At 50.1% G+C, this 288,358-nt stretch overlaps 4 protein-coding genes across 9 annotated transcripts in view; all 4 read right to left on the bottom strand.

Moving 5' to 3' along the window:
* The window catches only part of LOC119962196 (ciliogenesis associated TTC17 interacting protein), a 53,350-nt gene extending 21,231 nt beyond the window's left edge, over positions 1 to 32,119 (bottom strand). Inside the window, exons 1-6 of one of the 2 annotated variants that reach the window (XM_038790156.1) lie at positions 32,035 to 32,110; positions 18,885 to 18,976; positions 17,271 to 17,515; positions 15,792 to 15,977; positions 9,454 to 9,509; positions 3,972 to 4,058 (exon numbers count right to left, since the gene is read on the bottom strand). In XM_038790156.1, the coding sequence (XP_038646084.1) occupies positions 3,972 to 4,058; positions 9,454 to 9,509; positions 15,792 to 15,977; positions 17,271 to 17,499 (558 nt within the window). In that variant the 5' untranslated portion in view covers positions 17,500 to 17,515; positions 18,885 to 18,976; positions 32,035 to 32,110. Of the gene's footprint in view, positions 1 to 3,971; positions 4,059 to 9,453; positions 9,510 to 15,791; positions 15,978 to 17,270; positions 17,516 to 18,884; positions 18,977 to 32,034 lie in introns of both variants that reach the window. The other variant, XM_038790155.1, reaches the window with a different exon arrangement.
* Positions 32,120 to 57,311: 25,192 nt separating this feature from the next.
* pnkd (PNKD metallo-beta-lactamase domain containing) lies at positions 57,312 to 92,390 on the bottom strand. Of its 2 annotated transcripts, XM_038790153.1 has the most exons (10): positions 92,216 to 92,390; positions 82,147 to 82,262; positions 77,485 to 77,597; positions 76,610 to 76,668; positions 75,299 to 75,391; positions 66,171 to 66,334; positions 62,815 to 62,901; positions 60,679 to 60,794; positions 58,761 to 58,898; positions 57,312 to 58,186 (listed from the first exon to the last, which is right to left on the bottom strand). In XM_038790153.1, exons 1-10 carry the CDS (start codon positions 92,371 to 92,373, stop codon positions 58,124 to 58,126), a joined length of 1,107 nt encoding a protein of 368 aa, XP_038646081.1. In that variant the 5' UTR covers positions 92,374 to 92,390; the 3' UTR covers positions 57,312 to 58,123. The 2 variants fall into 2 exon arrangements, with proteins under 2 accessions (XP_038646081.1, XP_038646082.1); XM_038790154.1 differs by having other exon boundaries at positions 57,312 to 58,898.
* A 33,190-nt stretch (positions 92,391 to 125,580) lies between these two features.
* On the bottom strand, positions 125,581 to 273,115 carry tmem198b (transmembrane protein 198b). 4 transcript variants are annotated; one of them, XM_038790150.1, is made up of 8 exons: positions 272,964 to 273,110; positions 231,335 to 231,521; positions 187,279 to 187,361; positions 144,862 to 145,097; positions 141,044 to 141,280; positions 138,274 to 138,849; positions 130,999 to 131,156; positions 125,581 to 126,047 (listed from the first exon to the last, which is right to left on the bottom strand). In XM_038790150.1, exons 5-8 carry the CDS (start codon positions 141,204 to 141,206, stop codon positions 125,898 to 125,900), a joined length of 1,047 nt encoding a protein of 348 aa, XP_038646078.1. In that variant the 5' UTR covers positions 141,207 to 141,280; positions 144,862 to 145,097; positions 187,279 to 187,361; positions 231,335 to 231,521; positions 272,964 to 273,110; the 3' UTR covers positions 125,581 to 125,897. The 4 variants fall into 4 exon arrangements, with proteins under 4 accessions (XP_038646078.1, XP_038646077.1, XP_038646079.1 ...); XM_038790149.1 differs by lacking the exon at positions 231,335 to 231,521 and having other exon boundaries at positions 272,964 to 273,115; XM_038790151.1 differs by lacking the exons at positions 231,335 to 231,521; positions 272,964 to 273,110 and adding an exon at positions 195,340 to 195,487.
* Positions 206,509 to 207,441, bottom strand: LOC119962332 (circumsporozoite protein-like). Its single transcript, XM_038790311.1, has one exon. It carries the CDS (start codon positions 207,439 to 207,441, stop codon positions 206,509 to 206,511), a length of 933 nt encoding a protein of 310 aa, XP_038646239.1.
* Positions 273,116 to 288,358: the final 15,243 nt, after the last annotated feature.

The following is a 288,358-nucleotide window of genomic DNA, read 5'->3' as shown; positions in this document are numbered from 1 at the left end:
CTTCTAATACCTGCCCTGTGCCAGCTCAGGAACCCCCCATCCATTGTCCCCGGGACAAACCGATGGTTCTCTCGGATCGGGGACCACACTGAAGCCTCTACCTCCCACCTGTGGCGTCTCCATTGCCCCCAAATTTTGAGGGACGCTGCCACCACTGGACTCGTGGTGTACCTTGTTGGCGGGAGCGGCAGCGGTGCTGTCACCAGCGCCCTCAGGCTCGTACCCACACAGCACGCCATATCCAGCAGCCTTTTTTGTTCTTCAACGTACACACGTTTTGGTGATTCACGGACCACAGGTTGGGAACCACTATTGTAGATGGTACACACGGCTGCTATTACTCATCGGTGGTGGAGGGATTGGATGTTTGTGGAAGGAGGAGCAATCAAGCGGGGCTGCTTTGACAAGGATGGTGTCGAGCTTTTTCAGTGTTGGAGCTGAACTCATCCAGGCAAAAAGTCACACTCCTGATTTATGCCATGGAGATGGTATACAGGCTTTGGGGAGTCAGGAGGTGAGTTACTTAGAATCATAGAATTCCTGCAGTGCACAAAGAGGCCATTCGGCGCACTGTGTCTGCACCTCCCTTGGAAAGAGCACCCTATCTAGGCCCACGCCCCCACCTTATCTCCGTAACCTAGTAACACCACCTAACCTTTTAGATACTAAGGAGCAATTTAGCATGGGCAATTCACCTCACCTGCACATCTTTGGACTGTGGGAGGAAACCGGAGCACCCGGAGGAAACCCACGCACACACGGGGAGAAAGTGCAATCTCCACACAGTCACCCGAGGATGGAATTGAACCCGGGACCCTGGCGCTGGGAGGCAGCAGTGCTAATAAATGTGCCACTGTGCTGCCTCACCTGCTGCAGGATTCCTAGCTTCGGACCTGCTCTTGTAGTCACAGTATTTATATGGCTGGGTCCAGTTCAGTTTCTGGTCAATGGTAACCCCCAGGATGTTGATTGTGGGGGATTCAGCGATGGTAATACCATTGAATGTCAAGGGGCAACGATTAGATCCCCTGTTGTTGGAGATGATCATTGCCTGACACTTGTGTGGCATGAATGTCATTTGCCATTTGTCAGCTTTGTCTCCTTTCAAGTAGTGGCTATGGGATTTCTTACACCCACCAAGAGGGCAGGCGGAATCTCGAATTTACTCATTTACATGACGGCTCCTTCAACAGTGCAGCACTCCCTCAGAGTCCTGGATTTTGTGCTCAGTTCTCTGGATTGGAGGTACATTTGCCAGTGTTTTTGATATGGTTGGTAGCCTCTCGGAAGATGCAGTCAACCAGACTGAGGGTCATTGACCACACTGACATGTCTGTACCACTGGACATGGCTTACTGTGACCGTGCTGCTTTATTATTTGTAAGGGTAGGTAGAGAGAAGCTATATCCTTGGTTGGAGGGAGTTAGAACAGGGAGACACAACCTTATAAATAGAGCTAGCTAGGAGTGACATCTGGAACACACTCCCACAAGTTATTACCGACGCGATGGATCAATTGGGAATTTCAAAACTGAGATTGATAGATCTTTGAAATAAAACTAGGAAATGCTGGAAACACTCCACTATTTGAAAGGAGGTCTGGTAGCACCCATGGACAGAGAAGGGGTTAACCTGCCGGATTTTTACAGAGTCGGAAGGGCTCTGGCCTTTAAAAATGGGTGTGTGCGAGTCGATTCTGGGGTTCCTGCTCCCATTCCCGGTGGCTGCCAATTTTCGCTGGTGCGAGGTAAGGGTGTCGGTGGTGAGCCCTCGCCCTGCACGCCCAACTTGGCCGGCTTCATTGCGAGAGCAGGCAATTCCAAGTCCCCGCAATGTTTGTGCAGGCTGATGGTACATAGCTCCTTAGAAAGGTCGTGAACCCTATTCTGGATTCAGGAACCTTTTGAAAGGTTACTTCTAAAGTCCTTAACCGTTCCCCTATGCAGTCTCCATTCCAACCCAGGGCCAACTCATGGTTTGTGCCCACTCCCATGGTCCCTTACAGCCCCATAGAAAATTTAGCCCCCCACACACATACACTCCATAGCACTTTATTGCCCCCATGCCAACTCGAGCCATCCATCCACCCCCATAGTCCCTCCTACCTTCCATGGCAACTCATGACACCTCCATGCCATTCACCCAGTACACACTATGCGGGAAAATAAAGGAAAATCGCCATAGTCCCCTTTTGAGAGAGAGCTGACTGGTGGTGATTTAACCTGAGGCTCACCACACCTCAGAGAAGGGATAAGATTGAGAAGGCGAGGCCTTCAGGGATAACCTCAGCTGGTACAGGAATTGAACCCACGCTGCTGGCGTCGCTCCACATCACGAACCAGCTGTCTCTAGCCAACTGAACTAACCGACCCAAAACACAATTTACAGAACCAATGGGACTTAAAGTAACAACGGAACGTGTGAAACTACTGAAACACATCCATTCATAATTTTCTGAGAACAATTGGTATTCCTCTTAACTCTATAAAATGCTGGACCATTAAATTATTAATAACAGAAAATGTTGGCAATTGATACCTCTTGCTCTTGTGCAAATTAACACTGAGAGATTGTCAAAAGAGATTCCCCCAAAAAACTTCTTGCAACCTCATAGAGGTTTTAACCAAGCAGGGTGGACAATTTTATTTCTCCAGGTGTGTAAACAAAGTTTATCCGTTTATAAATCTGGGCTGTCAGCTAAAGTTTCATGACTCGTCAGACATGTCTCCAGAGCAAAGATCTGGGCCAACGCTTCAGGTCATGGACTTACATGTTTGTTTGGTAAGGGTATTAAAGGTTACATAATCAAAGGTACATAGGGTTAAGACACAAGCAAGCCATGAAATAATCTAACTGAATGGGTGGGACAGGATGAAAAGGCTGAACGGCCTCCTCTTGCTTTCATACCCCTGCTTGTAATGAAGCACAGTAAGAAGTCTTACAACACCAGGTTAAAGTCCAACAGGTTTGTTTCAAACACGAGCTTTCGGAGCACGGCTCCTTCTTCAGGTGAAATGCCCCCATGCCCCCATCCCCAAGCCGTGCTCCGAAAGCTCGTGTTTGAAACAAACCTGTTGGACTTTAACCTGGTGTTGTAAGACTTCTTACTGGGCTCACCCCAGTCCAACGCCGGCATCTCCACATCATGTAATGAAGCAGTCAGAGGTCCTACGAATGTCATTGCTCTCCACTGTCCCAACTCCATTTGGAGATGGAAGCCGACACACGCATTGGGACTCTGTCACAGGAGGAATGCTCTCTTCTGCCTGCAGATGTGAGTCTGAGGGAAATGAGGGCATCGCTCCTTCAGCCTGGCCCAGTAGGGCCAACCTGCCAAAAAAAAACCCTCTGGCTGCCCCCAGCCCGACCAGAAATTGTCTCAATGATCTCTGGCTGCTTTCCACTCTTAATGGTTAGACTTTGTGAACTTTATAGAGATGCAAAGAATCCATCGAGCAATCCAGATACCTGGACTACTGATCCACAGTCATGAGTTCAAATCCCACCAAGGCAGCTGGGGAATTTAAATTGAATTAATTTTTTTAAATTTAGACTGAAAGGTTGGTATCAATAATGGTGATTGTGAAACTTCTAGATTACTATAAAAACCCATTTGATTCGCTCATGTTTCTGAGAGAAGGAAACCTTCCACCCTTATCTGGCTTGGCCTACATGTGACTCCTGGCAATGGGTTGATTTTTACCGGCCTTATGAAATGGCTTGAGTGCAAGCCACTCAATTATTTTCAATGTTTCCCCGTTAACATCAGGCAATTAGGGATGGACAACAATTGCTGGCCTTGTTGCCAATGTCATGAATGCTCACATCCCATGAATGAATGAGCAAACCTCAGCATCGGAAGCATGCAACCAAATTTGATGCAATTAGTACTCCTGTCCTATTGGGGCAGTAAATTATTTGATGTTCAATACTATTGCGTGCCATCAAGGCTGATCCTTGCATGGACCTACCTGTCCAGATGTGACTTCCTTCGTCACAACATAACCATCGTCGTCTCTTTTCATGCTCATCTTCTTCATCAGGGGTTGATCCTTCAGCTGTACCGAAGCACCCAAAAAAAAAACAGGCGAGAGAATCGCTGTCAACATCTAACAATCTGAGGCATGCGTGATGCCTTAGAGGCAAAACCCCCTTCAAATGTATGCAAATGGGGGAAAGGGTGCAGAAAACTATGTTCAACTTGCAAATTATCCTCAGTGTACAATTAAAATCTTGAATTATTGACAGCAACATCGCAGGAGACATAGTGGTCCCAATCCAGAGTCATAGAATCATCGAATTTACAGTGCAGAAGGAGCCCATTTGGCCCATCGAATCTGCACCGGCCCTTGGAAATAATGATAATAATCGCTTATTGTCACGAGTAGGCTTCAATGAAGTTGCTGTGAAAAGCCCCTAGTCGCCACATTCCGGCGCCTGTTCGGGGAGGCTGGTACGGGAATTGAACCCGCGCTGCTGGTCTTAGAACATAGAACATACAGTGCAGAAGGAGGCCATTCGGCCCATTGAGTCTGCACCTCACTTCCGCCCTATCCCCGTAACCCAATAACCCCGCCGAACCTTTTTGGTCACTAAGGGCAATTTATCATGGCCAATCCACCTAACCTGCACGTCTTTGGACTGTGGGAGGAAACCGGAGCACCCGGAGAAAACCCACGTAGACACTGGGAGAATGTGCAGACTCCCCACAGACAGTGACCCAGCGGGGAATCGAACCTGGGACCCTGGAGCTGTGAAGCCACTGTGCTATCCACTTGTGCTACCGTGCTGCCCACTAAAAGGTTTACTGCCCACTACCCGAAATCTTATGGAATTATGATTGCTAGGCCCAAAATGCTCCCCCACTGAAACATCAATCACCTGGCCCGGTTCATTCCCCAATATCAAATCTAATATCTGTGGGAGGAAACCGGAGCACAAAAAGCAAGGCTGACACTCCAGGTGTGGTACAGGGTGAGTGTTGCACTAATGGTGGTGCTGATTTTCAGCTGGGATATTCGACCGTTGCCCAGTCTGTTCTTCCAGGTGGATGTAAAAGAACCTATGGCCACTAGTTCGAAGAAGAACGGGGTAGCTCACCCCAGTGCCATGGGTTAACATTTATCCTGACTCCACATCACTAGCACCGATTCTCTGGCCATTATCATATTTCTGTCAGTGGGAACTTGCTGTGCACAAATTGGCTGCCATGTTGTCTCCATGGCAGCAGTGACTACATTTCAAAAGTGCTTCATTGGCTGTAAAGTGCTTTTCCACATGGAAGCTGCGAGACAAATTTTATATAAAAATTTTTATAAAAATGAAGACTTTCATCTTTAATGACCCCAGGACACTTAAAATCACTTTGAAGCCTACTTTGAAAAATGTAACATTCTAGGAATTGCAGCAGCCAATTGGCGCAAAGAAAGACTCCACACACAACAATCTTTTTCATTGATGTTGTTCAAGGAATATTGATTAAGACACTGGGAATAACTACCCCATCCTCACTCCCCTCAACACACTACCTTTCTTCACATAGTGACCATGAGAATCTCAGTGGCCTAAGTTTAGCATCTCGGCAAATGACGGCACTGTCGACAGTGCAACACTCCCTCAGTGCTGGTGACTGTGGTATTAAGGGTTAATGAGATGTCTAGATTGGCCACAAGAGGGAGCTACAGCTACAAGTATATAAGGCATCGATCATTGATGCTAAGCCTTGGGGGAGAGAGTAGTGCAGGAGTTGGCTCGAGACAGTCAGAAGTATAGATAATGTGAGTAAGAGCAGATCATAGTTTATAACAGTCTAAAGATTAGTTGTGGATGAGCGTAGTTTATCTGTTAAGAATCAACTGTGTATTATTTAGGAGTACGTGTCGAATCCAGATTAGTAGTATTAATACATTTATAGCTTTGTTCAAGTCCGAGCTATTTTGTGGTCTTTGTCCTGAATTTAGCAACACAAAGAACACGACAGTGACCAGGGGAAATATGTTCTCTCCCCTGTCCCTACTGCGCTGGGAGTGTTGGCAGAGATTTCTTTTGCCGTAGTCTGTGGAGTGGGGCTCACACCCACAACCTGGAGTTACCCGCTGAGCCAAGGCTGACACCGGCAGTTGTCAGGAGCTGGAATGCAGCACGGCTGTTGGAAAAATATTTGAGCTGTTGGTCTGGTCTGGAGTTCAATACTCGTTTAGATTGGCAGCTTTGACAGACGATCTGAGCAATTTGATTTGATTGCACAGTTTTCTAATATCTGATTGGCAACGTTTGGAAATTTAAGCCGGTCTTTCATATTTAACAAACAACAACTGTTGGCTGCATGGCATTAAATTAAAAAGAATGCAGAGCACTAAAGCTGAAATAGGCTATGCGTGTTACTGGAGGATTTGAGAGGTACGCTCAGTCTATTTCGTTAGCATTGCTTAGAATTTCCAGCACAGAAACAGGCCGTTCGGCCCAGCTATTCAGTCTAGCGATTGTTCTGCAGACAAGCCTCCTCCCTCCCCTCTTGATCACATCCTACCGGCAAATCGTCCCATCCCTTCCCCCATCACTCCTTCGCTCGCTGACCTTCACTGGCTCCCAGTCAAGAAACGCCTCGCTTTTAAAATGCCCAATGTTTTGTTCTCAGGTCCCTTCGTGATGTCGTCCCTCCCTGATCTCATTAATCTCCTCCAGCTCCACAACCCTCCAAGATCTGCGGGCCCCTCTAACCCAGGCCACCTGAGCCTTTTGGTTTCACTGTAATTGTTCCGCTATTGTTGGCGGCAGTGCCTTCAGCTGCCTGGGCTCTGAGCTCTGGAATTCCTCCCAAATCTGCAGGGAGTCCTCCCTTGTTGAGGCTGTGTACCCGAAAATCACAACTTTAAGTGAATCATGGGTTCCCATGGGAATCAATGCTAAAAACAGGAGTTGGGTTCATTTTTTGCCTGGAAAAAACAATGCACAAGTTGAAATAGTGTGCCAGACATGTGCAGCACTGTGCGGTCTGAGCTGAAATAACTTGTAAAAGAAAAATCACTAAATGTAAATAAATGCAATATACAATACTGCTCAATTAAAATAATTAAAGTACACTCACTAAAATCACAGTATTTTACATCGGCCAGGCTCTATCTAGTGGCAGATGTTGGTCAGGGCAGGTGAGCAGCTGAAATCCTAACTACCTGCACCGACCAACATCTGCCAGTAGATGGAGTCCAGAGGAGGCAGGCGCGGAGCCAGGAGCAGCAGGAAGAGACCTTGAGGACTAAGGTAAAAATAGAGGGGAGGGAGGGGTAGACGGCAGCGGGAGGAAGAGGGGCTGATGGCTGTGCTGCAGGAAAGGCCATGTGGGCAGGCAGTTCCCACCTGCAGAAGAAGGAGTCTGCACCAAACATTAGCCTTCCCCCAATTTAGCACATTCACCTGAGGACCACTCTTATCCTTATCCGCCAGCAGTTTAAAATTTACTGAATTGTGATCACTGTTCCCAAAATGCTCCCCTACTGAAACTTCTACCACCTGGCCGGGCTCATTCCCCAATACCAGGTCCAGTACAGCCCCATCCCTAGTTGGACTATCTACATATTGTTTTAAGAAGCCCTCCTAGATGCTTCTAACAAACCCGGCCCCATTCAAGCCCCTACCTTCTTAGCGATGTTAAAGTGGAACGATGTTAAGTGGGTCGACATTAGTGGCTTTGCTGCCCATAGCTCCGGGGAAGTATACGGGGAGCCCGGTGGTGCAATCGATGGTTCGGGTGTGGAACCAGCTGAGGAGGCATTTTAAGTTGGGAGAGGATGTCGGTGTTGACGACACTTTGCGGGAACAACAGGTTCAAGCCGGGGGAGATAGACGGGATGTATGGGAAATGGAGGGAGGCGGGAATGGACTGGGTTAGGGTCTTGTTCTCGGAAGGGAAGTTTGTGGGTCCGGGCGAGCTGCGGGGGAGGTTTGAGTTGGCGAGGGCAGTGAGTTTAGGTACAAGCAGGTGTGGGACTTTACACAGAAAGAGCAGAGGGCGTTTCCCAAGCTGCCGGAGTACTCACTGTTGGAGCAACTGCTGCTCCCGAATGAGTTGGAGAGGGCAGGATTGGCGATATATACGGATGGTTAGGGTGCAGGGTGGGGGCGGGGGGGGGGGGGGGGGGAATAAGGATCAAGAGTAAATGGGAGGAGAAGTTGGGGAGGGGTGAAATAGGTTGGGGGCCTGTGGAGTGAAGCGATGCAGCGGGTGAACTCAAATTCCCCCTGTGTGAGGATGAGCTTGATTTAGTTCAGTGTGGTGCACAGGGCACACTTGGCTTGGGCGAGGATGAGTGGGTTCTTCCCGGGGTGGCCAATGGGTGCGAGAAGTGTGGGCGGCGGCTGGTGAATCACGCTCCCATGTTCTGGGACTGCGAGGAGCTGGGAGGTGGTGTTTGGGATGCTTTCTAAGATGGTCGGGGTGGAGGTCAAGCCAGACCCTATGGTAGCGATTTTTGGGACATCGGGAGTGCTGGAGCTTCTGGAGGGAAAGGGGGCCGATGTTGTGGCCTCCGCCTCTCTAATTGCCCGGCGAAGAATCCTGTTAAATTGGAGATCAGACACATCGCCGGGGTATTTGGATGACTTTCTCGGGTTGGAGAAGTTTAAGTTTGAGTTGAGAGGGTCAGAGGTGGGCTTCGAGTTGGGGTGGGGGTTGTTCATGATTCTGTTTGAGGAGTTGTTCGTCTCAGGGGAGGGCAGGTGGAGGAGGGGGAGGGGATAAAAGGGGGTAACTGTACAAACCGTGGACTGTGATTTCATGGATTGTGTATTTTATGTTTTGCCGTTGTTACATGTGTTTGAACTAAAATGCCTTGGAAAAAAAAGTGGGTTGACATTAGGTACGGACGGCGCTTTTGCCTCTTTCTTTAGGACGCTTGTTAAAACCTGCCCCTTTGACCAAGCTTTAGGTCACCTGTACTAATACCTCCACATGTTTCAGTGTCAGTTTCTACTTGATAACAATCCTTTGAATTGCCTTGGTGGGGAGGGGGGGGGGGGGAGTTGTTACATTAGAGGGGCTGGTTTAGCACACTGGGCTAAATCGCTGGCTTTGAAAGCAGACCAAGGCAGGCCAGCAGCACGGTTCAATTCCCGTACCAGCCTCCCCGAACAGGCGCCGGAATGTGGCGACTAGGGGCTTTTCACAGTAACTTCATTTGAAGCCTACTTGTGACAATAAGCGATTTTCATTTCATGGAGGTGCTGTACAAATTCAAGTTGTTGTTGTTCTCCTCTTTCGTTTGCAACCCTAGAGCCCCTTAAATGCATCTCTGTTATTCCCCTCGATTACTCCCTGGGGACGATTTCCACATTCTCACCACTCTCTGGGTAAAGAAGTTTCTCTTAAATTCCCTATCGGATTTATTGGTAATTAGTGTTACGTTCTCCCGCACACGTGCAAACCTCAAAGCAAAAAGCAGTAAGACAATGAATTACCTTCACATACTCATGATGCTGTTGCTCCAACGTTTCAAGGTTCTGAGTGAGGTAAGCTGTAAAATATAAGCGGGTTTTAGAAGATGCCCCGGGGGGTTGTTGCCCAGCCCGGCTTCACGCTGAAACCGGAAGGTCACTGATCTGGGAGAAGCCAAATAAATGAGCCGTGATTTCCACCCTGAATCACCAAATAGCAATTCTGAATTCAATTTTTAAAAATAAATTTAGAGTACCCAATTCATTTTTTCCAATTAAGGGGCAGTTTAGCGTGGCCAATCCACCTACCCTGCACATCTTTGGGTTGTGGGGGCGAAAACCACGCAGACACAGGGAGAATGTGCAAACCCCACACGGACAGTGACCCAGAGCCGGGATCGAACCTGGGACCTCGGCGCCGTGAGACTGAAGGGCTAACCCACTGCGCCACCGTGCTGCCCCCTGAATTCAGTTTTTAAAAGATTGCTGAAATAAAACTGCAGTGTCAGTAAAAATTTGGCATGTCTGCATCATCTCTCACAAACCTCTACAGATGTGCGACAGAGAGCATCCTATCCGGCTGCATCTCAGCCTGGTATGGCAACTGCTCGGCCCAAGATCGCAATAAACTTGCAGAGTGTGGTGAACTCAGCCCAACACATCACACAAGCTTGCCACCCCCACATTGATTCTGTCTACACCTCCCGCTGCCTCAGGAAGGCAGACAGCATTATCAGAGACTCCTCACACCCAGACTTTTCTCTCCTCCAGACCCTTCCGTTGGGCAGAAGATACAGAAGTGTGAAGACCCGTACATCCAGACATAGGAACAGCTTCTTCCTCACAACAACTCACCCTCGCACTGATCTGTTCCCTGTAAGAATACTATTCACAGCGCCTTATGCTGCTCTTGTTTGGCCCTTGTTCCGCACTGTAACCAATCACTATTTGTTGATGTACAATTTGTCAATGTACTCTGTGGATTAATCTTTTGTCTACTTTGTACGTACTGTGTATGTTCCCTTGACTGCAGAAAAATGCTTTTCACTGTACTTCGGTACATGCCCGTATCAGCCTCCCCGAACAGGCGCCGGAATGTGGCGACTAGGGGCTTTTCACAGTAACTTCATTTGAAGCCTACTTGTGACAATAAGCGATTTTCATTTTTCATGTGACAATAAATAAATATCAATCAATCACAAAACTGTTAGATTGATGCAAAAACCCCACTGGCCCCTTTGGCGTTAGGAAATCTCCCGTCCCGGCCATTATCAGGGGCAGCACGGTAGCATTGTGGATAGCATAATTGCTTCACAGCTCCAGGGTCCCAGGTTCGATTCCAGCTTGGGTCACTGTCTGTGCGGAGTCTGCACATCCTCCCCGTGTGTGCTCCGGTTTCCTCCCACAGTCCAAAGATGTGCAGGTTAGGTGGATTGGCCATGATAAATTGCCCTTAGTGTCCAAAATTGCCCTTAGTGTTGGGTGGGGTTACTGGGTTATGGGGATAGGGTGGACGTGTTGACCTTGGGTAGGGTGCTCTTTCCAAGAGCGGTGCAGACTCGATGGGCCGAATGGCCTCCTTCTGCACTGTAAATTCTATGATAATCTATGATTATGTGACTCCAGTCCCACACCCATACAGCTGACCCTCGAGGGGCCTGCGATGTGGTCCAGCAAAGCCACTCTGCAGATCTGTAACTGTGCAGGACCCAGTGTACCAACATCAGCCCAGGGCAGCCAAGGCGACAAGCAGCAAATGCCAGCCTGAGATTTAATTTCCAAAAGGTGGTCGGCCACTGAATCAACCAAACCATTGATTGTCTTGCACAGGATTGCTCGCCAGGCAGTGGTGAGAATTGTTGGGGGAGGGAATTCATCATGATTGCTGCTTAAAGAAAGAATAAATTCACATTTATACTTTTCACTGCACTTCAGTAAATGTGACAATAAATCAAATCAAATCAAATTAAAGAAAGAATAAATTCACCTTTCTGCAGTGGCTTTCATGGTGCCAGACAATCCCAAGGTGCTTTACAGCCAATGAAGTACTTTTAAAGTTTAATTACTGTTGTAATGTACGATACATGGCAGCCAATTTGTGCACAGCACTGTGGTCAGATCATAGAGTTAAAGAGGCTTCAGCCCATCACATCTGCACCAGTCAAAAACAACCACCTAACTATTCTAATCCCATTATCCAGCACTTGGACCGTAGTCTTGTCTGCCTTGGCATCGCAAGTCCACATCTAAGTAATTCTTAAATGTTATGAGGGTCTATGCCCCCACCACCCTTTCAGGCAGTGAGTTCCAAACTCCCACCACCCTCTGGGTGAAGAGGTATTTCCTCACACCCCCTCTAAACCTCCTGCCCCTTACTTTAAATCTACGCCCCCTGGTCATTGAACCCTCCACCAAGGGGAAAAGTTTCTTCCTGTCTATGCCCCTCATCATTTAATACATCTCAATCCTGTCCCCCCTCAGCCTCCTCTGCCCCAAGGAAAACAACCCCAGTCTCTCCAATCTCTCTTCATAACTAAAACTCTCCAGACCAGGCACCATCCTGGTAAATCCCCTCTGCACCCTTTCCAGTGCTGTCACATCCCTCTTATAATGTGGATTCCAGAACTGCGCAAATATTCTAGCTCTGGCCTTACTAATATTTAATACAGTTCCAGCATAACCTCCCTGCACTATTACCTCGGCCATAAAGGCAAGTATACCATCAGCCTTCTTAACCACTGCTTTGCTACCTTCAGGGATCAGTGTACATGCGCACCAAGGTCGCTCTGATCCTCGGTGATTCCCAGGGTCCTGGAACATAGAACATACAGTGCAGAAGGAAGCCATTCGGCCCATCGAGTCTGCACTGGCCCACTTAAGCCCTCACTTCCACCCTATCCACATAGCCCAATAACCCCTCCTCACCTTTTTGGACACTCAAGGCGATTTAGCATGGCAATTCCACCTAATCAGCACGTCTTTGGACTGTGGGAGGAAGCCGGAGTACCCGGAGGAAACCCACGCAGACATGGGGAGGACGTGCAGACTCCGCACAGACAGTGACCCAGCGGGGAATTGAACCTGAGAGCCTGGTGCTGTGAAGCTACAGTGCTAACCACTGTGCTACCGTCCTGTCGTTTATCATGGGCTGAATTCTCCACCGCTGGGATTCTCGATTTTGCCGGCAGCTCGGGGTTTCCCATTGGCGTGGGGCTGCCCCACAATGGGAAACCCCATTGACCAGCCGGGGAAACGGAGAATCTGGTGCGGCGGGATGGAGAAACTCGCCCAGTGTATTCCCTCGCCTTGTTTGTCCTGCCCAAGTGCACCACCTCACACTTATCTGGGTTGAATTCCATTTACCACAGATCAGCCCATCTGACCAACCCATCTATATCCTCCTGCAATCAATGGCTACCCTCCTCACTATTCACCACCCCACCAATTTTTGTATCATTCTCAAACTTACTGATCAACCCTCCTCCATTCATGTCCAATGAATGGGTGGCACGGTAGCACAGTGGTTAGCACTATTGCTTCACAGTGCCAGGGTCCCCCCTTCCCCCTACTTTCCCCCCCTCCCACCCTTTCCCCCTTCCCCTTTTCCCCCTTCCCCTTCCCCTCCCCCCTTCCCCCTCCCCCCTTCCCCTTCCCCTCCCCCCCTCCCCCCCTCCCCCCCCTCCCCCCCTCCCCCCCTCCCCCCCTCCCCCCCCCCCTCCCTCCCCCCCCCCTCTTCCCCCCCTCTTCCCCCCCTCCTCCCCCCCTCCTCCCCCCCCCCTCCTCCCCCCCCTCCTCCCCCCCCCCCTCCTCCCCCCCCCCTCCTCCCCCCCTCCCCCCCGGGTTGCTGCTGCTGCTGACCTAGTTCCCTATCGTTGAGCCAGAAAGTCGAGGAAAGGCTGCCACCGCCTAAAGAACCCTTGTACCGACCCCGTCAGGGCGAATTTGACCTTCTCCAGCTTAATGAACCCCGCCATGTCATTGATACAGGTTGTCCCAGCTTGGGTCACAATCTGGGCGGAGTCTGCACGTTCTCCCCGTGTCTGCGTGGGTTTCCTCCGGGTGCTCTGGTTTCCTTCAGCAAGTCCCGAAAGACGTGCTATTAGGTGAATTGGGGTTTCTGGGGTTAACAAGGAAAGGTGGAGGCGGAGTGGGTGGGCGGGGGGGCGGGGGGGGGGGGCGTGGGGGGACATGGTAGATGGTAGGGAGGGCGGGTTGTGGTTGTTGGTTACTTATTTAGTTATGATGTGATCTCCTATTTGTTTTCTTTTTGGTCTTGGCTGTGGTTGTGTTTGATGTTTTTTATAAATGCCTTAATAAAAATATTTATGAAAAAAAAAGTTGGCCAGACATGACCTCCCCTTAACAAAACCGTGCTGACTGTTGTCAATTAATCCTTGCCTCTCCAAATGCAGATTAATTTGGTCTCTCAGAATTGATTTCAATAGTTTTCCCACCACTGAGGTTATAGACTGTCCCTCTTTTAATGATTTAGTTGGGGGATAAATATTGGCAGTTTTCCAGAGCATCCAGAGGAAACCCACGCAGACACGGGGAGAAAGTGCAAACTCCGCACAGACAGTCACCCGAGGCCGGAATCGAACCTGGGAGCCTGGAGCTGTGAGGCAGCAGTGCTTTTTAAAAAAAAAATTTTTTATTGAAATTTTTGAAAAATGTATAACAACAGAACAATAATAATAACAATAATAAACACCCCCCCGGCACCCGTAACAACGCATATAACGAACCCCCACCCCCCCAAACCCAATAAACAACAAAATAAATTAACAATAAATTAAATTAACATAAACAATGCCCCCCTAAACCCCCCCCCCTTTCCCCCCCTCCCCCCCGGGTTGCTGCTGCTGCTGACCTAGTTCCCTATCGTTGAGCCAGAAAGTCGAGGAAAGGCTGCCACCTCCTAAAGAACCCTTGTACCGACCCCCTGAGGGCGAATTTGACCTTCTCCAGCTTAATGAATCCCGCCATGTCCTTGATCCAGGTCTCCACGCTTGGGGGTCTCGCACCTTTCCATTGCAACAAGATCCTGCGCCGGGCTACGAGCATGAGGCAGCAGTGATAACCACTGTGCTGCCGTACTGCCTCAGTACTGCACTGGGGTGTCAAGCCTAGATTTTGTGCTCAGGTTTCTGCAGTTGAACTTATAGGTACAACTTTCCAACCGATTATGAGCAATATTAAACCCAATCCTGCTAACTAAATCAACAGAAAATAAGAATAAACTGACGCTGGCTTTTCACCTTTGTTACAAAGCCAAATGTGGGATCTTGCTGTCCGTAGATTAGTGCTCTGTTTCCTACATCAGAACAGGGACTTCACTCACTACAAACCCCCTTTGGGCCAGCCTAACTTTCTCAAAGGTGCTAAACATCAGCAAGTGTTTCTCTCTTTTATTCAGGGCTGAGTCAGGCTTCCACGACTCTGGATGTGTAAGTTATGGCTTTGGAAGTGGAAGGCTCTGGGTTAATCTTTAGTGCCATAGGCGCTGCCAATGAAGCAGCATGGTAACTGCGTCAGGTGGTGCAGCAATGTGCCATTCCCAGCTGATCTGATTCCTGGTCTGAGCTCATTTCAGCCAGGATGACAATTCCTGATACTCAGCAACACCAAGCCACAGAAAATAATGAACCAGGATTTCTGCTCCCGAATTTTATCCAGAGAGCCTTTATGGCACAGCTGTGATGCCCTGTACAGTCAAATAACCACCTAGCCTTCACTGCCTAAGCTGCATACAGAATCATAGAATTCCTACAGTGCAGAAGGAGACCATTCGGACCATCGAGTCTGCACTGATTCTCTTAAAGAGCACCCTCCCCCACCTTGTCCCCGTAACCCCAGTTAACCTACACATCTTTGGACACAAAGGGGCAATTTAGCGTGGCCAATCCACCTGACCTGCACACCATTGGACTGTGGGAGGAAACCGGAGCACCCGGAGGAAACCTACGCAGACACGGGGAGAACGCGCAGGCTGCACACAGACAGTGACCCAAGGCCGGGAATCTAACCTAGGACCCTGGACGCTGTGAAGCAGCAGTGCTAACCATTGTGCCGGAGGCACATGAATGACTGCTGGAACGAGAGTGCTTTTGTCAGTGCCAACACCAGGGAAGAAATATATATAAATATATTCTTCAATCTTCTACAGGATGTGAGTGTCGCTACCTGGGCCAGCATTTATTGTCCATCACTATTTGCCCTTGAGAAGTTGGTGGTGAGCTGCCTTCTCGAACAGCCGCAGGCCGCGTGGTGTAGGTACACCCACCGTGCTGTTAGGGAGGGAGTGCCAGGATTTTTACCCAGCGACAATGCTTCAAAAGCTCGGAGATGAGGCCGTGACTTACCGGAGATGGATGTTCCACATGGAATCGAGTCAATGGAACCGTGGCTGTTTGCCTGAATGCTTAAACATGGGGTGGCATGGTACATGATGGGCTGAACCATGATGGTAAATTCACCAAGCTCTTTTCCTGTCTCGGAAATGGCCACCAGCGAGTCTCTGAAAAAAATCTTCTGTATTTCCTCTGGCACTGAAACACACAATCCATCGCCACAAAAATCAGCAGAGTTATTACAAAGGGGCAGCGCCGTGCTCTTCCACCCCTGGGATCGGAATATAGTTCTGGCCCCCACTGTTGCAACAACAACTTGCCTTTATTCAGGGCCTTCAGCATCATTTTTTAAAAGTCCCAAGCTGCTTCAGAGGAGCGTAACTGGATCGCTTTTGGCACCGGGCCCACTGAAGGGGAAACTCTGGTTTGGGACCAAGGCCTTTGACAGGGGGGGGGGGGGGGGGGGGATAGGTTTGTGAAGTAAAAGCAGCAAAATACTGCAGCTGCTGGGCATCTGAAATAAAGACTGAAGGTGCTGGGAATACTCAGCAGGATTGGCAGCATCTGTGGAGAGAGAATCTGCGTTCACATTTCAAATCCAACATGACTCGTACGCCATCTGTTTCTCTCTCCACATTTGCTGTCAGACATGCCAAGTTTTAAAACGTGTCTCCAAAGGAGAAGAGCAACAACTGAAGAAACATGCTGTTTGATTTGACGACTTATCAATATGGCCCAATTATGCTTGCCTGAAGTGACACACATTCATATACAGGGACCCTGCAAACAAAAGGAATATGCTCAAGCCTTGCGCCTTTTTTTCAATTGCCTAAGAATTTGCGGAGCTCACTGGTCCCTGTTGCTTTCTCCCCCCCTTTATTCGTTCATGGGATGTGGGCGTCGCTGGCCGCGCTAGCATTTGTTGCCCATCCCTGAGAGCATTGTTGGAGTTACATGCAGGCCAGACCGGGTAAAGACGGCAGATTTCCTTCCCTAAGTACATTAGTGAACCAGATGGGTTTTTACAACCATTGACAATGGTTTCATGGTCACCATTAGACTTTTAATTCCAGGTGTGTTATTGAATTCAAATTCCACCATCTGCCCTGGGGGGATTCGAACCCATGTCCCCAGAGTATTACTTTGGATCTCTGGATTCCTAGTCCAGTGACAATACCACTACGCCACTGCCTCCCCTCCACGGCAACATCTCAACCAATTAGAGTTGACTTTCCAACCAATCAGCACCTTTTTCTCCTGTAGTATGCATTGTGAGTGTTTGAAATTTGGTATTCTTTCATTTGTCCTGATGAATGGTAGAAGAAAAGCTTTGGTAAAAGGCCTCCCTTTTCAGCAATAATCATGTTCTGTACTGTTGGTACACCTACATCTGTTTGTTGTCGAGCCAAGAACGGGACACACAGGATAATGCAATGAGAACAATCCTAGTTGATACAATGCTAGCTTCAGTTTTGGAAATTGGATACTTACGGATTGAGGTCAGGAAATTAATGGCTTCAGTGCTGGCTGTTGGCAAAGGCTCCTCTGATGTATCTTCTGGAGCTGGTGCCTGATCTTCAGTCTGATCCAAAGATTTCTGGTGAGTCAGTTCTCCCATAGAGACATTCAACTCTGGGGATTCCAGCCGTTCCACAGATGTGGCACCTCCGGGTGATGTTATCGTGTCCACGGGCAAATCTGCTAATTCAGACATCGACATCCTGCAATCTGCCTCCCTACAAGACAAAAGGAAGAGAATGAAGGACTCGCTTGACTCACGCAGCTCAAAACAAATAATTAAATCCTACTTTATTCAAGAAAGCAACATCTTCCTCCCACTTTCGCCGGTTTTCCTTGTCCTTCCCATTCCTTCTCCCTCTACGGGGGTGGTCAAATGGGCTGGGCTCTATATTTACAGTCATGGTCACACATTGTGAAGCAAATATCCAAAGAAACGCTTTTCAGAATAACCAGTAGGTTCAAATGAGCAGGTGAGATCTCAAAACAAAAAGGACTGCTCTCAAGAGTGTCCAGAATCATAGAATCCCGACAGTGCAGAAGGAGGCCATTTGGCCCATCGAGTCTGCACCGACCCTCCAAAAGAGCATTCTATCCAGGTTCAACTCCCCTGCCTACCTCGCCCTATCCCCGTAACCCTGTAACCTGACCTGCACATAGTTGGACACTAAGGGGCACTTTAGCATGACCAATCTACCCAACCTGCATATTTTTGTAGTGCGGGAAGAACCCGGAGCACCCAGTGGAAACCCACACAGACACAGGGAGAAAGTGCAAACACCACACACACAGTCACCCAAGGCCAGATCGAACCTGGGTCCCCGGGGCTGTGAAGCAACAGTGCTAACCACTGTGCCACCGTGCTGCCCTCCATACTCACCAGTTTGAAAAAATTAGTTCTTGGCTATGGGGCGGAAAGGGTTAAATCACAAGTATAGGTTGTATAGACAGAGAGAAAAGGAGCAGGAGATGCCGATTTGGCCCTTCGATCCTGTTTCACCATTTAACATGATTCTGGCTTATCCTCTACCTCAACATCATCATTCTGCGCTCTCCCTTGACACTTTACTGCCTGGAAATTTTCCTTTTTAAATTTATTCAGTGACTTGGCAGCCACAGCCTTCTGTGGTAGATAACTCAATCTTGCACTTGTAGGATGAGGACATGGACTCGGCTTGTGTTCCATTGAATGTAAAAGTTGAAGGGATGATGTAATTGAAAAGTTTATGCCGATTAACAGAATTGATTGGGTTGATGGAGAACAATTATCTCCCCTGGTTGGGTGGGCAGTACCCGCCAGTAAGCGAGTACTTCACATCAGTTACGAACCCCCTGGGCTAGTGTGCGGTCAATTCCAGCCCCACTTGATCAGGAGTGGCAACACAACTGAAATTAATAAATAATTCTTAGAAAAACGCCCAAAGTCTTTGGCCTTTGGCTGCCCGATAAAGACAGTCGCCAGGCCTGTAAATTTAAACACAAATTATGTTTATTAATAACAATAACTATGATTAAACATATAGAAAATACAACACGCACAAGCGTTGTCTGCTTGATGACAGAGCTTGGGATGGTCTTGGTTCTGACCTGGAGGAGTTAGAGGTTGAACAGTTTCCCGCTTGTCTGGTAGGTTAGCTCCACTCCAGCGGGGAGCTCCTGGGCGTCGGGATGGAGTGTTGCTGCAAGGAAGATGGAGAAGAGCGTTGGTGCAATGATGCAGCCCTGCTTGACCCCAGTTTGCACCAATATTGGGTCGCGTTGGTTGCATTGGTGAGGATCACAGCTTGCATGCCATTGTGGAGAATGCGGATGAATTTCTGCAGGCAGCGCAATTGGAGGAGGATGCTTCACAATCCCTCACGGTTGACAGAGTCGAAGGCCTTCGCGAGATCAAAGAAGGCCACGTACAGAGGTTGATGCTGCTCCCTGCACTTATCTTGGATTTGTCACGTGCTGAAGATCATGTCCATTGAGTCTCTTGGTGGAGAGAAGCCGCACTGGGACTCAGGGAGGAGCTCTTCAGCAACTGGAAGGAGGCAGTTGAGGGGGATTCTCGCAATGACCTTTCCTGTGGTGGCGAGAAGGGAAATCCCTCTGTAATTACCACAGTCTGACCAGTCTCCTTTCTTGAAGATGGTCACAATTACGGCATCTCTGAGTTCGTTCGGCATGTTCCCTTCCTTCCAGACAAGGATGGTGAGGTTGTGGATTCTTGTCATGTGTGCATCTCCGCCACATTTTAGTACTTCAGTGGGGATTCCATCTGTGTCAGAGGCCGTGTTGTTCGCCAGCTGTCGGGTATCCAGCGATATTGAGTCTTCGGAGGCAGAGTTTTTTCTGGCTGTGTCGTTTGGGGCCAGGGTGATGGAGATGGTGGGATGGATTAGTCGCTGGTCAGTCCAGCAGTCGTCGGTTCTGGTCGAGGCACGGGTGATGCGGTGCCAATGCTTGGAGTGGGGGTGTTGCCATGAGGTCATCTGCTTGTCCCTCTGACGGAACAGGGTGTCCGTGACGACCAGGTCATGTTCTAAACATTTTGTCAGGAGGAGGACTCCGTTGGAGCTTGTTTTCCCCACACCTTCCCTGCCTAACACGCCTTTCCAAAGGTTTGCATCCTTCCTGAGTCTAGCATTGAAGTTGCCGAGGAGAATCAGCTTGTCTCCCTTTGGGATGTGGGGCAGTGATCAATCGAGTAGAATGCCTCTTTTGTCTCGTCTGTTGCATCTAAGGTTGGGGCGTAGACACTGATGGCTGTGATGTGCTGTTTCTGGGCCAGGGTGAGCTGTCGGATCAAGAGCCGTTCGCTCACCCCTCAGGGGGATTCATTGAGATGTCCGACCAACTTGTTTTTACGGCGAAGCCAACCCCGTAGAGATGCCGTTCTTCTGGTTTATCCTTCCAGAAGGGCTCGATTCTCCGCATCCCACGCTGGGTGGGAGAATCGCGGAAGGGCCGGGCGAATCGCCGCCCTGGCACCCCCGCGATTCTCCCACACCCCAAAATAGCGTGTCGCGTTTTGCGACAGCCCGCGCGGAGAATCGTCGCTCGCCGATTCTCACGGCAACCGGCGATTCTCAGGCCCAGATGGGCCGAGCGGCCTGCCGAACCCGACCGCTTCACACCGGCGCCAACCACACCTGGTCGCTGCCGGCGTGAACAGCGCGCGACCGGTGAGTGTGGGGCCCGTGGGGGGGGCGGAGGGAGGATCGAGCACCACGGGCGTGCTCAGCAGATATCTGGCCCGCGATTGCTGCCCACCGATTGTCGGGCCGGCGTCTCTAAAAGACGCACTCTTTTCCCTCCGCCGCCCCACAAGATCAAGCCGCCATGTCATGTGGGGCAGCGGAGGGAAAGACGGCAACCGCGCATGCGCGGGTTCGTGCCAGCCAACCTGCGCATGTGCGGCTGACGTCACTTCGGCGCCGCCGGCCGCGTCATTCCCGGCGCGCCGCTTTGACGCAAGCGTCAAGGCCTGGTGCGCGGAATTCACGCGCCGCCGCTCCTCACCCCCCGGGGGGGGGGGGGGGGGGGGGGGGGGGGGGGAATAGGGACGAGGAGCGGCCACCGACGCCGGAGTGAAACACTCCGGGTTTCACTCCGGCGTCGGCTGTTTGTCTCCCTTTGGGAGAATTGCGCCCTATATATTTCAGCCACCTTGTGTAGGATAATGAGGGGTATGGACAGGGTGGGTAGGAAGCAGCTGTTCCTCTTAGTTAGAGGATGAAAAATGAGAGGGCACAATTTTAAGGTGAGGGGCAGCAGAGGTAGAGGGGATTTGAGGAAAATAATATTCCTTCGAAGGGTGGTGGGAGTCTGGAATGCACTGCCTGGGAGGGTAGAAGAGGCAGAAAACCTCATAACCTTTAAAAAGTACGGAGATGAGCTCTTGAAATGTCAGAACATTCAAGGCAATGGGCCAGGTGCTGGAAAGTGGCATTAGTGTAGATTTAGTGTAGTTTTGTCCGTGGAAACCCGATGGGCTGAAGGGAGTCTATAAAATTAAAACCAGGACGTTCGGAGGTGATGTCTTCACGTGACAGGTAGTGGAGATCTGGAACAGTGCCCACAAAACGCTGTTGAGGTTAGGGCCAAATTGAAGCTGTCACAACTGCTAGATTTGTGCTCGGTAAGGGTTTAAAGAGATATGGAACCAAGTGAGTATATGGAGTTAAGGTACAAATCAGCCATGATCGCACTGAGTGATAGGACAGCTGGAGGGGCTGAATGACCACCTCCTGTGGTAAAATTTGGCTCCAACTCCATCTACAAGTTTGCTGACGGCACGACCATAGTGGGTCGGATCTCGAATAACGACAAATCAGAATACAGCAGGGAGACAGAGAATCTAGTGGAGTGGTGTAACGACAACAATCTCTCCCTTAATGTCAGCAAAACTAAAGAGCTGGTCATTGACTTCAGGAAGCAAAGTACTGTACACACCCCTGTCAGCATCAACGGGGCCCAGGTGGAGATGGTTGACAGCTTCAAATTCCCAGGTGTGCACATCACCAACAATCTGCCCTTGTCCACCTACGTCGACGCTACGACCAAGAAAGCACAACAGCGCCTATACTTCCTCAGGAAACTGAGGAAATTTGGCATGTCCACATTGACTCTTCACAACTTTTACAGGTGCGCCTAGTAGCGGCAGTGGGGTCAGCAGTAGAGACCACGATGGCCGCCTTAAAAGAGGCAATGGGCTGGAGGCCCAAGAGGCAAGGCGCGGGAACTAGAAAAATTCGCCACGGACCAGGGAGACCGGAGGTCTCGACACTGAGGTGACACAGCTGGTCAAAGATCCAGAAGGTACTAAAAGAAAAAGAAAAAGTCAACGACCAAGAACCTGGAATACCACAGAGTACATCGCGCCAATGTCCCAACGGCGGAGTTACAGGCAGAGAGGGAAAAAACTACAAATGGAATTCACGAAATAATACATTGCAGAAGAGGCCCTTCAGCCCATCAAGTCTGCACTGACACATGAAAAACACCTGACCTGCCCACCTAATCCCACTTGCAAGCACTTGGCCCATAGCTGTGAATGTTATCACCTGCCAAGTGCTCATACAGGTACTTTGTAAAGGATGTGAGGCAGCCTGCCTCTATCACCCTCCCAGGGAGTGTGTTCCAGACTGTCACCTTGGACTAAAAAGGCTTTTCCTCAAATCTCTCTTAAGCCACTTGCTCCCTCACCTTGAACTTGTGTCCTCTTGTAAGTGACCCTTGAAAAAGAGGAACAGCTTCTCCCTATCCATCCTGTCCGTGCCCCTCATAATCTTGTACACCTCAGCCTTCTCTGCTCGAGCGAAAACAACCCAAGCCCATCCAACCTTTCTTTATAACTGAAATGTTCCATCCCAGGCAAACATCCTGGTGAATCTCCTCTGCACCCCCTCCAGGACAATCACATCCTTCCTATAATGTGGCGACCAGAACTGCACACAGTACTCCAGCTGTGGCCTCACCAAAGTTCCATACAGCTCCATCACGATCTCTCTGCTGTTGTAATCTATGCCTCGATTGATAAAGGCAAGTGTCCCATTTGCTTTTTTCACCACCCTATTAACCTGCTCTCCCACCTTCAGAGATCTATGAACAAACACGCCAAGGTCCTTTTGTTCCTCAGAACTTCCCAGTGTCAGACCTTTCATTGAGTACTTCCTTGTCACATTACTCCTTCCAAAGTGTATCACCTCACACTTCTCAGGGTTAAATTCCATCTGCCACTTTTCTGCCCATTTGACCATCCTGCCTGTATCTTCCTGTAACCCAAGACACTCAACCTCACTGTTAACCAGCCGGCCAATCTTTGTGACATCTGCAAACTTACTGATCCTACCCCCCACATAGTCATCTATGTCATTTATCTAAATGATAAACAATGAAAATGAAATGAAAACCGCTTATTGTCACGAGTAGGCTTCAATGAAGTTACTGTGTAAAGCCCCTAGTCGCCACATTCCGGCGCCTGTCCGGGGAGGCTGATACGGGAATCGAACCGTGCTGCTGGCCTGCTTGGTCTGCTTTAAAAGCCAGCGATTTAGCCCAGTGAGCTAAATCAGCCCCCTAAACAATAGGGGACCCAGCACAGAACGTGTGGTATGCCACTGGACACTGGCTTCCAGATACTAAAGCAATCGTCTGTCATCACCCCTGTCTCTGACAACTGAGCAAATTTTGAATCCACCTTATCAAGTTACCTGTATGCCATGTGCATTTGCCTTCATTATAAGTCGCCCATGTGACACCTTGTCAAAGGCTTTGCTGAAATCCATGTAACCTACATCAACCGCACTACCCTCATCTACATACCTGGTCATATGTTTAAAAAATGTAATCAAATTTGTTAGGCATGACCTCCCTCTCTTCCTCGATGGGCTGGATATACCAGTTGTGGGAGAAGACAGGGAACAGGGGCTGGAAGCACCGCTAGGGCTGGATGAGGTGATGGAGTGCATTAATTCCAAGCAGTCAGGTAAGGCAGCAGGACTGGATGGGTTCCCGGTGGACTGGTGGACACAATGTTCGGAGCAGCACTGGCCCCGCACATGCGGGAGATGTTCAATGATTCGCTATCACCCACACTGGCACAGGCCTCAATCTCACCGATCCCCAACGGAATGCGGGCCATATAGATCCATCTCACTGCTGAACAGGCGTGAACACTGGTGAAAGCTCTGGCAAGGCGACTGTAGAGTTTCTGTCAGACGTGATCGCGGAAGATCAGACCAGGCTTGTTAAGGGCAGACAACTAACAGCAAACAGCAGACGCCTGCTGAACATAATTACGACCCCACCCGGGGAGAAGACACCAGAAGTGATCGTCTTTCTGGACGCTGAGAAAGCCTTCGATCGAGTAGAATGGAGGTGCCTTGTGGTGAATGTAATATATAGATGTATATATGATAATTCACACTGTCTTTGTAAGTGCAGTAGCGCTACCTACCACTAGGGGGAGTAGCTCTGGGAGTACTCAGGGACTTGTACTGGGCTCCACCCTTGGCTCCGCCCACGACTTCTCCCCCTAGTGCAGCTGTATAAATACCCTTGTCCAGAGTCAGCCTGAGTTCACTAAGAGTTCATCAACGGGTAACAGGCTGGCTCTGAAGTAAGTCGATTAAAGCCTAGATTCATATCGGAAACACGTGTCTGGTGAATTGATGATTCCATCAATTTAATCGACTTAAGAACAGTAAAGATCGATTATGGAATCGGCCCTCAAGCCTGGACGCCTGGAACTCGACCCGCAGGATGCAGAGGCTAAAGAAATCTTCTCCCACTGGATCCGGTGCTTCAAGACCTACCTGGCAGAAGCGAGCACAGCCGAAACGACAGAGGATCAGAAGCTAAGTCTACTGCACGCGAGGGTGAGCCACAGAATCTCTATGCAACTAAAATCGGCCAGTTCATATACTGCGGCGCTAGCAGTTCTCGATAAAATTTATGTAAGGCCTATTAATGAAGTTTACGCACGCCATGTGTTCACGACTCGCCGCCAGCGGCCTACAGAATCACTCGCCGAATTCCAAAGGGAACTCAATAATTTGTCCAATGACTGTAATTACCAAGCGGTTACCGCGGCTGAATACAGGGAACTTGCTGTACGCGATGTTTTTGTAGCGGGCCTCAGGTCTAACTATGTGCGCCAATGACTGCTGGAAAAGGGGGCCCAGGACTTAGAAATGACTGTAGAAGCTGCTACCACAATGGAGGTCTCCTTCCGCAGCCTTAACTCGTTCCCCGCGGACCCCGCGACCCAATCATGGGCCCCCGACCAGCGACTCCCCCAGGCCTATGCTACGCGGCCGCCCAACCACCATGCTGCCCCAGCCAGCCACTCTGCTGCTCCAGCCAGCCACTATGCTGCTCCAGCCAGCCACTATGCTGCCCCAGCCAGCCACTATGCTGCCCCAGCCAGCCACCATGCTGCTCCAGCCAGCCACTATGCTGCCCCAGCCAGCCACTATGCTGCCCCAGCCAGCCACTATGCTGCCCCAGCCAGCCACTATGCTGCCCCAGCCAGCCACTATGCTGCCCCAGCCAGCCACTATGCTGCCCCAGCCAGCCACTATGCTGCCCCAGCCAGCCACTATGCTGCTCCAGCCAGGCACTATGCTGCCCCAGCCAGCCACTATGCTGCTCCAGCCAGCCACTATGCTGCCCCAGCCAGCCACTATGCTGCCCCAGCCAGCCACTATGCTGCTCCAGCCTGCCATTTCTGCGGCCAGAACCAGCAGCCGCGGCAGCACTGCCCGGCCCGCAACGCGACCTGCAGCAGCTGCGGGCGGAAAGGCCACTACGCAAGAGTGTGCCTCGCTAAAAGGGCCCCAGCTTCCAACTCCCCAGCGACTCGAAGTAATCGCTCCCCTCACTCGCAGGCCTGCGGGGCCCGAAACGCTGCAGCCTATGCCCCAACTCCGCCCCCTCCAGCCATGTGCGATCCATGGGGGCCGCCATCTTGGAAAACCCCCACCATGCGGCCGGCCACGTGCGACTCATGGGGGCCGCCATCTTGGACGCCATCTTCCACGTCGCCCGCCACGTGCGATCCACGGGCCCGATCGGCATCTCCACGCTCGGACAACTCTGCGGAAGAATTCGAATTTGACTATGAACTCAGAGGGCCACTCCAGCACAGCTGATCGAGCCGCCGACTACCCGAACTCAGCGCGGTCACCCTGGACCAATCACGACCAAAGAATCTACAAAAATCGATGGCAGAGGCCCATATCAACGGGTACAGAACGCCATGCCTCTTCGACTCCGGGAGCACGGAGAGCTTCATACATCCAGACCTAGTAAGACGCTGTTCGCTCCCCGTTTTCCCCGTGCAGCAAACTATCTCGCTCGCTTCAGGCTCCCATTCAGTCCAGATCCAGGGGCGCACCGCCGTGACACTCACAATCCGAGGCGCTAGCTACTCGAAATTCAAACTCTACGTTTTGCCCGAACTCTGCGCGCCACTCTTATTAGGCCTAGACTTCCAATGCAACCTCAAGAGCCTCACCCTCAGCTTCGGAGGGCCCCTGCCCCCACTCACGATCTGCAGCCTCGCTACGCTGCGAATCCCCCCCCCCTCCTCTCTTTGCCAATCTGACAAAGGACTGTAAACCCGTAGCCACTCGTAGCAGGCGGTATAGCCTGCAGGATAGGGTATTTATCAGAGCAGAAATTAAATGAAAATCGCTTATTGTCACGAGTAGGCTTCAATGAAGTTACTGTGAAAAGCCCCTAGTCGCCACATTCCGGCGCCTGAACCGTGCTGCTAGCCTGCTTGGTCTACTTTAAAAGCCAGCGATTTAGCTGAGTGAGCTAAACCAGCCCCCAGGTCCAGCAGAGGTCCGAAGGCTACTCAGTGAGGGGGTGATAGAGGCCAGCAATAGGCCCTAGAGAGCTCAGGTGGTGGTTGTTAAGACCGGGGAAAAATTCCGCATGGTGGTCGACTACAGTCAGACCATAAATAGATTTACGCTCCTCGACGTGTATCCCCTCCCCAGGATTGCAGACATGGTAAACCAGATCGCCCAGTACCGGTTCTTTTCCACGGTGGATCTGAAGTCGGCATACCACCAGCTCCCAATCCGCCCGGAGGACCGCCACTACACGGCATTCGAGGCCGATGGCTGCCTCTTCCATTTCCTCCGGGTCCCTTTCGGCGTCACTAATGGGGTCTCGGTGTTCCAACGAGCAATGGACCGAATGGTGGACCAGTACGGGCTGCGGGCCACGTTTCCGTACTTGGACAATATCACCATCTTCGGCTATGACCAGCAGGACCATGACGCCAAACTCCACCGTTTTCTCCAGACGGCACAGAAACTGAATCTCACGTACAACAAGGAGAAATACGTTTTCTGCACAACCAGACTAGCCATCCTCGGCTATGTCGTGGAAAACTGAGTCCTGGGCCTCCCCCTCATTGTCCCAAGGCCCTCAAACGGTGCTTGGGATTTTTTTCCTACTACGCCCAGTGGGTCCCTCAATATGCGAAACCTGCCTTTCTCCAACGAGGAGGTAAAAGTGGTCACCAGGGACTGCCCGATCTGTGCGGAGTGCAAACCGCACTTCTATAGACCAGACAGGGCCCACCTGGTCAAGGCTTCTAGGCCCTTTGAATGCCTCGCGATTGATTTCAAAGGGCCACTCCCCTCAACTAACAAGAATGTTTACTTCTTAAACGTCGTAGACTAGTTCTCCCGTTTCCCATTCGCTATCCCGTGCCCCGACATGACCTCCCACACAGTCATTAGGGCCCTGCATAGCATCTTCACCCTGTTTGATTTCCCCAGCTACGTACACAGCGACCGGGGTTCGTCCTTCATGAGTGACGAGCTGCGTCAGTACCTGCTCGACAAGGGCATTGCCTCGAGCAGGACTACCAGCTACAACCCCAGGGGGAACGGGCAGGTGGAAAGGGAGAACGCGACGGTCTGGAAGACCGTCCTACTGACCCTCCGGTCTCGAAAGCTCCATGTCTCCCAGTGGCAGGAAGTCCTCCCAGACGCGCTCCACGCTATTAGGTCCCTTTTATGCACGGTGACCAACCAGATCCCTCACGAGAGGCTCTTCATTTTATCCAGGGGCACTACCACGGGAGCACTTCCGGCATGGCTGAGGACGCCGGGCCCCGTACTTCTGAGGAAACACGTCAGGGCGCACAAAACCGACCCCCTTGTTGAGAAGGAGCGCCTGCTCCACTCCAACCCCCAGAACACATTCGTCGAGTTCTCTGACGGCCGTCAGGACACAGTATCCCTCTGGGATCTGGCACTCGCCGGATCCAGCGCCCCCTCTACCCCCACAGAAGGACCTCTCACCCTACACCCCATGCTGCTGCCCCCTTGCGCTCCCGAGCCCACGAGCTCGCTCCACCAGTCCTGCACCCCCATGCCGGCCAGCCCCCAGCGCCCCCAGTCGAACCAGGAGAGTATGAAGCTCGGATACAACCCTCCCTGGAGTCCGCCATCGTATCCCAGCACACAACACCCATCCAGCCACCGCAAGAGGTTGCAACCCCGGTGCTCCGCAGATCCAGTAAAATAACCATCATGCTGACCGTCATAGAGGTACAACACCATCTAATTAATGCCTTTTTCAAGGGAGTGGGAATTGCGATACCATCTGCATGTCATGCACTGTTGGCAATCCCACACTGACATTCATGTCTTCAATATGCTCCCCGTCACCCAACAACCTGTTTCCTGATACTCGACAGAACTGAAGAATTAAAAAAGGGTGAGAGAGCAAATGTACTGCAACATTTTTAAAACAACAGGCTGTAATTACAATTGCTTCTGAAACCCGCAGTGAGTGGGTGAGACCCCCTCGGCTACACCAGTGTAGTAATTACTGCAGCAGAAATAATTGTTTCAGATACAGACATTGCTCAGAATCGGTTTCTGTTCCTCTGCACTGAGTATAAATTAAGCTGCAACGTCATTTTAACCTTTATTCCGGTATCAGTATCTACTCTGGATGAAAGCTTTAGACTTCAATACTATCATTGCCACTGCGTTTGCCATTTTTGATTTTTGTTTATTGTCACTTGTACTGAGGTACAGTGAATAGTATTTTTCTGCGAGATCATTTAGTACATGAAAATAAAATAAAATAAAATATATAACAGGGCAACACAAGGTACACAATGTAACTACATAAACACTGGCATCGGGTGAAGCGTACAGGGGTATAGTGTTAACGAGGTCAGTCCATTACATCTTTGTCATTTACTCTCTCCTGCCCTCCAACCTATCCCTGACCTATTCCACTCCATCTACCCTCCCCAACTTTCTCAACAGCATAAAACGCATCATATTTATCCCTCTCTCCAGTTCTGAAGAAGTCCTATTGTGCTAATCCAAACATACAGATTCAGAGCAGGAGTAAGCCACTCACCCCTCGAGCCTAGTCTGCCATTAAATCAGATCATGTTATTTTTGACTAGCTTTGGCAGAGAGTCATCGGACTTGAAACGTTAGCTCTTCTCTCACCCTACAGATGCTGCCAGACCTGCTGAGATTTTCCAGCATTTTCTCTTTGGTTTCAGATTCCAGCATCCGCAGTAATTTCCTTTTATCCAATGTTATTTTTTTAATTCATTCACAGGATGTGGGCATCACTGGCTCGGCCAGCCTTTGTTGTCCATCCTTAACTTGAGAAGGTGGTGGTGAGCTGCCTTATTGAACCGTTGCAGGCAATGTGTGTAGCTACACCCGCAGTGGTGTTATGAAATGAAATGAAAATGAAATGAAAATCGCTTATTGTCACGAGTAGGCTTCAATGAAGTTACTGTGAAAAGCCCCTAGTCGCCACATTCCGGCGCCTGTCCGGGGAGGCTGGTACGGGAATCGAACCGTGCTGCTGGCCTGCTTTAAAAGCCAGCGATTTAGCTGAGAGAGCTAAACCAGCCCCTAGGAAGAGAGTTCTTAGGAAGAGAGTTCTCAGAGTTGACCCAGTGATGGCGATATATTGCTGAGTCAGGGTGGCGTGTGGCTTGAAGGGGACCTTGCAGATGTTCCCATGTGTCTGCTGCCTTCAAATGCAGGCGATCATGGGTTCGAAACGTGCTGTTGAAGTAGCGTTCTTGCAATGCACCTTGAAGAGGATACACACCTCTCCTACGTGCCTCAGTGGTGGAGGGAATGGATGTTTGTAGATGGGGTTCCAATCCAACGGGCTCCTTTGCCTTGGATGGTGTCGAGCTTCTTGAGTGTTGTTGGAGCTGCACTCAGTATTCCGTCACACTCCCGACTGACGTTTTAGTAGTGCTGGACCGGCTTTGGAGAGTCAGGAGGCGGGTTACTCGCTGCAGGATTCCTAGCCTCTGACCTGCTTTTGTAGCCACACTGTATATATATATATATATAGCTAGTCTATAGGAGGTTACAAAGAGAGATGGATATATATTTGAAAGTGTGAATTAAGAGGTTGGTTTCGCTCAGTGAGCTAGACAGCTGGTTTGTGATGCAGAACAAGGCCAGCAGCGCAGGTTCAATTCCTGTACCAGCTCACCTAAACAGGCGCTGGAATGTGGCGACTAGGGGCTTCTCAAGTAACTTCATACTTGTGACAATAAAAGGTTATTATTATTAATAATACCCAGACTACAGGAGGGAGATGGTGGCACGGTGTACCGAAAACAATCTCTCTCTAAATGTTGGAAAGACCAAGGAACTGATCATCGACTTTAGGAATCATAGCAAGGCACACACTCCCGTCTGCATCAATGGCTCCCAAGTGGAGAGGGTTGATAGCTTTAAGTTCCTGGGGGTCACCATCACAACAGTCTGTCCTGGACCACTCACGTTGATGTGACAGTCAAGAAAGCCCAACAACGTCTCTACTTCCTATGGAAGCTAAATAAATTTGGCATGTCTGGATCGACTCTCACAAACTTCTATAGATGTGGAGCATCCTATCCGGCTGCATCTCAGCCTGGAATGGCAACTGCTCGGTCCAAGATCGCAAGAAACTGCAGAGTGTGGTGAACTCAGCCCAACGCATCACACAAACTTGCCATCCTCACATTGATTCTGTATACACCTCCCGCTGCCTCAGGAAGGCAGACAGCATTATCAGAGACCCCTCCCACCCAGGCTTTGCCCTCTTCCATACCCTTCCATCAGGCAGAAGGTGCAGAAGTCTGAAGACTCGAGCATCCAGACATAGGAACAGCTTCTTCCCCACAGCTACAAGACTCCTCAACGACTCCCCCTCGGACTGATCTGTTCCCTGTAAGAACACTATTCACGACGCCCTATGCTGCTCTTGCTCATGTATTTGCTTTGTTTGGCCCCTTGCTCCGCACTGTAACCAATCACTATTTGTCATTGGTCAATGTTCTCTGCTGGTTATTCTTTTTTGTCTATTATGTTCGTACTGTGTACGTTCCCTCGGCTGCAGAAAAATACTTTTCACTGTACCTCGGTACATGTGACAATAAATCAAATCAAATATTAGATAGAGCTGGGGAATGGGACTAGCTAGGTTGCTGTTTCGGAAGCCCTGCCAACACAAAGGGCCGAATGGCCTCCATGGTACTCTAAATAACAAATTGACAACCAATGGGCTCGCTTAGACCCCTTGATGGACAGCCATGTGCACAGCCCAGATGCTTGATGGGCAGCCAATGAGCTCAGCCAAGCACCTTGATGGACAGCCAATCCAGCCAATGAGCTCAGCCATGCCCCTGGATGGACAGGCAATCCAGCCAATGGGCTCAGCCAAGCCCCTTGATGGACAGCCATGGGCACGGCCCAGCCGCTTGATGGACAGTCATGGGTACAGCCCAGCCGCTTGATGGACAGCCAATGAGCTCAGCCAAGCCCCTTGATGGACAGCCAATCCAGCCAATGGTCTCAGCCAAGCCCCTTTGATGGACAGCCAATGGGCTGAGCCGAGCCGTTTGATGGACAGCGAATCCAGCCAATGGGCTCAGCCGAGCCGCTTGATGGACAGACAATCCAGCCAATGGGCGCAACCCGGCCTGCTGACGGATGGCAGATCCAGCCAGTCAGATGGTAGCATTTCGTTCGCGCCCGCCTTTCCCTCCTCAGCCAATCTGTGTGCTGAGCCCGGGGAGGGCGGGGCGGCCAGTAGCCAGCAGCCAGCCGGGTAGCCAGCCGGTTAATCAGCCTCGTTCCCCCTCCCTCGGGTTCACGGTAACTGCTGGGACCGGCGGCGCGGAGCCGGGAGGACGGAGGGCCGCTCCCACGTCTGACAACAAAAGGTTTCTCACCCGGGCCGCTCTGCCTGGGGGCCGCTGCGGGGCGAAGGGCTGCGGAGCGCTGGAGGAGCTGCCCAGCGGCGCGCGCGTCGCCTGGTTGCCGTTGCCAAGGCGCCGGTTACCAGGGGGACGGCCCGCACCACGCAGAGCCGTCTTCCCCGCTGCCTGTTGTCACCATGGTAACCAGGGCCCCCTCACCAAGGCAGGCCATTCAGCCCATCTTATCCAGGAAAGGGGGGGGGGGGGGGGTTGGTCACTCTGCCTTCACCAAAATATAACAGAAAATGCTGGAAAAGCTGAGCAGGACGAGGCAGCATCTGTGGAGAGAGGGAGAAACAGAACTGATCCCAAAGAATCCCTATAGTGAAGAGGAGGCCATTCGGCCCATCAAGTGTGCACCCACCAACCCATTGAGAGCGCCCGACTTAAGCTCACACCCCCACCCAATCTGCACACCTTATTGGACTCTCAAGGGACAATCTATCATGGCCAATCCACCTAACCTGCACATCTTTGGACTGTGGGAGTGATGCACTATCAATTACCACAAAGACGAGAGTAGTGGAATAATCAAGGCTTTATTGAGCAACGGTGTTGTGCCTCCTGTAGCTGGAACAAGAATGGCTGCAGCACAGGAGAGCACACACATTTATACACTGCCTACAGGGCGGAGCCAGCAGGCAGGGATTTACCCATGTACCTCTAATTAAATGAAAATGAAAATCGCTTATTGTCACGAGTAGGCTTCAATGAAGTTACTGTGAAAAGCCCCTAGTCGCCACATTTCGGCGCCTGTTACGGGAATCGAACCGTGCTGCTGGCCTGCTTGGTCTGCTTTCAAAGCCAGCGATTTAGCTCTGTGCTAAACAGCCCCGTAATCTACTATACATGCCTTACCGTAATACGTGTAATACTGCTAGTGATGGCTACCACAGTGAGGAAGCTGGAGCACCCGGAGGAAACCCACGCACACATGGGAAGAATGTGCTGACTCCGCGCAGTCACCCGTGTCCCTGGCGCTGTGTGGCAGCAGTGCTAACCACTGTGCCTCCACCATTGAGAAAGAAAACCGCTACGAGAAGTGAGAGTCTAGTTTTATTCATAGTTTCATTCATATAAGGGTCAGTTGAATGCATATAGCTGATGAAGCTAAATATTAAAAGTGTCTTGACTATGCAAACTCCGTCATTGTCTCATATAATGAACTAGCCATTGGACTCACAGTGTATTCAGCACTGTGAGCATATTGTTCTCTGTCGAATGAACAATTCTTAAGGTCTCTGCCAAGCTATGATATTGCAGAATGTGAGAAAACATGCAATAATTTTCCTAAAATTGCGCACGCACACAGTAAGCTAGATTTGGTAGACACCAGTCAATCTTAAGTAATGTCCAATGTTTGATTAACAAATCATCTTCTAAGTAACAGACATTCATTTGAACGAACCAGGAGGTCTCAGCTGAGAATTAGAAGTCAGTGAAAGTAAATGAGAGGTTAAACCAGGGATAAGAATTCCCTCGTGGTCGAGGTCTTTGTTCCTGAATTCTTGAATCATCTACGTTTGTGTAAAAGTTATTTTCTTTTAGCCATTTGCTTGACATTTTTATGTATTGTTTGATATTTTGTTTCAAAGTTTTATTCAATTCTTATTCAAGTGAGTAATTTACAATTATAAAGTCGGATTTTTGACAGCTCCCACCAACCGGATTCCCGATTCTTATTAGAAGGTAAAATAAGAGTCCCACAAGAAGGATGTACCATCTGTGGCTAACTAAGGAGGTTAAGTGTGGTATCAAATTGGAAGAAAAGGCGTATATACTGCAAAGATTAGTGGTAGGCCTGAAGATTGAGAACACTTTTAGAGAACTGCAAAGGACAGGGCAGCACGGCGGCATAGTGGTTAGCACTGCTGCCTCATGGCACTGAGGACCTGGGTTCAATCCCGGCCCCAGGTCACTATCTGTGTGGAGTTTGCACATACTCCCCCATGTGAGAATTTAGGCAGCACGGTCGCACAAGTGGTTAGCACTGTGGCTTCACAACGCCAGGATCCCAGGTTCGATTCCCCGCTCGGACACTGTCTGTGCGGAGTCTGCACGTTCTCCCCGTGTCTGCGTGGGTTTCCTCCGGGTGCTCCGGTTTCCTCCCACAGTCCAAAGATGTGCGGCTTAGGTGGATTGACCATGATAAATTGTCCCTAGTGTCCAAAAAGGTTAGGAGGGGTTATTGGGTTACGGGGCTAGGGTGAAAGTGAGGGCTTAAGTGGGTTGGTGCAGACTCAATGGGCCGAATGGCCTCCTTCTGCACCATATGTTCTATGTCTGCGTGGGTCTCACCACCATAACCCAGAGATGTGCAGAGTAGGCGCATTGGCTATGCTAAATTGCCCCTTAATTGGGAAAATTAAGATAGAGATGAGGAGAAACCAGGACGTCTCGTTAGCACTGTGGCTTCACAGCGCCAGGGTCTTGGGTTCAATTCCCGGCTTGGGTCACTGTCTGTGCGGAGTCTGCACGTTCTCCCCGTGTCTGCGTAGGTTTCCTCCAGGTGCTCCGGTTTCCTCCCACAAGTCCCGAAAGAGGTGCTTGTTAGGTGAATTGGACATTCGGAATTCTCCCTCTGTGTACCCGAACAACACCAGAATGTGGTGACTAGGGGCTTTTCACAGTAACTTCATTGCAGTGTTAATGTAAGCCTACTTGTGACACTAAAGATTATTATATTATTACAGCTCCTCTCGGCTAAACTGCAGAACCCTGGAATTTCAGAAACAACTATTCAACTGTTGATTCAGCTCTGTCCTCATCTGTCTTAATTTTCCCAATTAAGGGGCAATTTAGTGTGGCCAATGCATCTGTTGATTCAGCGCTCCTGAAATCACAAAATTAAAACAACCATGTTTCACCATCTACAAGTCACAGGCTGATCTGTATAATTTTAAAAATATATTTTCACACACCTCTCATTTCTAATCAATATGTGCAGCCATTTTATTATTTTCTCGCACTTTATTGTTTACTCACATTTTAGTGCCTAATAAACTTACTCTTTCTGTGAGTCAGGAAGGCCTGGTTAAGTTGGCTCCTTTTAAAACGTTATCGCCATTGAGACAAAGAAAAGGCGTCCCCAAGGGAAGGGATCTTTTAAAAATTAATCTTGTTGCAACCAAGCATTGTTTGAAGAATAAACCAGGCAGATTGACTGATTGGTCAGGGCATTGCCCTAAGGAATGAACCAACGAATGGCTGATACTTATTTTGTTTAGCTGTGACAGGCGCAATGTGTGTACATGTTTAATGGAGCCCTGTATATTGACATTGGTAGCTTCCAGTACGTGCAAACGTGCCAGACTGTGGGCCCCTTGAAGGGGACGAAAACCCAGGCTGAAAAGCAACCCACTCCTGAACCCCACTTCAGCATGCACTCCACAGAGGCTAGCATGGAGTGTGCACCACCAGAGACAGAGGCAAGGTCACTGTTACTCAAGTCAAATCCTTACTCAGCCCGGTACCCACCCTCTTCTCTGGCGATCTGGAATTGAACCCTACGAGCTCTGTTTCTTCAGTGAAAAGGCAAAACAGGGTTTAATTGGCTAACTCTGCTGCTCAACACTTATTAATGGTGATCTTATATTAATTACGTTTTTAAACATTGTGAAATGAAAATGAAATGAAATGAAAATGAAAATGAAAATCGCTTATTGTCACGAGTAGGTTTCAATGAAGTTACTGTGAAAAGCCCCTAGTCGCCACATTCCGGCGCCTGTCCGGGGAGGCTAGTACGGGAATCGAACCGTGCTGCTGGCCTGCTTGAAAAGCCAGCGATTTAGCCTTGTGAGCTAAACCAGCCCCAAGCAGTGAATTTACTGCTTGTTCCAAAGCATCTCTTGCTGAAATTTGAACAGTGGCTCCTGGAGTGAGAAACAAATTGAAATGTTGCCCCGCCCCAACTTGAAAAGGTTGGACAAGCCTAGTGGGTAACATATTAGCGTGGATAGAGGATTGGTTAACTAACAGGAAGCCTGAAGTAGGGATAAATGGGTCATTTTTGTGTTAGCAAGCTATAACCAGTGAAGCTTAAAAAAAAATCATTTTTGGGCATCACTGGCTGGACCAGTATTTGTTGGCCATCCTTTATTGCCCTTGAACGGACCCATTTCAGAGGGTCAGAGATCTGGAGTCCAATCAGACAGACCGGCAGATCGCCAAAAGAAAGTTGATGAACCAAATGGTTAAACCATCATCCCATGGTCACCATTAGACTTTTAAATTCCAAATTTTTGTTGAATTCAACCATCTGGCGTGGCCCACAGCGCATTACCCTGGGTCTCTGGACAAAGTAAACAGTGACAATACCACAATGCTACCGCCTCCCCTCACAGGGGTCAGCGTTGGGGCCTTAAATATCTGCAATCTATATCGAGGACTTGGATGACTTGGGGCTGAATGGCTGGTTGTTCAATTTGGTGACACAAGGATGAGTAGGAGAGTAAGTTATGAGCAGGACATGAGGCATTTACAAAAGGTGATGTAGACAGGTTAAGCGAGTGGGCAAAAGAATTGGCAGATGAAGTATAATGTGGGAAAATGTGAACTTGTCCAATACCCTACAAAGCCAGCATTTATTGTCCATCCCTAATTGCCCTTCAACTGAGTGTCTCGCTCGGCAATTCAGAGTCAATCACATTTCTGCGGATCTGGAGTCACATATAGGTCAGATCGGTTAAGGGCAGCAGATTTCCCTCCCTAAAGGGATGGGTGGATTGTTCCAACAATCAATGATTGTTTCATGATCATCACCATTACTGATCTAGCTTCAAATTTATTAATTTAATCTATGCCGTGGTGGGATTTGAACTCTTGTCCCCAGATCATTAACCTGGGCCTCTTGATTCCCAATCCAGTGCCATCACCAGTAGTGTAGTGACCGATGGTAAGGCTTTACATGTAGCCAAACAGGATACAAGTTTAATCATCTTTATTGCCACAAGTAGGCAGGTACGCAGAGGGAGAATTCAGAATGTCCAATTCACCTAACAGCACGTCTTTTGGGACTTGTGGGAGGAAACCGGAACACCCGGAGGAAACCCACGCAGACACAGGGAGAACGTGCAGACTCCGCAGTGACCCAAGCTGGGAATCGAACCTGGGACCCTAGTGCTGTGAAATGACAGTGCTACTGTGCCCCCATAGTATTCTACCACTCCACAATACAATACCCTCTCACTCTCCACTGAGTCCTCTTCCCCGACCTGCTCCCAGGCCGGAGTTGATATCCAATGGAGGAATCCTCAAATTGGGAGGAAGCTCTGCCCCTCAATCAGCTGGGGTGTTTGTATTCCAAGGACCAGGAGGGGAATCTGATACAATAAGGTTCAAAACCCCCCCTCCCCCAAAGCCAGGAGAAATGTCCATGTCTTCCGGTGGCAGATCCCTCCCTACAATCGCTTGGGCAGTTATCAAAGGTCCAGAGGCAGCAGAGCCGGCCCGGAGGCATGTAGCCGCCAACCGTCATTTCACGAAGAGCAACAAAGTTGGGGCTCCGCTCCCTAATTACCTGGGGAGTAGGAGGAGAATCAAAGATAATGTAGGTTCAAACACCGGGGGGCAGGGAGACATGTAACAACCACCATCTCCCCCTCTTATTCACGATGTTTTATAAATGCAAATTGTTGTATATTTAATTCACAGCACGGTAGTATAGCGGTTAGCACAGTTGCTTCACAACTCCAGGGTCCCAGGTTCAAATACCTGCTGGGTCACTGTCTGTGCGGAGTCTGCATGTTCTCCCTGTGTCTGCGTGGGTTTCCTCCGGGTGCTCCAGTTTTCACCCAGTCCAAAGATTAGGTGGATTGGCCAGGCTAAATTGTTCTTAGTGTCCAAAAAGGTGGGTTGCTGGGTTACAGGGACAGGGTGGATGTGTGGGCTTAAGTAGGGTGCTCGTTCCAAGAGCCGGTGCAGACTCGATGGGCTGAATGGCCTCCTTCTGCCCTGTAAATTCTATGTATATCTATGATCTCCCAAATAAGTGAAAATATCTGTGGCTGTCCTTTCAAATTCTTTCATTGCCTCCGTCAGGCCACCCTCCAATCTTCTCTCTACAGAAAAGGGCATCTTCACTACAATCATTCCTGATTATTAGAATGCTCACTTATAGAACATAGAACATAGAACGATACAGCACAGTACAGGCCCTTCGGCCCTCGATGTTGCACCGACATGGAAAAAACTAAAGGCCATCTAACCTACACTATGCCCTTATCATCCATATGCTTATCCAGTAATCTTTTAAATGCCCTCAATGTTGGCGAGTTCACTACTGTTGCAGGTAGGGCATTCCACGGCCTCACCACTCTTTGTGTAAAAAGCCCACCTCTGACCTCTGTCCTATATCTATTACCCCTCAATTTAAGGCTATGTCCCCGCATGCTAGCCACCTCCATCCGCAGGAGAAGGCTCTCGCTGTCCACCCTATCTAACCCTCTGATCATTTTGTATGCCTCTATTAGGTCACCTCTTAACCTTCTTCTCTCTAACGAAAACAACCTCAAGTCCATCAGCCTTTCCTCATAAGATTTTCCCTCCATACCAGGCAACATCCTGGTAAATCTCCTCTGCACCCGTTCCAAAGCTTTCACGTCCTTCCTATAATGAGGCGACCAGAACTGTACGCAATACTCCAAATGCGGCCGTACGAGAGTTTTGTACAACTGCAACATGACCTCATGGCTCCGAAACTCAATCCCTCTACCAATAAAGGCCATCACACCATAGGCCTTCTTCACAACCCTATCAACCTGGGTGGCAACTTTCAGGGATCTATGTACATGGACACCGAGATCCCTCTGCTCATCCACACTACCAAGAATTTTACCATTAGCCAAATATTCCTCATTCCTGTTATTCTTTCCAAAGTGACTCACCTCACACTTCTCCACATTAAACTCCATTTGCCACCTCTCAGCCCAGCTCTGCAGCTTATCTATGTCCCTCTGTAACCTGCAACATCCTTCCGCACTGTCTACAACTCCACCGACTTTAGTGTTGTCTGCAAATTTACTCACCCATCGTTCTGCGCCCTCCTCTAGGTCATTTATAAAATGACAAACAGCAACGGCCCCAGAACAGATCCTTGTGGTACGCCACTCGTAACTGAACTCCATTCTGAACATTTCCCATCAACCACCACTCTCTGTCTTCTTTCAACTAGCCAATTTCTGATCCACATCTCTAAATCACCCTCAATCCCCAGCCTCCGTATTTTCTGCAATAGCTGACCGTGGGGAACCTTATCAAACGCTTTACTGAAATCCATATACACATCAACTGCTCTACCCTCGTCTACCTGTTCTTCTCAAAGAACTCGATAAGGTTTGTGAGGTATGACCTACCCTTCACAAAACCATGCTGACTATCCCTAATCATATTATTCCTATCTAGATGATTATAAATCGTATCTTTTATAATCCTCTCCAAGACTTTACCCACCACAGACGTTAGGCTCACCGGCCTATAGTTATCGGGGTTATCTCTACTCCCCTTCTTGAACAAAGGGACCACATTTGCTATCCTCCAGTCCTCTGGCACTATTCCTGTAGCCAATGATGACCTAAAAATCAAAGCCAAAGGCTCAGCAATCTCTTCCCTGGCTTCCCAGAGAATCCTAGGATAAATCCCATCAGACCCCGGTGTTGCACGTTTTACTATGGGCGTAAAACGCGTTTATTGGAGTGTATTAACACGCCTCCGAGTTCGACGTGTGCTTAACACTACTAGGCTCTGTTCTATGTAATTATTTAGCTCTGGAGTCGCCAGTTGCCGTATAGGCAACGTCACAAGTATTCCAAGGTCAAGTTCAAAGTAATAAAGACGATACACCGATTAGTAAAGTTCAAACGCTCAATATTTATTATACAGTTATAATAAATACTCATGCACACACTAAGAGACTAAGCTATAACTAAACTTAAGCAAACAGAATACTTATCTAACAGGAACAGGCAAGGTCAGAGAACGAGGCCTTCGTCCTGGTCTGGCACTGCAGCCTTCAGCAAGCGTTCTGGTACTTGGGAGTCTAGTGGGCTTGGATCGCGTAGCGAGCGTTGAACTTACGGTTTCGGCGGCTGGTGCTCAACGGCTGGAGTCAGGATGCAAGATGTCAGTCAGAGCCGGAGCACGGGTTTAACAGACCGGGCTCTGTGGGGGATTTGCTTTTATACCCCTCTCTAATGTCCTTGCCCCCTTCTAGGCGGGCTCTACCTTTCGGTACCGATTGGAACGTTTCCAAACGGCTACCTTCGAAATCCTCCAATGCGGGGCTTCCCTCGATGTTGGGGGGTGGTTTCGATATTCTTTTACTCTGGTGCCATCCTGTCTGCTCCACCAATTAAGTGCTACATTGAGATGGAAATGTTGCCATTGTGTGTGCCTGGATCTGGGCTGCCTCATCAGAATGTTAAGCGCTTTGCCATTAACACCTTTGGCTTGGAGATCTGCACCTGGCCAGAAAACTGGTTTGCTGCTTGCAAAATGCTAATTAGTTGAGAGCAGGCTGTCTGTTCTCACTAAACAGGCTTCCCCTGCTGTCTTCCATTTTAGTTTGGCTCAGTGTCCATTTTGCGTGGCCAGCATGGCTACATTCCCTCCTTGTGATCCTCACAATCATACTATTGTGAAGGATCACCTATGTACTTTGCCTTCCTTGTGTTCTGACCTCTTGCCAGTTCCTGTTCTACTCTGTTCTTAAACTATGGGAAGAAGAAAAAATTTTTTAACTAACATCTCTACTTGGCCCTATGTCAAAGGGACATGCATTACTACAACTGGGAACCTCTACCTATCACTATTAACCTTAACCTTAACTTAACATTTCATCACTCTAAAATCTTAACCATTCACACCACAACATCACACTTCCCAACTCGGCAGTCGAGTATGGAACAATATAATACATGGCTGAATTTTTATTTACAGAGTGTTGTAATCAGTGAGGGGTTGAGGGGTTTGGTGGAATCCGAAGATGGGGGATTGAACTCTATAGATGGGTGAGGTGCTGGAACGAGAGGCTCTCCTCTTCCATTTCCTCAACCTGAGGGTCTGCACTAGTATGATGAGGATTGCGATCACCAACAGTGATTCGATTATATAGGACATGGAGTACCACGTCATGAGTTTAGTACACCAGGTCTGAACCTCGCTGATCAGAGCTGAGCACTGGGGGTTTGCTGTAATTGAAGCATTTACGGTGGGGGTTGTGGGGGAAACGTGTCTTGTTTCCACACATATACATATGACATTAAACAGTAATAAGTGGGCTTCCATCATTTTGCTGTTCTTCTTCTTTCTCTTCCTTCTTCCTCCGGTATTGACAATCCTGGCTTCGACCTCTGTCTCGTCCTTTGAAACCTTTGGGATCAAGCACAGTATCTGTCAATACACAGTTTAAGACCTTTACTTGTTAGTGCATCTGTCTTTCAAAACCCAATTGACCCTTTAAAATGACTGGCTAAGTCACACCCTGTGACTCCCCTCATTTTTTTTTTCAAAAAGCGAATTTAAAGACCAGCATACACCTAACAATCCTTCCTTCTGCGAGCCGTCTTGCAGGCTTTGCTGATTTACCATCCGAATGTTCCCGGATGTAAATAGCATGTGGGATGGTGGCCGAAGGGCTACCTAACGTAAAATGAAAACAAAATAGGAAACAAACATCCGAATGAGTTGCGTATGGGCCGCTACGGGTACGAGTTGGATGGAATCCCCGGGTAGGGCGTGCTGTGCCATACCCGAGCTTGGCTGACCAAGGGTTGGTTCTCAGACAGGGCGGGTCCTCAGTGCCGTTTGTCCACTGCCTGAGTAACCTGGAAAGAAACGGGTACGAATGTGTTGACCATGACTTGCAGCCTCTATTTCGCCGAATAGAGGGGCACCTAAAAAAAAACCAAGGGAGCCAAGATGCTCCAACTGAGGACATCACTGAAGTTCTCAGAGATATCTGCAGATAAACTATTTGGCGTGTGGCCTTACAACTTTGGAAAAGATCTCCAATCAAACCAAAGTTCTCAAAGGTATCTGCGGACAAGCTAACGTGTATGTGAGGTGGTCACAATCTTTTCAGCTGAAAAGAAGATGTCCATCCTCCAGCTGAACAATGTACAATCCTGAGACAAACAAACATAAAACGAAGACAAACATACGTGCAGGTTCCATCAGAAAGGACATCGTTTCCCTCAAACGATTTCTATTTTACATCATCTGGACACCTCACTTTGATTCTGCCTCTGTGAACAGGGTCACAAAGGGGTTGCCGTGTCGGGAGTCAGACACCGTGTCGTCCTGCTCTCCCGGATCCCACACCCTTGTGTGGATCAGGCATGCTATTTTGGAATTGTGTGACCGGGGGTCACTCTCGTCATTGCGGACAAGTCTGTAGGAATTGTCCCTGTGCCATTGTGTAGTGTCGAGTGTGTTGTCGGGGTAGTCGGGGTCGGGTGGTGGTTCTGGATTTTTGAGGTAAGTGACTTCCATGGGGTCACTGGAGTCGGGGTCGTAGTTGGTGCAGTGTGGGCTGTATGGCTGTGTGCTGTCGCTGTCTTCAGAGTCAGTGTCAGTCCTGCTGTCTCTGCTGTGGCAGCTTGTGGGCGTGTCGGGGCGTGGTCTGTAGTGGTCTGTGGGCGGAGTCGTGGGCGAGTCCGTTGATGAACTGGTCTGTGAGGGGGATGGTGGAAAAGTGTCTCTGGTGGGCGGGGTGAAGTGTTCTGCTGCATCCAGCAGGACATGGTGAGCATGGTTGGCCTGTGTTCCATATGCCTTTAACTGGTTTATATGGAACCACGCCGTCTTCCCATTAGGATATTTTATCCTGTAAACGGAGGGGCTAATTTTGTCCGAAATTGAGTAGGGACCGGAATATTTTGGAGCCAAAAAACTGCTGGGGTTATAAACAGATAACATTACCTGTTGCCCAACCTGGAATTCTGTGGTGTGGACGGTCTTATTGAAACAGGCAGTACGTTGCTGTCGGCGTTTCCCTAGCTGGACTGCGGCTGCGATCTGTGCAGACCTCACAGTCTCAACTAGATCTTTAACTGCCTTTTCATGTGTGAGGGCCGTCACTTCGGGGCTTGTCATGTCCAGTCCTAAAAGGAATTCTGTACCTTTCATAGGGCGTCCGGTCATGAGTGTATGTGGGGTGTATCCTGTAGATGTGGAGACAGTGTTCCTTATGAACATAAGTGCAAAGGGGAGCACTGAATCCCATGTGGAATTATTCTCTTGAACCATTTTCCTAAGGGTAGTTTTTAGGGTCCGATTCATGCGCTCCACAATCCCGCTGGACTGTGGATGATACGCAATATGGAAGTTCTGTTTGATTCCGAATATTGTCAGGACGTTCCTCATGACCCGTCCTGTAAAGTGAGATCCCTGGTCCGAATCGATACTTCGGGGTAAACCCCATCTCGTGAAGATGTGGTGGGTCAGGATCTTTGCAGCTGTCTTAGCTGTGTTTGTTCGTGAGGGAAATGCGTCTACCCATTTGGTAAAGGTATCTATCACCACCAGAACGTATTTATAGCCATTCCTGCAAGGGGGCAATGGACCTATAAAGTCGATCTGGAGGTTTGTCCAAGGGCCGTTAACTGGGCGAGTATGCCGAAGTTGTGCTTTCTTAGAATACCGCTCCGGGTTATTCTGTGCACAAATAAGGCAATTCTCTATGTAATGTGTGACATCAGTCCTGAGATTAGGCCACCAACAGAGTTGCCTGAGGTGCCTCGTTGTTGCATCAATTCCCTGATGCCCGTGTCCGTCATGGAACAAGGCAATCATCTGATTCCTGTCCTGCTGTGGGACCACATAAAGTTGGTCCTTAATGATCACACCCTCATGTGTGGTCAGTGTGTGTTTAAAGTGCTCGTACGCAGGCACAAAGTTTCCCTTGAAAACCTCCCTGAGGTCTCCGTCCTGTTTCTGTGCTGCCACGAGATCTTTAACCTCTGTTTGTGAGACTTGTACTGCGCTCACAGGGGCGCTAGCTGGTGCGCTAGCTGGGGGGGTCCATAAGTGTCCTCTCCTGGAACCTGCCTTAGCCAATGCGTCGGCTTTTACATTCCCAGGGGGTGATGACCTATGGTGGCTGCGAACTTTATAATGCCGAAGGTCCTGTCCTTCGCTTTCTCTAGGATATGCTGGAGTAAGGGGGCTGATGGAAGGGGTTTTCCGTCTGCGGATACAAAACCTCTTGTCCTCCACAGGGGCAGAAAATCTGTTAGGCTATTGCAGACATATAAGCTGTCTGAATATATGTCTGCTGGGCTGGGGAAAGAATCGGGGTGGTCCACTATATACGCTATGGCTGCTAGCTCTGCTGCCTGCGCGCCTAAGTGACCTGGTAACTTAAGAGCTATCTCTTCGAGAGCGCGCCCCTGCGCGTCCTCTACGTAGATGCCGCATCCTGTGATACGCTCACCATTTAAAACTGTGGAGGAACCGTCTACATAAATCCTCAAGGGTCCACACGTGTCTGTGGGCTGGGGGCTTTGTTTTGGGTTCCCTATCTTCCTGGGGGGTGTTTTTGCTTAAAAGGGTCCTGTGTTATGCAGGGGAGCTACAATTTCACAGTCATGGGGCTGTCCGGGGTATTGGAGGCTGTCTGCTAAATATGTGTGTGTGCGTGTCCGTTTTACAGTAATGTCCCGTCCTTGTAAAAGTAGGGTCCACCTAGCTGCCCTAATCTGGCTAACTGAACCGTCCTTCAGTCGACCGTCTAGTAGTAGCTGTGTGGGTGTATGTTCGGTTAGAATGGTGATGGGGTTTAGTCCGGTTATGTATGAAAAGTACTGTACTGCCCAGAAGACAGCAAGGAGGTGCCTCTCACAGGCTGAAAATCCTTGTTCTACCGGGTCTAACAGTCGGGAGGCATAAGCCACTGGTCTTAGCTGCTCGTGCCGTTCCTGAAGCAACACGGCCGAGAGGGTCAGATCTGTGCTAGCTACCTCGATTGCGTACGGGGAAAGTTGGTCGGGGACTAGCAGCGCGGGTGCTGCACTAAGGGCTCGTTTTAACTCTTCCACAGCGCCTGTATGCTGCGGAAGCCATTCCCAGGGGGCTCCTTTCTTAAGGAGGTCTGAAAGTGGGGCGGCTTTTGTCGCGAATCCGTCTATGTGGTTCCGACAATAGCCAACCAGTCCTAAAAACGACCGGAGGGCTGAAACATTCTGGGGAAGGGGCAATTTGACAATCGAATCAATTCTTTTGAATTCGATCTCGCGTTTGCCGTGCGTGATGACTGATCCCAAATACATCACTTTACTTTCCAATATTTGGGCCTTTTTCGGGTTAACTTTACAGCCAATTTCAGTCAAGAGTTCCAGGAGTTCGGCCAGAAGTGAAATGTGCTCTGCCTTTGTGTCTGTCTGCAGTAGTAGGTCGTCTACATACTGTACCAGACATTCGGGTCGGGAAAATTTCTCTAATCCACTTGCCAGCTGTCGGTGGAAAATGGAGGGTGAATTGTGGAATCCTTGTGGGAGGCATGTCCACGTGTACTGCTGAGTTTTAAAAGTGAATGCGAATTTGTATTGGCACGCTTTTGCCAATGGTATGGACCAGAATCCGTTACTGATATCCAATACCGTGAAGTACTTGGCGTTGAGACCCTGCTTGAGCATGGTCTCGGGACTAGTAGCTACCGTTGGGGCTACTGCGGGGATAACTTTGTTGAGTTCCCGATAATCGATGGTCAGACGCCACGATCCATCGGGCTTCCTCACTGGCCAAATAGGGGCATTGTTGGTGGAGGCTACCGTTCTCAGTACACCTTGGTCCAACAAGCTACCTATAACCTTTTCTATTTCCACCTCTGCCTCGAGGGGAAATCTATATTGCTTTTGCGGTTGGGGGTCCTGTCCGGTAACATGAACTTGTCCAGTCATTCTGCCACAGTCATGACGGTGACTTGCAAATGCTGTCCTGTGTTTGTTTAGTAGGGCCTTAATTTGTCTGTCGGTGTGGAGTGTAGTCAGGTCGAATGAGTACTCTCCCACTGCGCTAATCCGATTAGCGTAGTCTCCTACTGTGAGGGTGGCTGGAGCTCTGTCTGATCTAGCCATTCGCCAGACACACTGGTTCACTGGGTCGAACGACAAGCTATGAGCGTTCATAAAATCTATCCCCAGGATGTGTTCTGCTGTCCTGGGAAGATTTACTAAAACTACGGGGTGCCTTGTGCTAATGTTCCCTAGCTGGATCGCTACGGGTGCTGTGATATACGTCCCTGCTGCGAGTGTCCGGTGAACCCGCTAAGTGTAATGGTGGAGGTGGTCGGCCACGTGTCTGAGTGTGCCGTGGTTGTGGAGTTAATGGTGGTGCGGGATCCTCCTGTGTCCCACAGTAACTCTATGGGCTTCCCTTTGACTTTCGCTGTGACTACGGGCCTCCCTGATGAGTCCCATAGTGTGTCACAGACCCAAGTGGGGGAGCCCGAACACCGTCAGTTCGTCTCGTCCACATTGGTGGGTCCTGACTGTACTATCACATTGTGGATGGGTTTTGCCTTACTGCGGTTCAGAGTGCCTGTCTGCTGGCCTCTCTGAGATCGCTGGGGTGCATTACACTCTTTTGCCCAATGCCCTAACTGTCCACAGTTATAGCATTCCTGTCCTTTCTGTTGAGGGCTGCTCTTGCCTTCATTTACCCATGCGGGCTTCTGGTGCTCTCTGACTGCTTGGATATCTGCAGCAGCCTGAGCCTCTTCTGGGGATCTAACTTTTCCTTTTGCCTGAAGCGATTGCTCCCAAGCGCGGGACAATCTTTTCAGGACCCATTTTTCGTTATGGGCCTCTTCTGAGGGGTCATAGCTATTGCAAGCGCTCTGTCCTGCTTCTGTTGCGTGTGAGATAATTGTGCGCGTCCACTTAACCATGTTTTCGCGGGTTAAATGCGCTCTATCTAGCTGTCCGAAAACTGCGCTGAAATGAATCCACAGCCTTCCTGTGAATGCTGTGGGGTGTTCGGATCTTTTCTGCCTGCACTTATTCAATCCTTCTACGGGGTCACCTCTATTGTACCCGATGGCATCTAAAATGGCGGTGTGCATCTCCTCTAGGCTGCCTCCTGCCACGTTCTGTGGGTCGGGGAGGGCTGCTACTACGCTCTGGTCTAAGCTCAGCACGGTGAGCTTAACCTGCTCTCTCTCATCCAGGCCGTACATGGTAGCCTGCTGCTTTACTTTAGCGAAAAACTGGTGGGGGTCTGCGGTGGGGAGGAACGGAGTGATCTTTTCACAAGCGTCCCTTAGCTGGGTTACTGTTAAAGGGGTGGTGTAGGTTATGTCTGGGGCGCCTTCGGATTCGGCTTTTCTCTGTGTGGTTACGGGATTCATGGGTGCGGTTATGGTCTGAGCTGTGGGGGGTTGGGGTGCCTGTCGTTTCTGCTGAGCTGCTGGCGCACATGTTCCCTGAACATAACGCTGCGCTGTCTCACTTAATTCCTGCCAATCTGGGGCATTTTCCCCATCTAACTGAGCTCCAAAGGTGCTTTGGAAGCCATTCTGCACCGAAAGCAGAGATTGCAATTCCGCAATCTGTTTCCTGCATTTCGCGTGGTCAACTGTGCTTTGTCTTTGTTCGGTCGTTGCAGCATGGAGTGCTCTCAAAGCTGCTTTGAGATCGGAACATTGCCTCTGCAATGCCTCCACCTGCTTTTCCGATTCCTGTCTTATCAGAACGGCACGTTGCACGTCCTGATAGGCTTTCTCATACTGGGTCTGGGAACTGCTCAGATGAGCTAGACAAGACTGGTGAGCCCTCTTGGCATCATCCACCTCTCTATCCTTCTCTGCCAACTTCCCTTTTAATTCCAGGTTTTCTTTCTCGATGTCCCTGACATCAACCTTACTCATCCTATTCCTCTCTTCTAAATCTGTCCGGAGCGTCCTGATGACCTCCTCTGCGCCTCGCAACTGTGCCAAACAGGACACAATCGCCATCGGCTTGCGTGCTTTACCTAGATTCCTTTTGTGTATTTGAGAGAGGTTCTCCCACCAAGTATGACCTATACTCCCGGGACCTGTCTCCTCATTTGCACAAAACTCTTTCCAAAGGGGCCATCCCTTTCCTTGTAAATATTTGCGGAGTTCCAGCTCCCACGTGGGACACTGGCCTACTCTGCTACTGCTGCTGGTCGCTGCGACCACAAACTTTGCTGGATCCATCAGACGTTCCATTGCCTGCATGGCCATTTCCTCTGACTCTCTTTGTATAATTTGGAACAGGGGGTTGCTGGGGTGGTGTTTTGAGAAAAGGGTACGGCTTACGCTATTTTCCGATCACAAAACTACCGAAAGTTTGTCGCAACAAAAAGCTTTCAGTTTTACCTTACAGCCCTGTTAGTACGCATGCACTAAACACACTTCCGAATTTCGCTTATTATTTTGAACACCTTGAATACTTGTGATCTCTTTCTTTCTCTGCAATTTGGAGTTCTAATTCAAATTTCAGGGTCCTGGACACTGTGGTGTTTCCACTTACAACAGGGTCCCGGCGGATGTCGCCACTAAATGTTGCACGTTTTACTATGGGCGTAAAACGCGTTTATTGGAGTGTATTAACACGCCTCCGAGTTCGACGTGTGCTTAACACTACTAGGCTCTGTTCTATGTAATTATTTAGCTCTGGAGTCGCCAGTTGCCGTATAGGCAACGTCACAAGTATTCCAAGGTCAAGTTCAAAGTAATAAAGACGATACACCGATTAGTAAAGTTCAAACGCTCAATATTTATTATACAGTTATAATAAATACTCATGCACACACTAAGAGACTAAGCTATAACTAAACTTAAGCAAACAGAATACTTATCTAACAGGAACAGGCAAGGTCAGAGAACGAGGCCTTCGTCCTGGTCTGGCACTGCAGCCTTCAGCAAGCGTTCTGGTACTTGGGAGTCTAGTGGGCTTGGATCGCGTAGCGAGCGTTGAACTTACGGTTTCGGCGGCTGGTGCTCAACGGCTGGAGTCAGGATGCAAGATGTCAGTCAGAGCCGGAGCACGGGTTTAACAGACCGGGCTCTGTGGGGGATTTGCTTTTATACCCCTCTCTAATGTCCTTGCCCCCTTCTAGGCGGGCTCTACCTTTCGGTACCGATTGGAACGTTTCCAAACGGCTACCTTCGAAATCCTCCAATGCGGGGCTTCCCTCGATGTTGGGGGGTGGTTTCGATATTCTTTTACTCTGGTGCCATCCTGTCTGCTCCACCAATTAAGTGCTACATTGAGATGGAAATGTTGCCATTGTGTGTGCCTGGATCTGGGCTGCCTCATCAGAATGTTAAGCGCTTTGCCATTAACACCTTTGGCTTGGAGATCTGCACCTGGCCAGAAAACTGGTTTGCTGCTTGCAAAATGCTAATTAGTTGAGAGCAGGCTGTCTGTTCTCACTAAACAGGCTTCCCCTGCTGTCTTCCATTTTAGTTTGGCTCAGTGTCCATTTTGCGTGGCCAGCATGGCTACACCGGGGACCTATCTATTTTCACCTTGTCCAGAATTGCCAACACTTCTTCCCTACACACCTCAATGCCATCTATTCTAATAGCCTGGGTCTCAGCATTCTCCTCCACAACATTATCTTTTTCCTGAGTGAAAACTGACGAAAAGTATTCATTTAGTATCTCGCTTATCTCCTCAGCCTCCACACACAACTTCCCACCACTGTCCTTGACTGGCCCTACTCTTACCCTAGTCATTCTTTTATTCCTGACATACCTATAGAAAGCTTTTGGGTTTTCCTTGATCCTACCTGCCAAAGACTTCTATGTCCCCTCCTTGCTCATCATAGCTCTCTCTTTAGATCCTTCCTCGCTTCCCTGTAACTATCAAGCGCCCCAACTGAAACTTCACGCCTCATCTTCACATAGGCCTCCTTTTTCCTCTTAACAAGAGATTCCACTTCTTTGGTAAACCACGGTTCCCTCGCTCTACCCTTTCCTCCCTGTCTGACTGGTACGTACTGATCAAGAACACGCAATAGCTGTTCCTTGAACAAGCTCCACATATCCAGTGTGCCCAACCCTTGCAGCCTACTTCTCCAGCCTACACATCCTAAGTCATGTCGAATGGCATCATAATTGCCCTTCCCCCAGCTATAACTCTTGCCCTGCGGGGTATACTTAGCCCTTTCCATCACTAATGTAAAGGTCACCGAATTGTGGTCACTGTCTCCAAAGTGTTCACCTACCTCCAGATCTAACACCTGGCCTGGTTCATTACCCAAAACCAAATCCAAAGTGGCCTCACCTCTTGTTGGCCTGTCAACATATTGTGTCAGAAAATCCTCCTGCACACATTGTACAAAGAACGACCCATCCAATGTACTCGAACTATATCTTTTCCAGTCAATATTAGGAAAGTTAAAGTCTCCCATAACAACTACCCTGTTACTTTCGCTCTTTTCCAGAATCATCTTCGCCATCCTTTCCTCTACGTCTCTAGAACTATTAGGTGGCCTATAGAAAACTCCCAGCAGTGTGACCTCTCCTTTCCTGTTTCTAACCTCAGCCCATACTACCTCGGAAGAAGAGTTCCCATCTTGCATCCTTTCTGCCACCGTAATACTGTCCTTGACTAGCAGCGCCACACCTCCCCCTCTTTTGCCCCCTTCTCTACCTTACTAAAACACCTAAACCCCGGAACCTGCAACAACCATTCCTGTCCCTGCTCTATCCATGTCTCTGAAATGGTCACAACATCGAAGTCCCAGGTACCAACCCATGCTGCCAGTTCCCCTACCTTATTTCGTATACTCCTGGCATTGAAGTAGACACACTTCAAACCACCTACCTGAACACTGCCGCCCTCCTGCGAAGTCAAATCTGTGCTCCTGACCTCTCTACTCTCAATCTCCCGTACCCCAAAACTACAATCCAGGTTCCCATGCCCCTGCTGAATTAGTTTAACCCCCCCCAAAGAGTACTAACAAATCTCCCCCCCAGGATATTGGTGCCCCTTAGGTTCAGATGTAGACCATCCTGTCTATAGAGGTCCCACCTTCCCCATAAAGAGCCCCAGTTATCCAGAAATCTGAATCCCTCCCACCTGCACCATCCCTGTAGCCACGTGTTTAATTGCTCTCTCTCCCTATTCCTCGTCTCACTATCACGTGGCACGGGCAACAACCCAGAGATAACAACTCTGTTTGTTCTCACTCTGAGCTTCCATCCTAGCTCCCTAAAGACCTGCCTGACATCCTTGTCCCCTTTCCTACCTATGTCGCTAGTGCCAATGTGGACTACGACTTGGGGCTGCTGCCCTTCCCCCTTAAGGACCCGAAAAACACGATCCGAGACATCACTTACCCTGCACCTGGGAGGCAACATACCAAACGCGAGTCTCTCTCACTCCCACAAAATCTCCTATCTGTGCCCCTATCGAGTCCCCAATTACTAATGCTCTGCTCCTCTCCCCCCTTCCCTTCTGAGCAACAGGGACAGACTCCGTGCTAGAGTCCCGTACCCCATGGCTTACCCCTGGTAAGTCCCCCCCCCCCCCCCCCCACAAGTATCCAAAACGGTATACTTGTTACTCAGGGGAATGACCGCAGGGGGTCCCTGCACTGACTGCTTCTTCCCAGTCCCTCTTACAGTTACCCATCTATCTCCAGTCTTTGGTGTAACTACTTCCCTGAAGCTCCTATCTATGACCACCTCTGCCTCCCGAATGATCCGAAGTTCATCCAACTCCAGTACCATAACTCGGTCTTGTAGGAGCTGGAGCTGGCTGCACTTCCTGCAGGTAAAATCAGCAGGGACACTAACGGCATCCCTCACCTCAAACATCCTACAGGAGGAACATTGCACTACCTTCCCTGCCATCCCACTTAATTTCAACCAAGTTCTGGTAAACAAATAAAAAGTAATAATATAATATAGCACTTACCTGCTCACACCAATGGGTCTTATTATTAGGTTAGAGGAGGAGGCGGGTGGGAGACACTATACGTGTAGTGTCTCGGGTATCCTCTCCACCAGAATTTATTGGCTAGGAGAAAATCCTTCCCAGAAGTCCGCGGGTCGTACTTCCGGTTCCCGCCTTATATTATCTTTGCTCCCACTGGCACCCCGCCGCTCTCAATGTGTCCCCTCGCGCTCTTTCACTGACTCACTGCCGCTCTCCTCGCGCTCTTTTATCCTGTGTCCCTCTGAACTCCCGCTGCCTTATGGGCTCTCTGTCTCTGAACTCCCGCTGCCTTATGGGCTCTCTGTCTCTGAACTCCCGCTGCTTTATGGGCTCTCCCTCTGTCTCTGAACTCCCGCTGCTTTATGGGCTCTCTGTCTCTGAACTCCCGCTGCTTTATGGGCTCTCCCTCTGTCTCTGAACTCCCGCTGCTTTATGGGCGCTCTGTCTCTGAACTCCTGCTGCTTTATGGGCTCCCTCTGTCTCGGAACTCCCGCTGCTTTATGGGCTCTCTCTCTCTCTGAACTCCCGCTGCTTTATGGGCTCTCCCTCTGTCTCTGAACTCCCGCTGCTTTATGGGCTCTCTGTCTCTGAACTCCCGCTGCTTTATGGGCTCTCCCTCTGTCTCTGAACTCCCGCTGCTTTATGGGCGCTCTGTCTCTGAACTCCTGCTGCTTTATGGGCTCCCTGTCTCTGAACTCCCGCTGCTTTATGGGCTCTCTCTCTCTCTCTGAACTCCCGCTGCTTTATGGGCTCTCCCTCTGTCTCTGAACTCCCGCTGCTTTATGGGCTCTCTGTCTCTGAACTCCTGCTGCTTTATGGGCTCTCTGTCTCTGAACTCCCACTGCTTTATGGGCTCTCTGTCTCTGAACTCCCGCCTCTTTCTGGGCTCTCTCTGAACTCCCGCTGCTTTATGGGCTCTCCCTCTGTCTCTGAACTCCCGCTGCTTTATGGGCTGATAGTATCATTGTAAATACTATCATCATTTATGCAATATGAAGACCAGAACGGTTCACGGTACCCCGACCGTGGTTTACCCACGTTTCTACGCAGCATTTTATTACATGCTATTCTGTAACAGAATTAAAGTCAGATAGGAAAAGATGCATTGAAGAATCAGTGGGGCTCACAATGTGGGTCACTTATGCTTGTTAGAAGCTAAAAATTATTCATACAAGGAGCAGCCATGCTGCAAAATGGATGTAGCCATGCATTGCGCCGCTTCTGAATCTAAACAAAAGCATGGGGCACAAGAGCTCTCTGGTGCTTTTGCCATGGTAATGCAGTGACCAATCAATCTGCCAACCAAACAGCACAATCTTTTCAGGCTGCAGTTATTGTCACTGCCTTTGTAAAATGGCACTCTTAACTCATCTGTCCTGATGAGTGAAAGCTGAAAAGATTTGACAGGTTACTCTTTTTCAGCAATACTCAAATTCTGGACAACCCAAGTGACTAAAGATTATTCTGTTATTGAGTCTGGTTCTTCCAATAGCTCCCCGAATGCCTTGGTGCACGATGAATTCAGTGTGGTGCAGTCTACCATGCAGTGCAGCGAAAGACAGTGATCACCTTGTGTACAGCACGATCCCACACACAGCAAATGACGAGAACCAACTTTGACATATATATTGTTGGGTCAAAGTCCGGGTAATACCAGACGGTCACACAGGAAGGGCCCCCTGCTCTTCATGACATAGAAGCCCCGGAATCTTTTACATTCAGATGAAACAGAGAAAGCCGCATGCCTCGTCCAAATAATTGAACTCTCTGAACTAAATTTAAACATTCCGGTATCAGACAATTACCATAAAACCTGAAAAGCATTGTAAAAAAAAATAAAGAAATGAAATGAAATGAAAATCGCTTATTGTCATCGGGGGGAAACAGGGGGCTCGATGGAGGCTCCACTGGGTGGCAATCATTGGTTCATCCCGGGGAACACGGATGGGGGATTCAGGGGATGGCAAAGGGCGGGCATCAGCAAATTGAGGGACCTGTTTATTGGCGGGAGGTTTGCGGGCCTGGGGGAACTGGAAGATAAATTTGGCCTTCCCCAGGGGAACATGTTCAGATACCTGCAGGTAAAGGCGTTTGCTAGGCGACAGGTAGAGGGATTCCCTTTGCTGCCCTCGCAGGGGACGATGGACAGAGTGCTTTCGGGGGTGTGGGTAGGAGAGGGGAAGGTGTCTGACATCTATAAGGTAATGCAGGAGGTGGAGGAGTCGTCAGTGGAGGAGCTGAAGGCTAAATGGGAGGAGGAACTCGGGGAGCAGATAGAGGACGGGACTTGGGCGGAGGCCTTGGAGAGAGTCAACTCCTCCTCCTCATGTGCGAGGCTTAGTCTCATCCAATTTAAGGTGCTGCACCGGGCCTAGGATGAGTAGGTTCTTCAGGGGTGAGGACAGGTGCACCAGATGTTCGGGGAGTCCTGCGAACCACACCCATATGTTCTGGGCATGCCCAGCACTGGAAGAATTCTGGAAGGGGGTGGCGGGGACGGTGTCAAGGGTGGTTGGATCCAGGGTCAAACCAGGGTGGGGACTCGCGATTTTTGGGGTTGGGGTGGAGCCGGGAGTGCAGGAGGTGAAAGAGGCCGGTGTCCTGGCCTTTGCGTCCCTAGTAGCCCGTCGAAGGATTCTGTTACAATGGAAGGATGCAAGGCCCCCAAGCGTGGAGACCTGGATCAGTGACATGGCGGGATTTATAAAATTGGAAAAGGTCAAATTTGCCCTGAGAGGATCAATACAAGGGTTCTATAAACGATGGCAGCCTTTTCTGGACTTCCTGGCTCAGAGATAGGTAACTGGGTCAATAGCAGCAGCAACCCGGGGGGGTGGGGGGTGCATTATTGTAGTGTTTATTCTGTAACTTTATAGTGTGTTAATTTGCGTTGTTGTTAAAATGCTGGGTTGTTCATGGGGATGGGGCGAATGTATATGATTGTTAATATTATTGTTATTTTCGGTATTTTACTAAGGTGCGTTATTGTTGTATAAAATCAAAATTTCTCAATAAAAATTATTAAAAAAAAATAACTTATTGTCACAAGTAGGCTTCAAATGAAGTTACTGTGAAAAGCCCCTAGTCGCCACATTCCAGCACCTGTTCGGGGAGGCTGGTACGGGAATTGAACCCGCGCTGCTGGCCTGCCTTGGTCTGCTAGCCAGCAAAGGAATATCTTTCGGTGATGGTGACATGGCTGAACCCTGCTCAGTCAACTGTACGTATGGACACAAGCAACTCCAAAGTGCCGTTTCCAACAAAATAGGAGTTCTCCCCAGTCAATATTTATCTGGTCAATATTTATCCTTGACATCAACAATAATGGTTGTATGATGATTATTACCGTCACTGTTTGTGGGAGCTTGCTGTGCATAAATTGGTTGCCTAGTTTCCTTTTTGGACATTTTATTGGAGACATTTTCAGATATATACATAACAAAGAAGAAAAAACACAAAAACAAACCACGGCAACAGCAAACAGTTGAAACATCCGTACACACATCCCCTCAACCACTGCCATCCCGGCGCCAGCCCCCCTCTTCTAAAATTTTTAACCAAGCCTCAACTGAAAAAAGAAACCACCCCCCGCTGCTGACGACTCAAAGTCGATGAACAGCTTGCACCTCGATGTGTGAACCCTTCCTCTGCTTCCCCCCCCCCCCCCCCAATGTCGAACTTGATCTTCTCTAAGTGCAGGAACTCTGCCAAATCACTCACCCACACTCAGAGTGCCGCCAGCCCAATAAAACCCGTCTCCAACTGCCTTGTTCCCTTCATCACAACAGTGACCACCCTTCCAAAAGTGCTTGACTAGTTGCAAAGTGCTTTAGGATGTCCTGAGGTACAAGGTACCATGAAAATGCAAGTTCTTCTGTCTTTGCCAAGGTGGAGTATGCTCAAAATGGTTTGTCTCAGTCGTCATGTGGTGAAAATCCCAAAATCAATTAAAGACAGACACATTTGTTGGTGGTACAGAACTTGAATATCACTGAAAAGAGGGACACGTTCCCGAAGCTTTTGCACCTGCACTCATCAGGACAAACCCAAGAATGACAAATTTCAAATGATCACAAACAGCATATACAATAGTGGAAATGGGTATTAATCAGTTGGAAAGTCAACTTTCACTGGCTGAGGCGTTGCCATGGAGAAAGCAACGGGGAGTTAGACTTCTCAAGCTCCCTGAACTAAACGTTTACTGTTAGATTGGATTCCACAATTGGACTGCACTTGTTGAATAATCCCGAGTGTGCTAATGGTTACACTAACAACCAATTTAAGATAACCAGTCCCAACAAGTAATGCAGCTCATTTATGCTTGCTAGAAGTGCCATACATGCACCATTCTCTGCAAACAAAAGGAATATGCTCAAGCCTCGTGTATTTTTTGAATTACCCAGGAGCCTGGGGAGACAAAATGTCCCTGTTGCTGTCCCCATTGCTACGTCTCAATCAGTATCGACTTGTAAACGGATCAGCACCCCTTTTTCTCGGAAGTACAAATTTTGTTTGAAATTTGGCATTCTTGCATGTGTCCTTATTAGTGCAAGAGGCGAAGCGTCGGTACCATGTCTTCCCTTTCAACAAAGGCTTATAGTGTGTTAGTGTTTATTAACAGGGGGCTTGAGTTTAAGAGCCACGGGGTTATGCTGCAACTATACATGACCTTGGTGAGACCACATTTGGAGTATCGTGTGCAGTTCTGGTCACCTTATTATAGGAAGGATGTGGAAGCATTGGAAAGGGCGCAAAGGAGATTTACCAGGATGCTGCCTGGTTTGCAGGATAGGTCTTATGAGGAAAGGTTGAGGGAGTGAGGGCTTTTCTCTTTGGAGCGGAGGATGAGAGGTAACTTAATAGAGGTTTATAAGATGATGAGGAGGATAGCTAGAGTGGACGTTCAGAGACTATTTCCTCGGGTGGATGTAGCTGTTACAAAGGGGCATAACTGTAAGATTCAGGGTGGGAGATATAGGAGGGATGTCAGAGGTAGGTTCTTTACTCAGAGAGTGGTTAGGGTGTGGAATGGACTGCCTGCTGTGATAGTGGAGTCGGACACTTTAGGAACTTTCAAGCGGTTATTTGATAGGCACATGGAGCACACCGGAATGACAGGGAGTGGGATAGCTTGATCTTGGTTTCGGACAATGCTCGGCACATCGAGGGCCGAAGGGCCTGTTCTGTGCTGTACTGTTTTATGTTCTATGTTAACATTCAAGATCAATTTCGATTGCTGTTTGGCTGAGGCTAGTAAAATTTGCCCTCCCATGTCATTGCGAAACAATCAACTTTCTTTCTCTCGGTGTACTTGTGGACATCATGAAATATTACAGAAGGCGGCTAAATAGAATTTTTTAAAAATAGAAGTTTGATAATACAGGATCACTGGAGCACATTAAAGATCTGACATTCAAACAAAGTAAAATTCAAAACCTTTACACCTGAATTTGCAGCAGTGATGTCATGTACAGTTCCAGTGAAACAAATAAAATTCAGATTTTATACCTAGAGGCCTCCCATTGGGATTCCAAAATCAACTTGCTGCTGTGTGGGAGAATGAGCCCTGTTCATATTTCACTGTTCCAGATAAGTATTGAGAACACCATTCTGACACAACAGGGCACACAGCACTGCCTTTCTGGCTCTGATTCCATGCTTCTCTTGTACTTCAGAGACCTATACTGGGAGGAGTCCCATCCTCTTAGGCAGACTGCAATCCGAGGCATGCTACATTTTGCTTTTCATGTCCGTGCAGGTGAGTGAGGGGTTTTCATGCTGGGGAATGAACAATTTCCATTTCAGGCATCCAATGTCCCAAATACTGCCAGGGCAGGTACCGCACATGTTGAATACAGAGTAAAGCTCCCTCTACATTGTCCAAAGCTCCTCGGGGAGGTACAGCACACGTTAGGTACAGAGTACAGTTTCCTCTATTCTGCTCCAAACATAAATTCAGTGCCAAACAAAAAGCAGCAACTTGGTGCTAAGACCTGTAGAAACTAGAAATTTGCGTTAGTTCAAACAGGTGAGATTATTTTACACACTAACTTTACTCGTGATTGCCTCTATACCCATTCCAACTTGGTTAAAAAAATACACAGAAACAGTGGCAAGCACATCATGTATTTGAGTTTCTAGTGGTAAAGACTTCACGTAAAACATATTTTGGACATTCCTCGTACCTTCGCGGAAGTATGTTTGTTTTTGGTGATCTATAAATAAAGGGAGAACATCTTTGACATTTGCGTGAATCATTATTTTGGGGGAATGAAGTTCTGATTAGCTACCGTGATAAAGATACAATTTATACACATCAGATCTTACAGTACGTCACATAGAAAATTGATAGAATTGATATTTACACTATATAGGGAATGATATGGCAGCAAAAGGGTTCTCTGATTTGATCAATCAACAAGGTTTACGGATCACAGGAGAACATTGATGGAATGAGTAGTTCTGGGTCTCATGCAACCTCCCGGATGTGTCTTTGCACAAGTTTCCATTTGATTCTTAGTTGCATGTGGTTAAAGTTTCCTGTACAAAAAGGAGGTGGGATGTGGAAGACAAAGAGAGAGCAAGAAAGAGCTAGAGAACGAGTAAGAAAAAGGTGAGGGAGGAAAGGAGCGAGTGTAATAGAGCGCCAAAGGGAGAAGGGTGCGAGCGACAAAGGGAGGAGAGAGAAAGGGAAAGAGAGACACGCAGAAGAGAAAAGGGAGATAGAGGGAAAATAGGAGTCTCTTCCGAATGCTATCTATAATTGAAAATATCTTTACGCTTGCGGACCTCCTCCAGGACCCTGGATCTGAAGGAAGTCGAGTCTTCGTCATGTTTCCGCTCGATCTCAAGGGCGTTGTGCAAATCGCTGGAGTGAGTTCTCAAAAACGGATTGTACTCTTTCTCTTCCCCAATTGTCGACGGGCACTACAACAAGACAAAGAAATAAATGGTTTCTCATTCCTTTTCACGGTCCAGTTGAGAAAAACACACACACACACGAGAACCAAAGACAGAATTTGTCCAAAGAGCAATGTCCTCTCTTGTCGAGTGTCCCCACAACCCTGTCTCACGCATTGTGACATGACGTCATACTGGAGGGTGACCATGAAACAACAAGAGACTGCATTTCCAGCAATAGAAGAGGGCATGGCCGGGTGCGGGGCAGTGAAGACTGAAACTGAGAGTGATATCAGGACAGGTGACCAAAAACCTGGTCAAAAAGGTGAATTTTAAGAAGCATCTTAAAAGGAGAGAGAGGTAGTGTCAGAGGGGTTTAGGGAGGCAATTCCAGAGCTAAAGCCATGGTCGCCAAAGGTGGAGCAACTTAAAATCAGGGACATGCAAGAGGCCAGATTTAGAGGAGCACATAAAATCTCGAATGGGCGAAAGACATAGAGATTTACAGCATGAAAACAGGCCCTTCGGCCCAGCTTGTCCATGCCACCAGTTTTTATTGCGAAGCTAGTCCCAATTGCCCACATTTGGTCCATATCCCTCTATACCCAGCTTTCCCATATAACTGTCTAAATACCTTTTAAAAGACAAAATTGTACCCACCTCTACCACTGCCTCTGGCAGTTCATTCCGGACACTCACCACCGTGTGAAAAAAGTGCCCCTCTGGACACTTTTGTAGGTCTCCCCTCTCACCTTAAACCTGTGCCCTTTAGTTTTAGACTCCTCTACCTTTTGGAAAAGATGTTGACTATCTACCTTATCGATGCTCCTCGTTATTTTATAGACCTCTACAAGTTCACCCCTTTGTCTCCCAAGCTCCAGGGAAAAAAGTCCCATTCTCTCCTTATAACTCATACAACATATAGTGGAGAAGGAGGCCATTCTGCCTATCGAGTCTGCACCGACACACTTAAGCCTTCACTTCCACCCTATCCCCGTAACCCAATAACCTCCACTAACCTTTTTGGACACAAAGGGCAATTTAGCATGGCCAATCCACCTAATCTGCACATCTTTAGACTGTGGGAGGAAACCCACACAGACACGGGGAGAACGTGCAGACTCCACACAGACAGTGACCCAGCGGGGAATCAAACCTGGTACCCTGGCGCTGTGAAGCCACAGTGCTAGCCACTTGTGCTACCCTAACCAATCAAGTCCCGGTAGCATCCTAGTAAATCTTTTCTGCACACTTTCTAGTTTAATAAGGGTGCGGGAAGTTAGAGAGATGGGAAAGTCAGTCAGCAGCTAGAACAGGAAAGGTAGCTTTAATGCTTCTGGTGTAGACCTGGACTTTCCCTGTGTAGCCTTAGGACATGAGTCAGCTTTTGGAATGCTGCCCTCAATCAGAAGCCGCAGAGGTCAGGGAGTGTGAAGCAGGGATCAGTCTGCAAATTCTGACTTCACATTCCAGTGGAATTACATGAACCATGTGGGTACGGGTAGTAATCACCATCCTTTTAGCCCCACCTCTCCCTCCACTCCACTCCACCCCCCCCCCCCCCCCCCCCCCCCCAACGTTCCCTCCCAGCCCCAGTTCCAAATTTGTTAGCCCAGCAAGTGGTTGAAGGGACTTGCAGAGGTGCACTTAAGGGGAAACTGGATAAACACACGAGGGCGAGAGAGAGGAATAGAAGGTTCAGCTGGGATGAGGCTCGAATGTAAGATAAACATTGACACAGAGCAGCTGTTCTGGGTACGTCCACAGTGCAGAAACAGACCAATGTAAAAGGGGTTGCTTCACTCACCGTACAATGTTTATCATGCCTCTGGTGCAGTACCCAGTCGAGTTTGTTAAAGATAGCATGATTGCTCGGTTCAACGGAAGCAGCAAACATCAGGTTATCTTGTGCATATTCATGACCTGCCGGTGTGTGGACAAACAATTGGCAATCACACAAGGGATATCAACCAACCTCCCGGACAAACTACGTCATTTAAACTCAGTCGCACTATTTAACATTACAGATTCACACTGACTTGCTCTGGATTTCACTGCAAAGGGCAGACAGCAATTATCACACTGATGGATAAATCCTATACTTGAATATTGAGAACCATCACTGTCCACGATATTTCTGCTAATAAATGACAAAAGACAGCAAGTGCTCCGACATGAGAACAAATAGGACATGACCGGAAAATTCTTTCTGTCATATTCAAAAATAGTTGAAGTCAGTTTAGTACTAATTTCCACCATGGAGAGGATCTTTACTCCATATCTAATTCCATGCTCAACCTATCCTGGGAGTGCTTGATGGGGACAGTGTGGAGGTAGCTTTACTCTGTATCCAACGCCATGCTGTACCTGTCCTGGGAATGTTTGATGGAGACAGTGTAGAGGGAGCTTTACTCTGTATCTAACCCCGTGCTGTACCTGTCCTGGGAGTGTTTGATGGGGACAGTGTGGAGGGAGCTTTACTCTGTATCTAACCCCGTGCTGTACCTGTCCTGGGAGTGTTTGATGGGGACAGTGTAGAGGGAGCTTTACTCTGTATCTAACCCCGTGCTGTACCTGTCCTGGGAGTGTTTGATGGGGACAGTGTAGAGGGAGCTTTACTCTGTATCTAACCCCGTGCTGTACCTGTCCTGGGAGTGTTTGATGGGGACAGTGTAGAGGGAGCTTTACTCTGTATCTAACCCCGTGCTGTACCTGTCCTGGGAGTGTTTGATGGGGACAGTGTAGAGGGAGCTTTACTCTGTATCTAACCCCGTGCCGTACTGTCCTGGGAGTGTTTGATGGGGACAGTGTAGAGGGAGCTTTACTCTGTATCTAACGCCATGCTGTACCTGTCCCGGGAGTGCTTGATGGAGACAGTGGAGAGGAAGTTTGCTCTGTATCTAACTGGTTGGGTTGGGTATCTAAGGGGCTGGTTTAGCTCACCAGGCTAAATCGCTGGCTTTTAAAGCAGACCAAGCAGGCCAGCAGCACGGTTCGATTCCCGGACAGGCGCCGGAATGTGGCGACTAGGGGCTTTTCACAGTAACTTAATTGAAGCCTACTTGTGACAATAAGCGATTTTCATTCATTTCATTTTCATAACTCTGAAAATCATGGGTTGGAGGTCAATAGATTAGAGGAGAAAGAAAAAAAACTTTCTTCTTAAATGCAGCATTAAAAAGTGTCCAAAGTTCTGCTTAGTAATCCTCCAATTTGAACACAAAACTCACTCCTTTCCTGTGCTGGCTGAGCGGAAACAATTTAGGTACAGAACAGTGCAGCAGGTACTAATGACAGACGTGCAAGCAGAGGCAGGGCGCAGGGGTACCTGCCATAGAATCTGATGCAGAGTGCATCAGACGGAGTACATCGGGGACAATTCGGTCTTCACACCAGCTATCTTGTAGCATTGATAAGAATGATAAATGCCAGTACCTTCTACCCCCCTCGCATTGTAGACCGATGGGCTGAATGGTTTCCTGATATTCTACTGTCCACTTTAAAAGCCAGACTTTTTTACGAGGGGAGGGGTGGTGGGGGGAAGTAAAGTTAGAGGGAGAGTGGTAGTAAAAAAGAACCTGGGTTCACAAAGTCCAAATTAATCCAATAACCGGCGGCGCGGTAGCACAGTGGTTAGCACTGTTGCTCCACAGCTCCAGGTTCGATTCCCCGCTGGGTCACTGCCTGTGCCGATTCTGCACGTTCTCCCCGTGTCTGCGTGGGTTTCCTCCGGGTGCTCAGGTTTCCTCCCAAAGTCCAAAGATGTGCAGGTTAGGAGGATTGGCCATGATAAATTGCCCCGTAAGTGTTCAAAAAGGTTAGGTGGGATTACTGGGATGAGGTGGTGTGGGCCAACCTTACCCCCAACAGCAACACTGTCCTCAAATGAAAACTGGGAACACAGAGCAATTCTATTGGAGCCAGTACTTTCAGTTCCATTTACCTGGCCATAGCAGCGTCTCGTCCCCGAGTGAGGCCACAATATCCAGCGAGGATAGCATCAACGAGGAGCTCCCCTCAAAAATCCGACCTACATTTACAGAAAGCACACAACAGCAAGTGAACTTCACAAGAAGACAGTAGGAGAGATGAAGATGCCACATGCACAGGACCTTGGTCAACCCTCATTGGAAAACAGCGTCCAACTGTGATTTGATGAAGGCTAGGAAATAAGATTTTGTCTGAAAGGGCACCCATTTAATTTGCACAATGCTGAACTGCGTGGATTGCCCGGGGAGCATAAAGAAGAATTTTCTAAATTTTCATCTCCCTGCTCCCCTCTATCGGCCTGGATTTCCACCTCTTCCAGTATCTGTACATTAACTGAGTTTGCAATTGGATGCAGGTGGTGAGCATTAACTGGGGATTCACTTGACTTACTTGACATATAGCAGCTGCGATTAGGTTTGGAGCCGCATGTTTGTAATGTGCCTCTCTGTAAATTGCCTGTCTATGGGGAACAGAAACACCCAGGAAATCACTTGGTATTGGATGGGGGTGGAGAGTGTATATATTGTGATGCGCAAGATATTATGATTATGTGGGACAGGTTGGGTGGAGTACGGGATATTTTTCTGTCAGTCATTGTTGGTGCACAATAGCCCAGGTTTTGCTGCCAAAAGAATGTGTTTAATGGTGCTGACCTGTTATTAATCTGTTAATTGTCCCGCAATTTTTTATAAATTCTATTTTTCATGGTAAGCGAGTATTGCTGACAAGGCCAGCACTGGTTGGCCATCTCAGATTGCATTGAACTGGACATTTCAGAGGGTAGTTTAGAGTCAACCACATCCCTGTGGGCCTGGAGTCACATGTAGGCCAGACCGAGTAAGGACGGCAGATTTCCTTCCCTGTCGGGCACCAGTAAACCAGATGGGTTTTTAAAATAACCAATTATAGATGCAGTGGTCTCATTCACGGAGGGTAGCTTTAATGAAAATGAAATGAAATGAAAATCGCTTATTGTCACGAGTAGGCTTCAATGAAGTTACTGTGAAAAGCCCCTAGTCGCCACATTCCGGCACCTGTCCGGGGAGGCTGGTACAGGAATCGAACCGTGCTGCTGACCTGCTTGGTCTGCTTTAAAAGCCAGCGATTTAGCCCAGTGAGCTAAACCAGCCCCAGCTTTATATTCCAGATTTATAAATTGAATTTAAATTCCGCCAGCTGTCTTGGTGAGATTTAAGCCTGGGCCTTTTGATTACGAGTCCAGCGACATTAGAGCCACCAGCACTCTACCTACCCTTCCCCCCCCCCCCCCCCCCATACTTGCAACGAGGGAGAGACACCCTGCCAGTTGAGAACTGCCACAAGTTACTGGGTGATTTGCCCCACTCTGCTGTTAGCTTGGCAAAACGGACAGCTCGCCCTTGATTGCCACAGGAGTTCGAGGAAGCTGCTGCATTTGTGCATCAATTAAACCCATCAGACTGGAACCTGGTAATGGAGAGATTTTGGTTCCTGCAATGCCACTAAAACCTCTCCAAGAGAACTGAAACGGATCTGTCTCAGTCCTACAAGCTACTGTTCAGAGGACTATTCAAATTTGACAATAAAACTCATGCTTCAGCAAATGGCCACATTTACAATGCAACGCTCAGCCACCTCACGGTGATTTGCAACAGACTGCTGTGTTCACCCAAGCTTACTAATTCTTTCAGGGTCAAACCTTTGCCCATTATTCACCTAGAAGGATTGCAGACAAACTTCCCCATAAATTGCCGTGGGGTTTGCCGCCCACCTCTCCCAGGAGATTCGATGACACTCAGTGGGTAGCAGCCGTCTTGGTAATGCAATAATAAATGGATTGAATTGGATGTTGTTTAATGTCACGTGTGCCAAGGTACAGTGAAAAGTATTTTTCTGCGAGCAGCTCAACAGTACATGAAAAAAAAGGAAATAAAAGAAAATGGGGCAGGCTAGATGGATCAGTTGGTCTTTTGGTTGCCCGACATTTCTTGTTCTCCCCACCACAACTGTGGTCTGTCCTGGGACTTGCTTCCTGGATTCTTATAGGGCAGCACAGTAGTTAGCACAATTGCTTCACAACTCCAGGGCCCCAGGTTAGTTTTCCAGCTTGGGTCACTGTCTGTGCGGAGTCTGCACCCTCTCCCCGTGTGTGCGTGGGTTTCCTCCGGGTGCTCTGGTTTTCTCCCACAGTTCAAAGATGTGCAGGTTAGGTGGATTGGCCGTGATAAATTGCCCCGAGTGTCCAAAATTGCCCTTAGTGCTGGGTGGGGTTACTGGGTTATGTTGATAGGGTGGGGGAGTGGGCTTGGGTAGTGTACTCTTTCCAAGAGCCGGTGCAGACTCGATGGGCCGAATGGCCTTCTGTACTGTAAATTCCATGATTCTTATGCTCCCTGTACTGACCTCTACCATTCTGCCCTAAACCCCACTACCATCACCACATCGAATTGGGTCTCGTTTCAGTGAGAGTTCAGATGAATGTGCTATTCGACATGTGCGTGCACGAATGTGGATTCTGGTCAAATTCCCAAATCACCCTCCCTCGCACCCGTCTCCAACCCCCACCCCACTCAACTGCCAGCCCGTAAGGGCGTCAGCAACTCGGCCAAGTCCGGAGATGGAAGCTGGGGCTCCCTGCAGCAACTCACCATCAGATAGTGCCTGCGATCACTGACAGGCTTGCAAAGGATGAAACCAGAATTGCAACGATATAACGGAATAGGAGCGGGGGTGATTTGATAGAGGTCTTAAAATTAAGAAGAGGTTTTATACATTGGAGCTAAGGGTATTTCCACTAGCAGGATCATCCAAAACTTAAGGATAATCGCTAAAATGATTCAGTCAGTAACTCGGGAGGGATTTCTTGACTCCGAGTGTGGAATTCGCTACCACAGGGACTGGCTGAGGTGATCAATATCTATACATTTAAGGGGAAGCTGGATAAACACGAGGGAGAAAGGAGTAGAGGAACAGGGTAATGTGATGGGGTGAAGACGGGTGGATGGAGCACTTTTACTGGCAGGATTTCCCGCCGGTGGGCTGTTCAGGTTCTGCTGATTTCCTGCCAGTGGGAACTTCCGGTTCTGCCGATTTCCCACCGGTGGGATGTTCCGGTTCTCCGAAGGCAGCAGGTTCCCCGGCGGCGGTGGGACAGATGCTACAGACATTGGCAGAACCGGAAGATTTCGGCGGTACCGGAAGACCCTGCCGGCAGCCAATGGCAAGGCAGCTCTGCCGCGGGAAGAGGCAGCCGTAAACCTGCCCAGTCTCATTCATTTCAAACGTTGGCAGCTCGAACGCCGCGGCACCTCACGGAACTCTTGTACTTACCACAGCCGGAGAGGAAGATCAGGTCTCCGGAGAAGAGGCAAGCGGGACTGTCGGGAGGGTTTCCCGTCAGGACGTAGATCACGTGACCCACCGTGTGGCCCGGGGTCAGGAAGGCCTGAAACTGCAGGTTTCCAACTTTGATTGTCTCTTTATCCAGAATGGGGCTGAAGGCAGGAGGAAAAGCATCAGGTGTTAATCTCAAGCTGCAGTATAACACCATCACCCCATTCCAAAAATGGGTGGATTAACCATGCTAAATTGCCCTTAGTGTCCAAAAGGGTTGGGTTGGGTGGGGTTACTGGGATAGGGTGGAGGTGTGGGTTTGAGTAGGGTGCTCTTTCCAAGGGCCAATGCAGACTCGATGGGCAGAATGGCCTCCTTCTGCTCTGTAAATTCTATGATTCTATCCCTTGCACTGATCCACTGTTACTATTTCCTCTGATGGGGCGGGCAGGTGTAAAACATGGGTGGATAATCTTAAATTCAGAACCAGGCCATTCAAGGGTGATGTTAGGACTGCGCCACGAAGCGTAGCAGAAACCAAATGGGAGGACAGATTCAAAGAGATCGTTTAAAAAAAAATAATTTACAAGATGTGTGTGTTGCTGGCCAGACCAGCATTAATTGCCCATTCTGAATGGTCTTGAGATGATGATAGTGTGCTGTCTTCTTGAACCGCTGCAGCCCGTGTGGTGTTCAGTGACAGTGAAGGAACGGCGGCGATATATTTCCAAGTTAGGGCGGTGAGTGACTTGGGAGGGGAGCCTCCAGGTGGCGGTTGCACCATGTGTCTGCTGCCCTTGTCCTTCTAGATGGTGGCAATCATGGGTTGGGAAGGTGCAGCTGAACATGGGGAGTTCCTGCTATGCACACACGGCTGTTACTGTGCATTGGTGGTGGAGAGAGTGAATGTTTGTGAACGAGGAACCAATCAAACGGGCAGCTTTGTCCTGGATGGGGGTCAAGCTTCTTCAGCGTTGGAGCTGTACTTACCCAGACAAGGGGACAAGTATTATGTCACACTGCCGACTTGTGTCAGGCATGGCTTTGGGGTGTCAGCATGTGAGTTACGCACCGCAGGATTCCCAGCTTTGGACTTGCTCTTGTAGCCACAGTATCTATGTGGCTAATCCAGTTCAGTTTCTGGTCCACGGTAACCCAATGATAGTAGGGGATTCAGCGATGGTAATGCCATTGAATGTCAAGGGGCCGATGGATGGATTCTCTCTTGTAGGAGGTGCTTGGGACTTGAATGGCACAAAAGTTACTCATCACCTGAAGCCTGGACATTGTCCAGGTATTGCTGCATTTTGACATGGATTGCTCTCCTGCTGTCCCTACATTCATGAGACATCATTGACTCTTATGGGTTATTCTGTCTCTAACCCCGTGCTGTACCTGTCCTGGGAGTGTTTGATGGGAGACATTGAAGAGGGAGCTTTACTCAGTATCTAACCCCGTGCTGTAACTGTCCTGGGAGTGTTTGATGGGGACATTGAAGAGGGAGCTTTACTCTGTATCTAACCCCGTGCTGTACCTGTCCTGGGAGTGTTTGATAGGGACAGTGTAGAGCAGGGGTGGGCAAACTTTTCCGTGCAAGGGCTGCATTCAGAAATTCACAATTCACAAAGGGCCGCATAGTATATTAAGTAAAATAATTACTTCACCCGGTTATGATTGTGGGCGCCTCATATAGAACATAGAACAGTACAGCACAGAACAGGCCCTTCGGCCCTCGACGTTGTGCCAAGCAATGATCACCCTACTCAAGTCAACGTATCCACCCTATACCAGTAAGTAACCCAACAGCCCCCCCACCCATTAACCTTTAAAAAAAAATAAAAAAATAAAAAAAATAAAAATTTTTTTAAAAAATTTTTATTTTTTTTTAAATGACTTGGTGGGCCGCAGAAATACCTTTGGCGGGCCGCATGCGGCCCGCGGGCCGTAGTTTGCCCACCCCTGGTGTAGAGGGAGCTTTACTCTGTATCTAACCCCATGCTGTACCTGTCCTGGGAGTGTTTGATGGGGACAGTGAAGAGGGAGCTTTACTCTGTATCTAACCCCATGCTGTACCTGTCCTGGGAGTGTTTGATGGGGACAGTGTAGAGGGAGCTTTACTCTGTATCTAACCCCGTGCTGTACCTGTCCTGGGAGTGATTGATGGGGACAGTGTCGAGAGAGCTTTACTCTGTATCTAACCCCGTGCTGTCCCTGGGAAAGTGGAGCTGAGACCACAAAAGATCAGCCATGATCTCATTGAATGGCAGAGCAGGCTCAAAGGGCCAGATGACCTACTCCTGGTTCTTTTATTCTTATGTCCTGGGAGTATTTGATGGGGACAGTGTAGAGGGAGCTTAACTCTATCTAACCCACTGCTGTACCTGGCCTGGGAGTGTTTAGGGGACTGTTCCACTCTATTCCCTGGGCTGAGCAAAGGTTCAGAGCAAAAACTAATTTGACAGGAGAGTATTTAAAGTTATAACTGAGTGGTTCAGGAATGATGTCAGGTCGTGCTTCCTGACATAAAGGGCAGTGGGAATCTGGAAATCCGAGGATTCAGGTATGTGGGGATAGTACGACACGGTGAAGTTGAGGTGAAAAATCAGCCTTATTTTGCTGACAGTAAGACGTCTTACAACACCAGGTTAAAGTCCAACAGGTTTGTTTCAAACACAAGCTTTCGGAGCACTGCTCCTTCCTCAGGTGAATGCAGAGGTATGTTCCAGAAACATTTATATAGACAAAGTCAGAGATGCCAGACAATGCTTGGAATGCGAGCATTTGTAGGTAATCAAATCATTACAGATGCAGAGATAGGGGTAATCCCAGGTTAAAGAGGTGTGAATTGTCACAAGCCAGGAAGCCAGAATTGTCTCAAGGAAGGAGCTGTGCTCCGAAAGCCCGTGTTTGAAACAAACCTGTTGGACTTTAACCTGGTGTTGTAAGACTTCTTACTGTGTTCACCCCAGTCCAACGCCAGCATCTCCACATCATTATTTTGCTGAGTGGACGAACCGGCTTGTCGGGCCAAATGACCTAGTCCAGCTTCTACTTCTTAGCTTTTGAAAGAACTCTCACCAAAAGACCGCAGAGAATTAATTGAAAATTCCAAGGCCACATTTCGGCACCTGTTCAGGTACACCGAGGGAGAATTCAGAATGTTCGATTCACCTAACAGCACGTCTTTCAGGACTTGTGGGAGGAAACCGGAGCACCCGGAGGAAACCTATGCAGACACGGGGAAAACGTGCAGACCCCACATAGACAGTGACCCAAGCTGGGATTCGAACACGGGTCCCTGGCGCTCTTGAAGCAACTGTGCTAACCACTGTGCTACCGGGTCGCTCTGGTCCAGATCTGAAACAGGCCACAGCCACAAGGGAACGCCCCAGAGTACCAGCACTGACCTCAGCCGAAGGGAAACAGGCTTGGGCGTACAGACTGTCAAATCAAGAGGGAAGCTACAGCAAATACAACGTAGGTCCGCCAACGTTGCTGGATTTCTCCCTCCACCCCTGCAAAGAAGTCTCCAAAAATTAATCCCGGCTCTGCATGGCCTCAGAAATAATGCACACAGGGTGTGTACAGACCCACAGCAAAGATGGGAACAAAGGCCGTGGGAAGGTGCCCTTTCTTAAAAGTATTTTATTAAGGTTTTGCAGAATTTTTCATAATAAAACAGTAGTAACCATAATAACAAAACAAACTAGAGTGAACATTAACATAGTGCAAAAAGAGAATATCCAATAACAATTAAATAGACATTACCCCACGCGACCCGGTCTTCCCACACCATCCCAATAAAGCACTCCCCCCCCCCCCACCACACGGATTGCTGCTGTTGCTGACATTTTAAATTTCCCCGAGAAAGTCGACGAATGGCTGCCACCTCCGAGAGAACCCTAGCGTAGACCCTCTTAAGGCAAACTTAATTTTCTCGAGGCTGAGAAACCCAGCCATGTCGGTAACCCAAGTCTCTACACTCGGGGACTTCGAGTCCCTCCACATTAATAAAATCCGTCTCCGGGCTACTAGGGAGGCAAAGGCCAAGACGTCGGCCTCTTTAACCCCCTGAACTCCCGGGTCTTCTGACACTCCAAAGATCGCTATCTCTGGATTCGACACCACCTGTGTGTTAAGCACCTTGGACATTGCCCTCGCGAACCCTCGCCAGAACACTCTAAGCTCCGGGCATGCCCAAAACATGTGGACATGGTTTGCAGGGCTGCCCTTGCACCTCATACAACTGTCTTCTACCCCAAAAAACCTGCTTATTCTCACTGCCGTCATGTGTGCCCGGTGGACCACCTTAAATTGAATTAGACTGAGCCTGGCACATGATGAGGAGGAATTAACCTTGCCCAGGACCTCTGCCCACAGACCCGCTGGCAAGGTGCCCTTGACATGTCTGGCTGCCAAAAGCAAGGTGGGTATGCAAGAAAATCACTGCGAGGCCAGCATTTATTAGTCATCCCTAATTGCCCTCAATTCAATCAAAGTACTGGTGAGCTACCTTCTCGACTAAAAACTGAATGGCTTTCTAGGCCATTTCAGAGATCAGTCATTGTCGGTCTGGAGTCACACATGGGTAAGGACAGCAGATTTCCATTCTTAAAAGACATTACCGAACCCGTGGGTTTTATTGCAATCAGGTTGTTTCACGGTCGCTCCCTGTACTCAACATTACACCCGTTCCGCCCTTGTCCCACCCAACCACACCAAGCTCTCCAACCTTCCCCGGTCTCACTCGCAACAAAGCCCAGGTTTGACATCTCCTAGCTTCTGAATGAACGGTGTGTTCTAGCCTCTCGCTGAGCACAGTGTTTGCACTGTGGGCATTGGTTTCCCAGTATGAAATTAATGAATGAAATCATTTGGGTTGGAACTCTGACTGGGATAAACCAGACAGGCCGGTTCAATCAGTCATGTGGGAGTCAGCTTTCAGAATGAGACACCCAATTTACAACAATGCTGGGTGGACAATACATGGACTGAAACTCTGGCAACAAACAAAACAAGGAGTTGATGACAAAACACATTTTTGGGCGCATTACAACACCCACCCACTGGTGCCCTCGAAACGCCAGGTTGAAAGCGCGCAGGGCGTGGGAGAAGGAGGAATGGGTTGAAGTCTCCTTCTCCCCACGTCATAGGACACTCCTTGTATCCCTACCCATCCCCAAGGCAGTCCTGGACAAAAATGAAAATGAAATGAATGAAAATCGCTTATTGTCACGAGTAGGCTTCAATGAAGTTACTGTGAAAAGCCCCTAGTCGCCACATTCCGGCACCTGTTCGGGGAGGCTGGTACGGGAATTCAACCGTGCTGCTGGCCTGCCTTGGTCTGCTTTAAAAGCCAGCAATTTAGCCCAGTGTGCTAAATCAAAGACCAGGTATACAGAGGAATTGAAACTCCTGAGGCAGAACACCAGACAGTTAAGCTCTCGGCCACATTGGGCAGGATTCTGGGAGCATATGGTGTACTGATTAGCTGCTATGTTTCCCTACATTACAACTGCGACTATACTTCCAAAAAGTGCTCCACTGCCTGGAAAACACTTCCGTTTTGTTAGGAGGAGGCACTACAGAAATTTACGTTTTCCTTTCTAACCTTTTCTCAAAAGGCTTTGAAACCACGCTGGTGCCAAAGGCTCTCAATACACAAGTCCCACTCAACTTACCGACACTGCGAAAGAGCAACACAACAGATGTTCTGGGACTGGGCTGCTGGGGTAAGCCTATACCTTACCCACCTCTATAGAGTTTTAGTGTACTCAACTTAGCAAAGGACCTGGCCCAGCGATGATGCCTTCACCCTTGATTCAGACGTCTGTAGAACTCGGCCTCGTTCACAGATTCCCACAACACCGAGGCGGCCATTTAGCCAGGTCTGTCTGTGCCAGATCTTTTAGTCCTACTCCCTCTCGTTTTTTTCATCAGAGCTTAACAACAACCTATATTTATATGGCATTGTTAATGTAATGGTCTCAAGGGCCTTCATGGGGATCATTATAAAGCAAAATTAGACACCGATATCACGGCCACACAAGCTGACATCACGGGGGGGGGGAATGATTTAAAGCTTTTCATAAAGGTTTTCCGGAACGTTGCAAAGGTGGTGTTTACGGGACAAATCCAGGGCTCAACGCTTCGGACCGAGGTAGCTGAAGGCATGGCCATCAATGGTGGAGCAAGTAAAACTGGGAATGCTCCAGGGGCCAGAACTGGAGGAGCACAGAGGCTGCAGGGAGGGGTGTAGCGAGGCTGGACAGAGGTAGGGAGGAGCGAAATCATGGAAGTATTTTTAAAAAAAAGAATGTGAATTTAAAACTGACATTCTGTTGTATTGGGAGCCTATGCAGCTTTGTGAGCACAGGGCACAATGGAGGGACTTGATAAGTGTTAGGATACAGGCAGCAGCGTTTTGGATAAGCTCAGGTTTATAAAGCGTGGACGATGAGGAGCCAGCCAGGAGAGACAGGTTGCAAGTCTCCTATTATTCTGATGGCCTTAAGCCTTCTAGGTGATGAGACAGCTTACTATTTGAAGAAAAGCAGGCACATTCTCACCAGCTTCTGTCCTGTTGTGGGCACGGTGCCGACATGGCCACCCAGTTACCATGTTGGTCAATTGTGACACCTGAGGATTTGATGACAGTGCTTCCATTAAAGGCGGCAGAGATATCGGGGCTCTCTCTGGAGGTGGTCATTCACCAGCATGCATTTATGGCATGCATGCTATTTACCACTTACCAACCCAACCTTAGATGATGCCTAGTTCCTGTTCCAGGCTGAAATGGGCTATTTCATTATTAGAGGAAGTGCAGATTGAGCCGAGTATTATGGCATCATCACCCTCTCTTGACCTTACGGCAGACGTCGTTTGGTGAAGCAGCTGGAGATGGTTAGGTTGAGGGTAACTCTGAGAAAGTCCCAAGTATATCCTAGATCTCTAACCCAGCCACTGCAGGCTTTGCCCCTTTATCCTGAGAGCGCCTTACCAGAGCTCCTGGGTGCCATTCTCTACTCACCCATACCCCGATATCAAGGGAAGCTACTCTCACCTCTTCGTAAGCAAATAACCTAGACGCATACCTCAGCACAATGTCCAGTGATGAAAATGGCACCTTTTCAGATCAGGCATCGAAACGCCAGCAGTCTGTTAAGGCCGGCATTAAAGGATCGAATCACAAGAATTAGGAGCAGGTTGAGGCCATTCAACCCCTTGAGCCTGTTCCGCCATTCAACATGTTCACAGCGGATCTGATTGCGGCCTGAACTTCAGCTTCCTGCCTGTTCCCCATAACCCTCAATTTGTCAATCAAATGTGGGAAAATGGAGATCAACCATCTGACTGAATGGTGGAATAGGTTTGAGGGGCTGAATGGTGGAACAGGTTTGAGGGGCTGAATGGTGGAACAAGTTTGAGGGGCTGAATGGTGGAACAGGTTTGAGGGGCTGAATGGCCTTCCTCCTGGTCCAATGTTCCATGGTTACTATTTGAAGAAAAGCAGGCACATTCTCTCTCTGCGTTCTGGTATCCCTTAACTAACACCACTGAAAACAGATCAATGGGCTGTTCACCTCAGTGCTGTTTTGTGGGCCACGGGCAGTGTATTAGTTTTCTGACAAGCCTGCACATCAACAAGCACTGTTCAAAAGTAATCTATTGGCTTTGAAGCGCTTTGGGATAGCCCAAGGACATGGAGGGTGCTGTATAAATCACATCACTGCTTTCTCCTCGTAGGTGGAAATGAAAATAAACAGGATGCCTGATTTAATAGGGCAGCACGGTAGCATTGAGGGCAGCACGGTAGCATTGTGGTTAGCACAATCGCTTCACAGCTCCAGGGTCCCAGGTTAGATTCCGGCTTGGGTCACTGTCTGTGCGGAGTCTGCACTTCCTCCCAGTGTGTGCGTGGGTTTCCTCCGGGTGCTCCGGTTTCCTCCCACAGTCCAAAGGTGTGCAGGTTAGGTGGATTGGCCATGCTAAATTGCCCTTAGTGTCCAAAGTTGCCCTTAGTGTTGGGTGGGGTTACTGGGTTATGGGGTAGGGTGGAGGTGTTAACCTTGGGTAGGGTGCTCTTTCCAAGAGCCGGTGCAGACTCGATGGGCCGAATGGCCTCCTTCTGCACTGTAAATTCTATCTATGTAAATAGACTTTACAGAGACGGCGTGTATTTATACAGCAGTTACTGATCATGTAACAAACATTGAAGGCATTCCAGAGAGAAATAGTTTGACCAAGATCTCAAGATTAGCTATGAAGAAAGGTTGAGTAGATTAGGACTGTTTTCGTTGGAAAGACAGAGATTGAGGGGGGACCTGATTGAAGTCTACAAAATTATGAGAGGTATTGACAGGGTGGATAGCAACAAGCTTTTCCCAAGAGTGGGGGTGTCAGTTACAAGGGGTCACGATTTCAAGGTGAGAGGGGGAAAGTTTAAGGGAGATGTACGTGGAAAGTTTTTTACGCAGAGGGTGGTGGGTGCCTGGAACGCTTTACCAGCGGAGGTGGTAGAGGCGGACACGATAGCATAATTTAAGAGGCATCTAGACAGGTATATGAACGGGCGGGAACAAAGGGAAGTAGACCTTGGAAAATAGGAGACAGGTTTAGATAAAGGATCTGGATCGGCGCAGGCTGGGAGGGCCGAAGGGCCTGTTCCTATGCTGTAATTTTCTTTGTTCTTTGATTGGTTAAAGCACAGAGTGGGGGCCATTTGGCCGGAGGGTGCCAACTCAGCGGTTCCCACACCCCGTCCTTTCCCTGTAGCCCTGCAAACTACTAGTCGTCAGGCAATGCCGGGTGATGTTGTGAGTGGGCAAAATAACTGGATTTGGCATATGGAAAGAAAATTCAGGGTTTTAATATCAGCACAAGGATTGGATAGGATCACTCTTACTTCAGGTACAGAAATTACGGCAGTATCTGTGCAGAGAAACAGACTGAACGTTTCAGGTCGCTGTCATGTTTGAAAGCAAAGGTCGTGGCCCTGAAACATTAATGCTGTTTGGATCTCCACAGATGCTGTATGGTCTGCTGGATCCTGGTCACAGCAGGTATACAACACGTATGCGCACACACGCGCACGCACATAACACGTATGCGCATGCACTACTTACTTTGTGAGTCCAGGAATGTTATCTCTGGAGGTGCCATAAACCCTACAAGATTTGTAGATTTTCTTCAGTACCTTGTTTCCGCCACTGTGATCCCTACAGTAACAGGAAAAGAAAAAAAAAAGGGAGCGAGCGAGATCAAATATTAATGTTAAAGCTGAGCATAATCGCGTTTCTTTAACCAAAGCTTTTCAGGGATCCGGGACAATGATGATCAGCCGTGATCTCTTTAACTGAACAATACAACCTGTTTCTTTGAGACGGCAGAGTGAGGAAGAAAGTACGTAGGGTTGTCGGGGGTGGGGAGGGGGAAACAGAGAGCGAACATAGAACAGTACAGCACAGTACAGGCCCTTCGGCCCACCATGTTGTTCCGACCAATTTATCCAAAACTGAGATCAACCTAACCTACATCCCTTCAATTTACTGCTGTCCATGTGCCGGTCTAAGAGTCGCTTAAATGTCCCTAATGACTCTGACTCCATCACCTCTGCTGGCAGTGCATTCCACACACCCACCACTCTCAGTGTAAAGAACCTACCTCTGAAATCTCCCCGAAACCTTCCTCCAATCACCGTAAAACTATGTCTCCTCGTGATAGCCATTTCCACCCTGGAGAAAAGTCTCTGGCTATCCACTCTGTCCATGAAGAGCCAGGGCCAGCAGTGGACCCGGCTGGGGGATGGTCTTTTAGGTGTTGAATCACAGAAACAAAAAACAAAACCTGTGTGTGCATATAACAGGGCCACAATGCATGCCAGGTCTGTCCCATCAGAGTCTCCACTCCAGAGTCACCACTGCTGTCTCGAAGAATCTCACAGCCACTATTGCTCATCCTGTGACCCCCGTCAGGGATCACAACCCATGGTTTGGGAACCCACTGAACAACAGTTTTCCAAAACATGGTCAGATTCCAGGGTTCTTTAGCAAGAGTGTCTCATTACCCCAAAGGGGAAAAGACACTATGTGATAAACCGCTGTGATAAACTAAACAGCCCATACAGTTCTGTGTTAATCCTAGATTATCTGATTCTAACTGACACAGCACTGTGCTCAGTGAGGGGGTTTGGAGGGGATCTAAAACACTGATATCCAAACAGCAAACTTTTACTGAAAAAACAAGCCTTTGAGGCCCTTTGTGATGCCTCAACAGTGCAAAAGCCCACCAGCACAACCTGCCCGGGTTTACAGACAAAGAATCAGCCACTGTGGTTACCAGGCTGTAGCACAACACAATTCACCACTTCACGACAGGAGGGGGAAATAAAATCTCAGAAACTCTAACTGACAATGAGATTTAAACACATAACTCACCAGTGCTTGTGTGTGGTGAGAATAGCTTCCAGAGTTGCACCCTCCTTTTCGAGACATGTCTGAAGCATCAAATGAAAAACACAGGAGATAGTTTCTTTCAGGGCATTTAGAGACTCAATGAAATATGTGCCACCAACTTCTCCATTTTCCCCACCCAGTACCAGCAGTAAGCAAGATAAATAAACATTTCCTCTGCACTTCACACTGTCCCCATCCAACACGCCCAGAGGAAGTATAGCACGAGATTAGATACAGAGTAAAACTCCCTCTGTACTGTTCCCGTCAAACACCCCCAGGACAGGTACAGCACGGGGTTAGATACAGAGTAAAGCTCCCTCTACACTGTTCCCATCAAACACTCCCAGGACAGGTACAGCAAGGGGTTAGATACAGAGTAAAGCTCCCTCTACACTGTCCCCATCAAACACTCCCAGGACAGGTACAGCACAGGGATAGATACAGTAAAGCTCCCTCTACACTGTCCTGGGAGTTAGATACAGAGAAAAGTGGGCCAACCTCCCAAAATCATTTCATACAGGCTCTTTTGTCAGCTGACGCTGGGGAACTATTCCACTGCATTGGTCTGGATTCAAATATTCATTCCCATAATTGAAACAGTGTCCGACTTAATGCAACCCAATATCCAGAGCCTCTTTCAGCCAAACTATTCCATGTACAGTGAACAGGCAGCCAGCCACTTGCCTTGGGTCTGGGCAAGAACACAATCTAGTTCCTAGGCCCACATACCTCGCAAAATGGGCCAGAGCCTGCTGGCAGATTGTGACCCCAAGTGCTATGCCACAGACACCGTGTGGCATGACGAAGTCAGGCAGGCAGGAAGAAAGACATTTATACATGTAAGACAGGCAGCTTACCTGGACAATCAGTGGATCGGAAGGATCAACGGCGACAGCAATGTTTGTGCCCAAGTCAATGATCAAGTAGCCATAATTGTCTGACAGTATGGGGACTGGAAGAATTTTCACTCCTAAAAGCCAAATGAATAGATCACCACATGGTCAGAAATGTGAAGCTGCTGAGAGCACACTCCCCCAATCCGCACCCTACCTCTACCAATCACCGGTACCTTCCCACTCCATCTCCAGCCCACCTTTACCTGCCTCATCAACTCTAACACTGAGCTAGGGTACTGGTGGGGGAAGGTCTGTCACTATAACATTGAGCTGCAGTATGGTTGGAGGCAAGTCTGTCATTGTGTAACACTGGGCAAAGTACTGGTGGGGATGGGTCTGCCACTGTATAACACTGGGGTACTGTTTTGGTGTGGACGGGCCTGTCGCTGTATAACACCGGGGTACAGTACTGGTGGGGACGGGTCTGTCACTGTATAACACTGGGGTACAGTACTGGTGGGGATGGGTCTGCCACTGTATAACACTGGGGTACTGTTTTGGTGTGGACGGGCCTGTCGCTGTATAACACCGGGGTACAGTACTGGTGGGGACGGGTCTGTCACTGTATAACACTGGGGTACAGTACTGGTGGGGGCAAGTCTGTCACTGTATAACACTGGGGAACAATACTGGTGGGGACGGGTCTGTCACTGTATAACACTGGGGTACCGTGCTGGTGGGGACAGGGTCTGTCACTGTATAACACTGGGGTACTGTTTTGGTGGGGACGGACCTGTCGCTGTATAACACTGGGGTACAGTATTGGTGGGGGCAAGTCTGTCACTGTATAACACTGGGGAACAATACTGGTGGGGGAGTCAGTCGCTGTATAACACCTGGGTACAGTATTGGTGGGGACGGGTCTGTCATTGTACAACACTGGGGTACAGTACTGGTGGGGATGGGTCTGTCACTGTATAACACTGGGGTACAGTATTGGTGGGGACGGGTCTGTCATTGTATAACACTGGGGTACAGTACTGGTGGGGACGGGTCTGTCGCTGTATAACACTGGGTTACAGTGCTGGTGGAGATGGGTCTGTCGCTGTATAACACTGGTACAGTACTGGTCGGATCAGGTCTATCGCTGTATAACACTGGGGTACAGTACTGGTGGGGACGGGTCTGTGACTGTATAACACGGGTACAGTACTGGTGGGGACGGGTCTGTCACTGAATAACACTGGGGTACAGTACTGGTGGGGACAGGTCTATCGCTGTATAACACTGGGGTACAGTACTGGTGAGGAAGGGTCTGTCACTGTATAACACTGGGGTACAGTACTGGTGGGGATGGGTCTGTCACTGTATAACACTGGGGTACAGTACTAGTGGGGACGGGTCTGTCACTGTATAACACTGGGGTATAGTACTGGTGGGGACGGGTCTGTCGCTGTATAACACTGGGGTACAGTACTGGTGGGGGACAGGTCTGTCGCTGTATAACAATGGGGTTCAGTATCGGGATATTTTTTATGTTAAACTTGGTTTTCATAGTCGGCAAAAGAACAGTAGTACCAGTCATACGTCAGTCGCTCCCAATCCCTATTTTCTCACTTAATTCTTTGTTTTCTGATAAAGGTGGATTGTTCTGGTGGGAGGAGCAAATACATAATGGACTCTCTGTTAACAGGGATTATAAAAGAATCTCCCATCATCCCCTGTAGATCTGCCTTGGGCCTGAGTCACAGTTCCACAGATGCCATCTGCTCTCAATGACCTTAGACAGCCAGTTTATTTGACAAAGGGCATTCCTGAACAGTCCTCATTCCACTCTCCACACGTGCGTACCTTTCAGCGTGAATCAGAATCAGACATTCACAGAACACTTTACAATTAGCTACATTTGAAGCATGGTGTAATGTACGAAACGTGCAAGTTAAAACACAACATGGTATAGCCAGAGAATCTGTTTTTAGCAACATTGTTTGAGCATTGTGAAAGTGGCCGTGGAATATTTTACATCCACTTGAGAGGGTCGACTGTTCCTCAGTTTGACATCTGACCTGAAAATCAGCCTCTGTGATGGTGCGCCACTCCCTCGGTGCTGCACTGGGGTGTCAAGATTCGACGCTCAGGTCTCTGGAGTGTGGTCTAGACCCACACTCCAGAGGTGAGTGATTTGCGACAGGCGGGGAGAGCTTACTGATTGGCATAGGAGCTCCTCACCCAGAAGGTGAGAATCCGGATGCTCCGGTTTCCTCCCACAGTCCAAAGATGTGCAGGTTAGGCGGATTGGCCACGCTAAATTGCCCTTAGTGTCCAAAAATAGGTCAGGTGGGTTTGCTGTGTTTCGGGGATAGGGGAGGTGTGGGCTTAAGTGAGGTGCTCTTTCCAAGAGCCGAAGACTCGATGTGCTGAATGGCCCCCTCCTGCACTGTAAATTCTAAGATAATGTTAGGCTGGTCACTGTTCTGTGAGTGGCAACACCCACACTGGTTCCTCTTGTCCCCACAAACTATAAAAATAAATGTCAGGGATGGGGTGCATCAGGAATGACTGCCTTCAAACACGGGTGCAACAGAGCCTAAAGATTAGGGGGGGATATTCAGGCCAATCCACACTATCCGAAAGAGTTGCAGCTTCCCAAAGTTTTCCGGCTGGGATATTTTAAAACAAAGACTCAGATTTCTGAGCATCGTTTCTACCCTTCATCTTATCCTCAAGAAGTTCACAGCTTCAAACGTTGCTGAAGAAGTGCAGACACTGTTGCTTTGTGAAGAAGTGCGGCAGTCATTCTGCACACAAGATCACATGAGACAAGTTACCAGTTCACCTGTTTCAATTGCTCAGCGAAGGCAACTTGTCTGGTCTTTCCTCGAAGGCCCTTTTGACACTCAGCTGAACAGTATTACGATCCCAGACCAGGCCCTACAGTGGCTAGGATACTGGACAGAATAACCTCTCTCTCCAAGAGTGATTGCACAAAGAAAGGGCGGCACGGTGGCACAGTGGTTAGCACTGCTGCCTCACAACTCCAGGGATCTGGGTCCAATTCCGGCCTCTTGTGTGGAGTTTGCACTTTCTCCCTGTGTCTGCGTGGGTTTCCTCCGGGTGCTCTGGTTTCCTCCCACAGTCCAAAGATGCGCAGGTTAGGTGGATTGGCCACGCTAAATTGCCCCTTAGTGTCCAAAAGGTTAGGTGGGATTACTGGGATAGGGTGGAGGTGTGGGGCTTGAGTAGGGTGCTCTTTCAGTGGGTGGGTGCAAACTCGATGGGCCAAATGGCCTCCTTCTGCACTGTAAATTCTATGAAATAGGGATAGGGTATATTAACACAAACTTTATTAATAACACAGTATTAAAATATCTTCAACCTCACACCGGAAAATAACTTACAATTACCCCTTAAATAATGCTAATCAACAGTGAATATAATACCTTAACTGCTATCTTTATTCCCACTGAAACATCAAGAAAAAAAAACATCTCAGCTCTCAATTCACTATTAAACCATCGGCACTCAGCAATATGTGCTTTACACAGATGTTCTTTGAGAAAGAAAGGTCTTTTGACACAGCTTTAAAGAAAATATCTCAATCCGGTCAGAACCGTGTAGAAATTCTGGCTGTATTTCATCAGACACTGTTTCAGCTCCACGTTTTCTCAGACAAGTCTGCACTGCTTTAAAGACTGTTAATCTCTTTTAAATGAATTACAGTGAGAGCAAACTGCTTCACTCCTGGCCACAGCTTCATTCAGCTCACACTGAACTGCTTTCTGCAAAATTCCTGATGCCTTAACTCCACCCAGCAATGACATCAGCTTACCAAGCAGAAATCTAATTAACTCCACAGGGAATTCCCTTAATCAAAACAACATTCCATCAGCCCAAGCGTTTTTTCTTAAATGATGCTTCAATTGCACTCCTGGTTCCCAAAAACTTTGTTGTCTTTCATAGAACATAGAACAGTACAGCACAGAACAGGCCCTTCGGCCCTCGATGTTGTGCCGAGCAATGATCACCCGACTCAAACCCACGTATCACCCTATACCCGTAACCCAACAACCCCCCCCTTTCAAACTAGGATTTCTAGGGCAGCGCGGTAGCATAGTGGTTAGCACAATGGCTTCACAGCACCAGGGCCCCAGGTTTGATACCCGGCTTGGGTCACTGTCTGTGCGGAGTCTGCACGTTCTCCCCGTATCTGGGTAGGTTTCCTCCGGGTGCTCCGGTTTCCTCCCACAGTCCAAAGATGTGTAGGGGGTGGATTGGCCATGCTAAATTGCCCTTAAGTGTCCAAAAAAGGTAAGGAGAGGTTACAGAGATAGGAGGGTGGAGGTGTAGGCTTAGGTAGGGTGCTCTTTCCAAGGGCCGGTGCAGACTCGATGAGCCGAATGGCCTCCTTCTGCACTGTAAATTCTGTGATCAGATCTTTGGACGATGCTTAAACCCATGGCCTTCTGTCTCCGACGGGGACTTGGTTCGATGGTTATAAAACTAGATCCATTGGCCCCCCAACCTCCAGTGTGCAAACCTCTCCAAACTCGATTGGCAAGGTATTAAATAAAAATGTGGAGGAGGATGGTTTGGAGAGGGGCGGGGGCATTGGGAAGAGGGGCGGGGGGGTGGGGGTGGGGAGAGAGAGATGAACATCTTTCTTTGATCGATCAGAAAACTTACCATTAATAATCTTGGGACAGACGATGGAATGGCCGCTGGGATAATAATCTCGAGTCTTCTTCAATTGCTTCTTGTGAAAGATGTACCCTAGTCTGGTCCTTGTATACAGGGTGTACCTGAAAACAGAACACTGGATGTTAGCAGAGGAGAAAAGAGAAATGGTGCCTCACAAATGAGTCACGTTAAAGGAGTATCATTGCTCTAATTATGTACACCACAGGGGCTGGATGGCTTTGGGTTGGAAAAAGGTTTGCAGCAGAGTTCTCCAAGGATCACTGTCAGAACTGTTGCTCTCCCCGATATAGATTAATAATTCGGATCTTGGAGTACATGGCATAATTTCAAAATTTGCAGATGACACAAAACTTGGAAGCTTTGTGAATCACGAGGTGGATCGTACTGAACTTCCAAAGGACTGGGGACAGGTTGTGGAATAGCCGTCCAAGAGGTAGGTTCAATTTAATGCAACCAAATGTGAACCGACACATTTCGGTAGGAAAATCGCAGAGACAATACAATGCAGGAACAGAGGAACATGCGCACTAACGATTGAAGGTGGCAGAGAGAGTGGTTAATAAAGTGTACACCGTCCTGGACTTCATTAACAGAAGCACAGAGTATAAAACACTGAATTAGCCGCAACTGGAATATTGCGTCTTGCTCAGGGCACACTTTAGGAAGGGTATGAAGGTTTCCAAACCAGTGACCTGTATTGCCTAGGACAAGGGCAGCAAATCCATGGGTACATCAGCACCTAAAAAATTCCCTCCAATCCACTCACCATCCTGACTTGGCAACATAGCGCAGTTCCTCCACTGTCACTGCTTGAAAAATCTGGAACTCCCCTCACCAAGAGTACTGTGGATGTACCTACACCGGGGCAGCACGGTAGCACTGTGGATAGCACAATCGCTTCACAGCTCCAGGGTCCCAGGTTCGATTCCGGCTTGGGTCACTGTCTGTGCGGAGTCTGCACATCCTCCCCGTGTGTGCGTGGGTTTCCTCCGGTTTCCTCCCACAGTCCAAAGATGTGCGGGTAGGTGGATTGGCCATGATAAATTGCCCTTAGTGTCCAAAATTGCCCTTAGTGTTGGGTGGGGTTACTCAGTATGGGGATAGGGTGCTCTTTCCAAGAGCCGGTGCAGACTCGATGGGCCGAATGGCCTCCTTCTGCACTGTAAATTCTATGTAATCTATCTATATGGACTGCAGCCGTTCAAGAAGGCAGCTCACCACTACCTTGCTCAAGGGCAATAAGGGATGGGAAACAAAATCCTGGCCATTGGGCCGGTGGGTTGCACAGTGTTAGCACTGCTGCCTCACGGCACTGTGGACCCGAGTTCAATCCCGGCCCCAGGTCACTGTCCGTGTGGTGTTTGCACATTCTCCCCGTGTCTGCGTGGGTCGCACCCCCACAACCCAAAGATGTGCAGGGTCAGTGGATTGGCCTTAATTGGGGAAAAAAAGAATTGGGTACTTTAAATCTTTTTTTAAAACCCCTTCTCATTGGTGGAAGGATGGAGACCCATAGGACACAGATTCAAGCAACTGGCATGACAAAAACCTTTTTCATGCAAGGTCTAGAATATACTGCCCTGATGATGTGGTGGAGGTAAGGTCAAATGAGGCTTCCACAAGGGAAGTAGATCATTGTTTGATCGGGAAAGATTTGGATTGGATTTGGTTTATTGTCACGTGTACCGAGGTACAGTGAAAAGTATTTTTCTGCGAGCAGCTCAACAGATCATTAAGTACATGAATAGAAAAGGAAATAAAAGAAAATATATAATAGGACAACACAAGGTACACAATGTACCTTCTGGGGAGTACGGGGATCTCTGAGGGGCAGCACAGTGATTAGCACTGTTGCTTCACAGCGCCAGGGATCCAGGTTCGATTCCCGGCTTGGGTCACTGCGCGGAGTCTGCACGTGGTCCCCGTGTGTGCGTGGGTTTCCTCCGGGTGCTCTGGTTTCCTCCCACAGTCTAAAGATGTGCGGGTTAGGTGCATTGGTCACGCTAAATTGCCCTGTGGTGTCCAAAGATTAGATGGGGTTGCTGGGGCTAATCTTTGGACACCACAGGGCCGGTGTAGACCCAATGGGCCTCCTTCTACACTGTAAATTCTATGATACTATAATTAGAGACATTGGACGGGATTCTCCGTTTCTGAATCTAAGTCTTGACACCGACGCAGGATTCGTGGAGTTCGACAGCAAAACTGGCGCCGAACCAGGACCGATTCAGCGACTGTGGAGGCGCTAGCACCGGTGCCATATGGAACACAATCGATGTTTTTCCAGTGAAAAACAATGCAGGATTCGCCGGGTCCGTGATTGACACTTGGGAGGCTGACATGCTGCAGCCCCACATTCACACATTACACTTCCCACACACACTCACCCCAGCAAGATGGCACTGGGTGTGCTGGGACGTGCCCATAGGTCGGCTGTGACCACAGGGCATTTACGGGGAGTGGCCTGGGAGGACACCTATACGACCCTTGGCCTTAAGTTCACAATGGGCTGTCAGCGTTGCACAGCTCCATGGCTGACTTTACGGCTGGGCCAATGGTGTTCCGTGCCTGTCCATCCCAACCCACCAGCCCACCTCCTGGCCATCCCCTCGCTACTCATCCCGGCCCTGACAGAAGCCCCCGGCCAGCGACACAACTGTCAGCATACTATGGCGATGTTGGACACTTTCCGTAGCCCCCCCCCCCTTCAGCAGCCACGGCGCCTGTTTCACGATTTTTAAAAGTCCAAGTGAACCGTGCCGTCGGGAACTCTGCCCGTCGGAGGTGGAGCATCGCGGAGGCCCCGAAGAGCACCGGGTCAGGCCTGCTAATGATCTGCAAACGGTGTTTACTGTGCGTGCATTCCGGAATGCACTGACTCCGCTGTCGAAGAATTGCAATTTGTGAAATTGGTGCCCACTGCGGTTTTAGCGTTGGAATCTGTTCTCCACCGAATCATGTTATCGATTTTGGTGTCAGCCAACACAGAATCCCGCCCACTGTGTTTAACCTCAAGTAAGAAGGTCATGGGATTTGAGTGGAATAAAGATGGTGTGAGTGATGGTTTGGTTTGGGGGGGGGGGGGGGGGGGGGGGGGGGATTGCTGCATAAGACTTGTGCATATACAATGGGCCAAATGGCCTTCTGTGCTGTAACCATTTTATGAATAGCTATTTGCCATCTGATAGAAATTGGAAGATATATTGTATTGTATGAGTTTGTTGTAGTGATCTATTTAAACACTGGGTTACAGTGTACTGCAGCATGGTAAAAACCCATCTGGTCTTATAGTGCCCTTTAAGAGGAGACCTGTTGTTCTTAGCTGGTCTGCCCTACATGTGACTCCAGACCCACAGCAATAATGGTGGTTGACTACCCTCTATAACCACTTTACAAACCACTCCGTGGCAATTCAGAATGCAGCTATCCACCACCTTCAAGGGATAGGCACTAAATGTCAGCCTTGTGTCTAACGTGAACATTCCATGACTGAACAGTGGGAAGACTCCAGTGTTCCAGCTCAGGGTCAGCACGCAGCACAGACAGGACTTCGCTATACTCCGCCAAAGCTCAACACCAGCCTCAGAAACCTGCAAACAAACTAGACCAAAGAGTTGAAATCTTAAATCTGTCTGAACTCAAAACTGAGTATTTCCAACTTTTTTTAAATATAAATTTAGAGTATCCGATTCATTTTTTTCCAATTAATGGGCAATTTAGTGTGGCCAATCCACCTACCCTGCACATCTTTTGGGGTGAAACCCACACAGACACGGAGAGAATGTGCAAACTCCACATGGCCACCCGGAGCCAGGATCAAACCCAGGTCCTCGGCGCCGTGAGGGAGCCCCTATATTTCCAGCTTTTAATTACAGTTTACAACATTTGTCATTTTTCAAAACCAATGTTCATTTTTATGTCCAGAGGGTGTTGGCGTTCACTGCATCTAATCGAATCATCCAATCTAATATATGATCATTAAAATAGCCCGGGTCTGTCACTCGCATTCCTACTGAATTAGCATTTTGCTGCGATCATTTTCCACAATCAACATCACATGGTCAACAAGCGGGAGTCAGAACACTGCCGGTCACAATAACAGTGCTAACTCTCATCCAAAAGCCAGCACCTCTTACAGCGCAGCACTCCCCTGTTCTGTGCTGGAGAATCAATCCAGATTTTTGTGCTCGAGTCCTGGAGTGGAACTTGAGCTCACAACTTTCTAACTCAAAAGTAAGAGTGCTCCCAGTGAGCTCCCACTCTCAAGTGGAGAGGGACAGAGTGTGCGCAAGAGAAAGAGGACATAATGGAACAGGTCAAACTTTGTGTCAGGAAAATTATCATTCTATTCTATCTCAACTTCTGCCTGTCTCGCCTTAATTACTCAAGTCAGCGCTCTTCTCAACATTTCTCCACCACTCCTGAGCTTCGATTGTTATAGCCCGTCTTTACTCTTCCTTGTTTAAACCTCACCGACCATCTCTTACCCCCACTCACCCGGCCCCGGTGAAAACTATGAATCTCCTCTCCTTCCCTCGGTCTCACTTTCCCCTTGCAATCTCCAGGCTTTGAGACGGCAGGCCATGACTGCGTGGGAACAGAGAACACACACCTTCTGTCTGTGTCGCTGCAATGCAAGAACACCACAAACTCAGCCAGACAGGATGCTGAATTGTTACTCGGCACAAGTGTCTGCCAAATACACCCAGCTGATGGAAAACAATCAGGGCTCATCACACGATCACTTGACCCTCAGCACGTTGGCCTCTGTAACTGACCCATCAGGAGGGGGTCATGTGAGCAGAGCTGACGATGTTGTGGGCTGCTCAGCATTACTCAATCCTACAACTTTGAGGATTGTTTAATCGAGAAGAATGGCCCTCTGATCTTGCTAACTTTAAAGAGAGAATCTGTTTTAAAACCAATTCACTCGTAGGCTGTGTGCTTGGTGGTTAGGTCAGCATTCGTAGCCCATCCCTCATTGCCTTCGAGAAGGTGGCGGTAAGCTGTCACCTTGAGCCGCTGCGGTCCGAGTGGCGTCGGCACACCCACCGTGCTGTGAGGGAGGAAGTTCCGGGGTTTTGACCCAGCGACAGTGAGGGAAATCCAAATCAGGATGGTGTGGGGCTTGGAGGGAAACTTGCAGGCGGTGGTGTTCCCGCGTCTGCTGCCTTTGACTTTCTAGGTGGTACAGGTCGTGTATTTGGAATGTTGACCAAGTAACAAAGGAATTTGATGAGCAGGGCAATCGCCATCAGCCTCCATTCTCACCATGAACCTTTCAATCACAAACTCCCAGCAAACAATACATACTGGGTGCGATTTCCTGGTTGCGTGTCCGCCCCCGAGACCAGAAATTCCCACCAGAGGTCAACAGATCATTAATTCCCCCACCCTCGGTGATCGGGACCAGACAATTTACCCCATTATCTCTGACAACCATGAGAACTGGGACATTCATTGCAAGTTAAATAGTGAAACGTTGTGAAATCTACTGTTGCCTCAGTTTAATATTACACCAGCAACTATTACCGGAACCTACTTATTTTTAACTTTTAACACACTGCAGTTGGTTGGATGGCCAGTGTGGGTCAGACTGGTGCCAAAAGCACAGGCTTCGACCCCCGTTACAGCTGCCCTGGATTTGGGACCTGCCTCCTTGCCCTACCCGTAGTGGCTGTTGCAGGGCTGTGTGTCGGACCTTCAGGCAGAGAACCGAAGGAGGAACGAACTGCAGCAGCTAGTCGGAAGGATGGAGAGTGGGTTGTCAATCTGGACCCCTTTCCAGGGATAGGGAGGGCCACAGCCATTTCGACACTAATTCAGCCACAGCTGGAGCACTGCGTCCAGTTCCAAGGTGCCACATTTTAAGGCACTGGAGAAGGCGCAGAAAACATTTAGGAGGACGTTTCCAGGAACGAGGAACTTCAGTTGCGGAGATACATTGGAGAAGTTTGCACTGTTCTCCTTGAAGAAGAAAAGGCTCAAAGCAGGTATTCACTGACCGAGGCGTCAGAAACAAGAAAGGAGCAGTCACTTTGTTGGGAGTTTTCTAGGGGCCCCCCAATAGCAGCAGAGAGATAGAGGAACAGATTGGGCAGCAGATCTCGGAAAAGTGCAAAAGTAACAGTGTCATTGTCATGGTGACTTCAACTTCCCTAATATTGACTGGAGAGTCTCCTTAGTGCAAATGGTTTGGATGGAGCAGATTTTGTCAGGGGGGTACAGGAAGGATTCCTGACTCAATATGTAGATAGGCCGACTGGAGGGGGGGGGGCATATTGGACTTGGTGCTTGGCAACAAACCAGGCCAGGTGTCAAATGTCTCGGTGGGAGAGCATTTCGGTGACAGTGACCACAATTCCTTGACCTTTACCACAGTCATGAGAGGGATAGGAACACACAGTATGGGAAGGTATTTAATTGGGGGAGGGGAAATTATACTGTTATTAGGCAGGAGCTGAGGAGCATAAAGTGGGAACAATTGTTCTTGGGGAAATGCACAAGTTATGTGGGGATTGTTTAAGGAGCACCTGCTGTGAGTGCTGAATAGTTTTGTCCCACTGAGACGAGGAAGGAATGGTAAGGTGAGCCTTGGCTGACAAGAGAAGTGGAGCTTCTAGCCAAGAGGAAGAAAGAAGTTTACGTAAGGTTGAGGAAGCAAGAATCTGACTCGGCACCAGAGGGTTACAAGGTAGCCAGGAAGAAACTCAAAAATAGACTGAGGAGACATGAAAAAGCCCTGGCAGGAATGATTAGGGAAAACCCCAAGGCGTTCTACATTTACGTGAGAAATAAAGGATGATCAGAGTGAGGGTAGGGCCGATCAGGGAGAGTGGAGGGAACTTATGCCTAGAGTCTGAGGAGATGGGGGAGGCCCTAAATAAATACTTTGCTTCAGTATTCATGAGAGAGAGGGACCTTGTTGCACAAGAGAACAGTTTGAACCAGGTTGATATTAAGAAGGAGGATGTGCTGGAAATTTTGAAAAGCATCAGGATAGGTATGTTCCCTGGGCCTGACGGGATATATCCAAGGTTTCTACAGGAAGCGAGGGAGGAGATTGCTGCGCTGTTGGCGATGATCTTTGCGTCCTCACTCTCCACTGGAGTAGTACCGGATGATAGGAAGGGGGCGAATGTTGTTCCCCTGTTCAAGAAAGGGAATAGGGAAATCCCTGGGAATTACAGACTCATCAGTCTTAAGTCTGTGGCGAGCAAAATGTTGGAAAGGATTCGGAGAGATAGGATTTATGATTATTTAGAAAAACATAGTTTGATTAAAGATAGTCTGCATGGCTTTGTGAGGGGCAGGTCATGCCTCACAAGACTCATTGAATTCTTTGAGGATGTGATGAGACACATTGATGAAGGTCGGGTAGTGTTGTATATGGATTTCAGTAAGGCATTAGATAAGGCTACCCATGGTAGGCTCATTCAGAAAGTTAGGGGGCATGGGATACAGGGAAATTTGGCTGTCTGGATACAGAATTGGCTGGCCGAAAGAAGACAGCGAGTGGTAGTGGATGGAAAGTATTCCGCCTGGAGGTCGGTGACCAGTGGTGTCCTGCAAGGATCTGTTCTGGGACCTCTGCTCTTTGTGGTTTTATAAATGACTTTGATGAGGAAGTGGAAGGGTGGGTTAGTAAGTTTGCTGATGACACGAAGGTTGATGGAGTTGTCGATAGTGTTGAGGTTTTGTTGCAGGTTACAACAGGACATTGACAGGTTGCAGAGCTGGGCTGAGAAGTGGCAGATGGAGTTCAACCTTGATAAATGAATGAAAATGAAATGTAAATCGCTTATTGTCACGAGTAGGCTTCAATTAAGTTACTGTGAAAAGCCCCTAGTCGCCATATTCCGGTGCCTGTCCGGGGCGGCTGTGTACGGGAATGTGAAGTGATTCATTTTAGAAGGTCAAATTTGAATGCTGAATACAGGGTTAAAGGCAGGATTCTTGGAAGTTTGGAGGAACTGAGGGATCTTGGGGTCCACGTACATAGATCCCTCAAAGTTGCCACCCAAGTTGATAGGATTGTTAAGAAGGCGTATGGTGTGTTGGCTTTCATTAACAGGGAGATTGAGTTTAAGAGCCGCGAGGTTTTGCTGCAGCTTTATAAAACTCTAGTTAGACCACTTGGAATATTGTGTCCAGTTCTGGTCGCCTCATTATAGGGAGGATGTGGATGCTTTGGAGAGGGTACAGAGGAGATATACCAGGATGCTGCCTGGACTGGAGGGCATGTCTTATGAAGAAAGGTTGAGGGAGCTAGGGCTTTTCTCACTGGAGCGAAGGCAGAGAGGTGACTTGATAGAGGTGCACAAGGTGATGAGAGGCATAGATAGAGTGGATAGCCAGAGACTTTTCCCCAGGGTGGAAATGGCTGTCACGAGGGGACATAGTTTTAAGGTGATTGGAGGAAGGTATAGGGGAGATGTCAGAGGTCGGTTCTTTACACAGAGAGCGGTGGATGTGTGGAATCAGAGGTGGTGGAGTCAGAGTCATTAGGGACATTTAAGCGACTCTTAGACAGGCACATGGACAGCAGTAAATTGAAGGGGTGTAGGTTAGGTTGATCTTAGATTAGGATAAATGGTCGGCACAACATCGTGGGCCGAAGGGCCTGTACTGTGCTGTACTGTTCTATGTTTTTCTATGTATCCAAAATCACGAGGGGTCTGGACAGAGCGGAGAGGAAGAAACTGTTTCCACTCGTCAAATGACCGAGAACAGGAATAATAATAATCTTTATTATTGTCACAAGTAGCCTTACATTAACACTGCAATGAAGTTACTGTGAACATCCCCTAGTCGCCACACTCCGGCACCTGTTCGGGTGCAGAGAGGGAGAATTCAGAATGGCCAATTCACCTAACAGCACGTCATTCGGGATTTATGGGAGGTAACCGGAGCACCCGGAGGAAAGACACGGGGAGAACGTGCAGACTCCGCAGACAGTGACCCAAGCCGGGAATCGAACCTGGGACCCTGGCACTGTGAAGCCACAGTGCTAACCACGGTGCTACTGTGCCGCCCTGGAGCGAACAGATTTAAAGTAATTGGCAAAAGATGCAAAGGCGATGCGGGGAAAGAAACCTTTTTCACCCAGCAAGTGGTTAAGATCTGGAACGCACTGCCGAGTACAGCAGCGGCGGGTTCAATCAAAGCATTCAAAATGTTTTTTGGAGCATTGTCAGAAAAGAAAGTGCGGGTTTATGGGGTGAAGGCGGGGGAATGGCACCAGGCGATTTGTCGATTCGGAGGTTGGGGGTAGGGCCGATGGGTAGAGTGGCCTCCTCCTGTACCCTAACAAGTCTGCGCCATGCAGAAACATTTAACGCAGCCTGTAGCCAGGCGGTGATGGAAGATGCCAGGGTGAGTCATCTTCAGGCCAACACTGGGCTAAATCGCTGGCTTTTAAAGCAGACCAAAGCAGGCCAGCAGCACGGTTCAATTCCCGTATCAGCCTCCCCAGACAGGCGCCGGAATGTGGCGACTAGGGGCTTTTCACAGTAACTTCATTTGAAGCCTACTCGTGACGGTAAGCGATTTTCGTTTTCATTTTTTTTCAATATCTCTCACCTTACTGAGCTTCCAACATGTGGGGGGGGGGGGGGGGAAGAGAGGGAGGGCAAAAATCAATCCGGGGCACCTGATCGGAATGTGCACACCTGGAACATGCATACATACACTGCAAAGTGCTGTGTGCAGAATGCTCCCCGCATGAAGGAAGCTACCTGAAGGTAAAAGGTGCAACTTCGTTGCGGCTGCAGCACCGACTGGCTGGCGCAGTACCGGAGGGCTTGATTGACAGGTCCCGCCTGATTGACAGGTCGCGCCTGATTGACAGCTCGCGCCTGATTGACAGGTCCCGTCTGATTGACAGGTCCCGCCTGATTGACAGCTCGCGCCTGATTGACAGCTCGCGCTCGCTGTCCCCGCACCCGCGCGCACAGGCCGCCCGTTGCTGCTCCTCCTCCTGACGCCGGCCGGCCGGCCGGCCATCACCCTGACCGTCCACCCTGCTCCCGCCACGGCCGGACGGTACACTCACGCGATCCTGAAGAGTGGTTTCTCGGTGCGAGCCATCAGCCCGCCTGTTAAGCCCAGCCAGCGGCGGCGGAACCCAGCGTCCCGCCACACCAGTACGATCAGCAGCAGCGCCCCAACCGCCAGCCCCGCCAGGCCACAAGTGAGAGCCAGGCCCAGCATCACCGCGCACGCGCACCTCCCGGCCCCGCCCCTCCCCTCCGAGGGTCTTATATGGCGCGGAGGGGGAGGAGCCCCGGCTGATTGGCACCGCCACTCAACAAACCACGAGCCAGGGCGCCGCCCACTTCGCCACCAAATAAGGAGCTGCGGGGGCGATGGGAGAGGGGGCGGGGGTAGTAGATGATTGACAGCGGCCCTCAAAACCCCGCCCCCTCGGCTGCTGACGCGTGAGGGGGCGGGTCTCCAGAGGGGATGATTGACAGCTTGAGTGATGGTGGCTGAAATTCTCACCACACAGAGGAGGGAAAGAGGGGAAAGGGAAAATGCTGGTGAGGAAGGTGGTGCCCGGTGATTCACAGGGGAAATGGTGATGAGACGTTAAGGTGAAGCCCTGCCAGCCCTCTGATAGAATCATAGAATGGTTCCAGCACAGAAGGAGGCCATTCGGCCCTTCAAGTTGGCGCCAGCGGTCTACAAGGCCCCTGTAACCCTGCAATTGTTTTCTCCTCAGACAATAATCCAATTCTCTTTTGAAAGCCTTGTTTGAATCTGCGCCCGCCACCCTCTCAGCCATTCCAGATCCTCGCCACATGAAAATGAAATGAAAATCGCTTATTGTCACGAGTAGGCTTCAATGAAGTTACTGTGAAAAGCCCCTAGTCGCCACATTCCGGCACCTGTTCGGGGAGGCTGTTAGGGGAATTGAACCTTGCTGCTGGCCTGTCTTGGTCTGCTTTCAAAGCCAGCGATTTAGCCCAGTGTGCTAAACATGCTGCGTGAGAAAGGTTTTCCCCATGTCCCCATTGCTTCATTTGCCAGTTACCTAAATCAGTGTCCTCTGGTTCTCAATCCTTCCACCAGAGGGAACAATTTCTCTACCCTGTCCAGGCCCCTCAAAATAATATATTTTTTTATTGTCACAAGTAGGCTTACATTAACACTGCAATGAAGTTAGTGTGAAAAGCCCCTAGTCGCCACACTCCAGAGCCTGTTCAGGTACATAGAGGGAGAATTCAGAATGTCCAATTCACCTAACAGCACGTCTTTCGGGATTTGTGGGAGGAAACCGGAGCACCTGGAGGAAACCCACGCAGAGACGGGGAGAATGTGCAGACTCCACACAGACAGTGACCCAAGCCGGGAATCGAACCCAGGACCCTGGAGCTGTGAAGCAACAGTGCCAACCACCGTGTTACCGTGCCGCCATCATGATTTTGAACACCTGCCAAATCTCTCCTCCTTCTCTAAGGAAACAGTCTCAACTTCTCAAATCGATCCTCATGACTTGTGAATCCATTCTTGTGAATCTGTTCTGGACCCTCTCCAAGGCCTCCACATCCTTCCTAACGTGTGGCGCCCAGAACTGGACACAATGCTTCCGTTGAGGCCAGACCAGTGTTTTCTAAAGATCCAACTTAACTGTGCTCTCTAACTTAACAAAATAACGCAATTTCAAAGCTAACATCCCCACTTCTGGTTTGGAGGTTATACCTTGCTGTCAACAACTCAAGACTATCAAATGATTGTTAGCACGGTAGCATTGTGGATAGCACAATTGCTTCACAGCTCCAGGGTCCCAGGTTCGATTCCGGCTTGGGTCACTGTCTGTGCGGAGTCTGCACATCCTCCCCGTGTCTGCGTGGGTTTCCTCCAGGTGCTCCGGTTTCCTCCCACAGTCCAAAGATGTGCAGGTTAGGTGGGATTGGCCATGATAAATTGCCCTTAGTGTCCAAAATTGCCCTTACTGTTGGGTGGGGTTACTGGGTTATGAGGATAGGGTGGAGGTGTTGACCTCGGGTAGGGTGCTCTTTCCAAGAGCCGGTGCAGACTCGATGGGCCAAGTGGCCTCCTTCTGCACTAAAAATTCTATCTATGAGCACGCAACACGCTTATTCAGTACTCTAAAAATCTTACACTCAGTAAGACGTATACTCGCGTGTTCACATGTGCAAGGTTGCCTAGGCTTGTCCAAGATTTTTATTATTAGGTAAGCAGGTCAGGTGTTTTTCATGTATTGGAGCAGACTCGATGGACTGAAGGGCCTCTTCTGCACTGTATTATTCTGTGATTCTGATTCTGACTACTTTGGCCTGAGCTAGCTAGCTCTCTTCTCGGGCCACAGTTTCTTAAACCTCACTCAGTGTTCGCTGCCCACGCCATCGGTTCCAGATAGCCCGATCCTGCCTTACCGAGGCTCAGCGATCGGCCAGTTGTCTCTTGGCAGCCTCATCAAGTTTTGACCATCTTACCAAGCGAGTTCTTTGTTCTGCAGCCCTCACACGATTAACAAGACAATTAACTCACCTCCGCCACCCTCCCAGTTTCCAAGCAGCCAGCCCATGTGGCATTCATTATAAATTCTTTAACCTCATCAATTTAACATTTAATCCGATAGAACACCATCTTGCAGGTTTGGTCGGTTCACTGCCTTTAACAATAGCACAGTTACACCACATGAATCACATTTCAGACTTGCGATCAAGATAGTCAGGACTTAGAAGTTGAAGATCACTTAAACTTTGATTACTGCAAGCAAACCTCATGCCAGCCCTTCAAAGTTAATGTGGCAGAGGAGCGCAACTGCTCATGTGCCGAGCTTACAGAGACATAGTACAACACGCTCGCATTCCAAGCATTGTCTGGCATCTCTGACTTTGTCTATATAAATGTTTCTGGAACATACCTCTCCATTCACCTGAGGAAGGAGCAGTGCTCCGAAGGCTCGTGATTGAAACAAACCTGTCGGACTTTAACCTGGTGTTGTAAGACTTCTTACTGGGCTCACCCCAGTCCAACGCCGGCATCTCCACTTCAAAGTTAATAGGGTCAATTGAACAGCGTATTACAGATTCAGCACGTTCCACTCTCTCCTTCTTCAGACACTTGTTTCCATGTCTCAGCTATCTGTAACTTATGCACACTCCTTCTCCCTCCACCAGGTTTCATACCATTCCTGGGTTAGGTGGGAGAACTCGGGGGGGGGGGGGGGGGGAGCATTGCTTACAACTCTATGTCTCCATTTATAAAGCCTACTGCTTTCACAAGCATTCTGCCACCTTCAGTGAAAGTCCCTCTGCTCCTGCACCCCTTTCTTTTTATATCTCCTCTCGTCAGTCTTGCTACCAAAATACATCACTTCACGCTCCTCTGCATTAAATTTTACCTGCTGTGTGTCCGCCCATTCCACCAGCCTGCCCATGTTCTCATGAAGTCTATCACTATTCTCCTTACAGTTCAGGATACTGCCAAGCTTTGCACACGCAAGCCCGGATCAGTAATATATATCAAGGCAGGCAGTGGTCCTAATACTGATCTTTGGGGAACACCATTCTCCAGTCTGAAATACACCATTTCACTTCTGTTTCCTGCAGGAACATAGTGATTAGGAGCAAAAGTCAGCAATTCAGCCCTTCGAGCCTGCACGGCCATCCAATCAGATCATGGCTGATCTCTTCCTGGTCTCAAATTCAACTCTCATATCCGAGTTTTAAATCAGAAATATATCTATCTCCTCCTTGAAACCATTTAATGACTCAGATTCCACCGCACTATGGGACAGCGAGTTCCACAAATTCCCCACCCTCTGCGAGAAGTAGTTCCTCCTCATCTCAGTTTTAAATCTACCGCCTCTCAACCTATGTCCATGACCTCTCATTCTGGATTGCCCTACAAAGGGGGAACATTTGGTCGACATTTATTTTATCAATCCCTTTTAGTAACTTATATACCTCGATCAGAACTCCTCTCATCCTTCTATCAAGAGCTATTAATCTGTCAAACCTTTGCGAATATAAACCCAAACTGTTTAATCTCTCCTCATATGTCAACCCCTTCATCCCCAAAATCAATCTGGTGAACCTCCTCTGAACTGCCTCCAATGCCACCACATCCTCCCTCAAATAAGGAGATCAAAACTGGACACAATACTCCAGATGTGGTCTCACCAACACCCTATACAATTGCAACAACACTTCTCTACTTTTATACTCCAGTCCTTTTGCAATAAACGCTAACATTCCATTTGCCTTATTAATTACAGGCTGTACCTGCATACTGACTTTCTGCCATTCATGAACAAAGACCCCAGATCCCTCTGCCCAGACGCATTTTGAATCTGTTTTCCATTTAGATAACAATTTGCCTAACTATTTTGTCAGCCAAAATGGATAACCTCAGACTTATCCACATTAAGCTCCATCTGCCACATCTTGGGCCAATCACCTACCCTATCTATATCCATCAGTAAAATATTTATCTCCTCTTCACTGTCTGCCTTCCCACCTATTTCAATATCATCCGCAAATTTTGCTGTTACATTCTCCCTGTTTGCAGATCATTTTTACAGATTGGAAAAAGTTGACGTCTGAGGACTGAACCCTGTGGCACCCTGCTAGTTAAAGTTCGCCGGCCAGAGAATAACCCATTTAACCCGACCCTTTGCTTTCTGTCGGTCAGCCAATCCTCAACCCAATCTAGTACCCTACCCCCAACCCCCTGCGATCTCACCTTCTGGATCAGTCATTTTGTGGCACCTTTTGTGGAAGTCTACATATGCCACATCCACAGGTTCCCCATTATCCAACTTGCTGGTTACATTCTCAAAGATCTCAAGCACGCTTGTCAAGCATGACTTACCCTTCATAAAACCATGCTGACAATGGTGGATTGAGCTCTGTCTTTCCAAATGTTCAGTCACCTCCTTAATAAAATGAAATGAAAATCGCTTATTGTCACGAGTAGGCTTCAATGAAGTTACTGTGAAAAGCCCCTAGTCGCCACATTCTGGCGCCTGTCCGGGGAGGCTGGTACAGGAATCGAACCGTGCTGCTGGCCTGCTTGGTCTGCTTTAAAAGCCAACGATTTAGCCTGGTGAGCTAAACCAGCCCCTTAATGACTGATTCCAGCAACTCCCCCACCACAGAGGTCAAACTAGCCGGTCTATGGTTTCCTACTTTTTGCCTCTCTTCTTTTTGAATAGGGGCGACACATTAGTGCGTTTCCAATCCACTGGGACCTTTCCAGAATCCAGGGAATTCTGAAATATCAGAACCACTATCTCCGCTGCCAACTCCCTTAATACATTAGGGTGCACACCACCAAGTCCTGGACACTTATCTGCCCTTAATCCCATCAGTTTATTCAATACCTTCTCCCTAGTGATGGTTATTGCACCAAGTTCCTCTGCATTAACTGTGGTATTTGAAAATACTTTATTATCTTCTACAGTGAAGATAGAGGCAAAATATTGGTTCAGTGCCTCCGCCATCTCTGTGTTCCCCATTATTACCTCACCAGTATCGTCCTCTAAAGGGTCAACATTTACTTTAACTATTCTCTTCCTCTTTATATACTTATAGAAGCTTTTGGCATCAGTGTTTATGTTTTCTGCTAGTTTCATTTCATAGTCCATCTTAGCTCTTTTGATTATATTTTTAATGTCTTTCTGTTGAACAGTAAAATTCTCCCAAACCTCCAGCTTACCCCGAGCTTTTGCAGTGTGATATGCCCTATATTTTTTGCCTTTATGTCATCCTTAACTCCCTTGTTTAGCCATGGAATGTTTTTCTCCCGTTCACAATTCCTCTTCCTCTCAGGAATATACCTTGATTGTGCGCTATTTAATATCTTCCTGAATATCCGCCATTGTTCCTCAACTGTCCTACCCTCAATTATTTGTGCCCAGTCTGCTTGGACCAACTCTTTCCTCAGGCCTGTATAATAGTAACAGAGGAACATAATTATTAGGAGCAGAAGTCGGCAATTCAGCCCTTTGAGCCTGCTCCGCCAGTCAATCAGATCTTGACCGATCTCTTCCTGGTCACTGCCCGACGCTAAAAGTCTAGTATGGCACTCTGTCTTCTCTCGCTCAATCTGAATTTGAAATTCCAGCATGTTGTGATCACTCCTTCCAAGAGGATCCTCAACAACAAGATTATTTATCAACCCTTCTTCATTACATAATACTAAATCTAAAATAACCTAATCCCTAGTTGGCTCCATAACATATTGTTCGAAGAAACAATCCTTCATACACTCTAGGAAATCTCCCTCAATGCTCCAGTTACCAATTTGATGAATCCAGTCAATCTGCATATGGGCGATACAGCAGTACAGTGGGTAGCACTGATGCTTCACAGCACCAGGGATCCGGGTTTGATTCCCGGCTTGGGTCACTGTCTGTGACAATTCCCGAAAAACGTGCTGTTAGGTGAATTGGACATGCTAAATTCTCCCTCTGCGTACCCGAACAGGCACCGGAATGTGGCGACTAGGGGATTTTCACAGTAACTTCATTGTAGTGTTAATGTAAGCCTACTTGTGACACTAATAAAGATTATTATTAATATTATTATTGTGACACATGGACTGGCACACCTGTTATGTGACTCTTTATCAAACATCTTTTTGAAGTCCATGTACACCACATCCACTGCATTACCCTCATCAACTCTCTCTATTACTCCATCAAAAAACTTGAACAGTGTTTGCCTTTTTTTGTAACCTTTATTAGTGTCACAAGTAGGCTTGAATTTACACTGCAATGAAGTTACTGTGAAAATCCCCTAGTCGCCACACTCCGGCGCCTGTTCGGGTACACAGAGGGAGAATTCAGAATGTCCAATTCACCTAAAAAGTGGGCGCGATTCTCCGCTCCCCACGCCGGGTGGGAGAATTGCGGGAGGGCCCCGCGACAAATTTCACGCCCACCTGGTGCCCCCCGTGATCCCCCCCCCCGCTCGGACGAATCGCCGCTCGCCGTTTTTCACGGCGGAAGGCGATTCTCTGACCCGGATGGGCCGAGCGGCCTGCCGTTCGCGGCCATTTCACGACGGCGGCAAACACACCTGGTCGCTGCCATCGTGAAACGGGAGTGAGAAGCCCGTTTGGGGCTTGTAGGTGGCCTAGCAAGGAAAGAGCACCACGACTGTGCTCGGGAGGGGGACAGACCCGCGATCGGTGCCCACCGATCGTCGGGCTGGCGTCCAAATCGGACGCACTATTTCCCCTCCACCGCCCCGCAAGATCAAGCCGCCACGTCTTGCGGGGCAGCTGAGGGGAAAGATGCCACCGCGCATGCACGGGTTCGTGCCGTCAGCGTCTTGACGTCACCCGCGCATGCGCGGGTTGGAGCCGGCCAACCTGCGCATGCGCAGCTGACGTCATTAGGCGCGCCGGCCGCGTCATTCTTGGCGCGATGCCCCCACGGCCGAGAGTTACGGAGCGCCGTTTCCCGCTTCAGCTGAGTTCACGACGGCCCTCCCGATTTTTCCCGAGAGCGGAGAATTCCGCCCCACATCTTTCAGGACATGTGGGAGGAAACCGGAGCACCCGGGGGAAACCCACGCAGACACGGGGAGAACGTGCAGACTCCGCACAGACAGTGACCCAAGCCAGGAATTGAACCCGCGTCCCTGGCGCTGTGCCTTTTAACAAATCTGCATGGACTTTCCTTAATGAATTCATGTTTGCCCTCGTGACTGTTAATTTTATCCTGGGACATCATTACTAATAGCTTTCCCATGCCCAATGTTAAACTGACTGGCCTGTATTTGCTGGATAGCCTTTTGTGAACCAGGTGTGTTATTCTAATACTCCAGCCCTCTGGCACCGCTCCTGTATCTCGGAGAAGTGGAAGATTAGGGCCAGTGCCACCACAATCTTTTTTGTAAATGCAAGACTTCCAATGTTTCTTTCAAAAGGAGTGGGGATGGAACAGGACATGTCAATTCATCAGCCGAGGCCATGGAGTCGGGCACATTCATGTGGACGACAGTTGATTGGGATTTTTGAGGAACATTATATCTTGCCTTTCAATAGCACCTTTCACAGCATCAGAAGTACCCAAAGCTCAATTAAATATTTTGGAAGTGCAGTCTTCGGAACAATGTAGGAAACACAACTGCCACATTGTGAACGGTAAGCTCCCACAAATCGCAATGTGATAATGACCAGGCAATGTGGTTCAGTGATGTTTGTTGAAGGGTGAACATTGGCAAAAGAGAAACCACTTGATTTTCTTCAGGGGGAGGTGGTGACATAGTGGCATTGTACATAAGAACATAAGAACTAGGAGCAGGAGTAGGCCATCTGGCCCCTCGAGCCTGCTCCGCCATTCAATTAGATCATGGCTGATCTTTTGTGGACTCAGCTCCACTTTCCGGCCCGAACACCATAACCCTTAATCCCTTTATTCTTCAAAAAACTATCTATCTTTACCTTAAAAACATGTAATGAAGGAGCCTCAACTGCTTCACTGGGCAAGGAATTCCATAGATTCACAACCCTTTGGGTGAAGAAGTTCCTCCTAAGCTCAGTCCTAAATCTACTTCCCCTTATTTTGAGGCTATGCCCCCTAGTTCTGCTTTCACACGCCAGTGGAAACAACCTGCCCGCATCTATCCTATCTATTCCAAAGTCGAGTGATGACCATGAAACCATTGTTGATTGTGATAAAAACCCATCTGGTTCACTAATGTCCTTTAGGGAAGGGGAAATCTGCCGTCTTTACCTGGTCTGGCCTACATGTGACTCCAGATCCACAGCAATGTGGTTGACTCTTAACTGCAGCGAGGGCAATTAAGGATAAGACCATAAGATGTAGAAGCAGAAATAGGCTACTCGGCCCATCTACTCTGCTCCTCCATGCAATGAGATTGTGGCCACCTAAAATGGTGTCCAGCAAGGGATACTGGGAAAAGTGGTCAAGGGTATGAACAAGCAGGCTGCAGGCAGATTATGGGGCTGGTTTAGCACAGGGCCAAATCGCTGGCTCTGAAAGCAGACCAAGGCAGGCCAGCCGCACGGTTCAATTCCCGTACCAGCCTCCCCGAACAGGCGCCGGAATGTGGTGACTAGGGGCTTTTCATTTGAAGCCTACTCGTGACAATAAGCGATTTTCATTTAATATTTTTCATTTCATTAAATAGAGCTACAGGAAAAGGCTTTGCAGACTTCAAACAATCCCACAGGTTGATGCGAATAACATAAAAGGCTATCTCCAGGGCACCAACAGATTCAATAGAACTGTCCTGTTAATCACAATTGTTTAGCAGACACAGAGGCACCTAACTTCCTTATTTGGGAAGAGCCTACATGTTTCCAACACCTTCAAGTATGAGTGCCCATCCCAAAACTGATGTGGCAGCCCCTGATTAGACTTGATTGATCAGGCTGATGGAGCCCTGATCAATTGATTGACAAATGACCCAGAGACCGCCCACGAAATTCAAACAGCATAAAGGTCACTGCCCCGATTCATTCTTTCTCTTGAGCAGCAGTAACCAACAAAGGTGACTTCAACCGGCCGACAAAAGTGACCATCCACACTACCAACAGAAGGAAGACCAGAGCCAGAAGAGAACCAGATTGATAACCAACTAACAAAGGACTACAAGACCGGAACTACAGATAACGGGCCTGTATCTGCCTAGTACTTGTTAGTCATTGCCAAGTTAAGTTAAGATCTTGCAACTAATAATAATAATGATGATCACTTATTGTCACGAGTAGGCTTCAATGAAGTTACTGTGAAAAGCCCCTAGTCGCCACATTCCGCCGCCTGTTCAGGGAGGCTGGGGCGGGAATTGAGCCCACGCTGCTGGTCATATTCTGCATTACAAGCCAGCTGCCATAGCCCGCTGTGCTAAACCAGACCCTCTATTGGTGTACTGGTCGATTGGTCTATTGGAACTATTGGTGCATAGTGAAACCTATGATTGGGTGTGTGTGATTGAATAACCATAACCATTGCGTACGCGTGAATAAATTTTGTTCCGTTTTATAAACTGAGTCTCATAGTCATTTGTCCACCGTATACGAGTTAAGACACACTGTGGTTTCGAAAGGGCAACAAGATCGTGGCTGATCTGATATAATCCTCAGGTCTACTTTCCCACCTTATCCCCATAGCCATTGATTCCCTCACTGATTAAAAATCCGTCCATCTCAGTCTTGAATATGCGACCCAGCCTCTACAGCTCTCTGCGGTAAAGAATTCCACAGATTCCCATCCCTCAAAGTGAAGAAATTTCTCCTCATCTCTGTCTGAAATGGGTGACACCCTTACTCTGAGATTATACCCTCTGGTCCTCGACTCTCCCACAGGAGGAATCCGATATGTCTCATTAAGGTCGCCTTTCATTCTTCTAAACTCAAATGAGCACAGGCCCAACCTACTTGATGCATGATCAATTGCACAAAGACTCAGATTGGGTATAACTGTGGCTTTATTGCAGCCAGATGCGTGGCCTCCTGCTGCAGCTGGCGAAATGGCAGATCAATGGAGGACACACATATTTATACGGCTCCTAGTGGGCGGAGCCAGCCGGCAGGGGCTACCGGTAAACCTGTAGTACAGGTCCTACCTTACATCCTCTAATACAGGTGTACAGAGTGGGTCACCACACTACTCAACCTCTCCTCATTAAAAATCCCTCCCTACCTGGCATCGGCCTATTGAACATTCTCTGGATGGCCTCCAATGTTGGTATATCTTTTCTTAGAGAAGGGGACCAAAACTGTTCACAATATTCCAGGTGTAGTCCAACCTATGGCTTGTATAGTTTAACAGGACTTCCCTATTTGTAAACTCCATTCCCTTTTAAATAAAAGCCAACATCCCATTTGCCTTCCCTATTACCTGCTGAATGTGCATGCTAGCTTTCTGTGATTTATGCACGAGGACCCCCAATCTCTCTGTGCTGCAGCTTTCTGCAATCTCTCTCCATTTCAATAATATTCAGCTCCTTTATTCTTCCTACCAAAGCGCATAACTTCATATTTTCCTACATTATATTTCATCCACTCACCTAACCTGTTTATATCCCTTTGTAGACCACTTGCCTTCCCATCTATTTTTGTCATCCGCAAACTTGGCAATATTGCATTCACCTCCCTCGCCCAAGTTATTAATATATTCAGAATCATAGAATCCCTAGAGTGAAGAAGGAGGCCATTCGGCCCATCGAGTCTGCACTGACCCGCCGAAAGAGCACCCTAACCTAGTCCCATTCCCCCGTCCCATCCCCCAAACCCCACCTAAGCTTTGGACACGAGGGGCAATTTTATCTTGGCCATTCCATTTATAGGGCAGCACGGTAGCATTGTGGATAGCACAATTGCTTCACAGCTCCAGGGTCCCAGGTTCGATTCCCAGCTTGGATCACTGTCTGTGAGGAGTCTGCACGTTCTCCCCGTGTCTGCGTGGGTTTCCTCCGGGAGCTCCGGTTTCCTCCCACAGTCCAAAGATGTGCAAGTTAGGTGGATTGGCCATGCTAAATTGCCCCTTAGTGTCCAAAATTGCCCTTAGTGTTGGGTGGGGGTTACTGGGTTATGGGGACAGGGTGGAGGTGTGGGCTTAAGTAGGGTGCTCTTTCCAAGAGCCGGTGCAGACTCGATGGGCCGAATGGCTTCCTTCTGCACTGTGAATTCTATGATGATTCCACCTAACCTGCACATCTTTGGACTGTGGGAGGAAACCGGAGCACCCGGAGGAAATCCATGCAGACACGGGAAGAACGTGCAAACTCCAAATAGTCACCCAAGATTGGAATTGAACCCGGGTCCCTGGGGCTGTAAGACAGCAGTGCTCATCACCGTGTCACTGTAGTGAATAATTATTGTGAATAATTGTGGCCCCAGCACAGATCCCTGTTGCACTCCACTGGTTATAGTTTTCCATCCTAAAAATGTTCCTTTTAAGAACATAAGAACATAAGAACTAGGAGCAGGAGTAGGCCATCTGGCCCCTTGAGCCTGCTCCGCCATTCAATTAGATCATGGCTGATCTTTTGTGGACTCAGCCCAACTTTCTGTCTTCTGTCAGTTAGCCAATCCTCTCGCTATGCTAATATACTTGTTATGGATGCCTGGTCAACACTCAACAATGGCTAAATGGCTGAACCATAGCCATACCTTTTTTAAGTTTTAAGATGGTGCGGAAAGATTAATTCATTCCAGCGGGATAATATAAGAATTAGAATTAGGTTATTTTAGAAACAAATTTTTATTAAAACATAAAAGAAAACAATATTTAAACTTTAGAACGTGAAGCCTAACAACAATAGATTACACGCAGTTTCTTAACCTTAACACACTAGTTCCCATTAAACAACACAAACAGAGTATGCAGTTCGCATGCTACTTTCACAGGCAGACAAAGGCAGTACTTGTATTTACGAAGCAATTTTTCTTCTGGGAGCGACATTCGTTCTGAACCCCTTTTCTAAATCCTGCCTCGGTGGCAACTTGCATGACCTTCTCGTTCGATTTCCAAAGCCTTTGTCTCTGCAACTTTTGTGACCTGTCTCGGTTGATTTCCAAAGCCTTCTGCCTTTACCTGTTCAAAGCAGCATTATTTCTCTCTCTCTCTCTCTAAGGTCTGCCCAGCATCTCACACAAAGGTTCTCTGGGTTTCCAGACTTGACAACTATCATTGTTACCGTGGCTGTTTGATTGCTCACTCTCATTTATACAAAAGAACAGAGCCAAGTGATTGATATGCAACTAACCTCCCATTGACTGACAAAGGGAGCATCAGACCCTGTAATGGGCTAATAATTGGACAGGCAGGATTGTCCCGAAAGACAATGGATCTGGGTATTCCCATTAACGAGTTTAAGTCTGAAAATGTAACTTGGCAAGGTGTGGGTGTATCCCCCTGACTCTGTGCTAGCATGTTTTTTTTCCTCAGTTTGTTTAACCCCTGAATTGCTTCCTCCATTGGGGTCTCATTTCTGGACCCAATTTCCTAATCCCTTGCATAGCAATACTGCCCAACACCATGGACTCTTATCTTATTAAGTAGCCTTTTGTGTGGTACATAATAGAACACTTTTTGGAAATCCAAGTATATTACATCAACTGGTTCCCCTTCATCTTAAGGCATGGATCGGTACTTGGGACCACGATGTGGTGGCCATCACGGAAACTTGGATAGAAGAGGAGCAGAAATGGTTGTTGGAGGTCCCTGGTTATAGATGTTTCAACAAGATTAGGGAGGATGATTAGAGGTGGGGGGGGGGGGTGGCATTGTTAATTAGAGATAGTATAACAGCTGCAGAAAGGCAGTTCGAGGGGGATCTGCCTACTGAGTTGAAGTACCCTAATGGGTTGAAGTCAGAAATAGGAAAGGAGCAGTCACCTTGTTGGGAGTTTTCTATAGGCCCCCCAATAGCAGCAGAGATGTGGAGGAACAGATTGGGAAACAGATTTTGGAAAGGTGCAGAAGTCACAGGGTAATAGTCATGGGTGACTTCAACTTCCCAAATATTGAGTGGAAACTCTTTAGATCAAATAGTTTGTATGGGGTAGTGTTTGTGCAGTATGTCCAGGAAGCTTTTCTAACACAGTATGTAGATTGTCCGACCAGAGTGGAGGCCATATTGGATTTGGTACTTGGTAATGAACCAGGGCAGGTGATAGATTTGTTAGTGGGGGAGCATTTTGGAGGTAGTGACCACAATTCTGTGACTCTCACTTTAGTAATGGAGAGGGATAGGTGCGTGAAACAGGGCAAGGTTTACAATTGGGGGAAGGGTAAATACAATGCTGTCAGACAAGAATTGAAGTACATAAGTTGGGAACATAGGCTGTCAGGGAAGGACACAAGTGAAATGTGGAACTTGTTCAAGGAACTGGTACTGCGTGTTTTTGATATGTCTGTCCCTGTCAGGCAGGGAAGAGATGGTCGAGTGAGGGAACCATGGTTGACAACAGAGGTTGAATGTCTTGTTAAGAGGAAGAAGGAAACTTATGTAAGGCTGAGGAAACAAGGTTCAGACAGGGCACTGGAGGAATACAAGATAGCCAGGAGGGAACTGAAGAAAGGGATTAGGAGAGCTAAGAGAGGGCATGAAAAATCTTTGGCGGGTAGGATCAAGGAAAACCCCAAGGCCTTTTACACATATGTGAGAAATATGAGAATGACTAGAGCGAGGGTAGGTCCGATCAAGGACAGTAGCGGGAGATTGTGTATTGAGTCTGAAGAGATAGGAGAGGTCTTGAACAAGTATTTTTCTTCAGTATTTACAAACGAGAGGGGCCATATTGTTGGAGAGGACAGTGTGAAACAGACTGGTAAGCTCGAGGAGATACTTGTTAGGAAGGAAGATGTGTTGGGCGTTTTGAAAATCTTGAGGAAAGACAAGTCCCCCGGGCCTGACGGGATATATCCAAGGATTCTATAGGAGGCAAAAATGAAATTGCAGAGCCGTTGGCAATGATCTTTTCGTCCTCGCTGTCAACAGGGGTGGTACCAGAGGATTGGAGAGTGGCGAATGTCGTGCCCCTGTTCAAAAAAGGGAATAGGGATAACCCTGGGAACTACAGGCCAGTTAGTCTTACTTTGGTGGTAGGCAAAGTAATGGAAAGGGTACTGAGGGATAGGATTTCTGAGCATCTGGAAAGACACTGCTTGATTAGGGATAGTCAGCACGGATTTGTGAGGGGTAGGTCTTGCCTTACAAGTCTTATTGACTTCTTTGAGGAGGTGACCAAGCATGTGGATGAAGGTAAAGCAGTGGATGTAGTGTACATGGATTTTAGTAAGACATTTGAAAATGAAATGAAATGAAAATTGCTTATTGTCACGAGTAGGCTTCAAATGAAGTTACTGTGAAAAGCCCCTAGTCGCCACATTCCGGCGCCTGTTCGGGGAGGCTGTTACGGGAATTGAACCGTGCTGCTGGCTAGATGGGTCTGCTTTCAAAGCCAGCGATTTAGCTGTGTGCTAAACAGCCCCCATTTGATAAGGTTCCCCATGGTAGGCTTATGCAGAAAGTAAGGAGGCATGGGATAGTGGGAAATTTGGCCAGTTGGATAACGAACTGGCTAACCGATAGAAGACAGAAAGTGGTGGTGGATGGCAAATGTTCAGCCTGGAGCCCAGTTACCAGTGGCGTACCGCAGGGATCAGTTCTGGGTCCTCTGCTGTTTGTGATTTTCATTAACGACTTGGATGAGGGAGTTGAAGGGTGGGTCAGTAAATTTGCAGATGATACGAAGATTGGTGGAGTTGTGGATAGTGAGAAGGGCTGTTGTCGGCTTCAAAGAGACATAGATAGGATGCAGAGCTGGGCTGAGAAGTGGCAGATGGAGTTTATCCCTGAAAAGTGAGGTTGTCCATTTTGGAAGGGCAAATATGAATGCGGAATACAGCGTTAACGGTAGGGTTCTTGGCAATGTAGAGGAGCAGAGAGATCTTGGGGTCTATGTTCATAGATCTTTGAAAGTTGCCACTCAAGTGGATAGAGCTGTGAAGAAGGCCTATGGTGTGCTAGCGTTCATTAGCAGAGGGATTGAATTTAAGAGCCGTGATGTGATGATGCAGCGTACAAAACCTTGGTCAGGCCACATTTGGAGTAGTGTGTGCAGTTCTGGTCACCTCATTTTTGGAAGAATGTGGAAGCTTTGGAAAAGGTGCAAAGGAGATTTACCAGGATGTTGCCTGGAATGGAGAGTAGGTCTTACGAGGAAAGGTTGAGGGTGCTACGCCTTTTCTCATTAGAACGGAGAAGGATGAGGGGCGACTTGATAGAGGTTTATAAGATGATCAGGGGAATAGATAGAGTAGACAGTCAGAGACTTTTTCCCCGGGTGGAACAAACCATTACAAGGGTACATAAATTTAAGGTGAATGGTGGAAGATATAGGGGGGATGTCAGAGGTAGGTTTTTTACCCAGAGAGTAGTGGGGGCATGGAATGCACTTCCTGTGGAAGTAGTTGAGTCGGAAACATTAGGGACCTTCAAGCGGCTATTGGATAGGTACATGGATTAGTGTAGAATAATGGAGTGTAGATTAATTTATTCTTAAGGGCAGCACGGTAGCATTGTGGATAGCATAATTGCTTCACAGCTCCAGGGTCCCAAGTTTGATTTTGACTTGGGTCACTGTCTGTGTGGAGTCTGCACATTCTCCCTGTGTCTGCGTGGGTTTCCTCCGGGGGCTCCGGTTTCCTCCCACAGTCCAAAGATGTGCAGGTTGGGTGGATTGGTCATGATAAATTGCCCTTAGTGTCCAAAATTCTATGATTAACCTAGGACAAAAGTTCGGCACAACATCGTGGGCCGAAGGGCCTGTTCTGTGCTGTATTTCGCTATCTATCTCTATCTATACTGCTCGTTCCCACTTCAGAGAATTTGAATAAATTTGTTGGGCATGATTTCCCTTCATGAAGCCATGCTGACTCTGCTTGATTAAATAATAAATAACCTTTATTATTACAAGTAGGCTTACATTAACACTGCAATGAAGTTACTGTGAAAAGCCCCTAGTCGCCACATTCCGGCGCCTGTTCGGGTACACAGAGGGAGAATTCAGAATTCTCAGCTGGTACAGGAATTGCACCCGCGATGCTGGCCTTGTTCTGCATCACAAACCAGCTGTCTAGCCCACTGAGCTAAACCAGCACCTATTATATTATGTATTTCTAAATGCTCTGCTATTACATCCTTTATAATGATGTTAACATTTTCCCAATGACAGATGTTAAGCGGACTGGCCTGTAGTTACCTTTTTGCCTCCCTCTTTTTTTTCCAATCCTCTGGGACATTTCCCGAATTGAAGGATTCTTGGAACATTATTTCCAGTGCATCCACTATCTCTGTAGCGACTTCCTTTAATATCCTCGAATGCAACCCATCAGGTCCAGAGGACCGATCGGCCTTTAACTTCATCAGTTTCTCTAGTATGGGGAGAAAGCAGGATTAGGCTATTGAGTTGGATGATCAGCCATGATCGTGATGAATGGCGGAGCAGGCTCGAAGGGCCAAAAGGCCTCCTCCTGTTCCTCTCTTCTATCCATCTAGTACTTTTTCCCCAGTAATTGTTTTTTGTATTTATTGCCTCTGCGCACCCCCCTTTATTATTTAATATTTTTGAAATGTTATTCATGTCTTCCACCATGAAGACTGACGCAAAGTATTTGTTTAACTCCTTTGCCATTTTCTGGTTCCCAATTATTATTTCCTCAGTCTCATTTTCAGACTCTAATTTGACCTCTCTCTTGCTGTTTATATATTCAAAGAAACTCTTGCTGGCCGTTATTACTTGCGAGTTTACCCTCGCAGTTTATCTTCTTCTTTATTATTTTTTTGGTCATCTTTTGTTGGTTTTTATAACTAACCTTTGCCACATTATATGTGTTTTCTTTCAGTTTAACATTATCCTTCACTTCCTTGGTTGATCATGGTTGATTTATCCCCTTCCTAGAATCCTTCCTTACTGCGATATATTATTGTTGTGAGTCATGAACTATTTTCAGAAACAATATGCTAAACTCCTTTCCCAACCCACTCCAGCCAACTCTGCCCTCATTCTTCCTTTATCATTTCCCTTAATTAAGTGTAGCACGGTTGTTTCTGACCCAAATTGAATGCTAAATTCTACCATGTTATGGTCACTGCTTCCTCAGGGATAAATAAATTTGGCATGTCTGCATCGATTCTCTCAAACATCTACAGATGTGCGATAGAGAGCATCCTATCCGGCTGCATCACAGCCTGGTATGGCAACTGCTCGGTACAAGATCGCAAGAAACTGCAGACTGTGGTGAACTCAGCCCAACGCATCACACAAGCTTGCCACCCCCACATTGATTCTGTCTCCACCTCCCGCTGCCTCAGGAAGGCAGACAGTATTATCAGAGGCCCCTCCCACCCAGGCATTGCCTTCTTCCAGACCCTTTCATCAGGCAGAAGATACAGAAGTCTGAAGACTCGCACATCCAGACATAGGAACAGCTTCTTCCCCACAGCTACAAGACTTCTCAACGACTCCCCCTCGGACTGAACTGTTTGGCCCTGTAGCCATCTGGGATGGCCACTTCCAGAATACAAAATGGACGCTCGCAAAGAATGTAGGGAACTGTGGACAATGTTAGGAAAGCAAGCAGGCACAGTGCCTGCATGCATATTGGGGAGACAACTCCCAGATGGAACTGAAACTATAGGTCAATTAACATATTGATGGCCCATCTCCGGTAACAAAGGAAAGACACTCAAGCAACTGATACTGTTTCAGATATCCAGGCGCCAGTTCCCCAAACCGAAAGCACAAACAAAACCAGGCCAACAGCCACCTAAGACACGCCCAGCCATCAGGGCACCCACCCCTTTATTGGTCAAGTTCGATAACAGTGATTGAGAAGCGGCCCAATTAATTGGGGCCAAGTTTAAGGCCCGCCTAAAAACGCGCGAAGACCCTCCATAAGAAGGAACTCCCGCGAGAGATTCGCTCTCTTGGACTCGGCTCTCCAGAGAGACCCGTCACCAGCTGCACCAGAAGCAAGTAAGTCCAAGGTCAACGCTCGCTACCAGACGGACACCCTTAGCTGTTCTCCTGTTATATCTTCGAACCCAACAGCCTCAGATCCGAACAACGGCCATTGTTCCTCTGACTGAGTGGGCACCCTGTGGTGATGTAACCACTGTAGATATGCATACTTGCAGTAGGGGGATGTATGGCTGTACCTGTAATACAGGTTCCTCCGGTAAGCCTCTGCCGGCTAGCTCCGCCCACAGGGAGCTTGTGTATAAATATGCGTGTGAGTCACTCAGACCCTAGTCTACAGTTGCAGCCGGAGGAATAGCATCGCACAGCAATAAAGCCTCGATTGAACTTGTCTCTCGTCGCTGAGTGCAATTGTTAGCGCCACACACCCAAAGTTAAGTATAGGCATTATGTGCATGAGTAGATATTAGTGTGTGTAAATAAATAGTATTGACTTTGAACTAACTAACTGGTGCATTGGTTCTTTGATCAGTATTCGGGTTTAAACCTTGTGGCGGTATCGAGAGATACCTGGCGATTCTAGAGCAAACATAATTAGGATCAAGGTAGGCGACCATATTGACTGCCATATTTATAACCAGATAAATATAGCAACATTTACTGGCGACATCTGACAGGACTCGATCTAGAAGTGGCTTGTCTGTAATTCACTTATTTTGGCCAAATGCTACGTGAATTTAAGTAAAGAGCAATTGATTTTGCCTTGTCATCATTTTTCCATTTCTGACCCTATTTGTTTCTGTTTTTAATCATAATAATCGCTTATTGTCACAAGTAGGCTTCAATTAAGTTACTGTGAAAAGCCCCTAGTTGCCACATTCCGGCGCCTGTTCGGGGAGGCCGGTACTGGAATTGAAACTGCGCTGCTGGTCTTGTTCTGAAATACAAGCCAGCTATTTAATCCACTGTGCTGTTTGCACACTTGTTCCCTTCCTGTCATATTGTCCCCTTGTCATATTGTTTGCCTTTGCAAGCCGACATACCCCCTCGACTGAATCCACCCCCCACCCCATTTATTTAGATAAAAGCCCTCTCTACTCAAAGAAAGAAAAAGGGAATAAAAGAAAATACATAATAGGGCAACACAAGGTACACAATGTAACTACAGAAACACCAGCATTGGGTGAGGCGTACAGGGGTGTGGTATTAATGAGGTCAGTCCATAAGAGGGTCATTTAGAAGTCTGGGAACAGTGGGGAAGAAGCTGTTTTTGAGTCTGTTCATGCGTGTTCTCAGACTCCTGTATCTCCTGCCCAATGGAAGAAGTTGGAAGAGTGAGTAAACCGGGTGGGAGGGGTCACTGATTATGCTGCCCGCTTTCCCCAGGCAGAGGGAGGTGTAGATGGAGTCCCTGGATGGGAGGCAGGTTCGTGTGATGGACTGGGCGGTATTCACGACTCTCTGAAGTTCCTTGCGGTCCTGGGCCGAGCAGTTGCCATACCAGGCTGTGATGCAGCCCGATAGGATGCTTTCTATGGTGCATCTGTAAAAGTTGGTACGGGTTAATGTGGACATGCCGAATTTCCTTAGTTTCCTGAGGAAGTATAGGCGCTGTTGTACATTCTTGATGGTAGCGTCGATGTGGGTGAACCAGGACAAATTTTTGGAGATGTGCACCCCGAGGAATTTGAAACTGCTAACCATCTCCACCTCAGCCCCGTTGATGCTGACAGGGGTGTGTACAGTACTTTGCATCCTGATGTCAATGACCAGCTCTTTAGTTTTGCTGGCATTGAGGGAGAGATTGTTGTCATTACACCACTCCACTAGATTCTCTATCTCCTTCCTGTATTCTGACTCGTCGTTATTCGAGTCTTGTGGGTTTGTGTCCTGTTAACTGCGTGCTTCATTCAACGGTCAATGGAAAATGCTGAAGCTGTCATTGATAGATTGTCTCATGCAAGGTTTCAGAGTAAATGGAGTTCAGATTTTAAATGATCTTTATTGTCACAAGTAGGCTGACATTAACACTGCAATGAAGTTACTGTGAAAAGCCCCGGTGAACTCAAATGCATTCGAAGGGCTGAAACTTAACAGGTAAAGCACCCAGTCAGTGTGAGGAAGATGCGTCCTCTCCTGTCAGTAGCACTGACCTGCCTAACACCCCCAACCCCATCAGCAGAATCTTGGGAAATTGACGCTGGTCTCGGAGTTGCCTGCCATTTCCCATCTCTCCACAGGATGGCAGTGCAACCTCGGATTATTACCTCTATTCCAGCCCTGATTGAAAAAGGTTATTTCTCCCTCACTCCTCGTGTCTCTATAGGGCATGACCTCTTGGATTTCTGATACCTATGGCAACTATTGTGAAATGAAAAATGAAGCGACAACATTAAATGAACATTAGAGGGAGCTTTACTCTGTATCTAGCCCCGTGCTGTACCTGTCCTGGGAGTGTTTGATGGGGACAGTGTAGAGGGAGCTTTACTCTGTATCTAACCCCGTGCTGTACCTGTCCTGGGAGTGTTTGATGGGGACAGTGTAGAGGGAGCTTTACTCTGTATCTAACCCCGTGCTGTCCCTGTCCTGGGAGTGTTTGATGGGACAGTGTAGAGGGAGCTTTACTCTGTATCTAACCCCGTGCTGTACCTGTCCTGGGAGTGTTTGATGGGACAGTGAAGAGGGAGCTTTACTCTGTATCTAACCCCGTGCTGTACCTGTCCTGGGAGTGTTTGATGGGGACAGTGTAGAGGGAGCTTTACTCTGTATCTAACCCCGTGCTGTACCTGTCCTGGGAGTGTTTGATGGGAACAGTGTAGAGGGAGCTTTACTCTGTATCTAACCCCGTGCTGTACCTGTCCTGGGAGTGTTTGTTGGGGACAGTGTAGAGGGAGCTTTACTCTGTATCTAACCCCGTGCTGTACCTGTCCTGGGAGTGTTTGATGGGAACAGTGTAGAGGGAGCTTTACTCTGTATCTAACCCCGTGCTGTACCTGTCCTGGGAGTGTTTGATGGGAACAGTGTAGAGGGAGCTTTACTCTGTATCTAACCCCGTGCTGTACCTGTCCTGGGAGTGTTTGATGGGAACAGTGTAGAGGGAGCTTTACTCTGTACCTAACCCCGTGCTGTACCTGTCCTGGGAGTGTTTGATGGGAACAGTGTAGAGGGAGCTTTACTCTGTTGATTACGCGGAGAGGTTGAGTAGACTGGGACTGTACTCGTTGGAATTTAGAAGGATACGGGAGATCTTATAGAAACATATAAAATTATGAAGCGAATAGATAGGATAGATCCACTGGCGGGTGAAAGCAGAACTAGGGGGCATAGCCTCAAAATAAGGGGAAGTAGATTTAGGACTGAATTTAGGAGGAACTTCTTCACTCAAAGGGTTGTGAATCTATGGAATTCCTTGCCCAGTGAAGCAGTTGAGGCTCCTTCATTAAATAGTTTTAAGATAAAGATAGATAGTTTTTTGAAGAATAAAGGGATTAAGGGTTATGGTGTTCGGGCCGGAAAGTGGAGCTGAGTCCACAAAAGATCAGCCATGATCTCATTGAATGGCGGAGCAGGCTCGAGGGGCCAGATGGCCGACTCCTGCTCCTAGTTCTTATGTTCAGAGAAAGTTTCACCCAGACGGGTTAGTGAAAGTGAGGGACCTGACAGAGGCAGCTGATTGGAGAGTGTCAATTTTCATACCAAAGTGATCTCCTTGCACTTCTTGTTGGAAGTGAGGGCAGCAGCGAGAGGGGTTTCAGGAGATGGTTTGCAGTGGAGGCAAGAAATCGGGGGTTATCGGGGCATTCCAGAATGATCCCAGAATTGTGAGCAGCTTTAGCAAGCGAGATAAGGACCCGAGACTGTTTTGGCAAGTCAGATTTGGCAAGTATGTCCAAACCAGATGTTCGCTGTGTTCACCATATCTGCATCCTTTGACTTAAGTGAGCAGAGGTGAAGGCTGTTCCAGGGGAACAGCCAAGGCTAGAGCGAGTAATGGTTTCATTGGAGTCCGAGTGGATTCGAGGTGGTGGTTGGGGGGGTGTGTAGCTGGATTAAATCAGGAGCTGCAGGAATGCCAGAGTGAGCAGGGGCTAAAGGTGAGATTGTCGGGATTTTGAAAGTGCAGGGGTTGTAGGTGAATTGAGGGGGGTACCTTTTTCCAGGGGAGGGGCTAAAGAGGTAGGACTTGGTTCACCCATTTGGCTGAACTCTGGTGCAGAATAACACCAACGGCCTGGGTTCAATCCCCACCTTGTCTCGTCACCTTGCCCAAAGGTGAGCATTGTGAATCTTGAGTAGCAATCTCTGGACAATGAGGATGTTACATAGAGAGGGAGAGAGAGAGGGTAGACAAGGCAGTGGGGTTTGAAGGTTGGGGAGAAAGAGGATATGAGTGGAGGAAATGATCAGAGTTGACCTTATCCTGGATTGATACAATGGGAATAATGAGACATAGAAACATAGAAAATAGAAGGAGGAGGAGGCCATTCGGCCCTTCGAACCTGCTCCGCCATTCATTATGATCATGGCTGATCATCAAGTTCAATACCCTGATCCCACCTTTCCCCCATATCCCTTGATCCCTTTAGCCCCAAGAGCTATATCTAAATTCTTCTTAAAATTGCACAATGTTTTGGCCTCGACTACTTTCTGTGGGAGTGAATTCCACAGATCCACCACTCTCTCTGGGTGAAGAAATTTCTCCTCACCTCAGTCCTAAAAGGTTTACCCCTTATCCTCAAACTATGACCCCTAGTTCTGGATTCTCCCTACCAACGGGAACAATCTTTCTGAATCTACCCTCTCTAATCCTATGAGAATTTTGTAAGTTTCTGTGAGATCCCCTCTCACTTTTCTGAACTCCAAATGGTACCACATGAGATGAGTAAGAACAAAGAACAAAGAAAAGTACAGCACAGGAACAGGCCCTTCGGCCCTCCAAGCCCGCGCCGACCATGCTGCCCGTCTAAACTAAAATCTTCGACATTTCCGGGGTCCATATCCCTCTATTCCCATCCTATTCCTGTATTTGTCAAGATGCCCCTTAAATGTCACTATCGTCCCTGCTTCCACCACCTCCTCCGGCAGCGAGTTCCAGGCACCCACTACCCTCTGTGTAAAAAAACGTGCCTCGTACATCTCCTCTAAACCTTGCCCCTTGCACCTTAAACCTATGCCCCCTAGTAATTGACTGCTCTACCCTGGGAAAAAGTCTCTGACTATCCACTCTGTCTATGCCCCTCATAATTTTGTAGACCTTTATCAGGTCGCCCCTCAACCTCCTTCATTCCAGTGAGAACAAACCGAGTTTATTCGACCGCTCCTCATAGCTAATGCCCTCCATACCAGGCAACATCCTGGTAAATCCCTTCTGCACCCTCTCTAAAGCCTCCACATCCTTCTGGTAGTGTGGCGACCAGAATTGAAAACTATACTCCAAGTGTGGCCTAACTAAGGTTCTATACAGCTGCAACATGACTTGCCAATTCTTATACTCAATGCCCCTGTGACTAGAGTCTGTGACTCTAGCTTAGTCTCCTATTGTCAGTAGGGAGCGAATCTCCCGATTAAACCCTGGTTTCCGGTTGGGGAATGTACGTACTACCTTAGGCACACAATCTTCTACACATTTGTTGATGAAGTCTGTGACGGTGATGGCAAACGCATTTAGATTGGCCGCCGAGTTCTTGAATATGGGCCAGTCCACTGACTCCAAGCAATCACTAGCAGCTCTTCCGTTTCCTTGGACCAGCACTGCAAGACCTTCTTAGCTGGATTCTCCTGCTTGAGTTTCTGCTTGTATGCCGGGAGAAGGAGCACGTCTTATGGTCCGATTTTCAAAAGTGTGGTCGGGGGATGGATCAGTAGGCGCCCTTGATGGTTGTGAAGCAGTGGGCGAGAATGTTGCCGCCTCTGGTGTGTCGGTGGAATTTTGGCAGTACACTCTTGAGGTTGGCCTGGTTGAAGTCCCCGGCCACGATGAACAAGGCCTCTGGGTGTTCTGTTTGATTGTTATTTATAACTGTGTACAATTCGTCAAGCGCCTTCTTCACTTCCACCTGGGATGGGACGTAGACCGTCGTGATGATCGCAGAAGATCGCGATAAGGGAAGGTGGTGGCGTAGTGGTCTTGTGGCTGGACCAGTAACCCAGAGACTCAGAGCAATGATGTGGAGACCAAGGTTCGAATCCCACCGCAGCAGATAGTGATATTTAAATTCAACTATGAGTGACGACAAAACCATTGTTGTGAGAATCCATCTGAAATCCCCTTTGGGGAAAGAAATCTGCCATCCTTACCTGATCCGGCCTGTAGTGACTCCAGACGCACAGCAACGTCCTGTGATGGCTAGAAACAAATTCAGTTTAAGGGCAATCTTGGGGGGCAGTACAGAGTCAACCATATGTAGGCCGGACCAGGTAAGGACGGCAGATTTCCTTCCTAGAAAGGCCATTAGTGAACCAGATGGTTTTCACAACAACCTTGTTCACTATCACTGACTAACTTTAGTTAATTTTTAAGAAACTTTATGTTGCAGATTTATTATTTAAAGCGGAAGCAGGGTTCAATCGGGAGAGTCGCTCCCGACCGAAGGCCAGGTCTGAGGCAGTAACGACAGGCGACCCTGACCTGTACAAGAAATTCCACCAGTTGCCAGGGTGAGATTTGAACACGATCCGTGACATTAACACAACACAACCACCTCCCCCGATTCAATTGGTTCATCTTTATTTCCCTTTTGTTATTGGATGGTTCTCGTGACTGGCAGTTCAGGATTGGCTGTTTTTCCTAAGCAACTTAGGAGATTCTCATTGGTTATTTTCCAGCTCTTACCTTGCTTCTGATTTACCCATCGGTCTTCAGAGGTCAGCGAGCAATGCACTTCACTTTATATCTGACAAAGAAATGAACGGGTTATAATTACGAACAGGTGGGCAGGTGGGGAGTGTATTGCTGAGGGCTTTCTCAAATGATCTTCCCTTTAAGTTGCTAAGGTGATGTGTTTTGGGAGGACTAACAAGGCAAGGGAATGCACAATGAAAGGTAGGACGTCAGGTAGTACAGACGTCCAGAGGGACATTGGGGTCATGTCCGTAGATCCATGAAGGCAGCAGGACAGGTAGGTAGGGTGGGGGAGAAAGCGTGGAGGAGTAGGGCCGGAGGGGAGCCGATCCAGGGGAGTTGGCTGAGGGGAGCAAGCCTGGGGGAGAAAGCGTGGAGGAGTAGGGCCGGAGGGGAGCCGATCCAGGGGAGTTGGCTGGGGGAGAAAGCGTGGAGGAGTAGGGCCGGAGGGGAGCCGATCCAGGGGAGTTGGCTGAGGGGAGCAAGCCCGGGGGAGAAAGCGTGGAGGAGTAGGGCTGGGGTAGTTGGGTCAAAGGGTACTAACCAGTTTGAGGAATGTAGCAATTGCTTTACTCTGTTGAAAGCTTCCTCCTTAGAAGCCTTTCTAGATCAATGATGGTGTTTCTTTAGCAGAATATGCAAGGGGACCAATACTGGTGATATATTTGGTAAAAAAACAATCAATATGAGTTTACCATCCCCAATTTAGGAGCTTAGGAGCCTTTTTTTAAAATTAAATATTTTTATTCTCCTTTTTCACATTTTCTCCCAAATTTACACCCACCAACAATAAACAATAATCAATACCAAATATGTCAATCCCCATATCAATAACAACGATCCCATCCTCCCACCAAACCCCCAAACATCAGCCCGCGTGTTCACACAAACAAATGACAAAAAGGAATCAGGAATCACCCATAGTCGTCATCAACACACACAGCCCCCCTCCCCCCAACCCTCCCACCCAACCCCCCAACTAATGTTCGATGTTATCCAGTTCTTGAAAGTTCATAAAGAATAATGCCCATGAATTGTAGAGCCCCTCCATCCTTCCCCTCAGTTCAAACTTAACCTTCAGTGTCAAGAATTCCAACAGGTCCCCCCACCACGTCAGGGCACAGGGTGGAGAGGCTGCTCTCCATCCCAACAGGATCCGCCTTCGGGCGATCAACGAGCGAAGGCTGCGATATCTGCCTCCACACCCGTTTCCAACCCCGGCTGGTCAGACACCCCGAATATGGCCTCCCGGGGGCCCGGGTCCAGTTTCACGTGCACTACCTTCAAAATTACCCTAAAAATCTCATTCAGTAATCCTCTAGCTTTGGACAGACTCCCCGCGCCCCCCCCCCCCCCCCCCCCTCGCAACATTCACACACATCTACTCCTTCAAAGAATCGGCTCATCCTCGCCCTCGTGAGGTGTGCTCTGTACACCACCTTCAGCTGTATCAGCCCCAACCTCGCACATGAGGTGGAGGCATTCACTCTCCGAAGCACCTCACACCAGAACCCCTCCTCCATATCCTCTCCCAACTCTTCCTCCCACTTTGCTTTGATCCCTTCCAGTGGTGCTTTATCCTCTTCCAAAATAGCTCCGTAAACTGCTGACACTACCCCCTTCTCCAGTCCCTCTGCCGTCCGCACCTCCTCCAGCAATATGGAGGCCAGTTCCTCCGGGAAGCTCTGTATCTCCTTTCTGGCAAAATCTCGAACCTGCATGTATCTAAACATTTCCCCCTGCTCCAGCCCATACTTCGCTTCCAGCTCCTTCAATCCTGCAAACCCACCCCTAAGAAACAAATCTTTTAGCGTCTTAATCCCCTTCTCCTCCCATTTCTGAAAATTTCCATCCCACCTCCCTGGCTCAAATCTGTGGTTCCCCCGAATCGGCATTTCCCTTGACCCTGCCCCCAACCCGAAGTGTTGCCGAAACTGCCTCCAGATTTTCAATGATTATTACTATTATTACCGGACTCCCTGAGTATTTTCCCGGGGCTATCGGGAGCGGCGCTGTTGCTAGTGCTTTCAATCCCGACCCCCTGCACAAACTCTCCTCCATTCTGACCCACTGGGAATCAACCCCTCTGACCCAGCTCCGCACCTTCTCCACATTCGCCACCCAGTAGTGGTACATCAGGTTCGGGAGACCCAAACCCCCTGCCTGCCTTCCCCTCTGTAGCAGTGCCTTTCTAACTCTGGCCACCTTCCTTCCCCATATGAACAAAGTGATCCTTCCCTCAATCTCTCTGAAAAAAGTATTTGGCAGGAAAATCGGCAGGCATTGGCAAATAAATAGAAATCGCAGCAACGCATTCATTTTAACCGCCTGTACCCGACCCACCAGTGATAGAGGGAGAGGAGCCTTTCTTGGGGTGATTCCACACTCTGAGTCCTGATTGGTCGCCCAGGTCATGTGATGCTTACTCTGCTGTGTTGCCCTCAAAGCAACAATCAGCAACAGTGGGTGAGTGCCGTGCCAATGCATCAGGGGAGGGAGGGAGATTGGACAGCAGCAAGGGAATAAGATCACCCCCTTTCCTCTTACTCCCGTTCCTCCTTCCCTCTTTACCTTCTGCAGCTCTCCTACAATGCAACAATGAGAGCGGCAGCAAGTCCACGGCCTTTCTTGGCTGTACGAAACAGATAGTCAATATGTATAAAACTAAAACTAAAAGGTGTTCTTGTGATCTGGGCTGTAAGTATTGACTATTTACCCCAAATATGAATTTGCTGTCACTGTGTTGAGAAAGGAGCAATGAAATGAAAAATGAAATGAAAATCGCTTGTTGTCACGAGTAGGTTTCAATGAAGTTACTGTGAAAAGTCTCTAGTCGCCACATTCCGGCGCCTGTCCGGGGAGGCTGGTACGGGAATCAAACCGTGCTGCTGGCCTGCTTGGTCTGCTTTAAAGCCCAGCGATTTAGCTGAGTGAGCTAAACCAGCCCCTCAAAGTGGAGAATATGTTAATGAGGGCTGAGGCAATCACTAAATTCAGTGTTGTTATCGTATGCACAGCGTTATAAATAACTAATGGAATATTTTCCTGTCAAAGTTAAAATTTGTACTCTCTGGTTTGTTTAGTAGTCACTGGGGGAATCACCTACAGGGCAGACACAAACTAACACAGCATTATAAAGTTGCCGCTATTAATATTAATGACCCGTGCTGCATGTATATCGGATGAGCTATGCCTGATCCAAGATGTCCACTAACAAGTCCAGGCAATAGGGAGTGCGCGGTGAGCACAGGAAACTTCAGGCCCTCCGCGAACCCCTCTCACTTTGTTTAATTATTCATTGTTTTGTTTTATTAATATTGCACGATCATGCAGCAGTGCTGTGCAAGCATAGATGAAGGTGATTTGCGGACCCCCAGGCCGCATACCTTTGCTGCGGCCAAGGAGAGCGAGTGTTCCACGTTTATGTTGATCGCCCGAGATTGCAGCCCCTTTATTTAGCAATTTGAAGAGGCTGCTCCTCACCTCTTGGTTGCCTCGGGTCACCCGATGCGGAGGGGGGTGGGGTGGGAAGAGGGCCTCCTCTTGGCCTGTGTCTGGGCCTGGCGAAGGTGGCCATCAGTAGGTCCAGGCAGCAGATGGTCAAGAGGGCCCTCCGACCTGACTTTCTTCCATCTACGGCACATGCACCTCGGCGGGGTGTCCTTGGGAGAGGGAGCACGCGGTGCCCACCGGCATCCTTCAGGCCTTCCACAACCCCCCGCGAGGGCTGAGGGTGCCGAGACCCCTGGGATTGACATTTTAGTCTGATAAACTATATTTAAAGCTTTGACTTATGTTACAGTATCCCATCAGGGGCTGTCACCTTGTGTTGCCCTATTATGTATATTGTGGTGCCCTATTATGTATTCACATGTATTTTCTTGAATTCTGTTCAATTCCCTTTTCTTCCCATGTACTGAATGATCTGTTGAGCTGCTTGCAGAAAAATACTTTTCACTGTACCTCGGTACACATGACAATAAACAAATCCAATCCAATCACCTTGTTAATTATAATTAATTTTACTCTTAGAGAGGTATATACGCCCGTGTACAGATTTCTGACCCGTGTACAGATTTCTGACCCGTGTACAGATTTCTGACCCGTGTACAGATTCCTGACCCGTGTACAGATTTCTGACCCGTGTACAAATTCCTGACCCGTGTACAGATTCCTGACCCGTGTACGGATTCCTGACCCGTGTACGGATTCCTGACCCGTGTACAGATTCCTGACCCGTGATCCATGCACAACGACACCCAGATCCCTCTGTACGACAGCACGATGCAGTCTCGCTTCATTTTAACATTCTGCTTTTCTATTTCCCCTGCCTGTCTGTGCAGCCAGAGAAGAATACTTTTCACTCTACCTCGGTACACGTGACAATAAATCAAATTCAAATCAAAGCAATCGGGACAAGGGCACGGCAGAGTTCAAATAAATATTTTTTTTAATGAACACTTAGCTAACATTTTCTTACTAATTCCAATGGTTTGGCACGTCTGAAAGAAAATTAAACTCGCAAACACGTTTTGACGTGAGGGCAGGTCAGTGTGTAAACCCTCCCCCCCCCCCCCCCCAGAACAACACGCCTTTAACATGGAACATGCTGCTTGTACAAATCAAAGTCACGGAGAGATGGTGACAGGACCCGAGCTCTCTCTACAAAGGAAATTAAAAACATGAGGTGCCAGCGATGTTGATGCACCATCAATCGGACACGAGGCGAGAGGTAGTTCCAAACGACTGGCTTTAATACACTAGATGTGTGCCCGGCAGTAGACGTACAGAGAAAGGCCGACTGCCAGCCGGTACGGGTTCTTATACCCCGCCTCGTAGGCGGAGCTACCTACCTCTCAGCCAATCGGCGGGGAGGCACATGACTAGCCTCAGCCAATTGGCAGAGAGTCACATGACTTGCCTGGGCCAATGGGCAGCGAGTCTTCTGCACCAATGGCAGCTTGGTTCTAGGGTACCGTAATCTCCCTAGTCATACTACCACAGACGTGCACCCCCGCACGCCTTCTGAGTGTTACACATCGGCACGTGGGCCCTGCGCCCCCCACGTGCACAGTGCACTATTCCGTTTGTAAACTGGTTCCCAGAAAGCTCCTGCTCTCATCTCCCGAAATTTCAATTCCCCCAGTGACCACCCCCACTCCCAACCCTTCATACACCACACGCTTCAAGATAAAATGTTCATCTTGTTTATCCTAAAAAGGTAACCGAGCAAGTCCTCGCACAAATCCCCGTACATCGCCATGGTGATATGCACAACAATACACTCCAACACAGCCAGCCAATGGACACTGAGCGATGCAAACCCCACCGCTCCCCAACCTGAGTGAGGCACCACCCCCCCCTTTAATCTGATGCCAGCCTCGTGACCTCCCCTTTCACCCCCCCCTCCCCTCCACAAGGGACCTGCATTCATATAGCGCCTCTCACCAACTCAGGCTGTCCCAATGTGCTTCACAGCCAATGAAGTACTTTTTTTAAAAAGTGGAGTCGCTGTTGCAGCCTCGGAAGTGTGGCAGCCAATTTGTGCAGAGCAAGATCCCGCAAACAGCAAAGGCCAGGTAATGTGTTTTTCTAATGTTGCGGGAGTCACAAAAAAACCGGGGGGGGGGGGGGGGGGACCTTCCCTGCTCTTAGAATCAGAGAATTTACAGTGCGGAATAGTGCGATGTAATCTTTAATGCCCACTCACAAAGGGCAAACGGAACAGCAGGTGAATCTCACCCAAAAGACGGCACCTCTGACACGGCAGCGCTCCCTCGGTACCACACTGAGAGTGTCGACTTGGAGAATATGCTCAAGTCCCTGTCGGGGGGGGACTTGCATCCGTGACCTTCTGATTCGGAGGCCGATATGCGGGCAGGGAGTGTGGGCGGCAGGCGATGCTGGCGCTAAGATTAGAGGCCCCGCGTCAAACATCACACCACATTGCAATGGTTTAAATCTCGCTGCGGGGAGAAGAATCACACAGACGTTACAGCACGGAAACAGGCCGTTCGGCCCAACTGGTGTTTGTGCTCCACATCCACCTCCTCTCATCTCACCCCGTCAACGTGTCCTTTTTCCGCCGTGCATGCGCGTCTGCCATTCACCAGCTCCACCACTCTCTGGGTAGAGATGTTTCTTCTGAATTCCCTAGTGGGTGTATTAGTGACCATCTTATATCACTGGGCCCTGTTCAGTCTTACTCGCAATTGGAAACATCTCACCATCCATCCTAACATATTCTTCGTAATATTAAAGGTCTCCGACAAGTCACCTCCCCAGTCTTCTCTTTTCTAGAGAAAAAGGGGGGTCACCTTTGTAAATTCTGGTATATTTAACTTGCCGACCCTGTCCCCGTGGGATATCCGAGTATATTCTTACCTTGACGGAGAGTGAAAGCCCACACTCACTTTAGGGCAAGTCAACATTTGCATTTTCTCCAAACATTTCCCAAGCTGGGGATGAAGGTTTTTTAAAAAAAAAATGATTTTGTCAGATTGGGCGCCAACTGAGAAGTTGGCGCCGAGCTTCCTTCTTGATCGGCTGCAGTCCCTGAGGTGCAGGTACACCCACAGTGCTGTTAGGGAGGGAGTTCCAGGATTTTGACCCAGCCACAAGTGAAGGAACGGCCGATGTTCCAAGTCAGGACGGCGGGTGGTTTTGGGAAGGAAACTGCAGGTGGTGGTGCTCCCATTAACCTTCCAGCCTTGCCCTTCGAGACGGTAGAGGCTGTGGGTTTGGAAGGTGCTGTCGAAGGGACTTCGGGGAGTGGCTGCAGTGCATCTTGTAGATGGTACACGCGGCTGCCACTGTGCGTCGGTGGTGGAGGGAGTGAATGTTGAAGGCGGTGGATGGGGTGCCAACCAAGCGGGCTGTTTAATCCCGGATGGCGTTAAGTGGGAGTGGAGACAGGCATTGAAATGAAAATAAAAATGAAAATCGCTAATTGTCACGAGTAGGCTTCAATGAAGTTACTGTGAAAAGCCCCTAGTCGCCACATTCCGGCGCCTGTCCGGGGAGGCTGGTACGGGAATCGAACCGTGCTGCTGGCCTGCTTTAAAAGCCAGCGATTTAGCCGAGTGAGCTAAACCATTGCCAACCCTGGATGGATGCTCTGGAGGCGGAGCCATCACACAACCTACAACCTTTCAAATCTGACCACCCCCCCCCCCCCCCCCCCCCCGCCCCTTGCTCCCCACTATTGGTCAATCCTCACAACTAATTGGAAACCAAATAGACGTTTTACAGCCAATCAGACACCGTTCTAATATTGCAGAATCCAAATGAAAAGAGAAAAACACCCAATATTTTGAAAAAAGACTCCCGATAGAGATTTCTTCCCGCGCCTGTGTGTTGCTTTGTAAACCAGCTGCCCTGGAAGTTAATCTTTAATTCCTGGCGACTCCAGGGTAATCCTGGATTATTTGCGACTCTGATCCTTGTTGGAGGCAGTAATGGGAGAGATGCACATGCTGACTTCAGGTGGTGACAGAAACACAAAATCAGCATTTCCACAGGAGGATTTAACACGACGGCGATAGAACCGCCTTCTCGGCGCATGTCAGACCAGTAACATTGCTCCTTGAATATTTACACGGAAAAAAGTCCCACGTTCAATAGCTTATATGTACAGGTACGTTTCTCCCCACCCACACGCACGCACACACACACACACACGCACAGCTTGGTGACATGCAAAAAAGAAACAAGATCTGCCTGGTGACAGTTATTGGGAATTTCCATTAGACGTCCTTCATTCCCTTTGGGTTAGGTGGGACGGTGTGGGGTGGATTGCAAGCTGAATCAAGTATCCATTGGCGTGTGACGCCGCCCACTCCCGCCGTCCGGTTGCCACCTACCTGTTCAATGTCATTTCCCTTCCAGGGGTGCGGAGCGAGGGGGGTCCAAGTTACCACAGGGCGCGAGGACAAAGAGAGCCTGTAGCACCCACACCCACTTTCCCCTTCGCTTAACGTTGTTTGATTTCTTGCCTTGTCCGTGCCCGTTCACTCCTGCCTTGTTAAGCAAGAAGGATCTAATCAGCTGTGAGATGCATCGTCAGCATTCTCAGCTCAGCTCGTTTCCCCCCCCCCCCCCACCCCACCCACCTACCACCCCCCACCCCACCCCCCCCAGGAATTTGAATGGGAGAGATAAGCCTCAAAAGGCCCGCCTACATTTGTGTCTCCTTTTCAGAAAATCCCCAGAGAGGGAGTTTCAACAACAGGGGAAGAGGCAAAATCTCAGTCCTCTTTCAGTCATGTCAGAGACACATATATATATATATACATATATATTACTTTCTGTTAATAAATGGTCCACATCCATTGCGTTTTCACGGCATGAGCGATGCTTTTTCTCCTCCCCCCCCCCCCCGCTGCACTCCATTTCATCCGGGACCAACAGCGAGAATCCTCGTTAATTTTCCCTCCTTCTCTTCCGTGTCGTCTCACACGCGGACAGCAGGGGCGGAGGCTGTGAGGGGCACCGTGGAACCGCATTCGTAGTCCACATCGATCATGGCGTGAGCGCTGGTGTTGAAGCCCCCAGAGGGAGATCCCCCCACTGTCTGACGCTCCCGAAAGTTCTGAATGTAGCTCTGAGGGAAAAATAAACAAGAGAAGTGACAAGTGAAACCCCGCAAGGGATGGAGGCCACTCAGCCGGCTCCATCATTCAACACCACCCTGGCTGATGTCGGGTTCCAACGACATTTTCCCAACCTGCCCACCCCCATTTGGGCAGCACGGTAGCACAAGTGGCTAGCACTGTGGCTTCACAGCGCCAGGGTCCCAGGTTCGACTCCCTGCTGGGTCACTGTCTGTGTGGAGTCTGCACGTTCTCCCCGTGTGTGCGTGGGTTTCCTCCGGGTGCTCCGGTTTCCTCCCACAGTCCAAAGGCGTGCAGGTTAGGTGGATTGACCACGCTAAATTGCCCTTAGTGTCCAAAAAGGTTAGGAGGGGTTATTGGGTTCCAGGGATAGGGTGGAAGTGAGGGCTAAATGAGGGTCGGTGCAGACTCGATGGGCTGAATGGCCTCCTTCTGCACTGTATGTTCTATGTTCTATATCCCTTGATTCTCCGAGAGGCCAAAAATCTGACTATCCCCAGCCTTGAATAATATACTCAAGGATGGAACACCCGAGCCCTCTATGGTGGAGAATTCCAAAGATTCACCACGCTGCGAGTGAAGACATTTCTCTGCATCTCAGTCCCCAACGACCGGCCCCTCATCCTGACACTGTGCCGCCATCTTCTGGAGTTCCCGACCAGCAGAAACAACCTCTCAGAAAGAGGAGGATCCTGCATTTCTATCGCAACATTTGTGACCCCAGAATATCGCACGGCACTTGGCAGCCAACGAAGTACCTTTTGTTTTGAGGAGTAATCACTGGCGTGACAAAGGAAAGGCAGCAGAGAATTTTCGACAGTCCGCTCCACCAAGAGCCGTGTGGGAGATGGTGGGTGTGGGGACAATGTCACCGAGTGCGTAATCCAGGGGCCCAGGCAAAAGTTGTATGGACTCGGGATCAAGTCCCACCAGGGCAGCAGCTGGAATTTAAATTCAATTAATAAATCTGGGATTGAAATCCAAGGCGGGATTCAGTGATCCCGAGCCAAGGTGTTGACGCCGTCAGAAACGCATTAGTGTCACAAGTAGGCTTACGTTAACACTGCAATGAAGTTACTGTGAAAAGCCCCTAGTCGCCACATTCTGGCGCCTGTTCGGGTACACGGAGGGAGAATTCAGAATGGCCAATTCACCTAACAAGCACATCTTTCGGGGCCTGTGGGAGGAAACCGGAGCACCCGGCGGAGACCCACGCAGACACGGGGAGAATGTGCAGACTCCGCAGACAGTGACCCAGGATGGGACTCAAACCTGGGACCCTGGCGCTGTGAAGCAACAGTGCTAACCACTGTGCTACCCTGCCGCCCCCGGCCAGTTTACTGAGGCAGTGGTTGAGGAATTTTCTGCAGCATTGAGCGGAGAATTAAAATCAAATTGTTTTTTTTAGAACAGTACAGCACAGAACAGGCCCTTCGGCCCTCAATGTTGTGCCGAGCAATGATCACCTACCCAAGCCCACGTATCCACCCTATACCAGTAACCCAACAACCCCCATTAACATTATTTTTTAGGACACTAAGGGCAATTTAGCCTGGCCAATCCACCTAACCCGCACATCTTTGGACTGTGGGAGGAAACCGGAGCACCCGGAGGAAACCCACGCACACACGGGGAGGACGTGCAGACTCCACACAGACAGTGCCCCAGCCAGGAATCGAACCTGGGACCCTGTTTTCTCTTCACCTTCTTTCAATGTCTACTTAAACGGGTTCAGAAAAAAGTGTTGGAGATGGGGGCCAGAAATTGCTGGGTTGACAAACTGTCAGCACTTCTCCGATTGGGTAACGCGGAGCCTTCTTCCATTTCCAATTGGCTGTGGCAATGGTGATGCGTCTGGAGAATGGACGAATGGCGGGCGTGTGGGAGAGAGCGAGTCACGGCTGCCGGCCATGCGATGGGACCTCCAGCAATAGATTCCAAGCAGAGTTGGGAACTTGTGGCTTCCCTCTTGAGGAAGACTAACCTCATGTGGAATAATCAGCGAGTGCGTTAAACATAAAACATCAGGCAAGATGTTAATAAGCCAACGGAAGACATTTTGATCTTGAACCTGACAGCACGGAAGTGGTCCACTCGGCCCATCCTGGCTCTTTGAAGGTGTCATTCAATTGACCCCACTCTCCTACTCTTTCCCTTGCAAATCTTTCCTTGACCAGAATGTACCCAATTCACCGTTGAAAATTAACATTGAATCTGCAACTCGCAACAACTCGCTGGGATGGTTAAAAAAGAAACCTCAGCTCCCCCTCTGCTTTTTAAATTATTCCAATCTCACAAAAAGGTTCACTTCCCCATTGCTGGTTCAAATATCCTTTCATTCAGTCAGCATCTTTCGGAATCCTGGCACAATGCACAATGCCAGATTGGAAAAGTCAATCTGGACGTGTTCAACGGGACAGTGTGAAAGGAGTTTTATTTTTAATTCTTTCATGAGATCTGGCCATCACTGGGCAGCTCAACGTTTAGTACCCATCCCTAACTACCCATCTGCAGAGGGGCAGTTAAGAGTCTACCACGTTGCTGTGGGTCTGGAGTCATACGTCGGCCAGACCGGGTAAGGACGGCAGATTTCCTTCCCTGAAGTGAAGCAGACGGATTTTCTTCCGACAACCAACAACCATAGTGTCAGGTTCACTCTCAATGAAAGTAGCTTTCCATTCCAAAATTTAATAATTTAATTTAAATTCTACCAGCTGCCTAGGTGGGACTTGAACCTATTATCCCAAAGTATTAAACTGGGCCGCAAGACTAACTAACACGTGACATCACCTCTGCACCACAGACTCCTCTTTACCTAATCATATTGTACCTGTCATGGGAGTGTTTGATGGGGACAGTGTAGAGGGAGCTCTACTCTGTATCTAACCCCGTGCTGTACCTGTCCTGGGAGTGTTTGATGGGGACAGTGTAGAGGGAGCTTTACTCTGTATCTAATCCCGTGCTGTACCTGCCCTGGGAGTGTTTGATGGGGACAGTGTAGAGGGAGCTCTACTCTGTATCTAACCCCGTGCTGTACCTGCCCTGGGAGTGTTTGATGGGGACAGTGTAGAGGGAGCTTTACTCTGTATCTAACCCCGTGCTGTCCCTGTCCTGGGATTGTTTGATGGGGGCAGTGTAGAGGGAGCTTTAGTCTGTATCTAACACCGTGCTGTACCTGTCCTGGGAGTGTTTGATGGGGACAGTGTAGAGTTAGCTTTAGTCTGTATCTAACCCCGTGCTGTACCTGTCATGGGAGTGTTTGATGGGGACAGTGTAGAGGGAGCTTTACTCTGTATCTAACCCCGTGCTGTACCTGTCATGGGAGTGTTTGATGGGGACAGTGTAGAGGGAGCTTTACTCTGTATCTAACCCCGTGCTGTAGCTGTCCTGGGAGTGTTTGATGGGGACAGTGTTGAGGGAGCTTTACTCTGTATCTAACCCCATGCTGTACCTGTCCTGGGAGTGTTTGATGGGGACAGTGTAGAGGGAGCTTTACTCTGTATCTAACCCTGTGCTGTACATGTCCTGGGAGTGTTTGATGGGGACAGTGTAGAGAGAGCTTTACTCTGTATCTAACCCCGTGCTGTACCTGTCCTGGGAGTGTTTGATGGGGACAGTGTAGAGGGAGCTTTACTCTGTATCTAACCCCGTGCTGTACCTGTCCTGGGAGTATTTGATGGGGACACTGCAGAGGGAGCTTTACTCTGTATCTAACCCCGTGCTGTACCTGTCCTGGGAGTGTTTGATGGGGACAGTGTAGAGGGAGCTTTAGTCTGTATCTAACCCCGTGCTGTACCTGTCCTGGGAGTGTTTGATGGGGACAGTGTCGGGGGAGCTTTACTCTGTATCTAACCCCGTGCTGTACCTGTCATGGGAGTGTTTGATGGGGACAGTGTAGAGGGAGCTTTACTCTGTATCTAACCCCGTGCTGTACCTGTCCTGGGAGTGTTTGATGGGGACAGTGTAGAGAGAGCTTTACTCTGTATCTAACCCCGTGCTGCACCTGTCCTGGGAGTGTTTGATGGGGACAGTGTAGAGGGAGCTTTACTCTGTATCTAACCCCGTGCTGTACCTGTCCTGGGAGTGTTTGATGGGGACAGTGTAGAGGGAGCTTTACTCTGTATCTAACCCCGTGCTGCACCTGTCCTGGGAGTGTTTGGTATGGACCGTGCCACCCTGCGCCCTCTCAAATTGATGAACAGAGAATCTGCTGTAGTGTTGTCTGACGAAGAGATGCGGGAGATCAATGAAGAGGTGGAAATTCAGGCACCTGCCCCAGGGATTGGAGGCTCTGTCAATCTGGCTGTTTCTCCCATTGGGGGTGCAGAGATGTGGGAAATTTCTCAACCCTGCTCCCCGCCTTGGGGTGAAAATCAGAGCCCCAGTGGGAACCCTAGTGACAGCCAAAGGAGGGCAGCTCGGACAAGTTTAACCGTCGCAACTTTTAGCGAGTGGAATCAAACAACAGGAATTTCTATATTTAACTCAACAACACGTCCCAAGTCGCCTCACAGGGGCATCATTAAACAAAATTGGACAACAAGCCACATAGAGAGGTATCAGGTCAAGTGATCGAAAACTTGGTCAAAGAGAGCGATTTAAGGAGTGCCTGAAAAGAGGTTGAGAGGCAAAGATGTTTATTGAGGGAGCGGCAGAGCTTTGGGCCCAGGCAGCTGAAAGCTGGGCCGAGAATGGTGGAGCGATGGGAATTAGGGAAGAGGCCGGAGCTGGGGGGTCGCCGGGATCTCAGAGGGCTGTGTAACTGGACGGGATCACAGAGGTCGGGATGGCTGAGGTCATGAAGAAATGTGAAAACAGATGGGAATTTTTAAATGAAGCCGTTGCCTTGACTGGGAGCCAACCTGGGTCAGCAAACCCAATGGGCGATAAGAGGGGCTGGATTTGTTGGGCCACGTTACAAAGATCCGGAACGCAACTCACCGGAGAGAGTACGTCTCCGTCATATCGTCGCACTGGGTTGGGCTTTCTCCGGTACGCAGGCTCCTGGTACGTCTTGTGATGCTTCCTCTTCTTCTTCTTGGTCTCTTTTTGTCGTATTCGCATCAGCTGAACTCGCCTCTGTCTCCTGCTGATGATTACTGGAGGTGGTGGAAGGGTGGGGTAGGGGGTTTGGGTGGGGGTGGGGAGACAGAAACAGGTGGATCAATCAGATTTGCTTTCTTGGGGGGGGGGGGGCGCACTTAAGACAGTTGCTGAGGTCATCCCGACCCACACAGCCTGACCCACAAAAGTCGACTTAATAATAATAATCTTTATTATTGTCACAAGTAGGCTTACATTAACACTGCAATGAAGTTACACTCTACACATTCCGGCGGCTGTTCGGGTACACAGAGGGAGAATTCAGAGTGTCCAATTCACCTAACAGCCCGTCTTTCAGGACTTGTGGGAGGAAACCGGAGCACCCGGAGGAAACCCACGCAGACACGGGGAGAATGTGCAGACTCCGCACAGACAGTGACCCCAAGCCGGGAATCGAACCCGGGACCCTGGCGCTGTGAAGCAACAGTGCTAACCACTGTGCTACCGTGCTGCCCATTTCTCTCTCCCTAAGAGGACAAATAAAGGATGGCGTTGGTCCCATAGAGTTTCTGGAACTTACCAATTCTTTTGATCGGCAGCGTGTGCAACTTAAAAAAAAAAAATCTTTTCCAGGACGTGGGTTGTCTGGCAAGACCAGCATTTGTTGCCCATCCCTAATTGCCCCTGAACTGAGTGTCTCACTTGCCCATTTCAGAGGGGGCATTTAAGAGTCAACCGCATTGCTGTGGGTCTGGAGTCACATGTAGGCCAGACCGGGTAAGGACGGCAGATTTAATTCCCTAAAGAGGCATTAGTGAGCCAGCTGGTTGTCATGGCCACCATTACCGAGACTACCGAGGCTTTAGTGTCCAGGTTTTTTTCTGAAATTATTAATCAAATGTAAATTCCATCGGTTGTCTTGGCCGGGATTTGACTCCGGCCCCAGAGCATTCAACTGGGCCTTTGAATTCCTCGTCCAATGGCATCCCAACCAACTCCCCAAGATCCGTTCTGGCTTTCCTGTGCTGAGGGAGTGCTGCACTGTCGGAGATCCCACCTTTCAAGTAAGAAGTCGAAACCTACCAGGTGGTCATAAAAAAGCCCTAGTTGTAATTTCTAACAAGAGGAGGGGAGTCATCCCTGTAGTCCAAGACATCATTAATCTGTTAAACAGTGACACTAAAAAATCAGATTATCCTGCCATTGTCACGTTGCTGTTGGTGGGATCTTACTGTGTGAGTTTCCTCCATCAGAACATTAAAACACTTTGAAAGTTACATAATTGGCTGTCAATATCCTTGTGATGATCTGGGTTGTGAAGGATTCTATTGAAATGCATGTCTTCCATACTGCGAGTGTGCACATTGGAATTTAAAACAGTGAAACTTGTCAGGATGTGTGACAACAATAATTAAAAATCTGTAGATAAAAATGCACAGCTGTATTGGTTAATAATGTCCACGCATTATAGATATTTTATCATTGTTTCCCTAATTTAATATCTCAGGGAGAGTTTTTTTCTGTAAGGAGCAGATGAACAGAAGAAACAGGAGCAGGAGTTGGCCATTTGGCCCCTCGAGCCTGCTACGCCTTTCAATAAAATCATGGCCGATCCGTGAAAACTGAAGAGAATTCTTCTGTTTTATTGTCCAATGTCAGTTATGGTGCAGGAATCATGTTACTGCGATGTCCGAAGGGGGAAAATGCTGATCCAAGGCTGAAAAACATCAGGAAATTTCAAACCAGTGGTATTTCCAGCAGGTCCTGTGTAATGAGGCAGGAATAATTCATGATCTCATAGATAAGAATCCTCTTGGAAGGAGTGATCACAGTATGGTTGAATTTAAAATACAGATGGAGGGTGAGACGGTAAAATCCAATACCAGTGTCTTGTGCTTAAACAAAGGGGACTACAATGGGATGAAGGAGGAGCTGGCTAAGGTGGACTGGGAGCAAAGACTTTATGGTGGGATAATTGAGGAACAGTGGAGGATTTCAAAGCAATTTTTCACAGTGCTCAGCAAAAGTATATATCAGTGAAAAGGAAGAATTGTAGGAAAAGGGAATATCAGCCATGGCTATCTGAGGAAATAAAGGAGGGTATCAAATTGAAAGAAAATGCACACAAAGTGAGAAAGATTAGTGGGAAACTAGAGGGTCAAAATCTTTAAAGATCAACAGAAAGCCACTAATCGTGCAGATAGATGTAGATGAATAGGATATAATTGGGATTACGGAGACATGGCTGCAGGGTGAACAGGGATGGGAACTGAATGCCCCAGGGTTCTCAGTATTTAGGAAGGACAAGCATAAAAGAAAAGGTGATGGTGTGGCACTGCTGGTTAAAGAGGAAATTAACACAATAGTGAGAAAGGATATTAGCTCTGATAATGTGGAATCTGTATGGGTAGAGTTGAGAAATACCCCAAGGGACAAAAACATTAGTGGATGTCATATATAGACCCCCAAACAGCAGTGGTGATGTTGGGAATGGCATTAAACAAGAAATTAGTGATGCATGAAATAAGGGAATATCGGTGATCATGGGTGATTTTAATCTTCAAATAGATTGGGCAAATCAAATTAGCCACAATGCCGTAGAGGAGGAATTCCTGGAGTGTGTACGGGATGGTTTTCTTGACCAATATGTGGAGGAACCAACTAGAGAGCAGGCCAACTTAGACTGGGTACTGTGTAATGAGAAGGGAATCATTGCCAATCTGACTGTACGAGACCCCTTGGGGATGAGCGACCATAATATGCTAGAATTTTTTATCTAGATGGAGAGCGAAGTAGTTGATTTGGAGACTAGGGTGCTGAATCTTGGGTCTGAGAATTGGGAGCAGTTTAGAATTCAGCAAAGAAGGACGAAGGCATTGATTAAGAAGGGGGAAATACAGGAAAGACTGACACTAAGGGCGCGATTCTCCCAGACAGGGAGAAATCGTAAGGCTGGCGTCAAATTGGGGCGGGTTTGACGCCAGCCCCCCCCTCCCCGACCGGGAACCAATTCTGGTCCCCGGTCGGGGCTAGCATGCCGCCGCCGTAAACTCCGGCATCGCGGGCATAACGAATTTCGTTAAGCCCACTTGCCAGAGTTTGCGCCGGCTGACGCATCATATGACGTCAGCCGCGCATGCGCGGATTGGAAGACTCCAACCCGCGCATGCGCGGATGACGCCATCGCATTTGCGCGAAACCCGCGCATGCGCGGGCCGGGATGCCCTTCAGCCGCCCCGCGAAGTGATACAGCGGGGCGGCGGAAGGACAAAGAGTGCGCGGGAATCGGACCCGCTGCCCGCGATCGGTGGGCACCGATCGCGGGCCCATGGCACCCTTGGCACGGCCGTGGTACTGCCGTGCCAATCGGTGCCATGGTTTTAAAAATCGCACTTTACGGCCGTTTTTACGAACGGCCAGACCAGGTGTGTTTGCCGTTCGTAAAAACAGCTGTAAAGGGCTGGGAACTCGGCCCATCGGCCAGCTGAGAATCGCTGCTGGCCGTAAAAAAACGGCGGCAGCGATTCGTATGGGGAGTCGGGCGTGGGGGGGGGGAGAATAGCGGGAGGGCGTCGGACTAGCGTGGCCGTAAAATTTTACGACACCCGCTATTCTCCGCACCGTCGTGAGTGCGGAGAATTGCGCCCTAAGAGTTTCCAAATATATGTGAAGATAAAGAGATTGGTAAAGACAAACGTTGCCCCCCTACAGACAGAAACAGGGGAATGCATAATAAGGGACAAAGAAATGGCTGAGCAATTAAATACATACTTTGGTTCTGTCTTCACAAAAAAGGACACAAATCAGATCCCAGAATTGAAAGTTTAGTGAGAGGGAAGAACTGAGGGAGATCAATATTAGTAGAGAAAGTTGCCACTCAAGTGGATAGAGCTGTGAAGAAGGCCTATGGTGTGCTAGCGTTCATTAGCAGAGGGATTGAATTTAAGAGCCGTGAGGTGATGCTGCAGCTGTACAAAACCTTGGTAAGGCCACATTTGGAGAACTGTGTGCAGTTCTGGTCGCCTCATTTTAGGAAGGATGTGGAAGCTTTGGAAAAGGTACAAAGGAGATTTACCAGGATGTTGCCTGGAATGGAGAGTAGGTCTTATGAGGAAAGGTTGAGGGTGCTGGGCCTTTTCTCATTGGAACGGAGAAGGATGAGGGGCGACTTGATAGAGGTTTATAAGATGATCAGGGGAATAGATAGACAGTCAGAGACTTTTTCCCAGGGTGGAACAAACCATTAAAAGGGGACATAAATTTAAGGTGAATGGTGGAAGATATAGGGGGGATGTCAGAGGTAGGTTCTTTACCCAGAGAGTAGTGGAGGCATGGAATGCACTGCCCGTGGAAGTAGTTGAGTCGGAAACATTAGGGATCTTCAAGCGGCTATTGGATAGGTACATGGTTTACGGTAGAATAATGGAGTGTAGATTAATTTGTTCTTAAGGGCAGCAAGGTAGCATTGTGGATAGCACAATTGCTTCACAGCTCCAGGGTCCCAGGTTCGATTCCGGCTTGGGTCACTGTCTGTGCGGAGTCTGCACATCCTCCCCGTGTCTGCGTGGGTTTCCTCCGGGTGCACCGGTTTCCTCCCACAGTCCAAAGATGTGCGGGTTAGGTGGATTGGCCATGATAAATTGCCCTTAGTGTCCAAAATTGCGCTTAGTGTTGGGTGGGGTTACTGGGTTATGGGGTAGGGTGCAGTTGTTGACCTTGGGTAGGGTGCTCTTTCCAAGAGCCGGTGCAGACTCGATGGGCCGAACGGCCTCCTTGTGCGCTGTAAATTCTATGATAATCTATGATTAATCTAGGACAAAGGTTCGGCACAACATCGTGGGCTGAAGGGCCTGTTCTGTGCTGTATTTTTCTATGTTCTAACATTTAGAAAGCAGTGGCAAGATCAGTCAGACTCAGCATGTATTTATGAAGGTGAAATTATGCTTGACCAATTTGTTGGAATTCTTTGAAGATGTAACTAGTACAGTTGACAAGGGGGAGCTAGTCGATGTGGTATATTTGGACTTTCAGAAAGGATGCACTGGCACTGGAGGGTGTGCAGAGGAGATTCACTAGGTTGATCCCGGAGTTGAGAGGATTGGTTTATGAGGAGAGGTTGAGTAGACTGGGACTGTACTCGTTGGAATTTAGAAGGATGAGGGGGGATCTTATACAAAAATTAAAAATTATGGAGGGAATAGATAGGATAGAAGCGGGCAGGTTGCTTCCACTGGTGGGTGAAAGCAGAACTAGGGGACATGGCCTCAAAATAAGGGGAAGTAGATTTAGGACTGAGTTTAGGAGGAACTTCTTCACCCAAAGGGTTGTGAATCTATGGAATTCCCTGCCCAGTGAAGCAGTTGAGGCTCCTTCATTAAATGTTTTTAAGATAAAGATAGATAGTTTTTTGAAGAATAAAGGGATTAAGGGTGAGCGGGCGGGTAAGTGGAGCGGAGTCCACAAAAAGATCGGCCGGGAGAATCGGAAACTGATTTGCGTCTTTTGGGGCTCTCCCGCAATTCTCCTGACATAGCGGGATTTGTGCCGGGCACAACGCTGCCGGAGAACTTCCATTGGAAGCGGGACATCAAAGGATCACTAGATTCGTCACTGGGGTGAGGGGTCTGCCCTGTGATGAGAGGCTGAGCAAATTCTAAATCTCTGGAGAGCGACGAATGAGGGCGACTCATTGAAACCCAGTAAATTCCGAGTGGCTGGATTGTTCCCGCTGATCGGGCAATCTAAAACACGGGGGTCACAGTCTCGGGATAAAGCGACCAATCATTTCGGACTGAGATGAGGAGAAATTTCTTCACTCAATAAGATTTGGGATCGATTGTGTTCCATGTGGCACCGGTGCTAGCCCCTCAATGGTCACTGAATTGGTCTGGGTGGGGCATCAGTTTTGCTGTTGTGGAAGTCCACGGATCCTCCACCAGCGTCAACACTTAGACTCAGGAACACAGAATCTCGCCCCGTGAATCTTTGGAATTCTCTACCCCTAGGGCGACGGTTGCTCCATTATTGAATATATTTATAGCTGGGCATAGACAGATTTTTGATCACACGGGGAATTAAGGGATTATGGGGAGTGGGCGGGGAAGTGGAGTTAAACCCAAAGATCAGCCAGGAACGTATGGATGGCGTAGCCAGCTCGATGGGCTGCTCGTATCTCTTACGTTCCTAACTTTCAAGCAGCTCAACGTCAGGACAAAGCAGCCCGTTTGATTGACATTCCATCCACTCTCTCCACCACCGACAAACAGTGGCAGCCGTGTGTACCATCTACAAGATGCACTGCAGGAGCTCGCCAAGGCTCCTTCAACAGGACATATGTTCCCATTCCTTAGATTTTTATTACATTGTACAGTCTAGTTCCTTGGTCATTTTCAGGGAATTTTAATCAAGTTACTGACAGACTCAACAGTGTCATGTGAGGGTACCTTTAAGAAATGGGTGGTTATCAGTGATGTCAGAGTGTGGGTGGAGCTGGGCTTTCTGTCTGCTTTTACTTTCGCTCGGGCTGTCTGCTACAAGGGTGTGTTTAGTTTTGTTTTAGATTTGGAGAAGCTGTAGCCACAGAAAGGTGTGTAGGAATCTCTGCAAGCTAAAGAATGTTCATTTGGCGATTTCAAAGTGGTAACTGTTCTCAGTAGAGAAGTTAAATCTGATGTATTTCTGTAAAAAGGGTTCTTTTTGTCTTATGGATGTTTCTCGGAAAGATTAAGAGTTACTTAGAGAGTACTATATTCTCTGGGGGATTTATTGGTGTTGATAGTTGTTAAGATGTTTACTGGGGGTCTATAAAGTGTTAACTGGTTTCATAAATAAACATTGTTTTAATTTAAAAGTACTGTGGATCTCTGGTGTATCACACCTGCAGAGTGGACCCGTGTGCTCCCTATAACCACAATCTATTAAACGTTGTGGGTCAGGTGAACTCCATGATACACTTTGGGGTTCTCTAAACCCTGGCCCATAACAACAGCATTATTAAAAATGCTTATTTTTGCTGATTAAACCCTTTTAGTATTGCATGAATAAGGTTACTGCATCTCAATACATCAAGGGATGCTTGGAAAAACTCCCCACCCTGCATCGACCATCACAATTTCTTTGAGGTCTAGCTCAGCCAATTTCTCTAGGCCCGTTACCCCCGGTTACGAGACCTACCTTCCGTGTGTGAGTAGCCTTCCGCTGTGACTTTGAACTGCACCAGGATGCCAAGGGCAGTCAGCACGGGCCAGACCCCTAAGATGACCCAGCTGTACCAGCACACGGGTTGCACGGGAGACACCTTGATCCTCTCGTAGACGTACTGCACGAGCAGGAAGAGCTCGATGAAGTAATCCACCGTCATGGTGATGACGGCGCTCCCGAAGACGGCGGTGGACAGCACGGTGAAGGAGCGCTGCCACTGCAGGGTCAGCACTGCGAAGAGCATCCCAGCGCCCAGCAGCAGGCCGATGGGGACCCAAACGGTGCGGGGGTGGTAGAACTGCTCCAGCACCACCAGGGTGGCCACGGCGGCCAGCAGGCCGAGCAGCAGACCCACCATGAAGAGGCCGACGCTACGCACCAGCATGGTGACCAGGCCACAGAGGATACCAATACCCAGTCCGATTCCCACGCTGGCCTCCATGCTTAGCTGTGTGTCCAGGACCCTCTCCTTGTAGCACAACATGAAGATGACGATGGATCCAAACATCAGGCCTGTCAGGAACATGATGGCTTTGAAGCAGCGATAGCCTGGAACATGAGCAGAGACAATAACAATCAAATAAATCTTCCTGTGTTAAAGCGGCAGCGGGCGAATTCAAATGTTTCTATTTGCAGAGTGGGGGCAGGGAAAACGGGATGGGAGCCACCGACCCCAAGGCCGCTTCCTCTGCTGTATGTTTAGGGACAAAGTGAAGGGGCAGATCCCGCCATATCACCCTGGTGGGGTGGGCTCAATCCAGCCACTTAGTCTTAAGGGTGCCCTGGAACAGAAATATTAAAAATAGAAAGCCCCCCCCCCAGAACACCCACGCCTCCCGCATGGAACACCCGCCCACACCACAGCCACACCACCCCCCTCCAACCTCAGAACAAACCCGGCACTGTCCCCTGGGCATGACCCTCTACCTCCTGGGGGATGTACCCACCTGTGTGCCTCGTGGGGGACCTGCTGTGATTCATGTCGGTGGGACCTCAGCGACTGCACCTCACAAAAGGGCCCCATTGGCTGCCAGGAACTTCGGGGCGTTCATGAAAGGCGCTATAGAAATGCACGTCTTTCTTTCTGACTGAGGGGATTCCATGGGCACAATCTACTGGCCACGTTGCATTTTTGCTCAAGCGCAACCAGGCTGGTAGATTCCGGGTGAAGCCTCCCGTGGGCTTCCGGGCAGTTTTTACGCCTCCATCTGGAACGTGGGCACCCTGGCACTGCCCAGCTGGCACCATGGCACTCCTCAGTGGGCACCGTGGCGCTGCCCAGCGGGCACCATGGCACTGCCCAGCTGGCACCGTGGCACTGCCCAATGAGCACCCTGGCACTGCCCAATGAGCACCCTGGCACTGCCCAATGAGCACCCTGGCACTGCCCAGCAGACACTTGGTACTGCTCAGTAGGTACCTTCGCACTGCCCAGCGGACACCTTAGCATTGCCCAGCTGGCAGGAGCATAGACAGGGTCCCAGTGCAAGGGTGCCCAGGTGCCAGTGTAGCACTGCAAATAGTCAGGGCCTGAGGGAGGCCATGCTATGAAAGGAGGTTGGGAGGATGGGGATGATGGGCAGGTAAGTAGGGGCCTCTGGGAGGCTGGAGGGGGGTGACGGGTGGAGATCCTGGATGGGGGGGGCCTGTAAATGAGATCGGGGGGGGGGTGGGCCTGCCGAGGGAAGCCCCCAGGGACCCCAGAGCAGGGCGTCCTCGCTTGGTGGGTGTGGGGTAGTGCCCATGTGGGGGGGGGGGGGGGGGGGGGGGGGGGGGGGGAGTGACATTGCCTATGGGTGGGGGGGGGTGAGGGGGACCCACAAGCTCACTTCGAGATTATGGCACCCTTTCAAAATGGCGGCCCGATCTCGGCGTTCAGCTCCCCAGTGACGAAAAAAATTCTAAGGCCGTTCACGCTGGTGGGAAAGCCCGTTGACAATGGCGGGACGGTAGATCTCACTGGCAGGCTGCCGTCACCCCATAAAAACGCACGGCTGGCTGGTGGGAAAATCCCGCCCTAAGCGTGGGCTAAATCAATGAGAAACTCCCCAGGGCACAAAAAAGGGACTAAGTGTCGTTGAACAGCGGTGAGCAACCCACTGGTCCAGCCGACCGGCAAGTCCCTGAAAAACCGACCACAAATGAACTTAGAAATGTTTCCGTTAAATTCCGCCCATGGCATGAATTGTCCCTCGATTCTTGGTGATGGCTTGACTGTGGTTGTGGGCGTTCTACCCACTGTGATCATGCAGGAGAACAGCTTTAGCTTTAGCGATGGCAACCCAGCCAGCAACCGCCGCTCGGCACCAACATAGAAATGAAATGAAAATCGCTTATTGTCACGAGTAGGCTTCAAATGAAGTTACTGTGAAAAGCCCCTAGTCGCCACATTCCGGCGCCTGTTCGGGGAGGCTGGTACGGGAATCGAACCGTGCTGCTGGCCTGCCTTGGTCTGCTTTCAAAGCCAGTGATTTAGCCCAGTGTGCTAAACCAGCCCCCAACATGGCGACCAGGCTACAGAGGACGCTGATATCCAGCCACCACCACTAATTCTCAAGCACAATTAGGGATTGGTAGCACTCACTTCCCACCACTGATTAAATAAGTAACCCCCCCCCCCCCCCCCCGACCATCCAGTGGTCACTCTGCTCATTTCAGGGGATCAATGAAAACAACAAATTTAATAATACTCAAATAATCACCCCCTCCCCACGCCCCACCCCACCCCCTACCTGACACTTACCAAAGAAACAGTAAATGATCCCAAAGAGGCAACACATGGCGCAGACCACAGAGGGAACAATGTCATACTTCCGATCGATCTCCTGACCACAGGTGTGGATTTCACCCTGACCCGTGCCGTGAGTCAAGAGTTTAAAGTGCAAAGTTCGAAGTGTCGAGGTCATGGCTTTGCGAGTCTATAGCAGCAGCCAGTCAGAGCAAGAGGTCAAAGGGTAGCTTCCATTCAAGGTCAGAGATGCTGAAAAAAAAAACCAAACAGAAGATGTCACACAGGGAAAGGAATATTGAAATGGGTATCCGGGGAGGTGGTGGTGTATGGCCATCTCATTTTAAAAAAAAATTCACTTACGAATTGTGGGCATCATTGACTCGGCCCAACCCTAATTCTCCCTTCAGAAAGTGGTGCTGAGCTGCCCTCTTGAACCGCTGGAGTCCTTGAGGTGTAGGTACACCCACTGTGCTGACAGGGAGGGAGTTCCAGGACTTTGACATGGAAGGAATGGCGATATATGGCAGCACGGTAGCATTGTGGATAGCACAATGGCTTCACAGCTCCAGGGTCCCAGGTTCGATTCCCCGCGAGGTCACTGTCTGTGCGGAATCTGCACATCCTCCCCGTGTGTGCGTGGGTTTCCTCCAGGTGCTCCGGTTTCCTCCCACAGTCCAAAGATGTGCAGGTTAGGTGGATTGGCCATGATAAATTGCCCTTAGTGTCCAAAATTGCCCTTAGTGTTGGGTGGGGTTACTGGGTTATTGGGATAGGGTGGAGGTGTTGACCTTGGGTAGGGTGCTCTTTCCAAGAGCCGGTGCAGACTCGATGGGCCGAATGGCCTCCTTCTGCACTGTAAATTCTATGATCTACTCAAAGTCAGGATGGTGAGTGACTTGTCACTTGGAGGGGTTCCCAGGTATCTGCTGCTCTTGTCGTTCAAGGTGGTAGTGGTCATGGGTTTGGAAGGTGCTGTCTGAGGAGCCTTGGTGAGTTACTGCAGTGCATCTTGTAGACGGTACACACGGCTGCCACTGTTAATCGGTGGTGGAGGGAATGGATGTTTGTGGATGGGGTGCCAATCAAGCGGGGCTGCTTTGTCCTGGATGGTGTCGACGTCCTTGAGTGTTGTTCGAGCTGCACTCATCCAGGCAAGTTAGAATATTCCATCACACTGTGACTTGTGTCTTGTAGATGGTGGACAGGACGTAGGGAGTCAGGAGATGGGTTCGCAGTAGGATTCCTAGCCTTGGACCTACTCTGCTGGCCAGAGTGTTAATATGGCTCGTCCAGTTCATTTTCTGATCAATGGTAACCCTTAGGATGTTAATAGTGGGGGATTCAGCAATGCTAATGCCATTGAACGTCATTGAATTTAGTAATCCAGAGGTCCAGGCTAATGCTCTGGGGACTCAGGTTCTAATCCCACTACGGCAGCTGGTAGAATTTTAAATTCAATTAATAAATCTCAAATTCGCAGCCACTATCATTGATTGTTGTAAAACCCATCTGCTTCACTAATGTCCATTAGGGAGGGAAATCTGCCGGCCTACATGTGACTCCAGACCCACAGCAATGTGGTTTACTCTTAACGGCCCCTCTGAAATGGCCGAGTGAGACACTCTATTCACAGAATCATAGAATTTACAGTGCAGAAGGAGGCCATTCGGCCCATCGAGTCTGCAACGGCTCTTGGAAAGAGCATCCTAGCCAAGCCCACGCCTCCACCCTATCCCCATATCCCAGTAACCCCACCCAACACTAAGGGCAATTTTGGACACTATGGGTCAATTTATCACGGCCAATCCACCTAACCTGCACATCTTTGGATTGTGGGAGGAAACCGGAGCACCCGGAGGAAACCCACGCACACACGGGGAGGACGTGCAGACTCCGCACAGACAGTGACCCAAGCCGGGAATCAAATCTTGGGCCCTGGAGCTGTGAAGCTATTGTGCTAACCACTATGCTACCGCGCTGCCCAAGGGCAATTAGGGATGGGCAACAAATGCTGGCCCAGCCAGCGACCCCCAAATCCCAGGAAAGATGGAAGAAAAAGCACAGAGAGACAGAGCAACATGCTGGACATCTTTTGGCCTAGCTTAGTGGTAAAAACTGGGTGGTATGGACAAGTTGGGCCGAACGGCCTGTTTTCATGCTGTAAACCTCTGTGAGTCTATGACTCTATAATCTCTTTAAACCCTTGTGGTGAATGTATTCACCATAATGCATGCATGACACCATAACCTGTGACCTATGACCTGGAAGTGGTGATATGAACTGCTTCCAGGTACTGTACTGTAACCCTGGTATGGCTCCGCCTCTGGCTCCGCCCACACCGGGGCCATATATATGCCGGCCTCTTGTGGGCAGCATTCATCTGTACTACTGACTCTGGCTAGGCAAGTTCATGACTAACAAAGCCTACTGTTCACTCGCTCTCTCTGCCTCACTGTGAATTGAAGGTATATCATCCCTACAATCCTTTAGCATCTCGGCACTTCTCCAATTCTGACCTCTTGAGCATTGCCCAATTTTAGACATTCCATCATTGTCGGCCATGCCTTCTGCTGCCGGGGCCCCAAGCTCTGGAATTCCCATCCTAACCCTCTCCACTTCTCTCCTCTTTTGCGACACTCCTTAATATCTTCCCCATTTACTGAGCTTTTGGTCACTGGCCGAATCGTGCCTAACGTGGTTTGATCTCAAATTCTGTTTGATAAAATTCCTGTGACGCACCCTGAGGTGATCTAGTTTGTTAATTGTACAAGTACAACTTGCCGTTGCGTTTTCACCAATGGGCGAAATGAATGATGTGCCACAAGGGGACGGACGATACTGAGTCCGGCTCTGTCCTGTCCTGGCCTCTTGTGGACACCCCGACTTGCTCTCATAGAATCATAGGATTTACTGTGCAGAAGGAGGCCATTCGGCCCATCGAGTCTGCACTGGTTCTTGCAAAGAGCACCCCACTTAAGCCCACACCTCCACCCTATCCCTGTAACCCAGCAAAACCATCTAACCCAAGGGCAATTTATCATGGCCAATCTACCTAACCCGCACATCTTTGGACTGTGAGAGGAAACCGGAGCACCCGGAGGAAACCCATGCAGACACGGGGGAGAACGTGCAGACTCCGCACAGACAGTGACCCAAGCCGGGAATCGAACCTGGGACCCTGGCGCTGTGAAGCCATAGTACTAGCCACTATGCTACCGTGCTTCTGCCATTAATGGCTGTGCCTTCAGCTGCCTGGGTCCTGAGCTCCATAATTCCCTCCCTAAACCACTCCACCTCCCTATCGCTCTCTCATCCTTTACCACGTTCCTTAAAACCGACCTCTTTGCCAGACCCACGGGTCACCTGTCCTTACATGGGTCATTGTCAAACACAGTTTCCCTATTAAAGGCACTGTAGAGATCAGAAACAAAATGGTGAGGTGTTTAGCTGGGTTTGGAGAAACTGTTCCCAATGGCACGAGGGTGGGTAACCAGAGGGACACAGATTTATGGAAAATGGCAAAAGTACAAGAGGCCAAATAGTTTTTCCACATCGTGTTGTTGTGATCTGGACACAGGTCCAGTACGAAATCTCAAACGGAAATTGGATAAACACTAGAGAGGAATGTTCTGCTGGGACACGGGGATGGGGAAGGAGAGCGGGACTAGCTGGATTGCTCTGCTGGAGATCTGGCAACAGGCAAAATGGACCGAATGGCCTCTTTCTGTGCTGCGTTCCGCCAAAGACTTTGGTTTGAAATGAGGTGCTTCCCCTCTCATGGATAGCCAGGATAGGAGCAGGGGAAGGTGACTGGCAGCTGGGGCACTCACCCGCTCGAGGCTTCAGCTGCTTTGCAACCTTCCCCGTATTACTGAGTGGACGAAGCAGGCGCTGAACATTCTACTGGCAGGGTGCACGCTGAGCTGTGTCCACGCGAAGCCCTGCCCCCTGTACTCTCAGCTGCCTCATTTGAAAACCAGCGGAACGGACGGTCCCAGCACTTGGTCGTTGACTTGCGAAGGTCAAAGCCCGTTGACCTGTCCCAGACGGGTTCACAACGCCGCACCTGGAAAACAAAGCCACGTCTTTAGTTGACTTCAGAAACCTGCACGTGGGACTTCTTTAAACTCTGCGCAGTCACGTTGAAGGTGGTGAGTGGGGACGGGTGGAGTGGGGTGGGGGTGGTGAGGGGGATGAGTGGGGAGGTGGGGGTGGTGAGGGGGATGAGTGGGGTGGGGTAGGGAGGTGAGGGGGATGAGTGGGGTGGGGTGGGGAAGTGGGGAGGTGAGGGGGATGAGTGGGGTGGGGTGGGGAGGTGGGGAGGTGAGGGGGATGAGTGGGGTGGGGTGGGGAGGGGGGGAGGTGAGGGGGTGAGTGGGTGGGGTGGGGAAGTGGGGGTGGGGAGGGGGATGAGTGGGGTGGGGTGGGGAGGTGGGGGTGGTGAGGGGGATGAGTGGGGTGGAGTGGGGAGGTGGGGGTGGTGAGGGGGATGAGTGGGGTGGGGTGGGGAGGTAGGGGTGGGGAGGGGGATGAGTGGGGTGGAGTGGGGAGGTGGGGGTGGTGAGGGGGATGAGTGGGGTGGAGTGGGGAGGTGGGGGTGGTGAGGGGGATGAGTGGGGTGGGGTGGGGAGGTGGGGGTGGGGAGGGGATGAGTGGGGTGGGGTGGGAGGTGAGGGGATGAGTGGGGTGGGGTGGGGTGGGGAGGTGAGAGGGATGAGTGGGGTGGAGTGGGGAGGTGAGGCGATGAGTGGGGTGGGGAGGTGGGGGTAGTGAGGGCGATGAGTGGGGTGGGGAGGTGGGGGTGATGAGGGGGATGAGTGGGGTAGAGTGGGGAGGTGGGGGTGGTGAGGGGGATGAGTGGGGCGGGGTGGGGAGGTGAGGGCGATGAGTGGGGTGGAGTGGGGAGGTGGGGGTGGTGAGGGGGATGAGTGGGGTAGGGTGGGGAGGTGAGGGCGATGAGTGGGGTGGGGTGGGGAGGTGGGGGTGGTGAGGGGGATGAGTGGGGTAGGGTGGGGAGGTGGGGGGTGGGGAGGGCGATGAGTGGGGTGGGGTGGGGAGGTGGGGGGTGGTCAGAGGTCAGGTGGTAATTGCACCCATGTGTCATAGAACATAGAACAGAGAACAGTACAGCACAGAACAGGCCCTTCGGCCCTCGATGTTGTGCCGAGCAATGATCACTCTACTCAAACCCACGTATCTACCCTATACCCATAACCCAACAACCCCCCCCTTAACCTTACTTTTTAGGACACTACGGGCAATTTAGCATAGCCAATCCACCTAACCCACACATCTTTGGACTGTGGGAGGAAACCGGAGCACCCGGAGGAAACCCACGCACACACAGGGAGGACGTGCAGACTCCACACAGACAGTGACCCAAGCCGGGAATCGAACCTGGGATCCTGGAGCTGTGAAGCATTTATGCTAACCACCATGCTACCGTGCTGCCCTCATGTTCTCAGCCAGAAGATTTGACTCCCATCACCAGCTTTGAGCATTCTCACATAACCTGCCTGATGCTTGTTACACTGCGGGGAGCTTTACTCTGTATCTAACCCCGTGCTGTACCTGGCCTGGGAGTGTTTGATGGGGACAGTGTAGAGGGAGCTTTACTCTGTATCTAACCCCGTGCTGTACCTGTCCTGGGAGTGTTTGATGGGGACAGTGTAGAGAGAGCTTTACTCTGTATCTAACCCCGTGCTGTACCTGTCCTGGGAGTGTTTGATGGGGACAGCGTAGAAGGAGCTTTACTCTGAATCTAACCCCGTGCTGTACCTGTCCTAGGAGTGTTTGATGGTGACAGTGTAGTGGGAGCTTTACTCTGTATCTAACACCGTGCTGGACCTGTCCTGGGAGTGTTTGATGGGGACAGTGTAAAGGGAGCTTTACTCTGTATCTAACACCGTGCTGGACCTGTCCTGGGAGTGTTTGATGGGGACAGTGTAGAGGAAGCTTTACTCTGTATTTAACCGTGTGCTGCACCAGTCCAGGGAGTATTTGATGGGGACAGTGTAGAGGGAGCTTTACTCTGTATCTAACCCCGTGCTGTACCTGTCCTGGGAGTGTTTGATGGGGACACTGTAGAGGGAGCTTTACTCTGTATCTAACCCCGTGCTGTACATGTCCTGGGAGTGTTTGATGGGGAGTGTAGAGGGAGCTTTACACTGTATCTAACCCCGTGCTGTACCTGTCCTGGGAGTGTTTGATGGGGACAGTGTAGAGGGAGCTTTACTCTGTATCTAACCCCGTGCTGTACCTGTCCTGGGAGTGTTTGATGGGGACAGTGTAGAGGGAGCTTTACTCTGTATCTAACCGTGTGCTGCACCTGTCCAGGGAGTGTTTGATGGGGACAGCGTAGAGGGAGCTTTACTCTGTATCTAACCCCGTGCTGTACCTGTCCTGGGAGTGTTTGACGGGGACAGTGTAGAGGGAGCTTTACTCTGTATCTAACCCCGTGTTGTACCGATCCTGGGAGTGTTTGATGGGGACAGTGTAGAGGGAGCTTTACTCTGTATCTAACCCCGTGCTGTACCTGTCCTGGGAGTGAGTGGAAAGTGTTGGTTTAGCTCACTGGGCTAAATCGCTGGCTTTTAAAGCAGACCAGGGCAGGCCAGCAGCACGGTTCGATTCCTGTACCAGCCTCCCCGGACAGGCGCTGGAATGTGGCGACTAGGGGCTTTTCACAGTAACTTCATTGAAGCCTACTCGTGACAATAAGCGATTTTCATTTCATTTCATTTTTCATTTGAGCTTTACTCTGCACCTTGCCTATCACATGTTCTGGATGTTAAATGTAGGTGTTTTAAAATGTGTTGCTGGCCCATTTCCACCTTCAGATGAGCAGGCGACCATCTCAATATCTCAATGTGGCCCTCGCTTGTCCAGTGAAGTTTGTGAAACACAACCTCGAGAAGCTTCTCCCATTAAAACTTCGAACTTCAAAAGCAACAATTACGAATTCTCCTCTTTAAAAAGCCTATTTTTCCAGTAAATCATGTGAGATAGCAGCTTCTCACTGATTAGATCTGTTCCCACTCTGTAATTAATTCAATTCGCAAAGTGTAAAATCCAACACTTGGGAAATCATTAATTTGTCAGAATTTGCATATATTTGCACAGGTTAATGAGGTATGATACTCATCCAATGAGGGCATTATGATAAAATGAGATTGGAGATTTGTTCCTTTCCGTTGGAACTATCTTCTTTCCCCTCAAGGTAACCTCTTGCAATTCTTCAGTTAGAAATGTAACTATTTATTGCCTCCAAATGTTTCAGGAAGAATAGACTTGAATTTCCATTGCGCCGCCTCTCAAAGTTCTTTGCGATCATTGACGTTGAAAAGTGAGCGCGGCAGCCATTTTTCACATAGCGAGAAGGAGTGGAGTGATTTTCTGGCTGACTGATATCCTGACGTTGGGAGGATCTCCTGGCTTTCTTCGAATACCGTCCCATCACCTTTCACATTGCCAAAGGAACAGGTGAGGTTATCTTTCATTGCACATGAGCGTCTCGCCCCAGCTATCTCAGGACGGCACTTACATGTTAACCGCATTGCTGTGGGTTTGGAGTCACATGGAGGCAGATTTCCTTCCCTAAAGGACATTAATGAACCCTTCATGATGACTTCACTCCTGATGAAGTGTGATAATGATCTGAAACGTTAACACTCTTTCTCACCCGTTCCAGCCTCCCCGGACAGGCGCCGGAATGTGGCGACTAGGGGCTTTTCACAGTAACTTCATTGAAGCCTACTCGTGACAATAAGCCATTTTCATTTCATTTCATTTCATTTTCACCCCGCAGATGCCAAGCATTTCCAGCATTTTTCTGTTTTTATTTCACAATAATCTTTATTAGTGAGATGTAGGAATGTGGAGTGACCTGGAGAGAGAGAGAGAGAGAGAGAGAGAGAGCAGGGCGGTGGGAATAGGTTTATTTAAACGGAGATAGCGTGCATGGCAAGATTGGCTGAATGGACTGTGCTGGAAATTGTAAGTGCTCTATTGGATGTAATAATAATAATCTTTATTGTCACAAGTAGGCTTACATTAACACTGCAATGAAGTTACTGTGAAAAGCCCCTAGTCGCCACATTCCGGCACCTGTTCGGGTACACAGAGGGAGAATTCAGAATGTCCAATTCACCTATCAAGCACGTCTTTCGGGACTTGTGGGAGGAAACCGGAGCGCCCGGAGGAAACCCACGCAGACACGGGGAGAACGTGCAGACTCCGCACAGGCAGTGACCCAGCGGGGAATCGAACCCGGGACCCTGGCGCTGTGAAGCAACAGTGCTAACCACTGTGCTACCGTGCCGCCAGATATCATCGTTGGTTAAGGTACCAATCACCGTCAATTGTGTCCTTTATCCACCGATCCTTCTTCCACCGAAGCGGTTGTTCATCATCTATTCTGTGAAAACCCTTGATTTTGAACGTCGCGATTAAATCTCCCGATAACCTTCGCTGCTGTGAGGAGAACGGTCCCAACTCCTCCAGTCTCTCGATGTGACTGAAGTCTCTCATCCCTGCTCCCATTTTAAACCTCTTCTTCGTCCATGATCCATTTGTTTCCTGCGTTGCAGCAGTGCGGACAGCTCACAAACAAGCTCTTCATCGGCCATAAAGCATTTTGAGACTTGCAGTAGCGGTGAGAGGCGCTATACGAATGAAGACCTTTCTTTTTCTTTTTCCCTGTTCTGAAATAAGCGGTTGGCTTGTCGGACGCCTACTTGTGGGGAATGTCAGTGCCTGAAGGTTGCCATGGCAACTGATATCCTCTGGGTCTTTATGAGAGGTTAACCTTTGTTTCCCACAGAATTAGTTGCCACTAGCAACCCACCCCCTGCCTCCCCAAAGCATGTCCACCGTCTACAAGGCACAAGTCATGAGTGTGTGCTGGAATACTCTCCACTTGCCTGGGCAGGTGCAGATCAGACAAGAAGCTCGCGACCATCCTGGACAAAATTGGCCCGCATGATTGGGACCCCCACTGACAGACATTCAGCCCCTCCACCACTGACGCACATTGTACAGCGACAGTGTTTTTCAAACTTTTTTGCCCGGGACCCATTTTTACCGACTGGACATCCTTCGGGACCCACGCCAGTCGACCTTTGCGACCCACGCAGCCCGAACTTCACGATCCACCATTTTCGATTACCTTTAACGTGACAGCTGAGCCTGGCTTGGTCCTCACGATCTCACTTCATAGATTATCATAGAATTTGCAGGGCAGAAGGAGGCCATTCGGCCCATCGAGTCTGCACCGGCTCTTGGAAAGAGCACTCGACCCAAGGTCAACACCTCCACCCTATCCCCATAACCCAGTAACCCCGCCCAACACTAAGAGCAATTTTGGACACTACGGGCAATTTAGCCTGGCCAATCCACCTAACCCGCACATCTTTGGACTGTGGGAGGAAACCGGAGCACCAGGAGGAAACCCACACAGACACGGGGAGGACGTGCAGACTCCACACAGACAGTGACCCAGCCGGGAACCGAACCTGGGACCCTGGAACTGTGAAGCATTTATGCTAACCACCATGCTACCATGCTGCTCATTCAATGTTACATTTTTACTGAGGACTTCAGCTGATGATTTAAGATCTCACTGCATCCGTTGAAAAAAAAGCCAAGAAGTTTGTCCCTGAACTCGCCATGCAAATGCCTTTGAAGTTTTGAGGGTTTTAAACTTTCATCTGCCAGTACTTCCCTCCACATAACACACACTAACTCTGCATCCTGATTTTCAGGGGCACAAGGGGGCATGGTGGCACAGTGGTCAGCACTGCTGCCTCACAGCGCCAGAGACCCGGGTTCAATTCCAGCCTCGGGTCATTGTCTGTGCGGAGTCTGCACGTTCTCCCCGTGTCTGCGTGGGTTTCCTCCCACAGTACAAAGACATGCAGGTTAGGTGGATTGGCCGTGATAAATTGCCCTTAGTGTCCAACAAGGTTAGGAGGGGTTATTGGGTTATGGGGATAGGGTGGAAGTGAGGGCTTAAGTGGGTCGGTGCAGACTTGATGGGCCAAATGGCCTCCTTCTGCACTGTATGTTTTATGTTATAAGGCTCCATTGATGTTTTCAAAGAATCTGCTGCTGGGTCAGCGTGCTGACATCACGAGGAGGTGGTCTGCCTCACTGGGCCCTGGGCCTGCACAGCTGAGGGAGCACGCAAGCGCGGGACGGCCGGCCTTTTTAAAAGCCGGTTGTGCCGGTTTGGCATTTCGTCCCGCGATCGGGAACAAAGAACAAAGAACAAAGAAAAGTACAGCACAGGAACAGGCCCTTCGGCCCTCCAAGCCTGTGCCGACCGTGCTGCCCGTCTAAACTAAAATCTTCTACACTTCCGGGGTCCGTATCCCTCTATTCCCATCCTATTCATGTATTTGTCAAGATGCCCCTTAAACGTCACTATCGTCCCTGCTTCCACCACCTCCTCCGGCAGCGAGTTCCAGGCACCCACTACTCTCTGTGTAAAAAACTTGCCTTGTACATCTCCTCTAAACCTTGCCCCTCGCACCTTAAACCTATGCCCCCTAGTAATTGACCCCTCTACCCTGGGGAAAAGCCTCTGACTATCCACTCTGTCTATGCCCCTCATAATTTTGTAGACCTCTATCAGGTCGCCCCTCAACCTCCGTCATTCCAGTGAGAACAAACCAAGTTTATTCAACCTCTCCTCATAGCTAATGCCCTCCATACCAGGCAACATCCTGGTAAATCTCTTCTGCACCCTCTCTAAAGCCTCCACATCCTTCTGGTAGTGTGGCGACCAGAATTGAACACTATACTCCAAGTGTGGCCTAACTAAGGTTCTATACAGCTGCAACATGACTTGCCAATTTTTATACTCAATGCCCCGGCCAATGAAGGCAAGCATGCCGTCTGCCTTCTTGACTAACTTCTCCACCTGTCTTGCCCCTTTCAGTGACCTGTGGATCTGTACACCTAGATCTCTCTGACTGTCAATACTCTTGAGGTGTTGGGAGGGTCGCTGCGACCTATGGCCCCACGACCCTCCCAACGCCTGTCCGCGGACTGCGACCCTGACTTTGCAAATGACTGATCTACAAGGGTTCACTGCAGCAACTCACCAAGGCTCCTTCAACAGCGGGGGGGGGGTTGAGAAAATGGTAGGGTGGTGGGATTGAGGGATATGGAGAAAAGGTGGATACGAGAGAGTGAGGAATATGGGGAGGTGAGTAGCTGGGATAGAGGGAGATGGGATAGAGGATATGAGGAGAAGGTGGGTAGGTGGGATTGAGGGAGGTGGGATTGAGGGATATGGGGAGACGGTGGGTAGGTGGGACTGACGGAGGTGGGAGTGAGGGATATGGGGAGACGGTGGATGTGAGATTGAGAGATATGAGGAGGTGAGTAGGTGGGAGTGAGGGATATGGTGAGACGGTGGGTAGGTGGGATTGAGGGATATGAGGAGAAGGTGAGTAGGTGGGATTGAGGGAGGTGGGATTGAGGGATATGGTGAGACGGTGGGTAGGTGGGATTGAGGGATGTGAGGAGAAGGTGAGTAGGCGGGATTGAGGGATATGAGGAGAAGGTGAGTAGGTGGGATTGAGGGAGGTGGGATTGAGGGATATGAGGAGACGGTGGATATGTGAGATTGAGGGATATGAGGAGTAGGTGAGTAGGTGGGATTGAGGGAGGTGGGATTGAGGGATATGGGGAGACGGTGGGTAGGTGGGACTGAGGGAGGTGGGAGTGAGGGATATGGGGAGACGGTGGATATGTGAGATTGAGGGATATGAGGAGAAGGTGAGTAGGTGGGAGTGAGGGATATGGGAAGATGGTGGGTAGGTGGGATTGAGGAAGGTGGGAATGAGGGATATGGGGAGACGGTTGGTAGGTGGGATTGAGGGAGGTGGGAGTGAGGGATATGGGGAGACGGTGGGTGGGTGGGATTGAGGGAGGTGGGATTGAGGGAGGTGGGAGTGAGGGATATGGGGAGACGGTGGGTAGGTGTGATTGAGGGAGGTGGGATTGAGGGAGGTGGGAGTGAGGGATATGGGGAGACGGTGGGTAGGTGTGATTGAGGGAGGTGGGATTGAGGGAGGTGGGAGTGAGGGATATGGGGAGACGGTGGGTAGGTGGGATTGAGGGAGGTGGGATTGAGGGAGGTGGGAGTAAGGGATATGGGGAGACGGTGGGTAGGTGGGATTGAGGGAGGTGGGAGTGAGGGACATGGGGAGATGGTGGGTAGGTGGGATTGAGGGAGGTGGGAGTGAGGGACATGGGGAGATGGTGGGTAGGTGGGATTGAGGGAGGTGGGAGTGAGGGATATGGGGAGATGGTGGGTAGGTGGGATTGAGGGAGGTGGGAGTGAGGGATATGGGGAGATGGTGGGTAGGTGGGATTGAGGGAGGTGGGAGTGAGGGATATGGGACGACGGTGGGTAGGTGGGATTCAGTATTAGAGAGAGAAGATGGGTAGGTGGAGTTAGAAGATATGGGAGGATTGAAGGATATTGGCGTCCCATTCAGTTCCTGAAACATTCAAAGCACCACCATCAATGCACAATAGCAGCGGTGTGCACTGTATACACGGGGCACTGCAGCAACTCACCACGTCTCCTCCCACAGCAGCTGCCACACCCACGGCATCTACCATCCCGAAGGACAAAACCAGCAGACACATGGAAACACCACCACCATCCTGAATTGGAAATGTATCACCGTTCTTTCACTGTGGCTGGGTCAAAGTCTGGAGCTCTGTCCCTCACAGCACAGTGGGTGCTCCTACCCCACACAGACTGCAACTCCCCACCACCTCCTCAAGGGCAATTAAAGCTGGATCGTAAATGGTACAGAACCTGCACTAATTACAGGAATGTCAAAGTGCAAAGACATCATTTAGTCTGAAATCTTTGTTCTATATCTGGACAGCCCTTTTCCCATGCTGTGGGATAATTCTCGAGAGCAATTAGACATGGGTAATAATGTGGGCCCAGCCAGTGATAGCCATGTCCCAGGAATGAATTAAAAATGGGGAGAAGGTGGGATCCACCATATAAAAAGCAATTTAATGAGCTTAACTGCCTGATCCAGATTTAAAAGCTCTGAATGGGCCAATCATTATCAGAGTTCTCGGGTCAGAGAGTCATAGATGGTTACAGCATGAAAACAGGCCCTTCGGCCCAGCTTGTCCTTGCCGCCCACCTTCTATCACTGAGCTAGTCCCACTTGCCCGGATTTGGCCCATATCCCTCTATACCCACCCTGCCCATGTAACTGTCTAACTGCTTTTAAAAGGACAAAATTAGGTCTTACAAGGAAAGGTTGAGGGTGCTAGGCCTTTTCTCATTAGAACGGAGAAGGATGAGGGACGACTTGATAGAGGTTTATGAGATGATCAGGGGGAATAGATAGACAGACAGAGACTTTTTCCCCGGGTGGAACAAACCATTACAAGGGGACATAAATTTAAGGTGAATGGTGGAAGATATAGGGGGGATGTCAGAGGTAGGTTCTTTACCCAGAGAGTAGTGGAGGCATGGGATGAAATGAAATGAAAATGAAAATCACTTATTGTCACAAGTAGGCTTCAATGAAGTTACTGTGAAAAGCCCCCAGTCGCCACATTCCGGCACCTGTTCGGGGAGGCTGGTACGGGAATCGGACCTTGCTGCTGGCCTGCTTGGTCTGCTTTCAAAGCCGGCAACTTAGCCCAGTGAGCTAAACAGCCTCAGCACTGCCTGTGGAAGTAGTTGAGTCGGAAACATTAGGGACCTTCAAGCGGCTATTGGATAGGTACATGGATCACGGTAGAATGATGGAGTGTAGATTAATTTGTTCTTAAGGGCAGCACGGTAGCATTGTGGATAGCACAATTGCTTCACAGCTCCAGGGTCCCAGGTTCGATTCCGGCTTGGGTCACTGTCTGTGCGGAGTCTGCACATCCTCCCCGTGTGTGCGTGGGTTTCCTCCGGGTGCTCCGGTTTCCTCCCACGGTCCAAAGATGTGCAGGTTAGGTGGATTGGCCATGCTAAATTGCCCTTAGTGTCCAAAATTGCCCTTAGTGTTGGGTGGGGTTACTGGGTTATGGGGATAGGGTGGAGGTGTTGACCTTGGGTAGGGTGCTCTTTCCAAGAGCCGGTGCAGACTCGATGGGCCGAATGGCCTCCTTCTGCACTGTAAGTTCTATGATAATCTATGATTAATCTAGGACAAAGGTTCAGTACAACACCGTGGGCCGAAGGGCCTGTTCTGTGCTGTATTTTTCTATGTTCTCTATGTTCTATGTACCTGCCTCTACCACTGCCTCCAGCAGCCCGTTCCAGATGCTCACCACCCTCTTTGTGAAAGAATTTCCCCTCTGGTCTCTTTTGTATCTCTCCCCTCTCACCTTAAACCTATGCCCTCTAGTTCTATACTCCTCTACCTTTGGGAAAAGATATCGACTATCTACCTAATCGATGCCCCTCATTATTTTATTCACCTCTATAAGATCACCCCTCAGCCTCCTCCGCTCCAGGGGGAAAGGTCCCTGCCTATCCAGCCTCTCCTTATAACTCAGACCATCAAAGGTCTTTAAACAATGGCGTGAACTTGGTTTCTCTGTAATAATGGGCACAGTAACACGTCTGACAACGCCAGGTCAAAGTCCAACAGGTTTGTTTTGAATCACTAGCTTTCGGAGCACTGCTCCTTCCTCAGGTGAGGAAGGAGCCTGAGGAAGGAGCAGTGCTCCGAAAGCTAGTGTTTGAAACAAACCTGTTGGACTTTGACTTGGTGTTGTCAGACTTCTTATTGTGCTCACCCCAGTCCAACGCCGGCATCTCCACATCATGGCTACCATCGACTCTGTAATAGTGTAAAGGGGGTTTTTTCTTTTGCTTTGTTCCTTTGTGCAATGTGGGTGTCAGTGGCTAGGCCAGCATTTGTTCTCCATCCCGTTTGAACGGAGTGTCCTCAGAGCAATAGTCTTTGGACAAAATGCCATTGCCACCACGCCATCATCTCCCCAACACGCTGCGAGCACCCACCCTAACAGCAAGTAGTGTACGATCCACACATAACGAGGAAGCATGTACCGCCCTGGGATATCAGAAATAACAAACAGTACGCGGTGTTGCTCCGAGGTAAAGCAATGTGCTTGGGAAAACATAAAACAAGCGAGCGGAGAAAAATGCACATCGCAGAAGGGGGAAGCAGAAAGGAAGAACCTTCGGAGTTACAGGGAGATTCCGAAAAAGAGAATCGCAGAGTGATATAGCACAGGAGGCCATTCAGCCCATCGTGCTTGTGCCAACTCTTAGAACGTGCTATCCAATGACTCCCCCTCACTCTACTCTTCCCCCCCCCCCCCCAAGAAACAGGAAGACTGAAGACCTCGGAATCAAGAAGCAATTAGACTCAACAAAGAAGCCACAAGGCTCTGAATTAAAAGGGTTGCCCAGATATAGAACGAGCTTTCAAACTAAATTATATCTTTTCACATTGACACTGCTGTAATTAGTGCAGGATTTGTACCATTTATGTTGCAGCTTTAATTAGCAGTAAATAGGAGTCTGTAACTATTTTCTGTAGTGCGGGGGTTGCTGGTAGTTTATTAAACGAACGAGGCAACATGAAAATCCGCTGCGAGTCCAAATGATCTCTCTCTTCTTTTAAGGTAGGTGAACATTTAGCTGTCAGCTGTAGTTCGGTGGATAGCACCACCAACGTTGTATCGAAAGGTTGTAGGTTCAAATCCCACGCTGCAGACCTGAGCCCGGAACTAAAAGCCAAAACGCTGCAGGCACTGGAATTGTGAAATAAAAACAGGAACTGCTCAGCGGGTCAGATTGAGGGCCCTTCTCAAGGGTCATTGAGACGTTAACTCTGGCCTGGCGTGTTTTCCAGCGGCAGACCGGGGTCACCCGGTCCCAGCGAGGTCAGTGCCATGGCTTGCCCATGTGCTGCAGGGAACCCGTGGCGGGAACCTATTTCGGAGGGGACGGGAAATTATTTATTTTCCCCATTTGCTGCCTGACCTGCTGAGTGTTTCCAGCGTTTTTCCGTGCGCGTTATTCCAGCACCAAATCCGGCCGGCACTTCCCGAGGAAGTACAGCACTGCTGGAGGTGTCGTCTTTCAGGTGAGGGTCTCCCGCAGGTTGATGTAACCGATCGCCTGGCACAATCCCAAAGACGATAAGCCACAGGGGGGCCTCCCTTCCTCATAAAAGCACTTTTCACAACCTTTTGTTGCTGCTGCTAGTAGCTATGGGCTTGTCTCCATTCCGCGGATTCTATGGGCGAGATTCTCCGAGCCCCGCGGCGGGCCGGAGAATCGCCTCAACCGCGCCACGCCGCCCCGAGGCCGGGGCGCGATTCTCCGAGGAGCGGAGAATCGGCGCCAATTGCGCCGGTGTGTTTGGCCCGGCGCCGGGCCTGCCGATTCTCCGGCCCGGATGGGCTGAGCGGCCACACGGACGCCGGCACCGACCAGGGGTGAAGGGCGCCGGCGGGAACTCTGTGCGAAGGGTCGGCGGAGCGGCCTGTGGGGCGGGGAAAAGCGCTCCTTTACCGGGGGGGGGGGTCCTCCGATGGGGTCTGGCCCGCGATCAGGGCTCATCGATCGGTGGGCCGTACTCTCCCACCCCCCCTCCCACCCCCGCCCCCAGTCCTACTTTGTTGCGCTTCCGGCCCCAGAACCCCCGCAACATGCTGCGTCGGGGCCGGAGCGTTCTGCGAGTGTACCGCGCATGCGTCGTTTGGCGCTGCCCCCCAGTCCACGCCAGGATGTAAGGCTGGAGGGGCGTGAACCGCTCCAGCCCCTATGGGGGCCAGAATCGGTCGTCCCCGCCCCCGTTTTGCGCCGCCATGAAACGCGACGGTGCTCACGACGGCGCGAACACTTAGTCTCCATTTTGGAGAATCGCGCCCCATGATTCTCACTCCTTTTTCTCTTGATTCATTCACAGGACCCAGGTGTCGCCCATTTCCCTGGAGAAGGTAGTGGTAGCTCTTTGAACACAAGTGAGTGTCTCGCTCGGCCATTTCAGAGGAACAGTTAAGAACCAATCACATAGGGTGGCACGGCGGCGCAGTGGGTTAGCACTGCTGCCTCACGGCGCTGAGGTCCCAGGTTCGATCCCGGCCCCGGGTCACTGTCCGTGTGGAGTTTGCACATTCTCCCCGTGTCTGCGTGGGTCTCACCCCCACAACCCAAAGATGTGCAGGGTAGGTGGATGGGCCACGCTAAATTGCCCCTTCATTGGGAAAATGAATTGCGTACTCTAAATTTATTTTAAAAGAGTCAACCACATTGCTGTGGGTCTGGAGTCACGTGTAGGCCATGCCTAATAAAGGAATGTGGCCTCCCCCTGTTCCTAATTCTTATGCTCTTTTCTGAATGTCACCTTTTGGTGCTCTTTTTGCTCCACTTCATTCGGCTGAGGGCCTGTATATCGAACGTTCAGCAAATACCTTTGCGCGGACATTTCAAAGGTATTGGGTGGGATTCTCCGTCCCGCCGCACCCGTTTCCTGGTGGGGTGCGCCCCCCCCCCCCCCCCCACCGGCAGTGGGACCCTCCAGCCCGGCAGCCGGCTAACGGGGTTTCCCATTGTGGGCACCCCCATGCGTCGGGAAATCCACGGGCGCGAGTACGCTGCCGGCGAATCAGAGGATGCCGTCGATGGATAATCCGGCCTCAGTTGTCCCAGCACGCTTACAGCCAATGAAATTCTGTTTCACGGCAACACAACCATTGATTGGAGGACAGCCGGATTCCCACTACCAGCAATGTGATAATGTCTGGATGATCTGTTTTTGGTGATGTTGGTCAAGGGTACAATATTGTACAGGACACTGGGGGTAACCCACTGTGCTGCGCAGCATGAGATTTTGCACTGAGAGACCACACAGGGGCACCAATGTCTGGAGAAGTACCTCTACTGTGAGTACACTGTACTCCCTATACACACATGACAATGTGGCAAGATTTAACTCCAACGCAATCTATAAGTTTGCGGATGATACGAATGTGGTGGGTCGTATCTCCAATGGCAAATCAGACAGACGACAGGAGGGAGATAAATCACTTGGTTGCATGGTGTACCGAAAACAACCTCTCTCTAAATGTTGGAAAGACCAAGGAACTGATCATCGACTTCAGGAAGTGCAGCACGACACACACTCCCATCTGCATCAATGGCTCCGAAGTGGAGATGGTCGATAGCTTTAAGTTCCTGAGGGTCGTCACCATCACCAACAGTCTGTCCTGGTCCATTCACGTTGATGCAACAGTCAAGAAAGCCCAACAACGTCTCTACTTCCTACGGAAGCTAAAGAAATTTGGCATGTCTGCATCGACTCTCACAAACTTCTACAGATGTGCGGTAGAGAGCATCCTATCTGGCTGCATCACAGCCTGGTATGGCAATTGCTCGGTCCAAGATCGCAAGAAACTGCAGAGTGTGGTAAACTCAGTCCAACGTATCACACACGCTTGCCACCCCCACATTGATTCTGTTACACCTCCCGCTGCCTCAGGAAGGCAGACAGCATTATCAGAAACCCCTCCCACCCAGGCATTGCCTTCTTCCAGACCCTTCCATCGGGCAGAAGGTACAGAAGTCTGAAGACCTGCACATCCAGACATAGGAACAGCTTCTTCCCCACAGCTACAAGACTCCTCAACGACTCTCCCTCGGACAGATCTGTTCCCTGTAAGAACACTGTCTGTGCGGAGTCTGCACGTTCTCCCCATGTCTGCGTGGGTTTCCTCCGGGTGCTCCGGTTTCCTCCCATAGTCCAAAGATGTGCAGGTTAGGTGGATTGGCTATGATAAATTGCCCTTAGTGTCCAAAATTGCCCTTAGTGTTGGGTGGGGTTATTGGGTTATGGGGATAGGGTGGAGGTGTTGACCTTGGGTAGGGTGCTCTTTCCAAGAGCCGGTGAAGACTCGATGGGCCGAATGGCCTCCTGCACTATAAATTCTATGATAAAAAAACATTATTCACGACGCCCTATGCTGCTCTTGCTCATGTATCTGCTTTGTTTGGCCCCTTGTTCTACACTGTAACCAATCACTGTTTTTCGATGTACCATTTGTCAATGTTCCCTGTTGATTATTCTTGTGTCAACTATGTACGTACTGTGTACATTCCTTGGCCGCAGAAAAATACTTTTCACTGTACTTCAGTACATGTGACAAATCAAATCAAATCAAATCAAATAAAACACAGAGTGGGAAGGAGAGTTTTATGATGTTAAGGGGAGACCAAACTGAGTTGTATCAAAGGAACTTAGGTCTATTTTCAAGGCTATAACTAGACACAGCTCCCGTTAGTTCCCAACCGGGTCAAGGCGGCCAGCCCCTGAACCATTTGGAAAGATGCAGCTTAATCCGGGATAATCAACACGGATTTGGGAAGGGTAAGTCTTGCCTCACAAATTTGATTGAATTCTTTGAGGAGGTAACTAAGTGTGTAGATGAAGGTAGAGCAGTTGATGTCGTATACATGGATTTTAGTAAGGCGTTTGATAAGGTTCCCGAATGGTCGGCTCATGAAGAAAGTAAGGAGGTGTGGGATAGAGGGAAATTTGGCCAATTGGATAAGTAACTGGCTATCACATAGAAGACAGAGGGTGGTGGTGGATGGAAAATTTTCAGATTGAAGACCAGTTACCAGCGGTGTACCACAGGGATCAGTGCTGGGTCCTCTGCTATTTGTGATTTTTATCAATGACTTGGAGGAGGGGGCTGAAGGGTGGGTCAGTAAATTTACTGATGACAGTAAGATTGGTGGAGTAGTGGATGAGGTGGACGGCTGTTGTAGGCTGCAAAGAGACATTGATAGGATGCAGAGCTGGGCCGAAAAATAGCAGATGGAGTTTAACCTTGATAAGTGCGAGGTGATACATTTTGGTAGGACAAATTTGAATGCAGATTACAGGGTCAACGGCAGGGTTCTGAGGAATGTGGAGGAACAGAGAGATCTTGGGGTTCATGTCCACAGATCTCTGAAGGTTGCCACTCAATAGAGCCGTGAAGAAGGCTTATAGTGTGTTCGCGTTTATTAACGGGGGGCTTGAGTTTAAGAGCCATGTGGTTATGCTGCAACTGTACATGACCCTGGTGAGACCACATTTGGAGTATTGTGTGCAGTTCTGGTCACCTCACTATAGGAAGGATGTGGAAGCATTGGAAAGGGTGCAAAGGAGATTTACCAGGATGCTGCCTGGTTTGCAGGATAGGTCTTATGAGGAAAGGTTGAGGGAGCTAGGGCCTTTCTCTTTGGAGCAGAGGAGGGTGAGAGGCGACTTAATAGAGGTTTATAAGATGTTGAGGGGGATAGATAGAGTGGACGTTCAGAGACTATTTCCTCAGGTGGATGTAGCTGTTACAAGGGGCATAGCTATAAGATTCAGGGTGGGAGATATAGGAAGGATGTCCGAGGTAGGTTCTTTACTCAGAGAGTGGTTAGGGTGTGGAATGGACTGCCTGCTGTGATAGTGGAGTCGGACACTTTAGGAACTTTCAAGCGGTTATTGGATAGGCACATGGAGCACACCGGAATGACAGGGAGTGGGATAGCTTGATCTTGGTTTCGGACACTGCTCGGCACAACATCGAGGGCCGAAGGGCCTGTTCTATGCTGTACTGTTCTATACTCTATGTTCTAAGGCAGTCCGTGCCGAACGGGCAGACCTTACATGCAACATAGATTGAGTTTCCCCCTTAATGGGGGGGCTCGTACTCTGCAAGGGACTCGGGGAAGACAATCACCCCGCCCTGTAAGTTTAGTGCGGGGGGTTATGACAGAGAAAACCAGGCTAATTGACATGGTCCCTGTCTGTGTGGAGTCTGCACGTTCTCCCCATGTCAGCGTGGATTTCCTCCGGCTGCTCCGGTTTCCTTCCACAGTCCAAAGGTGTGCAGGTTAGGGTGGATTGGATGTGCTAAATTGCCCTTGGTGTCCAAAAAAGGTTAGGTGGGGTTATGGGGTTAGGGTGGGGGTGTGAGCCAAGGGAGGGTGCTCTTTCAGAGGATCGGTGCAGATTTGATGGGCCGAATGGTCTTTTTCTGCACTGTAAGGATTCTATGATTCTACTTCGCCCATTAGAATTCACCTGAATCCCCACTGGTGAGTTTGAGCAGGATCCTTCCACTTCAAATTACCATTAGTGATAATTAATAGCATTCACTCGCAGCATGCTCCAAGTGTAATTAAAGCTCTTATAATCCAGTAATTTTCATAACCTCATTAAAATCCATTCTTAGAATCCATGTAAGTCACAAGATACAATATGGATACGGTTGAGGGAGGCAGTTTGGCCCATTGCAGCGTGGGTATCCATGGAGGATAGGTCTTGTCCCACAATGACAGACGAGGCCAATTTGGCAATTACTCTTCCACCCCCTTACAAGTATTTACACAAATTTCATTGTGAAAGTTATTGTGGAACCTGCCTCCATTCAAGCAGCGCACCCCAATGGTAACAACTCACCGTGTAAGGGCAGGATTCTCCTCCGCACATCCCTCTGGTTCATTCGGCAGTTACCTTAAATTTGTGTTCTCTTGTTACGGACCATCCTGCCACAGTTTCTTTCTATTTGCTCTCCCAAAAACCCTCCTGACGTTCAGCGCCTTGTCACCCACCCCCCTAACTTTGAAACAGATCGGCCGTTCCTTCGCTGTGTCAAATCTGGAACTCCCTCCCTAACAGCGCTGCGGGTGCACCTACACTTGGTGGACTTCAGCGGTTGCAGAAGGGCGGCTCACCACCTCCTTCTCCAGGGCAATTAGGGATGGGCAACAAAAGATATGAAAAATGAAAATGAAAATCGCTTATTGTCACGAGTAGGCTTCAATGAAGTTACTGTGAAAAGCCCCTAGTCGCCACATTCCGGCACCTGTACGGGGAGGCTGTTACGGGAATTGAACCGTGCTGCTGGCCTGCTTGGTCTGCTTACGAAGCCAGCGATTTAGCCCTGTGCTAAACAGTCCCCTTCCCCCAAATAAACCTGTTTCTTAAACCTTTCAGCCTGCACCTCTCTCTCTAAGAGTCCGTGTCGTCTGTTAACATTCTGCGCACGTAAACAAGGTCCTGACAACTGACTCCGGTTACATGCGCATTCCTCCCTCCCTTCGCACCGCCATTGGTGGCTGGTTTAGCACAGTGGGGCCAGCACGGTGGCGCAGTGGGTTCGCCCTGCTGCCTCACGGCGCCGAGATCCCAGGTTCCATCCTGGCTCTGGGTCACTGTCCGTGTGGAGTTTGTACATTCTCCCCATGTCCCCATGACAAGCCAAAAATGTGCAGGCTAGGTGGATTGGCCACGCTAAATTGCCCCTTAATTGGAAAAAAATAATTGGGTACTCTAAATTTTTAAAAAAGGTTTAGCATAGTGGGCCAAACAGCTGGCTTGTAATGCAGAACAAGGCCAGCAGCGCGGGTTCAATTCCTGTACCGGCCTCCCCGAACAGGCACCAGAATGTGGCGACTAGGGGCTTTTCACAGTCACTTCATTGAAGCCTAATTGTGACAATAAGCGATTATTATTATTGTATGTTTAGGTTTGAACGTTCCCTTACTGCCCCGCGGCTCAGTGGGCGGCACTCTTGCTTCTGAGTCAGAAGATTGCTGGGTCAAGTCTCACCCCAGCCGCCCCAATTGGGCGGTGCAGAAAGAACAATGGGATTGGGCAAGTTGAGAAACCCAGAAAGCTGCCGCAGGCACAATGGGTCTTGTGTTGTGTCATTCTCAGACAAGAAGGATTATTTCCCCCCCTTCCCCCCCCCCCCCCCCCCCCCCCCCCCCCCCCCCGGATGCCTAGGCCGTGATGAGCCAAACTGCCTCCCTCAATCGTGTGACTTACTATTTGGCACAGTGGTTAGCACTGTTGCTTCACAGCTCCAGGGTCCTGGGTTCGATTCCCGGCTTGGGCCACTGTCTGTGCGGAGTCTGCACGTTCTCCCCGTGTCTGCGTGGGTTTCCTCCGGGTGCTCCGGTTTCCTCCCACACGTCCCGAAAGACGTGCCGTTAGGCGAATTGGACATTCTGAATTCTCCCTCTGTGTACCCGAACAGGCGCCGGAATGTGGCGACTAGGGGCTTTTCACAGAAACCTCATTGCAGTGTTAATGTAAGCCTACTCGTGACAATAAATATTATTTCATCTTCTTCTTTGTTCTACACGCCAGAATGAGCTTTGACAAAGAGCCTGGATTCAGACCCGAAACTTTAGCTCCCTTCTCTCACTACAGGCGCTGTCAGACCTGCTGTGATTGTCCAGTACTTTCCTGTTTTTGTTTCAATTCCAGCATCCACAGTAATTTACTTTTCTTTTATATTTATGCCAGGATATTGATTTTAAGAATGGATTTTAATGAGGTCATTAACTGGATTAAACGACCTTTGATTACACTTGGAGCATGCTGCAATTAAACGTTATTAATGATCACTAATGATAATTTGGTGGTGTGCAAGGTCTTGGTCTAAATCACCAGTGGGGATTCAGGTGAACTCTTAACGAGTGACATCGCCATGTCAAGTGGCCTGGTTCTCACCCCCCCCCCCTCCCTTTCTGGCTTGGATCAACTGTTAGTCGGCGCCCTACCTCCTCACTGCTAAAGAGTTTGCTCGGCATGCCCGGGAAACAGATCGTTCTTTTTGTGTCTGCCATCGATTTTTTACACCAGTCAAAACACATCCACTCTCTCTCTCGCTTTCCACATTAGGAGACGGGCGTTTACCCTGAAGCGATTAAGCACTTTGAAAGGGAGCTGACATTTATCGCTGATGCACCGTTTGCTCAGATGGTCCTTGTGAACGCCCGCGGCGTGATTGCCTCCCCTCCTCCATGCAGCTGTACGGAAACCACAAGAGAGAAAATACTTCCGTTCAAGCCAAAGGTGCCTCGGCAATAATTACAGTTATTCGGCAAAAATAAATTGAGCGCCGCTTAAACTGTCCCCCCTTTGAACTGTCACGCTTGAGAGCGAGTCATGATTTGATCATTATCGACGTATCTATCCCACATTGCAACAGTCACTGCATTTCAAACAGTACTTTATTGACAGGAAATCGTTTTGGGAGCTCCTGAGGTTGGTGCAAGACACTGATAGAAGACCATTTGGCCCATCATGCCTGTGCTAACTCTAACGACTTAATCCCATTCCACCCCAATCGTCCCTGCAGCTCTGAAAGGGAGGGGTGATACTAAAATACTAAATACTCGTGAGCATAAATACTATGGAAGCTAAAGAAATTCAGCATGTTTGCATCGACTCTCACAAACTTCCACAGATGTGTGATAGAGAGCATCCTATCCGGCTGCATCTCAGCCTGGTATGGCAACTGCTCGGCCCAAGATCGCAAGAAACTGCAGACTGTGGTGAACTCAGCCCAACACATCACATAAGCTTGCCACCCCCACATTGATTCTGTCTACACCTCCCACTGCCTCAGGAAGGCAGACAGCATTATCAGAGACCCCTCCCACCCAGGCTTTGCCCTCTTCCAGACCCTGGAAGGTACAGAAGTCTGAAGACCTGCACATCCAGACATAGGAACAACTTCTCCCCCACAGCTACTCGACTCCTCAACGCCTCCCCCTCGGACTGATCTGTTCCCTGTAAGAACACTATTCACGACGCCCTATGCTGCTCTTGCTCATGTATTGTTTGTTTGGTCCTTGTTCCGCACTGTAACCGATCACTATTTGTTGATGTACCATTTGTCAATGTTCCCTGTCGATTATTCTTTTGTCTACTGTACTGTGTACGTTCCCTTGGCTGCAGAAAACATTCTTTTCACTGTACTTCAGTACATGTGACAATAAATATCAATATTAATATCAATATATCAATATCAATATAACGTCAATACATCCTCTCTTACTTTCATCCCCCTGATAAATATTTACAAATAAAAAGTTTGTCGCGTAGCAGAGACATCAACAATATAACTTTCACAAGGAAGTAATTAAACTTATTTAAAAATCAAATTATCTGTGATTTAATAAAACCTGTAAACCCCTTTCCATTCACTCCCATTGTACAGAATCCCAATGGATTAAACCCCTTCCCATTCACTCCCATTGTACAGAATCCCAATGGATTAAACCCCTTCCCATTCACTCCCATTGTACAGAATCCCAATGGATTAAACCCCTTCCCATTCACTCCCATTGTACAGAATCCCAATGGATTAAACCCCTTCCCATTCACTCCCATTGTAGGGCATCCCAAAGGATACAAACCCCTCCTTATCACTCCCACTGTACGGAATCCCAATGGACCCAAACCCCTTCCCATTCACTCCCACTTTACGGAATCCCAATGGACCCAAACCCCTTCCCATTAACTCCCATTGTACGGAATCCCAAAGGATCCAAACCTCTTCCCACTCACTTCCATTATTTAGGATCCTTGGGGCAGCACGGTGGCGCAGTGGTTAGCACTGTTGCCTCACGGCGCCGAGGACCCGGGTTCGATCCCAGCCCTGGGTCACAGTCCGCGTGGAGTTTGCACATTCTCCCCGTGTCTGCGTGGGTCTCACCCCCACAACCCAAAGATGTGCAGGGTAGGTGGATTGGCCTCGCTAAATTGCCCCTTAATTGGAAAAATTAAACAAAAAATTAATGCATCATTCTCACCTTCCGACAGAAATTTAGGATCCTTGATTGAAGCATTATAATTAAATTAAATAAATGAATTATTAATAAAGATACATTCAGGATGGCCGGACAGGTGACGCGGCACAGCTGCAGTATGTGGGAGTTCCCGGGTGCCAGTCTGACCCAGGGAAATTACAGCTACACCTTTGTGGCTTGTGGGCCTTTGGCTCAGAGTCATTGAGCTGGAGGTTGAGCTGCAGATACTGGGACACGTCAGGGAGCTACCTGGATACTTTATACCAGGAGTCAATCAAACCTCTTCAGACAGGGGGCTGGATTCTCCGCTGTCGGGATTCTCTGCTGCGTTGGCAGCCCGGGGATTTCCACGAAGAGCTGTCCACAATGGGAATTCCCCATTGGCCGGCTGGCGAGACGGAGAATCCCGGGGGCGCGCCGCACCGGAGAATCCCGCCCAGGGTCTTCTGATTTGGAAGGTGGTCAGGGACAGGTCCGCACGCATGAATGCGGACTCAACCGGGATCTGGGATTCATGTCGCATTACATTCGGCCCCCACCAACAAGCCTGGACTTGCAGAGGCCTACCGACTGAACTGGCTTGGGACAATTCACACCTCTTTAACCTGGAGTTACCTCTCTCTCTGCATCTTTGATGATTTGATTGCCTGCAGGTGCTCGCATTCCGGGGCATCTCTGACTGTGTCTATATAAACATTTCTGGAACAAGCCTTTCCATTCACCTGAAGAAGGAGCCGTGCTCCGAAAGCTCGTGTTTGAAACAAACCTGTTGGACTTTAACCTGGTGTTGTAAGACTTCTTACTGTGCTCACCCCAGTCCAACGCCGGCATCTCCACATCATGTGGACAGGAGGGTGTGACTGCGAGTGAGGCAGGTAAGGGGACCCAGAGGGAAAGGACGCAGGACACTCAGTCTTTTCGTTTGTCCAACAGGTTTGAGATTCTTTCAGCTTGTTTGGATTGAGAGTGAGGGCTGCAGGGTGGGTGGGTTGACTGGCTGTGGGATGGTGGTACAGGAGGCCATTCCAGTGAGTGGAACAAAAACGTATGTAGTGGTATTAGGGGATAGTATAGTGAGTGAGATTAACACTGTTCTCTACAGCAAAGAGCAAGAGTCCAGATGGCTGTGTTGGCTGCCTGGAGCCAGGATTCAAGACATCTGCCTGAGGCTGGAGAGGAACGTGCAGTGGGAGGGGTCCACGTAGCTGCCAGTGACATATGTAGAATGAGGTGTAGCCATCTGGGATGGCCACTTCCAACTAGGTATAGAGGAACTCGCAAAGCCTGCTGGGTAAAATGGACAAGCCAAGACTCAGGCAGGCTCAGAGCCTGAAATACATATTTGTCAGCAAGAAGCCCAGATAGCATCGAAACTCCGTTAATTAGCATTTTAATGGGGCCGATTAGCATTTGATGGCCCATCTTCACCAAAACAAAGGATTGGTACTCGAACGACCGGGACAGTCCCAGACATTTTGGCGCCACTCCCTGTTCAAGGGAAACACAAGCAACGGGGTCAGTGACCGCTTGGGACATGCCCAGTCACCCAGATCCCCGCCCACTTATTGGCTAAGGAATCAAATAGAGTGATCAGGGATCACCCAATTAGTAAGGCCCAAATCGAAGGACCGCCCAAAAGAGCGCCAAAACCCCCCCGAAAACAAGAAGAGTTCGCCATATGTTTGTTCTCTCTTGGTCCTGGTACCCCGGTCACGGCCGTCTCCAAGTGCAGCAACACCAGAAGCAAGTACAAGCTCAACGCCCGCTACCAGACGGATGAGCCCAGCTGAGCAGCAGTTACTCCTTTGAACCCGATAGACCCAGAATCGAACAGCGGCCACTGTTTCCTGACCAAAGCCGGGTTCCTAAAGTTAAGTACAGGTTGTCTTAGTCGAAAGGTGTAGTTAACTAGTAGTGTTTATGTTGCATGGCTAATTGTGTGTAAATAAAGTACCTTTGACCTTGAACTAACTAACTGGTGTTTGTCTCTTTGATCGATATCCGGTTGAAACTTGTGGTATCATTCGATACCTGGTGACTCTAAGCATTCGGACATAGATAACACAGAAAGAAGGGCAAATTCACTGATTGCCATAATTGGAACAGAGCCACAGAAAGGACAGAGAAAAGAGTATAAAAACGAGTCACAACAGAGGAAAGATGTTCTGCAGAGAGAGTTTGAGGAGCTAAGCACTAAATTAAAGAGAACCTCCAAGATTATGATCTCTGGATTATTACCTGAGCCATATGCAAATTGGCATTGTGCACATAAATTTAGAGAGATGAATATGTGGCTCATAGACTGGTGTAGAAGAAGTGGTTCACAGAATGGCTACAGTGTAGAAGAAGGCCATTCGGCCCATCATGTCTGCACCCACCCTCTGAAAGAGCACCCTACCATAAGACCATAAGACCATAAGACATAGGAGCGGAAGTAAGGCCATTCGACCCATCGAGTCCACTCCACCATTCAATCATGGTTGATTTCAACTCCATTTACCCTGGCCTACTCCCCCACCCAATCCCTGCAATCCCCGTAACCCCACTTAACCCGCACACCTCTGAGCACGAAGGGGCAATGTAGCATGACCAATCCGCCTAAACTGCACATGTTTGGACTGGACTGGGTACTGGTATCAGTATTGGGGAAAGTGGGTGGTTTACTGTTGGCTTGGCAACATTTCAACGGTGCTGGGACCAATGTTCTTGAAAACCGCATAACTAGGGAAGTAGCGAGGGCTTTAAACGAAATAGGGGGGGGGCAAGGGATCAAATTTGGGAAGTTGTGGTGGAAGACCCTTTGAAGTGGTTGATGTTTGTAAACATTGCGTTTGTGGCACATTAGAGTTACTCATTCATGAAGGGAGCTGAATGAAGCAAGGCTGACAGCTATGTTTGTGGAAGCTGTGAATCACAGCCCACTAAGAGAAATGAATAAAGGGCTTGAGCTAGAGGATCTGAGGGGTTTAAACACAGGTCACTGCTTTTCTCTTTCCAGGAATTCACACGTGGTGCTTCCTCTGTCTGAGCCAGCAGGTATGCCCAGGTGAGTGTCACAACAGTAGTTTTTTTTACTGCCCCTGTCTGGACTGCTCACTAGTTTCCAGACAGGGCTCTCTTTTCTGGGGTGTTTTGGGAGGTTCCTTTAGTTTTTTTGGGGGGGATCTCTGTGGGGGGTGGGCTCCCCTATTCAGGGGGTCTCTGGAGGTATCCCCGTAACTATAGGTCTCGGGGGCCTGAGGGAGGGGGATGACCCAGAAAATGGCGGGTGGGGATTGTCTTGCGATGTGGAGGGTTTGATCCGCGATGCGGAGTGCGGGGGGGGGGGGTCGATGGTAACAAAAGGAGGGGTCGGGTCAGGCCTAAACTGTAGCACGTTAGCAGACTGGTTAGCACAGTTGCTTCACAGCTCCAGGGTCCCAGGTTCGATTCCCGTTTTGGGTCACTCTCTGTGCGGAGTCTGCACGCTCAACCCTGTGTGTGCGTGGGTTTCCTCCGGGTGCTCCGGTTTCCCCCCCCACAGTCCAAAGATGCGCAGGTTAGGTGGATTGGCCGTGCTAAATTGCCCTTAGGCTGGGTGGGGTTGATGGGTTACGGGGATAGGGTGGAGGTGTGGGCTAAGTGGGGAGCTCTTTCCAAGAGCCGGTGCAGACCCGATGGGCCGAATGGCCTCCTTTTGCACTGTAAATTCTATGATTCTATGTTCAATCTCTCCTCATACGACAAACCCCTGATCTCTGGAATCAATCTAGCGAACATCCTCTGAATTGCCTCCAATGCCACTCCATCTTTCGTCAAATGAGGGGATCAGAACTGTGCCCAATACTCCAGGTGCGGTCTCACTAATGCCTTGTATAGTTGCAACAACACTTCCTTACATGTGTTCTCAATTGCTTTAGCAATAAATGGCAACATTCCATTTGCTTTTTTAGTTTAGACGGGCAACATGTCTAGCAGGCTTGGCAGGCCGAAGGGCCTGTTCCTGTGCTATACTTTTCTTTGTTCTTTGCTTTCTTTATTACCTGCTGTACCTGCATGCTCGTTTTCTGTGACTCATGCACGAGGACACCCAGATCCCTCTGCACTGGAGTACCCCAAAGTCTCTCCCCCCATTTAGATAATAAATAGCCTTCCCATTTGTCCGACCAAAATGCATGACCTCACGCTTATCCACATTAAACTCCATCTGCCACATATTGGCCCACTCTCCTAACCCGTCCATATCCATTTGTAAGGTTCTTATTTCCTCATCGCAACTAACTGACCCACCTATTTTTGTGCCATCTGCAAATTTGGCGACAGAACCTTCTATCCAAGTCGTTCATATAGATTGTAAATAGCTGGGGCCCTAAGGACCGAACCCTGGGGCACCCCATTCGGGAAAATTGCGCCCTGAATGAGAGAGATTTTCAAACTAGTTATTCCTCTCTGCAGATTTTTTAATATTCCGAACGCAGGGAAAATCCTCATTCAGTTGGGAGCCCTTTTCCCTTTGGCACTGTGTAAACATGGGGAGGAATGACAAGAAACACCTGTCACATATGCTGCAGACGACATTAAAAACTCATTTAGATTTCCCCACACTCACAGAGTCAAAACAAAACAGAGCCAAGCCTCTCCTGCTGGTTTAGCTAGGGGCTGGTTTAGCTCACTGGGCTAAATCGCTGGCTTTTTAAAGCAGACCAAGGCAGGCCAGCAGCACGGTCCGATTCCCGTACCAGCCTCCCCGGACAGGCGCCGGAATGTGGCGACTAGGGGCTTTTCACAGTAACTTCATTTGAAGCCTACTCGTGACAATAAGCGAACTTCATTTCTTAAAGACCTCCCGGTGGATCTGAGCTGTGCAGCACGGGAAGGGACTGAATGATTCTCGTCTGCCCCGGGAACCCGCCTCAATCGGGGAACACTGCTTTATTCCGGAAATTCCGGTTAATTCTGGGGAATCCCACCCCCAGCCTCGGAATTCTATCTCGGTCTTTAGTCTGAGCGCCCCAGGTCTGGCTGGGAAGCCGAGCCTCAATCTGGGAATGCTGTTGAATCCAGAGTGTTGAGTTGCACGGGAGCTCGTTTTGCCAATTGGAAGGCCGAGAGCATCGCCCTAGCAACAGCTTTGCAACCAATCCAAACGGGGAATCTCGAACCTGCTGTTGGCTTTCAGCAGCGTGGTTGCGTTGCCAAGCCAGATGGATGATGTCAGCTTTGCTAACCGGCTGAGTGCTGAACAACCAGCCTCCTGCAACGGAGAGAAATGGGAGGCTGTAGGAACAGCAGTTTGAAATGAAAGTCGCTTATTGTCACGAGTAGGCTTCAAATGAAGTTACTGTGAAAAGCCCCTAGTCGCCACATTCCGCCGCCTGTTCGGGGAGGCTGGTACGGGAATCGAACCGTGCTGCTGGCCTGCTTTGGTCTGCTTTCAAAGCCAGCGATTTATCCCAGTGTGCTAAACCAGCTCGTCTGATTGTCGACTCAAAGGATAGCCTCCTCCCCTCTGAATCAGAAGGTTGAGCAAGTCAATAATTTTTATTGACACAAGTAGGTTTACATTAACACTGCAATGAAGTTACTGTGAAAAGCCCCTAGTCGCCACATTCCGGCGCCTGTTCGGGTAGACAGAGGGAGAATTCAGAATGTCCGAATTACCTAACAACACGTCTTTCAGGACTTGTGGGAGGAAACCGGGGCACCCGGAGGAAACCCACGCAGACACTGGGAGAACGTGCAGACTCCGCATAGGCAGTGACTCAAGCCGGGAATCGAACCTGGGACCCTGGAGCTGTGAAGCAACAGTGCTACGCACTGTGATGCCGTGTTATCTGTGCTGACACTATCTGTCGGAGGTGCCCACTTTCACCCTCTCAAGTGGCTGTAAAAGATCCCATGCTGCTATTTTAAAGAGGAGCACGGAGAGCTCATTCGCCCATCATCACTAAAAAAAAACAAAGGATCTAATTCATTGTTACAGTGTCCTTTGTGGGATCTTGCTGTGTGTTGTGTTTCCTGCAGTGCAACAGTTAGGAGGCGGAGGCGGAATTTCACAACTGCTTTTTGACATTTGAGTTTGTTGAAGGTTCTACATAACCTTATGTTATAAGGTTATAACATAAGGTTAGCTAAAAATCTTTCGACCCCAAACCTCTGACTTTCTCCCCATGTTCCGAACACCATGTTTTAGCTGTTTACAGGATATGAGTATCAGTCAGAAGTCGCTGTCCCTTCAGGGCAGCACGGTAGCACAAGTGGATAGCACTGTGGCTTCACAGCGCCAGGGTCCCAGGTTCGATTCCCCGCTGGGTCACTCTCTGTGCGGAGTCTGCACGTTCTCCCCGTGTCTGCGTGGGTTTCCTCCGGGTGCTCCGGTTTCCTCCCACAGTCCAAAGACGTGCAGGTTAGGTGGATTGGCCATGATAAATTGCCCCTTAGTGTCCAAAAAGGTTAGGAGGGGTTATTGGGTTACGGGGATAGGGTGGAAGTGAGGGCTTAAGTGCAGACACGATGGGCCAAATGACCTTCTTCTGCATTGTATGCTCTCTGTTCTATGTTCCTCTGACTGAGACGCTCGATTGACCACTTCCGGGGACAGGGAAGAGTCAGCATTGTCAATAGTCAATGTCTCCAATGGTACTGCTCAACAGTTATGTTGTAGAAACATAGAAAGCAAGGGGAGGCCATTCGGCCCTACAAGCCTGCTCCACCATTCAACATTGCCTTGGCTGACCCTCTATCTCAACTTCACACTCCTGCGCTCTCCCCATATCCCTTGACGCCTTTAGAGATAGAAATCTATCTATTTGCTTCTTAAATACATTCAGTGATTTGGCCTCCACAGCCTTCTGTGGCAGAGAACTTCAAAGGTTCACCACCCTCTGAGTGAAGAGGTTTCTCCTCATCACAGTCCTAAATGGTCTATCCCCTATCCTGAAAATTTGACCTCTTGTTCTAGACCCCCTCAGCCAGAGGAAACAACACCTCTCGGAATTCTATACATTCTAGAATTCCATCTATGGCAAGTATATCCTTTCTTAGATAAGGAGACAAAAACTGCACACAACTGCTCCAGGTGTGGCCTCTCCAAGGCCATGTACAGCTGCAGTAAGACATCCTTGCTCCTGTTCTCAAGTCCAACAATATTATTATTATTCTCCCCAATGAAGGACAACATGCCATCTGCTTGCAATACCCGTATGTTTGCTTTCAGTGACTTGTGTACCAGGTCCCTCTGGACGACATTTCCCAATCCATCCCCATTTAAATAATCTTCAAGGGCAGCACGGTAGCATTGTGGATAGCACAATGGCTTCACAGCTCCAGGGTCCCAGGTTCGATTCCCGGCTTGGGTCACTGTCTGTGCGGAGTCTGCACGTTCTCCCCGTGTCGGCGTGGGTTTGCTCCGGGTGCTCCGGTTTCCTCCCACAGTCCAAAGATGTGCGGGTTAGGTGGATTGGCCGTGATAAATTGCCCTTAGTGTCCCAAATTGCCCTCAGTGTTGGGTGGGGATACTGGGCTATTGGGATAGGGTGGCGGTGTTGACCTTGGGTAGGGTGCTCTTTCCAAGAGCCGGTGCAGACCCGATGGGCCGAATGGCCTCCTTCGGCACTGTAAATTCTATGATCAATTCTGTTTCTTCTTCCAAAGTGGATACCTTCACATTTATCCGCTAGTTATTGGACTAGGTAGACCCGAAGCCTGGACGAAGGATCCAGCTTCGACAAAGAGTCATCCAGACTCGAAACGTTTAGCAAGTTTGCAGATGATGCTAAGATTGGTGGAGTTGCAGATAGCGAGGAGGACTGTCAGAAAATACAACAAAATATAGATAGATTGGAGAGTTGGGCAGAGAAATGGCAGATGGAGTTCAATCCAGGCAAATGAGAGGTGATGCATTTTGGAAGATCAAATTCAAGAGCGGATTATATGGTCAATGGAAGGGTCCTGGGGAAAATTGATGTGCAGAGAGATCTGGGAGTTCAGGTCCATTGTACCCTGAAGGTGGCAACGCAGGTCGATAGAGTGGTCAAGGAGGCATACAGCATGCTTGCCTTCATCGGAAGGGGTATTGAGTACAAGAGTTGGCAGGTCATGTTACAGTTGTATAGGACTTTGGTTCGGCCACATTTGGAATACTGCGTGCAGTTCTGGTCGCCACATTACCAGAAGGATGTGGATGCCTTGGAGAGGGTGCAGAGGAGGTTCACCAGGATGTTGCCTGGTATGGAGGGTGCTAGCTATGAAGAAAGGTTGAGTAGATTAGGATTGTTTTCGTTGGAAAGACGGAGGTTGAGGGGGGACCTGATTGAGGTCTACAAAATTATGAGAGGTATGGACAGGTGGATAGCAACAAGCTTTTTCCAAGATTGGGGGTGTCAGTTACAAGGGGTCACGATTTCAAGGTGAGAGGTGAAAAGTTTAAGGGAGATGTGCATGGAAAGTTTTTTTACGCAGAGGGTGGTGGGTGCCTGGAACGCTTTGCCAGCGGAGGTGGTAGAGGCGGGCACGATAGCATCATTTAAGATGCATCTAGACAGATATATGAACGGGCGGCAACAGAGGGAAGTAGACCTTGGAAAATAGGAGACAGGTTTAGATAAAGGATCTGGATCGGCGCAAGCTGGGAGGGCCGAAGGGCCTGTTCCTGTGCTGTAATTCTCTTTGTTCTTTGTAATTTGCTTTTACATTACTATAATGATCCACAGACATGAGTTCAAATCCCTATCGCAGCTGCTGGGGAATTTAAATTCCATTAATGAAATAAACCTGGAATTAAAAAGCTACGGTGAATATATTGAGCTTCAAATAGCCAGATTGTTGTAAAAATCCATCTCACTCACTAATGAGCATTAGGGAAGGAAATCTGCCGCCCTTCCCTGGTCTGGCCTACACGTGACTCCAGACGCACATGTTGGTTCTTTAACTGTGCACTGAAATGGCCAGCAAGCAGCTTAACTCTATTCAAGATGGTGGTTCGCCTACACCTTCTCAAGGGCAATTAAATAAACACAATAAAAGTAATATCTACCCTCCCTGAAGGACATTGGTGAACATTTGGGTTTTTAGCAACGGTAAGGCAGCTTTATGGTCACTTTTACTGACAGCATTTTCAGAGATATTTTCAGGGTTTTTTTTTATATAGGTGAATTAAAATATTGAGGAAGCCAGGAAAAGGGGATTGGAAGAGACAGGGCACCAGAGAAATTGGAGTGAAAAGTGCTGATTTGATAGTGATCGAAACTGGGCAGCATGGGCAAGCTGGGCTGAAGGTCTGATTCCATGCTGCAAACACCTAGATCTCTATGGCTCTGTGAGATAGTCCCTGGGCTCAGCTGTAAGGTGGAGTATTGAATGGGAGACATTCCCTCGTTCAAGGTTCATAGAATCCCTACAGTGTAGAAGAAGGTCATTCGGCCCATCGCGTCAGTGCTGACCCTTCGAGCAAGCACGCTACCCATTTTACACTCCCAAGTCCACCCCGCCATAACCCCATAACCTAAACTGCACAACCCTGGACATGGGGCCTCACGGTAGCATGGTGGTTAGCATCAATGCTTCACAGCTCCAGGGTCCCAGGTTCGATTCCCGGCTGGGTCACTGTCTGTGTGGAGTCTGCACGTCCTCCCCCTGTGTGCGTGGGTTTCCTCCGGGTGCTCCGGTTTCCTCCCACAGTCCAAAGATGTGCGGGTTAGGTGGATTGGCCGCGCTAAATTGCCCGTAGTGTAAGGTTAATGGGGGGATTGTTGGGTTACGGGTATACGGGTTACGTGGGTTAAGTAGGGTGATCATTGTTCGGCACAACATCGAGGGCCGAAGGGCCTGTTCTGTGCTGTACTGTTCTATGTTCTATGTTCTATGTAAGGGGCAATTTAGTGTGGCCAATCCACCTAACCTGCACAGCTTTCAACTGTGGGAGGAAACTGGAGCAACCAAAGGAAACCCACGGGGAGAACGTGCAGACTCCACACAGACAGTGACCCGAGGCCAGAATTGAACCTGGGTCCCTGGTGCTGTGAGGCACCAGTGCTAACTACAGTAACACTATGCCACCCCAACGTGGTTTAACAATTTAGAGGCTTTCCTTCAGCTAGCGGCTGGGTTAATGATTTGGAGACATTCCCTGATGATCAATCACAGTGGGGTACTAGTTTAGATACATTCCCTGATGCTAAATTACAGAAAAATATTGATTTAGAGACATTCCCTGATGTTCATTTACAGTGGATAATTGATGTAGAGAAATCCCCTGATGTTCAGTTACAGTGGAGTATCGATTTAGTGACATTCCCTGATGTTCAGTTACAGTGGAGTATTGATTTAGTGACATTCCCTGATGTTCAGTTGCAGTGGATAATTGATTTAGAGACATTCCCTGATGTTCAGTTAGAGTGGAGTATTAATTTAGACATTCCCTGATGTTCAGTTACAGTGGAGTATTGATTTAGACATTCCCTGATGTTCAGTTACAGAGGAGTATTGATTGAGAGACATTCCCTGATGTTAAGTTGCAGTGGATAATTGATTTAGAGACATTCCCTGATGTTCAGTTGCAGTGGATAATTGATTTAGAGACATTCCTGATGTTCAGTTACAGTGGAGCATTGATGTAGAGACATCCCCTGATGTTCAGTTACAGTGGAGTATCGATTTAGTGACATTCCCTGATGTTCAGTTGCAGTGGATAATTGATTTAGAGACATTCCCTGATGTTCAGTTAGAGTGGAGTATTGATTTAGACATTCCCTGATGTTCAGTTACAGTGGAGTATTGATTTAGACATTCCCTGATGTTCAGTTACAGTGGAGTATTGATTTAGAGACATTCCCTGATGTTCAGTTGCAGTGGATAATTGATTTAGAGACATTCCCTGATGTCCAGTTGCAGTGGAGCATTGATTTAGAGACATTCCCTGATGTTCAGTTACAGTGGAGTATCGATTTAGTGACATTCCCTGATGTTCAGTTGCAGTGGATAATTGATTTAGAGATATTCCCTGATGTTCAGTTGCAGTGGAGCATTGATTTAGAGACATTCCCTGATGTTCAGTTGCAGTGGAACATTGATTTAGAGACATTCCCTGATGTTCAGTTGCAGTGGAGCATTGATTTAGAGACATTCCCTGATGTTCAGTTACAGTGGAGTATTGATTTAGAGACATTCCCTGATGTTCAGTTACAGCGGAGTATTGATTTAGTGACATTCCCTGATGTTCAGTTACAGTGGAGTATTGATTTAGAGACATTCCCTGATGTTTAGTCACAGCGGAGTATTGATTTACAGACATTCCCTGTGGTCCAGTTACAGTGGAGTATTGATTTAGACATTCCCTGATGTTCAGTTAGTATTGATTTAGAGACATTCCCTGATGTTCAGTTACAGTGGAGTATTGATTTAGAGACATTCCCTGATGTTCAGTTACAGTGGAGTATTGATTTAGAGACATTCCCTGATGTTCAGTTGCAGTGGAACATTGATTTAGAGACATTCCCTGATGTTCAGTTGCAGTGGAGCAATGATTTAGAGACATTCCCTGATGTTCAGTTCCAGTGGAGTATTGATTTAGAGACATTCCCTGATGTTCAGTTACAGCGGAGTATTGATTTAGTGACATTCCCTGATGTTCAGTTACAGTGGAGTATTGATTTAGAGACATTCCCTGATGTTTAGTCACAGCGGAGTATTGATTTACAGACATTCCCTGTGGTTCAGTTACAGTGGAGTATTGATTTAGACATTCCCTGATGTTCAGTTAGTATTGATTTAGAGACATTCCCTGATGTTCAGTTGCAGTGGAGTATTGATTTAGAGACATTCCCTGATGTTCAGTTACAGTGGAGTATTGATTTAGAGACATTCCCTGATGTTCAGTTACAGTGGAGTATTGATTTAGACATTCCCTGATGTTCAGTTACAGTGGAGTATTGATTTAGAGACATTCCCTGATGTTCAGTTACAGTGGAGTATTGATTTAGAGACATTCCCTGATGTTCAGTTACAGTGGAGTATTGATTTAGAGACATTCCCTGATGTTCAGTTACAGTGGAGTATTGATTTAGAGACATTCCCTGATGTTCAGTTACAGTGGAGTATTGATTTAGAGACATTCCCTGATGGTCAGTTACAGTGGAGTATTGATTTAGAGACATTCCCTGATGGTCAGTTACAGTGGAGTATTGATTTAGAGACATTCCCTGATGTTCAGTTACAGTGGAGTATTGATTGAGAGACATTCCCTGATGTTCAGTTACAGTGGAGTATTGATTTAGAGACATTCCCTGATGTTCAGTTACAGTGGAGTATTGATTTAGAGACATTCCCTGATGTTCAGTTACAGTGGAGTATTGATTTAGAGACATTCCCTGATGTTCAGTTACAGTGGAGTATTGATTTAGAGACATTCCCTGATGTTCAGTTACAGTGGAGTATTGATTTAGAGATATTCCCTGATGTTCAGTTGCAGTGGAGCATTGATTTAGAGACATTCCCTGATGTTCAGTTGCAGTGGAACATTGATTTAGAGACATTCCCTGATGTTCAGTTACAGTGGAGTATTGATTTAGAGACATTCCCTGATGTTCAGTTACAGTGGAGTATTGATTTAGAGACATTCCCTGATGTTCAGTTACAGCGGAGTATTGATTTAGAGACATTCCCTGATGTTCAGTTACAGTGGAGTATTGATTTAGAGATATTCCCTGATGTTCAGTTGCAGTGGAACATTGATTTAGAGACATTCCCTGATGTTCAGTTACAGTGGAGTATTGATTTAGAGACATTCCCTGATGTTCAGTTACAGTGGAACATTGATTTAGAGACATTCCCTGATGTTCAGTTACAGTGGAGTATTGATTTAGAGACATTCCCTGATGTTCAGTTACAGCGGAGTATTGATTTAGAGACATTCCCTGATGTTCAGTTACAGTGGAGTATTGATTTAGAGACATTCCCTGATGTTCAGTTACAGTGGAGTATTGATTTAGAGACATTCCCTGTGGTTCAGTTACAGTGGAACATTGATTTAGAGACATTCCCTGATGTTCAGTTACAGTGGAGTATTGATTTAGAGACATTCCCTGATGTTCAGTTACAGTGGAGTATTGATTTAGAGACATTCCCTGATGTTCAGTTACAGTGGAGTATTGATTTAGAGACATTCCCTGATGTTCAGTTACAGTGGAGTATTGATTTAGAGACATTCCCTGATGTTCAGTTACAGTGGAGTATTGATTTAGAGACATTCCCTGATGTTCAGTTACAGTGGAGTATTGATTTAGAGACATTCCCTGATGTTCAGTTACAGCGGAGTATTGATTTAGAGACATTCCCTGTGGTTCAGTTACAGTGGAGTATTGATTTAGAGACATTCCCTGATGTTCAGTTACAGCGGAGTATTGATTTAGAGACATTCCCTGTGGTTCAGTTACAGTGGAGTATTGATTTAGAGACATTCCCTGATGTTCAGTTACAGTGCGTATTTATTCTGTGCTATGAAGATAAAACCCCCGCAAATAACAGAGTTTGCGGAAAAACTAAATTTCCGACAGCTGCTTAAACCATTACTGCTATGTATCTGATTCATTTTTAATTAAACATTTTACAACCAAATTTATGCAGATGGAATAATGAAGCAATTAATTAATAATGAGCCTACCTCTCAACAAATGTTCTAACAATAACAGATTCGTATTTCAGCCTGATACACACTCTGTGGTATTTGCGACATTTCCCCTTGAAATCCTGTCGGAATTCTGGAGAAGTCCCCGAGGGTGTTTCAGTGTTTACAGGGGCCCTCTGAAAGTCTGTCAGTATTTACAGGGACGCCTGTAAGAAATGCGGCAGTCAGTCCGCGCACAGCAAGATCCCACAATCAGACATGCGATACGGCGCCAGGCAATGCCAGCTCAGGTGGAGCTCGGTCAGGTTTTAGGAGAGGAGGTTTGGAGAGGGAATTCCAGAACTCTCAGCCTGGATAGCTGAAGGTGTGGCTTCCAATGGCGGGGCGAAGGAATTCTGGGATGGGCCAGAAGTCATTGCCATTGAGGGTGGTGGAAGTAGAGACAGACCCATCAATGATTTCATAGAATCATAGAACTTACAGTGCAGAAGGAGGCCATTCGGCCCATCGAGTCTGCACCGGCCCTTGAAAAGGGCACCCTACCTCAGCCCACTCCTTCACCCTATCTCCGTAACCCAGTAACTCTATCTCCCCTTTTTGGACACTAAGGGCAATTTATCATGGCCAATCCACTTAACCCGCACATCTTTGGACTGTGGGAGGAAACCGGAGCACCCGGAGGAAACCCACGCAGACACGGGGAGAACGTGCAGACTGTGTGCAGACTCCACACAGACAGTGACTCAAGCCGGGAATCGAACCTGGGACCCTGGCGCTGTGAAGCAACTGTGCTAACCACTGTGCGACCGTGATCACGCCCAATTATTACTGCTCTGAACGTGCCTTGTCTTAACAAATAAACCCACACCGTATTTATCAAATTCCATGACTGGTGCCTTATAAGGTCGATAAATTGTTAGAATTACACGGCAGCTCCCATGGTACTGGGCAGGGATGAAGGTTGTGAGATTCTCTCCGGTTTGTGACTGACCCATGTCTGGGAATGATGGATCCCCGACCTTCAAAGCCTTTGCCTGACTGGACTGACTGTTTATGAGGAAGCTGTAAGCATGCAGCCTCTTACAACACGGGGACAAGGAACATCGGGACAGGAAGAGGCCATTCAGCCTCCGTTCTGACAATCAGTGATATCGTGGCCGATCATTATCTGAACTGCGTCCGCCTAGCTTGGTTCCGTAATCCTGAATAACCCCTACCCAATAGATATCCATCAATCTCAGTGTGAAATCTTTTCAAATCAATTGGAGGAGGGAGTTGCTGATTTCCACTCTCCTTTGTGTGAAGAAGTGCTCACCCCTGAATGACCTGCCTCTGATTTGAAGGGTCTCTACCTCCTTGTTCTGGGCACCCGCCCTACTAGAAGAAATAGTTTATCTTGATCGACCTCATGAATCACTTGAATCATCTTAAATGCCTCGATTAGATCACCCACAATCTCCTATGATCAAAAAGTCATAAAGCCTCAGAAGGGGACCACTGGCCTTTTTCACCAATTACCTTTAATCCTATACTCAAGCCAACGCCAGCCTGGCCTCATATTTTAACCCTTTAAGCTCTAGAACCGTCTCAAGGATGCTTTTGATTGACCCATGTCTGGGAACAAGCAATCTCCCACCGTCAAACTCTTGGTCTCAATGGGCTGTGATCAATAGAAAGATGAATGTATTTGAATAAAACTCCCAACCTGTCAAAGATTCATAGAATCATCAAATTTCCGGTGCAGAAGGAGGCCATTCGGCCCATCGAGTCTGCACTGGCCCTTGGATAGAGCACCCTACCCAAGCCCACACCTCCACCCTATCCCCGCAACCCAGTAACCCCACTCGCCAACATTAAGGGCATTTAAATGGTCATTGGATAGGCATATGGACGATAAGGGAATAGTGTAGATGGGCTTCAGAGTGGTTTCACATCGCGGGCCGAAGGGCCTGTACTGCGCTGTAATGTTCTATGCTCTATGTTCTATAAACGCTTTGGACACTTAAGGGTAATTTAGAATGGCCAATCCACATCACTTGCACATCTTTGGACTTGCCCTTGCAAAGAGTCAAAGTTCGGCTGGCTCAGTATTTACATAGATGCATCGATACATAGAACATACAGTACAGAAGGAGGCCATTCGGCCCATCGAGTCTGCACCGACCCACTTAAGCCCTCAGTTCCACCCTATTCCCATAACCCAATAACCCCTCCTAACCTTTTTGGACACTCAGGAAAATTTGGCATGATAATCCACCTAATCTGCACGTCTTTGGACTGTGGGAAAAAACCGGAGCACCCGGAGGAAACCCACAGACACGGGGAGATCGTGCAGACTCCGCACAGACAGTGCCCCAGCGGAGAATTGAACCTGGGACCTTGCCGCTGTGAAGCCACGGTGCTAGCCATGTGTGCTCCCGTGCTGCCCCTATGCTACCATGCTGCCCTAAGAATGACCAAGCATTTCCAGTTTTAATTCTGTGCGGGTTTCGAATGGGTTAAAATCAGGCCCACTGTGTTTCGTTCCGAGCACCCCAGCTTGGGAAGAATATACTGGCCTTAAATAGGGCCCAGTGCTGAAAAGGGACATGTTTGAAAATATTGAGGCAGCACGGTAGCATTGTGGTTAGCACAATTGCTTCACAGCTCCAGGGTCCCAAGTTTGATTCCGGCTTGGGTCACTGTCTGTGCGGAGTCTGCACCTCCTCCCCGTGTGTGCGTGGGTTTCCTCCGGGTGCTCCGGTTTCCTCCCACAGTCCAAAGATGTGCAGGTTAGGTGGATTGGCCGTGATAAATTGCCCTTACTGTCCAAAATTGCCCTTAGTGTTGGGTGGGGTTGCTGGGTTATGGGGATAGGGTGGAGGTGTGGACCTTGCGTTGTGTGCTCTTTCCAAGAGCCGGTGAAGACTCGATGGGCTGAATGGCCTCCTTCTGCACTGTAAATTCTATGAAAGTTAGCCACTGATGGTTGCACAACACAGCAGCCAATTTGCAAGCAGCACTTCAGGGGACATGGTGGGGCTGTGGTACTCACAGAGCTTTTACAGTGTAAAATGAGGCCATTCGGCCCTCCGTGCCTGCACCGACCCTCCGAAAGAGCACTCTACCCTGTATTTTATAATCTTCATTGTCACAAGTAGGCTTACATTAATCTTTTTATTGTCACAAGTAGGCTTACATTAACGCTGCAATGAAGTTACTGTGAAAAGCCCCTAGCCGCCACAATCCGGCGCCTGTTCAGGTACACAGAGGGAGAATTCAGAATGTCCAACTCACCTAACCTGCACGTCTTTCGGGACTTGTGGGAGGAAACCGGAGCACCCGGAGGAAACCCACGCAGACACGGGGAGAAGGTGCAGACTCCGCACAGACAGTGACCCAAGCCGGGAATCGAACCTGGGACCCTGGCGCTGTGAAGCAACAGTGCTAACCACCGTGCTACCATGTCGTCCACTCCCGCCCACTACCTAGGCCCCGACACATCCTCGGACACTAAGGGGCAATTTAGCATGGCCAATCCAACTTTCATTCGGTGAATGAGATCATCGCGGTAGATGGGAAGCTAGAAAATAGCTGCTGCTTTAAATCTCAGGGATGACACATGGCACCTGCTGTAACAGCGACAACCATGATTCGGTATCAACAGAATAATAACAGCTTGAGAAATCTCCTTGCGTTAAAACTGTAGTTAAGCCGATGTGATTAATCGCATTACACTGTGCGCCTCCCCTCACCCCCCCCCCCCCCCCCCCGCCCCCCCCCCCCCTTCACAAGTGCCCGGAAATGGGAGCTATCTCATTTCCCTGCAGCGGGGAATTTTTTAATTGAAACATTCGGGGGATCAGGATCCATTGTGGGCCAGTGGCTGCAGCCACTGCCCCCCCCCCCCCCGAAAAATGTCTTATCTGCCAATGACTGTTTGGAACATTGATGCATTAGTCTCCGATTCCTGAGTTGTGCTGAATTCACACTGATCTCGGAACACTTGGCGCACACTACGTACACGCAGCCTCTGATCACACAGATCCCCCCGCAACGCCTCCCACACGACTGTCAGAATCTCTTTCCTCTACTAACTCCAAAGGCAGCAGGCTACAATTAGCACTTCAGTAGTTTCTGGGTAATTAATGGTTCTCCTTGTGGATGTGGCGATATTGGGAGCTCCGCAACATTCAAATACCTACCCTGGAATTATGCGCTAATTAATTTTTAAACAGCCTCACAAGACACTTGAAACAACACCTCCCTGACTCTTACATATATGGGCAAGCTAAAATAAGCGTGAAAGAAATTGCTGATAATGCTGCAAACATATTCAAGCAAACTTCTGCTCCCGCAACAGAACGGCTGCGGCTTGAGAACGTATTCCTAATTGGGCCGATTGTGTTCAATCAAAATGGATCAAACTCCCTTAGCTATTATGTAGGATCTTTACTTTTTTATTCTTCTAAGGGATGTGGGCGTCGCTGGGCTGGGCCAGCATTTGTTGTCCATCCCTAATTGCCCTCGAACTGAGTGGCTCACTGGAGCGTTCAGGGTTGATCACTGCTCGTCGGCCAGGTCGCATGAGGATGATTGATTTAATTTAATTTATTGTCACATGTACCAAAGTACAGTGAAAAGTATTTTTCTGCGGCCGAGGGAACGTACACAGTAGACAAAAAGAATAATCAACAGAGAACATTGACAAATGATACATCGACAAACAGTGATTGGTTACAGTGCGGAACAAGGGGCCAAACAAAGCAAATACATGAGCAAGAGCAGCATAGGGCATCGTGAATAATGTTCTTACAGGGAACAGATCCGTCCGAGGGGGAGTCGTTGAGGAGTCTAGTAGCTGTGGGGAAGAAGCTGTTCCTATGTCTGGATGTGCGGGTCTTCAGACTTCTGTACCTTCTGCCTGATGGAAGGGTCTAGAAGAAGGCAGTGCCTGGGTGGGAGGGGTCTCTGATAATGCTGTCTGCCTTCCTGAGGCAACGGGAGGTGTAGACAGAATCAATGTGGGGGGTGCAAGTTTGTGTCATAACTGACATCCAACCTTAATTTTTGTTTTGATTTACCAATTGCGGGGCAATTTAGCGTGGCCAATCCACCTTCCCTGCACATCTTTGGGTTGTGGGGGTGAGACCCACGCAGACACGGGGAGAATGTGCAAACTCCACACGGACAGTGACCCGGGGCTGGGATGGGACCCGGGTTCCTCAGCGCCTTGAGGCAGCAACGCTAACCATTACGCCACCATGCCGCCCATCCAATGCAAATTTCTGACTCGACAACAAATTGTTCATTCAGCTTGAAGCATTGTTTCAGCAGATGTTTCACAAAATCATATTTGTTTATTATAAATTGGCCATGGGGATGTGAGTGACACCTGGAGGGCCAACATTTAATGCCCTGCCCCGGTTGACCGTTGAAAAATACTTTTCACTGTACTTCGGTAATTGTGACAATAAATTAAATCAAATCAAATCGAATTAAAATGATGACGGTGGAATGAGGTTCATTAGTAATCTTCAGACGGCAATTGAATAAATGCTTGAAGGAGAAAAATTTGTGGGCTATGGGGAAAGGAGTTGGGAATGTTTCAGTTGGCTAACAAAGGGGAAAAAGGGCCGAATGGTTTTTTCTGTGAAGATTCAGGCCGAGATTCTCCGAAATCCAGGCCAAGTTGGATGTGGCGGAAACGGCGGAACAGTGTACGCCGGCGACCATGGGCCTCCTGGCCCAGCAATTCTCCAGTTTTTAGGGGGCTAGCACAGCGCCGGAGTGCTGCGCGCTGCTCCGGCGGCGAAAGGAGGCCCTGCGCGGCCGGCGCAGGTCCGCGCATGCGCACGACGTCGTCTCCGCGCCGGCGCATGCACGTGGTTGCCGTCTCTGCGCCATCACGGAGCAACATGTCGGGGACCGAACAGCGGGCCTGCGTGGAAGGAGGTGGGCCCCCTCCAGATCGCTGCCGCCCGCCGATTGGAAGCCCCCGATCGCGGGCCTGGACACCGTGGAGGCCTCCCCCGGAGTCAGATCCCCCGCACCCCCCCCAACCGGACGTCCACAGAGGCTGCGGGTCTGACCTCCCACCGGGTGGGACCAGTTTGGAACCACACCGGCCGGACTCAGCGGGAGTTTGGCCCATCGCCCGTGGCGAATTGCTGCGGGGGCCTATTTCAGCGCCCCCCCCCCCCCCCCCCCCCCCCCCACGACCACGCGGGCACGATTGCCGCCGATTCTCCGGTCGGCGGAGAGTCGGCGGCCAGGCGTTGGAGCGGCGTGGCAGGAATCCCGCCCCCCGCCCCGGCGATTCTTTGACCCGGCGCACGCTCAGAGAATCCCGGCCTCTGTGTTTCTCTGTCACGTTTTGTACCAAAAACAAAGCCCTTTTGCTGAGGGATTTGATCAAAACTGGCCAAGGGTCTTCCAGAGTGGTTGGCTAATGAGAACCGATTGAATATCCTTCACCTGGCAACATGTCACCTGAGATTCAGCACGTAGGGCAGCACGGCAGCACAGTGGTTAGCACTGTTGCTTCACAGCTCCAGGGTCCCAGGTTCGATTCCCGGCTTGTGTCACTGTCTGTGCGGAGTCTGCACTTTCTCCCCGTGTCTGCGTAGGTTTCCTCCGGGTGCTCCGGTTTCCTCCCACAAGTCCCGAAAGACGTGCTGTTAGGTGAATTGGACATTCTGAATTCTCCCTCTGTGTACCCGAACAGGCGCCGGAGTGTGGCAACTGGGGCTTTTCACAGTCACTTCATTGCAGTGTTAATGTAAGCCTACTTGTGACACTAATAAAGATTATTATGCCCTGTTTAGAAGAGCCGGACTACCTAATCATATTGACAAGAAAGAATGATCCGGCAGCAAAGAAGACCAGCTCTGTTCCATTGCCCAGACCTGGGTCTGAGCCAGGGCTAAGATACTTCGACACTTTTTGCTTCCTTCCCTTTATTCCCCCATCGGACCTCCCAGTCCCTGAGATGGTCCAAGGACACCCGGTCCTGTTCTAAAACTCCAGCACTGAGAAAACAGAGGAACAACTCACCGACAACTTGTCCTTTGCCTCTAATCAGATCATCAGCCTCCAATGTCCAACGTCCCATCGGTGGCTGGCGTTGGAAACTGTTCCTGTTGAGGAGAAGCAGGTCGAACAATAAGAACACAACATCACCCAGTGCATTACACAGCTCAGCCCCAAACCTGTCGCTCGCTCTATTGTGTTACATAGATACACTCACATGACAGTGGCTCGGATGAGCAGATTCTTTGGGGTGGAAGACGGGTGTGCAAAATGTGCGGGAGGACCAGGGAACCATGTCCACATGTTCTGGACATGTCCGATCCTTGGGGGATTTTGGCAGGGGTTTGCAGATGTCATGTCCACGGTGTTAAAAACAAGGGTGGCACTGAGTCCAGAGGTGGCGATTTTCGGGGTGTCGGAAGACCCGGGAATCCAGGAGGAGAAAGAGGCAGATGTTCTGGCCTTTGCTTCCCTGGTAGCCCGGAGACGGATACTATTAGCTTGGAGGGACTCAAAGCCCCTGAAGTCGGAAACCTGGCTATCGGACATGGCTAGCTTTCTCTGTTTGGAGAAAATCAAGTTCGCCTTGAGAGGGTCAATGTTAGGGTTCACCCGGAGGTGGCAACCGGTCGTCGACTTCTTCATGGGAAATTAATCAGCAGCAGACCGGGGGGGGGGGGGGGGGGGGGGGGTAAGCTTACATTCGAGTAGAGGGTCAATAAGGGTGGGACCTGTAAGAGAGGTAAATGACTTTTGCACTATGTTTATGGTTTCATGTATATTGTTTATTTTGTTGTTGTTACTATACCAAAAATACCTCAATAAAATGTTCATTAAAAAAGATACATACATGAAAGATAGGAGCAGGAGGAGGCCTTTTGGCCCTTCGAGCCTGCTCTGCCATTCATCACCATCATGGCTGATCATCCAACTCAATAGCCTAATCCTGCTTTCTCCCCATAGCCTTTGATCCCATTCTCCCCAAGTGCTATATCCAGCCGCCTCTTGAATATATTCAAAGTGTTTTAGCATCAACCACTTCCTGTGGCAATGAATTCCACAGGCTTACCACTCTTTGTGTCAAGAAATGTCTCCTTATCTCTGTCTGAAATGGTTTACCCCGAATCCTCAGGCTGTGATCCCTGGTTCTGGACACACCCATCATTGGTAACATCTTCTCTGCATCTACTCTGTCTAGTCCTGCTAGAATTTTATAAGTCTCTATGAGATCCCTCCCCCATTCTTCTGAACTCCAGCGAGAACAATCCCAACCTCGTCAATCTCTCCCTTGGCTCAGGGGGGATCCCTGAGGCGGAGGGTTGTGGGGTCGAGTGCTGCTCCAGAGTTCTGTGCCCAAAGATCTGGGCTGTCCCTCACGGCTCTGGTACTGAGGGAGTGCTGCACCCCCACGGATGCTGTCTCTTGTATGGAAATATTAAACCATGGCCCTGCCTGCCCTCTTAGAAAAGATCCTACAGCCACTATTTTGAAAAGGAGCAGTGACGATCCCCGATCTCCCCGTGAACAATATTTATCCCTCAATCAACAGCACTAAAAGTCCAGATATCGGCTCATGATTGGATTGCAGTGGATTGGATTGGATTTGTTTATTGTCACGTGTACTGAGGTACAGTGAAAAGTATTTTTCTGCGAGCAGCTCAACAGATCATTTCACACATGAAAAAAAAATGCGTAATCGGGAAATGCAAGGTATACAATGTAAATACAGAAGCACCGACATCGGGTGAAGCATACAGGAGTGTAGTATTAATCAGGTCAGTCCATAAGAGGGCTGTTTTTGAATCTGTTAGTGCGTGTTCTCAGACTTCTGTATCTCCTGCCCGGTGGAAGAAGTTGGAAGAGTGAGTAAGCCGGGTGGGAGGGATCTTTGATTATGCTGCCCGCTTTCCCCAGGCAGCGGGAGGTGCTGGTTTAGCTCACAAGGCTAAATCGCTGGCTTATAAAGCAGACCAAGCAGGTCAGCAGCACGGTTCGATTCCCGTACCAGCCTCCCCGGACAGGCGCCGGAATGTGGCAACTAGGGGCTTTTCACAGTAACTTCATTGAAGCCTACTCGTGACAATAAGCGATTTTCATTTTCATTTTTCATTTTCAGGTGTAGATGGAGTCAATGGATGGGAGGCGGTTTGTGTGATGGACTGGGCGGTATTCACGACTCTCTGAAGTTTCTTGCGGTCCTGGGCCGAGCAGTTGCAATACCAGGCTGTGCTGCAGCCAGATAGGGTAGCGTCGACGTGGGTGGACCAGGACAGATTTTTGGTGATGTGCACCCCTAGGAATTTGTAACTGCTAACCATCTCCACCTCGGCCCCGTTGATGCTGACAGGGGTGTGTACAGTACTTTGCTTCCTGAAGCCAATGACCAGCATTGTGGGATCTTGCTGTGTACAAATTGTCTGCCATGTTTCCTACATTACAACAATGAGTACACTTGATTAATAAAAAGTGCTTCACTGTGCTTTGGGTCATCCAGAGGATGTCAAAGGCCCTACAGATGTGGAATGATTTTATTCTTGCCTGAAAACCTCCAATCTTAAAGCATCTCCAACATTTGTCAGTTCTGGTGAAGGGTTAATGGCTCCAATATGAACCGGGGGATGGGTGTGCAAAGGTGAAGTTTAGGCCAAAGATTAGCCATGATATCATTGAAAGGCAACGCGTTGGGGGTGGGGGTGAAGATGGTGGCATTCACGTCGAGAGGGCTGGAATACAAGACCAGGGATGTGCTTCTGAGGCTGTATAAGGCTCTGGTCAGACCCCATTTGGAGTATTGCGAACAGTTTTGGGCCCCGTATCTAAGGAAGGATGTGCTGGCCTTGGAAAGGGTCCAGAGGAGGGTCACGAGAATGATTTCTGGAATGAAAATGAATGAAAATCGCTTATTGTCGCGAGTAGGCTTCAATGAAGTTACTGTGAAAAGCCCCTAGTCACCACATTCCTGCGCCTGTTCGGGGAGGCTGTTACGGGAATCGAACCGCGCTGCTGGCTTGCTTGGTCTGCTTTCAAAGCCAGCGATTTAGCCCTGTGCTAAACAGCCCCTGAAGAACTTGTCGTATGAGGAACGTTTGAGGACTCTGGGTCTGCACTCATTGGAGTTTAGAAGGATGAGGGGGGACCTTACTGAAACTTACAGGAGACTGCGAGGCCTGGATAGAGTGGATGTGGAGAGGATGTTTCCACTTGTAGGAAAAACTAGAAGCAGAGGACACCATCTCAGACTGAAGGGACAATCCTTTAAAACAGAGATGAGGAGGAATTTCTTCAGCCAGAGGGTGGTGAATCTGTGGAGCTCTTTGCCGCAGAAGGCTGTGGAGGCCAAATCACTGAGTGTCTTTAAGACAGAGATGGATAGGTTCGTGATCAATAAGGGGATCAGGTGTTATGGGGAGAAGGCAGGGGAATGGGGGCGAGAAAATATCAGCCATGATTGAATGGCGGAGCAGACTCGATGGGCTGAGTGGCCTAATTCTGCTACTATGTCGTGTGGTCTTATAGTAGTAATGCCGTTGTTAATAATCCAGAGGCCCAGGCTGATGCCTCTGGGGGAGAGGCGGGTTCAAATCCCATCAAGGCAGCTGGTGAAGTTTAAATAAATCCGGAATTGCAAACTATTCTCGATAATGGCGGCCATCAAACTACCATCGATTGTCGTAAAAACCCATCCGGTTCACCAATGCACTTTAGGGAAGGAAATCTGCCGTCCTCACCTGGTCTGGCCTACATGTAACTCTGTGGTTCACTCTGAACCGGACGAGCAAGCCACGCAGTTCAAGGAGCAATTAGGGACGGCCAACAAATGCTGGCCCAGCCCAGCGACGCCCACATCCCGTGTAGAAAGGAAAAGAAAAAGGTTTGAAGGGCTGAATGGCCTGCACCCATATTCATTCAGTCTCTCTCTGCTCAGACCTGTTCAAAATTTCCTGTTTTGATTTCAGATATCCAGCGTCCTCAGTCGTCTGAATCTCTCAGCTGAGATTTAAATGACCAGGAGAGTTCTATTCCAATGAATCGCTCCCGTAGCCTGGCTCATTCCCAGGCAGCAGCTTCAGGTATAAAGAGGGGAGTCACAAACGATCCGCCTTGCCTTCTGTAGGGTGGTCATGCAGACTCGAAACTTTAACTCTGTTTCTCTCTCCATTGATGCATAGGGCAGCACGTTAGCATTGTGGATAGCACAATCGCTTCACAGCTCCAGGGTCCCAGGTTCGATTCCGGCTTGGGTCACTGTCTATGCGGAGTCTGCACATCCTCCCCGTGTCTGCGTGGGTTTCCTCCGGGTGCTCCGGTTTCCTCCCACAGTCCAAAGATGTGCAGGTTAGGTGGATTGGCCATGATAAATTGCCCTTAGTGTCCAAAATTGCCCTTAGTGTTGGGTGGGGTTACTGGGTTATGGGGATAGGGTGGAGGTGTTGACCTTGGGTAGGGTGCTCTTTCCAAGAGCCGGTGCAGACTCGATGGGCCGAATGGCCTCCTTCTGCACTGTAAATTCTATGTAATATGCTGCCAGGCCTGCTGAAATTTTCCAGCATTTTCTGTTCCTATACACTTGCCTTTATTAGCTTAGAATAGGAGATCTCTTTTGGTTACATTTTCTCTTTTGGCATGAGATGTGGGAGGCTGTTTTGTATAAAACACTAGTTAGGCCCTATCTGGAGTACTGCGTATGGTTCTGGTTACTGTGTTATAGGGACGGTGTGATTGTACCATACGACCATAATACATAGGAGCAGAATTAGGCCACTCAGCCCATCGAGTCTGCTCCGCCACTCAATCATGACTGATATTTTTCTCATCCCCATTCTCCTGTCTTCTCCCCATAACCCTCCGGATTCTCTTATTGATCAGAGAGGCTACAGAGGAGGCTGATGGGAGATTTAATTGAAGTGGAAAAAATAATGAGGTGTCTGGATAGAGTGGATCGGAAGGTCTTATTTCCCTTGGTCGAGGGGGCTATAACCAGGGGACATAGGTTAAGTATAAGTGGGAGGCGGTTTCGAGGGGATTCCAGAGGAAAATAGATATCAGGAATTCACTGCCAGACAGACATGGTGGAAGAGGCAGAAACCTTGGCTCTGTGCTTAACATGCTGTGGCCTACAGGGAGATGGAGCAAGAGGGGATTGGACCACAGGGTTGTCTGTCGGCCATTACAGACACGATGGGCCGAATGTTACCCAGTGACCGTGGCACTCCAGGCTACTTATCCAAGATTTACATGCGCCGCGAGGTTAGGGATGGTGGTGCTTGGAAATAGATGGAGAACAAAGTCCCAAAGCCGGTGCTCGCAGTGCTGGGAAACACACGGCGATTCAGCGCGACCCGCGTTGTACGAGGGGCCTGAGCGGCCGAGGCCACCCCGTTTTGTACACGCCGTTTTGAACTCCTCCCATGTTGTGTATATTGCAGCAAGAGATCACGCGGCCATTTTTAAATGGCGTCCCCGATCTCCAAAGCCTCCAAAGTGACCCCCCCCCGACCTCCCTCCCAGCCAAACACACTATAGGAGGGTCCCTGCAACCCCCCCCCCCACCCCTCGCAACGCCCCAGCACCCGCGCAGGCCACCCCAGCCCAATTGCATGCGCGCAAAAAAGTGACAACCCGGCAAACGCCCATGCCAGCTTGCAATGCCGCCTGGGCACCGTGGCAGTGCCAGGCTGGCACCCAGGTGGTACCAGCAGTGCCAGGGCACCATCCCGCCCAAATGGGCAAGCAGCTGGCAGCCTCCGATCCACCGGGAGACCCCCCACGAGTGCCATTCCGTCTGTTCCCCGTTTGCGGGGACCAGTACTGAACAGCGCTCACCTGAGCTCTCCGAGGCAAAGGGATTGAATATAGATGCATAGGGCAGCACGGTAGCATTGTGGATAGCACAATGGCTTCACAGCTCCAGGGTCCCACGTTCGATTCCGGCTTGGGTCACTGTCATAGAACATAGAACATAGAACAGTACAGCACAGAACAGGCCTTCGGCCCTCAATGTTGTGCCGAGCCATGATCACCCTACACAAACCCACGTATCCACCCTATACACGTAACCCAACAACCCCCCCCTTAACCTTACTTTTATTAGGACACTACGGGCAATTTAGCATGGCCAATCCACCTAACCCGCACATATTTGGACATCCCCTGTCTGTGCGGAGTCTGCACATCCTCCCCGTGTCTGCGTGGGTTTCCTCCCACAGTCCAAAGATGTGCAGGTTAGGTTAGATAAATTGCCCTTAGTGTCCAAAATTGCCCTTAGTGTTGGGTGGGGTTACTGGGATAGGGGGAGGTGTTGACCTTGGGTAGGGTGCTCTTTCCAAGAGCCGGTGCAGACTCGATGGGCCGAATGGCCTCCTTCTGCACTGTAAATTCTATCTATGATACAGCAGCAGTGGACACAGAGTGAAATTCATACTGCATACTGCCACTGATACCATGGAGGTGCACAATGCTCAGAGACATTTGCGACTCCTCAATCACTGATACAGTCCGCGCCCATTGCAGCAAGATCTGGACAACATTCAGGTTTGGCCTGATAAGTGGTGATCAACATTGGTGCCAGGCAATGACCATCTCCAACAAGAGAGAATCTAACAATCACCCCTTGACATGACATTACCATCACTGAATCCCCTACTATCAACATCCTGGGGGTTACCATTGATCAGAAACTGAACTGGAACCAGCCATATTAATACTGTGGCTACACGAGTAAGTCAAAGGCTAGGAATCCTGCGGTGAGTAACTCACCTCCTGACTCCCCAAGCCTGTCCACCATCTACAAGGTCGCACAGGGGCTGGTTTAGCACAGTGGGCTAAATAGCTGACTTGTAAAGCAGACCAAGGCAGGCCAGCAGCGCAGGTTCAATTCCCATACCAGCCTCCCCGAACAGGCGCCGGAATGCGGCGACTAGGGGCTTTTCACAGTAACTTCATTTGAAGCCTACTCGTGACAATAAGCGATTTTCATTTCATTTCATTTCATTTTCAGGAGGTAGAACTATTGCTTCACAGCCCCTGGGTCTCAGGTTTGATTCCCGGCTTGGGTCACTGTCTGTGTGGAGTCTGCACGTTCTCCCCGTGTCTGAGTGGGTTTCCTCCGGGTGCTCCGGTTTCCTCCCACAAGTCCCGAAAGACACGCTGTTGGGTAATTTAGACATTCTGAATTCTCCCTCTTTGTACCCGAACAGGCGCCAGAATGCGGCGACGAGGGGATTTTCACAATAACTTCATTGCGCTGTTAATGCAAGCCTACTTGTGACAATAAAGATTATTATTACAAAGCACAAGTCAGGGGTGTGATGGAATACTCTCCACTTGCCTGGATGAGCGCAGCTCCAACAACACTCAAGAAGCCCAACACCATCCAGGACAAAGCAGCCCCGCTTGATTGCTCCCCTTCCACAAACATTCCAAACCTCCATCAAAAAACAGTGGCAGCCGTATGTACCATCTACAAGATGCACTATAGCAACTCACCGAGGCTCCTTAGACAGCACCTTCCAAACCCACCACCATCTAGAAGGACAAGAGCAGAGATACCTGGGAAACCCCACCACCTGGAGGTTCCCCTCCCAAGTCTCTCACCACCCCGACTTGGAAATATATCGGCCGTTCCTTCACTGTCGCTGGGGCAACATCCCAGAACTCCCTCCCTAACAGCACAGTGGGTGTACCTACACCACATGGACTGCAGCGGTTCAAGAAGGCAGCCACCTTCTCAAGGGGATTTAGGGATGGGCAATGAACGCTGGCTCAGCCAACAACTCCCACATCCCTTGAACGAAAAAATATATATTAATTTGAATTGATTCCACTGGTTGAAATGTCACAGGCTGAAGAATTTCCGATCTCGGGTCACAAAGAGCCTTGTACCAATAGTTAAATATCAGAATAACAGGCGGCTGACCGAGTACAAACACCGACAGAGAGCCCTGAACTCGCAGTCTTTGTAAGTGACACTAGAGGGTTCCAATTACTGCAGCAATAGCTGTACTTAACAGGGCACCAGTTACACATTAACATCACTGAGAGATCTTAAAGAGTCTACAGTCCCTGCAGATGTAAATCTATTTGTACCTTGGCAGTGGAGCTGTCTGATATCAACACCCAGACCCTTGGATAAGTGGAACACCCTTTCAAGCTGCTGTGCAAAGTCCAGGATTGTGTGAATGCAGCAAATGCCGGCGTTCTTGCAGAACACAAAACACGAATCGCATTAAAGCGATTGCACGGAAACTGACTCCCAGCTGGTGCAATCCTCCCCTCCCCCATTTAACAAAAGGAAGGTTGACGTTCAGACCTACATTTATATGGCACCGTTCACAAGCTCTGGATGTCTTTTACAGCCAGTGACGTCATTCTGAAGTGTTGCACTGTGAGAAACAGAGCAACTAGTTTCTGCGGTTCCCACAATCGGCAGTGTAAGGGTGGCCAGCGGTTTCTCTGTGTGGTCGATTAAGGGATAAATATTGGCTGCAATGCCCAGGGTAATTCTCAAACTCTCTGACAAAACAGTTGCTCCGGGGATTTGAGCACCAACCCAATTGGTCAGGGTGGGCCGTGGTTCAATGCCTCATCTGAAAGACAGCGGGCGGGATTCTCCGATAATGGGGCTATGTTTCCACGCTGGCGTAAAAAGCCGCGGAGTAAAATAAGCCCCCACGGAGCCGGCCCGCCCGCCGATTGGTAGGCCCCGATCGCAGGCCAGGCCACCGTGGGCCCCCTCCCTGGGGTCGGATCCACCGTGTGGAGGTGAGTGACCCACGCCGGCGGGACACGGGCAAACTCATCGGCCACTCGGCCCATCGGGGCCCGGAGAATCGCCGGGGGGACCACTGTCAACGGCCCCTGACTGGCGCGGCACGAATCCCCCAGGCGCCCGAGAATCGGCGACGGAGAATCGGGAAGCCGGGGCGAAATTCTCACGTCTCCCCCCCCCGGGGATTCTTCGACCCAGCGGCAGGCCCAGAGAATCCTGGACAGCACCTCTGATTGTGCAGCACTCCCGCAGTGCTACATTGGCAGCACACAGCCCAGATATTGCGCTCAAACCAGAGTGGCCAACTCAAGCAGAGGACCCCTGCAGTGCAGGAGAAGGCCATTCGGCCCATCCAGTCTGCACCGACCCTCCGAAAGAACACCCTACTTAGTCTGACACCCCCCCCCCCCCTGCTGTCCTATCCCCGTAACCCCGCGCATCGATCGTGGTCAATCCACCCAACCTGCACACCTTTGGGCTCTGGGGGGGGGAGCCAGAAGGAGCTCTTGGAGGAAACCCACCCAGACACGGGGAAGGTACTGACATGGTTGTGAGTATCAGGGTGCTGGTGGAGGGGTTGGGGGGGGGGGGGGGGGGGGGGGGGGGGGGGGGGGGATGTTATCAGGATTGTGAGAATGGGGACGGGGAGTGGGTTTGGGTGCTGCCAGGGCTGTGAGAGTGAGGGAGTTAGCAAGGCTTTGGGAACAGGCAAACAATGCACATATCCAACTCTCCAATGTCAAGTCGAGAGTGCCAGCCAGTCACTGAGCCACTGCTGGCTCTGCTACTAAAACCCAAAGATAAATAAAGAGATGTCAATCATAAAGACACCATTCAGCTCACTGAGTCTGTGCAATCCGTTCCATCATGGATTCAACCCAATTAAATTAATCCCCCCCCCGAGGAGGGGTTCAAGGATAACGCAATCCTGTTTATCGAACCTTGCGTTTTACATTATTCATCGCCAGCCAGCTGTCTAACCTGACCTGATACTGTCAGGTCCCAGGCAGCTAAGAACCCATCAATCTCATTACTTCCAACATTATCCCTCTCATCCCTCTCCCAAGCCAGGTATTTATCTAGCCCCTCTCTTGGTAAATTGTTGTCTAATTTGCCCCGAATTTAATCCTGCCCACCGGGCGGAGACAGGGCGAGCGAGAGAGATGCCAGCACCCGCCAGAGTCTCCGGGAATTTCTGGTGACGACCTCCCGGAACCCGGCTAAGAGATAAAAACACACACACACACACACAGGAGGCAAATAACAGGGACATCAAACATTTGGATGAGAAATTAAACGTCTCCTCCTGTGTCGACATCACAGGCCGATCGATGCCCATACTCCAGGAACATTAAACGGGTAGACGGGCAGCATGGTTGGCACGGGCTTGGAGGGCCGAAGGGCCTGTTCCTGTGCTGTACCTTTCTTTGTTCTTTTGTTTGCTCTTTGGGTAACTGGATCTGAAGCAGACATGAGCAGCTGGGGTGACCGTTCTGATAATGAAAACTTATTAATGGAAACAGTCTGAAGATGGACTTGGAAGATTTCGAGTGACGGGGCTGTGAATACTTCCTGTGGCAGCTTGTTCCTTTCGTTAATTCTTTAAGGGGAGGTGGCGTTGTCACTGGGCTAGTAATCCGGAGACTCAGAGCAATGCTCTAGGGACCCGGGTTCCAATGCCGTCCACGGCAGATGGTGAAACTTGAATTCGATAAGTGTCTGGAATTAAAAAGTGGAACGATGACCACAAAGCCCTTGCCCGCAATCGTTGCCTGGCCCCACTTGCCATTGTTCTCGGAAGATAGCAGGGGGAGGTCGGCCCGGGGCCACCATCCGAAAGGAACGCCACCTGGTCACCACCGCGATGCTGTTTGCGGGATCTTACTGTGCACAAATGAGCTGTGGCACTTCCCACATTACAACGCGGAGACGCGTCATTGGCTGCACAGCACTTTGGGATGTCCGGAGGTTCTGAAAGGTGCTATCTAAATGCAAGTCTTTCATCTTCCAGTTCTCTTTGTCCTGAAATGGATGAATTCAAGGGTAATCTCGAGACAACAACAAAAAAACACGAGGAAGAAAATCACTGGGCCAGGGTTGGGGGCGGCATTGATAAAACATTTTCTCCAAAGCCTTTTTGTTTTCCATTAACGTTTTGCCAATAAGCGAAGAAAAGGCTATTCCGCTGGATGGGGCGCTTGAAGGCTGGTGCTGACCGAGTGAAGCCTCTCGGAATACATCCAATCAGATGGGTCGGGCAGCTCCCCGGTGCCCCTCCCCCCCCCCCCCCCCCCCAGCCGTCATTGCAAGCACGGGAAGAAAAGGCTGTTCAACCGGGTGGGGCGGTTGGAGACTGGGCCCAATGGCGTTGCCATCCGCTGAATCATATTGTTACCTCTCCAGTCACCTGAGGAAGGAGCTGCGCTCCGAAAGCTCGTGTTTGCAACAAACCTGTTGGACTTTAACCTGGTGTTGTAAGACTTCTTACTGTGCTCACCCCAGTCCGGCATCTCCACATCATATTGTTAATGAGCCAATCCCTCCAATCCTACGCTGGCACCATCAGAGACGTCCAGACCAACCCCGAACCACACTCGCCGGCACCCCCCCCCCCCCCCCCCAACACCACCCACATCCCCACCCTGATATCTAAACAGGCTTCACGTGTGACAGAATCACAGCTGCCTTCGGCCCATTCCCATTAATGATCGAGAGATGCCGAACAACAACAACTTGCATTTATATAGCCCAGTATGTATAACACAGTAAAACGTCTCAAAGACCTACGCCGGAACATTGCCAAACGCAATTTGCCCACAAACCGCATGAGGAGATGTTCAGACGGCTGACCAAAGGCTTGGTCAGAAGTCGGTTTTAAGGAGCGACTTAAAAGGAGGAGAGAGAGAGGTGGTGGAGAAATTTCGGGAGGGAATGCGGGAACGTGGGACCCAGGCAGCTGTGGGCACGGCCGCAGGTGCCACAGTGATTGGAATTAGGGATGTGCCTGAATTGGAGGGAAGCAAAGATCTCGGAGGTTTGTGGGGCTGGAGAAGGTGTCAGAGGAGCGGAGGGGGCGAGGTCATGGAGAGATTTGAAAACAAGGATGAGAATTTTTAAATTGAGGCATTGCCATGGGATCCCATGTAAGTCAGTGCTGGGGGGGGGGTCCAATGATGTAGGTCAGCGAGGTGGGGGGGGGGGGGGGGGTGGTGAACGGGACTCAGTATGATGAATAAAACAAAACAAGACTGGTATTTATATCGCCACCTTTCATAACCTGAGAATATTTTGCAGCCAGGGGAAGTACAGGCTGAAGTGCAGCCACATAGAACATAGAACAGTACAGCACAGAACAGGCCCTTCGGCCCTCGATGATGTGCCGAGCAATGATCACCCTACTTAAACCCACGTAACCCGTATACCCGTAACCCAACAATCCCCCCATTAACCTTACATTACGGGCAATTTAGCATGGCCAATCCACCTAACCCGCACATCTTTGGACTGTGGGAGGAAACCGGAGCACCCGGAGAAAACCCACGCACACACGGGGAGGACGTGCAGACTCCGCACGGACAGTGACCCAGCCGGGAACCGAACCTGGGACCCTGGAGCTGTGAAGCATTGATGCTAACCACCATGCCACCGTGAGGCCATGTTGGAAATTAAGCCAACGCACGCACAGCAAGATCCCAAAAACAGCAATGTGATAATGACCAGGCTGTCTGATTTAGTAAGCGATCAACATTAGCCCAGGACACCCGAGAATGTGCACAGTTTTGCAAATAATGATGGTTCGCAGTAACAGGCTTGGAAATAACTTGTTTCGAACGGGAGCTGAATGTCCATTTCTAAGCAGTACAGAATTTCACCATCACCTCCCTCAGCCATCCGCCTCTCGCTCACGGCCTCTCCCCGTGGCAACAACCCAACTTAGTCCATCTGTCGGTGAACGTGAGCAGGTCCCTCCTGGAAAGTGCGGCATGGATTCTTCAGAAAAGAAGGACCAGGATCCATGCTGGGATTGGGGGCTGTTTAGCACACTGGGCTAAATCGCTGGCTTTTAAAGCAGACCAAGGCAGGCCAGCAGCGTGGGTTCAATTCCCGTACCAGCCTCCCCGAACAGGCGCCAGAATGTGGCGACTAGGGGTTTTTCACAGTAACTTCATTTGAAGCCTACTCGTGACAATAAGCGATTTTCATTTCATTTCATTTTCGTCGATGTGGGGAAAGGAACGGGGGGGGTATAACGGAAGGGAGAATTCGCTAACATTCTGCGGCCAAACCTGGCAGGCTGGAGAGAAAACTCAACGTGAAATCAAAGAATGACGCCGAGCATAAGGAGATCACTTAGACTCCGGGCACGATTCTCCGCCCCCCACGCCGGGTGGGAGAATAGAGGGAGGGTCTCCTGACATTTTTCACACCCTCCCGCTATTCTCCCCCCCCACGCCCGACCCACGCCACGAATCGGCGCTCGCTGTTTTTTACGGCGAGCGGCGATTCTCCGAGGCCGATGGGCTGAGTGGCCGGGCCTTCACGCCCGTTTCAACACGGCAGCAAACTGCTCGCTGCCGTTGTGAAACGGGCACCAGATGCCCGTTTGGGGCATCTGAGGGCCCGATTGGCACAGCAGTACCACGGCCATGCCAAGGGGGGCATAGGCCCGCGATCGGTGCCCACCGATCGCGGGCCGTGCGTCCGTAGCGGACGCACTCTTTTCCCTCCACCGTCCCACAAGATCAAGCCGCCACGTCTTGCGGGGCAGCTGAGGGAAAAGACGCCAACTGCGCATACGCGGGTTGGCGTTGTCCAACCTGCGCATGCGCGGCCGACATCATCGGCCGCGTCAGCTGGCGTGACGCTTGACGTGCGGCCTTGACGACCGTCGTCAAGGCCGCGCCGCGGTGACGCACGGGGCCGCGCTCCTAGCCCCGCCCGGGGGGGAGAATCGGCCCTGAAAGTGAGCGTGAAGGATGCCGTGGGTCACGACCTGTCCCACGGCAGCCTTTACGATTCTCCGCATTTGCGGAGAATCTCACCCATATGTAAAGAGGCATTTACTGAAACTGGGCTGTAGTTGAGTTTGGAGGTATATGCTTGTACTGTTTCACTCTGTCAATAAATATTAGCTGGAGTAAAACTTGACTCCGGTTCCGAAATAGGGGCAAGGTGGGACCCAGGCCGTGATCTCAACTTAAAACAATGCATTTGTGCGGAGATGATGGTGCAGCGGTGATGTCACTGGACTCATAATCCAGAGGCCCAGGCTCATGCTCTGGGGACACAGGTTCAAACCCCACGAGGACAGCCGGTGGGATTTAAATTCAATTAATAAATCTGGAATTGAAAGCTAATCACACTATGGTGACCATGAAACCATTGTTGATTGTCATTCAAAACCCACTAATGCTTTCGGGAGGGAAATCTGTCGTCCTTTCCTGGTCTGGCCTACATGTGACTCCAGACCCACAGCAATGTGGACTCTGAAATGCCCTCTCGAATGGCTGAACAAGCCACTCAGTTCAAGGGCAATTAGTGGTGGGCAATAAAAGCGGGTCTTGCCAATAACACCCACATCCCTTAAAAGAGTGAGGGAAAATATTTTAAGACAATCAGAATAATTTAAATATCCTATTATAATAATAATCTTTATTAGTGTCACAAGTAGGCTTACATTAACACTGCAATGAAGTTACTGTGAAAAGCCCCTAGTCGCCACATTCCGGCACCTGTTCGGGTACACTGAGGGAGAATTCAGAATGTCCAATTCACCTAACAGCATGTCTTTCGGGACTTGTGGGAGGAAACCGGAGCACCCGGAGGAAACCCACGCAGACACGGGGAGAACGTGCAGACTCCGCACAGACAGTCACCCAAGCCGGGAATCGAACCTGGGACCCCGGCGCTGTGAAGCAACAGTGCTAACCACTGACAAAGAGTCTTGGCAAAGAGTCATCGGACTCGAAACGTTGCCTCTTTTCTCTCCCTACAGATGCTGCCAGACCTGCTGAGATTTTCCAACATTTTCTCTTTTGGTTTCAGATTCCAGCATCGACAGTCATTTGCTTTTATCCCGTGCTAACCACTGTGATGGCTGGTCCCACATTTGCTTCGCGAAACCATTATTCCTTACCTTACTGAGTGACATTGACATAAAGCCTGTCGATTTCTAATACAAGGACACGCAGTCATCCAAATCCCACTGGAAATCAATATGCTGCCCTGACACACTTCAATCCAGCAGAATGAATACATCCTGTGTGGATTTACTCTGTGGCACCTCCACAGTCAAATACAGAAAGCAGGTGCTGACAGTAACTCAATGGCACAAATGAGAGGAACCAGCCGATGACTACAGACTGTGCCTTTGAACCAAACCTTCTGACTCCCCCCCCCCCCCCCCCCCACCCACACGCCCCCCCCCCCCCCCCCCCCCCGCCCCCACACCCCAGGCTAAATGTTCCACTGCTCCAATGCTCCTCAGATACTGAATCAGTCCATGTCCAAATGCAGCAAGACCTGACCAATATCCAGGCTTGGGGCTGACAAGCGGCAAGTTACATTCACGCCACACAATTGTCGGGCATTGACCATCTCCTACAAGAGAGGATCTAACCACCGCCCCTTGACATTCAATAGCATTACCATCGCTGAATCCCCCACAATCAACATCCTGGGGGTTACCATTGATCAGAAACTGAACTGGACCCAGCCATATAAATACTGTGGCTACCGGAGCAGGTCAAAGGCTAGGAATCCTACAGCAAGTAACTCACCTCCTGACCCCCCTCCACAGCATGTCAACCATCTACAAGGCACAAGTCAGGGGTGTAATGGAATAATCTCCACTTGCCTGGGTGAGCGCAGCTCCAACAACACTCAAGAAGCTCAACTCCATCCAGGACAAAGCAGCCCCGCTTGATTGCTCCCCTTCCACAAACATTCCAACCCTCCATCACCGACGAACAGTGGCAGCCGTGTGTACCATCTACAGGATGCACTGCAGCAACTCAGCAAGGTTCCTTCGACAGCACCTTCCAAACCCACGGCCACTACCATCTAGAAGGCCAAGAGCAGCAGATACCTGGGAACCCCACCACCTGGAGGTTCCCCTCCAAGTCACTCACCACCCTGACTTGGAAATATATCGCCGTTCCTTCACTGTCCCTGGGGCAACATCCTGGAACTCCCTCCCTAACAGCACGGTGGGTGTACCTACACCTCAGGGACTGCAGCGGTTCAAGAAGGCAACTCACCACCACCTTCTGGAGGGCAACTAGAGATAGGCAATAAACGCTGGCCTAAATAGCGACGCCCACATCGCATAAATGAATTCAGAAAAAAATCACCTCCCAGAGTGATTGAGTAGAAACTAGCTGGACAGGCTATGTACGTGTGTGAGACACCCTCAACTGTGCCTGATACACCCTCAACTGTGCCTGATACATCCTCAACTGTGTCTGATACACCCTCAACTGTGCCTGATACATCCTCAACTGTGTCTGATACACCCTCAACTGTGTCTGATACATCCTCAACTGTGTCTGATACACCCTCAACTGTGTCTGATACACCCTCAACTGTGTCTGATACATCCTCAACTGTGTCTGATACACCCTCAACTGTGTCTGATACATCCTCAACTGTGTCTGATACATCCTCAACTGTGTCTGATACACCCTCAACTGTGTGTGAGACACCCTCAACTGTGCCTGATACATCCTCAACTGTGCCTGATACACCCTCAACTGTGCCTGATACACCCTCAACTGTGCCTGATACATCCTCAACTGTGTCTGATACACCCTCAACTGTGCCTGATACACCCTCAACTGTGCGTGAGACACCCTCAACTGTGTGTGAGACACCCTCAACTGTGCCTGATACACCCTCAACTGTGTGTGAGACACCCTCAACTGTGCGTGAGACACCCTCAACTGTGTGTGAGACACCCTCAACTGTGCCTGATACACCCTCAACTGTGTCTGATACACCCTCAACTGTGTCTGATACACCCTCAACTGTGTCTGATACACCCTCAACTGTGTCTGATACACCCTCAGCTGTGTCTGATACACCCTCAACTGTGTCTGATACATCCTCAACTGTGTCTGATACACCCTCAACTGTGTCCGATACACCCTCAGCTGTGCCTGATACACCCTCAACTGTGCCTGATACACCCTCAGCTGTGCCTGATACACCCTCAACTGTGTCTGAGACAACCTCAACTGTGTCTGATACACCCTCAACTGTGTCTGAGACAACCTCAACTGTGTCTGATACACCCTCAACTGTGTCTGATACACCCTCAACTGTGTCTGATACACCCTCAACTGTGTGTGAGACACCCTCAACTGTGCCTGATACACCCTCAACTGTGCCTGATACACCCTCAACTGTGTCTGATACACCCTCAACTGTGTCTGAGACACCCTCAACTGTGTCTGAGACACCCTCAACTGTGCCTGATACACCCTCAACTGTGTGTGAGACACCCTCAACTGTGCCTGATACACCCTCAACTGTGCCTGATACACCCTCGACTGTGCCTGATACACCCTCGACTGTGTCTGATACACCCTCAACTGTGTCTGATACACCCTCAACTGTGCCTGATACACCCTCAACTGTGTCTGATACATCCTCAACTGTGCCTGATACACCCTCAACTGTGCCTGATACACCCTCAACTGTGCCTGATACACCCTCAACTGTGTCTGATACACCCTCAACTGTGTCTGATACACCCTCAACTGTGTGTGAGACACCCTCAACTGTGTCTGATACACCCTCAACTGTGCCTGATACACCCTCAACTGTGCCTGATACACCCTCAACTGTGCCTGATACACCCTCAACTGTGTCTGATACACCCTCAACTGTGTCTGATACACCCTCAACTGTGTGTGAGACACCCTCAACTGTGTCTGATACACCCTCAACTGTGTCTGATACACCCTCAACTGTGTCTGATACACCCTCAACTGTGTCTGAGACACCCTTACATACAGAGTAAAGCTCCCTCTACACTGTCCCCATCAAACACTCCCAGGACAGGTACAGCACGGGATTAGATACAGAGTAAAGCTCCCTCTACACTCCCCATCAAACATTCCCAGGACAGTACGGCACAGGGTTAGATACAGAGTAAAGCACCCTCTACACTGTCCCCATCAAACACTCTCAGGACAGGTACAGCACGGGGTTAGATACAGAGTAAAGCTCCCTCTACACTGTCCCCATCAAACACTCCCAGGACAGTACGGCACAGGGTTAGATACAGAGTAAAGCACCCTCTACACTGTCCCCATCAAACACTCCCAGGACAGGTACAGCACGGGGTTAGATACAGAGTAAAGCTCCCTCCACACGGTCCCCATCAAACACTCCCAGGACAGGTACAGCACTGGGTTAGATACAGAGTAAAGCTCCCTCCACACTGTCCCCATCAAACACTCCCAGGACAGGTACAGCACGGCGTTAGATACAGAGTAAAGCTCCCTCTACACTGTCCCCATCAAACACTCTCAGGACAGGTACAGCACGGGGTTAGATACAGAGTAAAGCTCCCTCTACACTGTCCCCTTCAAACACTCCCAGGACAGGTACAGCACATGGTTAGATACAGAGTAAAGCTCCCTCTATACTGTCCCCATCAAACACTCCCAGGACAGGTACAGCACGGGGTTAGATACAGAGTAAAGCTCCCTCTACCTGTCCCCCATCAAACACTCCCAGGACAGGTACAGCACGGGGTTAGATACAGAGTAAAGCTACCTCCACACTGTCCCCATCAAATACTCCCAGGACAGGTACAGCACTGGGTTAGATACAGAGTAAAGCTCCCTCCACACTGTCCCCATGAAACACTCCCAGGACAGGTACAGCACTGGGTTAGATACAGAGTAAAGCTCCCTCCACACTGTTCCCATCAAACACTCCCAGGACAGGTACAGCACGGCGTTAGATACAGAGTAAAGCTCCCTCTACACTGTCCCCTTCAAACACTCTCAGGACAGGTACAGCACAGGGTTAGATACAGAGTAAAGCTCCCTCTATACTGTCCCCATCAAACACTCCCAGGACAGGTACAGCACGGGGTTAGATACAGAGTAAAGCTCCCTCTACACTGTCCCCATTAAACACTCACAGGACAGGTACAGCACCGGGTTAGATACAGAGTAAAGCTACCTCCACACTGTCCCCATCAAACACTCCCAGGACAGGTACAGCACGGGGTTAGATACAGAGCAAAGCTCCCTCCACACTGTCCCCATCAAACACTCCCAGGACAGGTACAGCACGGCATTAGATACAGAGTAAATCTCCCTCTACACTAATGGTTGCTAACCTGCAGCCCATGAGCCGTACGCAGCCTTTAAGGGCTTGGCGGGTGATCTGCTGAGTCGTGTCCATGGTGCAGACGGGCAGAGGAATCGCGTCGCTGATGAGTTCAGTCTCGGTCTGGGATTACACTGCTATCAGGCCTGCCCGAACACACTGCTGTCATTCCCACTGGGGCTCCCGCTGGAGTTCCCGCTGGGGTTCCCACTGTGGTTCCCGCTGGGGCTCCCGCTGGAGCTCCCACTGGGATTCCCGCTGGGGTTCCCGCTGGGGCTCCCGCTGGAGTTCCCGCTGGGGTTCCCGCTGGGGTTCCCGCTGGAGCTCCCGCTGGGGCTCCCGCTGGGGCTCCCGCTGGAGTTCCCGCTGGAGTTCCCATTGGGATTCCCCCTGGAGTTCCCATTGGGGCTCCCGCTGGGATTCCCGCTGGGGCTCCCGCTGGGATTCCCGCTGGGGCTCCCGCTGGGATTCCCGCTGGGGCTCCCGCTGGAGTTCCCGCTGGGGCTCCCGCTGGGGATTCCCGCTGGAGTTCCCGCTGGGGTTCCCGCTCCGTTCCCGCTGGAGCTCCCGCTGGGATTCCCGCTGGGGCTCCCGCTGGGATTCCCGCTGGGGCTCCCGCTGGAGTTCCCGCTGGGGCTCCCGCTGGGGCTCCCGCTGGAGTTCCCGCTGGGGTTCCCGCTGGGGCTCCCGCTGGTGTTCCCGCTCCGTTCCCGCTGGGGTTCCCGCTGGGATTCCCGCTGGGCTTCAGGCTGGGGCTCCCGCTGGGGTTCCCGCTGGGGTTCCCGCTGGGGTTCCCGCTGGCGTTCCCGCTGGGGCTCCCGCTGGAGTTCCCGCTGGGGCTCCCGCTGGAGTTCCCGCTGGGGCTCCCGCTGGGGCTCCCGCTGGGGCTCCCGCTGGTGTTCCCGCTGGGGCTCCCGCTGGGGCTCCCGCTGGGGGCTCCCGCTGGGGCTCCCGCTGGGATTCCCGCTGGGGTTCCCGCTGGGGTTCCCGCCAGGGTGCACTGTTACATTTCCCGCCAGAGTTGCCCTCTTACAGTTGACGGCAGGATCGCGGGTAGCACAAGTGGATAGCATTGAGGCTTCACAGTGCCAGGGTCCCAGGTTTGATTCCGGCTTGGGTCACTGTCTGTGCGGAGTCTGCACGTTCTCCCCGTGTGTGCGTGGGTTTCCTCCGGGTGCTCCGGTTTCCTCCCACAGTCCAAAGATGTGCAGGTTAGGTGGATTGGCCATGATAAATTGCCCTTAGTGACCAAAAAGGTTGGGGGTTATTGGGTTACGGGGATAGGGTGGAAGTGAGGGCTTAAGTGTGTCGGTGCAGTCTCGATGGACCGAATGGCCTCCTTCTGCACTGTATGTTCTATGGGGTCCCTCGCACGGGGCACAATTTCCAGTAGGTTCTGCCCAACATGCTGCACAGCTTTCAAATCTGAAAGAAACCTCGAAAACATAGAGGCAGGTCCACAGACAAGCATTAATCGGCAACGATGCAGCGACTTTGACCAGCTCTCTTGTTGCTTGGCAGTAAATGGAATGGAAAGCCATTCTCAGATGGATTAGTGAAAGAATGCATCATCGAATCTGCAGATGTTTGATTTGCTGGGTTGAAAAACCATGAGAGATTTATCAAACATGTTAAATGACTGCAACTCAGCAGGCACACTGGGAGTGGCAGAGTGCTGGTAATCGCTGCCCATCTGGCAGCGCTGTTATTCAGATCCGTACGGTCAAGTGAGGCTATCAGTGTAGCACTGGGCGAATGCAAAGATATTCCCAACATTACTCAGCTCTGCATGGGGGGCACAATGATCTGAATGTGACAGAAGGATTTTTACATCTCTTGGGGATACATGGGCGATCAGAGGGCTCGGTGTTTCTCGAGGCATTCACTGACTATTTCAGTGTCATCACCTCCACATCACCTCCTCCAGCCCCTCATCACCTCCTCCAGCCCCCCATCACCTCCTCCAGCCCCCATCAACTCCTCCAGTCCCCATCACCTCCTCCAGCCCCCATCACCGCCTCCAGCCCCCAACACCGCCTCCAGCCCCCATCACCTCCTCCAACCATCAACACCTCCTCCAACCATCAACACCTCCTCCAACCCCCATCACCGCCTCCAGCCCCTCATCACCTCCTCCAGCCCCCCATCACCTCCTCCAGCCCCCCATCACCTCCTCCAGCCCCTCATCACCTCCTCCAGCCCCCATCACCTCCTCCAGCCCCCATCACCTCCTCCAGCCCCCATCACCTCCTCCAGCCCCCATCACCTCCTCCAGCCCCCATCACCTCCTCCAGCCCCCATCACCTCCTCCAGCCCCCATCACCGCCTCCACCCCTCATCACCTCCTCCAGCCCCCATCACCTCCTCCAGCCCTCATCACCTCCTCCAGCCCCCATCACCTCCTCCAGCCCCACCACCTCCTCCAGCCCCCATCACCGCCTCCAGCCCCCATCACCGCCTCCAGCCCCCATCACCTCCTCCAGCCCCCATCACCTCCTCCAACTCTCAACACCTCCTCCAGCCCCCATCACCTCCTCCAGCCCCCATCACCTCCTCCAGCCCTCATCACCTCCTCCAGCCCTCATCACCTCCTCCAGCCCCCATCACCTCCTCCAGCCCCCATCACCTCCTCCAGCCCCCATCACCTCCTCCAGCCCTCATCACCTCCTCCAGCCCTCATCACCTCCTCCAACTCTCAACACCTCCTCCAGCCCCCATCACCTCCTCCAACCCTCATCACCTCCTCCAACCCTCATCACCTCCTCCAGTCATAATCACCTCCTCCAACTACCAACACCTCCTCCAACCATCAACACCTCCTCCAACCATCAACACCTCCTCCAACCCTCAACACCTCCTCCAACCCTCAACACCTCCTCCAACCCTCAACACCTCCTCCAGCCCTCAACACCTCCTCCAGCCCTCAACACCTCCTCCAGCCCTCAACACCTCCTACAGCCCTCAACACCTCCTCCAGCCCTCAACACCTCCTCCAGCCCTCAACACCTCCTCCAGCCCTCAACACCTCCTCCAGCCCTCAACACCTCCTCCAGCCCTCAACACCTCCTCCAGCCCTCAACACCTCCTCCAGCCCTCAACACCTCCTCCAGCCCTCAACACCTCCTCCAGCCCTCAACACCTCCTCCAGCCCTCAACACCTCCTCCAGCCCTCAACACCTCCTCCAGCCCTCAACACCTCCTCCAGCCCTCAACACCTCCTCCAGCCCTCAACACCTCCTCTAGCCCTCAACACCTCCTCCAGCCCTCAACACTTCCTCCAGCTCCATCAGCTCCTCCAGCCCCCATCGTCCCCTCCAATCCTCATCACCACTTCCAGCCCTCATCCTCTCCTTCAACCCTCTTGGGCCACACACAGAACCCTGGTGGGCTGCATGTGGTCCCCGAGCCACAGGTTACCCACCACTGATTGAAAAAATTAATTAATTTAGAGTACCCAATTATTTCATTTCCCAACTAAGGGGCAATTTAGTGCGGTCAATCCTCCTACCCTGCACATCTTTGGGTTGTGGGGGTGAAACCCACGCAGACACGGGGAGAATGTGCAAACTCCACACGGACAGTGATCCAGAGCCGGGATCGAACCTGGGACGTCGACGCTGGCCTACGCGGTCGCTGGCTAATCCAAATTCATCACGACGTCCGCTCAAAATGGTCTCGCCTGGAGCTGGCTGCAATATGGCGGCGGCAGCCGATTCAAGAGCGACTTTCAACAGGGAGCTGGATAAATACTCAACAAGTGGACATTTGTAGGGGTGGGTGGCGGGCGGGAGTGGGGGTTGGGGGTTGGGGGGTGGCTGGGGAACCGGGGCATCATTGGATAGCTTTTTCAAACGGCCGACACAAGCACGATGGGCTGAATGGCCTCTTCTGTACCGGATCATTCTTTGATTCGATGGAAAAGCAAGTACGCAATGCAGTTAGGGAGTCAGTGATCAGATCATTACCTCAGTGATCAAGAGGAAAAAAAATCAGTGACAATTGTATTTATCGAGGAATATTTCCCTTGCTTGTTGCTTTACAAAAGGAGAACAGCCCAAAAGAAATTAGCAATAATTACAGGATCAGTCGGGTTTAAACTGAAGTACTTACCTCCCTCACATGGTTTCTCGAAGAGGGCTATATTTGAGAGCATCATCAGCAGTGTGGAAGCACTGGTGCCTATATTTATAACTGGTTCTGCGTGCTGTTGCTGCCAAGTATTCTGGAGCTAGAATAGCTTCGTTCGGCATGGTAGGGCTCGTCAGTACAGCCTAGGCCAGCGTTGCTCTCTCTGCCCTGGGTTCCACTCGGTCTCTCTCCACAGGCTGAAATCTATGGGGGGGGGGGGGGGGGGGGTGCTGCACTGTCGGAGGGGCAGGTCTGACGTCAGGTGTTGAAATTCGACCCCTGCCTCCCCCCCCCCCGTGAGGTGGGTGGTGTAATATCACACTGCCTCTATTTCAGTGAAGGGGCGCGAGATAGTTCAGAATCTGCATGGCGAGTGGCTCGGAGGGGGGAATCTTCCGAAGGGTGGTCTTCTCGTGTATTCCATGACTGGAATCATCAGGCTAGTTCACCCGTGTCCAGGGCCAATATTAATCCCTCGACCGACCTCACTGAAGCCACAGATGACCCAGTCCTTTATCACGGAATACCTGGGAACGCCACCTGGAAAAACCGCCTCCAAGCCACACTCCATCCTGACTTGGAAATGTATCACCGCTCCTTCACTCTGGCTGGGCCAAAACCCCCCTCCCTAACAGCGCTGTGGGTGCACCTACACCTCAGGGACTTTAGCGGGTCAAGAAGGCAGCTCATCACCACCTTCTCGAGGGCAATTAGGGATGGGCAACAAATGCTGGCCCAGCCCAGCGAATCCCACATTCAAGGAAAGGGAAAAACAATTCTCATTGCTGTCTTTGGGAGATTGCGGAGTCTAAATGGCCCTACATTACAAAAGACAACACTCCCTCACTGCTTCAGGACTGGATCTTCGCTCCGAAGACTCGAGTCGGGAAATTTCCTCATCTGCTGGACCCGCCCTGTCAGCAATAATAATAACAATAATACCGTGCCACCCATACTCTCAATTTTCATGGGGGTCGGGCCTGCTTCTCAATGGCTTCTGGTCCTCAGCCCCCCCAGAGGAGTCGAGAAACCATAGCCCGAGTTCTTGAACCTCTCAGAAGGTGGGTCCCACAGGTCTTTACTCGGTTGTCAATGGGTCTGACGCAATCCCCTTCCAAATAGCCCCGTGGCCAGCTGTGCTCTGCAGGCCCAACTCTATCCCATACCTGTGCACCCCTTCCCAAGTAAAGATCGGGACATTTGGGGCCACGGTGGCACAGTGGTTATCACTGCTGCTTCACAGCGCCAGGGTCCCGGGTTCGATTCCCGGCTTGGGTCACTGTCAGTGCGGAGTCTGCACGTTCTCCCCGTGTCTGCGTGGGTTTCCTCCGGGTGCTCCGGTTTCCTCCCACAAATCCCGAAAGACGTGCTCGTTAGGTGAATTGGACATTCTGAATTCTCCCTCTATGTATCCAAACAGGCGCCGGAATGTGGCGACTAGGGGCTTTTCACAGTAACTTCATTGCAGTGTTAATGTAAGCCTACTTGTGACAATAAAGATCATCGTTCTTAAAGATGACATGGGGGCCGGTGAGGGGGGGTGGAGAGAGAGAGAGAGAGAGGATGTTAACCCCTGGGGTGGAGCCGGTCAGGTCGGGAGTGCAGGCAGAGGGCCCACGACCTGCACCAGTGAAAACTGGCGGCCGCTGGGAGCGGAGATAGGAATCCTGGGAACGGGCCCTGCCTGCAATTTGTAAATGGTTCCGGAGTCCTTCTGACTGGGAAAATCCAGGTGTGAGTGCCAGGAATCACGCCCCTGTCTGCTATCCAGTCATCTCTGCTTTTGGAGGAGAGCCTTAAATCCGGGATTCTTTCTGCTCCAGTGGTTAAAGCAGTTACCAACACTCCCTACCAGGATCCGATATTATCCTATCTTTTATCCAGCACTCTGGAGTTCCACTGCAGAATTCCAGCCCGATTTCCATTTTGGTCAGCAGAATCGAAGTAGTATTGGAAAGAAAGACTTGCATTTCCCTGGTGCCTTCGACAGTCCCAGGGCGTCTCACAGGGTGTCAAAGCCAATGAAGGGCTTTTGAGGTGCGGTCACTGATGCCGGAGACACAGCAGCCAAATTGGCAACAGCAAGTTCCCTCTAACAGCTGTGGGATAATGGACCAGATCATCTGGCTGAAGGATAAATACTGAGCTGGACACTGGGAGATCCCTCCTGCTCCTCTTCAAAATAAAACATCGAGATCTACTACCCACAACAAGGCCTCAGTTTGAGCCCCTTTGGCAAATTGGCTGCGGCGTTGAGAATCACAGAATTGCTACAGCGCAGAATCAGAATTTACAGTGCAGAAGGAGGCCATTCGGCCCATCGAGTCTGCACCAGCCCTTGGAAAGAGCACCTCGCATAAACACACGCCTCCACCCTATCCCCGTAATCCAGTAACCTCACCTAACCTTTTTGGTCACAAAGGGCAATTTATCATGGCCAATCCACCTAACCTGCACATGATGGATTGTGGGAGGAAACCGGAGCACCCGGAGGAAACCCACGCAGACACGGGAAGAACGCGCAGACTCCACATTAGACGGAGACCACTCGCCCCATCGTGTCCAGACTGGTCCTCCGATTGAGCCAATCCCGCAGTGCCATTCTCCCACCCTTTCCCCCATAATCCTGTACATTCATCCTTTTCAGGTAAAGTAGGTTAGTAATGTCGCCACGGTACCAGATGGCCATAGGTTGTTTTCCCCTTTGAGGGGGAGAGATGACTGGTGGCGATTTAACCTGAGGGTCGCCACACCTCAGGCGAGGGGCAAGGTTAAGAAGGCGGGGCCTTCATGAATAATCTCAGCCGATACGGGAATTGAACCCATGCTGCTGGCCTCGCTCCGCATCACGGAACCAGCCATCCAGCCAACTGAGCGAAACCGATAACAGCCTAATTCTCTTTTTTTAAAAATAAATTTAGATTACCCAATTATTTTTTCCAATTAAGGGGCAATTTAGCATGGCCAATCCACCTACTCTGCACATTTTTGGGTTGTGGGGGCGAAACCCATGCAGACACGGGGAGAATGTGCAAACTCCACACGGACAGTGACCCAGAGCCGGGATCGAACCTGGGACCTCAGCGCCCAGTGAGGCGGTTGTGCTAACCACTAGGCCACCGTGCTGCCCTTCCTAATTCTCTTTTGGACGCTTTGATCAGACCTTCATAGAATTTTATAGAATTTACAGTGCAGAAGGAGGCCATTCGGCCCATCGAGTCTGCACTGGCTCCTGGAAAGAGCACCCTACCCAAGGTCAACAACTCCACCCTACCCCCATAACCCAGTAACCCCACCCAACACTAAGGGCAATTTTGGACAATAAGGGCAATTTAGCATGGCCAATCCACCTGACCTGCACATCTTTGGACTGTGGGATGAAACCGGAGCACCCGGAGGAAACCCACGCACACACGGCGAGGATGTGCAGACTCCGCACAGACAGTGACCCAAGCCGGAATCGAACCTGGGACCCTGGAGCTGTGAAGCGATTGTGCTATCCACAATGCTACAATGCTACCATGCTGCCCCTGTCCCCACCACATTCTCAGGCAGTGGCTTCCAGAACTTAAGTACTTACTGTGTGGAAAAGTTTGGTTCTCACTTTCCAATCTCATCCTTTGCCAATTTGTGTTTGTTACATCACAGCCGTGCTTCATTGGTTGTGAAGCTCTTTGGGATGAAAGGTGCAAGTACTGTACTTCCTTTCATCTTAAAGACAGCAGTGTACTGCGCTGGGAGAGTGTCAGCTTGGAGAGTGTGCGCTCACATCAAGTGGGACTTCAAAGCCATAACCTGCAAGCTCAGAGGTGTGTGTGCCCCCACCGAGTCAAGGGATGACCCTGGGAAAACAAAGAAGATTTGCAACACGACTTATTTCCCCGTGCGAGTGTAAAAACAACGGCAGAGAAAACAAGATTGAGGCCAGGAGGGGAACGAAAAAGGGGAAGTGTAAGACGATGAGTTGATGAGTTTTCTGCAAGGACTGTTTGCTATCCAGTGACTCCCCTCAAAAGGGTTAACATTGACAAACAAATCCTTTAGAAATTCCCATGACCCTGGGCAGGGAAGGAATCAAGTAACTTAACCTTGAATGACAATGGGATGGTGGCCCATTGAGGGACAAAATGAACTGAACCCAATTGTTCACTACGTCTTGGCACTACAGAGCGCTTGCATGGAACAGCAGCCAATCCCATTCTGCCCCTATTTCAGTACCAAACCCTCAGCCTTGACAGAATCACGATGCTCCCTTGCTATGGCAACTGTTAAACAGCCATTCTATTCACCGCACGCCGCCAGCCTAGCGTTTATGATGGATCAGAATGATATATATTCACTCGAACTTGAAATGTGCTCAATTGGCTTGCAAACTCTCTGGTGAAAGTAGCATCTAATGATCTCATAAAGAGCCCATTGATGAGATTTATGCGAAGGGGCTGGGTTTGTGAGGAGGGCTTTGTCTGTGAACAAAAAGATTCTATCGAATGAGGAGATGGCCTCCTCGTGGCATCAACATTTGATCAAATTGGTGAAGTCACGGGGCTTGGTGTTAGTAATCTGGCTTATCTTCCAGGGTGTGTTCAGGAAAACTTTCTCCAGCAGAAAGGAGGAACTGGCAGCACAGAGGCGCCGTGGGTTAGCACTGCTACCTCCCAGCGCCGAGGTCCCAGCTTCGATCCCGGCTCTGGGTCACTGCCCGTGTGGAGTTTGCACATTCTCCCCGTGTCTGCGTGGGTTTCGCCCCCAAAATCCAAAGATGTGCAGGGTAGGTGGATTGGCCACGCTAAATTGCCCCTTAATTAGAGACAATGAATTGGGTACTCTAAATTTATAAGATAAAAACAAAAAAAATTTTTTTTTTAAAGTAAGGAGGTACTGCTTGACCTGGCCAGTGTAAGTGAACTGAGCCAATGCATCAAGTGTCTTGAGGGAGGGAACATTGAGAACAGGGACATTGTTTCATAAGGTTTACACCAGCCCCTGAAAAAGGAACAGAAACCAAACAGTGCAACAACAATTAATTTCTACAAAGCCAACTTCAAGGGGGCGAGAATAATTATGGCTCAAATAAATTGAAGTCAAAGATTATCAGGCAAAACTGTAACTGAAGAATGTGTTTCCTTTAAAGAGGGAATAGTTCAAGGTAAAGCTATATTCCCATCAAGGGGGAAAGTTACATCCAGAGCTCCCTGGGTCCAAAGATTTGCAGGTTAGGTGGATTGGCCATGTTAAATTGCCCCTTAATGTTCCACGGTGTGCAGGTTAGGTTATGGGGTCACAGGGATAGAGCGGGGTGAACGGGGGAGTCTGTGGAATTCAATACCACGGGAAGTAGTTGATGCTAAAACTTTGAATATATTCAAGAGGCGGCTGGATATAGCACTTGGGGAGAAAGCAGGATTAGGCTATTGAGTTGGATGATCAGCCATGATCGTGATGAATGGCGGAGCAGGCTCGAAGGGCCAAAAGGCCTCCTCCTGCTCCTATCTTCTATGTATCTATGTAAATGGGTAGCTCATTCATAAGAACATAAGAACTAGGAGCAGGAGTAGGCCATCTGGCCCCTCGAGCCTGCTCCGCCATTCAATGAGATCATGGCTGATCTTTTGTGGACTCAGCTCCACTTTCCGGCCCGAACACCATAACCCTTAATCCCTTTATTCTTCAAAAAACTATCTATCTTTACCTTAAAAAGGGTCGATGTTGACTCGATGGGCCGAATGGCCTGTAGGGATTTTGTGGATTCTACGGTGAGGTATAGAGATTAAGATGAACAAGAAAGCTTCCGGTGGCGGCCATGGAGTACACGGTCGCACATTCAGCAGCTCTAGCCCTTATTGTTTCTTTTAATGGTGTTTAAGCTGGATTTTTTAGAAAATTTCTCAACATTAGTTGATCGAAGGGAGAGGAAAAGGAGGTGACCGTCAATTTATGAAATCGTGTCCAAATAAGAGTCGAAAAAGGAGAAACCGAAAGATGAGTGAAAGCAAGAATCAGAGGTCATCGAGCTCAATGGGAACGAGACCAAGCGTGTCTACGCCAGCTCACTGGCCGATGGAGCAATGGGTCGAGCACCTGGATGAGAAGTTCCCCCGGCATCGTAAGGAGTGCACAGAAGATGTAACCCAGATGATAGCTTCGATTAAGGAGGTGGCTGAACGGGAAGAGGAGAAAATGGCGACCCAGAGGCAGGAGATGCTAAAGTTGCAGGAGCAGGCGACCGAACGAGAGGAGGAGTCCACTGCAATGGCTTCGGAAATTAGCATAATACAGGATAGCCAGAAGCGACTGCTGGATGAAGTGGAAGACTTGGAGAACCGGTCTCGCAGGCAAAATATCTGAATTGTCGGGCTGCCAAAGGGGAAGGAGGGATCAGATGCGGGAGCGTATGTGGGGAAGATGTTGCAGGAGATGGTCGGGGCCGATGTGTTTGACAAGCTGCTGGAGGTGACAGGGCGCACAGGGTGCTCGTACGTAAGCCCCAGGGTCGTGAGCCCCCGAGGGTCATGGTGGTGAGGCTACACCTCGACAAGGAGCGTATCATGAAGTGGGCCAGGCAGACGAAACGGTACATGTGGGAAGAATCAGAGATCTGGGTGTACCAAGACTGGGCACCAGGGCCGGGATTCTCCAGGAATCGGCGGGGCAGGCAGAAACGGCGCAGTGGCGTGGCGGGAACCACTCCGGCGTCGGGCCACCCCAAAGATGCGGAATTCTCCGCACCCACAGGGGCTAGGACGGCGCCGGAGTGGTTTGCAGCCCTCCAGCCGGTGTGGAAGGCCTTTGGCGCCACGCCAGCCGGGGCCGAAGGGACTCCGCCGGCCGGCGCAGGTCCACGCATGCGCGAGAGCGTCTGCTGACGTCATCCCCGCGCATGCGCAGGGGGGTTCATCTTCACACCGGCCATGGCGGAGGCTTACACGGCCGGCACGTAGGAATAGAGTGCCCCCATGGCACAGGCCCTCCCACGGATTGGTGGGCCCCGACCGCGGGCCAGGCCACCGTTGGGGGCACCTCCCGGGGCCAGATCTCCCCCAGGAACCCCGGAGCCCGTCCGCGCCGCAGGTCCCGCCGGTAAGGGACCAACTCCAATCTACGCCGGCGGGACCGGCATAGAACGGACGGGACTTCGGCCCATGGCGGGCCGGAGACTCACCGGGGGGGCCGCTGCCTGCGGCTGCCGTGCGGCGCGATTCCCGCCCCCGCCAAATCTCCCGTGTTGGAGAATACGGCAGCTGGCGGGGGCGGGATTCATGCCGCCCCTCCCCAGCGATTCTCCGACCCGGCAGGGAGTTGGAGAATACCACCCAGAACTCGCAAAGAGGATAAAAAGTTTCAACAAAGTTAAGGCGGCCCTGTTTGGGAAAGACATTAAAATCGGACTGTTATACCCGGCTCGTCTTTGGGTGACCTACGAGAACCGGGAGCTGTACTTTAATTCTCCGGAAGACGTGGTTACTTTCATGAAAGACAAAAATCTGGCTTAAGGGCTCTTAAATTAAGGACGCTTAAATTCTAACTGTTGTGGGTTGAGTTTGAGGGAAGGGATGGACTGGTGGGGAGGAGAGAAAAATGGTTCTGTGTTCTGCTTTGTCTTGTTTAAAATTTCAGTCTTTTAATTCTGTGAGTTAAGTTGCAATGTTCGAGAAGAAGAGGGTTTGGGCGTTTTATTTTTTTAAAATGTTTTTCTCTCTTTTCTTTTCTCTCGTCTTGTGTAATTTGATTTTGATTTATTCTCTGTAACAAAGTGGTTGATTCTTACATGCATAATTTTGATTAAGCTGCTTGAAGCTTCTTCTATTGTGTTTGATTCTCTATGAAGGTGATGTGACTGATAAGAATCGGTCAAAGGGGGAGGGCTAGAACCGGACAATATGGTGCAACGACTTTTAAACTCAAACTGTGGTGGTCTGATGTTTGGGAGGAGGAGACAGGGTGGCGGGCGGGGGGGGGGGGGGGGGGGGGGGGGGAGGTGAGAAAAATGGTTCTATGTTTTGCTATGTCTTGTTTAAAATTTTGTTTTTTGAGTTCTGTGAGTTAAGTTGCGATTTCGGGAAGAAAAGGGTTTGGGTGTTTTAATTATTTTTCCTTTCCTCGCTTCTTGTGTCATTTGATTTAGATTTATTGCTTTATGTCCTGGACAGAGGGAAAAACTTTTAAGATACGATGGGGTGTTTTAGTTTCTGCAAGAAGGATGGTTGATTTCGCTTAAGCTGCTTGAAGCTTCTTCCTTTGTGTTGGATTCGGTTTGAAGCTGATAGGACTGATCAGAATCGGTTCAAGGGGGAGGGGTTTGCCTCGTTGCCTGCGCATTGGGGGAGGGTATGTTTGCTTTTTGGGATTTGTGTTGAGTGCTTGTGTTATTGCTAGGCGTGATAGAATCTGGCAGTCAGCAGGCTTTTTGACGATAGAGGGTGGGTGATGCTGAGCTAGCTGGATAGCTGGTTCACGGGAGCAAAGTGGGGGGAGAGCTGAGGAAAAACAAAGTGGGCAGGAGGGGGGAGCGGGAGGGGGGGGTACTGCTGACGGGTAAGGGACGGTTAGGAGACTGGAGATGGAGATCAGATGACGGTCGCCGCCAAAGGGCGGATCAAGAGAGGTGCGGAACATGGACTAGGTTCTGGCCTAGGAAAGGTCATGGTTGACCAACAGGGGAGGGGGGCAAAAGCCCCCCCGACCAGCCTGGTTACATGGAATGTTCGTGGACTGAACGGGCCGGTTAAGAGAGCTCGTGTGTTCGCACACCTGAGGCAGTTATAAGCGGACGTGGCTATGTTACAGGAGACACACTTGAAGCTGGGAGACCGAATTAGATTAAAGGGATGGGTCGGGCAAGTGTTTCATTCAGGACTGACTGGACCTTAAAACAAGGGGTGTGGCTATCCTGATTAATAAAAGGGTGACCTTCGAGGTGGGGAGGATAGAGGTAGACCCGGGAAGCAGATTTATTATAGTTAGCGGGAAGCTAGAGGGAATGGCAGTGGAGCTGGTGAATATATATGCCCCAAACTGGGATGATGTCGTGTTCATCAGGAAGGTGCTGGGGAAGATCCCAGACCTTGACTCGCACCGGCTGATCATGGGAGTGACTTTAATATGGCCCTGGACCCGAGGTTGGAGCGGTCGAATGCTAGGTCGGGGAAGCTATCAGCAATGGCAAAGGAACTGCGGGGGTTCATGGGAGGGGTGGATCCGTGGAGATATGAGAGACCAAGGAGCAGGGAATATTCATTCGACTCCCATGTACATAAGGCGTACTCCAGGATAGATTTCTTTGTGCTGGATAAAACACTGTTAGCAGGGGTTGAGGACACTGAGTACTCAGCAATTGTGGTCTCAGATCACGCACCACACTGGATAGACCTCCGGGCAGACACGGGAATGTCCCAGCGCCCACAGTGGAGACCAGATACAGGGCTGTTAGCGGATGAGGAGATCTGTGAGCGAGTGAAAGAGGCTATTCAGGGGTACATAAAGATCAATGACACAGGAGAGGCTGCAGCTGGGGTGGTCTAGGAGGCACTGAAAGCAGTCATTAGAGGGGAATATATTTTGATTCTAGCCCACAGGGATAAAACTGAGCGGTCGGAGCTGGACAGGTTGGTAGGAGAAATCTTCCAGGTGGACAGGAGATACTCGGGGCGAAATTCTCCCAAAACGGGAGAAATCGTAAAACTGCCGTAAAACCCGGGCGGGTTTTACGGCAGCGCGCCCCTTCCCGACGGGGGACCGATTCTGGTCCCCCGTCGGGGCTAGCAGCCCGACGTCGGAGGCTCCGACAAGTCGGGCTTAACGAAAATCGTTAAGCCCGCTTGCCGGAGTTAGCGCCGGCTGACGCGTCATATGACTTCATCCGCGCATGCGCAGGTGGGAAGACTCCACCCGCGCATGCGCGGGTGACGTCATCGCGTTTTTGCGCGAAACCCGCGCATGCGCGGGCCGGGTTGCCCCTCAGCCGCCCCGCGTATTGATACTGCGGGGCGGCGGAAGGACAAATAGTGCGCGGGCATCGGGCCCGCTGCCCGCGATCGGTGCCCACCGATCGCGGGCCCATGGCACCCTTGGCACGGCCGTGGTACTGCCGTGCCAATCGGTTGCCATGGTTATTTTTTGCGAGTTTGTCACGACGTTTTTACGAACGGCAGGACCAGGTGTGTTTGCCGTTCGTAAAAAGGTCGTAAAGGGCTGGGACTTCGGCCCTTCTAACAGCTGAGAATCGCTGCCGGCCGTAAAAAAACGGCGGCAGCGATTCTTGTCGGGATTTCGGCGGGGGGGGGGGGGGGGGGGGAGAATAGCGGGAGGGCGTCAAAAAAGTCGGGAAGGCCCTCCCGCTATTCTCCCACCCGTCGTGGGGGGGGGAGAATTTCGCCCTCGGAGTCTCCAAATGAGGAGCTCCTGAAGGAGCATCAGAGACTCCCAATGGAGTTTGGGCTCCTTTCCACAGGAAAGGCGGAGGGACAGCTGAGGAGGGTAAAAGGGGCAATATATGGGCATGGGGAGAAAGCTGGCAGGATGCTGGCACATCAGCTGAGGAAACAGGAGGCAGCGAGAGAAATAGGGAAAATAAAGGATTTGAGGGGGATGATGGAGACGGACCCGGGGGCGGTGAATGAAGAGTTCCGGGAATTTTATAGCCAGCTGTACGAGTCGGACCCCCGGATGGGGAGGAGGGTATGAATCAATTCCTGGGGAGGCTGGAGTTCCCAAAGGTAAATGAGGAGATGGTGGAGGCCCTGGGGGGCAGATTGGGCTTGGGGAGGTGATAGAGGGACTGGGGGCGATGCAATCGGGTAAAGCTCCGGGACCTGATGGGTTCCCAGTGGAATTTTATAAGAAGTTCTCTGGGTTACTGGGGCTGCTCACGGTTAAGGCTTTCGACGAGTCCAAGGAGCTGGGAGTACTCCCCCCAACGTTATCACAGGCATCAATCTCTCTCATCCTGAAGCGGGACAAGGATCCGGAGAGCTGTGGATCGTACAGGCCAATCTCCCTCTTGAATGTTGATGTCAGATTATTGGCAAAGGTCCTGGCCACTCGAATAGAGGATTGTGTCCCGGAGATAATTGGGGAGGATCAGACGGGATTTGTAAAGGGCAGGCACCTGACATCCAACATTAGACGGCTTCTTAATGTAATTATGATGCCAGCGGAGGGGCGCGAGGCTGAGGTGGTAGTTGCCATGGACGCGGACAAGGCTTTCGACCGAGTGAAGTGGGAGTATCTATGGGATATTTTGGGCAGGTTAGGGTTTGGGCAGAGATTTGTGGAGTGGGTCCGACTACTGTACCAGGTCCCGGTGGCAAATGTAAGAACTAACCGAGGTCGATCAGAATATTTTAGTCTTTGTCAGGGGACAAGGCAGGGATGCCCGCTCTCCCCATTACTGTTTGCCATGGCCATAGAGCCCTTAGCAATGGCTCTGAGAGCAGCAAATACCTGGAGCGGTATAGCGAGAGGGGGTGTGGAGCACAGGGTCTCTCTTTATGTGGGCGATTTGCTGCTTTAGATCATGGACCCGGTGGGGGGGATGACCGAAATCATGGAGGTATTAGGAGAATTTGGGTGATTTTCAGGCTATAAGTTAAATATGGGAAAGAGCGAGATGTTTGTTATTCAGGCACGGGGCAGGAAAGGAGGCTGAAGGAGCTACCTTTTACAGTGGTTGGGAAGAGTTTTAGGTATCTGGGGATTCAAGTGGCCAAGGATTGGGGGCAGCTTCACAAGTTCAATTTGGGCAAAGCAGTGGATCAAATGAGAAGGGGTTTCTGTAGATGGGACATGCTCCCACTGACGCTGGCGGGGAGGATCCAGGCGGTGAAGATGACTGTCCTTCCGAGACTGCTTTTCTTTTTTCAGTGTCTTCCGATTTTTGTCCCAAAGGCTTTTTTCAGAATTATGAATGTGGCGATATCGAGGTTTATATGGGTGGCTAAAACCCTGAGAGTAAAGAGGACCCTCCTGGAACAGGCCCGCGGGGAAGGGGGCTTGGCCCTCCCGAGCTTTATTAACTATTACTGGGCTGCCAACATATCAATGGTCAGGATGTGGGTAGTGGGAGAGGGGTCAGTCTGGGAGCAGATGGAGGCAGCATCCTGCAACGGTAGGAGTCTGGAGGTTTTACTGACGGCGTCCCTGCCGTTCTCGCTGGCTCGGTACTCCACAGGTCCTGTGGTGGTGGCAGCGCTGAGGGTGTGGGGGCAATGGAGGCAGCAATATGAGACTGGAGGGGGCGTCAGTGTGGTCACCGATCTGTGACAATCACCGATTTGTCCGGGGGGGGAGGGCTGGATGGGGGCTTTAAGGTATGGCAGCGGGCAGGGATTGAGAGGTTTGGGGATCTATTCATCCAGGAGGGCTTTTCGACTTTGGAGACATTAGAGGAGGAGTTTGATTTGCCGGGAGGGAACGGGTTTCGGTATCTTCAAGTGCGGGACGTTGTACGGAGACAGGTCCCAGGCTTTCCTCGTCTCCCCCTGAGGGGACTACAGGATAAAGTGCTGTCAAAAACAGGGGTTGGAGGTGGGAAGGTTTCGGAAATATACAGGGACTTGTTAGAGTGGGAAAGGGCCCCTATCAGAGACGTGAAGAGGAAAGGGGAAGAGGAGCTAGGAGGGGAGCTGGAAAGTGAACTGTGGGGAAAAGCCTTGAAAAGGGTAAATGCATCCTCGTCCTGTGCTGGACTCAGCTTGATTCAGTTCAAGGTAGTCCACAGGGCCCACATGACGGCTCGGATGAGTAGGTTCTTCGGGGAGGTGGAGGACAGATGTGGGCGGTGTGGGGGTAGCCCGGCCAACCATGTTCATATGTTTTGGGCATGTCCGAAATTAAGGGAATTCTGGCAGGGATTTGTGGGTGTTATGTCGGAAGTCCTGGAAGGTAGGGTAACTCAGAGTCCAGAATTAGCAATATTTGGGGTATCGGAGGATCCGGGGGGGTGGGGGTGGGGAGGCAAAGCAAGGGGGGGGCGGGGCGGCCGATATCCTGGCCTTCTCCCTGGTGGCCCGGAGACAGATCTTGCTGAGATGGAGGGACCCGGAGCCCCCAAAGTCAGGAGTGTGGGTCAGCGATATGGTAGCGTTTCTCAGTCTGGGGAAAATCAAGTTTGCTTCAAGAGGATCAATACAGGGATTCGCCCGGAGTTGGCGGCCGTTCATCAATTTCTTTAACAAAAACTGCAGTAAGGGGTGAAAAGGAAAAAAGGGGGGCGGGGGGGGGGGGAGCGGGAGGAAAGAAGGAAGGAAGGAAAATGGGAGGCATGGTAATGTTAAATAAGGACAGGGAATTTAGTATACGGGTCATTGGGGAGATGGGCGGGAGAAGTGGGGTATGTGGTTTATTGTTTGATGTTATTTTAGGGGGTATTTTGTGCGCCGACCCGGGAGGTTGTTTTAGAAATGAATATGTTAAATTGTGAAAATTACAAATGCTTCAATAAAATATTTTCTAAAAAAAACAGATGAACAAGAAAGAAGCGCACTTCTGACATCTGTACGGTGAATAATACAATGGAGAACCAAGCTGAATATGGGAAGCTCAGAGGGGATTTGCAAAAGCAAATGAGAGAAGCAAAGAGGTGTGAAGAAAGACTGGCAGCTCACATCAAAAGGCAGTACGGTGGCACAGTGGTTAGCACTGCTGCCTCACAGCTCCAGGGACCCGGGTTCAATTCCAGCCTTGGGTGACTGTCTGTGTGGAGTTTGCACGCTCTCCCCGCGTCTGCGTGGGTTTCCTCCGGGTGCTCCGGTTTCCTCACCAAAGGTATGCAGGTTAGGTGGGGTTAGAGGGATAGGGCAGGGTGCTCTTTCAGAGGGTCGGCGCGCACACAATGGGGCGAATGGCCTCCTTCTGCACTGTCGGGACTCTATGGATTCTATACAATAGATCGTAAAAGGGTGGGAAAAGTAGGGCAGATTAGGGAACAGAATGGGGATATACACATGGAGGCAGGGCATAAATCAATACTTTTCACCTGTCAGGTCATGATAGAAGAGGAGAAAGTTCAGGCACTAGTTTAAAACTGAGAAGGAGGAGGTAACCGCCGGTGTGGCTGGGAGAGCGCTGAGGCACACGCACCCGGGTGGGAGTGTTCCAGAGCCCTGACTGTGGAAAGAGCTTTAACCAGTCACACCGTCATTCGCGGGTGGAGAGAGACTGTGCCCGTGTTATGTGTGTGGACGAGGCTTCACACTGGTTGTCTGGCCTGGAGAGACGCGCAGGGGGGGGGGGGGGCCCAAAACATGGAGAGGCCGTGGAGGTGTGGGCACTGTGGGAGGGGAGATGCGGATCTCCATCTGTGTTGGGGATTCATCGACACGGTCGCGCTGGGGAGAGTCCGTTCACCTGCTCTGTGTGTGGGAAGGGATTCACTGAGTTCTCTCACCTGCACACACACCGGCGGGTTCGCGCTGACGGGGGGGGGGGGGGGGGGGGGGGGCGTTCACCTGCTCTCAGTGCGGGAGGAGATTCACTCGGTTATCAGACCCGAATAAACATCGGCGGGTTCGCGCTGGGGAGGGGCCGTTCACCTGCTCTTGGTGTGGGGAGGGATTCAGTGATTCATCCCGCCTCCTGGGGCACTGGCGGATGGTCATTGGATAGACATATGGACGATAAGGGAATAGTGTAGATGGGCTTTAGAGGGGTTTCACAGGTCGGCGCAACATCGAGGGCCGAAGGGCCTGTACTGCGCTGTAATATTCTATGTTCTAGGTATTGGATAGGATGTTTGTACTTAAAGATGATAAGGCACCGGGACCAGAGGAGATTCCTGAGGGGAGAGAAAGTGGAATCTGCAGAGGCCATAATTCTCCAGTCTTCCTTCGGCTGAGGGGTGATGCTGGAGGATTGGAGCGGACTGGAGAATCGCAAACATTACGCCCTCGTTCAAAAGGGTGTAAGGCCCATCGAGCAGAGTTTAACCTTGGCAGCAAGAAACTTCTGGAAACCATAATTCAGGACAAAATGAATAGCCACTTGAGCAAATGAGAGTTAATTAAGGAAAGCCAGCATGGATTTGTTGAGGGCAAATCAGGTTGTATTAATGTGCTTGAGTTTTTCGATAACTGAGAGAGTTGAACTTACGAAAGCATTTGAGGAGGTGCCACACAACAAACATGTGAGCAGAGTTATAGCGCATGAAATAAAAGGGAAAGTAGCAACGTAGATCTGGAATTGGCTGAGTGACAGGAAACACGGACCAGTGGTTCATAGATCATAGAATTAACAGTGCAGAAGGAGGCCATTCGGCCCATCGAGTCTGCACCGGCTCTTGGAAAGAGCACCCTACCCAAGGTCAACACGTCCACCCTATCCCCATAACCCAGTAACTCCACCCAACACTAAGGGCAATTTTGGGCACTAAGGGCAATTTAGCATGGCCAATCCACCTAACCTGCACATCTTTGGACTGTGGGAGGAAACCGGAGCACCCGGAGGAAACCCACGCAGACACGGGGAGGATGTGCAGACTCCGCACAGACAATGACCCAAGCCGGAATTGAACCTGGGTCACTGTCTGTGCGGAGTCTGCACATCCTCCCGTGTGTGCGTGGTTATGGATGTTTTTTGAGCTGGAGGAAGGTTTGTTACCGAGTTTTCCGAGGGACAATGTGGGGAGTCTTGCTCTTCCTGAGCTTTCTTAATGACCTAAACCTTGGTGTACGGGACATAATCTCACAATCGGAGGATGATACAAAACTGGGATGTATTGTGAAGCATAAGGATGATAGTGCAGACCTTCCAAAGGACATGGACGCATTGGTGGAACGGGCGGACAAGTAGCGGATGAAATTTTATGTGAGAGTGAAGGGATTTGTTTTGGTAGGAGGGATGCAGAGAGACAATGAATTGGATTGGATTGGATTGGATTTGTTTATTGTCACGTGTACCGAGGTACAGTGAAAACTATTTTTCTGCAAGCTGCTCAACAGATCTCTCCACTAAAGGGAAACATTTCTTCCTATCTACCCTATCTGTGTCCCTCATCATTTTGTACACCTCAGTCAGTTCCCCCCTCAGCCTTCTCTGCTCCTGGGTAAACCCCAGCCTATCCAGTCCCCTCTTCATAGCTGAAACCCTCCAGCTCAGGCAACATCCTGGTGAATCTCCTCTGCACCCTCTGTAGTGCAATCATTGCTTTAATCCAATTCTGCGCACCACACTTCAGGAAGGATGGGGACACATTGAAGCGAGTGCAGAAGAGGTTCACAAGATTGGTTCGGGAAAGAGGAACTTCAGTTATGAGGATAGATTGGAGAAGTTGGGACTGTTTGCCTTGAGGAAGAGAAGGGCGAGAGAGGAAATCTGATCTAGGGTTTTTTCAAAATCATGAGGGGTCTGGACAGGGGAGATGGGAAGAAGCCGTTCTCATTGGTGCACGGATCGAGAAGCAGAGGACATGGATTTCAGGTGCATGGCAACAGAAGCAGTGGGGACACGAGGAGAAAGCTTGCCGTTCAGCGAGTGGTGAAGATCTGAGATACACTGCCTTGAGAGGGTTTTTTTGGTTAATTGAGGCTTTCAAAAGAGAATTATTTCGTTATCTGAAAAGGAAAGATTTGTGGGTCGAGGGGAAAAAGGCGGATGGGGGTGGGGGGGGGGTGGCACTTGATGAATTGCGGCTTCGAAGGGCCAGCACACAGCGGTCAGAATGGCCTCCTTCTGTGCTGTAATGATTCTACAATTCCATAACTTTTGTCCAATTTACCTTGTCCACCCAAAATCCTCCACTCCGCTCCCCACTGCCCCCCCAAACCCCCTCCCCGACCTGCAGGTCAGTGAACTTTCTGTTAAATGCATCATTTACCTAAAAGGTTGAACATAAAGTGAGACATTCAGACAATCAAATGATTAGAGTTAGAATGAAATATCCCTCACAAACACTAGTTCTCCTTACCAGGTTCCTAACCCGGTGCACCCTCTATAAAGACATCCAAAACTCTACTACCCCTTTCCAAACTTGCATCAAGCCCCATTCACCCATCACGTCTGACCTCGCTGACCTACACTGACTGCCTCAATTTTAAAAGTCTAATTCGTCTCTCCAATCCCCTCCATGGTTTCACCATCCCTCGTTCTGTGATCTCTTACAACCTTCCAGGATCCCGACGTTCCTCCGGCTCTTACCTCTTGAGCGTTCCCGATTTCTATCACTCCACCACGGGTAGCTGTCACATCAGCTGCCTTGTTCCCAAGCTCTGGAATTCCTCCCAAAACATCTCTGCCTCTCTCCCCTCCTTTAAGACTCTACTTAAAACCTATACCTACGACCGAGCCTTTGGTCTTCTACCTCAATAGAGGGGCTGGTTTAGCACAGGGCTAAATCGCTGGCTTTTAAAGCAGACCAAGGCAGGCCAGCAGCACGGTTCGATTCCCGTACCAGCCTCCCCGAACAGGCGCCGGAATGTGGCGACTAGGGGCTTTTCACAGTAACTTCATTTGAAGCCTACTAGTGACAATAAGCGATTTTCATTTTTCATTTCATTTTCAATAACGTCTCACATTCCCCCAATTCCTGTTTGATAACGTGGCCGCTGGGATGAATGTGTCGGGTAACGAGACAGGTGTTATGAGCCAGGGTTTAGAGAACCCCAAAGTGTATCATGGAGTTCCCCTGACCCACAACTTTTACTAGATTGTGGTATGGGGGGCACACGGCCCACTCTACAGGTGTGGTACAGCAGAAATGGAAAAGTATTTTTTAAAGCAAAACAATGTTTATTCTATGAACTCAAGTTAACCTTTTTAAAACATACAGTGAACATCTTAGCAGCCATTAATTCAAATACAACCCCCAAAGAATACAACACTAAGTAACCCTTAATAACTTCCCAAACAACATCCAGAAGACAAAAGAAACACCTTTTAACAGAAGCACATCAGGTTTACATTCACTACTGAGAACATTCATAATTCTGAATTCACCAAATGATCAAGAGATAGTCTTTTCATGGCAGAGAGATCAACAGTACACCTGCTCTAACTGGCTTCAGCTCCAACACTGAAAACAAAACTAAAACACACCCTGCAGCAAACAGCCTAAAACAAAAGTAAAAAGCTGAAAGACAGCCCAGCTCCACTCACTCTCTGACATCACTGCAACAGTAAACGCCCATTTCTTAAAGGTACTCTCACTACAGATATTTATATCCACACCCATTTCTAAACACCGATTTCTTAAAGGTACTCTCACATGACACAGGACAAAATCAGGAAGCAGCACGTCAAGGGGTCAGTGAAGATTGTGGGAGCATCGAGGAAAGAAGTTGAGAAGAGATTACCAACTGGTAAGGTTACCAGTTGCGTAGTGAGAGAGGAAACATGGTGAGGCGGGCAATGGAGATGGGACTGCCAAGGAGAGGAGGGAGGACTACGGCCAGATATAATTGACAGGAGGAAGCGGAGAAGGGTGATCAGCTAGCATTGTGGCGACTTCCAGTAAAATAGGAGGAGCAAGAAGAAGAGAGCTGGCATAGATTCGACGGGCCGAATGCCCTCCTTCGGCACTGTAGAGAATCTATTCCCCTGATGGGAGAGCTATCTATGACTCTAAGAAGGAAGAAGAAGAAAAAACAATCCCTTGAGGTGCCTCGGGAGATCTTACTCAATTAAAGGTGCTGTATAAAAGCAGTTAGACTATAAGACTATATGATGTAGGAGCAGATTAGTCCATTCGGCCCATCGAGTCTGCTCCGCCATTCAATGAGATGATGGCTGATCTGATATTATTCTCAACTCCACTTTCCTGCCATATCCCCATCACCCTCGATTCCCTCACTGATTTAACATCTGTCTCTCTCAGCCTGGAACATCCTTAACGGCCCAGCCTCTACCACTCTCTGCGGGAAGGAATTCCACAGACTCACCACCCTCTGAGAGAACAAATTCCTCCTCATCTCGGTCTGAAATGGGTGACCCCTGACCTTGAGATTGTGCCCCCTGGTCCTAGGCTCTCACACAAGGGGAATAAAATCTCTACAGTGCAGAGGAGGCCCATTCGGCCCATCGAGTTTGCACCGAACCTCTGAGAGAGCACCCCACTTTGGCCCACTCCCCCGCCCCATCCCCGTAACCCCGCCTGACATGTGCATCCCAGGACACTCAGGGGCAATTTTTATGGTGGCCAGTCCACCTAACCTGCACACCTTTGGACTGCGGGAGGAAGCCGGAGCACCCGGAGAAAATGGCCCACCAAAGCCACTCGGTTCAAGGCACAATTAGGGATGGGCAACAAATGCTGGCCCAGCCCAGCGATGCCCACACCCCATGAAAAAATTGCTCAAATGACATTACAGTATAAATATGACCTGATCCCGGCCTTGGGTCACTGTCCGTGTGGAGTTTGCAAATTCTCCCCGTGTCTGCGTGGGTTTCACCCCCACAACCCAAAGATGTGCAGGTTAGGTGGATTGGCCACGCTAAATTGCCCCTTAATTGGAAAAAATAATTGGCTACCCTAAATTTAAAAAATAAAAATAAATAAATAAATAAATATGACCTGATTTATTCAGTGATGCACTATCAATGACCACGGAAGCGAGGTTGTAATCCGAACTGAAGGCTTAATAGACAAGATGTTTCCCCCAGCAGCTCAGGTACAGAAAGGAAGCTGCGGGGGATACACGGGCTCTTATACCCCGCCTTACTGGGCGGAGCTACCTTACAACTATAACCAATGGATGGCAAGTGTTACATACCACTGGACCAATGAGCAGCGAGCCTTCTCCACCAATGGTGTCTCGGGATTGTTAGGTACAATAGTACCTCTAGTCATACTACCACATTCAGGCAGGGTAATCAGCCATTGCCCACCCTCAGCTGCCCCGTGCGAAGGCAGTGATGCGTCGCCATCTTCTACCGCGGCAGTCCCTGAGGTGCAGGCGCGCCCGCTGTAGGGAGTTTCCACCCAGCAACAAAGAAGAAGCAGGCGACATATTTCCAAGCTGGGACTTGGAGGAGAACGTGGGGCGGGGGTGGTGATGGTTTTTCCCGATCCCCTGCTGCCCTTGCCGTTCCAGGTGGGGGGAGTTAGGAGACAGGCGGCTGACGGTGAGATTCGCAGGATAAATCGCCTCACACGGTTTGTGTGAGTCAGGTGACAGGAACTGTGCAAGGAAATTAGTGCCGCAAGCTGTGACCAGACCCTGTCTTCACTCTGCCTCAGAGCACTCGCAAGCAGAAGAATTTGGGAGCCGGGATCATTTAGTGCTGGGGGAAACCCGGGACACCCGGTCTACCCCGATGAGGAACACCTTGCAGTCAGATCTGAAATTGTGGATGGCCAAACTGCGTTATCAGACGCAGCTCAGGTAAATCACCAAAATTGTCACCGCAGTTCATGAACTGTTACCGAGACGTTAATCACAGAACCTTCCTGCGGAGAAGGAAGCCAGTCAGTGATGGCTCTTAGACAGGGCCACCCAGTTACCAAGATGTTCCTTCTCAACTCTTCATCCAATTCCTTTTTTGAGATTTAATACTGAATCTGCTTCCACTGTCCTTTCAGGCCGAGTATTCCAGACAACAGCTCCCTGGATCAAAATTAAATTCTCCACATCTCCCTGAGACAATTTTTGCCAATCGCTTAAATCTGTGCTTAATGGTCACTGGTCCTGCTGGCAGATAGTTTCTCCTTGTCTACTCGATCAGAACTCTCTACGAGTTACAACGCCTCAGTTAAATTTCCCTTAACCTTCTCTGCTCCGAGAACAGCAATCCCAGCGTCTCCAGTCTCTCCACGTGCACTGGGGTCTCTCATCCCCAGGGAACATTCTTAGTAAATCGCCCTCCAAGACTTCAACACCATTTGTCAGAAGGTTTAAATAGTTTCGAACTTACTGAGGACAGCCATTGGCCAGTGCCTGTACCCTGGTCAGTCGTCTCCCCCTGGGGGGAGGGGGGTTAGGTGGGTGTCGATGTCACGGGGATTATAGCTGGCTTGCGCCAATTGCAAGTCTGCACCAGTCTTCAGGGCAACGCATGCTGTTTCCTGACCCCCACAATGCTTCTTTTAACTCTTTACGCTCTGCAGGACAAAACATAATAAATGGACATCTCTTTTTCTCACGGATTGCACGATGCAGCTTTTGTCCTTACTGAGTCTGCCTCACACCATGGTCTAGCCCAGAGGTCAGTGACTGACCAGTGCTAATATTGATCAGTATTCACCTACTTGGTGGGATGTGTTAGCATACCGGATCACGCCCAGGGTTTGTTACGCTATCGGACCAGACCCCAGGTTTTGTTAGGATTTACAGTGCAGAAGGAGGCCATTCGTCCCATCTAGACTGCACCGGCTCTTGGAAAGAGCACCCTACCCAAAGTCCACACCTCCACCCTATCCCCATAACCCAGCAACCCCACCCAACACTAAGGGCAATTTTGGACACTAAGGGCAATTTATCATTGCCAATCCACCTAACCTGCACATCTTTGTGACTGTGGGAGGAAACCGGAGCACCCGGAGGAAACCCACGCACACACGGGGAGGATGTGCAGACTCCGCACAGACAGTGACCCAAGCCGGAATCGAACCTGGGACCCTGGAGCTGTGAGGCGATTGTGCTATCCACAATGCTACCGGGCTGCCCACTAGTTTATTGGGTTAGGGGGATAGGGTGGAGGGGAGGGCTTAAGTGGGTCGGTGCAGACTCGATGGGCCGAATGGCCTACTTCTGCGTTGTATGTTCTATGTTCTATATTTTGTTAGGTTACTGGACCAGACCCCAGATTTTGTTAGGAGACCGGACCAGGCACCAGGTTTTGTTATGATACTGGACGAGGAACCCCAAACAATTTGCAACGTGTGAAACTGTGAGGAGAGGATATTGCACCCCAGGAGTGATGATTCTGACCAATAGGCATCTCTTATTTAAACAAACATTGATTTAAACACAGAATTAATCACATTAACATCAAAGAAATAACTTTACCATTAACCGTTAAACAGTTCTTAAATAAAAGGAAAAAACGTGAACTCACTATCCACACCTGTCACTATATATTTTCCAATTAAACAACCCACACATTTCAATGTCCACTCATTCATAAATAAAATTAGCAATCAGGGTTATTTGCTGAGCTCTGTGCAGATGTTTGGAGAGTGGCCCTTTCAAGAACAACCTGAAAATCTTTCTGTCTTGTCACACTCAAATCCTATGGCAAAACTGCCAAAAACTACGGAAAGACCTGCCTCCTCCCACTAATTACATCATCTGCATCCCACTAAGATGTCCCGTGACCTGATTAGCTATGACTAAGCATAATCTCTCCAATTATCTACACTCCAGGGAACCTCCAGCAATCAAAACAATGTTCCATTAGCCTCTGTAAACAAGCAAAGTAAATGGTTAAAATCAATGATTACCTCACCTTTTACGACCCCTTAATCACAACTATAGCAGACATCCTGCTTATATTGTTTGAACCCATTGATTTTTAATAATAGTACAGGCACAAAATATAAAATATGATATTTAACAGTTTACTACATCCATCACAGATGTGACATCAGCTACCAGCAGTGGCCTGATCACTACATGAATATGAAGAGACAGCTGGGGATAGGAATTGCATCATTATAGGAAAAGGAAAAAATGTGCAGTGTCACGGGGAGAAGGTGAGGGAGCGGCACTAGGTAATCTGCTTCTGCAGAGAGCTACCACGGACAGGGTGGGCTGAAAGGCCTCCTTCTGTGCCATAACCATTCTACGATTCTACTCTGACCAATCGGAAATTGTGTTAGCGCTTTGTATCCGTCCGTTCAAACCTCGTTGCCCCTTTTCATTCAAGTGGACAATTTCTCAAGGCTCCAGCGTCTCAACTCCTCCCCCCCCCCACCCCCCCCCCCCCCCCCCCCCCCACCCCCCCCCCCCCACCCCCCACCCCCACCCACCTCTCTCCAGTTGTGTTGAGCTGAAATGAATCCACTGACTTCAGTTTTCCATCTCCACTGATTTTGAGAGTCACAGGATAGAAAGAACATTGAACCTTTAGGGAACACAGAGGGTGGATTCTGCAGAATGTTGCCAGGTTTGAGGAGCTACAATTACGAGGAGAGGCTGGAAACTGTTTTCACCGGGGCGGAAGGGCTAAGAGAAGATTTAATAGATCTTTAAAAAATATCCTGAAGTGTTCTGACAGTTTTAATCGGCAAACGGTTCTTTTACATAGAACATAGAACAGTACAGCACAGAACAGGCCCTTCGGCCCTCGATGTTGTGCCGAGCAATGATCACCCTACTTAAACCCACGTAACCCGTATACCCGTAACCCAACAATCCCCCCATTAACCTTACACTACGGGCAATTTAGCATGGCCAATCCACCTAACCCGCACATCTTTGGACTGTGGGAGGAAACCGGAGCACCCGGAGGAAACCCACGCACACACGGGGAGGACGTGCAGACTCCACACAGACAGTGACCCAGCCGGGAATCGAACCTGGGACCCTGGAGCTGTGAAGCATTGATGCTAACCACCATGCTACCGTGAGGCCCCTTAGTTTTTTTTTAAAAAGGGAAATGAAGTGTCCACACCCTGTAGGTCGAAACAAAAACTAACGTTATCTTACAATAACTATTACCTACGGCTTCAATAGTTCCCCACAGGGTCTTCTCTTGTTGGTGCCTGACTGGCCGACCCTATTTATCCAGGGCCAAATATTGTTAAGGGTCCCACGCTCCCTGATCGGGGGAGCTTGTATTCTGCAAGATCCACGGGGTAGTTAATTATCCCTACCCCGTTATAGCCGTGTGGGTTACAACAGGTCACAAAGGGGCAATCAATCTAAAATGTTGACTGGCAGGCTGAGGAGACAGGTTAAGAGAGATTTCTTCACATGGGGTGTTGTTGGAGGGTAGAAGGCACGATCGTGGGGAGAGACCATTCTGCCGCTCAAGGAACAAGATAAATAATTGAAGTTGAGAGAGATAAAGGAATGTGGAGTGACCTGGAGGGAGAGAGAGAGAGAGAGCAGGGCGGTGGGAATAGGTTTATTTAAACGGAGATAGCGTGCATGGCAAGATTGGCTGAATGGTCTGTGCTGTAAATTGTAAGTGCTCTATTGGATGTAATAATAATAATCTCTATTGTCACAAGTAGGCTTACATTAACACTGCAATGAAGTGACTGTGAAAAGCCCCTAGTCGCCACACTCCGGCGCCTGTTCGGGTAGACAGAGGGAGAATTCAGAATGTCCAATTCACCTAACAGCACGTCTTTCGGGACTTGTGGGAGGAAGCCGGAGCACCCGGAGGAAACCCACGCAGACACGGGGAGAACGGGCAGACTCCACACAGTGACCCAGCGGGGAATTGAACCTGGGACGTTGGTGCTGTGAAGCAACAGCGCTAACCACTGTGCTACCGTGCCGCCCATAGTGGGGGTTCAGCAATTGTAATGTCATTGAATGTCAAGGGCAATGGTTCGATATTCTCTTGTTGGGGAAGGTCATTGCTTGTATTGAGTGTTAGCAGAATAGGGACACAGGAACTCAGGGGCTGGTTTAGCTCACCAGGCTAAATCTCTGGCTTTTAAAGCAGACCAAGCAGGCCAGCAGCACGGTTCGATTCCCGTACCAGCCTCCCCGGACAGGCGCCGGAATGTTCATTTCATTTTCAGTGTACCACAGGTAAACAATCAAGTCAGAGGAAATACAGCGGGAGTTACTTTCAGGAGAGCAAGACAAGGCTGAATGGCGTCTGCTTTAATGCCTGGAGTATTACAGGTAAAACGGATGAGTTAAGCATTGTGCTACCGTACCGCCCAGTACCTTTGACCCCCTTGTTGGCAATAATCTATCTACTTCAGCCGTAAAAATATCCATTGGCCTGCCTCAGCTTCTGTCTGAGGAAACTAGTTCCAAAGACCCACAGACCTCAAAGAGGAGATTTCTCCTCAGTTCTGTCTTAAATGGGACCCACTGGGCGGGATTCTCCGCCCTGTCACACCAGTTGTTGGTGGAGTGTGCCTCCCCGGCTCATCCCTGTGAGGTGCACCCTGCACACGACCTTCCGCTGCATCAGCAACAACCTCACACACCAGAGTCCAGGCGTTTACCCTCCGCAGCACTCACACCGCAATCACTCCTCCAGCGCCACCCCCAGCTCTTCCTCCCACCGTGCCTCAACCCCCTCCATGGACACCCCAACCCCCTCCAAATTCCTCCTGTAAATCTCCGAGACGACCTCCCTCTCCAACGCCCCGCTGACAGTACCACCTCCAGCAACGAGTAGGGAGACGCTATCGAAGAGATCGGGAAGACCTTCCTCGCAATGTCCCACACCTGCATATACCGGACTCTCAAACCGCGGCAACCCAAACTTCTGGTCAACATTAATTCTGTAAAGTTCTCCATTGCAAAGGGAAGCAAGGAGAATATTTCATCGAGGTGCTTCGAACCAAGAAGGATTTTAATGAATAAGGAGGTGTTGTCTCCGATGGTTGAAGGGCCTGCCAACACAGACACGATCAACTGAATGGCAGCACTGTCAGAGGGTCAGTACTGAGGGAGTGCCGCACTGTCAGAGGGTCAGTACTGAGGGAGTGCTGCACTGTCAGAGGGTCAGTACTGAGGGAGTGCTGCACTATCAGAGGGTCAGTACTGAGGGAGTGCCGCACTGTCAGAGGGTCAGTACTGAGGGAGTGCTGCACTGTCAGAGGGTCAGTACTGAGGGAGCGCAGCACTATCAGAGGGTCAGTACTGAGGGAGTGCTGCACTGTCAGAGGGTCAGTACTGAGGGAGTGCCGCACTGTCAGAGGGTCAGTACTGAGGGAGTGTCGCACTGTCAGAGGGTCAGTATTGAGGGAGTGTCGCACTGTCAGAGGGTCAGTACTGAGGGAGCGCTGCACTGTCAGAGGGTCAGTACTGAGGGAGTGCCGCACTGTCAGAGGGTCAGTACTGAGGGAGTGTCGCACTGTCAGAGGGTCAGTACTGAGGGAGTGCCGCACTGTCAGAGGGTCAGTACTGAGGGAGTGTCGCACTGTCAGAGGGTCAGTACTGAGGGAGTGCCGCACTGTCAGAGGGTCAGTACTGAGGGAGTGCTGCACTGTCAGAGGGTCAGTACTGAGGGAGTGCCGCACTGTCAGAGGGTCAGTACTGAGGGAGTGTCGCACTGTCAGAGGGTCAGTACTGAGGGAGTGTCGCACTGTCAGAGGGTCAGTACTGAGGGAGCGCTGCACTGTCAGAGGGTCAGTACTGAGGGAGTCCTGCACTGTCAGAGGGTCAGTACTGAGGGAGTGTCGCACTGTCAGAGGGTCAGTACTGAGGGAGTGCCGCACTGTCAGAGGGTCAGTACTGAGGGAGTGTCGCACTGTCAGAGGGTCAGTACTGAGGGAGTGTCGCACTGTCAGAGGGTCAGTACTGAGGGAGTGCCGCACTGTCAGAGGGTCAGTACTGAGGGAGTGCCGCACTGTCAGAGGGTCAGTACTGAGGGAGTGCGGCACTGTCAGAGGGTCAGTACTGAGGGAGTGCTGCACTGTCAGAGGGTCAGTACTGAGGGAGTACTGCACTGTCAGAGGGTCAGTACTGAGGGAGTGCTGCACTGTCAGATGGTCAGTACTTGTTGAGTGCCGCACTGTCAGAGGGTCAGTACTGAGGGAGTGCCGCACTGTCAGAGGGTCAGTACTGAGGGAGCACTGCACTGAGGGTCAGTACTGAGGGAGTGCCGCACTGTCAGAGGGTCAGAACTGAGGTAGTGCTGCACTGTCAGAGGGTCAGAACTGAGGGAGTGCTGCACTGTCAGAGGGTCAGTACTGAGGGAGTGCCGCACTGTCAGAGGATCAGTACTGAGGGAGTGCCGCACTATCAGAGGGTCAGTACTGAGGGAGTGCCGCACTGTCAGAGGGTCAGTACTGAGGGAGTGCTACACTGTCAGAGGGTCAGTACTGAGGGAGTGCAGTACTGTCAGAGGGTCAGTACTGAGGGAGTGCTGCACTGTCAGAGGGTCAGTACTGAGAGAGTGCTGCACTGTCAAAGGGTCAGTACTGAGGGAGTGCCGCACTGTCAGAGGGTCAGTACTGAGGGAGTGCCGCACTGTCGGAGGGTCAGTACTCAGGGAGTGCCGCACTGTCAGGGGGTCAGTACTGAGGGAGTGCTGCACTGTCAGAGGGTCAGTACTGAGGGAGTGCTGCACTGTCAGAGGGTCAGTACTGAGGGAGTGCGTCACTGTCAGAGGGTCAGTACTGAGGGAGCGCCGCACTGTCAGAGGGTCAGTACTGAGGGAGTGCCGCACTGTCAGAGGGTCAATACTGAGGGAGTGCTGCACTGTCAGAGGGTCAGTACTGAGGGAGTGCCGCACTGTCAGAGGGTCAGTACTGAGGGAGTGCTGCACTGTCAGAGGGTCAGTACTGAGGGAGTGCGTCACTGTCAGAGGGTCAGTACTGAGGGAATGCCGCACTGTCACAGGGTCAGTACTGAGGGAGTGCTGCACTGTCAGAGGGTCAGTACTGAGGGAGTGCCGCACTGTCAGAGGGTCAGTACTGAGGGAGTGCCGCGCTGTCAGAGGGTCAGCACTGAGGGAGTGCCCCACTGTCAGAGGGTCAGTACTGAGGGAGTGCCCCACTGTCAGAGGGTCAGTACTGAGGGAGTGCTGCACTGTCGGAGGGTCAGTACTGAGGGAGTGCCGCACTGTCAGAGCGTCAGTACTGAGGGAGTGCTGCACTGTCAGAGCGTCAGTACTGAGGAAGTGCTGCACTGTCACAGTGTCAGTAATGAGGGAGTGCTGCACTGTCACAGGGTCAGTACTGAGGGAGTGCTGCACTGTCAGAGGGTCAGTACTGAGGGAGTGCTGCACTGTCAGAGGGTCAGTACTGAGGGAGTGCCGCACTGTCAGAGCATCAGTACTGAGGGAGTGCTGCACTGTCAGAGCATCAGTACTGAGGGAGTGCTGCACTGTCAGGAAGTCAGTACTGAGGGAGTGCTGCACTGTCAGAGCATCAGTACTGAGGGAGTGCTGCACTGTCAAAGAGCATCAGTACTGAGGGAGTGCTGCACTGTCAGGAAGTCAGTACTGAGGGAGTGCTGCACTGTCAGAGGGTCAGTACTGAGGGAGTGCTGCACTGTCAGAGGGTCAGTACTGACGGAGTGCCGCACTGTCAGAGGGTCAGTACTGAGGGAGTGCCGCACTGTCAGAGGGTCAGTACTGAGGGAGTGCTGCACTGTCAGAGGGTCAGTACATAAGAACATAAGAACATAAGAACTAGGAGCAGGAGTAGGCCATCTGGCCCCTCGAGCCTGCTCCGCCATTCAATTAGATCATGGCTGATCTTTTGTGGACTCAGCTCCACTTTCCGGCCCGAACACCATAACCCTTAATCCCTTTATTCTTCAAAAAACTATCTATCTTTACCTTAAAAACATGTAATGAAGGAGCCTCAACTGCTTCACTGGGCAAGGAATTCCATAGATTCACAAACCTTTGGGTGAAGAAGTTCCTCCTAAACTCAGTCCTAAATCTACTTCCCCTTATTTTGAGGCTATGTCCCCTAGTTCTGCTGTCACCCGCCAGTGGAAACAACCTGCCCGCATCTATCCTATCTATTCCCTTCATAATTTTAAATGTTTCTATAAGATCCCCCCTCATCCTTCTAAATTCTAAATTCCAACGAGTACTGAGGTAGTGCTGCACTGTCAGAGGGTCAGTACTGAGGGAGTGCTGCACTGTCAGAGGGTCCGTGCTGAGGGAGTGCTGCACTGTCAGAGGGTCAGTACTGAGGGAGTGCCGCACAGTCAGAGCATCAGTACTGAGGGAGTGCTGCACTGTCAGGAAGTCAGTACTGAGGGAGTGCTGCACTGTCAGAGGGTCAGGTCTGAGGGAGTGCTGCACTGTCAGAGGGTCAGGTCTGAGGGAGTGCCGCACTGTCAGAGGGTCAGTACTGAGGGAGTGCTGCACTGTCTGAGGGTCAGGACTGAGGGAGTGCTGCACTGTCAGAGGGTCAGTCCTGAGGGAGTGCTGCACTGTCAGAGGGTCAGTACTGAGGGTGTGCTGCATTGTCAGGAAGTCAGTACTGAGGGAGCGCTGCACTGTCAGGAAGTCAGTACTGAGGGAGAGCTGCACTGTCAGAGGGTCAGTACTGAGGGAGAGCTGCACTGTCAGAGGGTCAGTACTGAGGGAGTGCTGCACTGTCAGAGGGTCAGTACTGAGGCAGTGCTGCACTGTCAGAGGGTCAGTACTGAGGGAGTGCCGCACTGTCAGAGGGTCAGTACTGAGGGAGTGCTGCACTGTCAGAGGGTCAGTACTGAGGGAGTGCTGCACTGTCAGGGGGTCAGTACTGAGGGAATGCTGCACTATCAGAGGGTCAGTACTGAGGGAGTGCTGCACTGTCAGAGGGTCAGTACTGAGGGAGTGCTGCACTGTCAGAGGGTCAGTACTGAGGGAGTGCTGCACTGTCAGGGGGTCAGTACTGAGGGAATGCTGCACTATCAGAGGGTCAGTACTGAGGGAGTGCTGCACTGTCAGAGGGTCAGTACTGAGGGAGTGCTGCACTGTCAGAGGGTCAGTACTGAGGGAGTGCCGCACTGTCAGAGGGTCAGTACTGAGGGAGTGCTGCACTGTCAGAGGGTCAGTACTGAGGGAGTGCTGCACTGTCAGGGGGTCAGTACTGAGGGAATGCTGCACTATCAGAGGGTCAGTACTGAGGGAGTGCTGCACTGTCAGAGGGTCAGTACTGAGGGAGTGCTGCACTGTCAGAGGGTCAGTACTGAGGGAGTGCTGCACTGTCAGGGGGTCAGTACTGAGGGAATGCTGCACTATCAGAGGGTCAGTACTGAGGGAGTGCTGCACTGTCAGAGGGTCAGTACTGAGGGAGTGCTGCACTGTCAGAGGGTCAGTACTGAGGGAGTGCCGCACTGTCAGGGGGTCAGTACTGAGGGAGTGCCGCACTGTCAGGGGGTCAGTACTGAGGGAGTGCCGCACTGTCAGAAGGTCAGTACTCAGCTCTCTCGTTTCCAGTATTTTGAGTGAGATATCAGCAGATGGTTTGTCTGTTCTTTCTGGTCGATATAAAAAGAGATGGGATATTTATCCTGGTTGAGATCCGTATTTATCACCCACACACCTAAAAATAGGCTGTTTTCTACCCTGTAAAAGTGGTGACACTGAAATTTGCATGATGTGCTGACAACATGAAAAACACGATAGAAAAGGGAGTTATCTAATCATAGCACATCTCAGAGGCTATTCTGCCCAACCAGACTGTGCCCATCCCTCCAGGGAGCTGCGTCTCACTCCTCTGCTCCTTCCCCATGACCCGCTAATCTTCTCCTCTTCCCTTTTTCAAGCGACTTATCATAAATCAAGGGGGGGTCCAATGAATGAAAAGAAGAATCTATTAATAAGAACAAGTGTTTCCAAGGTGCCTGGTTACACCTCACCAGACCCTCTCTCCGTGTCCTGGTCGGTTCCTGGAGTGGTTGAGCGCTCAGTAGCAATTAGGGATGAACCACATATGCTGGCCCAGCCAGCGACACCCACATCATAGAATTTACAGTGCGGAAGAAAGCCATTCAGCCCATCGAGTCTGCACCGGCCCTTGTTTTGTGAGGGTCACGAAGTATCCAGCACAAGTCTTCAGGATACAAAGAAATAACTGCAACACACAGCAACAGACTGCAACACACTGCAACAGACAGCAACAAACTGCAACAGACTGCAACAGACTGCAACACACAGCAACACACAGCAACAGACTGCAACAGACTGCAACACACTGCAACACACTGCAACAGACTACAACACACAGCAACAGATTGCAACACACAGCAACAAACTACAACTTCCCTTACTGCTCACTCCTCTCTCTCTGCTGGTTCCAAACTGGCCAGCTCTATTTATGCAGGGAGTCTGCTAATGATTTCTTCGCCCCCCTCGTTGGGGAAGCTCATACTCCCATAGGATTGTGGGATTGTCATTAGTCCCCAGCCATTGGTAAGCAGGCAGGTTATATCACCTTGGAAAGAGCACTCCACCTAAGCCCACAGCTCCACCCTATCCCCGTAACCCAGAAACCCCACCTAACCTTTTTGGACACGAAGGGCAATTTAGTGTGGCCAATCCACCCAACCTGCACATCCCAAGAACGAATTTGAAAAACCCACCAGCCTGTCCTGCAGCGCATTCCAAATCCTGAGCCACTTGTGTGAGAAAGTCCTTCCTGATTTCGCTTTTTTATTTGCTAATCAGTCTAAATCTGTGTCCTCTGGTTATGAACCATTCAGCCAGTGGAGACAGTTCTTTACCTAAACCCTTCTTTATTTTCAACACCTTCTATCAAATCTTCTTTTCAAGGTTGATACAAATGGCTGGAAACCTGGGCAACACAAGAGGAGTAGAGGTGAGGGGGCCCATTCACAGGTTAGCTCATCAACCCAGACTCAATCTCCAGTCACTCTCCACCACACTGGGATTCCTGCTGAATGGATCCCGGTTATCGCGTCTGCCCCCTCACCTCACGCCCACTGCATGAGTTGATCATTCTGTGTCGCAAATGAGATATTGGCCCTGTCTTAATCTCCTGCCACTTTGAGCTTGTCAGAAATTTACATAGAATTTACATGGAATTTACAGTGCAGAAGGAGGCCATTCAGCCCATTGAGTCTGCACCGGCTCTCGGAAAGAGCACCCTACCCAAGGTCTACACCTCCACCCTATCGCCATAACCCAGTAACCCCACCCAACACTGAGGGCAATTTTGGACACTAAGGACAATTTATCATGGCCAATCCACCTAATCTGCACATCTTTGGACTATGGGAGGAAACCGGAGCACCCGGAGGAAACCCAGGCACACACGGGGAGAACGTGCAGACTCCGCACAGTTGCCGAAGCCAGGAATCGAACCTGGGACCCTGGAGCTTTGAAGCAATTGTGCTAACCACAATGCTACCGTGCTGCCAACACATGTATTTTGTTGCTGGAGCAGTGACATCGCTGGCCCCGTGCCGCTTCGCAAATCACCAGCTCCTGCTGAAAGCTACACTGGCGTAAATGGCATTAGCACAGATGTGACCTGCTAATCTCATCACAGTGTGAACAAATCCGTCTGAGCGAGCAGCATAAAGATTAAAATAACGGGTTAGAGTCAGCAAACCTTGATTAACAATGGAATCCAAACAACTCCACTCTTTGCCACCCCGGGTTGAGTGTCTGACAGAGTACAGGAGGGAGATAGAGAACCTAGTAGCGTGCTGTAACGACAACAATCTCTCCCTCAACATCAGCAAAACTAAAGAGCTGGTCATTGACTTCAGGAAGCAAAGTACTGTACACACCCCTGTCAGCATCAATGGTGCCGAGGTGGCGATGCTTAGCAGCTTCAAATTCCTCTGGGTACACATCACCAACAATCTGTCCTGGTCCACCCACGTCATCGCTACGACCAAGAAAGCACAACAGCGCCTATACTTCCTCAGGAAACTAAGGAAATTCGGCATGTCCACATTGACTCTTACCAACTTTTACAGATGCACTATAGAAAGCATCCTATCGGGCTGCATCACAACCTGGTATGGCAACTGCTCGGCCCAAGACCATAAGAAAGTTCAGAGAGTCGTGAACACAGCCCAGTCCATCACACAAACCTGCCTCCCATCCATTCTCTCTGTCTACACCTCCCGCTGCCGGGGGAAAGCAGGCAGCATCATCAGAGACCCCTCACACCCGGCTTACTCACTTTTCCAACTTCTTCCATCGGGCAGGAGATACAAAAGTCTGAGAACACGCACGAACAGATTCAAAAACAGCTTCTTCCCCGCTGTCACCGGACTCCTGAACGACCCTCTTATGGACTGAACTGATCTCTTCACACAACCTCTCTACTCAGCAGCACTACACTCCGTATACTTCACCCGATGCCCGCGTCTATGTATTTACATTGTGTATTTACGTATGTCCTATGATTTTCACGTAAGGAACCGTCTGTCTGGACTGCACGCAGAACAATACATTTCACTGTACCTCGGTGCAGGTGACAATAAACCTGAATCCAAATCCAAAACATCCTCTCCATCGGCAATGGCACCCACCTCTGTCTCCATAACATCGCCTGAACCCAGACTGCGCCCCAACCTCAGCTGATCTGCTGCTGAAACCCTCGCCCACGTCCTTGTTACCTCGAGGCACTCCTGGCTGACCACCCGTGAAAATCTGAGCTCATCCAAAACTCTGGCCGCGATTTAACCACCGCGGTGCGCCCGGCTCAGACCTGGGCGCACCAGTTAAATAGCGGGAATGGCCAAAATCTGGGCCATTGCCTCGGCATAGGGATTTTGCACAGTATTTAGAGTACCCAATTATTTAATTTTTTCCAATTTCGGGGCAATTTAGCGTGGCCAACCCACCGACCCTGCACATCTTTGGGCTGTGGGGGGTGAAACCCACTCAGACACGGGGAGAATGTGCAAACTCCACACGGACAGTGACCCAGAGCCGGGATTCGAACCCGGGTCCTCAGTGCCGCAGTCCCAGTGCTATCCACTGTGCCACATGCCACCCTCACTTCACTGCAGAGTTAATGCAAGCCTACTCGTGACAATAAAGATTATTATTATTATTATTATTAAAATCGAGGTTCACGCCAGGTGTAAATCCGTGTGCTCTCCCACTACGTCTCGGTGTGTCCCCGGGATGCATATCAGAGTGGGAGGCAGTCAGCTGCTCTCCGCGCCCTGTGGCCTTTGATGCCCTTGGCGGACGCCCCCTGGAGGGCCTGGAGTCGGAGGGCCCTGGCCAACTTACCGGTGTCACCGTGCCAGGCCGTTCTGCCCACTGCCCTCGAGATGTGCCGGCCCCATCTCCAGGCCCGTGCCTCACAGGTTTAAGGCCTCGGTTCCCTGGTATCCCGTTCCCTACCGTGGCCCTTTCCTGTTTATTATGGGCTATCTTCTCCTGCAGGGACAAAGAGAGGGCATCGTGAGCCGCATGCCTGATGGGTCAGGGGGGGTCTCTCGCAGATGGCATGTGTGGGCACCGCACCTGGACATGGAGGGGTTGTGCTGGTGGGCGATCGCGGGGGGCGTTCTGAGGAACAAGCGTGAAGATCGGATGTGGGGAGTGCGCGGTGTCAGCTGGTGATTTGTGAGGGGGGGACTTTGGGAATCTGAGGGGTGGCAGACGGAACTGATGCCAGGAGAGAGGGGGCAACTTACCCTTGCAGCTCGATGGAGGTCGTTGGTCTTAGAACATAGAACATACAGTGCAGAAGCAGGCCATTTAGCCCATCGAATCTGCACCGACCCATTTAAGCCCTCACTTCCACCCTATCCCCGTAACCCAATAACCCCTCCTACCCTTTTTTGGTCACTAAGGGCAATTTATCATGGCCAATCCACCTGACGTGCAAGTCTGGTCATGCTGTCCGCACTGACACTACCTCCCAGGCAGCATTGCTGACCCTGCTCCTGCGCCTCCAACCCCCTCGGGGGAATAGGATGTCCCGTTTCGCATCCACAGCGTCGAGAAGCCTGGCCTCGCCATCGGCAAAGCGAGCAGCAGGTCTGCGCGCTGCCATGTGTGTGTGTTGACTGGGAGTGAGTGTTGAGGGAGTGTTTGAAAGCAGCCCCCTCTGGTAACGGCGAGACGCTGAGGCGGTAATCTGCCGCATCAGACGACGAGACAGCCAGTAACGGCGAGACACTTGTTTGGGTTCATTTTCGGTACTAAGTACCGTTAAATACGGGTCGCAATCTCGCCAACACGGCTGTCGAGAAACACCCCATCAATCCCGCCCGAAATGACACATAGAAATGTTTCTGTTAAACTGTGCCCTCTATGTCCCATCTCCCAATCACCCATCACTCCCTGTGATCACTCAACCACATTACATGATCTCACCCCCTCCCAATCTCTGTAACCTCCTCCAGATCCCCAACCCCTTGGGTATTCCGCGTTCCTCCATGTCTGGCCTGGTTTCAATCCCTCCACCATTGACGGCCGTGTCTTCAGTGGTCTGAGCACCGTAGCTGTGGATTTCCCTCCTTTACCCTTTCCCCCTCTCTCCTCTCCGTTAACCCACTCCTTCAAACCTTCCTCTTTGTGCAAGCATCAGGTTACCTGCCCGACACTCCCTTCATGTAGCTCAGAGTCAGAACTGTCTTTGGGAATCGCTCCCGAGGAGTGGGACGTTTTGACCAGGCTAAAAATTGTTGCTGGAGTAATTTCGAGGCAGCTGCAACACAGGTTAGAAGCAGAAAAGAAAGACTTGCATTTCTATAGCCCCTTTCGGAAGTCCCAAACACGCTTTACGGTCAATGAAGTACTTCTGAAGTGTTGTTCTGTAGGAAACACAGATGCCAACTTGCGCACAGAAAGCTCAGATAAGCAGCAATCAGACAACGACCCATTAATGTGTTTCATCGATGTTGTCTGTGGAATGAATATTGGCCAGGACAGCAGTAACAGCAACAGGAACAAAGGGAGGGCACTCAACGGATTCAATGTCAAAAGGTTGGGAATCAATAGGCAGATGAAAAGAATCGAAGGCCAGCCAGTTCATCCTGAATAAATGAAAACAACGACCGCTGTCACATCGGGAGGACAAACTGACCTTCCACGGTCAACCCATTGTCAAACAGATTGTCCGTGGGTCTCATCAGGCTCTCGTTCCTCGCGAGGAAAGGCCATTCAGCCCATTCAACCTCCTGCTTTCACAGGCGGTGTCCAATCCATCCGTTCCTGAGGGGAGTTTCAGTCTACTTTCCATCACGCTCTCCCTCGACAATTTCCAAATGTGAGTGAGTTATCCTAACTCGCCGCAAGTGTGTTTGGTCATCACAGCAGCGCTGTGTTTGACAGTCCCTCCTGCGAAGCACCTTGGGATATTTTGCTACATGACAGGCGCTACATAAATGCAACTCGTTGTTGTTGATCCCTTTATCTCTTCCCTTTGCTCGCCCACGAAGCTCGGTATCATGTGTAATCTGAAAGGTTCTGCCTGTGTCACCTTCCTCCCGATCTCAGATGGCAGATGAAATGAAATGAAAGTCGCTTATTGTCACGAGTAGGCTTCAAATGAAGTTACTGTGAAATGCCCCTAGTCGCCACATTCCGGAGCCTGTTTGGGGAGGCTGGTACGGGAATTGAACCCGCGTTGCTGGCCTGTCTTGGTCTGCTTTCAAAGCCAGCGATTTAGCCCTGTGCTAAACCAGCCTCTTAGATGGCGAATCATCGCGGCCAGAGGTCGGTCTGATCCCATGAGCGACTCATAGAATTTACAGTGCAGAAGGAGGTCATACCGTGGGCAGCACGGTAGCATAGTGGTTAGCACAGTTGCTTCACAGCTCCAGGGTCCTGGGTTCAATTCGTGGGTTCCCTCCGGGTGCCCCAGTTTCCTCCCACAGTCCAAAGATCTGCAGGTTGGGTGGATTGGCTACGCTAAATTTCCCTTATGGTCCAAGAAAAGGTTAGGTGGGGTTACGAGGATAGGGTGGAGGTGTGGGCGTGGGTAGGGTGCTCTTTCCAAGTCCCAGTGCAGACCCAATGGGCCGAATGGCCTCCTTCTGCAATGTAAATTCTATGATTCGGCCCATCGAGTCTGCACCGGCCCTTGGAAAGAGCACCCTATCTAAGCCCACACCTCTATCCCGTCCCCACACCTCCACCCTATCCCCGTAACCCCACCTAACCTTTTTTGGACACAAAGGGCAATTTAGCATGGCCAATCCACCTAACTTGCACATCTTTGGACTGTGGGAGGAAACCGGAGCACCCGGAGGAAACCCACGCACACACGGGGAGAACGTGCAGACTCCGCACAGACAGTGACCCAAGCCGGGAATTGAACCCGGGACCCTGGCGCTGTGAAACAACTGTGCTAAGCACTGTGCTAACGTGCCGCCCATCCGACTCGCCGGGTGACACCTGGACCATTCAAACTGCTCCTGTTGATGAGTACCTTTCCCGCAACCCCCCCCCCCCGCCCTCTGCCAGATCACCACCTCAAACCCAAGAGCTGTCACCGAGGAAGTAAGCGAATTGGCACACACCTCACCCAGCGTTTCCTTTCTGCACGACAGCATTAACTGCTCTGTAACTATCGACGAGCTCAATTACTTGCCTCTGAGAACCACCATAAATTTGTCCCTCGTCTACATTCACTCGGAGTTATGGCCTTACTGCTTCTGTTGGGTTTGCTGGACTTGGTTTGTAAAGAAATGGCTGGAATATATCTCCCTCCGCGGACATTACATTCATAACGCTGCAACTCCCAGGGCCATCCATCTTTAAAGGATTGGAATAACATTAGCCATTCCTTTAAATCTTCCGGCAGCGGGCTCAATGTGGTGTGTACAGCTTTTCCTTCTCACAGTTCATCTATCTACACCCCACCCCCCCCCCCAAGTTCATTTTCACAGTAGCTTCAAATGAAGTTACTGTGAAAAGCCCCTAGTCGCCACATTCCGGCGCCTGTTCGGGGAGGCCGGTACGGGAATCGAACCGTGCTGCTGGCCTGCCTCGGTCTGCTTTCAAAGCCAGCGATTTAGCCCAGTGTGCTAAACCAGCCCCTGCTGTTTAGCCCTTGAACAATCTGGAGGAACACTAATTGATAAAAGGGACTATCGGGCTGTTGAAGGACCATCTGATTGGCGAATGCTCTTTAGGGAAGGAAGTCTGCCAACCTTGCCCAGGAAGCAGTGGCGCAAGGGTGTTGTCGCCAGGCTCGTCATCCAGAGACCCAGGGTAATGCTCTGGGGATCCGGGTTCGAATCCCGACACGGCAGGTTTGAATCCAGTAAGAGTCTAACGATGGCCATGAAACCAGTGTCGATTGTTGTACAAAGAAAAGTACAGCACAGAAACAGGCCCTTCGGCCCTCCAAGCCTGTGCCGACCATGCTGCCCACCTAAACTAAAATCTTCTACACTTCCGGGGTCCGTATCCCTCGATTCCCAACCTATTCATGTATTTGTCAAGATGTCCCTTAAACATCACTATCGTCCCTGCTTCCACCACCTCCTCCGGCAGCGAGTTCCAGGCACCCACTACCCTCTGTGTAAAAACACTTGCCTCGTACATCTCCTCTACACCTTGCCCCTCGCACCTTAAACCTATGCCCCCTAGTAATTGACCCCTCTACCCTGGGGAAAAGCCTCTGATTATCCACCCTGTCTATGCCCATCATAATTTGGTAGAAACCCATCTGGTTCACTAATGTCCTTTAGGGAAAGAATCTGCCGCCCTTACCCAGTCTGGCCTCTATGCGCAATGCGGTTGACTTAAATGCCCTCTGAGTTGGCCAGAAAGCCACTCAGTTCAAGGGCAATTAGGGCTGGGCAATAAATGCTGGCCCAGCCCAGTGACGCCCACCTCCTGGGAACAAATACAAAACAATGGCCTGGCAAGCCACTTAGTTGTATCAAACCGCTCAGCACCACCTTCTCAAGGCCAACTAGAGATGGATGATTGAATTGAAACAAATGTACTAACTGCTGAAGAATGCAACATTGTTTCATTCATTCATCAGTACAAGCACAAGAATGCCAAATTTCAAACAATTACAACAACTTGTACTACAGGGGAAATCAACAGGGAGTGACAGACTCCCCAAGCTCCTGGGTAATTCAAAGAAGGCTTGAACATATTCCTTTAGTTTGCAGAGTCCTTGGGTGCGATTCTCTGAAATGAAGACAGAGTGTTCGCGCCGTCGTGAACGTCATTGCGCAGGCAGTAGCGATTCTGGCCCCCACATGGGGCCAGCACGGCGCCGGAGTGGTTCACGCCGCTCCAGCCTCCCTTCCCGGTGCCAAATGGGCACCGCCCCAAACCGCGCATGCGCAGTTGGGCCGCGCCGACCCGCAAATGCGCGGGGGGGGGGGACTTCCTCAGCTAGCCGGCCCCGAGGCAACATGGCGTGGTGGTTCAGGGGCCGGCCGCGTAATAAAATAGGGCCGGGGCTGGAGAGGCCGGCCCGGCGATCGGTGGGCCCCAATCGCGGGCCAGACCCCATCGGAGGCCCCCCCTCAGTGAAGGAGCGCTTTTCCCCGCCCCACAGGCCTCCCCCCCGGCTCTACGTGCAGAGTTCCCGCCGGCTGCGAGCAGGTGTGAACGGCGTCGGCGGCGGGACTCTGCCATTTCTGCGCAGCCGTTCGGCTCATCAAAGCCGGAGGATCGGCGGCCTGGCCGCGGACAGCAGCCTGCGACCGGCGCCGCGCCAATTCTCCACTCCTCGGGGAATCGCCTGCCAACGTCGGACCGGCGCTGCGGGAACAAATGGCGCGATTCTCCCATACGGCGCGGCATGGGAGAATCGTGCTGCTGGTGTATGCATGTTCCCTGGTGCTTCCTCCACGGCAATGCTTCGGCCAATCAGGGTTGACTTGCCAACCAATCAGCACCGCTTTGCTGACGCACCATAAATTGTTGCGAAGGTTTGAAATTTGGCATTGTTGTGTTTGGTCCTGGGGAGTGCAAGACGGAAGCTTCAACAACATGTCTCTCTTTTCAGCAAGGTTAAAGTTCTGTACCAAGTAACTATTCATGGAGGTATTCTGTTGTAGTCAGAGAGCCAGTGCAGTATTGTTGCACGTTTTGCTATGGGTGCAAAACGCGTTTATTGGGGTGTGTTAACTTGCCTCTGTTAAAGGCCGTGTGCTTAACACCACTAGGCTCTGTATGTGTATTTTTCAGCTCAGGAGTCGCCAGATGCCGTATAGACACCTCACAAATATTCCAAGGTCAGGTTCAAAGTAATAAAACGATGCACCGATTAGTAAGTTCCAAACGATCAATATTTATTATACAATTATAATAAATACGCATGCACACACTAAGGGACTAAGCTATGACTAAACTAAGCAATCAGAATACTTAACTAAACAGGAACAGGCAAGGTCAGGGAGCGAGGCCTTCGTCCCGGTCTTGATCTGCAACCTTCAGAAAGCGTGCTGGTCACTGGGGGTCTAGCGGACTTGGTTCGCGTAGCGAGCGTCGTATTGGCACTTACGGTTCGGCGGCTGGTGCTCAACGGCTGGAGTCAGGATACACGTTCAAGGTCTTGGTCAAAGCCGGAGCACGAAACAACAGACAGGACCATGTGTGGGGGTCTACTTTTATAGGGGTCCCCAATGTCCTTGCCTTTTCCTGGGCGGGCTTTACCTTCAGGTATCGATTGGATCGCTTCCAATCGATATCTTTTGAATTCCTCCAATGTGAGGGTCTTTCTCGATGGTGGGGGCGGTTTCTATAGTGGATACTTCTGGTGCCGCTCTGTCTGGACATCCACTCAAGTATCTTATTCAAACCCAAATGTTGCCATTGTGTGTGCCTAGATCTGGACTGCCTCATTAGTATGTAAAACGTTCTGCCATTATCACCTTTGGTTTGAGATCTTCCACCTGGCCAGAAACTGGTTTTGCTGCTTGCAAAATGCTAATGAGTGTTTGCAGGCTGTTTGCCTTGGCTAAACTGTTTTTCCCTGCAGTCTTAGCGATTCTCCATTTTGTTTAGTTCAGTGTCCATTTTAGGTGGCTACAGTGGCTACAGTATCAATTGGCCGAATAGCCTCCTTCTGCGTTGTCCAGGTTCTGTGACCCTGATTCTGTAACGCAGTGGCCACAGCGCGCACAGCAAGCTCCCAGCAACAGCAATATGACCAGTCAACATCTCTGGTCTTGTTGTTGGAAGATTAAATATTGAGCAGGGCACAGGACACTGGAGAATGGAGGTGATAAAAGGCGCCAGATCAATGCAAGACTTGTCTTTCACTCTCTTTAATGGGATTGATATCATGAAAGGGCGAATGTATCCTGGTGAGTCAGTGGGGAATAGAGGAGTGACAGAACAGCAGTGGGTTTTGAGAGGATGACTGTTCAAATTAACATTGACTCAGGTATTAAGTAGCAGGTTTATTAATGCTGGGTTTTAAAGTCATTATTATGATTGGACTGAATTGAGGATGAACTGGCATCTGTTTGTTCCTATTTTCAGAAGCTGGCGAGCATCTGGTTAATGAGAATGAAAAACAGCAGAATCACAGCGAATCACAGCCAGCCGCAAATCACAGCCAGGGGAGCGGAATCCCGAGGGAGCAGCCTGCCGAGATTCTGAGGGAAAAACACCCTCCCACAAATCCCGCAAAGATAACAAACAGGCCTCAACGTTGGGAGCCATGTTGGCCAAACCTTTGATTGGCATCTTTCAATGGGGCCATGAATCAGCAGGTCAAATGGGGGAGGGGAGAGGGAGGAGCAATGGGGGGGAGAGGGAGGGGGATGGGGATGGAAGAGGGAGGTGAATGGGGAGGGGAGAGGGAGGGAGATGGGAAAGGGGAGTGGAGGGGGGAATGGGGGAGGGGGAATGGGGGAGATGGGAAAGAGGGAAAGGGGAGTGGAGGGGGAGGGGGGAATGGGAGAGGGGAGAATGGGAGAGGGGAATGAGAGAGGGGGGATGGGGGAGGAGGGAATGGGGGAGAGGGGAATGAGAGAGGGAGGATGGGGGAGGAGGGAATGAGGGAGGGGGGAATGGGAGAGGGGGGATGAGGGAGGGGGAATGGGGGAGGGGGAATGGGGAGAGGGGAATGAGAGAGGGGGATGGGGAGGAGGGAATGAGGGAGGGGGGAATGGGGAGGGGGGATGAGAGAGGGAAGGGGATTAGGAAAGGGGGAGAAAGGGAAGGGGGAATGAGGAGGGGAAAAGTGGTGTGGGAATAGGGAGGGAGAATGGCGAGGGAGAACAGGGGAGGGAAGAGGGGGGAAAGTGGGGAAGGGAAAGAGGGGAATGAGAAGGGAAGATAGGGAATGGGAGGGGAAGCGAAACGGAAAGGGAAAAGAGGGAATTGTGTCGGGAGGAGTGGGGGAGTAATTTTTAATTGTGTTATAAAAGAGGAGAGAGAATTGAAGGGGTTTGAGGAAGGAATTTCAGATTTTCCAGCTTCGACGATTTGCCCACTGGTGGTGAGGCAATGAGACCGGAAAAATCACAGAATCAATGAATAGTATAGGAGGCCATTTGGCCCATCAAGCCCGTGTCAGCCACTTGAACAACATTCCAGTTAGTCCCACTCCTTTGCTCTTTCCCCATAACTGCAACTTGATGCAACTCCAATGTGAAGATATTATTAGATCTGAATCCATCGCCCTATCAGGGAGCATATTCCACACCCTAACCAACCTCCGTTACTTTTTCCCATTTTGGAAACATAGAAAATAGAGGCGGAGGAGGCCATTCGGCCCTTCGAGCCCGCTCCGCCATTCATATGATCATGGCTGATCATCAAGTTCAATACCCTGATCCCGCTTTTCCCCATTTCCCTTTATCCCTTTAGTCCCAAGAGCTATATCATATTCTTACTTGAAGTCTGAAGACCCGCACATCCAGACATAGGAACAGCTTCTTCCCCACAGCTACAAGACTCCTCAACGACTCCCCCTCGGACTGATCTGTTCCCTGTAAGAACACTATTCACGATGCCCTATGCTGCTCTTGCTTATGTATTTGCTTTGTTTGGCCCCTTATTCCGCACTGTATCCAATCACTGTTTGTCGATGTACCATTTGTCAATGTTCTTTGTTGATTATTCTTTTGTCTACTATGTACGTACTGTGCATGTTCCCTCGGCCGCAGAAAATACTTTTCATTGTACTTCGGTACACGTGACAATAAATCAAATCAAAATCAAAATCAATAATCAAATTACACAACGTTTTGGCCTCAACTACTTTCTGTGGGAGTGAATTCCACAGATTCACCACTCTCGGGGTGAAGAAATTTCTCCTCACCTCAGTCCTACAAGGTTTACCCCTCATTCTCAAACTATGATCCCTAGTTCTGGACTCCCCCACCATCAGGAACATTCTTTCTGAATCTACCCTGTCTAATCCTGTTAGAATTGTGTAAGTTTCTACGAGATCCCCTCTCACTCTTCTAAACTCCAATGAATATAATCCTAATCAATTTAGTCTCTCACAGATACATAAATGTGAAGATGCCGGCGTTGGACTGGGGTGAGCACGGTAAGGAGTCTGACAACACCAGGTTAAAGTCCAACATGTTCGTTTCAAACACTAGCTTTCGGAGCACTGCTCCTTCCTCGGGTGAATGAAGAGGTATGTGAGGTACATACCTCTTCATTCTGTTAGAGATACATAGATATATATATATATATATATAAGAGACAGGAGCAGGAGGAGGCCTTTTGGCCCTTCGAGCCTGCTCTGCCATTCATCACGATCATGGCTGATCATCCAACTCAATAGCCTAATCCTGCTTCCTCCCTTTGATCCCATTCTCCCCAAGTGCGAGATCCAGCCGCCTCTTGAATATATTCAAAGTTTTAGCATCAACCACTTCCTGTGGTAATGAATTCCACAGGCTCACCACTCTTTAGGTGAAGAAATGTCTCCTTATCTTTCGTCATATGTCAGTTCCGCCTTCCCAGGAATCAGCCTGGTAAACCTTCGCTGCACTCCCTCCATAGCAAGATCATCCTTCCTCAGATACGGACACCAAAACTGCACACACTACTCCAGGTGTGGCCTCACCAATGCCCTATACAATTGCAGTAAAGCATCCCTATTCCTATACTCAAATCCTCTGGCTATGAAGGCCCACACACCTGCCTTCTTTACTGCCTGCTGTATCTACTCACTTTCAGCACGCTCAGTTCAATCTGTGTCCCTCTCATCACCTGCCCTCCTGCTATTACAAACAGATTTTTCTTATTCACTCTAAACCTATCATGAACATCTCTATCAAACTTCCTCTTAACCATCACTGCTGTGAGAACAACTCCAGCTTCTCCATCCCACATCACTGTACTCTTACCTCTGGCTGTGAATATGAGAAGGGATGTTGATACGGAGGAGGGAGAGAGATATAGTGAAGGGCAGGACAGGAGTGAATTCGGATGGGTTCCCTCACCAGGGGTGGGGTTCACCGAGCTCCCGTACAGAGACCGCGATCGGCACGGGGATGGAGAAAGGGCGTTTCACGCTGAACACCGGCGATCCCGCCATTCTCCCGGAGAATCGCTGCAAATCAGGCACACGCGGTCTACGCAGCGCGGGCTGGGGGTCATTGACAAAGCCCCCCCCCCCACCCCATGATTCAAAAGAACATAAGAACTAGGAGCAGGAGTCGGCCATCTGGCCCCTCGAGCCTGCTCTGCCATTCAATGAGATCATGGCTGATCTTTTGTGGACTCAGCTCCACTTTCCGGCCCGAACACCATAACCCTTAATCCCTTTATTCTTCAAAAAACTCTCTCTCTTTACTTTAAAAACATGTAATGAAGGAGCCTCAACTGCTTCACTGGGCAAGGAATTCCATAGATTCACAACACTTTGGGTGAAGAAGTTCCTCCTAAACTCAGTCCTAAATCTACTTCCCCTTATTTTGAGGCTATGTCCCCCTAGTTCTGCTTTCACCCGCCAGTGGAAACAACCTGCCCGCATCTATCCTATCTATTCCCTTCATAATTTTAAATGTTTCTATAAGATCCCCCTCATCCTTCTAAATTCCAACGAGTACAGTCCCAGCCTACTCAACCTCTCCTCATAATCCAACCCCTTCAGCTCCGGGATTAACCTCGTGAATCTCCTCTGCACACCCTCCAGTGCCAGTACGTCCTTTCTCAGATTCATCGAAGAAAACTGGCCGAGTTCCCGAAGGTGTGGTTCTAACCATGTTTTGCCTGACGGGAACGGTCGGTGGTGGCTGCAGACTCAGCCCGCGCCGGCTGCCCTGGTTGGGGGGGGGGGGGGGAATCCTTCACCTGCGGGGGTGGGGGGTGGGCTCAGGGATGGCCAGGTTGCGAGTCCGCCCATGTCGCGCGGGGCGGCCGCCAAAGGCCATCGCCGTGCGTGTGCGCGGACCCCCGACGGGATGGGCCCCGTATCGGCAGCCAGAGTTGCGAGGAGCACTCCGGGGCCTAGCCAGCCCCCTTCAGGTAGGAAAATCCCTCTGGACTTTCTTCAAGTCCAGAGTGCAACCTCCGTGTTTTGACGCTGGAGTGGGGACACAGCCCCATGATTGGAGAATCCCACGCCAGGTCTTTGCTTACAGAGACACAGAGGAGGGGTCAATTCAGCCCCTCAAGCCAGGTCGGCATTCAACTCAATCCTAGCGGATCCACATCTTAACTCGAATCGCATTGATTCCATCACCTGTAACACCCTCACCCGATAACATGCTACCAATACCAGTGTGGACATTTCATTTTTAAAAAATATTTTTATTCTCCTTCTTTTTCACGTTTTCTCCCAAATTTACACCCACCAACAATAATCAGTAATGAATGCAATGTCAATCTCCATATCAACAACAACAATCCCATCCTCCCACCAAACAGCAGCTCGCTTGTCCACATAAACAAATAACAAAAGGGAATCAGGAATCACCCATCGTCACCATTAAAACATACGGTCCCCCTCCTCCCAACCCCCCCCCCCCATGTTCGATGGAATCCAATTGTCGAAAGTGCATGACGAATAACGCCCATGAATTGTAGAACCCCTCCATCCTTCCCCTCAGTTCAAATTTGACCTTCTCAAGAGTCAAGAATTCCAACAGGTCCCCCCTGCCACGCCAGGGCACAGGGTGGAGAGGCTGCTCTCTATCCCAACAGGATCCGCCTTCGGGCGATCAACGAGGCGAAGGCTACAACATCTGCCTCCGCACCCGATTCCAACCCTGGCTGGTCCGACACCCCGAATATGGCCTCCCGGGGGCCCGGGTCCAGTTTCAAGTGCACCACTTTAGAGATTATCCTAAAAACCTCCTCCAGTAATCCTCCAGCTTTGGACAGGACCAAAGCATATGAACGTGGCTTGCGAGCCCCCCCCCACCCACCCCACCAACGTTAACACACATCTTCTACCCCTTCAAAGAGCTGGCTCATCCTCGCCCTTACGAGGTGTGCTCTATGCACCACCTTCAGCCCCAACCTCGATATTTTCAATTCTTGCCCAACCTCTTTAAGGGAGAGACTTCCAGATTCCAGGTATAGAACCTTAGTTAGGCCACACTTGGAGTATCGTGTTCAATTCTAGTCGCCACACTACCAGAAGGATGTGGAGGCTTTAGAGAGGGTGCAGAAGAGATTTACCAGGATGTTGCCTGGTATGGAGGGCATTAGCTATGAGGAGCGGTTGAATAAACTCGGTTTGTTCTCACTGGAACAACGGAGATTGAGGGGCGACCTGATAGAGGTCTACAAAATAATGATGGGCATAGACAGGGTGGATAGTCAGAGACTTTTTCCCAGGATAGAGGGGTCAATTACTAGGGGGCATAGGTTTGAGGTGCGAGGGGCAAGGTTTAGAGGAGATCTACGAGGCAAGTTTTTTACACAGAGGGTAATGGGTGCCTGGAACTCGCTGCCGGAGGAGGTGGTGGAAGCAGGGACGATAGTGACGTTGAAGGGGCATCTTGACAAATACATGAATAGGATTGGAATAGAGAAGTGTAGAAGATTTTAGTTTAGACGGGCAGCATGGTTGGCATAGGCTTGGAGGGCCGAAGGGCCTGTTCCTGTGCTGTACTTTTCTTTGTTCTTTGTTCTAAACCACCCCCCCCCCCCCAAACTCATTTTCTGACATGATGCTGAAGAGCCCAGTTTGAATATTCCCCCCCCCCCCCCCCTTCTTCAGGACGCCCCCCCACCCAGCCAGAGGAAATAGTTTCTCTGTAGTGGGCCTATTATCTGTTTGGTTAGGCCTCAATCTTCTGCACTCAAGTGAATATGAGCCTAGCCTATGCAACCTGTCCCCTTGAGTTAGCCCATTTTAACCTCGATCCCACCCTACTCTCATTGTTCTCCCAAAGAAGCACTTTGGGACATTTTGCGGTGCTGATGCGCGCAGGCTGCTCAAAGCCACTTCACATTAGGATTCTTGCGGCCAGAAAGGATCGGAGAAGTTCTCTCCCGACAGTCTGGCAAAGGCCGGAACGCTGGAGACAGAGGCTAAAAGGAAACATTTAAAATGTTCCTTCGGGTCACGAGTCCCACTCCTGACGTGGTAAACAGTAAAGCTGAGTTGAATTGATTTACCAGAAGAGCAGCAATAGGGCTTGTCAGCCAGCTGCCAGTAAACGAGCCGCTCCTGATCTCAGAGGCTTCGAGCGCAGGATGCTCTCCTCGTTCACGTTGTGCGTCGTGAGGATGTGGAACTCACTACTGCAGCGAGTGACTGACGCAAATGGGTATTTATGGGGATGTTAGGTCAATATAAGAGAGAGAAAAAGGAATAGAATTATATACTGACAGAGTGAGGGGAAAAGGGGTTGGATCTGGCTCATGTGGAGTATTAACACCAGCATGGATCAGATGGGCCAAATGGTTTGTGGGTTGCAAATATCGTCATGACTCCTCAAGGGAGAACTCAGCAAACACACGACTGCTCAGGGTGACTAGGGATGGGCAATAAATGGCCTGTATCATCCCTCTGCCTGAGGGTAACTCTACACTCGCTCGTTTTCACTTTCCCTTTGAGAATATCTCAGGCAGTGCCAGCATCAAGCACAGGTCATGTGTGGAGAACAAACTCTCACAACTGTCCCAGCCTCACTGCTATTTGTGAGCACTCTGCAGGACCCCCCCCCCCCCCCCCCCCCCAAACAGTGAATGTGTGCAAACACAAGCCTGTGACTGCAGTGATTCCTTACAAGCACACATACCCACCCAGCCGTCAACACATTAAAAAAATTAATTTACGGGATGTGGGCGTCGCTGGTTAGGCCAGCATTTATTGCCCGTCCCTAGTTGCCCTTCAGAAGGTGGTGGTGAGCCGCCTTCTAGAACCGCTGCAGTCCTCCAGGTGTAGGTACACCCACTGTGCTGTGAGGGAGGTCTAGGATGTTGCCCGAGCGACAGTGAAGGAACGGCCGATATATTTCCAAGTCGGGGTGGTGAGTGACTTGGAGGGGAACCTCCAGGTGGTGGGGTTCCCAGGTATCTGCTGCTCTTGTCCTTCTAGATCAGGGGTGGGCAAACTTTTCCATGCAAGGGCCACATTCAGAAATTCACAATTCACAAAGGGCCGCATAGTATATTAAGTAAAATAATTACTTCACCCGGTTATGATTCTGGGCGCCTCATATAGAACATAGAACAGTACAGCACAGAACAGGCCCTTCGGCCCTCGACGTTGTGCCGTGCAATGATCACCCTACTCAAGTCAACGTATCCACCCTATACCAGTAAGTAACCCAACAGCCCGCCCCCATTAACCTTAAAAAAAAAAATTAAAAAAAAAAAATTTTAAAAAACAAATTTTTTTTTTTTTTTTAATGACTTGGTGGGCCGCAGAAATACCTTTGGCGGGCCGCATGCGGCCCGCGGGCCGTAGTTTGCCCACCCCTGTTCTAGATGGTGGTGGCCGTGGGTTTGGAAGGTGCTGTATAAGGAACCTTGGCAACGTCCTACATCCTAACAACCTGCAATTTGCAACATATTGTCATAATTTGTATATTGAACATTTTAATTTATATTTGATTGCTATTTTAAGAATTGTCTATTATCCATCCATCTATCTATCTAACTCTCCAACTCTCCAACTCTCCAACACTCCAACACTCCAACACTCCAACACTCCAACACTCCAACACTCCAACACTCCAACACTCCAACACTCCAACACTCCAACACTCCGTCTCTCTGTCTCTCTATCTCTCTAACTCTATCTCTCTATCTCTCTAACTCTCTAACTCTCTAACTCTCTATCTATCTATCTCTCTATCTCTCTAACTCTCTAACTCTCTATCTATCCATCCCGTCATGGGATGTAGGCATCGCTGGCAGGGCCAGTATTTATTGCCATTCCTAATTGCCCTTGAAGCGAATGGCTTGCGAGGACATTGCAATTGGCCTGTCTCCCTATAATAAGAAGTCTTACAACACCAGGTTAGAGTCCAACAGGTTTGTTTCAAACACTAGCTCTCGGAGCACTGCTCCTTCCTCAGGTGAAGGAAGAGGTATGTTCCAGAAACATATATAGACAAAGTCAAAGATGCCAGACAATGCTTAGAATGCGAGCATTTGCAGGTAATTGAATCTTTACAGATCCAGAGATAGGGGTAACCCCGGGTTAAAGAGGTGTGAATTGTCTCAAGCCTGGACAGTTGGTAGGATTTCGCAAGCCCAGGCCAGATAGTGGGGGGTGAATGTAATGCGACATGAATCCCAGGTCCCGGTTGAGGCCGTACTCATGTGTGCGGAACTTGGCTATAAGTTTCTGTTCGGCGATTCTGCGTTGTCGCGCGTCCTGAAGGCCGCCTTGGAGAACGCTTACCCGGAGATCAGAGGCTGAATGCCCTTGACTGCTGAAGTGTTCCCCGACTGGAAGGGAACATTCCTGCCTGGTGATTGTCGCGCGATGTCCGTTCATTCGTTGTCGCAGCGTCTGCATGGTCTGGCCAATGTACCACGCTTCGGGACATCCACATCATGTCTCCCTATATATCTGTCTGTCTATCTACCTATTGGTCTGTCTATCTGGAACACCAGAAGGATGAGTGTTTGGTTGGGAAGTGAAGGGAGGGCAGCCAATGGTTCTGCTTTCCAGAAAGCCTTTGACAAGGTGCCACACAAAAGGTTGCTGCATAAGATAAAGATGCATGGCATTAAGGGTAAAGTAGTAGCAGGGTAAAGTTAAGGGCAGCACGGTAGCATTGTGGATAACACAATTGCTTCACAGCTCCAGGGTCGCAAGTTCGATTCCGGCTTGGGTCAATGTCTGTGCGGAGTCTGCACATCCTCCTCGTGTGCGCGTGGGTTTCCTCCGGGTGCTCCGGTTTCCTACCACAGTCCAAAGATGTGCAGGTTGGGTGGATTGGTCATGATAAATTGCCCTTAGTGTCCAAAATTCTATGATTAACCTAGGACAAAAGTTCGGCACAACATCGTGGGCTGAAGGGCCTGTTCTGTGCTGTATTTCTCTATCTCTATCTATCTATCTAGTAGCATGGATAGAGGATTGGTTAATTAATAGAAAGCAAAGAGTTGGGATTAATGGGTGTTTCTCTGGTTGGCAATCAGTAGTTAGTGGTGTCCCTCAGGGATCCGTGTTGGGCCCACAATTGTTCACAATTTACATAGATGATTTGGAGTTGGGGACCAAGGTCAATGTGTCCAAGTTTTCAGATGACACTAAGATAAGTGGTAAAGCAAAACATGCAGAGGATACTGGAAGTCTGCAGAGGGATTTAGATAGTTTAAGTGAATGGGCTAGGTTCTGGCAGATGGAATACATTGTTGACAAATGTGAGGTTATCCATTTTGGCAGGAATAACAGCAAAAGGGATTATTATTTAAATGATAAAATATTAAAATATGCTGCTGTGCAGAGAGACCTGGGTGTGCTTGTGCATGAGTCACAAAAAGTAGGTTTACAGGTGCAACAGGTGATTAAGCGAATGGAATTTTGTCCTTCATTGCTAGAGGGATGGAGTTTAAGACTTGGGAGTTTATGCTGCAATTGTATAAGGTGTTAGTGAGGCCACACCTGGAGTATTGTGTTCAGTTTTGGTCTCCTTACCTGAGAAAGGACGTACTGGCGCTGGAAGGTGTACAGAGGAGATTCACTAGGCTAATCACAGAGTTGAAGGGGTTGGATTACGCAGAGAGGTTGAATAGACTGGGACTGTACTCGTTGGAATTTAGAAGGATGAGGGGGGATCTGTTAGAAACACATAAAATTATGAAGGGAATAGATAGGATAGATGCGGGCAGATTGTTTCCACTGGCGGGTGAAAGCAGAACTAGGGGGCATAGCCTCAAGATAAGGGGAAGTAGATTTAGGATTGAGTTTAGGAGAAACTTCTTCACCCAAAGGGTTGTGAATCTATGGAATTCCTTGCCCAGTGAAGCAGTTGAGGCTCCTTCATTAAATAGTTTTAAGATATAGATAGTTTTTTGAAGAATAAAGGGATTAAGGGTTATGGTGTTCGGGCCGGAAAGTGGAGCTGAGTCCACAAAAGATCAGCCATGACCCCATTGAATGGCGGAGCAGGCTCGAGGGGCCAGATGGCCGACTCCTGCTCCTAGTTCTTATGTTCTCACCCCCAGCACTGCGTGAAGGGGCCAAAGAGGGGTGCGATGCATTGAAGGAGTGATGGTGAGGAAAGAGGCAGCCTGGAAATCGGCAAGGGTCAGATTGGCAGCGATGAGCAAGTGCAGTGTTCATCTGTCCCCCACTCTTCATTCTGCCTCCCCCCCCCCCCCCCCCCCCCCTCACTGTCCCCAAACAGCCATTTCCTGGCTGGAGGAGAGAGGGCAGAGAATGACACTGCCTCCAGCCACCGTCTGGCACCGGGCTGGAGACAGACTGGGCCTCGCAGCGGGAGTTCATCCTGTCTGTGGCTGGCCGCCAAGGACAGACGACTGCGCAATGGGGAGTCTGGCCTATCCAGGAGGCTTATGGGAAGTTCAGTGGATTAGACTGGAGTACACCAGTCTTGCCGGCTTTTTAGCGACAGAACGTTGCTGGGAATATAACCAAGAGTCTCTGAACGCTGATTGTTTTTACTCCATTCTCATCAACAATAGTCCCTTCGGCTCCGCCAGCTAGTGATTGACACCAGGTCATTTGTTCATGATGAGCGTCACAGGCAAGCTGGAACACCTCTCCCCCGCCCCCCCCTCGCCCACCCCCTCCCAATCATTTTTGGAGTATCATCCAGCGATATTCCACACTATAGATTGCGATACGGGTGTGTGTCTGGACCTTTCCAGTGAGAGGCTGTTGGGGGATCGATAGGAAACCCTGCAGTCGACATTCAAATGGGAAAATCTCCCCGGGAATCCCCATCACCCTCCCTGGGTTGGCATTTCAAAACAGGAAATCGCATTTATATAGCGCCTCTCATGACATCAGTACATGAAATGAAATGAAAATTGCTTATTGTCACAAGTAGGCTTCAAATGAAGTTACTGTGAAAAGCCCCTGCATAACACGTGGAGAAGTGCTTCTGTGGCTGCTGGTCATCTGGGGCTGTTTAGCACAGGGCTAAATCGCTGGCTTTGAAAGCAGACCAAGGCAGGCCAGCAGCACGGTTCAATTCCCGTGCCAGCCTCCCCAAACAGGCGCCGGAATGTGGCGACTAGGGGCTTTTCACAGTAACTTCATTTGAAACCTACTTGTGACAATAAGTGATTTTCATTTCATTTCATTTTCTTTGGACTGTGGAAGGAAACTGGAGCACCCGGGGGAAACCCACGCAGGCACGGGGGGGGGAACCTGCAGACTCTGCGCAGACAGTGACCCAAGCCAGGGATCGAACCCTGGAGCTGTGAAGTAACAGTGCTAACCACTGTGCTGCCATGTTGTCCGTATGATAATAGATTGGAGAAGTTAGGACTATTTTTCCTGGGAAGAGAAGGCTGAAAAGAAAGAGTCAAAGGTGTTCAAAATCATGAGGGGTCTGGGCACAACAGACAGGGAGAAAGTGTTCCTATTGGTAGAAAGATCAAGAACCAGAGGACCCACTTCAGGTGATTGGCAAATGGACCTCAGGCAATATGAGGAACATTATTTTTACGTGGCGGATGGTTAGGGTGTGGTGTGTGCTGCCTGAGAGTGTGGTGGAGGTAGAAAATGAAATGAAAAGAAAATTGCTTATTGCCACGAGTAGGCTTCAATGAAGTTACTGTGAAAAGCCCCTAGTCGCCACATTCTGGCACCTGTCCGGGGAGGCTGGTACGGGAATCGAACCGAGCTGCTGGCCTGCTTGGTCTGCTTTAAAAGCCAACGATTTAGCCGAGTGAGCTAAACCAGCCCCTGACTCTCGAGGCTTTCAAAAGGGAGTTGGATAAACACCTGAAGAGAAAACAGAAGACTAAGGAAATTTGGCATGTCAGCTACGACCCTCACCAACTTCGGCAGATGCACCATAGAAAGCATCCTTTCTGGTTGTATCACAGCTTGGTATGGTTCCTGCTCTGCCCAAGACCGCAGGAAACTACGAAAGGTCGTGAATGTAGCCCAGTCCATCACGCAAACCAGCCTCCCATCCATTGACTCTATCTATAATTCCCGCTGCCTCAGAGAGGCAGCCAGCATAATTAAGGACCCCCATGCACCCCGGACATACTCTCTTCCACCTCCTTCCGTCAGGAAAAAGATACCAAAGTTTGAGGTCACGTAACAAACGACTCAAGCCTACTTCCCTACTGGTTTAGGGGCTGGTTTAGCACACTGGGCTAAATCGCTGGCTTTTAAAGCAGACCAAGGCAGGCCAGCACCACGGTTCAATTCCCATACCAGCCTCCCTGAACAGGCGCCGAAATGTGGCGACTAGGGGCTTTTCGCAGTAACTTAATTGAAGCCTACTTGTGACAATAAGCGATTTTCATTTCATTTTTCATTACTGCCATCAGATGTTTGAATGGACCTACTTCGTATTAAGTTGATCGTTTCTCTACACCTTGCTATGACTGTAGCATTATATTCTGCAGTCTCTCCTTCCTTCCCTATGTACGGTATGCATTGTTTGTACAGCATGCAAGAAACAATACTTTTCACTGTGTACTAATACATGTGACATTAAAAAATCAAATCAAATCAAATTTGCAGGGCTGGCGTGGGACTAGACCTTGCTGAGCAGCACTGGAGGAGGAATAGGCCATTTGGCTCCCCGAGTCAGCTCCACCATTTAATTAGGTTGTGGTTGGCCAGCTACATCAATGCCGCTTTCCCACACTGTCTCCATATCCCTTGATGCCTTTAGTCTCCCGAAATCTTCTGCCTCGAACATGCTCAATGGGTGAGCTTCCACGACCCTCTGGGAACGTCACCCTCTTCATGAAACATTCCTCGTCTTCTCGGTCCCCTAATGGCCTGCCCTTTGTCCTGAGACTGTGCCCCCTGGTTCTAGCCTCCCCCCGGCCAGGGGGGGAGCAGCCTCTCCACATCTACTCTGTCACGCCCTGTGAGAGAGCTTTGGAAGTTTCAATGAGGTCACTCCTCCATCTTTCGAAACTCAAGGACTTTGAGGGATAAACGTTGGCCGGGACACCTGAGCTAACTGCCTTGTTCTTCCTAAAAATGGTGGCCATGGGATCGATTATGTCCCCCCCCGCCCCCCTCCCCTCCCGAGGGGGTAAAGGGGGCCTCGTTTTAATGTCACATCTGGAAGACAGTAAGAAGTCTTACAACACCAGGTTAAAGTCCAACAGGTTTGTTTCAAACATCTGGAAGAGGGAGCTTAGGAGGAGGTTCAACAGGATGACCAACACCGGTATGGAACGGCTGGGCCGAATGGCCTGTTATTGTGCCGCTCCGTCCTGCGTAGTAATATGAAGGAACAGGAATCTTTCTAACTGAGTGGGGCTGGTGAGAAAATAAGGTGGATGAAATGAACCTCCTGCTCAAAGGTCGACTGCTCTCCTAACTGCGGTGGCTCATCTACCAACTTGCGTGTGTGTGGTACTTGAGCCAGGCACAAGAAACATTACAAGAACACGGGAGCTAGGATCAGTAGTAGGCCACTCGGCCCCTCGAGATCATGGCTGATCTGATTGTGGTCCCAACTCCACGTTTCCTATGACCCTTGACCCCCTTGCTGATCAAAAGTCTGCCTCACTCAATCTCGAATATATCCAGTGATTCAGCCTCCACGCTCGCTGGGAAAAAAACCTCACAGACTAACAATCCTCGGAAAGCAAACAAATTCCTTCTCATCTCAGCCTTAAAGGGACATTTCGTCCGTGCAATGTGTACGGCCAGTGACCACTCACTCACTGGTCAGCAACCAAACCCAACACCATGGCAAAGGCATCACAACAGGAGAAATACAATTCAGTTCATTCATTTTCATTTCATTTCATAACGAGCTGTGTTTAGAAAGGTTTCTGTGTCACAAAGGGAGAAGTTCATAATCGTTAAAAATATACTACCACCCCACTCAGCCTCTGTGGTTCAGTCAGATACTGGGGTCTAACCAGTGAAGAACAAGCCTGAGCAGGACAGAGAGTGAGAAGCGGAGAGAGTGGAGGGGAATCAGAGGGTACTCCACTGTCAGCAACCCTCTCTTCTCCCACTCTCGTCCTCCCTTCCTCTCACACATCCCCTCACACATCCCCTCACACACACCCTCACACATCCCCTCACACACACCCTCACACACCCCCTCACACACCAACACACACACCAACACACACCCTCACACGCACCCTCACACGCACCCTCACACAAACCCATCCACACACCCTCACACTCCCCCTCACACACTCCCTCACACATCCCCTCACACACACCCTCACACACACCCCCTCACACACACCCCCTCACACACACCCTCACACACACCCTCACACACATCCCCTCACACACACCAACACACATCCCCTCACACACACCAACACACATCCCCTCACACACACCAACACACATCCCCTCACACACACCCTCACACGTACCTTCCCACAAACTCATCCACACACCCTCACACTCCCCCTCACACACACCCTCACACACACCCTCACACACACCCTCATACACACCATCACACACACCCATCCACACACACCCATCCAGACACCCTCACACACGCCCATCCAGACACCCTCACATACGCACATCCAGACACCCTCACACACGCACATCCACACATCCTCACACACATCCATCCACAAACCATCACACACACCCTCCCACACACCCTCATATGCACCAACACACCATCTCACACACCCATCCACACACCCTCACGCACACCTATTCACATACCTTCACACACACCCTCCCACACACCCCACACACCCATCAATAAACCCTCCCACACACCCATCCACACACCCTCACACACCCATCCACACATCCTCACACAAACCCATCCACATATCCTCACACACACCCATCCACACACCCTCACACACACCCTCACACACACCCATCCACACACTCACACACACCCATCCACACCCACCCACACATCCTCACACACCCATCCACACACCGTCCCACACCCATCCACACACCCACACTTTCCACACACATCCCTCACACACATCCACTCACACAAACCCACACTCAGCCCCATCCACACACATCCACACACAACCCTCCGAGGAGGACTGTCAGAGAATACAACAAAATATAGATAGATTGGAGAGTTGGGCAGAAAAATGGCAGATGGAGTTCAATCCAGGCAAATGCGAGGTGATGAATTTTGGAAGATCAAATTCAAGAGCGGACTATATGGTCAATGGAAGGGTCTTGGGGAAAATTGATGTACAGAGAGATCTGGCAGTTCAGGTCCATTATACCCTGAAGGTGGCAACGCAGGTTGATAGAGTGGTCAAGAAGGCATACAGCATGCTTGCCTTCATCGGACGGGGTATTGAGTACAAGAGTTGGCAGGTCAAGTTACAGTTGTATAGGACTTTGGTTCGGCCACATTTGGAATACTGCGTGCAGTTCTGGTCGCCACATTACCAGAAGGATGTGGATGCCTTGGAGAGGGTGCAGAGGAGGTTCACCAGGATGTTGCCTGGTATGGAGGGTGCTAGCTATGAAGAAAGGTTGAGTAGATTAGGATTGTTTTCATTGGAAAGACGGAGGTTGAGGGGAGACCTGATTGAGGTCTACAAAATTATGAGAGGTATGGACAGGTGGATAGCAACAACCTTTTTCCAAGAGTGGGGGTGTCAGTTACAAGGGGTCATGATTTCAAGGTGAGAGGGGGAAAGTTTAAGGAAGATGTGCGTGGAAAGTTTTTTTACGTAGAGGGTGGTGGGTGCCTGGAACGCTTTACCAGCGGAGGTGGTAGAGGTGGGCACGACAGCATCATTTAAGAGGCATCTAGACAGGTATATGAACGGGCGGGGAACAGAGAGAAGTAGACCTTGGAAAATAGGGGACAGGTTTAGATAAAGGATCTGGATCGGCGCAGGCTGGGAGGGCCGAAGGGCCTGTTCCTATGCTGTAGTTTTATTTGTTCTTGGTTCACACACTCACACTCACACATTTCCATCCACACACCCTCAGCCATACACCTTCTACACACACACCCACCCACACAAATCCCCACCCTAACCTACACACATCAACTTACGCACACAATCCCCCACACACAATACCCCATACGCACTAACATACACCCACAACCACCCCACACACAACTCCCCACACACACACACACACCAACATACACACACAGCCCCCTCCCCCCGCACACATCCATATCATATAACAATCCCACACACACCCACACCCACATACACTCACCCACACACAACACCCAACATACAGCACCTATACACACCCACACACACATTCGCTCACACACAGCTGCCGACGAACAGATAACCTTCTCCATTATTGTTGTTATTTGAATCTCTCCATCCTTCACCCGGGAGATTTTCTCTCTCAGGCTCCGTCTCAAAAAGCAGATTCCGTCATTTTAAACAATCACAATTAAAAAGCTCTGATTTCCACAATCACACAGAACCATGCAGTGTGGGTATTGCTGTGTGTCCGTGTGTGTGCGTCTGGCTGTATGTGTGTATTTGGGTGTGTGTATGTCTGTGTGTGTGTGTGTGTGTGTCTGGGTGTGTGTGTTTGGGTGTGTGTATGTCTGGGTGTGTGTGTTTATGTCTGGGTGTGTATGTGGTTGTGTGTCTGGGTATGTGTGTATGTGGGTGTGTGTCTGGGTGTGTTTGTGGTTGTATGTCTGTGTGTGTGTGGGTGTGGGTGTGTGTGTGGGTGTGTGTGTGTGGGATTGTGTGTGGGTGTGTTTGTGGTTGTATGTCTGTGTGTGTGTGGGTGTGTGTCTGGGTGTGGGTGTGTGTGTGTGGGTTTGTGTGTCTGGGATTGTGTGTGGGTGTGTTTGTGGTTGTATGTCTGGGTGTGTGCCTGGGTGTGTTTGTGGATGTGTGAGAGCCCGCCCTCCCCATCCCCACCCCCCTCTGCCCCCCCTGCCCCCACCCCACTGTAACACCCCCCCCCCCCCCACACACACACTGTACCCCCACTCCCCATACTCCCACCCCCCCCACACAGCACTGTCCCTGGACCCTGCCCACGCCCCACCGACCCCACACACACCCTGCCCCTGTACCCCCCACACCCAACCTCCACCACTACACCAAACCTCACCCCCCTAAACCCACACCCCCCCCACACACACCCCAACCCCCCACAGCCCAACGCAAACCTCACCCCCCCCCCCCCACACACCCATGGTCACACACAGACACCCCCCACACCCATGGTTACTGTGACCCTCAGAGAACCTCAGCCCCCCCGAGCGGCAGACCAGCAACTGAACAACAGAGAGGCTGAGATAGAGAGAACCCCTCCCACACACACACACACACCCGCATTAACCCTCCCCCACACACACCCATTAACCCCCCCACACACCGATATTAACCCCCTCACACACACACCCATTACCCCCCTCACACACACACCCATAAACCCCCCTCACACACACACCCATTAACCCCCCCACACACCCCTATTAACCCCCCCAACACCCCTATTAGCCCGCCTCACACACACACCCATTAACCCCCCCACACACCCCTATTAACCCCCCACACACACACACCCATTAACCCTCCCCCACACACCCCCCATAAACCCCCCCAACACCCCTATTTACCCCCCAACACCCCTATTAACCCCCCCACACACACACCCATTAACCCCCCCCTCACACACACACCCATTAACCCCCCCCTCACACACACACCCATTAACTCCCCCCCACACACACCCATTAACCCCCCCACACACCCCTATTAACCCCCCCACACACACACCCATTAACCCTCCCCCACACACCCCCCATAAACCCAACACCCCTATTTACCCCCCAACACCCCTATTAACCCCCCCCCACACACACACCCATTAACCCCCCCTCACACACACACCCATTAACCCCCCCCCCACACACACCCATTAACCCTCCCCCACACACACCCATTAACCCCCCCCACACACCCCTATTAACCCCCCTCACACACACACCCATTAACCCCTCCACACACCCCTATTAACCCCCCCACACACACCCATTAACCCCCCTCACACACACACCCATTAACCCCCCCCACACACCCCCCATAAACCCCCCCAACACCCCTATTAACCCCCCCTCACACACACACCCATTAACCCCCCCCCTCACACACACCCATTAACCCCCCTCACACACACACCCATTAACCCCCCTCACACACACCCCATTAACCCCCCTCACACACACACCCATTAACCCCCCCACACACACACCCCATTAACACCACCCCCACACACACCCCCAATTAACCCACCCCACCCCCCCATTAACCCCCCCCCACACACCCTCATTAACCCCCCCCACACACACCACCATTAAAACCCCACACACACCCCCATTAAACCCCCTACACACACCCCCATTAAACCCCCCACACACACACCTCCAATTAAACCCCCCACACACACACCCCCATTAACCCCCCCCCCACACACACACACATTACCCCCCCCACACACCCCCATTAACCCCCCCCCCATTAATCCCCTCCCCACACACCCCATTAACCACCACACACCCCATTTAACCCCCCCCCACACACCACCATTAACTCCCCCCCCCCCCCACACACACCCCGATTAACCCCCCCCCCCCCCCCCCACCCACACACACACAGACAGGGACATCCACATATCGGCAGCTCTCCCCGGGCGGGCATGTGTATGTGTCTGTGTATGGGTCTATGTGTGTGTGGGTGTGTGGGTCAGTGTGTATGTGTCTGTGTATGGGTCTGTGTGTGGGTATGTGTGTGGGTCAGTGTGTATGTGTCTGTGTATGGGTCTGTGTGTGGGTGTGTGTGTGGGTCAGTGTGTAAGTGTCTGTGTATGGGTCTGTGTGTGGGTGTGTGTGGCTCTGTGTGTGGGTCAGTGTGTGTGTGAGTGTGTGGGTCTGTATGAGGGTCAGTGTGTGTGTGTGGGTGTGATGGTCTGTGTGAGGGTCAGTGTGTGTGTGTGGGTGTGATGGTCTGTGTGAGGGTCAGTGTGAGTGTGTGGGTCTGTGTGAGGGTCAGTGTGTGTGTGGGTCTGTGTGAGTGTCACTGTGTGTGTGGCTCTGTGTGTGGCTCTGTGTGTGGGTCTGTGTGGGGATCAGTGTGTGTGTGGGTGTGTGTGTGCATCTGTGTGCGGGTGTGTGTGTGGGTCAGTGTGTGTGTGGGTCTGTGTGAGGGTCAGTGTGTGGGTATGTGTGTGGGTCTGTGTGAGGGTCAGGTCAGTGTGTGTGTGAGTGTGTGGGTCTGAGTGAGGGTCAGTGTGTGTGTGTGGGGGGGTCTGTGTGCGGGTCAGTGTGTGTGTGGGTCTGTGTGAGGGCCAGTGTGTGTGTGGCTCTGTGTGAGGGTCAGTGTGTGTGTGTGTGGGGGGGTCTGTGTGCGGGTCAGTGTGTGTGTGGGTCTGTGTGAGGGTCAGTGTGTGGGTATGTGTGTGGGTCTGTGTGAGGGTCAGGTCAGTGTGTGTGTGAGTGTGTGGGTCTGAGTGAGGGTCAGTGTGTGTGTGTGTGGGGGGGTCTGTGTGCGGGTCAGTGTGTGTGTGGCTCTGTGTGAGGGTCAGTGTGTGTGTGGGTGTGGGGGTCGGTGTGGGGTCAGTGTGTGTGTGGGTGTGTATGCGGCTCTGTGTGTGGGTCTGTGTGTGGGTCAGTGTGTGTGTGTGTCTGTGTGTGTGAGGGTCTCTGTGAGGGTCAGTGTGTGGGCCTGTGTGTGGGTCTGTGTGAGGGTCAGGGTGTGTGTGTGTGTGTGTGTGTGGGTCTGTGTGAGGGTCAGTGTGTGTGTGGGTCTGTGTGAGGGTCAGTGTGTGTGTGGGTCTGTGTGAGGGTAAGTGTGTGTGGGTCTGTGTGAGGGTCAGTGTGTGTATGGCTCTGTGTGTGGCTCTGTGTGTGGGTCTGTGTGAGGGTCAGTGTGTGTGTGGGTGTGGGGAACTGTGTGAGGGTCAGTGTGTGTGTGGGTGTGTGTGTGGCTCTGTGTGTGGGTCAGTGTGTGTGTGGGTCTGTGTGTGGATCAGTGTGTGTGGGTCTGTGTGAGGGTCAGTGTGTGGGGCTGTGTGTGGGTCTGTGTGAGGGTCAGTGTGTGGGTATGTGTGTGGGTCTGTGTGTGGTTCTGTGTGTGTGTGGGTCTGTGTGAGGGTCAGTGTGTGTGTGTGTGGGTATATGTGAGGGTCAGTGTGTGTGTGTGGGTCTGTGTGAGGGTCAGTGTGTGTGTGGGTCAGTGTGTGGGTCAGTGTGTGTGTGAGTGTGTGGGTCTGTGTAAGGGTCAGTGTGTGTGTGAGTGTGTGGGTCTGTGTGAGGGTCAGTGTGTGTGTGAGTCTGTGTGAGGGTCAGTGTGTGTGTGGGTCTGTGTGAGGGTCAGTGTGTGTGTGAGTCTGTGTGAGGGTCAGTGTGTGTGTGTGTGGGTCTGTGTGAGGGTCAGTGTGTGTGTGTGTGTGAGGGTCAGTGTGTGTGTGAGTGTGTGGGTCTGTGTGAGGATCAGTGTGTGTGTGAGTCTGTGTGAGGGTCAGTGTGTGTGTGTGTGGGTCTGTGTGAGGGTCAGTGTGTGTGTGTGGGGTCTGTGTGAGGGTCAGTGTGTGTGTGTGTGTGAGGGTCAGTGTGTGTGTGAGTGTGTGGGTCTGTGTGAGGATCAGTGTGTGTGTGAGTGTGTGGGTCTGTGTGAGGGTCAGTGTGTGTGTGTGTGGGTCTGTGTGAGGGTCAGTGTGTGTGTGTGTGGGTCTGTGTGAGGGTCAGTGTGTGTGTGTGTGTGTGAGGGTCAGTGTGTGTGTGTGTGTGAGGGTCAGTGTGTGTGTGGGTCTGTGTGAGGGTCAGTCTGTGTGTGAGGGTCAGTGTGTGTGTGGGTCTGTGTGAGGGTCAGTGTGTGTGTGGGTCTGTGTGAGGGTGGGTCTGTGTGAGGGTCAGTGTGTGTGTGGGTCTGTGTGAGGGTCAGTCTGTGTGTGAGGGTCAGTGTGTGTGTGGGTCTGTGGGTCTGTGTGTGTGGGTCTGTGTGTGGGTCTGTGTGTGTGGGTCAGTGTGTGGGTCTGTGTGTGGGTCAGTGTGTGTGTGGGTCTATGTGAGGGTCAGTGTGTGTGTGTGTGTGTGTGGGGGTCAGTGTGAGGGTCACTGTGTGTGGGTCTGTGTGTGGGTCTGTGTGTGTGGGTCAGTGTGTGGGTCAGTGTGTGTGTGGGTCTGTGTGTGTGGGTCAGTGTGTGGGTCAGTGTCCCTCCCGCTGCAGCCCTCCGCCTCACTCCTGTCCGGCCCAGGGCTTTGTTTGTGTCTGCCCGGCACACCGAGAGCCTCCCGCCCCCTCCCCACCCCCTCCTCCCTCCATCCCTACCCACCCCCTCCCTCCATCCCTACCCACCCCCTCCCCTACCCACCCCCTCCCTCCATCCCTACCCACCCCCTCCCCTACCCACCCCCTCTCTCCCTACCCCCTCCCCACCCCCTCGTCCCTCCCTCCATACCCACCCCCTCCCCTCTGCCCCCCACCCACACAGAGCCCCCTGACCCACACAGAGCCCCCGGACCCACACAGAGCCCCCCCCCCGGTACATTACCTCCCTCTCTCCGAGCTGCTGAGCGCTGGCACATCCCGCAAATCCCTTTCTTCCCCCTGCCATCCAGCCCGCAGCCTCTGCCGCTCTGTAATGGTCCACCCCGGCAGGCAGCCTGTCACTGCACACACACATTAACCCTGAGAGTGCTGAATAACCCTCCCTCAGCCAGCCCTCCCTCAGCCAGCACTCCCTCACTCCGCCTCCTCACAGCTCACACACTGTGTGGCAAAGCCGAGGGAGCAGCAATTGCAGAGGGATTGTCACCACACTCACATCTTCATCCTCCATTCTCCTCCCTCACTACCGCCACTGCTCATCCACAATGCAAACAGCACTGGGCTGCTGCTTCCACACAAAGACATTTCATTTCCATCACATATTTCACAACCTCGCAATTTGGGAAAGCATTTTACAGCAACTGTAGCACTTTTCAAATATAATCATTATTGTACTGTAACCTCAGTACTGACCCTCTGACAGTGCGGCACTCCCTCAGTACTGACCCTCTGACAGTGCAGCACTCCCTCAGTACTGACCCTCTGACAATGCAGCACTCCCTCACTACTGACCCTCTGACAGTGCAGCACTCCCTCAGTACTGACCCTCTGACAGTGCGGCACTCCCTCAGTACTGACCCTCTGACAGTGCAGCACTCCCTCAGCACTGACCCTCTGACAGTGGGGCACTCCCTCAGTACTGACCCTCTGACAGTGCGGCACTACCTCAGTACTGCCCCTCTGACAATGCTGCACTCCCTCAGCACTGACCCTCTCACAGTGCAGAACTCCCTCAGCACTGACCCTCTGACAGTGCAGCACTCCCTCAGTACTGACCCTCTGACAGTGCGGCTCTCCCTCACTACTGACCCTCTGACAGTGCGGCACTCCCTCAGTACTGACCCACTGACAGTGCGGCACGCCCTCAATACTGACCCTCTGACAGTGCAGCACTCCCTCAGTACTGCCCCTCTGACAGTGCAGAACTCCCTCAGTAGTGACTCTGTGACAGTGCGGCACTCCCTCAGTACTGACCCTCTGACAATGCGGCACTCCCTCAGTACTGACCCTCTGACAGTGCGGCACGCCCTCAATACTGACCCTCTGACAGTGCAGCACTCCCTCAGTACTGACCCTCTGACAGTGCAGCGCTCACTCAGTACTGACCCTCTGACAGAGCAGCACTCCCTCAGTACTGCCCCTCTGACAGTGCAGCACTCCCTCAGTACTGACCCTCTGACAGTGTAGCACTCCCTCAGTACTGACCCCCAGTACTGAGCCTCTGACAGTGCAGCACTCCCTCAGTAGTGACTCTGTGACAGTGCAGCACTCCCCCAGTACTGACCCTCTGACAGTGCAGCACTCCCTCAGGACTGACCCTCTGACAGTGCAGCACTCCCTCAGTACTGACCCTCTGACAGTGCAGCACTCCCTCAGTACTGACCCTCTGACAGTGCAGCACTCCCTCAGTACTGACCCTCTGACAGGGACTGGTTTAGCACCGGGCTAAATCGCTGGCTTTTAAAGCAGACCGAGGCAGGCCAGCAGCACGGTTCAATTCCCGTACCAGCCTCCCCGGACAGGCGCCGGAATGTGATGACTAGGTGCTTTTCACAGTAACTTCATTTGAAGCCTACTTGTGACAATAAGCGATTTTCCTTTCACTTCATTTCAGTGCAGCACTCCTTCACTTTGTAGCCCGTTATGTTGTTTAGTCTTGCTACAACCACCGAGAGTCTGTCTGTGACTCTCGCTTGGTTTGATATTCTCTCTTGGCATCTTGGATGGCTTTTGCGGAGGTCGTACCTGGATTTCTTGTATAGGTCAGGGTCGTCTGCCTTGAACGCCTCAGACCTGTCCTTCAGTCGGGAGTCAATCTCGCGATCGAGCCCTGGTTTCTGATTGGGGAACGTACGTACTGTTTTCTTTGGCACGCAGTCGTCCACACATTTGCTGATGAAGTCTGTGACGGTGGTGGCATACTCATTGAAGTTAGTCACTGAGTTTTTAAATATGGACCAGTCCACTGTCTCTAAGCTGTCACGTAGGAGCTCTTTTGTTTCCTCGGACCAGCACTGCACGACCTTCTTAGCTGGATTCTCCCGCTTGAGTTTCTGCTTGTATGCCGGAAGAAGGTCCGTCTTATGGTCTTATTTCCCAAAGTGCAGTCGGGGGATGGAACGGTAGGCGCCCTTGATTTTTGAGTAGCAGTGGTCAAGAGTGTTGTCGCCCCTGGTGGGACAGGAGATGTGCTGGTGGAATTTGGCAGTACATTCTTGAGGTTGGCCTTGTTGAAGTCTCCGGCCACGATGAACAAGGCCTCCGGGTGCTCTGTTTCATGGTTGTTTATGACTGTGTACAGTTCGTCCAGCGCCTTCCTCACTTCTGCCTGGGGTGGGTGGGGTGTAGACCGCTGTGATAATGGCTGAAGTGAACTCACGTGGAAGATAGTATGGGCGGCACTTTACGGTCAGGTACGGTCTGGGGAGCAGTAGGTTGCCAGGGTCACCACATCCAAGCACCAGGAGGAGTTGATGAGGAGGCAAACCCCTCCACCCTTCGCTTTGCCTGATGACGCAGTGCAGTCTGTCCGGTGAATAGAGAAGTCTTCAGGTTGTATGGCACAATCCGGTGAGGCGGGGGTGAGCCATGTCTCTGTGAAACAGAGCACACAGCAGTCTCTTACGTCCCTCTGAGAGGTAAGTCTGGCGTTAAGTTCATCCAGCTTGTTTTCAATCGCTTGGACGTTTGCCAGGAGTATGCTGGGGAGAGGGGTCTTGAAACCGCGTTGCTTCAGTCTAACCTGCAGACCGCTGAGTTTCCCTCGCTTCCTCGGTCGGCGGCTGCGGCTGGATGGTCCCGGGATCCGATGGGAGAAGTCTGACCTTGTGGAAGGTGGGTAGGAAGGAAAGAAACATCACCATTCCATATTGGTACCAATACAAAACTATATCAGCTCATTTTCACGAAGCAAAGCCAAATATACGTCTTTCCCTTGTAGGTTCCTCATCAGAAACGGAGGATAAAGTTGAGAATGTGTTATCTTGTCCAGGACTTTGTCGTAGAAATGATCTGTCCACCAACGTGTGACTTGTTCCATGTATCAGAGCCATTCTCCATCCAGGAGCCCCAGCTGTGCAGGCCCTCCCACATGGCCCAATCTCACCGCAACCAAATCCTGGCATCCACATATTCCACCGGCGCCTATAGAACGTCTTGCACTGACCACACCAGCAACAAAAAACATCAACAATCTGCGGAAGCATTTCTTCAACAGCATCATCAGGTGGCTCATTTGTATCAATGTTGCGTATCAGGTCCTGTGGCGCCTTCTTGCTTCAAACCGGATTGCCTTCTGGAATCATACGTGCCCCTGAGCCGGTGTTCCAGTAGCCAGGTACCTTAGAATCAGTTGACCTTCTTTCCGGCAACGGAAAAGGAAGGAAACAGCAACAGCAGACTCCAGGCATCTGCAGCCACCAGCAGGAGCAAGCAGCAAACACACCTGCAGCTGTGAAGTGCTCTCGTAACTAACAAGGCCAATTCCTGACAAGCAATAGCCTTCAGCTGTGAAGCTAGAGGCTGCTCCCAGTCGAAGGGAGTTAAAGTGACCTTCAGCACAGAACCACGAACAGGCTCTGACCTGGAAGTGTTTGGTGGGACAGACAGGCCGCAGCTGGAGTTGCCCCTGTTGTGGCATCCACAATATTTAAAGATCGCTGGAGGGCCTCACAGACGAAAAGCCCCTCACTTCCCCCCTCCCCAACCTGGAAAGCTTCAGTCGCCCTGACCAAGCCTGACCCCCCCCCCCCCCCTCTCCCCGAAGGGTCCCCCACCGCCCCCGATCACTGGGGCAGCAGCTCCAGTGCCCCTGAGAGCTGCATGCTGGGAAATGGAAATGGCTCCTCCCCACAGCAGCCATTGCGCCTACTTCACATTTTTAAAAGGAGCGTTAAATGACGATGATTTCCCACTGGCAGCTGGTCCATTCCGGGGCGGCCGTGACATTCAACGTCATTTTGCGAATGAGATTGGAATTAATGCCAAATTGGGATTAACGATATGCCCGCCATATTTGGGGCGGGATCCGAAACTGCCACCAGGGGCAGGCCAGTTAGATGGCAAACTAGGTTTGCTCCCGGCACGAATCTTGATTTTGGCCTTTCCCACTATTTAACTGGCTCGCCAGATTCACGCCGGGGCGCAACGCGATAGTTAACTTACACAACTACTTCAGGACAGAGGGATGACATTGAGGAGTGAGATGTGGAAATATTTCACTCAGAGGGGGTGAACCTGTGGAATCCTCTCCCACAGAAGCTCTGGAGGCCAAGTCACCGAATATATTCAAGAACAAACTAGATCACTTCTGAGCCTTTAATGGCATCAATGTGTGTGGGGAGAGCGCAGAAGTGTAGCATTGAGATAGAGGATCAGCGATGATCAGAATGAATGACAGATCAGGCTCGAAGGGCCGAATGCCCTCCTCCTAGTTTCTTTGTTTCTGGAGTCTGCACGTCCTCCCCGTGCCTGCCTGGGCTTGCTCCGGGTGCTCCGGTTTCCTCCCACTGTCCAAAGATGTGCAGGTTAGGTCAATTGGCCGTGATCAATGCGCGGGGTTACAAGGAAAGGGCGGGGGAGTGGGCCTAGGTCGGGTGCTCTTTCGGAGGGTTGGTGCTGACTAAACGGGCCGAATGGCCTCCTTCTGCACTTCAAGGATTCTATGTTTCTAAGATGGGGAGGCGGGGCAAGGGGGGGGGGGAAGCGGGGGCAAGGGGGAAACTGGGGTCAGGGGAAGTGGGGACGAGGTGGAAATTTGAGGCGATGGGGGAAGCGGAGCCAAGGTGGGAATCGGGGCAAGGGGGGAAATGAGGGTGAGGACGGAAGCAGGAGTGATGGGGTTGATGGGGGAATGGGGACAATGGGGAAACAGGGGCAAAGAGGAAGCGGGGATTTCATAGAATTTACAGTGCAGAAGGAGGCCATTCGGCCCATCGAGTCTGCACTGGCCCTTGGAAAGAGCACCCTACCCAAGGTCAACACCTCCACCCTATCCCCATAACCCAGTAACCCCACCCAACACTAAGGGCATTTGGACACTAAGGACAATTTATCATGGCCAATCCACCTAACCGCACATCTTGGATTGTGGGAGGAAACCGGAGCACCCGGAGGAAACCCACGCAGACACGGGGAGAACGTGCAGACTCCGCACAGACAGTGACCCAAGCCGGGAATCGAACCAGGGGCCCTGGAGTTGTGAGAGCAATTGTGCTAACCACAATGCCTACCGTGCTGTCCCCGGATGATGGGCAAATGGGAGTGATGGGGAAACAGGGACGATGGGGGAAATAGGGGTGAGGTGGGAAACGGGGGCGACGGGGCAGATGAGGTGGGAACGAATGTGATGGGGAAATGGAGGCAAGGTGGGAAATGGGGTTGTGGGAGGAGGGGGTGGTGTGGGAGGGGTAGGAGGGAGGGGGCGCTTTGGGTAGGTTGGGGGGGTCTGGCAGGAACATAGTGCCTCTTCACTGAGCTGTGTTTTGAGGAGACTTGATCACCATGCATTCAGGCACGTCATAATGAAGGCTTAAAAAGACATTCAATTTTAATCTAAACTCTTAAATAAAATGGATTTAAGTTACGCTTTATGGAGCCGAAAGTCTGCAGCTAGTTTATAGCACAGGACGAGAGTCTGGCACCGTGTAGAAAGCAAGTTAATGGAGTCATTACCAAGAGGGAGTGAGGTTGTTCAGTGCAGAAGTATTAATAATAATCTTTTTTTTATTGTCATAAGTATGAAGTTACTGTTAAAAGCCTCTCGTCGCTACATTCCGGCACTTGTTCGGGAAGCTGGTATAAAGAACAAAGAACAAAGAAAAGTACAGCACAGGAACAGGCCCTTCGGCCCTCCAAGCCTGTGTCGACCATGCTGCCCGTCTAAACTAAAATCTTCTATACTTCCGGGGTCCGTATCCCTCTATTCCAATCCTATTCATGTATTTGTCAAGATGGCCCTTAAACATCACTATCGTCCCTGCTTCCACCATCTCCTCTGGCAGCGAGTTCCAGGCACCCACTACCCTCTGTGTAAAAAACTTGCCTCGTACACCTCCTCTAAACCTTGCCCCTCGCACCTTAAACCTATGCCCCCTAGTAATTGACCCCTCTACCCTGGGAAAAGCCTCTGACTATCCATAAGACCATAAGATGTGGGAGCAGAATTAGACCACTTGGCCCATCGAGTATGCTCCGCCATTCAATCATGGCTGATATTTTCTCATCCCCATTCTCCTGCCTTCTCCCCATAACCCCTGATCCCCTCTGTCTATGCCCCTCATAATTTTGTTGACCTCTATCAGGTCGCCCCTCAACCTCCGTTGTTCCAGTGAGAACAAACCGAGTTTATTCAACCTCTCCTCATAGCTAATGCCCTCCATACCAGGCAACATCCTGGTAAATCTCTTCTGCACCCTCTCTAAAGCCTCCACATCCTTCTGGTAGTGTGGCGATCAGAATTGAACACTACCCCAAGTGTGGCCTAACTAAGGTATGGAATTGAACCCGCGCTGCTGGCCTTGTTCTGTATTACAAGCCAACAGTCTAGCCCACTAAGCTAAACCAGCCCATAACCATAAGATTATGAGACATAAGAGCAGAATTAGGCCACTTAGCCCATCAAGTCTGCTCCGCCATTCAATCATGGCTGATATTTTCTCATCCCCATTCTCCTGCCTTCTCCCCATAACTCCTGATCCCCTTATTAATCAAGAACTTATCTATCTCCGTCTTAAAGACACTCCGTCTTAAAGACACTCCACAGCCTTCTGCGGCAAAGAGTTCCACAGATTCACCACCCTCTGGCTGAAAACATTCCTCCTCGTCTCTGTTTTAAAGGATCGTCCCTTTAATCTGAGATGGTGTCCTCTGGTTCTCGTTTTTCCTACAAGTGGAAACATCCTCTCCATGTCCATTCTATCCAGGCCTCGCAGTATCCTGTAAGTTTCAATAAGATCCCCCCTCAGCCTTCTAAACTCCAACGAGTACAGACCCAGAGTCCTCAACCGTTCCTCATATGACAAGTTCTTCATTCCAGAGATAATTCTTGTGAATCTCCTCTGGACCCTTTCCAAGGCCAGCACGTCCTTCCTTAAAAACTGCTCACAATACTCCAAATGGGGTCTGACCAGAGCCTTATACAGCCTCAGAAATACATCCCTGCTCTTGTATTCTAGCCCTCTCGACATGAATGCTAACATTGCATTTGCCTTCTTAACTGCCGACTGAACCTGCACATTAACCTTAAGAGAATCGTTAACAAGGACTCCAAGTCCCTTTGTGCTTCTGATTTCCGAAGCATAACATCGGTTAAAGTAGCAGCTTCAGCAGCTGCAGCGATCACGGCTGGGTAGATGTGTGTGTTGTCCAGCTGTTACACCAGGCTGCATTTGAGAGAGGGAGCGGGTTCCTGTTATTGCAGGAGGTCAGTTTTAGTTTGGAGAGAGAAAGAGCGAGAGTTACAGTGGCTGGGGGGTGAAGAGAGTGGAGAAAAGATTGAGAATGGGTGGGGCAAAAGGGGAGAAGATAGAGAAAGGAGGGGGAGAGAGAGATCAGTGAGTCAGTATGACACAGCCCGCAAAACTTCTTTTCATTCATTCATGGGGTGTGGGTGTCACAGGCATTTGTTGTCCATTGTTGCACGTTTACTTGAGTGTATTACGCGTTTATTGGAGTGCATTAACACGCCTCCGTTTAAAGGCCGTGTGCTTAACACTACTACAGCTCTGTGTATGTATTTTCAGCTCGGAGTCGCCAGGTGCCGTATTTAGACACCTCACAAGTATTTCAAGGTCAGGTTCAAAGTAATAAAACTATACACCGATTAGTAAGTTCAAACGATTGATATTTATTATATAAATATAATAAATACGCATGCATACGCTAAAGACTAATACTTATTTCTACTATTAAACGACTAAATACTTATCTAGTAGGAACCAGCAAGGTCAGGGGACAAGGCCTTTGTTCCTTTCTGGACTGCACCTTCTGTTCACTAATAGTCTGATAATGTATAAGCATGCCGGTTTCATGTAGCGAGCGTCGTTTTGGCACTTACTGAACGATGGCTGGTGCTCAACGGCTGGTGATGGAAGACAGGGTCTGGAGGCTGGAGTCGGAGTCAGAACAGCAAGCCGGAGCAACAACAGACAGCGAGGCCGGAGCAAAACAGACAGAACCATGTGCGGGGTCTACCTTTATAGGTCCCCAATGTCCGTGCCTCCTTCGGGGCGGGCCTCTACCTGCCATGTATCGATTGGGGTCATTTCCCAATCGATATCTTACAAATCCCCCAATCTGAGGGTCCTCTTCTCGATGGTGGGGGCGGTCTCTAGGGTCTTTTGTGATGGATACTTCTGGTGCCGTTTCGTCTGGGCGTCCACTCAAAGTATCCATTCAAACTCAAATGTTTCTATTGTGTGGGCCCAGATCTGGATTGCCTCAGTACTATGCAAAGCGTTTTGCTATTTACACCTTTGGTTGAGATCTTGCACCTGGCCATAAACTGGTTTCGATACGTGCAGAATGCTAATTAGCCTTTTGCAAACTGCTTGTCCTGGCTAAACTGTTTTCTCCCTACAGCCTTAGCAGTTCTCCATTTTGGTAGCCCAGTGTCCATCTTAGGTGGCTACACCATCCCTAATTGCCCCTCGAACTGAGTGTGTCGCTCGGCCAACTCAGAGGCAGGTAGGAGTCAACCACATTGCTGTGGGTCTGGAGTCACATATAGGCCAGACCGGGTAAGGACGGCAGATTTCCCCTTCCCTAAAGTACATTAGCGAACCAGGTGGGTTTTTATGATAATCGACAATGGTTTCATGGTCACCTTTAGCCTTCTATTGAATTCAAATTTCACCATCTGCAGTGGCGGGGTTTGAACCTGGGCCCCCAGAGCATGACTCTGGGTCTCTGGTTTTCTAGTCCAGTGACAATACCACTATACCATTGCCATTGCTCTCTGATGGGGCCGCGTCTCGTAGCCAGCACCCGGAACAGGGTGGCAAGGCTGTGCTGCCAACAAGTGCACTGGGGCCCACCCACAGGGATTACTAGTCCAGTGACGTACGCCCATCACCAGCCCCAGAGGTAAGGTTGCCTTGGGCTCAATCTCAGCTCCGTGCCGTCTGAATCGCTGAGATGGCTCATTGGCTATTTGTGTGTGTGGGATCTTACTGTGCACACATTGGCTGCTGTGTTTGCAGATTACCCTGTTGCAGAAGTAGGTAATTGACTGCACAGTACTTTGGGATGCCTTGAGATGGTAAAGGTGCGATATAAATGCCAGTGTTTCTGATAGTGTATAGATTCTGCGTGAATCACTATCTGAGACGCTTTTCTTCTGTGACCCAGTTTTGTGGATCATCGCAATTAAGGCAGTAAATGGCAGTCATTAGCGGAATGTGCGGAACCTCCTCAATAACCTTGATGGTTCTGCGAAGAATGAAAGCTTTGTGTCCTGTCCCAGCTCCACCCAGACGCTGCCGTCTGCTGCTCGCTCCGGCTTCATCAATCCATATTCACCAATAACTCCCCCCTCCCCCACCTATATACCCCTTCCCATCAATAACTCCCCCACCCCCACCTATATACCCCTCCCCATCAATAACTCCCCCACCCCCACCTATATACCCTTCCCCATCAATAACTCCCCCACCCCCACCTATATACCCCCCCCCACGATAACCCTGCTCTCTCTCATCCACATACAGTCGTTAGCACTGCTGCCTCACAGCGTCGGGGACCCGGGTTCAATTCCGACCTTGGCTGTCTGTGTGGAACATGCATAGAACATACACAGAACATTCAGTGCAGAAGGAGGCCATTTGGCCCATCGAGTCTGCACCGACCCACTTAAGCCCTCATTTCCACCCTATCCCCGTAACCCAATAACCCCTCCTAACCTTGTTCGACACAAAGGGCAATTTATCATGGCCGATCCACCGAACCAGCACGTCTTTGGACTGTGGGAGGAAACCGGAGCACCCGGAGGAAACCCACGCAGACACGGGGAGAACGTGCAGATACCGCGCAGACAGTGACCCAGCGGGGAATTGAACCTGGGACCCTGGCGCTGTGAAGCCACAGTGCTAACCACTTGTGCTACTGTGCTGCCCCAAGTTTGCACGTTCTCCCCGTGTCTGCATTGGTTTCCTCCGGGTGCTCCGGTTTCCTCCCACAGTCCAAAGATGTACAGGTTTGGTGGATTGGCCATGATAAATTGCCCTTAGTGTCCAGGACGTCAGGTTCCCTGGGGTTTCTGGGTTTGGGGCTAGGGCGGGGGAGTGGGTGGGGCCTGGGTGTGGATGCTCTTTTGGAAGGTCGGTGCAGACCCGATGGGCTGAATGGCCTCCTTCTGCACTGCAGGGATTCTATGACTTCTATGACTTGCATAGCTCCCTCTCCTCCACCCACATACACCCCCTACCCCCTGTGATGCCTTGACAAACACTCTGGAACATTCCAGTCTTAACAAAGGGGGTTATTGACGAAAGGCAGGGGCTTTTACATTGTACACATTAACTATGTACAAGTACTGTATCCATGGCAAAAGACAACAGGGGAAAATAATTAAATCATTCGGTCAGGGAACTTCCGTAGTCCTCCCACAGCCTCAACACCCTTTGAGGTAGACGTGGTCTCAGTGACTGGTGACAGGAGGCACCATCGCCTCGATGGGGGGGGGACTGGCCTCACCGGCTGGGATGACCCCAGAGTTCTCAGCTTCCTCTGCTCAGGAACATTCACAGGAGTGTCAACCACAACAGTGGTACTCGCCTGCTCTGAAATGGAGGGAGTCACCCGCCACCAACCCCCGCCCCCCCCTCACCCCCCCCCCCCCACACACACACACACACACACCCCCCCCCCCCCATGCCATTCGCTCGAACAGAGTTCTGGAAAGCGTCCCGTGTAAAAAGGGTGCAGTTGTCCAATACAATGGATTCCACGAATAGCCAACACCCGGCACAAGGCGTCCACTCTATCCGCCGAGGTCATGGTCCCCATCTCCTGTGCAGACAGCCACCTGAAGTAGCCATCCACCAAAACGAAGAACATCTTGTCCAAGAAAGGGTCCAGGCAGTCAACATGGTCCCTGGTCATTGGGCGACCCGGCCACTCCCAGTGCTGGAGACTGGCCGATGGAGTCGGGGTCTGACAGGGGCGACATTGCTGTACCATTTCTTCGATGGCTTTGTCAGTGCCTGGCCACCATACATAGCTACGCGCCAGCATGTACATCTATGTTTGCCCTGGGCGGGCAACATGCAGCTCCTGGAGGAGAGGTCCCCTGGCAGGAGGGCGAACGATGACTCGTGAGGCCCCATGAGATCACACCATTTTCACGGGGCAGTTCATCTGGGGGGGGGGGGGGGGGGTGTTAAATCAGGTTTCAGGTGCTCAAATTTCACATAATGCTACCCAGCGTGTATCATCCGGTCCAGTTCCGAATATAGCCAGCCGACATTGACAAGGTGTTCGAGAAATTCAAGGTCAATCTGATCTCCTGGGGTACTGGTGGAGGTGATACATTGTTCGGTAGGGGGAGTCGGCTCGATGCCTTTGCATTGGCAATCTATGTGCCAGGTCTGTGCTGGAAGGCACAGCTGTAGGCTGCCAGCAAGATGCCCAGGAGCAGCTTATGGTCGATGAATGGGATGAATCGCTGTCCATACACATATTGGTGGAATTTCTTCACACCATATATGACTACTAATCCCTCTTTGTCGATTTGAGCATAGTTTTGCTCTGCTTCCGAGAGGGTCATTGAATGGCACAGTGGTTAGCACTGCTGCCTCATGGCACCAGGGTCCCGGGTTCAATTCCTGCCTTGAGTGACTGTCTGTGCGGAGTCTGCACGTTCTCCCCGTGTCTGCGTGGGTTTCCTCCGGGTGCTCCGGTTTCCTCCCACAGTCCAAAGATGTGCAGGTTAGGTGGATTGGCCATGATAAATTGCCCTTAGTGTCCAAATAGGTTAGGTGGGGTTACTGGGCTATGGGGTAGGTTGGGGGTGTGGGTCTAGGTGGAGGGAGCATCGGTGCAGATTCGATGGGCCGAATGGCCTCCTTCTCTTCAGGGCTTCTATAATTCCTCTTGTCCAGGTGATGGGCCGCTCAGAACCATCCCCCATCTTGTGGGATAATGCCCCAACCTGTCACAGAGACGTCACATGTGAGCACGATCGGCTTCCCAGGGTCAAAGTGAACTAAAAAGTTTGAGGATTCCAAAGCTTGATTCACCAAGCAAAAAGCTTCTTCTTCAGGGTCCCTCCCATTGCCACTGTTGATGTTTCTTTAGTAGCTGCGTTATGGTGCCAATGTTGTGGCTGAATCAGAATGAACCTGCAGTAATAATTCACCATGCCGAGGGAGGATGTGAACTCAGTTACATTCCTGGGTGCTGGGACCTCTTGGACAGCCTTGAGTTTCTCCTGGACGGGATGTCAAGCTGTTGCATCTACGCGGAATTCTGAATACGTCACTTCTGAGGCTCGGAATGTACACTTTATTGCGTTTAAGGCAGACAACCTTGCCCCAAAACCTTTCTAACCCCTCCTCCCCACGGGACATATGCTGCCGGTGACCGAAACATCTTCAAGGTTGACCGTCGCTTTGAGAATCCCTTGAAGGAGGTTTTCCATCACACGTTGGAAAATAGCGTAGGCTGACGCTGTTCCAAATGGCAACCTCGTGTACTGAAATAGACTCTTATGTGTATTTATAGTTGTGAATTTCTGGGACTTTGTCCAATTCTAATTGTAGGTATGGATGTCTGAGACCTAATTTAAGGTGTCCGTCCGCTTGCCATAGAGGTCTTCAATCCTGGGGACCGGGTACCTATCCGCCTGTTCAGCCTGATTAATGGTTAATTTATAGTCCCCGCAGAATTTTATGAAATGATCTGGCTTGAATACGGGAACTATGGGGGCTGCCCACTCGGAGAGCTGAACCGGTCTGATTATGTCCAGTTCTTCTAATTGCTGGAGTTCCGCTTTAATCTTCTGGTACAAGGCACAGGAAACTGGTCCAATTCTAAAACACTTGCGTGTTGAATCCGGATTAACATAACTTTTGGCTTTGATGCCTTTGATCTGGCCCAGTTCGTTCGCTGTGAAAAATCTTGTAGTGTACAGAAACGATTTGGAGGAAAACGTAGCTGGTCTGATTAGTACGTTTGCAGATGACACCAAGGTTGGTGGAGTGGCAGATAGTGTTGAGGATTGTCAGAGGATACAGCAGGACATAGATAGGTTGGAGACTTGGGCGGAGAAATGGCAAATGGAGTTCATTCCGGACAAATGTGAGGTAATGCATTTTGGTAGGTCTAACATAGAGGGGAAATATACCCACAAATGGCAAAACTCTTCGGAATATAGAAAGTCAGAGAGATCTGGGCGTGCAGGCCCACAGATCTTTGAAAATGGCAACACAAGTGGATAAGGTAGTCAAGAAAGCATACGGGATGCTTGCCTTCATTGGACAGGACATCGAGTATAAAAACTGGCAAGTCATGCTACAGTTGGGGCAGCATGGTGGCGCAGTGGTTAGCACTGCTGCCTCACGCCGCCGAGGTGCCAGGTTCGATCCTGGCTCTAGGTCACTCTCCGTGTGGAGTTTGCAGATTCTTCCCGTGTCTGCGTGGGTTTCACCCCCACAACCCAAAGATGTGCAGGCGAGGTGGATTGGCCATGCTAAATTGCCCCTTAATTGGAAAAAATGAATTGGGTACTCTAAATTTATAAATTTAAAAAAAAGTCATACAACAGTTGTATAGAACCTTAGTTAGGCCGCACTTGGAATATCGTGCATAATTCTGACCCCCACACTACCAGAAAGATGGGGAGGGTTTGGAGAGGGTGCAGAGGAGGTTTACCAGGATGTTGCCTGGTCTGGAGGGTGTTAGCTATGTGGAGAGGCTGAAAAAACTCGGACTGTTTTCATTAGAACGACGGAGGTTGAGGGGCGACCTGATAGACGTCTACAAGATTATGGGGGACATGGATAGAGTGGATGGGCAGGCACTCTTTCCCAGGGTGGAGGGGTCACCAGGGAACATAGATTTAAGGTCCGTGGGGCAAAGTTTAGAGGAGATGTGCGAGGCAGGTATTTTACACAGAGGGTGGTGAGTGCCTGGAACGCGCTGCCAGGGGAGGTTGCGGAAGCAGATACCCTTTGAATGCCGTTGATGTATCTTGACAAATACATCGATAGGATGGGTATAGAGGGATATGGCTCTAGGAAGTGCAAAGGGTTTTGGCCAAGGGTGGTATCATGACCGGTACAGGCTTGGAGGGCCGAAGGGCCTGTTCCTGTGCTGTATTGTTCTTTGTTCTTTGTCACCCGAGACCGGAATTAAACCTGGGACCCTGGAGCTGTGAGTCAGCAGTGCTAGCTACTGTGCCACCATGCAGCCCTTTGGAGGGAGCGAGAACAGTTCAAGGAACTCCTAAACCGTGACACAATCATAAATGAGGAAGTGCTTGAGCAAATCCCCAACTCCCTGTCAAAGATGACTGTTGACTCCCACAAAGCATGGATAAAGTCGAAGCTGCCATTATGAATATGAACAATGGAAAAGCCATGGGAGGGGACAGGATTTCAGCGGAGATGTTCAAACTTGGAGCAGAAGAGATCACCCATCATCTCCACCAAATCTGGGACAGAAATGAAATTCCTGCCAAGCTCAGGAACACCATCATCATAACCACCTTCAAGCAAGGAGGCAAAGCTGCCGATGGACACCACCGAGGAATCTCCCTGCTCTCCATCATCGGGGAGATCACCGTCTGAATCCTCGCTAACCGCCTTCTCCCATTCGCTGAAGAAACCCTTCTGGAAAGTCAGCGTGGCTTCTGACCAAACCGTGGGACAAGGGACATGATTTTCACTACTTGACAACTTCAAGAGAAATGCTGGGAGCAATATCAACTACGCTATACGGCCTTCATCGATCTGACCAAGGCTTTTGACTCAGTCAACTGGGAAGTGCTACGCAAGACCCTGTCAAAGATCAGCTGTCCAGAAAAATTCATCAACATCCTCCGACTCCTCCACGTCAAGATGTCGGCAATGGAAAGAGGACAGACTGGAGTCAGGCAGGGGATGTGTCATCACCCCATCCTTTTCTCCATCTTCATTGCCACCAGGCTAAATCGCTGGCTTTTAAAGCAGACCAAGGCAGGCCAGCAGCACGGTTCAATTCCCGTAACAGCCTCCCCGGACAGGCGCCGGAATGTGGCGACTAGGGGCTTTTCACAGTAACTTCATTGAAGCCTACTCGTGACAATAAGCGATTTTCATTTCATTTCATTTCCTTCACCTTGGCAAGAACAAGAGGAATGGA

This window comes from Scyliorhinus canicula, chromosome 2 (genome assembly GCF_902713615.1).
Source record: "Scyliorhinus canicula chromosome 2, sScyCan1.1, whole genome shotgun sequence".
Taxonomy (NCBI): Eukaryota; Metazoa; Chordata; class Chondrichthyes; order Carcharhiniformes; family Scyliorhinidae; genus Scyliorhinus; species Scyliorhinus canicula.
Note: the sequence above shows the minus strand (reverse complement) of the source record. Positions and strands in the feature narration are given on the sequence as shown.

Coding starts and splice junctions, on each gene's coding strand:
- LOC119962332 (XM_038790311.1), bottom strand. CDS start 207,441: ATGCTATCCACTTGTGCTACCCGCGATCCTGCCGTCAACTGTAAGAGG.
- tmem198b (XM_038790149.1), bottom strand. CDS start 141,206: ATGACCTCGACACTTCGAACTTTGCACTTTAAACTCTTGACTCACGGC. Junction 131,157..138,273: donor AGGCTACTCACACACGGAAG/GTAGGTCTCGTA, acceptor CACCACCTCCAG/TAATCATCAGCAGGAGACAG. Junction 126,048..130,998: donor ACGGAGACGTACTCTCTCCG/GTGAGTTGCGTT, acceptor TTTTTCCCTCAG/AGCTACATTCAGAACTTTCG.
- pnkd (XM_038790153.1), bottom strand. CDS start 92,373: ATGCTGGGCCTGGCTCTCACTTGTGGCCTGGCGGGGCTGGCGGTTGGG. Junction 58,899..60,678: donor GGCATGATAAACATTGTACG/GTGAGTGAAGCA, acceptor GTCTTGTTGTAG/TGCCCGTCGACAATTGGGGA. Junction 58,187..58,760: donor GATCCAGGGTCCTGGAGGAG/GTCCGCAAGCGT, acceptor CTTTATTTATAG/ATCACCAAAAACAAACATAC.